The sequence below is a fragment of the Leucoraja erinacea genome, chromosome 3 (genome assembly GCF_028641065.1).
Source record: "Leucoraja erinacea ecotype New England chromosome 3, Leri_hhj_1, whole genome shotgun sequence".
In the NCBI taxonomy this organism is placed as follows: domain Eukaryota; kingdom Metazoa; phylum Chordata; class Chondrichthyes; order Rajiformes; family Rajidae; genus Leucoraja; species Leucoraja erinaceus.
In genome coordinates, this window is record NC_073379.1 from 2,010,409 (window position 1) to 2,298,766 (window position 288,358).

The 288,358-nt window shown below is 44.9% G+C and overlaps 2 protein-coding genes across 3 annotated transcripts in view; both read left to right on the forward strand.

Moving 5' to 3' along the window:
- The first annotated feature begins 12,920 nt into the window (after window positions 1–12,920).
- On the forward strand, window positions 12,921–228,702 carry sv2ca (synaptic vesicle glycoprotein 2Ca). 2 transcript variants are annotated; one of them, XM_055631380.1, is made up of 13 exons: window positions 12,921–13,037; window positions 58,248–59,022; window positions 123,346–123,526; window positions 131,125–131,276; window positions 193,578–193,711; window positions 196,505–196,594; window positions 200,697–200,807; window positions 203,086–203,174; window positions 206,856–207,020; window positions 208,240–208,373; window positions 210,469–210,672; window positions 214,050–214,209; window positions 216,738–228,702. In XM_055631380.1, exons 2-13 carry the CDS (start codon window positions 58,467–58,469, stop codon window positions 216,919–216,921), a joined length of 2,160 nt encoding a protein of 719 aa, XP_055487355.1. In that variant the 5' UTR covers window positions 12,921–13,037; window positions 58,248–58,466; the 3' UTR covers window positions 216,922–228,702. The 2 variants fall into 2 exon arrangements, with proteins under 2 accessions (XP_055487355.1, XP_055487359.1); XM_055631384.1 differs by lacking the exon at window positions 12,921–13,037 and adding an exon at window positions 14,528–14,939.
- Window positions 228,703–267,392: 38,690 nt separating this feature from the next.
- The window catches only part of iqgap2 (IQ motif containing GTPase activating protein 2), a 320,956-nt gene continuing 299,990 nt past the window's right edge, over window positions 267,393–288,358 (forward strand). The window contains exon 1 of the mRNA XM_055631389.1: window positions 267,393–267,572. Coding sequence (XP_055487364.1) covers window positions 267,530–267,572 — 43 coding nt within the window. The 5' untranslated portion in view covers window positions 267,393–267,529. The remainder of the gene's footprint in view (window positions 267,573–288,358) is intronic.

Here is a 288,358-nt window from a genome sequence, read left to right on the forward strand (position 1 = left end):
ACTGCCTGCTGCACCTACATGCCTGCTTTTAATGACTGGTGTACCATGACACCCAGGTCTCGTTGCATCTCCCTCTTTCCTAATCGGCCACCATTCGGCCTACTTTCCTGTTTTTGCTACCAAAGTGGATAACCTCACATTTATCCACATTATACTGCATCTGCCATGCATTTTCCCACTCACCCAGCCTATCCAAGTCACCTTGCAGCCTCCTAGCATCCTCCTCACAGCTAACACTGCCCCCCAGCTTCATGTCATCCGCAAACTTGGAGATGTTGCATTCAATTCCCTCATCCAAATCATTAATATATATCGTAAATAGCTGGGGTCCCAGCACTGAGCCTTGCGGTCACTGCCTGCCATGGTGAAAAGGACCCGTTTACTCCTACTCTTTGCTTCCTGTCTGTCTTGACTTGACTTGATTTAATTTAAATGTAGAAGAGCTTACAATACCATGCCTGCCTTACGACAAGAACAAAACCAAAAATGTACAGCAGTGTAAAAATTGATACCCTTATTATTGTTTAAGAAGGAACTGCTGATGCTGGAAAATCGAAGGTAGACAATGATGCTGGAGAAACTCTTATGGAGCTGGAGCATTTTTGTCTACCTTTATTATTGTGCTAAGTCTATATCTATAAAAGAAGACTTTCTAATAACTTGCTGATGTACCATAAAATGTCTTATATAATATAATACATTGTCAGGATCATAAGAATAGAATTATATATGTTACAGTCATTATACATTGGGAAGGAAATTAAGGCTTTAATATGTGCTCCTCGTGGCATGTCATTGTTCCCTATAACTCTATTCATCGTGTATTTTAAACACCACTGATCGTGTACGTTGTGTATATTTAACATCATTTTTATCCTGTATTTTTAACACTATTTCAAACCTGCTTAAACACAAGCCGATTCGGGATCTCCGCTGCTTGGAGGTCCTGAATGGGCCGCCTCCTACTGGAGACCGGGGCTTCATGATGTTATAGGCCGCGGGCCGGCAATCAGAGCTTTTCTCCGGCAAGGAATCCCAGACTCCGTGAGGGACAGTGCACGCTGCACCCTCGACTAGAAGCTCCACACACCACGGCTTCAGAGTGTTATAGTCCGCGGGGCCAGCGATCAGAGCTATTCTTCTGGTGACAACCGGCTCCGCGATCTGAGCTATAGGAAGACATCGGCCTCAAGACAGAAAGTTATAATTTTTTTCTTACCTTTCGTCTTTAGTAGGGAACCTGAAGAAAGACTGCCATAAAGTGCTTGAATCGCTTACATTGGTGATTCAAGCACTATAGCAGAATGGCTCGCTACGCGTGTATATGTGGGCGCCATGACAGATGTCCATTAAAAAAAAAACCTAATATATATGATTTCCAAAATGGCGTGCCACAAATTACCCATGAGCCCATGACCGTACTACAGCTTTTTCGTCGAGTGGTTTATCACAGGAGGTGATAGCTTGTGGGAAGTTTGCAAAATTGGAAGCAATAAACACAAGATCATGGTGGAGGGACTTTTTCTGCATGATTTCACTGACGATCCTGACTGCAGCAGATTCTTCTTCTCCAAAACAGTTGACGATTTCTTTTATCTTTTCAAAATTTGCAGGATAGTAGAGTACAGCAGAGAGCCATGTACCTCACCTAGTCAAAACGGGCTGAGGAGGTAGCGGAATCTCGGGTGCCATTACGGCACTCGTGACGATACTCTGAGGATTTTCTTAACATTGGAAACTAGGCGATTAACATTTGGAAACAAGCTACGTATGTGCTTGGCAATTCTATGAAGTCCTTGAGCTAAACTAATGCAACATTTTGGGGAATAAAACTTTGTCACCAACAGAAGAATATTCTTGTGTTTTATACCTTCTGACCAAAGTACAGCGTTATGATGTAAACAACTGAGCAATATTTGAGCTGCTTGACATCCAATACTTCTGATGTCAACAAATACTCCTTTGATGTTGACCTGCCTCCAGTGTACCGATGACCACATTGGCAACTTATCTCCACACAGCATCAGTTGTCTCGCCTATTGAGTTGCACCTGACATTTATCCAATTAGTGATCTCCTGCTGTTTATCAATATCTTCCAAAATGCTAATAGTTTTTGTGTCACCATTAAACTTTGAAACTATACCTAGGGCCACTGACTCCGGCTCATATCTCCGAGTTGCATCCATTCCAGACGACAGGGAAACCACTACCCTCGGCCATGTGTTGGAAGGAACTGCAGATACTGGTTTACGCTGAAGATAGACACAAATTGCTGGAGTAACTCAGACTGCATCTCTGGAAGAAAGGAATAGGTAATGACACCACTCTGTGTCGTAAACAAAAAACTTGCCCCACACATTGCCTTTTCACATAGCTTTACCCTTTGACATTTCCATCCTGGGAGAAGGGTTCTGTGTCTACGCCGCTCATACTTTTATATAGATCTATCAGTTATGGTCGGATGCTTTATTGTCACATGAACCGAGGTGCAGTGGGATTCAGTACGAGTATCACGATACATAAGCACATAGATACGTCTTAGGTAAGCATCTCAGATACAGTACAAGTGCGTAGCAGAGGTACACAGTGGCAGTATACAGAGTCGTCAGTTTGGCGCCATTTTCAAGTCCCAGTTGTAAGTGCAGATCTTCCCTCAACCTCCAGATTCAGATCCAGATTCAAACTTTATTGTCATTGTGCAGTGTACAGTACAGAGACAACGAAATGCAGTTAGCATCTCCCTAGAAGAGCGACATAGAATATGAGCAATAAATAAATGTATTTACTTGCATACAGTCATAGTAGTGCAATTATTATTATTATTATTTTTTTTTTTCCTGGTGGAAGGAGTGTCCGGGGGGGGGGAGGGGGGTGATTGGCAATCACCGAGGTACAGTGTTGAGTAGTGTAACAGCCGCAGGGAAGAAGCTGTTCCTGGACCTGCTGGTCCGGCAACGGAGAGACCTGTAGCCCAACCTCCAATGCTCCAGATAAAACTATCCAGGTTTGTCTAACCTCTAGGATCTGCTTGTTCTTACATCAGTAGCGGTGAAGTGTATGCCAGTGCGACATCAAGGTTGCAAACGTATCTATCTAGCAGTTTACATGCAGTAGAGGAGTGACATCTAGCAAAATACGCTGCATTTTAAATTGGAATTATCTCTGGTTTGTTTAAAAATTAACATCACTTCTCAAGCTCTTTTACACCTTGGAATTCAGCTGAAAGTAAAACTGGGTATTCAGACAAATGTATTTTAATTATTTCAACTTTGCTACCAAGCAATTTTCTATCCTCTTCAAAGTGGCAATGCTAGGAAAACCATTTGATCCTTAAGGCACATTGCAGGAATCGCTCCCTGGTCAGCCATAAAAATGATGACTGATATTTAGATGGCACTTCATCACATTTGTCAGAAGTGTTTCACAAAGAGTAAATGTCTCTGAAATGCAGCAACTTGTGTACAAAATCATGAGAGGTATAAATCGGGTAGATCCGCAGAGTCTCTTGCCCAGAGTAGGGGAATTGAGGACCAGAGGACATAGGTTCAAGATGAAGGGGAAAAGATTTAATAGGAATCTGAGGGGTAACTTTTCCACACAAAGGGTGGTGGGTGTATGGAACAAGCGGCCAGAGGAGGTAGTTAAGGCTGGGACTATCCCAATGTTTAAGAAACAGTTAGACGGGTACACGGATAGGACAGGTTCGGAGGGATATGGACCAAGTGCATGCAGGTGGACTAGTGTAGCTAGGACATGTTGGTCAACGTGGGCAAGTGATTTGGTCTGCAGCTTCCATCCGATGTCATAACATAAATAACTAATAAAATTTAGATTTAGATACCCCGAGAACATGGATTGTAAAAAGAACAGTAAAATAGTCAAAATAGTTCAACAGACTAAAGTGCAGATGTGTCTGTGCGACGTGACCATCCGAGGGAGACAGTCCAGGGGGGATGGGGGGCACTTAGCAGGGCCGGTTCAGAGCCGCTAGGTACTTACCAGGGTAAACGCAGGGGGCAAATTTGCATGCTGCAAGATGAACAGCTGAGAATTTATCACCAATGCTCAAGAAAGTCCATTCAGTGGCAGCTATAATTTACCATCAACTTTATTTGTACTGATCATAACCTTGCCATTTATCCATGCAAGAACCAGTTGTTAGATACTTTATATGCAGCCAGAACTGGAGAGAACAAGATTTATATACATGAAGGGTCTTGACCCAAAACATCAACTATTCCTTTTTTTTGCAGAGATGCATGCTGCCTCTCCCGCTGAGTTACTCCAGCATTTTGTGTCTATCTTCAGGTTTATATAGAGCTTGTAGAAACACCATTAACATTGAAGAAAGACACAAAATTCTGGAGTAATTCAGCGGGTCAGGCAGCATCTCTGGAGAAAAGGAATAGATGACATTTTGGGTCGAGACTCATCTTCAGACTGACCCGAATTGTCCCCTATTCCTTTTCTCCAGCGATGCTGAGTTACTTCATATTTTTATAGACTTCTATCAGGTCTCCCCTCAACCCCTGACATTTTCTATCATCATTATGACAGAAAACTGTCACTGATGGTAAAAGTGAAGGGCAGCCTTAATTGTAAGTAGGGACGCAATGATGAATAGTCATTTTGACAGCTTCATATGAGTTGCCAATGCCCTAAGCAAGACCATGGAAGCATACAACACCGTCCTGTATCTGTTTAAAGTAGTGACACACATGGTGAACTCGTCTGACCATAGATTGTAGAACAGAGGACAGCACAAAAACAGGCCCTTCAGCCCACAAGGTGATGCCACATTAAACTAATCTTCTTGGCCTGCACGTTATTCATATCCTTCCATTCCCTGTATTTCCGTGTGCCAATCTAAAAGCCTTTTAAATGCCACTGTCGTATCAGCTTCCACCACTGTCCCTGGCAACTTCTTCCAGTCATCCACCACTCTGTGTCGTAAACAAAAAGCTTGCCCCACACATTGCCTTTTCACATAGCTTTGCCCTTTGACATTTCCATCCTGGGAGAAGGGTTCTGTGTCTGCACCGCTCATACTTTTATATAGATCTATCAGTTATGGTAGGATGCTTTATTGTCACATGAACCGAGGTGCAGTGGGATTCAGTACAAGTGTCACGATACATAAGCACATAAATACGTCTTAGGTAAGCATCTCAGATACAGTACAAGTGCGCAGCAGAGGTACACAGAGGCAGTATACAGAGTCGCCAGTTTGGCGCCATTTTCAAGTCCCAGTTGTAAGTGCAGATCTTCCCTCAACCTGCAGATTCAGATTCAGATTCAATCTTTATTGTCATTGTGCAGTGTACAATACAGAGACAACAAAATGCAGTTAGCATCTCCCTAGAAGAGCAACATAGAATATGAGCAATAAATAAATGTATTTACTTGCATACAGTCATAGTAGTGCAATTATTATTTTTTTTTTTTTTTCCTGGTGGAAGGAGTGTCCGGGGGGGGGGGAGGGGGGTGATAGGCAATCACCGAGGTACAGTGTTGAGTAGTGTAACAGCCGCAGGGAAGAAGCTGTTCCTGGACCTGCTGGTCCGGCAAAGGAGAGACCTGTAGCCCAACCTCCAATGCTCCAGAGAAAACTATCCAAGTTTGTCTAACCTCTAGGATCTGCTTGTTCTTACAGTAGCGGTAAAGTGTATGACAGTGCGACATCAAGGTTGCAAACGTATCTATCTAGCAGTTTACATGCAGTAGAGGAGTGACATCTAGCAAAATATGCTGCATTTTAATTTGGAATTATCTCTGGTTTGTTTAAAAATTAACATCACTTCTCAAGCTCTTTTACACCTTGGAATTCAGCTGAAAGTAAAACTGGGTTTTCAGACAAATGTATTTTAATTATTTCAACTTTGCTGCCAAGCAATTTTCTATCCTCTTCAAAGTGGCAATGCTAGGAAAACCATTTGATCCTTAAGGCAAATTGCAGGAATCGCTCCCTGGTCAGCCATAAAAATGATGACTGATATTTAGATGGCACTTCATCACATTCGTCAGAAGTGTTTCACAAAGAGTAAATGTCTCTGAAATGCAGCAACTTGTGTACAAAATCATGAGAGGTATAGATCGGGTAGATCCACAGAGTCTCTTGCCCAGAGTAGGGGAATTGAGGACCAGAGGACATAGGTTCAAGATGAAGGGGAATAGATTTAATAGGAATCTGAGGGGTAACATTTCCACACAAAGGGTGGTAGGTGTATGTAACAACCTGCCAGAGGAGGTAGTTAAGGCTGGGACTATCCCAAAGTTTAAGAAACAGTTAGACAGGTACATGGATAGGACAGGTTTGGAGGGATATGGACCAAGTGCATGCAGGTGGACTAGTGTAGCTAGGACATGTTGGTCAACGTGGGCAAGTTGGGGTGAAGGGCCTGTTTCCACGCTGTATCTCTCTACGACTATGAATCTAATAATAATATCTTTTTTTTTAATTTATTGTCATTGCACATAAGCGCAACGAGATTTGGTCTGCAGCTTCCATCCGATGTCATAACATAAAATAACTAACTAATAAAATTTAGATTTAGATACCTCGAGAACATGGATTGTAAAAAGAACAGTAAAATAGTCAAAATAGTTCAACAGACTAAAGTGCAGATGTGTCTGTGCGACGTGACCATCCGAGGGAGACAGTCCAGGGGGGGATGGGGGGCACTCAGCAGGGCCGGTTCAGAGCCGCTAGGTACTTACCAGGGGGCAAATTTGCATGCTGCAAGATGAACAGCTGAGAATTTATCACCAATGCTCAAGAAAGTCCATTCAGTGGAAGCTATAATTTACCATCAACTTTATTTGTACTGATCAAAACCTTGCCCCTTATCCATGCAAGAACCAGTTGTTAGATACTTTATATGCAGCCAGAACTGGGGAGAACAAGATTTATATACATGAAGGGTCTTGACCCAAAACGTCACCTATTCCTTTTTTTCCAGAGATGCATGCTGCCTCTCCCGCTGAGTTATTCCAGCATTTTGTGTCTATCTTCAGGTTTATATAGAGCTTGTAGAAACAACATTAACATTGAAGAAAGACACAAAATGCTGGAGTAACTCAGCTTGACAGGCAGCATCTCTGGAGAAAAGGAATAGGTGATGTTTCGGGTCGAGACCTTTCTTCAAACCAAAAGTCAAGGGAGAGGAAAACTCGAGGTATCCAAATGTACAGAAAAGAGCAGATGGCACCGATGGCCAAAGAGCCCACAATGGTCTATTGTTTGGCTGAGGAGGAGGTGAAAACGCAGGATAGCAACAGTGAAACTAGCTGGACAACTAGGGTGGGTGGGGGATGGAGACAGAGGGAATGCAAAAGTTACTTGAAGTTAGAGATATCTATATTCATACCGTAGGGTTATAAGCTGCCCAATATAGAGCCAGAACTGGGAAGAACCAGGTTTATACATAGCTATTAGAAACAACATTAACATTGAATTCTCTAACTTTAACACAAGTAACTTCTCTAACACAAGTAACTTCTACTTGTGCTCCCACTCCCCTCCTCAAAGGTGGAGCTGGCGTGGGATGCTTTGTAACTTTGTCGGTGCCCTTTATGTGGCAACTCTTTGCATACCATGGGTGTGCAAATGTATAACGCATCATTCATTCAGGGAGTGAGTGGATGGGTGACAATTCGGGTCAATGTATAAATTTAGTAGACGGTCAGAACCTTTTACCCCAGGGTGGAAATGCCGATGATTACAGGGCTTTGAGGTGAGTGGGGCAATGTCTAAAGGAAGAACCTGAAGAAGGGCACCAACCCAGAAGGTCACCTGTCCATTCCCTCCTCAGACACCACCTGACATGCTGAAAAAGGTTCCTGATCTGAAACGTAATTTGTCCATTCCTTCCACAGATGTTGCCTGACCCAATAGACAATAGACAATAGGTGCAGGATTAGGCCATTCAGCCCTTCGAGCCAGCACCGCCATTCAATGTGACCATGGCTGATCATCCATAATCAGTAGCCCGTTCTTGCCTTCTCCCCATATCCCTTTACAAGGGAATTAACCTTGTAAACCTACGCTGCACCCCCTCAATAGCAAGAATGTCCTTCCTCAAGTTTGGAGACCAAAACTACAAACAATACTCCAGGTGTGGTCTCACTGGGGCCCTGAACAACTGCAGAAGGACTTCTTTGCTCCTATACGCAACTCGTTGAGTTCCTCCAGCAACTTGTATTTAGTTTAGTTTATTGTCATGTGTACTGAGGTACAGCAGAAATATTTTATTGTGTGTTATCCAGTCAGCGAAAAGACTATACATGATTACAATCAAGCTATTTATAGTGTATTGATACATGATAAAATTAATATTGTTTAGTGCAAGATAGTCAGTTTAAGGATAGTCAGATGGTCTTCAATGAGGTAGATAATAGCTCAGGACCACTCTAAAGTTGGTGGTAGGACGCGTTAGTTGCCTGATAACAGCTGGGAAGAAACTGTCTCTAAATATGGAGGTGCGTGTTTTCACACTTCCGTACTGTTTGCCTGATGGGAGAGGGAAGAAGAGAGAGTGAAACTCATCCAGGATTATGTTGCTGGCCTTGCCGAGGCAGCGTGAAGTGTAGATGGAGTCAATGGAAGGGAGGTCGGTTTGTGTGATGGTCTGGGCTGCGCCCACAATTCTCAGCAATTTCGTGTGGTCTTGGACGGAGTTGTGTCCAAACCATGCTGCCACATCCCTATAAAATTTTGCTACATTTCTGTCACCCTTGGTAGAGTTGCCTGCATTTGGGGAGATATCTCCTTCTAAACCTGCATCCTATGTTGTGTGTCCAATGCCCAAATCTTTTTTTACATTTTGCGATAGTACCTGCCTCATTTGATCCCATTCCCTCTAAACCTATCCTATACACACCACCCTCAGTCCAAAAAGTTTTTAAACATTGCTATAGTACCTTCATCAATTATCCCCCCCCCCCCCCCCCCCATATACCCCCCCCCCCCCCCCCCCCCCCCCCCCCCCCCCCCCCCCCCCCCCCCCCCCCCCACCCCCCCCCCCCCCCCCCCCCCCCCCCCCCCCCCCCCCCCCCCACCTTAAACCTCTATGTTCATGATTTCCCTACTCTGGGTAAACGACTTTGTGTATTCACCCTATCTAATCCCCACTGATGTTCAACCAGAGTTGAATGGAAAGATAATCTACAGGAGTTTCCAAGGATACCAGGCAGTGGGGGGTGGAATTACAGACAAATCTCCCTTCGCTTGGTTTGGGAACAGCTCCAGCCAAGACCACTGAATTTTTTTTTTTGCATATTTCAAAATAGACTTTATTCAGGTAATAAATATATACAATACATGAACCTTGCAAAAGATTCATCCAACATTTTCGGAGACTATACAAATTATTCAAACATTGCTCAAATTTCACAAATTTATCCCCCACCCTTGCCACTCATGTGGCCCACTGGTGTGGGATCCCTTCCCTTATTTTGAGGGGAATCTCTACCACACCCTGCCCCACATGCCCAGCAGCGGAAGGACCCTAGACTGTGAGCCTTGGCGTTGGCTGCACCGAGCTTCAGTGCGTCCCTCAGCACGTACTCCCGCAGTCTGCAGCGGGCCAGTTGGCAACATTCCCTGACGCACAGCTCGCTCCTCTGGGTGGTGGGCAACACTCGGGCAGACTGAAGGGCGTCTTTCACTGAGTTGATGATCCTCCGGCAGCACTCGATGTCAGTCTCTGAATGCGTACCTGGGAACAGTCCTCTGTGACAGAGCTGTTCGGAATAAACCATGACAGGGACCCTTGCAGACCTCTCCAGACTCTCTTTGCGAATCCACACTCTGCAAAGAGGTGGGCAACCGTCTCCTTTCCATAGTAGCCGTCCCGAGGGCAGCGTGCGCTGGTAGGCCCAGAACATTACACTCATCAACCTCCCTTTCTATTGACTTCATTTATTACCTCACGCTGCCTCGGCAAGGCCAGCAGCATAATCAAGGACCAGTCGCACCCCGGCCACTCTCTCTTCTCCCCTCTCCTCTCAGGCCAAAGGTATAGAAGTGTAAAAACGCACACCATCAGGGACAGTTTCTTCCCAGCTGTTATCAGGCAACTACAACCAGAGAGCAGTGCTGAACTACTATCTACCTCATTGGTGACCCTGGGACTATCCTTGATCGGACTTTGCCGGTTTTACCTTGCACTGAACATCATTCCCTTATTGTGTATCTATCTATTCACTGTAAATGCCTCAAATTGTAATCATGTATTGCCTTTGCACTGACTGGATAGCACCAACAAAAACTTTTCAATAAACCTCGGTACACTGACAATACACTGAAGTTTAAAAAAAAAGCAATGTAACATTAAAATACCGTGTTTACGAAAGAACTGCAGATGCTGGAAAATCGAAGGTACACAAAAATGCTGGAGAAACTCAGCGGGTGCAGCAGCATCTATGGAGCGAAGGAAATAGGCAACGTTTCGGGCCAAACCCTTCTTCAGACTGTTGGGGGGGGGGGGGGACTGGACGGTGAGAAGAAAGGAAAAGAAGAAAGGAATAAGGAGGAGGAGGAGCCCGAAGGCTGAGGAAGGGGAGGAGACAGCAAGGGCTAACAAAATTGGGAGAATTCAATGTTCATGCCCCCAGGATGCAGACTCCACAAGCGGAATATGAGGTGCTGTTCCTCCAATATCCGGTGTTGCTTGCTCTGGCGATGGAGGAGACCCAGGACAGAGAGGTCGGATACGGAGTGGGAGGAGGAGTTGAAGTGCTGAGCCACCGGGAGGTCAGGTAGGTTTTTTGCGGACCGAGTGGAGGTGTTCGGCGAAACGATCGCCCAACCTCCGCTTAGTCTCACCGATGTAGACCTGCTGACATCTAGAGCAGCGGATGCAGTAGATGAGGTTGGAGGAGATGCAGGTAAACCTCTGTCACACCTGGAACAACTGCTTGGGCCCTTGAATGGAGTCGAGGGGCATGTAAAGCGACATGTGTAGCATCTCGTGCGGCTGCAATGGAAAGTGCCCGGGGAGGGGGTCGTACGGGAGGGAAGGGAAGAATTGACCAGGGAGTTATGGAGGGAGCGGCCTTTGCAGAAGGCAGACATAGGGGGAGATGGGAAGATGTGGCGAGTGGTGGGGTCACGTTGGAGGTGACGAAACTGACGGAGGATTAAATACCGTGCTGGACCAAGCACTTACATTTCGTATTTTACCAATAACTCAACATGCGATTGCAAATAAAAACGGATTACCCTGCATGACATTGAAGGTAGGCACAAAATGCTGGAGTAACTCAGCGGATTCAAAGGTGACACAGCAGTGGAGTTGTTGCCTTACAGCGCCAGAGACCTGGGTTCAATCCTGACAGCAGGTGCTGTCTGTACGGAGTTTGTACGTCCTCCCCGTGACCTGCCTGGGTTTTCTACGGGTGTACTGGTTTCCTCCCACCCTCCAAAGACGTACAGGGGTGTTGACTTCAGTAAAATTGTAAATTGTTCCCAGTGTGTAGGATAGTGCTAGTGTACATGGTGTCCGCTGGTCGGCGCGGACTCGGTGGGCCGAAGGGTCTGTTTCCGTGCTACACCCCTAAAGGGTCAGGCAGAATAGAAACATAGAAACATAGAAATTAGGTGCAGGAGTAGGCCATTCGGCCCTTCGAGCCTGCACCGCCATTCAATATGATCATGGCTGATCATCCAACTCAGTATCCCGTACCTGCCTTCTCTCCATACCCTCTGATCCCCTTAGCCACAAGGGCCACATCTAACTCCCTCTTAAATATAGCCAATGAACTGGCCTCAACTACCCTCTGTGGCAGAGAGTTCCAGAGATTCACCACTCTCTGTGTGAAAAAAGTTTTTCTCATCTCGGTTTTAAAGGATTTCCCCCTTTATCCTTAAGCCGTGATCCCTTGTCCTGGACTTCCCTAACATCCGGAACAATCTTCCTGCATCTAGCCTGTCCAACCACTTAAGAATTTTGTAAGTTTCTATAAGAATCTCGTGTGAAAAGGAATAGGTGACGTTTTGGGGTCGAGACCCCTTTTCACTGTGTCCATTACTGTACATTATGCTGTTGTCTGAAGATTAGAAAATATCAGTTTCATTGTCCTGCGGACAATGTGTAGGAAGGAACTGCTGGTTTACACCGAAGATGGACACAAAATGCGGCGGCAGGCAGCATCTCTGGAGAGAAGGTCTCGAGGTCTGAAGAAGGGTCTCGACCCGAAAAGCCACCCATATTCCTTCTCTCTAGAGATGCTGCCTTGTCCCGCTGAGTTACTCCAGCATGTTGTGTCTATCTTCAACATATTGTGAGGTTGGGTGTTACGAAGCTTATCAAAGGTCCCTCTTTTAAAACTAAAGTCGATGAACCAGCCCCTTCTATTGCCCCGTGCCTTGGACTATAAGTACATTGTGAACCCTCTCTATCTCTCTCTCCCCCCCCTCTCCCCTGACTCTCAGTCTGAGGAAGAGTCTCGACCCGAAACGTCACCCATTCCTTCTCTCCAGAGATGCTGCCTTGTCCCGCTCGAGTTACTCCAGCATTTCGTGTTTATCTTCGGTGTAAACCAGAACCTGCAGTTCCTTCCTACAACATGTCGTGTGAACATGTCGTGTTTTATCCGTGTCTTGAGACGTTTTGCGGTGCGGGGATTAAATGCGGATTTAGTGATTTTGCATGTTCTATGTTTTCCACCCCCTCGGTCGCTGGAGGCTGGATTGTTCCATTAGCTGGGATTCACCCACACGACTCCCAGGGCTGTGATTATTGATCGTGCTCTCCCTCTCTCCCTCCCTCCCCCGCTTCTCTTATCCAGCACTGCAGTGGCCGCGGAGCTGCAGCATCAAAACACACACACACACACACACCCCACCACCGGCAGAAGCAATCTCAATTGCAGCCATTTTAGTGTGTGTGTGTGTGTGTGGGGGGGGAAGGGGGAGGGGGGGACACCCAGGATAAAATAAACAAGGCAACGGCAGAAGCAGCGAGCAGTCAGAGAGACTGAATTACGCCCGCTGGCTGCTGTGTCTCAAGAGGTCCCTGAAGAAGCCAGCTTTAAAGTAAGTGAACCAGTGCCATCTTCACACGGTCAGTTCACCCGGCCGGGTTACCTGGCTGCGCTGCTCTAGCTGGGCGGGTCAAGGTTCCGTTGCATTAGATGCCGAGTCGAAATTTAAACTTTATCTAGCGATCTCTCTCTCACACACACACCGTCTCTCTACTGCGCGGTGACTACTAGTTCATTCATGTCGGCGCTCAAACGCTCCGGTTAACATGGAACACATGCAGGTAGTTTATCTAAGTTTGTTTGGGCGCATCGCTTGGTGAGTAAATGTTGACGAGGGTCAACTTTGAACACGAGTGCCTGGAACTTAGGTGGTCGGTTGTAATGGATCGGCGCTGATCAATGTTCCCGGGAACTGCAGCGATCACTAAACCCTGTGTGTAGTGAAAACTGTTCCTCTGTTTTTAGCTGCGGGCTCGAAATAATTCCAAGATGATTGCTCCCCTTTTCTGATCTGTTCAGCTCGGCCAATTCTCACAAGTGTGGGCCATTGGAAAATAAAAAAAAAGCACCCGGGGTTTGCACATGGTTTTGTGGTTACAATGGTCACCCTTATCAAGTAATAGACACAAAATGCTGGATGTAACTCAGCGGGACAGGCAGTATGTTTACGAAGGAACTGCAGATGCTGGAAAATCGAAGGTACACAAAAATGCTGGAGAAACTCAGCGGGTGCAGCAGCATCTATGGAGCGAAGGAAATAGGCAACGTTTCGGGCCGAAATCCTTCTTCAGACTGATAGGGGGCATCTCTGGAGAGAAGGAATGGGCGACGTTTCGGGTCGAGACCTTTCTTCAGACTGAGAGTCAGGGGACACAGAGATAAGAAAGGGTAAGATGTGAAAACGAGAGAACAGAGAGGACGAGGATCATGGAAAATGTAGAGAGGAACCAGGGGAAGGTGACAACGAGACATACAGCGATAATATGTAATCAGGGAGGGGGGGGGGGGGGGGGGGCAGTGAAACTGGTGGGGGAACTGGGATGGGGGGGAGGGGTTGAGAGAGAGGGAAAGCAAGGATTACTTGATCAATGTGAACTTTCCAGTTACAGCTAATTCACTTCGGACATCCGATGTATCTATCGGAGATAGATAGGTTCTTGATCAGTACGGGTGTCAGAGGTTGTGGGGAGAAGGCAGGAGAATGGGGTTAGGAGGGAGAGATAGATCAGCCATGATTGAATGGCGTAGTAGACTTGATGGGCCGAATGGCCTAATTCTATTCCTATTCCTTATGACGTTGTGACAAGCTTAAGAAGGGCAAAATATGTATTTTTCAAAGCGAACCAAGCAGCGAGTTGATTTGCAAATGTCCTTGTGTGAGGAGAGAGAATTGGGCATTCAAGTCTACTCCGTCATGGCTGATCTATCTCTCCCTCCTAACCCCATTCTCGTGCCTTCTCCCCATAACACCCGAATAACACAGAATGTGCGGTGGTTTTTGTTGAGGAACGTCACCCGAACCTACATCAGGCTGATTGCGATTGATCAGCAGTTGTCATAGACCATCTCGCCGGGGAAATGTATTTGAGCCGGTGGAAAGGGCGCTTGTGCAGTGTGGAACTAGCAGTGGCCAGCGCGCTTTGTGTTTTAGGTATCCAAGACACGTCCGATTGAGCCGAGGTCCGGGTTAGTCTTGTGTTAACTTACTGCCGCAGAGAGACTGAGTCATCTCGGAGCTGTCATTTCAGCACCGTGCAGATAGACGCAGAATATCAGGAGCGCAACGGCAAACACCAACAAATCTCAAGTCAGCCTGCGTTTTGAACGACTTTGCGATCCGATAGTGTAACTTCACGGGGTCTTAGAAAAGTTGACTTTTGTCTTTTGGCCACAACGGTGCAAAGGGAGGTGACATTAACTTTAAAAATCGCTCTTGTTTGACCGCGTTGCAGAAGTAAGTAGACCGCTATGCGTTTTCACTGAATGCTACAATTGCCTGAGGGAGGCTAGTTCGCATACATGCGGATTAAAGTATTGCCTCTTTCGGGGGCGCGGGTGCTGCGAGGAGGCTTCAAATGTTATTTGCAGGGGGGGGGGGGGGGGGGGGTGTGTGATTCGGTTCTTAAAGCTGGCGATGTTAAAGAACGTCGTGGACTCTTACTTGGAAGTTCATTTTTATAAAACGAGTTCAATTTCCCTCCCTCCCCCCCTCACACTCAAAGACAAATTGCATTAGAAATGAATGGAGTTGCTTTAAAATGTTCCTCTCAAAACAATGCAACTCGGATTCTTTCTACCGGCAATGGTCTTTGAGACATCTAGCTTGTTCAATTTAAACGTAAAATGTCTTAAAATGAAATGTTTAGGCGTCCCATTATTGTGCCGAGCCTTCCATTTGGTATCGCCTTCCTCCCCTCACCAATCTTCAATTTTTAACTCAATAAACTGAAGATATATTTGGGAGGGATCTTTATTTTCCGAAGAACCTCAGTAAAATGTTTAAATACCACAGGCCACCCCAAAGCGGAAATATCTAACGTTGCGTGTCAACTAATCTTATGCTAGCCATTGATCGCCTGAATCCACCACGCCACGTCTGTTCTGTCACAAATTCGGCGGACAGAACTGATCATTACATTTATTCCGTACGGTTTTATTAAGACTGTGCACCATCAAGGTGCTCTTTGTCAATGTTCTCAGAGGGAAAGCCACTGTTTTTTTGAAAAGGAACCCCCGATGTGCTTTGTGTTCTTATCAGACTAAACTTCTAATTGTGAAAGTTTCCTTGGAGTATATGTCTTATTTATCACAGATCATGTGCCGTTCGTCTAAGGTAGAGTTTTTTTTCATTACATTGTCTTTGCCCGTCTTCTTCCCCAGCCTTTAGCAGTGGCGCCTGCCAAATTGTTAGTAAAATGCATTTAAGTAACACATATAATGATTATGCCTATGTATTTGGATGAATTAATTTAGAATGCTTGTGATCTGTCAAATCTCTGATTAATGAAAACAATAACTTGTCTTTTTCAATATTTGATCAGAATTTATTTTTTCAAGGGCCATGTTTGCTTATAATGGTCTGTAGAACCAGTTTAGAGTATTTGCTTCATGTTTAAATCAAATCATTTAATTTCATTGACCAGAAATCTCCACAGCTGTAAATTATATTGGAGGGAGAAAAAGTCACCAGATTGTGCTGCAGACTTTCATTCCATTCTGCCTCCACTTTAAACGGTTAATATTCAATAATTTCTGTATTGAACACCACATCAGTGAATTATGTTTTGAATCTTATGACACAATTCCAATTGCTGGTGCCAACCATACAACCACTGGGTAGTTGCAAGGTTATTTTCTCTTGCAAGGAGGTGTGTGTTGAATGCAGACTAACTTATTACGTACAAGGGACTAACTGCAGAATCCCTAACACTGAAATTATAGTGACCTCTAATTTAGCTGTAAGACTGCACCATTCGTAACAGCCTTAGACTTGTACCGCTGCAAAGAGGCACAGATATATATATGTTTTAATGCAGGACTAGCATCAAGGGCTAGTATTGTCTTTAGTGAGTACTGATAATGGGATTATCCCTTTCCCAGCCATGTAGGAGTTAGCAGGGTGATGACACAGAGGGAACATGGCGCTCACAATAATAGGGCACATTCTATTCTTTTGCCCTTCAAACGTTTTTTAAAAAGGCCATCTTGAAGATATGTACAGGTATCATTGTTCTGTATATTTTGGCAATTCTTGAATATCTAACTGGAGGCCAGGGGCATCCCAGCAACACAGATAGCTTCCACCCTGAGGATTTCTTCTCTCTTGCATCTTGCAGAGGTTAACATTTCTTCCAAAATGTCGGAGAGAATTAAAAAATAATTCCACTTATCGTACCATCAGTTAGAACATAGAACAGTCTGTACAACATTTGGGGTTCAAATGTTAGCCAAAACCTTCCTGGATTAGTTAGCCAGGCTACCGAATGTTCCTGCCTGTACTTGGACCCCATTGGCATTTAGAAAGGAAGGAATAAGCAGTCAAAACATGAAGTTGTGAATATTTCTGGCATCTGCATCAATTTGAATATCAGATCAGGAAACAAAGAAATAGATGTATTTGTGACTCCTATTATAGTGAAATAGCCCGTGATTGGGTTTTGGAACACAGACATTTGTAGAACTATATTGCATCATGAGTTAGAATCTTCAAGTGGATGGAACATTCTGCGCGAGGAGAAATCACGACTGCGATGGAGCGTAGAAGACAAAACCTTCCGGGGAAAATGACTACATTTTCAGAATCGTTCGATTCCTGCCCTATTCATGACGGGGATGCCAGACTGAAGAATGTAAGCGGTTTGAAAAATAATAGAATCGCTATTTTTAAAAGATGGGGCGAAAAGATGGGTTTGTCCTTGTTTGTTGCCTTCATTCATCTCTGGCAGAGGATCATACCTGAATGGGCAGCGATGAGCAGACAATGCTCCATATTTAACCATTACTGTGCTGGTTAGTGGGCACCTTGAAAATCAACAGTCATGGGAGCCTCCGCACTTATAAGAATATTTTGTTTTATTGTTCGATATTCCTTAAATTTGAACAGTGTGATTTTAATAAGGGGGGGGGGGAGTTATTTTCCACACGGTGCTATCATCTGTACGATGCCGTTGTAGTTACATTTCAGGCTCTGTTCCGTGGTGTAAAATGGAGTCAGGTCTTAGGAGTCTGCTGCAGAGTGTGAGTCAGAGCTGAACGCAGTCAGACTCTGCAGAATAGACTCTCTTCAGCACCTTCTGTGTAGAACGTGGACCTGCGCATTCTTGTCGAGCTTAACATAGACTCACATAATGTGGAAGCAGGCCCTTTGGCCCAACTGGCCAACGTGCAACTTATTTCACTTTCTCCATGCATGGCTTGCTCTCTGGACGTTATTTTGCACTAAACGTTATTCCCTTTATCATGTATCAGTACACTGAGGATGGCTTGATTGTAGTCTTTCGGCTGACTGGATAACACATAACAAAAAAGCTTTTCACTGTGACTCGGTACACGTGACAGTAAACTAATGTAAACTGAGAGGGTTTGTTTAGGTTTAGTTTAGAGATACAGCGTGGAAACAGACATTTTGGCCCACCGAGTCTGCGCCGACCAGCGATCCCCCGTACACTAGCACAGGGTAACTGCGCCTAATTTACAATCTTTACTGAAGCCAATTAACCTACAAACCTGTACGTCTTTGAAGTGTGGGAAGAAATCCGGAGGACCTGGGGAAAACCCACACAGGTCACAGGGAGAACGTACAAACACCATACAGACAGCACCTGTAGTCAGGATCGAACCTGTGCCTCTGGTGATGTAAGGCGGCAACTCTACTGCTGCTCCACTGTGCTGCTCTAGGATGACCTAGGTTCACCATGCCCAGTCTTCAGCCAGTCCTGTACCTGATCTGCAGGGCAGTGTGCTGTATCCAGAATGATTCAGCATTCAACGTCTCTCTTGTTCTCTACATTACCACCCAGCCTTAAAATGATATTTCACTCAGCTGACCTCATCAAAGTTGTTGGCTTATTGCATAAGCCCACTGAAAATGTAATTTCATGTCCCATCAAAATCAAATATCACAAAAGTATTGGAGAGTTCATTGTGTTAGTTCCCCATGACTAAGTCGGCGAGCTTATTTTCTAAATGGGGAGGGATTCAGAAATGGGAGGTGCAAAGGGACATGCCAGTGCTGGTATAGGATTCCCAAAAAGTTAAATTGCAAGCTGAAGCGGTAGTAAGGAAGGCCAATGCAACGCTAGCATTTATTTCGAGAGGACTAGAATATAACAACAGGGATGTAATGCTGAGGCTCTATAAGGCAATAGTCAGACTGCATTTGGAGTAATGTGAGCAGTTTTGGGCCCTATGTCTGAGGAAGGATGTGCTGGCGTTGAAAAGTGTCCAGAGGAGGTTTACGAGAATGATAAACCAGGAATGAGTGGGTTAACATATGATGAGCGTTTGACGGCACTGGGACTGTACTGGGGGACCTCATTGAAACTTCGCGAATTGTGAAAGGCCTGGATAGAGAGGATGTGGAGAGGATGTTTCCACTAGTGGGAGAGTCTAGGGCCAGAGGTCATGACCTCAGAATAAAAGGACATTCCTGTAGGGAGGAGATGAGGTCGGTGGAATTTATTGCCACAGAGGGCTGTGGAGGCCAAGTCAATGGATATTTTGAAGGAGGAGATTGACAGATTCTTGATTGGTAGGGGTGTCAATGGTTATGGGGGAGAAGTCAGGAGAATGGGGTAGGAGGGAGCGATCATCATCATCATCGGCGGTCACTCGAAACGAGTATGACTGTCCTCTCCTCTCTATAGAGTTGTCTATTTGTGGGTCTGCAGATGTATTTATGGGTCTGCAGATGTCTGTAAAGGCCGATCCGCGATCCCCACACCGTGGTGGCTGTGTTTCTGACCACGTGTGTTGATACCTCTGGACACTGTAATCCAGTCAGCAAGTTTGAGGCAGGCTATTTTTCGGAAACCATTTCTAGCCCTTACCCCAAGTGGGGTGAGCAGAGTGGATCCTAAAGGGGCTGCTCAGTGGTGGGTGCAGCTGCCTAAGGACTCTTCTGCCTCGTTCCAAGAGTCCAGTGACTGGATCTAGCATCCACCGCCTGATGTGCCAGCTCATCACTAGGGGCTTCCTGATCTCACAATCCTACCCTGTCGCCATTTGCTGCTCACCATAGGACTTAATCTAGGGTGTTTGGGTTGATTCCTATATGGAGGACGCCAGTGCGTGACTTTGTTTAACGTGGGGAGACTGGTGCACAGACAGACACCACACGGTCCTTGACAGATCTGGGTCAGGATCCAGTGGCGTGGAGTCCAAGACAACCGGAGACTCTTTTCTGCTGCAGCCTTCATCCGCCTTCCCAGCCGTTGTGACGCTCCACTAAGGTCAGCCACCGTCCTCCGCCTGTTCCACCGTTGAGGTCTTGGTTGGATTGCTCTTTCTCAGAGACCACCCCCTCGACCGTACCACCATGGGTGGCCCTACCAGGAGCATAGCTCCAGACGGCATCGATCTCAGGATCTCAGGACCACACAAGCTTCTCCACCACGACAAGGTGACACTCCATGGGGAAGAGGAGGGAGAGATAGATCAGCTATGATTGGATGGCGGAGTAGACATGATGGGCCGAATGTCCCAATTCTGCTCGTATAAATTATGAACATTACGAGCTGTGCCATAAGGTTGGTTAGCTTCGGAAATAATTAAAGGGGCGACATTTTCTGAAGTTGCAGAGGAGGCAGAGATTATTTCCAGCTCAACATATTCTTAGAACCTCCGAGGAAGGAAGTTAGGCCAAAATCTTCACCTCATTCCTGCTTCAAGTCAGTTCAGATTTTGCAACTGGGAGTTTATATGGGTTGTAAGAGAACACAAATTTTGATTTAAGAAATAAAGCAGTTGTGAAAAATTCAAATTTGAAGTAGCTTTAATAAAAATGATTGTTGCCTTTAAAATCTTCATTCTTGAGATCTTCTATCACTGACATGTTTGGGTCATTTCAAGTTGCAAAACATCAGCTGCCAGAAATCTAAAATTAAAAAAAAGAAAATGCTGCAAATATTCAGCAGGTCAGGCAGCATCCATGGAGCCGTTAACAGATTTCATATTTTAGGTTGAGAGTCTTTCATCTGTGGCTTTGGAAAGTTATCGAAAATGGACACAAAATGCTGGAGTAACTAGATGGGACAGGCAGCATCTCTGTAGAGATGGGTGACGTTATGAAAGTTATTCACCTGTAATGTTACTGAGGATAGCTGGGGGTTCCAGCACAGTCTGCTCCATGCACATGGGACATAGTGCAGATCTGAAGATACATAGAGACCCGTCTAGATGCAAGGAATGGAGGGACATAGATCATGTACAAGTAGATGAGACCAGTTTATATTGGCATGATGTTCGGCACAAACATTGTGGACCAAAGGGCCTGTTCCTGTGCTGTACTTCTCAACCTTTTATGCGCTAGTGATACCAATGTGATAGTGGAACTTAAGAGGCTTAGAGACAGGCACATGGATGTGCTGGGTAGATAGGATATGGATCACATGCAAACTGATAAGTGTCATCATCTATGACACAGACGTTGTTGGCTAAAGGGCCTGTTTGGGTGCTGTACTATGTCTATGTAGGTAGGTGTTGCACACATCATTCACTGGACATCATTGTTTCTTCTGCAGTAATTCAGTGAAGAAAGTTAATGGAATGTTGGCCTTCATAACAAGAGGATTTCAGTAAAGGAGTAAAGAGGTTCTTCTGCAGTTGTATAGGGCTCTGGTGAGACCACATCTGGAGTATTGTGTACAGTTTTGGTCTCCTAATTTGAGGAAGGACATCCTTGTGATTGAGGCAGTGCAGCATAGGTTCACGAGATTGATCCCTGGGATGGCGGGACTGTCATATGAGGAAAGATTGAAAAGACTAGGCTTGTATTCACTGGAGTTTAGAAGGATGAAGGGAGATCTTATAGAAACATATAAAATTATAAAAGGACTGGACAAGCTAGATGCAGGAAAAATGTTCCCAATGTTGGGTGAGTCCAGAACCAGGGGCCACAGTCTTAGAATAAAGGGGGGACTGAGGTGAGAAAAAACATTTTCACCCAGAGAGTTGTGAATTTATGGAATTCCCTGGCACAGAGGGCAGTGGAGGCCAAATCACTGGATGGATTTAAGAGAGAGTTAGATAGAGCTCTAGGGCCTAGTGGAGTCAAGGGATATGGGGAGGAGGCAGACACGGGTTATTGATATGGGACGATCAGCCATGATCACAATGAATGGCGGTGCTGGCGCAAAGGGCCGAATGGCCTCCTCCTGCACCTATTTTCTATGTTTCTATGTCTATGTTTCTATCAGCCCTGTTATTCCCATCGTAAAGTCCTCTGATACAATGTTTTAGTTTCCCAACCACTCATCTGGAATTTGAACTCAAAATCTGAGTTGCTGGGTGATACATGAAATATCACTTCATCTTTCAAATTGGTTCAATTCCACTTTTCCACTTTCAGTCCAGAATTCAACACTTTCAGATAATCATCCATTCCAGCTTTGAATCCTCAAATCCAGTATTTGTTCTCTCTTCTCTACTGTAAATTCAGAATGTATTTGTTTCCATCCTTAAGCACTTACCGCTGGAAGGAGCAGCGCGCCTGCCAGTCAGTCGGTGCGCAATGCGTTAGACGTAATGACGTGCATGTGGGCTGACGGCCTTCTTCACATAGTCACTCATGTGACTCCGAAGTAAAATTCACTGTCACGTTTACCGAGGTACAGTGCTGAAGAAGGGTCTCGACCCGAAACGTCACCCATTCCTTCTCTCCAGAGATGCTGCCTGTCCCGCTGAGTTACTCCAGTATTTTGTGTCTACCTTTGAGGTACAGTGAAAAGCTTTTGTTGCGTGCTAACCAGTCAGCAGAGAGACAATACGTGATTACAATCGATCCATTTACAGTGTATAGATACATGATAAAGGAATGACGTTTAGTGCAAGGTGAAGCCAGCAAAGTCCGATGAAGGGTAGTCTAAGGGTCACCAAAGAGGTAGATAGTAGTTCAGCACTGCTCTCTGGTTGTGGTAGGATGGTTCAGTTGCCTGATAACAGCTGGGAAGAAACTGCCCCTGAATCTGGTGGTGTGCGTTTTCACACTCCCACTCACAAATATGTACTACAACATTTATGGGCTGGTGTAAAAAGAAGAAACTGCATATGCTGGTTTTGACATAAAGACACAACGTGCCGGAGTAACTCAGTAGGTCAGGCAACATCTCGGGATAACATGGATAGGAGGTTTCAGTTAGGAACTCTTCTTCAGACCCTAGCACTGTGTGTCCTTATGGGTTTTTCCACCTATAGCTATTTTTGAAGAATGGTTAGTGTATTGGTGGACCAGGTTCTGCACACCAAAACATAAACATTTTTTAAAGTGCTTGATTTCATGCATGGGAGGAAACTGGGAAAACCCACACGGTCACAGGGGAAACGTAAAACTGTACGGATAGCACCCATGTGCCAGGAGATAGCAGGGCAGCACAGTGGCACAGCTGGTGGAGCTGTTGCCTCACAGCACCAGAGATATCCTCCCACATCCCAAAGACCTGCAGGCTTTAAGGTTACCAGACCCATCAGACCACCAAGACCACGGCAACCTGTGATCACCTGTTCACTCTACTTCTATGCTATCCAACTTTCTCATCCACTCCCTACACACTAGGGGCAATTTACCTCATATAACCATATAACCATATAACAATTACAGCACGGAAACAGGCCATCTCGGCCCTACAACTCCGTGCCGAACAAATTTTTTTTTTCCGCCTTGGTCCCACCTGCCTGCACTCATACCATAACCCTCCATTCCCTTCTCATCCATATGCCTATCCAATTTATTTTTAAATGATACCAATGAACCTGCCTCCACCACTGGGAGCTCATTCCACACCGCCACCACTCTCTGCGTAAAGAAGTTCCCCCTCATATTACCCCTAAACTTCTGTCCCTTAATTCTGAAGTCATGAACTCATCCCAAAGACTTGCGGGTGTATAGCTTAATAGGTCTCTGTAAATTCCCACAAGTGTGTGTAGGGAATGGGTTAGAATGTTGGATACTATAGGACTAGTGTTGCTATAGAGGGAGCGCAGCATAGGTTCACCAGGTTAATTCCCGGGATGGCGGGACTGACGTATGATGAAAGAATGGGTTGACTGGGCTTGTATTCACTGGAATTTAGAAGGATGAGAGAATGTAGAAACATATAAAATTCTTAAAGGATTGAACAGGCTAGATGCAGGAAAATTGTCCCCGATGTTGGGGGAGTCCAGACCAGGGGTCATAGAAACATAGAAACATAGAAACTAGGTGCAGGAGGAGGCCATTCGGCCCTTCGAGCCAGCACCGCCATTCATTGTGATCATGGCTGATCGTCCCCTATCAATAACCCAGGCCTACCTTCTCCCCATATCCCTTGACTCCACTGGCCCCTAGAGCTCTATCCAACTCTCGGGTCACAGTTTAAGAATATGGTTTGGCCATTTAGGATTGAGATGAGGATTTTATTTTTCACCCAGTGAGTTGTGAATCTGTGGAATTCTCTGCCACAGAAACATAGAAACATAAAAAATAGGTGCAGGAGTAGGCCATTCAGCCCTTCAAGCCTGCACCGCCATTCAATATGATCATGGCTGATCATCCAACTCAGTATCCTGTACCTGCCTTCTCTCCATACCCCCTGATCCACAATGGCCACATCTAACTCCCTTTTAAATATAGCAAATGAACTGGCCTCAACTATCTTCTGTGGTAGAGAAATCCAGAGATTCACCACTCTCTGTGTGAAAAATGTTTTTTTCTCATCTCGGTCCTAAAAGGTTTCCCCCTTACCCTTAAAAGGCAATGAAGGTCAATTCACTGGTTGTTTTCAAGAGAGAGATTTAGCTCCCAGGGCTAAAGGAATGAAGGGATATGGGGAGAAAGCAGGAATGGGGTACTGATTCTGGATGATCAGCCATTGAATGGTGGTGCTGGCTCGAAGAGCTGAATGGCCTACTCCTGCACCTATTTTCTGTTTCTATGTTAGTGGGAATAGGTAATCAATGATCGGTATGGTCTCGGTGGGCCGATGGGCCTGTTTCCAAGCTATATCTTTCAATTAATTGTTGAGGAAGGGAGAATATTTTAGGGGAATGTCTGGTCATGACTGAATGACGAGAATAAAAACAGGGTTAATAATTAATCTGGAAAAGAAAGTTACATATAGAGAGAGGGTAATTCATTATAGTTTCAGTATAGTTTCCAATGCCTGGTAAGAAACATCTATTTAGCAACATATGATATGGGAAAACAGGAACAGTGATGGGTCATTTGGCCCATGCAGCCTGTTCAATCATTCAGCACAAACATGGCTTTTATCAACTACTTTAGCCCCTTGTTCCTGCATTCTCTCAATATACTTTTGCCATTAATAAATGTATTTACCTGCCTCTTAATGGCTTGGCTTCCACTGTCTTGTCGAATGGAAACTGGTTACTCCGGGTGATCCGGTTTCCTCCCTCATCCCAAAGACGTATCGAGCAACGGAATCATCCTACCAACAACTAGAGAGCAGTCCGAAACTACCATCTACCTCATTGGAGACCCTTGGACTATCTTTGATCGGACTTTACTGGCTTTATCTTGCACTAAACATTATTCAAATTATTTTATCACGTATCTGAACACGGCGGATGGCTCCATTGTAATCATGTATTGTCTGTCTAAAGCTTTCACTGTGCCTCAGTACACGCGACATTAACCTAAACTCATAAACCAAACTCGACTTGCGTGTTTGTAGGTTAATTGGCCTTCAAAAATTGCCCCTAGCGTGTAGGGAGTGGATGTGAAAGTGGATAGCACACCACAGAAGCTTTTCACTGTACCTCGGTACACGTGACAACTAAACTAAACTGAACAGCATAGAACTATTGTGAATGGCTGTTTGATGGTCAGCATGGTCTCGGTGGGTCGAAGGGTTCACTCCTGCTGGGTGAAGATATTTCTCCAGTTATATGTAGCAAACTTTGTTCAGTAAGGCCTTGAGCCCTGGACTCAACAGCTGCTGAGGACAACTTATCTAATCCTATTAGAAAGATCTCTCTGCTTTCTCTGTGCTGCCTTCTCAGTCTTTCAAACTTAGACTTAATTGACCCAATCTCTCCTCAAAAACGAGAACTGCCATTCCAGGAATCAGTCTAGTAAACCTTCATTGCATTCTCATCTTGACAGTGGTGGTCTGGTTTCCTCCCTTATCCCAAAAGCATGCTGGTTTGTAGGCTAATTGGCCTCTGTAAATTGCGCAGAATTGGTCGGTAGTCGATGCGACAGTGGGTTAACATAGAACGAATGTGAATGAGTGATCAATGGATAGCGTGGACTTGGTGGGCCGAAGGGCCTGTTTCCATGCCGTATCTTTAAAGTGAAAAAATAATATCCTTCCTCGGATAAGGAGACCAAAGCTGCACTCATCACATGAGATTGGGTCTTCCCAAGGGCCTGCACAGCTGCAGTAAGACATCCTTGCTTTTACTCTCATCACTGGCCCACTACTGATGTGTAAAATGGTTGTGTAGCATGCTTTGTTCAATGGTTCAATGATACTTTACGATACTTTATACCTAGGTACAGTGAAATGCTTTGATTAATAAAATAATGCACAGACCTCACCAAGGCGGTACACAGGTGTTGCCACATTTTGGCATCGGCAAAGTTAAAAAAGTTAACCGAACAGTCCTATCTATTGCCTGTGGCCGCATCTGGCAGAAGCCCCCCCCCCCCCCCCCCCCCCCCCCCCCCCCCCCCCCCCCCCCCCCCCCCCCCCCCCCCACACCTGCCTGGGTCCTCTTTCATTTCTGTTTTGTTATGAGTAATATTGCAAATTAAATTTACATTCCCTTATCACATTATTCTCTTGTTTCATACATTACACATGAAACAAATCAACCCCTCTACGGCACTAGCTGATTACAATGTTCCTAACCCAACAACAAATATATAACTGACCATTTAACCTAATCAGCCAATGGTAACATGTATCTTGCAAGGAAGGAAGAGTCTAAATTGCTGCCCTGTTTACATGCACTTCTGAAGAAGGGTCCCGATCCGAAAAGTCACCTGCCCATAGCCTCCACAGATGCTGCCTGACCTGCTGAGTTCCTCTAGCACTTTGTGCTTTGCTCAATATTCCAACATTTAGCTGCCTTTCTTTACTATCACTTAGCTTATTGCTCATGAATGTTGATAAGGGAGCCATTTAAACTCAGTTTGAAATCGCCATATTTAGAATGGAGTTGCAAGATATACAATAGTTGTAGCTTAGTTTAGTTTAGAGATACAGCGTAGAAACAGGCCCTTTGGCCCACCAAATCCGCATCGACCAGTGATCCCTACATATGAATACTACCTTTCACGCGCCAGGGACAATTTTACATTGATACCAAGCCAATGGCTTGACTGGGCTTGTATTCACTGGAATTTAGAAAGATGAGAGAATATAGAAACATATAAAATTCCCTCCCACTTTGGAGTGTGGGAGGGAACTGAAGATCTCAGAGAAAACCCACGCAGATCATGGGGAGAATTTACAAACTCCGTACAGACAGCACCTATAGTCAGGATTGAACCCGGGTCTCTGCTGCTGTGAAGCAGCAACTCTACCGCTGCGCCACCGAGCTGCCCTTAATAAAGAATAAAATGGAACAAACTGTGAAATGATTGAGACAGGTACTATAACAACACCAAAAAAAACACATTTGAACCGGTAAATGGGTAGGAAAGGTTTACAAATTGATATCTTTAACAGCATGGACTAGTTGGGACTGTTCCCATGACTCTAAAAGTAGGCCGGGGTAGAGGACAAATACAATCCCATCACCTTCCACTGGGGTTGGTTGGATCAAGAATTTCTACATGGTTTCTGGTTAACAGCTCCATCCAAGACCGCGAGAAATGACAGAGAATTGTGGGTGCAGCCCAGACCATCAGGCAAACGAACCTCCCTCCCATTGACTCCATCTACATTACACGCTGCCTCGGCAAGGCCAGCAGCATAATCAAGGACCAGTCTCTCCTCCCCCATCAGGCAGCAAGAAATACAGAATGTGTAAAACACATGCCTCCCGGTTGAGGGAAGATTTCTTTCCAGCTGTTATCAGGCAACTGAACCATTCTACCAACAACTCGAGAGCTGCCCTGAACAACTATCTACCTCACTGGAGACCTTCGAACTATCTTTAACCAGACTTTACTGCATTATCCTGTGTCTGTCCACTCTGGACGGCTTGATTGATCAGCCATGATTGAATGGCGGAGTGGGACTTGATGGGCCGAGTGGCCTAATTCTACTCCTATCACTTGTGTACTCGTGATTGTAATCACGCATTGTCTTTCTGCTGACTGGTTAGCACGCAACAAAAAAAAGGCTTTTCACTGAGGGGTAACTTTTTCACACAAAGGGTGGTGGGTGTATGGAACCAGCTGCCATAGGAGGTAGTTGAGGCTGGGACTATCCCAACATTCAAGAAACAGTTAGACAGGACAGGTTTGGAGGGATATGGACCAAACGCGGGCAGGTGGACCTAGTGTAGCTGGGACATGTTGGCCGGTGTGGGCAAGTTGGGCCGAAGGTCCTGTTTGCACCCTGTATCACGCAATGACTCTCTATGACTCTCTGACTATGACTGTACCTCGGTACATGTGACTATGAACTCTACTATCACCCAGCAAGTGAATTCTCATGGATTTCAGTTCTGAAGAAACTCCCATATGGTCCCCATCCAAACCATGTATGAATATAATGAATCAAACATCTCTGCAACAAACACCCCAGTCTGTGAGGTTAGACAAGCACACCTCTTCAACCCTCACCCTGAACACCGGCGTTCCACAGGGCTGTGTGCTGAGCCCCCTTCTCTACTCCCTCTTCACCTATGACTGCACACCTGTACATGGTACTAACACCATCATCAAGTATGCAGATGATACAACGGTGATTGGCCTCGTCAGCAACAACGATGAGTTGGCCTACAGGGAGGAGGTCCAGCACTTAGCAGCATGGTGCGCTGACAACAACCTGGCCCTTAACTCCAAGAAGACCAAGGAGCTCATTGTAGACTTCAGGAAGTCCAGAGTCGGCACACACACCCCCATCCACATTAACGGGATGGAGGTGGAACGTGTTTCTAGCTTCAGGTTCCTGGGAGTCAACATCTCCGATGACCTCTCTTGGACCCACAATACCTCAACTCTGGTCAAGAAGGCTCACCAGCGTCTCTTCTTCCTGAGGAGACTGAAGAAGGTCCATCTGCCTCCTCAGATCCTGGTGAACTTCTACCGCTGCACCATCGAGAGCATCCTTCCCAACTGTATCACAGTATGGTATGGCAACTGCTCTGTCTCCGACCGGAAGGCATTGCAGAGGGTGGTGAAAATTGCCCAACGCATCACCGGTTCCTCGCTCCCCTCCATTGAGTCTGTCCAAAGCAAGCGTTGTCTGCGGAGGGCGCTCAGCATCGCCAAGGACTGCTCTCACCCCAACCATGGACTGTTTACCCTCCTACCATCCGGGAGGCGCTACAGGTCTCTCCGTTGCCGAACCAGCAGGTCGAGGAACAGCTTCTTCCCGGCGGCTGTCACTCTACTCAACAACGTACCTCGGTGACTGCCAATCACCACCCCCCCCCCCACCCCCGGACACATATTATTATTTATTCAAATCGTTTGCTATGTCGCTCTTCCAGGGAGATGCTAAATGCATTTTGTTGTCTCTGTACTGTACACTGACAATGACAATATAAATTGAATCTGAATCTGAATCTGCTTCAGTTTTAAACAGCTGGAAGCTGAAAGATTCCATTTATACATCGTTCTTTTTTATTTTCAAAAGTAAATTTGTCAAGATGGCTTTTTTAAAAAAAAACATCGTCTCTCGTGGATATCCAGTCCCATCAGCAGAGACGTTCTTTGCTGGTTCCAGGCGGGGAGGAATCTTTCCATTGAACCTGTGTTCCCAACATGTCATTTCGATCAGGATGTTAAACCATCGACCCCGTTTAAATCTCACTGCACAGATAGGTCCACTGCGCAGTGCGTCTGACGAGAGGATAGCTCACAGCAACACACCACATGGTATGCGTGCACGGATTTTTCCCAACAACACAAATTGCCTTCTGCCGACTGTGAAATAAAACCATCATTTGCCTGTTTTCTAAATGCTCAGCTCCTCCAGATACCGCAGTCCACAGTCCCACCTGCAACCCATGGTCCGTGATGTGAGACTAATACCGCTCTGCACACAAAGTTTAATGCATTCACTGTATTTTCCATTACTCTATATTCCTTGCTCATCAGTGCCGACTCTGATAGTTCTGTTCCTTTTCATACCCCCACAGTTTGGTTTGCCCTTTCTCCCGACTCTCAGTCTGAAGAAGGGTCTCGACTCTCGACCCGAAATGTGTTGACTAGTTTCCCCACAGAGATGCTGCCTGGCCTGCTGTGCTACTACAGCATTTTTGAGTTTATTACTGTATTTTTCTCATTCCTTTTTGGTGCATTTTGAGTGTTCGTGTACAATTTAATGTGGCACAGCAAAAAAACCCCACAAACATCAGGGATAAAAAAAAACCCCGAGTTAGAATGAAGTGGCAAAGATAACTGCATGAAATCTTCCAGCGTTGGGGTAAAAACGTGAGAGTGATTTCAACGTTGGGTTCTCCGGGGGGGGGGGGGGGGGGGGGGGGGTCTGGAGAGAGTTTGAACCATTGACCGAGCCCAGTTATTGCACAAGCACTCACTGTGCAAAGCCAGCTAAACGGACAAATACTAATTAATTCCAGTTTTTGTGGGAAAAGTCCGCATGTGGGAAGAAACCAAAGCCAAATAACTGGCCCCCAGCACATCTGCTCTGTGGAATGCATTTTCATAATTCCATAAGTTCCAAGAGCAGAAATATGCCCCTGTCCCACTTAGGAAACCCGAAACGAAACCTCTGGAGACTTTGCGCCCCATCCAAGGTTTCCGTGTGGTTCCCGGAGGTTCCTGGAGGTTGCAGGTCTTACCTTCCACTACCTGCAACCTCCGCCAACCACCTGCAACCTCCGCCAACCACCTTCAACAAGCATCGCAGCTGGCTTCGACTAAAAAATTACCGATTTGAATTTTTTGAAATAATCGCCGGAACATAGAAGAAGCGGAAGCCACTTTCGACCATTAGGGAGACTGACAAAAACCTCCGGGAACCGCACGGAAACCTAGGGTGGGGCGCAAAGTCTCCAGAGGTTTCTGTTCAGGTTTCCTAAGTGGGGCAGGGGCATTAGGCTCTTTGGCCCATCAAGTCTACTCCTGACCCGATCGGTAGCCTGTCCTTGCTCTCCCCAGATGCTGTCTGACCCTTTGAGTTCCCCGAACACTTTGTGTTTGGCTCATATAATAGATACATTCAAGAGGTGGTCTTGTAGAAATGTATAAAATCACGAGGGGAATCGATTGTGTGAATGCCCAGAGTCTTAATTTGAGAGGGGAGAGATTTAATAGGAACGTGAGGCGCAACTTTTTTCAAACAGACGGCGCGATGCATAGAATGAGCTGCTGGAGGAGGTAGTTGAGGCAAGCACTATAATGGCAGTTAAGAGACATTTGGACAGGTACATGGATAGGAGAGATTTAGGGAGATATGTGCCAGGTCAGGCAGGTGGGACTAGCGTCGTTGCGGCAAGTTGTGTTGCATGACTCTATGATACCCAATGTCATTACCTCAGTCCCTTCAGGAATGGGTGACACTTGTGCCCTGAAAGTTAGGGCTTTCTAGTTTCATGCGCCTTTACACCTTTTGGCCAATCTTTAAAGGGGGTCAGAAAAATAAAAAATGTCATAAGTGATAAATTAGTCATTCGACCCATAAGTCTATAGGAGGCTAGAACCCCGTAGGATCATGTCGGCCCATTAAGACTGGACTCGACTTGTACCGCTATTAGATGATTGAGGGGGGATCTTATACAAACTTACAAAATTCTTAAGGGGGTTGGACAGGCTAGATGCATGGCTGATCCAGAACTATCTCTTTTCACCTCTGCCACAGAAGGTAGTTGAGGCCAGTTCAACCCCCTTGTGGCTATTCTCCTGCCCATGATTATCGAATGGCCCCGATAACCTCTGACACCTGTTTCTAATCAATCAAGAATCTATCTATCTCTGCACTGTATCCACTGACTTGGCCTCCACAGCCTTCTGTGACAATGAATTCCACAGATTCACCACCCTCGGAATAAAGAAACGTATTCTAATTTCCTTCCTAAAAGAACGTCCTTTAATTCTGAGGTTATGGCCTGTAGTCCTAGACTCTCCCACTGGTGGAAACATCCTCTCCACATCCACTCTATCCAAGCCTTTCACTATTCTGTATGCTTCAATGAGGTCCTTCCTCATTCTTCTAAACTCCAGAGAGTACAGGCCCTGTGGTATGTTAGTGTATGTATGATTGTATGATTTGCTCCAGGTTTTTCACTCCCAGTGCCATTTCATTTTTTGTCCATCTCGCCCTGAGATCATCCCACTGGTTCAGTATCTCTATCTCAGCCGCCTCCTCTTTCCATTTCCACCCCCTCAATCTCCCACCGCCTGACCCGACCAGACCAGGCAACTCACCAGTAATAGGGTCTCTCTGTCTGGGGATGGGAGAGCATGTCTCACGGTTGCCCGCAGTCTTCCCGGGTCTATGGGCTAAATGGTTTGGGGGAGGTGGGTGATGTACGGTGTTTGTTGTGGACATGTCAGTGCAAGAGCTCCCGTTTTCCTGTTGGTCCATGTTAATACAGCAACAACCCAACATGAAATATCAGCGGGATTGTTAATGGCGAGGACTGAAATAAACCAAGCACCACAGTTTATTGGTGAAAATAAAATGACATTATAAGTCAACTGTAAATAATTAGTGCCATTTCTTTGGCTCGGTATTGACCGGTGATGTAAAGTGCAACATGAAATGCACTGAAGAGACATCAAGGAACTGTAGATGCTGGTTTACAAAAAAAGACTCAATGTGCTGGAGTAACTTAGGGTGTCATAGGTGACATTTCGGGTCGAGACACTTCTTCAGACTGAGAGTCAAGGGAGAGGGAAACGTGGAGATATGAAAAGATACAAAGAACAAACAAATGAAGAATGGACCTTTGTGGCCTCCACCTTCCTAGATCATCCTCGCTGGCCTTTGGCATACATTTCATTCATTTGTTCCTTGTACAGTACTTTTTCAAGAGAAAGTTTCCCTTTCCCCTGACTCTCAGTCTAAAGAAGGGTCTCCACCTGAGATGTCCCCTATTCCTTCTCTCCAGAGATGCTGCCTGCCCCGCTGAGTTACTCCAGCATTGTGTGTCTATCTTCGTAGTAAACCAGCATCTGCAGTTCCTTCCTACACATGGTAGGTGAATGTGTGGTGTTAGGGGTTATGGGGGGATGGCAGGAGAATGGGGTTGAGAGGGAGAGATAGATCAGCCGTGATTGAATGGCGGAGTAGACTTGATGGGCTGAATGGCCTAATTTGCTCCTATCACTTATGAACCTATGTAGCTGCAAAATAACCTGCCACGTATTTTTTGAAATTAGCACCAGCATTCTAAATGCATGTCACTTAATTAATAGAGTTACTGCCGATCTGATAAATGCTCACCATGATAAATGAAGTAGGTAATTACTTAGAGCATGAGAATGCTTGGTGCACTCGAATCAGATTCATTTCACCCTCATTGTAAGAGTGGACTGAGTTTCTTTCTGTGTAGGAAGGAACAGTAGATGCTGGTTTTTACCGAAGACAGACACAAAATGCTGGAGCGGATTGTGATAGTCCGTGCCTCAACCACCTACTCTGGCAGCTTGTTCCATACACACACCACCCTTTGTATAAAAAATACGCCTCGGTTTCTCCCATCACCTTAAACCTATGTCCTCTGGCTCTCGATTCCCCTACTCTGGCCATTTACCTGATCTGTTTCTCTCAAAGTTTACGGTTCTTTCCCCATAACTATTTACAATACTAGACTAAGTGAAACCCGTTGGGTCCCAGCATCACACGGGAGGGCTGGTCACCAACGCAATATTCCACCTCTCCACCAATTCCAATACTGCTCGCCAGTGGGGTGGGCCTGTCTGTTGCGCTAGTATGGGTGTTGCGGGCCGAAGGTACTGGTTTCCAGAGGGCTAGTATAGACATTGTGGGCCGTATGGATGCTTGGGCAGGCATCCAACTGTTGCAATGATTTTTAAAGCGAAGCCAAGGCAAACAATTGGGCTGCAGCCACCCGACAACTAAAATTCATTTTGTGAACACGAACTTATTAAAAAAAGGCGAGACAAACAATTGGGCTGCAGCCACCCAACAACCAAAATTCATTTTGTGAACACAAACTTTTTAAAAAGGGCTGCAGCCACTTTACAGACGCATCAAGGGGAGTAAACGTGCCTTCAGTGTTATTCGCAGCTCAGAGAGCCGTGAGCCATGACCCTCTCGCTTCCTGGGTCTGACAGAGACTGAGTGAGGCACGACACTTCCTGTTTTTATAGTCCCTCCCCCTGCCGCCAGCGGGGGCAGCAGAGAGAATGGGGAATTTTGTAAAAACATTAATATCTCTCTCATTTTTAATTGACGGAAAAAATCCTCCGGTGGGGGGCTCTGAGCGAGGTGGCCAAAAATGACGGCCGTAGGTGGCGGCATTCTCTAGGAAATCGCAGCACAGTCGGCCAAAAGTGGTCAAGATCAGAGATTTAGTAATATAGATATAGTAATGATTTAGATGATAGAATTAAAAGTAACACTAGCCAATGTGCAGATGACACAAAGCTGGCAGTGTGAACTATGAAGAGGATGCAAGGAGGTTGCAGGGTGACTTGGACACATTGCGTGTGTGGGCAGATGCAGTATAATGTAGGTAAATGTGAGGTTATCCACTTTGGCGGCAAGAACAAGGAGGCAGATTATTATCTCAATGGTGTCAGATTAGGAAAAAGGGAAGTGCAACAAGACCTAATGTCCTTGTACACCAGTCATTGAAAATAAACCTGCAGGTACAGCAGGCAGTGAAGAAAGCTAATGGCATGTTGTCCTTCATAATGAGAGGATTTTGGGTATAAAGGTCCTACTGCAGTTGTACAGGGCCCTGGTGAGACCACATATGGAGTATTGTGTGCCGTTTTGGTCTCCTAATTTGAGGAAGGACACAGTCTTAGAATAAAGGGGTAGGCCATTTAAAATTGAGATGAGCAAACACTTTTTCACCCAGAGAGTTGTGAATTTGTGGGATTCTCTGCCGCAGAAGGCAGTAGAGTCCAATTCACTGGATGAATTTAAAAGAGAGTTGGATAGAGCTCCAGGAACGAGCAGAATCAAGGGATATGGGTAGAAGGCAGACACGGGTTATTGATTGTAGATGATCAGCCATAATCACAATGAATGGTGGTGCTGGCTTGAAGGGCCAAATGGCCTCCTACTGTGCCTATTTTCTATGTTAACTATGTTAACTATGCTACACTGTTGTAAACAACAATTTTTTTTGCTTCCACCACATTTTCTTCGGCAGTGAATTCCAGACCATGACCAAGCAGAAGGTGTTTTTCCTCGTGTCACTTTAAATTTATGCTCTCTTGTTCTTACTCCTTCTGCCACTGGAAACAGTTTCTCTCTACTCCTCTTCTTTGGACACTTCACAATTTTCAATATCTCCATTAAATGACCTCCCAACCTTCTCTGCAATAAGAAGCAAAATCTCATTTTCCCTGGCTACTAAATTACACGAGTCCCTGTCCTTCGCTAACCATTTAGATGTAAAGTTAAACAGAGTATGGGGTCTAAGCCCATAACTCCCTGAAAGTGGCAACTTAAGTACAGTGCCCTCCATAATGTTTGGGACAAAGACCTATAAATTATTTATTTACCTCTGTACTCCAAAATTTGAGATTTGCAATAGAAAAAATTATATGTGATTAAAGCGCACATTGTCACATTATATTAAAGGCCATTTTTATACATTTTGGTTTCACCATGTAAATAATTACAGCAGTGTTTATACATAGCCCCTCCCCATTTCAAGGCACCATAATGTTTGGAACACATGGCTTCACAGGTGTTTGTAATTGCTCAGGTGTGTTTAATTGCCTCCTTAATGCAGGTATAAGAGAGCTCTCAGCACCTAGTCTTTCCTCCAGTCTTTCCATTACCTGTGGAAACTTTTATTGCTGTTTATCAACATGAGGACCAAAGTTGTGCCAATGAAAGTCAAGAAGCCATTATGAGACTGAGAAACAAAAATAAAACTGTTAGAGACATCAGCCAAACCTTAGGCGTACCAAAATCAACTGTTTGGAACATCATTAAGAAGAAAGAGAGTACTGGTGAGCTTACTAATCACAAAGGGACTGGCAGACCAAGGAAAACCTCCACAGCTGATGACAGAAGAATTCTTTCTATAATAAAGAAAAATCTCCAAATACCTGTCTGACAGATCAGAAACTTTCTTCAGGGGTCGGGTGTGGATTTGTCAATGACCACTTCCCGTAGAAGATTTAATGAACAGAAATACAGAGGCTACACTGCAAGATGCAAACCACTGGTTAGTTGCAAAAATAGGATGGCCAGGTTACAGTTTGACAAGAAGTTTTTAAAAGAGCAACCGCAGTCCTGGAAAAAGGTCTTGTGGACAGATGAGATGAAGATTAACTTGTATCAGAGTGATGGCAAGAGCAAAGTATGGAGGAGCGAAGGAACTGCCCAAGATCCAAAGCTTACCACCTCATCTGTGAAACGCGGTGGTGGGGGTGATATGGCCTGCACATGTATGGCTGCTGAAGGTTCTGGCTCGCTTAAAGTCATTGATGATACAACTGCTGATGGTAGTAGCATACTGAATTCTGATCTGCATAGACACTTCCTATCTGTTCAAGTTCAAACAAATGCCTCAAAACTCATTGGCCGGCGGTTCATTCTACAACAAGACAATGATCCCAAATAGGCGGCATGGTGGCACAGCGGTAGAGTTGCTGCCTTTCAGCGCCTGCAACTCGGGAGACCCGGGTTCAATCCCAGCCACATGTGCTGTCTGTACGGAATTTACACGTTCTCCCCGTGACCTGCGTGGGTTTTCTCAGAGATCTCTGGCTTCCTCCCACACTCCAAAGACGTCCAGGTTTGTAGGTTAGTTGGCTTAGTGTAAATATAAATCGTCCCTAGTGGGTGTGCAGGGTAATGTTACTGTGCGGGGATCATTGGACGGCGCAGGCTCGGTGAGCAGAAGAGCCTATTTCCGCGCTATATCTCTAAACTAAAACTAAACTAAATACTGCTAAAGCAACAAAGGAGTTTTTCAAAGCTAAAAAATTGTCAATTCTTACGTGGCAAAGTCAATCACCTGGTCTGAACCTAATTGAGCATACCGTTTATGTGCTGAAGAGAAAACTGAAGGGGTCTAGCCCCCAAAACAAGCATACACTAAAGATGGCTGCAATACAGAGAAGACACTGGTGATGTCCATGGACCCCAGACTTCAAGCAGTCATTGCATGCAAAGGATTTTCAACCAAAGGAATAGGTGACATTTTGGATCGAGACCCTTCTTCAGATTAAGAGTCAGGGGGCAGGGAAATGAGATATAGACAGTGATATAGAGAGATCTGGATCTGGATGTAGTACGCTGAAAAGCTCTAGATAGAGCATCACTCATCAATATGATGGTGGTGGACATGCTAGTCGAGATGGAGATGCTTTTGGAGTTGCATCTGTATGTGTTGACGTTTTGGAGATCTCTGATGCTGGCTGGTAGGGTATTCCAATCCCTTGCTGTCTTGAAGAACAACGAGTTACAAAGTACTAATGAAGTGCTGTGCGGAATGAAATGGTCTCCAGGATGGTAGCTTCTGGTTGACGTGCCTATGGGTGCTTGGATTAACTGGATGTGGTCCTCCATATTTATATCAATCGTGGTACTCTTGATCTTGTGGAATGTTGTCAGTCTGATGAACTTGTGATGAGTAGTAGGTGGATGAAGTTTAAGGTCCTTCATCATGCTGGAGACTGAGCTCCACTGCTTGTACAAGGCTTTTATATGCTTGGATCTTAACTTCTTTGGGTGCGTATTGCCGAATGCGACGTAGACACTGCTGGTTTTGGCTGTTGCCCCTTCCACATGCTTGTTCCATTCCATTTCAGACAATGTAACTCCTAAGTATTGATGCCTAGAAACTGCCTCTAGCTGATGTCTAGAGAGTGTATAGGAATGATGGATTGGTTTAGGTTTCCTAGTAAAATGCATGACATTATGTTTTTCGGGTTTGAATATCATTTGGATATAAAACATAATTTAGATATAATTTATTAATTTAGATATAAAACAAATGAATGAAAGATATGTAAAAAAGTAACAATGATAAAGGAAACAGGCCATTGTTAGCTGTGGGCTTGGTGAAAACGAGTTACTGACCATGAGACTCAACAAGACGACTTTGAAACTAGTACATCAACTTGGGTGGGGGAGAGATGGAGAGAGAGGGGATACAAGCGTTACTTGCACTTAGAGAAATTAATATTCATACTGCTGGGTTGTAAGCTGCCCAACTTTAGTTAGGTAGCATTTAGAGTGTTACACGCAGTTCTGATCACCCCATTACACAAAGGATGAGGAAACTTTGGAATGGGTGCAGAGAAGGTTTACCACAATAATGCCTGGTTTAGGGGGTATTAGTCACAGGGAAAGGTTGGACAGACTTGGATTGTTTTCTGGAACATCAGAGGTTGAGGAGTGATTTGATCGAAGTATATACAATTCGTTTTACCACTGTAACATTATGAGGGGACAGATAGGGTAGACAGTCAGAACCTTTTTCTCAGGATGGAAATATCAAATACTAGAGCACAGCTTTAAGGTTAGAGGGGTAAATGTTAATGGAGGTGTGCTGGGCATATTTATTTTACACAGAGGGTGGTGATTGCTTGGAATGAGCTGCAAAGGTGGTGGTGGAGGCAGATATGATACTGGCATTTACGAGACTTTTGGATTGGCACATTTGGTTATGCAGGGAATGGAGGGATATGGATCATGACAAAATTTGTAGGAAAGGACTTGTGTAGAAAGAACGAGTCTTACTGTCTCCGACTACATTTTATCTCTGTACCGCCCACTCCCCTGACATCAGTCTGAAGAAGGGTCTCAACCTGAAACGTTACCCATTCCTTCTCTCCAGAGATACTGCCTGTCCCGCTGAGTTCAGAGATGCTGCCTGTCCCGCTGAGTTACTCCAGCATTTTGTGTCTACCTTCATGTGCAGCAGAGTTGGTCTTAGCATCGGGTTAGCACAGGCATTGTGGGCCAAAGGGTCTGTTCCTATGCTGCACTGTTCAATGTTTGTTCAATGTTTTAAATGCAAACAGAAGAATGGACTAGACCCGAAACGTCACGTATTCCTTTTCTCCAGAGATGCAGGCTGGCCCCCTTAGTTACTCCAGCTTTTTGTGTCTATCTTTAGATATATTGGGATGTTTATGGCCATTCATTGATTCAATTTTGAAGATACTTTTCTTTTTCCAATAACCCTTTGTCTTTTCAGCTTTAATTTGATTTCACAGTTGAAAAACTAAAACGTCCAAGAAGACCTGGATAATGTTAAATCAGTTAAAGCTTCTACATCAATTGAATGGAGGATGGATTCAGACTAAAACTAGGGAAGAAATTGACAGCAGCACAGGAAACAATTGTTTGCTGTATAGCAACAGCAGTGATAGAAGTATTTAATTAACTACCTGAAGATTCACTGTTGGTGCCCCACTGTTTCTGATTTCCATTGATGACTGTAATGAGAAACTGAATGGAAATTAATCCAAATGGTGCAGAATGCTAATCTGTAAAAAACATGCAGGTCTGATAAGGCTGTTAACGACAGACAAAGTTTGCTTGTTAAAATCTTTAATGTAGAGCACAGAATTGAGCAGACAGGAACAGGCCAAGGGGCCTAACGTTAGCCTGAACATGTCCTCCTTTCCATTTAAAAAGAAGCTTTTAATGCAGAACATTATCCAGGTCTTTTTTGGCGCTTTAGTTTCACAACACGGGTGGCACGGTGGCGTTGTGGTAGAGTCACTGCCTTGCAGCGCCAGAGACCCGGGTTGGACCCTGACTACGGGTGCTGTCTGTACAGAGTTTGTATGTTCTCCCCGTGACCTGCGAGGGTTTTCTCCGAGATCTTCGGTTTCCTCCCACACTTCAAATACGTAAGTTTGTTGGTTAATTGGCTTGGTATAAACTGTCCCTCGTGTGTAGGATAGTGTTAGTGTTAGCCATAGGGCCTGTTGCCGTGCCGTAGTTCTAAACAAAACAGTTTCAATCATGATAGTCATTTATAATGGTGACCATTATCATTCGTGGTTCAAAGGTTTTTTTGAACTGTTGAAATCAAATTAAAAATGAATAGATGAAGGAATGCATAGATTATTAGAAAAAGGAAAGTAAAATTCTTCTAAACTTCCAAATTCAATCAATGGATGGCCATAAAACCATAAACATCTCAATATATTAGCGGCACTGTGGCAGAGCTGATAGAGCTGACCTCTGTGGAGTTTGCATATTCTCCCTAAGACTGTGGACTTCCTCTAGGTACACCAGATTTCTCCCACAACCCAAAGACGTGTTGGATTGTAAATTAATTGGCCTCTGTGTAAAAAAAATTAAAAAAAAAAAAAAAAATTGCCTTCAGTCAGTGTGTCGATGGTAGATGGTAAAGTGAGATAATACAGAACTCATTTGAACAGGTAATGGATGGTCGCAGTGGGCTCGGTGGACTAAAGGGGCTGTTTCCATGCTGGATCTCTAAACGTATCTCCTTGTAATTTTAGGTTTAATTTTACTTCTCTAGGCTTAGCAAAGGGTAGAGATTCAAGTGTCTGACTTTGGAGCTGGGTCAAGAAGTTGATGTGATTCGGTTGCAGAAAAACTGGGATTTTGTTTCTTATTCCAGAGAGTTACCCTTTGTCTTTCATGGATAAGGCAGTTCTGAATCCAATCTACCAAGTCACCATGGGTATTATGCATCTTAATCTGCTCAATCAACCTACCATGGGTTAGGTTCAGGTTTATGATTGTCACAAGTATTGAGGTACAGTTAAAGGTTTTGTTTTGCATTCTAACCAAACAGATCAGATATACCATATATAGATACAATCAGTTCAAACTCAAGTACAATAGATAGGGCTAAGGGGAAAATACAGTGTACAGAATATAGCTCTCAGCATTACAGCGCATCAATCCATATACAAAGACCAATGTCGTCAGTGGGGTAGAAGTGAATCAAACTACCCCAGCTTATGGAAGGACTGTTCAGAAGCCTGATAACAGAAGGGAAGAAGCTGTTCCTGAGTCTGGTGGTATGCATTTTCAAACTTCTTTATCTTTTGGTAGGCTTGGACAGATTGGATCTGGAGAGGATGTTTCCACTAGTGGGAGAGTCTGGGACCAGAGGCTCACTATAAAAAGATGTACCTATAGAAAGGAGACGAGGAGGAATTTCTTGTCTCCTATTGTCTATTGAATTTCTTTAGTCAGAGAGTCATAAACTTGTGGAATTCATTGCTACAGACGGCTGTGGAGGCTGTCAATTGGATATTTTTATGGTGGAGATTGATGGATTCTTGATTAGTAAGGGTGGCTCCGGAAAGAGGGAGAGGGCAGGAGGATGGGGTTGAGAGGGAAAGATAGATCTGCCACGATTGAATAATGGAGTTGATCTGATGGGCCGATCAGCCTAATTCTACTCCTATAGCTTCTGAACATTAATTTTTTGCCGGACGGGAGCAGGGAGAAGAAGGAATGACTGGGGTGCGACAAGTCTTTGAGTGCAACAAGACTGGGGTGCAACAAGTCTTTGGGTGCAACAAGTCTCTGAATGCATTTCGTTGTCTCTGTACTGTACACTGACAATGACAATTAAAATTGAATCTGAATCTGAATGTTGGCTGCTTTTCCAAGGCAGCGCAAAGTCATTGCCGGCAAATCTGGTCTGTGTAATGGACATCTACAGCTCTTTGGAAATTCTTGTAATCTTGGACAGAGCTGTTCCCAAACTAAGCTGTGAAGAGTATGCCTTTTATTGTGCAACTGCAGGAGTTTGTAAGAGTCGCTGGAGACATGCCACATGTATTCAGTCTCCACAGGAAGTAGAGGTTCTGTTGTGCCGTCTTGGCTGTTACATCAATGTGGTTGGTCCACAACAGGTTATTAGTTATATTAATGCCAAATGTCTTGAAGCTCACAACCATCTCCACTTCTGCACATTTGATGTTGATTGGGGAATGTACTCCACCATGCTTCCTGGTAAATAACTAGTTCCTTTATCTGCCTTACTAAAAACCTGTAGACAACATCCACCTCAATCTGAGAGAATGGAGCGGCTGGGCTTGTACACTCTGGAGTTTAAAAGGATGAGAGGATATTTCCATGAAACGTATAAGATTGTTAAGGGTTTGGACACGCTAGAGGCAGGAAACATGTTCCCAATGTTGGGGGAGTCCAGAATCAGGGGCCACAGTTTAAGAATAAGGTGTAAGCCATTTAGAACGGAGACGAGGAAACACTTTTTCTCACAGAGAATTGTGAGTCTGTGGAATTCTCTGTGAGGTAGAGAGGGCAGTGGAGGCATGTACTCTGGATGCTTTCAAGAGAGAGCTAGATAGGGCTCTTACAGATAGCGGAGTCAGGGGATATGGGGAGAAGGCAGCAATGGGGTACTGATTGGGGATGATCAGCCATGAGCACATTAAATGCGGTGCTGGCTTGAAGGGCTGAATGGCCTACTCCTGCACCTATTGTCTATTGTCTCAATCATTCACTATTACTTCCTCAAAAGTTTCAATCAAGACATGACCTGCTATTGGCAAAGCCATGCTGACTGTCCCTAACTATCCCATTCTCTTCCAAATGAGAGTATAAAATTGTTGATGGGGGGAAAAAGGTGCTGGTCAGACCGCATTTGGAATATTGTGAGCAATTCTGGGTCCCATATCTGAGGAAGGATGTGCTGGCACAGAAGAGGGTCCAGAGGAGGTTTTCGAGAATAGTCCCAGCAATGAGAGGGTTAACATATGATGAGCGTTTGATGGTGCTGGGCCTGTACTCGCTGAAGTTTAGAAGGATGAAGGGAACTGCATGTGAATAATGAAAGGCCTGAATAGAATGGTTATGGAGAGGATGTTTCCACTAGTGGGAGAGTCTAGGACCAGAGGTCATAGCTTCAGAATAAACGGACAGTCTTTTAGGAAGGAGATGAGGAGGCATTTCTTTAGTTGGAGGGCGGTGAATCTGTGGAATTCATTGCCACAGAATGCTGCAGAGACCAAGTCAATGGATATTTTAATGGCCAAGACAGATAGATGCTTGATTATTACGGGTGTCAGGGGTTATGGGGAGAAAGCAGCAGAATGGGTTTGAGGGGGAGAGCTAGATCAGCCGCGATTGAATGGCAGAGTAGACTTGATGGGCCGAATGGTCTAATTCTGCTCCTATCACTGATGAACTTGTGAACAATTTCAGATACCACATGTACAGGGCGTTGTGATGTACATTTGAATAAAAAGTTGCTGACTTCTGGAGGTGCAAATTCATCTTTGGCAGCTGGTTGTCATTATGTGTTGTAATGTTGGCTACCCACTTTAAATCCTCCTTGATGACTGGTTGTATTGAAGCCAAAATGATGCCATGATGTGGCAAGCATTCCAAATTGCAGTTGCAACATCTGGTAGGTTGCAAAAGGCAGAAATAAAAGAGTCCTGACCATATACTGCAATAGACCATAAGAGCCATAAAAATCCTTTCTGAGCTCCCTTTGCCTGCTTGGACTATAAAAAAGTACAGGCAGCACTGGGCTTCCTGTATTTTGGAAAACCTGTTCTACACAAGATCTAAGTAGGTCCCCACCCACTGGGTAAGTTTGATATATAAGAAAATAGTGAACGGATGGAGTCGGGGGAGAAGGCCATAGGGACCTGGTGGTCAGTGCAATGTAAACAATTTCTAAGTTGCTTTCTTCAGCTTTGAGCAGCAGACTCATGGAGGTGTAAGCAACATTAAACAACGGCAACATCAGTTAGCTTATTGCCATTACCATGTACCGAGGCACAGTGAAAAGCTTTTGTTGCGTGACTACCAGTCAGCGGAAAGACAATACATGATTACAATCGATCCATTTACAATGTAGAGATACATGATCAGGGCATAACGTTTAGTACAAGATAAAGCCAGTAAAGTCCGATCAAAGATAACCCGAGGGTCACCAGAGAGGTAGATAGTAAACACTAGACAAGGTGGGACCCGTTCTCCCCTTTTAACTCCCCTTCCCATTCCCATACTGGGCCTCCTCCACTGTCAGAGTGAAGTCACATGCAAATTGGAGGAACAGCTGCTCGTATTTCACTTGGGCAGTTTACAACCCAGCGGTATGAATAATTTCAAGTAACCCCCGCATTCCCTCTCTCTCCACCCCTCCCCCACCCTAGTCGTCTTGCTAGCTCCACTGTTTGCAACCATATATCCCTTAATTATCCCTCTTCCAGAGCCAACAATGGACTATTGTGGGCTCCACCTTTCCTTGGTCACCGGTGCTGTTTTTGACTTGTTCTGAACCTTTTCATACATCAAGTTTCCCTCCCCACTGACTCTCAGCCTGAAAAAGAGATTCGACTTGAAACGTCACCCGTTCCTTCTCTCCAGAGATGCTGCCTGACCCGCTGAGCTACTCTAGCATTTTGTCCATCATATCATCGGTGTAAACCGGCATCTGCAGTTCCTTCCTCCACCTGTCACTTGCCAGACCTTATCTTCCCCCCCCCATCTTTTCCAGCTTTCTCCCTCCTACACCAGTCTGAAGAAGGGTCCTGTCCCGAAGCTTTGCCTGTCCATTCCCTCCACAGACGACGCCTGGCCCGCTGAGTTCCTCCAGCACCTTTGTGTTTTGCAGTGGGAATGGCAAGATTGCCCTTGCTACAAAGTGGCTGATGTGAGCCTTGTAGCCTCATTCAACGCTCCAACAGTCTATGACCACAGTCATAAAATCGAGCAAAAGAGACAGCAACAGGGACACCACTTTTGGCCAAAATAAAACAATAAATAGGAAGATAAAGAAAGCCTATTTTCCACGATGTGTATATGATTAATGAAAGGCTTGCTGAGCACATGACGATGTGCCTTATCTCTAACATGCAGGAAGAGTTAACGGATAGACCGAGCGTTTCCCTGGTGTGCAAATAAACAATATTGATTTAAAAGCGTCTTTAGTTTGATGTGAAAGAACTGATTACAATCCTGAATAGCAGCTAAAATAATGGGAATTCTAGCAGGTATGGTTTAATTTGGGGGGTGGGTTCAGTTTACTTTGGGAGAGGGCGGTTGTAGTTTAATTTGTGGGGGGGGGGGGGGGGGGAGTCATTTTAGGAAAATAGGCTGCAGTGGCAAAATAATAATGAAGTGAGAACAGTCAGGAGCATTTGTTTTATTTGGGTTTTGGATGTAGGTGTATAGTGGTGTATCCCTACAGATTAGCACTTGGACCACTGTTTATCTTAGTATATATTCATGATTTGGCCTTTGGGGCATCAGATTTTTCAAGTTTGCAGGCGTCACAAAATATAGAGGTGTAGTGAACTGTGAAGAGAATATTAACAGTCTTCAAGGAGAGATAGTCAGGCTAATGGAATAGGCAGGTTATTGGCTGGTGAAATCTAACGCAGGAAAATGCAGAATTCTGATAATACTTTGGTAGGAAGAATGAGGAGAGGCCATATGAACTAGAGGTGGAATCCTAAACGGGGAGGACAAAATACATCTAGTTTGTTGGCACAGTTTATTTTCCTTTTCTTTTTTTCTTTTTTCCTCTCTCGGGAAATGGAGGACATGAGTTAGCTGACATGCCAGGCACAATGTGTCAGAATTACACCTCTGGTGTAGCCCTCTGTATTACGTAATGCATTATTAACCAGAAACCAAAAACAAGTACAATGCGAGTAATATTTGAATCACAGTTTCATGGCTGAGTTTCAGATTAAAAAATACATGGCTGTAGAATATAGAATATAGAACATGAAACAGTTCAGCACAATGTCAAGTCCTTTGGCCTACAGTGTCTATGCTAAACTTGGAGTTATACAGTGAGACAATGTGGAAACAGACCCTTCGGCCCAACCTACCGACACTGGCCAACGTGTCCCATCTACACTGGTCCCATCTTCCCCCATATGGCCCATATCATTCCAAACCTGCCCTATCCATGTAGCTATCTAAATGTTTCTTAAAACGTTGGGTTAGCCCCAGCTTCAGCTACCTCCTCCAGCAACTCGTTCCATACACCAACCACCCTTTGTGTGAACAAATTACCCCTCAGATTCCTATTAAATCTAATCCCCCTCACCTTAAACCTTTGTCTTCTGGATCTTGATTCCCCAACTCTGGGCAAGAGACTGTGCGTTTACCTGATTACCTGAGATGTCGGTGAGGCCACGTTTAGAGTATTGTGTTTAGTTCTGGGCACCATGTTGGAGGACAGATGTTGTCAAGTTGGAAAAGGTACAGAAAAAAATTGTCTGGGCTCTAGAAAGAAGTTGAGCAGGCTGGGACTCTATTCCTTGGAGCACAGGAGGATGAGGGGTGATCTTAAAGAAATGCGTAAAATCAGGAGAGGAATAGATTAGGTAGACTCACAGAGTCTCTTGCCCAGAATAGGAGAAGTGAGAACCAGAGGGCACAGGGTTAAAGTGAAGGGGAAAAGATTTTATAGGAAGCTGAGGGGTAACTTTTTCACACAAATGGTGGTGGGTGTATGGAACAAGCTGCCGGAGGAGGTAGTTGAGGCAGGTAGGGACTATTGCAACGTTTACGAAACAATTAGACAGGTACATGGATAGGCCAAGTTTACAGGACTATGGGCCAAACGCAGGCAGGTGGGACTGGTGTAAATGGGACATGTTGGTCGGTGTGGGCAGGTTGGGACAAAGGGCCCGTTTCCACGCTGTATGACTATGACTCTGACATGCAACAGAGAATTGGCCACCATTCCAGCTATTCACATCGGCGCAATTGAGAAATGTTTATTTTCATTAGGAAGCTACAATAAAAATAGAATTCAGGCCTCATTACACCCTGTAATGTAATGCAAATGTGGTTAAATTGGTCCGTGAAGAATCCAGTGCTTTTTGGCCTCTTGTCCCCAGCAGGGTTGATCTTTTATAGAAAGAATCACTTCCTGATTTACTGAATGCCTAGAGCTGTGTGCTGATTTGCAATTTGGTTTAATTGCTTTGCTTTTTATCCCACCGTTCCTGCTTTATTGATTTTATTTTGCCTTTGTTGTTTGCTGCTGCATCTTAAGTGGAACCATGCTGTGCAATGGCACTGCACTCAGCTTGTCAACATTTCAGCGAACTTGGAGAGGGTTCAGGTTGATAGAAGTTACAGCAAGTGCACCATAATAGGAAAGATGTCGTCCAACTGGAAAGGATGCAGAGAAGATTTACGAGGATGTTGCCAAGACTTAAGGGTCTGAGCTGCAGGGAGCAATTGTGTGGACCAAGTCTCTTTTCCTTGGAGCGCAGAAGGGCGAGATGGCCTTTTTCCGTGCTGAAATTGTTATATGGTTATATGATATTATCATTTAAAAATAAATTGGACAGGTATATTGATGGGAAAGGAATGGAGGGCTATGGGCTGAGTGCAGGTAGATGGGACTAGGTGAGAGTAAGTGTTCGGCACGGACTAAAAGGGCGAAGATGGCCTGTTTCCGTGCTGTAATTGTTATATGATTATATGGTGATCTTGTAGAGGTGTACAATATCATAAGTAGAATAGATTGGGTAGATGCAGAGTCTCTTGCCCAGAGTAGGGGAATCGAGAACCAGAGGACATAGGTTTAAGGTGAGGGGGGGAAAAAGATTTAATAGGGACCAGAGGGGTACTATTGCAACATTTGAGAAACTTTTGGACAGGTACTTGGATTGGACAGGTTTAGAGGGATATATGGGCCAAATGCTGGCAGGTGGGAATATTGTAGACTGGACGTGTTGGCCAGGTACACAAAAAAGCTGGAGAAACTCAGCGGGTGCAGCAGCATCTATGGAGCGAAGGAAATAGGCAATGTTTCGGGCCGAAACCCTTGTTGGCCAGTGTGGACAAGTTGGGCCGAGGGAGCTATTTTCACATTGTTAGACTCCATGACTCTATGAGTCTACCTCCAGGTGTTACAAACCTGCGCTGGAACTAAGTTTGCCAGATCCAAGTTTGACGTCAAGCTGGAACGAGTGCAGAGAAGGTAGACACAAAATGCTGGAGTAACTCAGTGGGACAGGCAGCATCGGACTGCGTAGAAGGTTTACAAGGATGATGCCAAGACCCGCGTGCCTGAGCTAATTAGGGGAAATTGGGCGGACAAGGATTTTATTCCTGGGAGCGCATGAGGCCAAGGGATGATCTAACAGAGGTGTACAACATCATGAGGGGAATAGATAGGGCAGGGCAATCGGAAATCAGATGGTGTAGGTTTAATGTGAGAAGGGGAACATTTAATCGGAACCCGATTAGCAACATTTTTGCACAGACATTGTGTATATGGAATACATATCAGAGGAGTAGTTGAGGCAGATACAATAACATCATTTTAAAGACGGGTACATGATTGGAAAGGTTTGGAGCGATATCGGCCAATTGGCATGAATGAGTTGGGCCGAAGTTTCCTTGCTTTATGACTATGAATCTAGATATATTAACCTTGTAATGCCTGGGCAGATCCAATGTAGCTATTGCCATTCAATAGAGATGCTGTCACCCTTCCATGTCATCTGCTGGAGCCCAATTTCCAATCTTGCCACCATAGCACAAAGTTGATAGAAACATAGAAAATAGGTTCAGGAGTAGGCCATTTGGCCGTTCTTGCCAGCACCACCATTCAATGTGATCATGGCTGATCATCCGTTCCTGCTTTCTCCCCATATCCTTTGATTCCGTTAGCCCTAAGGGCTAAATCTAACATGACACAGTAGCAAAGAGTTTGTCTACACGATAAATAAATGTTGTTGAACCATCAGAATGTAATTTTATAGGTAAATATATAAATCCCAAGGAGTAACTTGACTAACTTTATTTTCTAACAGTGCCACTACCGCAACCATGATTAAGCCTTGGAATTGTAAACATTGAAGAAACAATCAGAAAATTGTCCAGGACTCTCTTTTTCCGATATACCAGTATCTGCCATTTTTTTACTTTTCAACTTCTGATGCTAAAGCACTGTAGGTAGCAATAGTTTGGGTAGCAGGATTTTGACGATATTTTCATGCTACTCTGCTAAGGTTGTACACTGTTAGTATTTCCCAGGCTGTCCTGGCCTTTGTTGTAACCATCTGCCTATCCAAACCCCCCTTGCCTGTGTCCACCCATTACCTGCCAAGCTTTGTCCTTCCTCTCCCCTCTCCCAGCTTTCTTCTCCCTTCCCCCACAATCAGTCCGAAGAACGTCTCGACCCAAAACGTCACCTATCCATGTTCTCCAGCGATGTTGCCTGTCCTGCTGAGTTACTCCAGCACTTTGTGCCCATTAGTGTATTAATTAGCATCTGTAGTTCCTTGTTTCTGGTATTTCACAGGATTTGTACATGCATACTGCAGCCACTTAGTTACTTTTAAATGGAAAATTATGGTTAATCTTAGTTGTCAGTGGAAGGTCAGGGAACCACTTGCTAGCAGGTTCTATGAATATGGAAACTGCCTTTATTCCATTGATTATTCCCTGATTGACTCTGAGGAGAAAGTGTGTTTACCAGCTGTAACTTAAAGTGTTCTCTGGGATTCCCACTTTCAAGGGGATGGTTTTCCTCCTTGTCACCAGTTGATAAATTCTAGGAACAGAATTGGGCCATTAGGTCCATCATGTCTACTACCCCATTCAATCATGACTGACCCCGTTCAATCATGACTGACCGGAAGTGGCAGCGCGGCTCTGGCTGCAGCGGCTCATCGGCAGTCCTGTTTGTTTTGTGTTTTTTATGTTGTTTATTTTGTTTGGTTAGTCTAGTTTTTGTTTTTTTAGTGGTGTTTTTGTGGGGGGGGGGGGGGAGGTATCGCCTCAGCGCAGAGGGAGAAGAGGAGGGAAGAGACTGCTGACCTAAGACTTTTGCCTCCATCACAGTGAGCAGATGTTGGGTGGTCTCACTGTGGTGGATGTTAATATGTGTTTATTGTTGTTTTTTTATTGTATCTATGACTGCTTAAATTTTGTTCAGACTTCGGTCTGAATGACAAATAATAGGCTATTCTATTCTATTCCTTTAGTTTAGCTTAGAGATACAGCGTGGAAACAGGCCCATCGGCCCACCTGGTCCGCGCCGACCAGCGATCCCCGCATATTAACACTATCCTACACCCACTAGGGACAATTTTTACATTTACCAAGCCATTTAAGCTATAAACCTGTACGTTTTTGGAGCATGGGAGGAAACCAAAGATCTTGGGGAAAACCCACACAGGTCATGGGGAGAACTTACAAACTCCGTACTGACAGCACCCGCAGTCGGGATTGAACCCGGGTCTCCGGCGCTGCATTCGCTTTAAGGCAGCAACTCTACTGCTGCACCACCGTGATCTATCCTTCCCTCTCAACCCAATTCTCCTGCCTTCTCCCCATAACCCCTGACACCTGTACTAATTAAGAATCTGTCAATCTCTGCCATAAAAATATCCACTGACATGACCTCCACAGCCTTCTGAGGCAATGAATTCCACAAATTCACCACCCTCTGACTAAAGAAATTCCTTCTTATCTCCTTTCAAAAGGTGCGTCCTGAAGCTAAGGCCTCTAGTCCTAGACTCTCCCACTAGTGTAAACATCCTCTCCACGTAAAACTCTGTCCAAGCCTTTCACTATTCTGGACTTTTCGACGAGGTCCCACATCATCCTTCTAAACTCCAGCGAGTACAGGCCCAGTGCCGACAAATACTATTGAAGGGAAAACAACATGTTTGTGTAGACGTTGTGCAGAAAGAAGGAACTGCAGATGCTGGTTCACAAAAGGACACAATGGGTGACACAGTGGCACAACGATAGAGTTGTTGCCAGAGACCTGGGATCGATCCTAACTACGGGTGCTTTCTGTTTGAACGTTCTCCCTGTGACTGCATGGGTTTACTCCAGGTGCTCCGGCGTCCTCCCACTTTCCAAAGGCGTGCATTTATGTCGGCTAATTAGCTTTGGTAAATTGTACCTAATGTGTAGGATAGAACCAGTGTATGGATGATCGATGGTGGCCACGGACTTAGAAACATAGAAAATAGATGCAGGAGTAGGCCATTCGGCCCTTCGAGCCTGCACCGCCATTCAATATGATCATGGCTGATCATCCAACTCAGTATCCTGTACCTGCCTTGTCTCCATACCCCCGATCCCTTTAGCCACAAGGGCTACATCCAACTCCCTCTTAAATATAGTCAATGAACTGGCCTCAACTACCTTCTGTGGTAGAGAGTTCCAGAGATTCACCACTCTCTGTGTAAAAAATGTTTTCTCATCTCGGTCCTAAAAGATTTCCCCTTTATCCTTAAACTGTGACCCCTTGTTCTGGACTTCCCCAACATCGGGAACAATCTTCCTGCATCTAGTCTGTCCAACCACTTAAGAATTTTGTAAGTTTCTATCAGATCCCCCCTCAATCTTCTAAATTCTAGCGAGTACAAGCCGAGTCTATCCAGTCTTTCTTCACATGAAAGTCCTGATATCCTAGGAATCAGTCTGGTGAACCTTCTCTGTACTCCCTCTATGGCAAGAATGTCCTTCCTCAGATTAGGAGACCAAAACTGTACCCAATACCTGGTGACCATTGGAGACTTGGTGGACCGAAGGGCCTATTTCCACATTGTATTTCTAAACGAATAAAACAAAGACACAGTGTTGGAGTAATTCAACGAGTGAGGCAGCATTTCTGGAGAAGATGGGTAGATGAGATTTTGGGTCAGGTATCCATGCTCTCCAGAGATGCAGCTCTGCTCTTTGTACTCGAATCTCCGATGGTCATAGTATTCCCTGTAACAGTGCACTTGCAATCTTTGTTTGCATTAGGTTGTGTGGGATTTTACTTTGAGTACTCGTATTACCGCGAAAACAGTCAAATGTGTATGTTGTAAGCTGTCTTGGGTTTCCTCTATCAGCTTGACGTGCGAGTTGTATTTTGACAGTGCAAAGCCACCTAGGGTGATCGAGGAACTATTGCAATTGTAACCAGATCCTGGAGCTAATCAGTCTGCTGCAATAGAGGAGCTACACAATCAGATCAGCATCTGTGTAGAAAAGGAAAAGGTTGACTTTTCAGGTCGGAAGCCTTCTTCGGCCGGTTTGAGTCAGAAGTTACTGGACTCTGTAAGTCTGCTGAGTTACTCCAGCATTTTGTGCCTATCACCAGAGCCAGAGTGTTAGCTGAAGCTCTTTGCACCAACCTCCCTACAGTGGGACTGGCCAGAGGACTCAGCGACTTGAATCCTAACAACTGAGCTCTAACTAAATGACATGAGAGTTGAAGATTGGCACTGTTGTAGCTGCTGCTTCACAGAGCCAGGGACCCAGGTTCGATCCTGACATCGCGTCTCGTCTGTGTGGAATTTGCACGTTCTCCCTGTGACCGCGTGGGTTTCCTCCAGATGCTCCAGTTTCTCTCCCCCCGCACCCTAAAAAGTTGTGCAGGGTTTTAGGTTAATTGGCCTCTGTAAAACTGTCCTTAGTGTGTAGGGAGTGGATGAGAAATTGCGATAACATGGAACTAGTCTGAACTAGTGATCAATGTTTGGCGTGGACTTGGTGGGCCAAAGGGCCTGTTTCCATGCTGTATTTCTTAGCTGAACTAATTTAAACAAACAAACAAACAAGATTCAAGATTCAATTTATTTGTCATTTGGACCCCTTGAGGTCCAAACGAAATGACGTTTCTGCAGCCATACATTACAAACAAATAGACCCAAGACACAACATAATTTACATAAACATCCATCACATTGCTGTGATGGAAGGCCAAAAAACTTATCTCTCCACTGCACTATCTCCCCCCCCACCCCCCCACGCCAATGTCAAAGTCAAAGCCGCCGGCTGACGATTGTCCTGCGGCCATTAAAGCCACGCCGGGTGGTGCAAGGTCGCACACCGGGTTCTTGATGTTGGAGCCCCCGGCGTGCGCTCGCAGAGTCCCGCGGCCATTCCAAGCCGCGCGGGGCGGTGCTGTAAGGCCCCGCTCCAGGAGCTCTTCGACCCCGCAACTCGGGCGGGAGAAGTCGCCGTTGCGGGAGCCCTGAAAAGCGGTCTCCCTCCAGGGACCCGCGGGCTCCCAGTGCCGCCGTCCGCCAGACCCGCAGTTGCAGCCTCCGAATCTCCGGAGGTCGGGCCGCAGCAGCGCTCCACCATCGCTCCACCCGCTCTGGACTCGGCCAGCTCCGCAATGGTGAGGTGAGTCGTCGGCACCAGAGCACCCAGTTCTTCTCCTGTTGGAGGCCGCTCCTCGTTGCAGCCCCAACAACAACGGAGACCCGACAAAGAAAAGGTCGGGTCTCCCGTGCAGGGAGAGATTTAAAAGTTACCCCCTCCCTCCCACACCCCCCCCCCACACACACCCCAACAAAAAATAACAAAAACTACATAAAAACATAGACAAAAAATAATAAAAAACGCAGACGGGTTGCAGAGGCCGCTGCCGCCAAACAATATGTGAAGTGCTTTTTATCCTGTCTACCTTATGTTTTGCTTTGCACATATGATCCAGTGATAATTATATTCGCAATGGTACACCATAGATGATGGTAATTAAAAGAAATACAACGTAGATATAAGACATTTTACGAATAAAGTATGGATCAGATTTTAAGGTGGGGGGGGGAAAGATTTAATAAGAATCTGAAGGACAACATTTTTTACACCAATATAGTAGGTATATGGAAAGACCTGTCGGAGGAGGTAGTTGAGGCAGGTAATATCACACCATTTAAAAAACATTTGGACAGGTACATTGTTACGACAGATTTTGAGGGATATGGGCCAAATGCTGGCAGATGGGACTATTGTAGGTGGGGCATCTTGGTTGGTGTGGGCAAGTTGGGCCAAAGGAAAACAGGACTCTACAAGAAATAAAAGGAGTTGTCACTCAGTTTTTTTTAATTGGACTACTTGAATTATCACAGCCTATTGTAATGTTTTTTTTTGGGACACTTTCTTACAGTTGTCTTTGGGACACTTGGAGACGCTCTTCTCAAAATGCTGCTTTAACATTGTTAGTTTCTTGGGAAATTCCAAGCCATTCTCATGGTGCACATTGGGTATTTCTGGTATATAAACATTTTCCTGTGACGCCAGCCATGTCATTTACACGTTTGGTTATAGCTCAGTTGTTGGGATTCAAGTCTCTGAGTCCTCTGGCCAGTCCCACTGTAGGGAGGTTGGTGCAAAGAGCTTCAGCTTACACTCTAGTTCAGCGATAGGCACAAAAATGTTGGAGTAACTCGGCAGACTTACGGAGTCCAGTAACTTCTGACTCAACACATCTGAAGAAGGGTTTCCAAGCTGGAAAGTCACCTATTCCTATTCTCCAGGCGTGCTGCCTACACATGGGGAGGTGTTGTATGGGCTAGGGACCCTTCTTCAGACACACTTCTTCCTGTACACTCTAGTTCAGCACTTTGCAGCACTGCCAGTGGTGCCATCTCATGAGATACAAAACCAAGGGCCCACCTTCTCCCTCGGTAGTTTGCGCCATCTTGAAGTGGGCAGGGAATTTATCGCTGGTGTCTGATTAATTTCTACCCCTGAACGAACATCATCACAACATTATCAGGTCTTTATTCCCTGCATTGGCACCAGGACCACGGGGCTTTATGGCCAACTGCAGCTGGGACTTAGAAAATGGTGTCAAACTTGGTGTACCTTGTGTATGGTCTCAGTGGGCTATTTCTATGCACCTTGTGCTTAATCTGGAATTGTGCCTATGTATGGTTATAATTTACTGAACTTGTGTGAAAAAAAATGTCACTATACATCAGTAGATATGATAATAAAGTCTAGGGTGAGTGGGACTAGAGGTCATAGCCTCAGAATTAAAGAAGATTCTTGTAGGAAGGAGATCAGTAGGAATTTCTTTAGTCAGAGGGTGGTGAATCTGTGGAAAACTGTGGAGGCGAAGTCAGTGGATGTATTTAAAGCAGAGATAGGTACTGTAGAATCTTGATTAGTACGGGTGTCAGTGGTTATGGAGAGAAGGCGCGAGAATGTGGTTAGGAGGGAAAGATAGATCAGCCATGATTGAATGGTGAAGTAGACTAGATGGGTCAAATGACCTAATTCTGTTCCTATCTCTTATGATCTTATGATAGAACAAATGAACCATTGATTGAACCTTGCATTGAAGTATTTTAGCAAATCAGTTTATCATTTTATTTGGATAAAAATTCTGATTTTTGACCGTTGAAGTCAAGAATCACCAGTGTTTTTTTTGTCATGTGTCCCAGATAGACCAATGAAATTATTACTTACTGCAGCACAACAGAATATGTAAACATATTACACCATAAACAATATAATAAACAAGAGAGAATACAAATACACATATATAGATCATATTTAGACAAAAATGCTGGAGGAACTCAGCGGGTGAGGCAGCATCTATGTAGCGAAGGAAATAGGCAATGTTTCAGGTCGAAACCCTTCTTCAGACGCGAAACATTGCCTATTTCCTTCGCTCCATAGATGCCGCCTCACCCGCTGAGTTTCTTCAGCATTTTTGTCTACCTTCAATTTTCCAGCATTTGCATTCTACCTTGAATTTTCCAGATCATCTTTTTTATATTATATTATATATATATAGATATATATATATATATATATATATATATATATATATATATACATATACACATATACACACATATATACACATATACACAGATATATAGATAAATATCTATACATACACACACACACACATATCTATATATATATATACACACACACACACTCAGACACACACACACACACACACACACACACACACAAACAAACAAACAATAATAGTGCAATAATAGTCTTGTCCTCGTAGTCAAGTCTTTGTCCTAATTTGAAGTTTCTAGGTTGGAACATGTGCATTGATGGACTAAAGTGTTTTGGTTTTCATAATTCACTCACAAATTCAATAAGGGGACCCCTGAACACTAGTGGCAAACACTGCCCAGTCCATCTCAGATATTGACCTCCCCACCATTAAACGGATCGATGGGTGTCACTGCCTCAAAAAGGCAGCCAGTGTCATCAGAGACAAAAAACCATCCTGGCCACACACTCATTTCACCCCTGCCAGGGGTGGAGGAGGGGGAAACCTTTTTTCAATCTCTCACCTTGCCGGCGTTGCGATTGTTTGCCGGATCATATCTCCGGTAGCTCTGTGGGCTAACATTGTGGAGCTGGAGGCCTTGCTCGGGACTGTCTTTGAGCCCCACCGCGTGGAATTACCATCCGAGACGATCCCTTGCCTGACATCGACGCTCCGCCTGTGGACTTTAGCATCAAGGAGCTCGCAGTCTCGGGTAAGAGACCAACATCAGGAAGCTCCAAAAGCCACACCACGTTCGACTAACCCCGACCCGGGGTAGATCGCCCCCGATGCGGGAGCTTGATCGCCCCGACGAAGAGGCCGTCTGCCGGTTACGGGAGTAAGATCGTCCCGTCAACGGAAGGTTAGAGGCCCCCACTGCTGGAGGACAAAGAACGGAGAGATTGAACTTTTTTTCGCCACCCATCACAGTGAGGAATGTGGAGGAGTCACTGTGGTGGATGTTCATGTTAAAATGTATTTCGTGTGTTCTGTATCTTTTTATTGGTATGACTGTATGGCAAATCAACTTCCTCGTATATCGCAAAACATACTTGGCTAATAAAGTATGATAATGATTTCTTTATAATTGCATCAGTGTGCTTGTTCGTACTCAGTGGCAAGGTGCACTCCATGAAGATGTCTTTCCCTTTTCTGTTTTGCCCTTTCCCCTTGTTCTTTAATCCTACCTTATATATTTTATTCATGGTATTCATTTCAGAATTGGGAAAGTGAGGGATAGGATTGGCATTAGACTCAGTGGGCTGAATGGCCTCCTACTATGTCGTAAAGGAATACAGAAACACCTTGCGACATAGTGGGAATAGTCTCGCTATTCATTTCTATCCAGTTGTTGGGAGTTCATCCAAATTCTGTATTACTGGAAATCAAAGGAGAAACATGATGATTAAAGCTCTTCAAAGTGTTCGTTTAGTTCAGAGATTGCACATTCTCCCTATGACCATGTGTGTTTCCTCTGGGTTAATTGACCTGTGTAAGTAGCAACGTTACAAAATTTTGAAATTTAACAAATCAAGTAATTGATCCCATCAGATAAAGCATAAAAAGATGTTTAATTTGACACCTAATTCACTTTCATATCTTCAGTATTAAAAAAGGCATGGCCATTTTCATACTCGGAATTTAGCGTCTTGTTCCCTATTGCTTTTTCATTGACTTAACACAAAAGCTGTGATCGAGAACAGTCAAAAGCCCATAGTTTTCTTAAAAATTAAGAGAACTGAAAGAAATTTTCAGTTATTGTAGATTGAAGCATTCTGAAACAAATATGAAACAATCTTACTTAGATAACTTGAAATTAAAGCATATAATTAGTTAGTTATCTAATTGTAGCTAATTACAAAATTCAGTTACTAGATCTAAACATCTATCCATTTCTTAAGAATAGATTAACATTTTTAAATAGTCTAAGTGTCCAAATAACATTCACACAAGAATTCACAATATAACATAATTTTTAAATCTCATTGTCATGGGTTTATAGGTCAAATGGAAGGAATTTAATGTTTAATACCTGTAAATTAATGGCCATTTAAATCAGCTTGCGAGTGGGTTTTTCTGGAACGCGATCAATTGGAATGTTGCGGTTGTGGTGGATTTAAACCCGTATCGGCAGCAAAAACACAGCCGGTTCGTTCGGGGAAAAAAATCACTGTTTCGCTACTTAAAATGTGAATTAAATGCATCTTAAGAAACACTTTTATACATAAAAATAAACTACTTACTTTTACCTGTCCTCTACGTAAAATCCGACCCCGTTGTCGGCGTTGATGGCTTCAGAAGCTGATTTCAAAATCAGCCGGACCAATTCTTCAGCAAAAACCTGCACTCCAACAAAATATAACCCAGGACCAGGTCGGAGAAAACCTTGTTTTAATCCCCCCCCCCCCCCCCAAACGTGCCAAAATCCAAAATTGTGCACACGGCCAGTGGCAGAATTGCAGCGCCGCTGAAGGTAAGTATTGTAACATACCTACTGTAAGATTGCCCCTAGTGTAATAGGATGTGGATGCGAAAGTGGGATGACATGAAACGAGTGTGAATTGTTGATCCATGGTTATGTTGGGTGTTTCCATGTTGTATATTTTAATCAATCAATCAATCAATTGATCAACCAATAAGTCAATCAATCGATCGATCAATCATGATTTTTAATTACTATTGAGCAAACAAGTGTAATAATTACTATCTTCCACTTTCCGTTCAGAGTCAGTTTATTTAACTATCGTGGTTTTATGCCTGATTGTGGTTTCTCCATTCTTTTGTGTTCTAGGTGCTGACGATGGGAATATAAACAATATAAAGTCCCCAATTACCAACCGAGAACACTGAAAACCCGCTGCTAAACACACTAGATTTTTGTGTGTGTTCAAGAAGAACTGAATGTCAGATCTCCAAACTCAAGGCTCCAAATTTGGACAGCGGTTCTTAATCTTTGTTTCATCGCACTCGGTGTGTTCGCTGGCGGAAGGCGTTTAAGATTGGAGGAAGGATGGATGATGCGTACAGGGACAGGACTACCCTGGCGAGGGGCGCCAAAGACATGGCCAAAGAAGTTAAGAAGCAAACGGTGAAGAAGGCCAATGCCGGCGGCGAATACACCAAGACAACTTACGCCAACTTTCAAGACGACGAGGGCTACAACTATGGCAAAGCGACTCACGGAGAGGGTCCGCCAGAGGACGAGGGCTCCAGTGATGCCACAGAAGGGCACGACGAGGAGGATGAGATCTACGAGGGGGAGTACCAGGGGATCCCAGACACCTGCCAGAGGAAGGAGAACCAGGTCGCCATTGGGCAACTTGTCTCAGACGACTACAAGGACCGCGAAGAGCTGGACGCCGAGAGGAGAGCTGACGAAGAGGAGCTGGCCCAACAGTACGAGCTGATCATTCAGGAGTGCGGTCATGGCCGCTTCCAGTGGGCACTCTTCCTTGTCCTGGGATTGTCCCTCATGGCTGATGGAGTGGAAGTGTTTGTGGTGGGTTTTGTCCTGCCGAGTGCCGAGACAGATATGTGCGTAGAAAAATCCACTACTGGTTGGCTGGGTGAGTAACCCTTTGTTGTATTTTTCCTGTCAGGTTCAGCTATATATTTTTGCAGCCCCCTCATTCAGTTTTATGATTCGAATGGGCCCTTGTCTAACATTACACTGGCTTTCCATTCAAAGAAGGTTTTTCCAAAAAATAAGAAAATGTAACTTGTTCGTGGTTGTTCAGGAACAAAGTCGGAGGTAAAATTAGTAGATTTTAGACTTTTGACTTTAGAGAGTAGAAGTGATCTAATCCTGCAGTTGGTTTTCTGTATTATTGGCGGGCAAATGAAATGGATTTTAAAAGGTAACAATTATTTGTAATCTTGACTACGTTTGAGATCATAAAATATGGTCAAATTAATGCTGATGAGTACCACAATTATAGAACATTGATGTCATCATGCAGACGTATTATGATTCTTTCAAATATCAATTAAGTTACTTGAAGTTAAATTAAGTTTTCAGTGCGCAGATGGTTTAAAATGAATTATCTCCTGTTGTTAAGATGTGCCTCGTTGATCTAGCTAATTGTGAGTCGGGGTGGAGTGACAGAAGTTAGGATACTATCCTGATTTCTAAAAACCTCGATCGATCTCCTTTGCATTAAAATGAGGGATGCTTAGTGCCTTTTCCTTGGAAAATCAAGGGCGGAGTCTCTGGTGCAGAAACGAGGAACTGCGATGCTGGTTTGCAAAAAAAAAGGTGGAGTAAAGGGCCTGTCCCACAAGCATGCGACTGCATGCGGCTAGTGCGACCTAACGTGGTCGCTTGAGCCGTATGGCCTCGCGGGGCCGGTCCCACTTCGATCACTGGAGTCATATGGCGTTATGCGGTGTTGTTCCCGACATCGCGCAGGGCTCCGAAAAACTGACACTGTCCAAATATTCCGCGCAGCAACTGCCTGTCGGCCCGCAGCCGCATTGAGGCTGTACGCAGCGCCTCGCCGCCGTACGCAGCGTCTTGACGACGTACGCCTAGCGCGTGGTGTTGCGCGATGACATCACCGCCCGGCGTGCCATTGTGTGATGACGTAAACCCCCCGATGCTGTGCGACGTCCAAATTCAGTCGGCCCGCCTCCTGCCCAGCTGATTGGTGAGTATGATGTCGGGAACCAGCCCCGCACAACTCCAGACGGCTCCGCGGTTGGAAGTGGGACCGGCCCCGCGAGGCCGTACGCCTCAAGCCACCACGTTTGGTCGCGCTAGACACATGCAATCGCATGTTGGTGGGACAGGCCCTTTACTCAGACGATCAAACGGCATCTCGGAGAACATGGATAGATGGACGTTTTGGGTCAGAAACCTTCTTTTTACTGAAGAAACCCCTGCAGCCCTGCAAGAAGATGACACCCCCATTACAATCAGTCTGAAGAAGGGTCTCGACCCGAAACGTCACCAATTCCTTCTCTCCATAGATGCTGCCTCACCCGCTGAGTTGCTTCAGCATTTTGTGTTACCCTCGATTTTACCAGCATCTGCAGTTCTTTCTGAAATATGTTGCCTGACCCACAGAGTCACCCCTGCACTCAGGGTCTTCATAAGTTCATACGGTACAGGAGCAGTATTAGACCAGTTGGCCCATCAAGTCTACTACACCATTCAATCATGGCTAATCTATCCAACCCTTTCAACCCCATTCGCCGGCCTTCTCCCCCTAACCCTTGACACCCATAATGATCAAGAATCTGTCAATCACCACCTTCAAAATATCCTCCGCCACCATCTGTGGCAATGAATTCACAGATTCACAACCCTCTGACTAAAGAAATTCCTCCATCCATCTAACTTTCTTAAAGTTACGTCCTTTTATTCAGAGGCTATGGCCTGTGGTCCTTGACTCTCCCACAAGTGGTGCATTGTGTTCCAGAGCGAGACTGTAATTAGACATTTGATTGGTCTTTGGTTTGTTAGGTTGTGTATGTGGGTGGGTGGAGGGGAGAAACATGTTTTTGGTCTCTTCCTTTGGGGGGGGATGCGACGTTTCTTGTCGTATCCCCCATGTCCGTCTCCGCCGAGGCCTAATGGTGGAGCTGGTGGCCGCGGAGCTGGGGCAGCGGCGACCTGGCATCGGAGCTGGGGCAGCAGCGGAGATCTGGCCTCGGAGCAGCGGCCTGGCCTCGGAGATGGGGCAGTGTTCCAGCAACAGCAGCCACCCGACCCGACCACGGGCCCAGTGTCGGGAGCTCGCAGGTCACAGGTTGCGGACCTGTTCTCCAGAGCACCCGCAACAACAGCTGCGTCCGCTGGACTGGAGGGCAGCAGCTTCGGCAGCTTAGACCACCCCGGCCCGTTCGCGGAGCTCGGATTCAGCCGCGGGACTGACATTACTTACCATCACCCGGCGGGGCCACAACATCTGATGCCTGGATCGCCTCAGCGCAGATGGTGAACAAGAAGGGATGAGACAAAGACTTAAGGCTTTTGCCTTCCATCACAGTGAGGAGGTGCCTGGTGAACTCACTGTGGTGGATGTTAATTTGTGTTTATTGTGTGTTTTTGTCATTTTGGTACTATATGTAGGACTGCAAGGCAACAAAATTTCGTTCAGACCGCAAGGTCTGAATGGCAATAAAGGCTACTTTGACTTTGATTAGCCTACAAACCTGTACGTCCTTGGAGTGTGGGATGAAATCGGTGATCTCGGAGAAAACCCACGCAGGTCACTGGGTGATCGTACAAATTCCGTACAGACGGCACCCGTAGTCAGGATCAAACCCGGGTCTCCGGACCTGTCCCACTTTCACGACCTAATTCTCGACCTTTTTTTTACTCGTGGACATTTTTCATCAGGCTTGAAAAACGCCACGACCTACTTGAGTACCCGAAACGCCACGAATACCTACGACTAGCATCACGACCTACCTACGACCTCGTGACGACCATGCTGCGAGTATGAATCAAGAGCAAACTCGGCAGAGGTCGTGAATTAGGTGGTGAAAGTGGGACAGGCCTTTAAGGCAGCAACTCTCTGTGCCATGCCACCCTTGATTACTTTTGATCTTGTAAAAAGTTCTGGTTCAAGGCTTCTTTTGTATCCCCTTTACGTTCGATCATGTGGAGCCACGGTTTCTCCCTTTCCTCTTCTCCGGCCCTGATATTGAATCGGTGATCATCACAGACTAGGCAACTGCACAATCACATCAGTTGTGGCAACACCGCGCCCATGGTACCTGTACTAGCCATTGCAATCTAGGAAATTATGAGTTTGTGTCCAATTACGGTAATTTGCCAATTTAAATTAATTGAATCTGCCGATGTGCCGACATCCTGTTGGATGAAAGCTTCGAAGCCGACAGGATCCGTCTGGCTCTCCAATGTCCTTCATTAAGAGAAAGCTGCCACCTCTCTTCAGTCTGGCGTACGTGTGGCACCTGCTCTGCACTCCCTGCGATTGATTCTCGGTGCCTTCAGGGAAACTGGAGAAGGCCAATGAACTCGTATGTTCACAGAACATTGCGTAGCTAATGTGAAACCTAATTAGCTGATGGGTGTTTCTGCAAGTACCTTGCACCATTCATGAAGATAAGTGCAAAGACTGCACAAATATTGCTGAGGGTTATGGAAAGGATGCAGAATTGCTATTGTCGCAGGGAAATGTACATCGATGTATCAATGAAAATAAACCATGGTGCGATAATTAGATTAACTGGAATGGTCTAGGGTGTTCAATACTAATGAAGTAAGCATCCTTTAAACAAAGATGCTACGAATGAGCTCAAAGTGCGATTATAGTTATAGTCTTGACCTCTGCTTCAACTATGATGCTTAATATTCATACCTGGTAATATTCTTCGTTTGGTTTGTGGTAAAAACAAAAATATATTGTTTTTGTGACACGTTGTTCCCCAAATAAATAATACAAAGTACTTGTTTCCTTTATTTAGTGACTAAATGCAGCACGGTAGTTCTTTTATTCATTATGCATCATGCCCTTTTTTTACCCCAACATTAAAACGCGTCTGAATATCGATTTAATCTGATATGTGGGACTGTATAAATTCACAGTCGTAAAAATATGTTTTCATCATTAAAAACTCTTTAACATCAGTAAGAATTAAAAATATTGCTCCAAATTTCTCTAATGTTCAATGTTTTGAACAGTGGCGCAGCGGTAGAGTTACTGCCTTACAGCGCCAGACACACTGGTTTGATCCTGGCTATGGGTGCTGTCTGTACGGAGTTTGCACGTTCTCCCCGTGAGCTGCGTGGGTTGGTTTGTAGGTTAATGGGCTTGGTATTAATGTAAAATTGTCCCGAGTGTGTGCAAGGTAGTGTTAATGTGCGGGGATTGCTGGTCGGTGCGGACTCAGTGGGTTGAAGGGCCTGTTTCCGTGCTATATCTCTAAACTAAACTAAACCACAAATGCAAATGAAGTCATGGAGCAGGGTGATTCTGTCTGCAGTGAATAATCGAACATGACAGGCCAAGGGAGTTTGATTAACAACACTGAAAGCTGTTTTAATCCTTAAAGTGCTCCGGGTATGTGGCTAAGCGCGTGGATGTTAATTCATGTCCCTGGCAGCCAATCTCGGCAAATCCTTTCTGCAAATGCACTCTGGGATGATATCAGCTCCCACTAATCATCTCAGTCAGGAAATAAACAGAAAGGAAGTTGAGCAGAATGCTGCTTCCCAGCAGAAGGTGCACAATACATCACAGCTTGGTTTGGGAACAGCTCCATCCAAGACCGCAAGAGAATTGTTTACGCGACCCTGACCATCACACAAACCTTCCTCCCTTCCATTGACTCCATGTGCACTTGGTTTAGATTTTTAAGTAAGTAAGTTTATTGGCCAAGTAGTCACATACAAGGAATTTGCCTTAATGCTCCACCCACAAGTAACAACATGACATACAGTGACAGTCACAAATGACTCAGAAAACACTAAACATTAATCATAATAAAACATTCATGATAAAACACCATTAATCAAGCATGTGAACCAACAAAATACCAGATCACAGGGAGGCTTCAGATTTTTGGCAACGACTCGTGGATAAAAACTGTTTTTATGTCTGGCTGTGGCAGCTTTGACAATCCGGAGTCGCCTTCCAGAGTGATTCAAAGAATTTGTGGCCAGGGTGAGAGTGGTCAGAGATGATCTTGCCCGCTCACTTCCTGGCGAGTTTGGAGATACAGCAGGGAAACAGATCCATTGGCCCACCGAGTCCACGATGACCAGCGATCCCCACAGTAACACTGTCCCACACACACTAGGGACGATTTGCAAATATACCAAGCCAATTAACCTACAAATCTGTATGTCATTGGAGTGCGGGAGGAAACCAGAGCTCCCAGAGAAAACCCACGCAGGTCACAGGGAGAACATACAAACTGCACAGGGACAGCACCCGTAGTCAGGATCGAACCCGGATCTCTGGCGCTGTAAGGCAGCAACTATAACCGCTGGGCCACCACATGCCACTTCATGCTGCCTCACCTCGGCCACTCCCACTTCTCCGCTCTCCTATCAGGCAAGCAAACAATAATATTACAAAAAGACAAAATCAATGCCCCTCAAGTCTATGTAGTTCAGAGCCTATTTGGAGGTTGCAGTATTTAATAGCCTACTGGCTGTAGGGAAGTAGCTATTCCTAATCCTGAATGTTACAGATTTGGGCTCTTCCTATATATTCTTCCCGATGGTGGAAGTGAAATGAGAGCGTGGCCAGGCCAGGGGTGGCGTGGCCAGGGGTGGTGTGGCCATGGGTGGTGTGGCCATGGGTGGCGTGAGTCTCTGATGATGCCCAGCTGCATATTTGAGGCAGAAAAACCCTGTAAATCCCTTCCATGATGGGGAGGTTTGAACATTTTTTTATGGTGAGATGAGAAATGAGAACTTGATGAGAAATGTGACTCTGAAGAAGGAGCTCATCCTTCTTGATGAGGTCTTCTTGATGAGAAATGTGTCCAGTTCTGGGTCAACATCGGCGGTCACTCGAAACGAGCATGACTGTCCTCTCCTCTCCATGGGGCCGTCTACTTGTGGGTCTGCAGATGTCTGTCGAGGCCAATCCGCGATCCACGCACCTTGGTGCAACGTGGGCAGTGGAGACTGGCAGTGGTTGGTAGTCGTCGAGCCCCCTTCTCTCTCTCCTTACGGTGTTGTCACTTTGTCTCTGCAACATGGCGGGTCCATTTTGTGAAGTGCAGCTCCTTCCTGCACGGATTTCCTCCAGGAGCGCCCTGCGCAGTGCAATGTGCTCCCAGTTGATGTGGAATTTCTTCAGACTGTTCTTGATGTTGTCCTTGAAGCATTGATGCAACGAGACCTGGGTGTCATGGTACACCAGTCATTGAAAGTAGGCATGCAGGTGCAGCAGGCAGTGAAGAAAGCGAATGGTATGTTAGCATTCATAGCAAAAGGATTTGAGTATAGGAGTATAGGAGCAGGGAGGTTCTACTGCAGTTGTACAGGGCCTTGATGAGACCACACCTGGAGTATTGCGTACAGTTTTGGACTCCTAATCTGAGGAAATACATTCTTGCCATAGAGGGAGTACAGAGAAGGTTCACCAGACTTATTCCTGGGATGGCAGGACTTTCATATGCAGAAAGACTGGATAGACTTGGCTTGTACTCGTTAGAATTTATAAGATTGAGGGGAGATCTTACAGAAACTTACAAAATTCTTAAGGGGTTGGACAGTCTAGATGCAGGAAGATTGTTCCCGATGTTGGGGAAGTCCAGAACAAGGGGTCACAGTTTAAGGATAAGGGGGAAGTGAGATGAGAAAAACATTTTTCACACAGAGAGTGGTGAATCTGTGGAATTCTCTGCCACAGAAGGTAGTTGAGGCCAGTTCATTGGCTATATTTAAGAGGGAGTTAGATGTGGCCCTTGTGGCTAAAGGGATCAGGGGGTATGGATAGAAGGCAGGTACATGATACTGAGTTGAATGATCAGCCATGATCATATTAAATGGCAGTGCAGGCTCGAAGGGCCGAATGGCCTACTCCTGCACCTATTTTTTATGTTTCTATGTTTCTATGTTTCTTTGGCCCGCCGGTGGCTCACCGACCTTCCTTCAAGTTCTGGAGCAGACGTCTTCACCAGTCCCATTGCATGACCAGTTCCCATTGCATTTGCTGTATCCACTACTCTTGGACGTTTCTTGATATCACATGGAGTGAAATGAATTGGTTGAACTTAGTGGGAGTGCCCAGTGGTCATTTCAGGAGGACTCCGAGATGGATTATCTGAAGATGGGTTGATAAAATCACGAGGGGAATAGTTTGGATTGGAGTCTTTTGCCCAGAATAGGGGGATCAAGAACCAGAGCACATAGGTTTAAGGTGAGTGGGCAAAGGATTATTTTGTCACGTGTACCAAGGCACAGTGAAAAGTAACCAGTCAGCAGAAAGACAATACATGATTACAAGCAAGCTACAGTGTATAGATACATGATAAAAGGGAATATCGTTTAGTGCAAGATAAAGTCCGATCAAAGATAGTCCGAGGGTCACCAATAAGGTAGATAGTAGTTCAGCACTGCTCTATAGCTGTGGTAGGATGATTCAGTTGCCTAATAACAGCTGGGAAGAAACTAGGAACAATAGGGACAATTTGTAGTTGTTACCAAAACCAATTTAATCTAAAGACTTGTACGCCTCTGAAGTGCGGGAGGAAACCAGAGCAAACCCACATGGTCACAGGGGGAGCGTACAAATTCCGTACAGACAGCACCTGTAGTCAGGATCGAACCTGCGTCTCTGGCGCTGTAAGGCAGCAAATCTCTGGCTGCAACACCGTGCCTCCCACACCATGCCTGTTGATGGTCACAGCACTATACTGGCAAAGATGGAATCAATATTGGATTCACAAACATCATAGTAAAGTTACTAACCTGGAAGGGAGCCATTTGGCTCATATTGTACGTGTTGAGCAAGATACAGCTATCTATACCACTGTTCCCTGGCACAACATCCATAGCGCTACAGATAGTGGCTCTTCAACTACATAACTTGACGTCTTATTCAAATACATTGCGGGATCCTGCCCCACCCACCTCCATCATGCTTAGTTCAGTTTAGTTGAGTTTTGAAATACAGCGCGGAAACAGGCGCTGTGTCAGACCGAGCAGCAATCCTCATGCACTATCACTATCCAACACACCAGGGACAATTTACAATTTATACAGAAGCCAATTAACCTACAAAACCAAAAAGAAATAGGAGCTCCCGGGGAAACCCAGAGGGTCACAGGGAGAATGTACAAACTCCGTGCAGCCATACCAGTCTGCAAGATCGAACCCGGGTCTCTGGTGCTGTAAGGCAGCAACTCTACCGCAGTGCCACCGCGCCTTGCTCTCAGAGAAAATGTTTTTCCTCATCACCCTCTAATTCTTCTGCCTATTACCTTAAATTTAAGCCACCTTAATTTTGGTCCCGAAGCAATGTTTGCTTATTTCATTGCAACCGCAACACGTCCAGATGGTCTCTAGATCTAGATAGGGCTCTTAAAGATAGCAGAGTCAGGAGATATGGGGACAAGGCAGGAACAGAGTACTGATTGGGGATGATCAGCCATGATCACATTAAATGGCGGTACTGGCTCGAAGGGCTGAATGGCCTACTCCTGCATCTATTGTCTATTGTCTATTGTCTCTTTCACCAAACGTCCTGCATCTCTGAGTCAAGTGCATATGAGTAACATTACTTTAATATCATTCATCACTAATGATCATCAGCCCACCCTTTGTGGGGGTTTTGGGGACGGTAGGAACTAAGATTCCCCACTAACTAATTTGTGAAGATAGATCCAAAATCCTGGAGTAACTCAGTGGGACAAGCAGCATCTTTGCAGAAAAGGAATAGGTGACAATTGGGATTGAGATCCTTCTTCAGCCCACAGAAACAACATTCTGGAGTATATACCAGCAGGGGGCACCACACCATGGCTGCCTCGCCAACAGTCGGTCTGTCCTTTTGTCTTTTTTTTTTTTTTTTAAAATGTGTTTTAAAAGTTTGTGTTAATGTTCTCTGGTTTGTTTTATATGGGGGGGAGGGGGGGGGGGGGGGGGGGGGGGGGGGGGTTTTTTTCAATCTCTTCCCTTGCCGGAGATGCGATTGTTTTCCGGATGGTATTTCCAGTCACTCGCGGCCAAACATCATGGAACTGGAGGCCTTGCTTGTGACTGACTTTGAGCCCCACCGAGGGGACGTGGACATACCATCGGAGCCTGCAATCCCTAGCCTGAGATCAACGCTCCAACTGCAGCCTGCGATTTCACCATCAAGGAGCTCGCAGTCTCGGGTAGAGACCATTGTCGGGAAGCTCCAATGATGCAGAATGTTCAACCTGCCCCGACCCGGAGACAGATCGCCCGGCGCGGGGAAGCTGAGATCCCCCCCCCCCCCCCCCCCCCCGCGGGGAGGGAGCTTGATCGTCCCGAACGCGGAGGGATCGACCGCCAGCTATGGGAGCCAAGATCATCCCGTCAACGGAAGGCTCAAGGCCCCCGACCATGGGAGAATAAAGAAGGGAAGAGATTGAACATTTTTTTGCCTTCCATCACAGTGAGGAATGTGAAGGAGTCGCTGTAGTGGATGTTCATGTTAAAATGTATTTGGTGTGTTTTGTTATGTTTTAATGATATGATGACTGTATGGCAAATCAAATTCCTCGTATGTTGCAAAACATACTTGGCTATTAAAGTATGATTATGATTAAGATTATGATTATTATGATTAACTCAGCGAGTCAGGCAGTATCTGTGGAGAAAAGGAACAGGTGACGTTTCGGGTCGAGACCCTTCTTCAGAGCTAATTTGTAAATTGTCCACTCATCTTCTGCACATTCTCATTTACTCACATCTTTTTGTTGAAATCTCCTAAGCTAGCAAGGTCCCCATAATATAGTGAAGCCTCCCACTACAATATGCTTTGGTACGTAAAACCTTTACAGAGTTTTAGCTGAGCAAAGTGCACACAAAGTAAGTCATTTGGAATGGAGTAAGCCATTTAGAACGGAGACGAGGAAACACTTCTTCTCACAGAGAGTTTTGAGTCTGTGGAATTCTCTGCCTCAGAGGGCGGTGGAGGCAGGTTCTCTGGATGCTTTCAAGAGAGAGCTAGATAGGGCTCTTAAAGATAGCGGAGTCAGGGGATATGGGGAGAAGACAGGTACGGGGTACAGGTTGGGGATGATCAGCCATGAGACATTGATGTTTTCAAGGGAGAGTTAGATTTAGCTCTTAGGGCTAAGGGCATCAAAGGACATGGGGGAAAAACCGGAACGGGGTACTGATTTTGGATGATCAGCCATGATCATATTGAATGGCCGAATGGCCTACTCCTGCACTTATATTCTATGTTTCTATCATTCTTTCACATCTTCGCATTCCTAGCTGAACATATCTGTTATCCCAAACCACTGTGTGTGCAATAGCCAAAGATCAGATCATTTATCAGTTCAACTGCATAAATACATATCTCTTAATGTAGTCGCATTGTTGTGTCACATTTGATTTAATGTAATGGCACATCTGAATGAATGCAGAATGAATAATCCTATTAAGCTCTGTCGAACATAAATCACCGAATAGTTGGCGCCATAGCAGAGGGTAGGAGATTGCATTACTTTTCATTGATAGTATTGATAGCAAAAGTCAGTCAGTGGCAGCCTTCAAAACAAGGCCCAGATGCCAGATTGATGTGAACACCAAACAGCTTTGCTGATATCCTTAAATCTGCTTCCACTCAATTGCCCATCTATACTTGTGTTACTCTGGTCCCACATTGACTTGAAGATAGACACCAAACGCTGGAGTAACTCAACGGGACAGGCAGCATCGCTGGAGAGATGGAATGTGTGACGTTTCGAGTGAGACTCTCAGTCTGAAGAAGGGTCTCGACCCGAAATGTCACCCATTCTTTCTATCCAGAGGTGCTGCTTGGCCCGCTGAGTTACCCCAGCATTTAGTGTCTATCTTTGGAGTAAACCAGCATCTTCAGTTCATTTGTTTCTTGATTTGCCTGTGAAAGTGGCCCAAAATACAACACAGCTGTAGATGGGCAATAAAGACTGTTGATTATATTAATAAAGCCCATTTAGTGAAATGATGTTTTAAAACTTTATTTCATTGTATTTTGATTCAGCAGCAGGTAAATTAAACAATAGACTAGTTGCAAGTAACATTAGCACCACACAAGTGGCAGACAATTGTGACATCCAACAAGGGAGAATCCAGTGTTTAAGAAGGAACTGCAGATGCTGGAAAATCGAAGGTACACAAAAATGCTGGAGAAACTCAGCGGGTACAGCAGCATCTATGGAGCGAAGGAAATAGGCAACGTTTCGGGCCGAAACCGGCCCGAAACGTTGCCTATGTCCTTCGCTCCATAGATGCTGCTGCACCCGCTGAGTTTCTCCAGCATTTTTGTGTACCAGGGAGAATCCAGCTATCACCATCTGAAATTCAGGGGCATGACCATCACTGAATCCACCCACTATCAAGATCTGGGGGTAAAAGAGGGGGTTACTATTGATCAGAAACTGAAATGGAGTACCTTTATGCATTGAAGATGGACACAAAGCGCTGGGTCAGGCAGCATCTCTGGAGAAAGAGGATGGTTGGTGTTTTGGGTCAGAAGCCTTATGCACTGTGCAGTTGTAGAGCAGGTAAGAAGCTACAACTACTGAGGTGAGTAACTAGGGTTGCCAACTGACCCATATTAGCCGGGACATCCTGTATATTGGTTTGTCCCATACGGGACTGCCCTTGTACCGTATTTGACTGCTACTACTCGGGTCGTGGGGACTGTTGGGTTGGAGCGCGCGTGCGGCCCTGCCTCACCCATCCCACTGTAGTGCAGCAGCAGCAGCGCCTCACCCGTGGCTCCGTCAGTCGGCAGCCCGGCCAACTGTCGGACCTTCAGACCTTCGCTTACCGCCGACCCCTCCTTCTCATGGCCGATCATCGGTTCATGAGTTGGATGGGGCGCCGGACTTTGCGTGCGACGTTGAGCGGCCCGGGCTGAAACTCCTCAGCTGGCCCGCCGGCTTGGCTTTGTGTGCAGTCCGGCACCCGGGCGAACTCATCATTCACCCAGCCACGGCCGAGTCGGTCAACGTATTGCCATCGGGAATTTGTCCCTTATTTTGACCTTTTGTCCCTAATTTGGGAGTGAGAAAGTTGGCAACCCAACGAGTAACACATTCCCTAAATCCTTTCTAAAGAATGGTTCCAACCCAAAGCATCAGCTGTCCATTCCCTCCCCAGTTGCTGCCTGACCTGCTGAGTCCCTCCAACACTTTGTGTTTTGCTCAAGACTCCAGCATCTGTGCTTCCTAGTGTCTCCTCCATCTCCAAGGCTCAGGTCAGGAGTGTGATGGAATACTCTCTATTTGCCTTAATGAGTGAAGCTTCAACAACACTCAAGAAGCTCGACACCATGCAGGGCATAGTATCGTCGATGACTGACCAAAGACCATGGGTGAAATGACATAAAAACTGTGAGGTAAGGATAGAAGAATTGCGAATTATGAAGCCAGCGGAAGAAATATAGGTAGAAGAGGAGAGAAATGGGTGCAAGTCTAGGTGGGGCACAGAGAAGGGAGAAGGAAGAAAAACAAAATTATATATATCTATATTATTAAAAGTCTCATCTTGACCACTTCCTGTCTGCGCTCTATATTGATTTTAGAAAAAACGCTACCATATATCACTATGATTTTTGGCCATCTTACTCGCAGTCCTCCTCCGCTGAGCAGGGCCCGAGGATTTTTCCCATCTATGAAAAATAAAAGTTATGAGTGTTTAAAAAACCTTGAGATCCTCTCGCCTATGAATCACTGTGATTAAGGTAACGCCCCTTCCGGGGGAGTGGAGGGGGGGGGGGGGGCTATAAAACCCTGGATGCCTGGATGTGACTCAGTCACTCTGCAAGATCGCAAGGAAGAGGCCACGACTCTCATTCTAAGCTGTGAATCAACTTAACTGTGAGTCTGCAATGTACTTGCAATAAATGATTTGTTAGCCCTTAATGACAATGCCATGATTTGTTTGGCCTGCTGCCCTGCCTGTGCTTGAAACTGAAATGCTTTATTAGGTCCGACTGTGTTTGGAAGGAATAAATGCTTTATTAGGTCTGACTGTGTTTGGTTCAATAGTCCTGATCATTTCGTGATTTCCGCTTAGTGGACAGGTCACGCTGATTGCGTAATTTCTGCTGAGTGCAGAGGTTGTGCTGATTGCATCATTTCCTGTAAGTGCAGAGGTCACGCTGATTGCAAAAGTACTGCTGACTGCGGAAGTCCCAAAGTGTAGAGGCCGCGCTCACCAGTGTGAGTATTCAAGAAAGTTTGTGTGTGTGTGTGTGTGTGTGTGTGTGCTCAGTGACTGAGCTGCCAGCCCAAGAATCCATTCGGCCCACAATGTCCATACTAACCCTCTGCAAACCAGTTCCTTCAGCCCACAACACCATGCTAGTGCTCCAGAAAGCTTCCACCCCCCCACTGGCCATCAATATTTGAATTGATGGAGAGGTGGAATATTGCGTTGGGGGACCAGCCCTCCAGTGTGAAGCTGGGACCGACCGGGTCCCACTTAATATAGTATAATATATAATTATATATATTTCCTTTCCCCCTGTAATTATAGCTCCTTCCCCCTGTGCCCCACCAAGACTCTCACCCATTTCTCTCTTTCACAATATCATCCTTCCTCTGGCTTCACGATTTGCATCTCTTCTATCCTTATCTCCCAGTTTTTATCATTTTCACCTCTTGCCTTTGTCCGACACAGCCCCTACCTCCTCTCCACCTTTATCCACCTATCACTCTCCGGGCTTCATCCGGCCACACCTCTCCTCCAATTTTCTTTCTCACCTCCAACAATCAGTCTGAAGATGGGTCCCGATCTGAGATCAAGGTGCCCTGTGCCCATTTGGGCAGGAGAGCCCAGGCCATCCCTCACATGGTCCAGCTTTGCTGATTCTAAGGCATCGATAGATCTATCCCTGATCCAATTATTGAAACGGCTTGTTCGATTATCACTAGTGGTCTGCTTGCGGCCCACACTGACAGTTTTTATGAGGCCATAAATATTATTTATGCAATGATGTGATGATGTTGTCAAGCTGGAAAGGGTGCAGGGAAGATTTACGAGGATGTTGCCAGGGCTCGAAATCCTGAGCTATAGGGAGAGGTTGAGTATGCTGGGACCCTATTCCTTGGAGCGCAGGAGGATGAGGGATGATTTTATAGAGGTGTACACATTCATGAGAGGAATAGATCAGGGAGACGCACAGATTCTCTTGCTCAAAGTAGGGAATTAAGAACCAGAGGACATAGGTTTAAGGTGAGAGGGGAAAGATCTAATGGGAACCTGAGGGGTAACTTTTTCACATGGAACAAGCTACGGAGGTAGTTGAGGCAGGTATTATCGCACCGTTTAATAAACAATTAGACAGATGCATGGAAAGGATTGGTTTGGAGGGATATGGGCCTAACGTAGGCAGGTGGGACTAGTGTAGCTGGGACATGTTGGTCGGTGTGGACAAGTTGGGCTGAAAGGCCTGTTTCCATGCTGTATCATCCTATGACTATGAGAGGGATTCTCAAACCTGAAGGCAGTTGGAAATTCCTACTGCCAGGCTGTGCCCGTGGAGGTCCTACAAGGCCTCCTAAGTGTACCCCCCTGCCCTTCCACCCACCCCTCCATAGAAACATAGAAACATAGAAATTAGGTGCAGGAGTAGGCCATTCGGCCCTTCGAGCCTGCACCGCCATTTAATATGATCATGGCTGATCATCCAACTCAGTATCCCGTACCTGCCTTTTCTCCATACCCTCTGATCCCCTTGGCCACAAGGGCCACATCTAACTCCCTCTTAAATATAGCCAATGAACTGGCCTCAACTACCCTCTGTGGCAGAGAGTTCCAGAGATTCACCACTCTCTGTGTGAAAAAAGTTCTCCTCCTCTCCGTTTTAAAGGATTTCCCCCTTATCCTTAAGCTGTGACCCCTTGTCCTGGACTTCCCCAACATCGGAAACAATCTTCCTGCATCTAGCCTGTCCAACCCCTTAAGAATTTTGTAAGTTTCTATAAGATCCCCTCTCAATCTCCCAAACTCTAGAGAGTATAAACCAAGTCTATCCACTCTTTCTTCATAAGACAGTCCTGACATCCCAGGAATCAGTCTGGTGAACCTTCTCTGCACTCCCTCTATGGCAATAATGTCCTTCCTCAGATTTGGAGACCAAAACTGCACGCATTACTCCAGGTGTGGTCTCACCAAGACCCTATACAACTGCAGTAGAACCTCCCTGCTCCTATACTCAAATCCTCTTGCTATGAAAGCCAACATACCATTCGCTTTCTTTACTGCCTGCTGCACCTGCATGCCTACCTTCAATGACTGGTGTACCATGACACCGAGGTCTCGCACTGAGCCATTCCTTTCCTCCCTGGCATTTATCAGAGAAACATAGAAAACAGGTGCAGGAGTAGGCCATTCGGCCCTTCAAGCCAGTTTAAAACATAAATATTTATTCATATTAAAATTTATTTTGAATGACATGGGAAGACACTTTAATCAACATATTATTTACGCTAGAGGCAAGAACACTACCCACAAAAAAACCCACTTGCCCCCCTCAAACGAAGATCCAAGTGCAGGGTAGATTATTTCTGGATGTTGTAGTCAGATAGGGTACAGCCGTCTTCCAACTGGTGGGATTCCTTCTCTATCTTGGATCTTGGTCTTGACATTCTCAATGGTGTCACTGGGCTCCATTTCCTGGGCTGATAGATCATGTCTAAGCTGTGAAGGCAATGGACTAAAGCTCCAAAGATGTGGTAAGTCAAGGAGTGGAGAGACAGGGCTCGAGAGGAAGGCATTAGTATGCGCAATGATAAACCGGCTGAGACAGGAAAGAATAGAGAGTACAAATCTCAGATTAAGAGTAGCTGAGGCAGGAGGTTAAAAAAATAATGAAAGGACAAAACTGACGACTCTGCTTCTGAATGTATGCAGTGCTCAAAACAAAACAGGTGAAGTGAGGGTGTAAATGGAAATAAATAAGCATGATCTGACAGTCGAGACAGAGACTAGGCTACTAGTTGACCTCGGAAGGGACATGAATATTTAACGGATAGACACTAAATGCTGGAGTAACTCAGCGGCACAGGCAGCATCTCTAGAGAGAAGCAATGGGTGACATTTCAGGTCCAGCCCCTTCTTCAGACAAAATTAAAGGGACATCCATTTACTAAGGACAGGAAGCTAGGATTAAGCTCGAGGGGTGGCTTTGATAATGAATGATATTTTAGAAAGTAGGGAGAGGTTTAGGAAACCACGATGCAGAAAGGATGAGGATGAGCTAAGAAATAATAATTACAAGAATTCCCACGTGGGAGTGGTATAGCGGCCCTTAACATTAATCATGCCGGAAACCAGGAATATAAAGTAAGAAGTAATGGGAGCTTGTCAGAGAGGTTTGGTGATAACAATAATCATTTCATCTTCATATTTCATGTGAGATGTTAATCTGCATCTGCACTGGAAAAATCAGATGGGCAAAAATAAATTTTGCCCGAAGGAGGGTCTCGACCCGAAACGTCACCCATTCTTTCCCTCCAGAGATGCTGCGTGTCCCGCTGATTTACTTCAGCATTTTGTGTCTATCTTCAATGAGGAATGGCTGGGATGTTTTTGGGAATGGCATTCTGTAGAATGTCTGGAATGTCTGTTTTCACACTCAAGCTAATTTAGTTTTGTTCAGAGATACAGCGCGGAAACAGGCCCTTCGACCCACCAGGTCCGCGCTGACCAGCGATCCCCGCATATTAACACTGTCCTACACACACTAGGGACTATTTTTTACCATTTATCAAGCCAATTAACCCACTAACCGAGAAAAATGAAGATCTCAGAGAAAACCCACGCAGGTCACGGGGAGAACGTACAAACTCCGTACAGACAGCACCCGTAGTCAGGATCGAACCCGGGTCTCCGGTGCTGCATTCACTGTAAGGCAGCAACTCTACCGCAGCGCCACCGTGCCGCTGGAATTGACCAGATCTGAAGAGGCCGCACTGACCCAGGATACTGGGAGTGCTAGACCTCTCTTCAGGTAATGCAGTGAGACAGTGTTCTATCAGTGTGGATGAGTACTGGGAAGTCGATCAGGGTTTGATTCCTGCTGCAACAAGCCTTTTATATATAAAGTCATCAGGTTATAAGTGATAGGAGTAGAATTAGGCCATTCGGCCCATCAAGTCTACTTTGCCCTTCAATCATGGCTGATCTATCTCTCCCTCTTAACCCCATTCTCCTGCCATCTCCCCATAACCCCTGACACCTGTACTAATCAATCTCTGCCTTAAATATATCCACTGCCTTGACGTCTACAGCCTTCTGTGGCAAATAATTCCACAGATTCACCACCCTCTGACTAAAGACAATTCTCCTCATCTCCTTCCTAAAGGAATGCCCTTTAATTCTGAGGCTATGACCTCTAGTCCTAGACTCTCCCACTAGTGGAAACATCCTCTCCACATCCACTTTATCCAAGCCTTTCACTATTCTGTATGTTTCAATGAGATCCCCCCTCATTCTTCTAAACTCCAGCGAGTACAGGCCCAGTGCTGACAAACGCCCATCATAGGCTAACCTACTCATTCCTGGGATCATTCTTGTAAACCTCCTCTGGACCCTCTCGAGAGCCAGCACATCCTTCCTCAGATATGATGCCCAAAATTGCTCACAATATTCCACAATATTCTTTAGCTTTTCTATGTGGTGGAAGGGGTTAGGCTAAGGGAGAAACCGTTTCCAAGTCAATTCCCAGCGAGGACGCGACTATTCTCCGAGTTGCTTCCTCGTCCCCCTCCAGCGGCCTTTCCTGCCGGGGATCAGAACATCAGCAGCGGCGGCACAGCGCTGGATACATCGTGGAGCGAGTGATGCCTACCTGGATCGCCGTTTGGAGCTCCGGAGTGCTGGGCCGCTGCTCCAACATCACGGGGCTGCGGTTTTGAAGAGCTTCCAGAGCGGGCGGCGCTGTCTTCAACATCGTGAAGACCTGGGACCCTTTGCAGAGGGCCGCCAGCGTTGAATCTCCAACCAGCGTGGCCCGTGGACTTCGGGAGCCGCAGACTCCGGTAGGAGGTGGCCGATTCGGATTTCCAAGCCGCTGAGGACGTCCTCCAGTCTCATCACTGCGGCGAGCGGGCCTGAACATCGGGCCGCCCATAGCGGCGACTGCGGGGGTTTCGGGACCCCCCGACCACGGGAGGACAACACAGGAGGATGACTGAAGTTCAGAGCCTTCCCTCACTGTAGGAAACTTTGATCCCGCTGTGTGGGGATGTTTGTGTTAGGACTTTGTGTTATGTGCCCTTATTACTCATATGGCTGTATGATGACCACACATTTCACTGTACCAATTGGTACATGTGACAACTAAATGTATCTTGTATCTTGTAAATGCAGCTTTACCAGCGCCTTATAGAACCCCAGCATTACATCCCTGTTTTTGTATGCAAGCCCTCTCGAAATAAATGCAAGCATTGAGTTTGCTTTCATAGTCATAGAGTGATACAGCGTGGAAACAGGCCTTTCGGCCCAACTTCCCCCACACCGGCCAACAATGTCCCAGCTACACTAGTCTCACCTTCCCGCATTTGGCCCACATCCCTCCAGGAAGACCTGTAGGAAGGAACTGAAGATAGACTCAAAATGCTGGAGTAACTCAGCGGATCAGTCAGGCAGCGTCTCTGGAGAAAAGGAAGAAGTGTTGTTTTAGGTCGAGACCCTCCTTCAGACTGTCTGAAGAAGGGTCTCAACCCGAAACGTCATCTGAGCCTCATAGAATAAATTCCTGGAATTTAAATAAATTTAAATAACAAGACCAGATTTACTCTATTGTCCTGCAAATAGAAACTCCAGCTAAGTTGATTGATCAGAAGCTTGGTCTGGAGCATCAGCATTGATAATGGAGAGTGTACACTGTCAGTTCATCTAAGGAGTTTATTCTAAAGGGCCGTCCCACTGTACGAGGTAATTCAAGAGTTATCCCGAGTTTCCCCTGATTCGAACTCTGAGAATTACGGTAATAGCCACTCGTAGGTACTCGGGGCTCTCGTGGACATTTTTCAACATGTTCAAAAACATCACGAGCTTACCGCGTTTCCCGAGTACCTGCCGTTAGCGTTACGAGCCGCTAAGAGACGTCCGGAGCTCCGACATACCCGCTACGTACATTCTACGTAATTACCACGAGTTTGATTTTTTTTTAACTCTGGAGAGCTCTTGGGTAAACTCGTATAGTGGGACAGGCCCTTGACTCTCGGGAAAGTCAAAGCTCCCTTGTTCCTAAATATGCCACCTCTGCTTTAACACTTTAAATACTGCCTGCACCACACCTCCTCAGCACCCAGCTAAGTGGGAAAGTAATGTCAGGTTCTAGTTTGTAGCTTGATGCTGCAACTTGTGCATTGTGTTCACAAAGCCGAAAAAAGTGGCGCACATTTAAATCTGATTTCATATTCCATTAAAGATGTGTGGGGTCATGTAGGCCCTGTACAAGAGGGGCCAGAGCCACCTGTACGTTTTGAAAAGGTTCCGCTCCTTCAACATCTGCAGTAAGATGCTGCAGATGTTCTACCAATCGGTGGTAGCCAGTGCCATCTTCTTCGCTGCCGTGTGCTGGGGCAGCAGGGCGAAGGCTGCGGACGGCAATAGGATCAACAAACTCATCAGGAAGGCTGGCTCCATCCTGGGGGCGGAGTTGGATTCACGGGAGGTGGTTTTGGAGGGGAGGATGCTCCTCAAACTGTGGAGCATCCTGGACAATACTGCTCACCCCCCTCCATGACACACTGGTCAACCTGAGGAACACCTTCAGCAACAGACTGGTTCCACTGAGATGCAGGACAGAACGCCACAGGAGATCCTTCTTCCTTGCGGCTATCAAACTGTGCAACTCCTCCCCCTTCTTTCGTGGGGTAGACTGACTCTCTCCTCCCTCCCCAATCTTTGCACATCCCCAATTCTTTCCACTCAGCACTTTAATTTCATGTTTCATGCTGTTTTGTGTTTTATGGCTGTTGACAGATCAATTTCCCTCCTGGGATAAATAAAGTTCTATCGTGTCATATCGTATCGTAGGTCTGCTTTGGATCATAACGGGAATGCTTTGTGAGATTCAGAATTTATTTTGCGCTCAGGGGATTTTAATTCAATCTGGTGGTGATTCTGGAGTATTAGAGTTCTATGTTGATAATGACAGTCTTGCCCACCTCTGACAGTAAAATGAGGCAAATTCAGTGGGCCAGGCAGCATCTGGAGAGGGAATGGACAGGTGATGTTTCAGGTCACAACCTTTCTTCTGAATGATCCGTAGGTGGGAAATAAGAGATGCAAAAGCATTGTCCACAGAAGATAACGTTTGCTGAGTGATTATTGTTCTGCAACGTTTAAGGTGGTTATTGGGAAGAAGCTGTCCTTGAACCTAAGATGGACACATAGTGCTGGAGTAACTCAGCGGGTCAGGCAGCATCTCTGGAGAAAAGGAAAATATGACGTTTCGGGTCGAGACCCTTCTGCAGAGTCAGGGGAAAGGGAAACGGGAGATGTACAGTAGATGGTCCATAGAGTGAATAGGTTCTTGAACCTGGTGGTGGCGGTTTTCAGGCTCCTATACTTTCTTCCAGATGGTAGTAGCAAAATAAGAGTGTGGTACAACTCATTGCATGGTTAAGATTAAGCTAACCTTTCAAAGTCCAGGCAAGTAATTAGAAGAAAATCTTATCAAGCTCATCCACTCCAGCGCAATTTCCAATTTCTTTTGTGAGCAAGCTTGATATGCTCGCCTTCATCGGCCACAGATCAAGTACAAGAATTTAGGTTTTAGCTATACAAGACGTTAGTGAGTTGTCTCGGTTTAGGAAGGCAGTTACTAAGCTGAAAATGTTGCAGAAAAGATTCACAAGGATGTTTCCAGCATGAGACGGAATTATATGGATATGCTGGTGATGTTTTCCCTGGGATACAAGTGATTAAAGGGTGACCTTGTCGAAGTATACGAAGAGCATCGATAAAGTGCAAATTCACAGTATTAGTAAAGCATTTGATAAAGTCCCCCATGGTAGGCTGATCAAAAAGATTGAGATGCAGAGGATTAATAGTGACTTGGTCATGTGGATTCGGAACTGGCTTACTGATAGAAGACACAGAATTGTAAGGGAAGGACAACATTCAGGCTGGAAGTCTGTGACTAGTGGAGTTCCACAGGAACCTGTGCAGGGACCTCTGCTGTTTGTGATATATGTAAACGACATGGATGTAAATGCAGATGGGTTTGTTATTAAATTTGTAGACAACGCCAAGATTGCAGTGGTCGTAGATCGTGAGGAAGGTGTCAAAGTATACAGCGGAATATAGATCAGCTACAGAAATGGGCGGAGAAATGGCAGATCCGTGTTCTCCAGAGATGCTGTCTGACCCATTGAGTTACTCCAGCACTTTGTGATTTCTCCAGTGTGTGATGTTCCCTTTCACTGCAGTTTGAAAACAAAACTTAACAGGCTATTTAGACATTTCATTGTTAATTTTTCGGAAAAAACTTATTGACATGCATTGCAATTGTGTTTCCAGCTGAATCAGGCTAGCGGAATCAAGGGATATGGGAAGGAGACAGGCACGGGTTATTGATTGGGGACCATCAGCCATGATCACAAAGAATGGCGGTGCTGGTTCGAAGGGCCGAATGGCCTCCTCCTGCACCTATTTTCTGTGTTTCTATGGAGTTTGAGCAAGTGTGAGGTGCTCCGCTTTAGACCATAAGACATAGGAGGAGAATAAGGCCATTCAGCCCGTTCAAATCTACTCCACCATTCAATCGTGGCGGATCTATTTTTCCCTCAACCTCATTCTTCTGCCTTCTTCCTATAACACCCTTCCTAATCAAGAACCTGTCTTAAAAATACACAATGTTTTGGCCTCCGCAGCTGTCTGTGGCAATTAATTTCACAGATTCACCACCCTCTGGCGAAACAAATTCCAAGTTTAACATTTAGGTTTATTATTGTCACATGTACTGAGGTACAGCATTGTTTTGCATGTTATCCAAACAGATCAGATATACCATACGTATAAATGTTAGAAGGACATGCAGAAGCTGTGCCATACATTTAAATGTAGGAAGGAACTGCAGATGCTGGTTTAAACTGAAGATAGACACAAAAAGCTGGAGTAAGATAGCATCTTTGGAGAGAAGGAATGGGTGAAGTTTCGGGTCGAGACTCTTCTTCAGACTAGTCAGGGAAAAGGGAAACAAGAGATATAGACGATGATGTACAGAGATAAAGAACAATGAATGAAAGATATGCAAAAAAAAAAAAAACGATGATAAAGGAAATGGGCCGTTGTTAGCTGTTTGTTGGGTGAAAACGAGAAGCTGGTGCGACTACATACTTAGATATAATCAGCTCAAACTCATGTACAATAGATAAAGCAAAGGGGAAGATACAGAGTGCAGAATATAGTCTTAGCATTGTATCACATCAGTTCCTTAGACCGATGTGCTATAATGGAGTAGAATTGAATTGAACATGTACCCTAACTTGTTGAATGCAAGGACCGTTCGGAATCCTAATAACAGGTTGGCCCCTTGATCAGCATGGACGTTGGGCCAAAGGGCCTGCATCGGTGATGTATAACTCCTTGAATAAGTGACACCACTTCAAATGAAGGTTTAGGCGTGTGTGCGTGCGTGCGTGTGTGCGTGCGTGTGTGCGTGTGCGTGTGTGCATGTGTGCGTGTGTGTGCTTGTGCGTGCGTGTGTGTGTGCGTGTGTGTGTGCGTGTGTGCGTGTGTGTGCGTATGCGTGTGTGCGTGTGTGCGTGTGCGTGTGCGTGTGTGTGTGTGTGCGTGCGTGCGTGTGTGTGCGTGTGTGCGTGCGTGTGTGCGTGTGCGTGCGTGTGTGTGTGTGTGTGTGTGTGTGTGCGTGTGTGTGTGTGTGTGTCTTTACATATCACGATGAATGATTTCAGAATATAATACTTGTTTTTCGTGGTTCAAATCTAATTAAACGCCATTGTTCTTCACTTGAAATGAAGAAACACTGGTCCAATATGCTCAGAGCTCTGTGATGGAGAAAACCTTGCATGTTTTTCTCCAGGTTCTGGAGGTCATGGTCGCCCTCATTTAAAAGGTGGCTGAGCATTTTCGAAGATAAAGAGAGCTAATAAATCAGAAACCAGTCTCTCACAGACTAATATAATTTAGCTTTCTCCGAAAGCATTAGTGCATGAAATTACAAAAAGAAACTGCACGCTGCAGCTAAACAGTCACATCTTTCCCAGGGATCTTTTCGCAACCTCTCAATGGCAGGTAGAAGTTAACACGTACACACAAAAATACCCTTTTCCCATCGAAGCTCTCTAAATCTTTTGTGCCTTTAATAAAAAATCAATCACTGAAAACCAAAAATAATTTAAAATGCGCAGTATTTAGATTGAATTTTTTTTAATTTAAATATTGCAAGGACCCCTGAGCATTTTCTTGTTAAATGGGTTTCTTGTATTATCTGGGTTAGCTCAGGTTAAACACAGGATACAGTGTATTGCTCAGCAGAAGAGCACACCTTCCTATATCAATGTAGAATGCAGCATTGCACTGCAAAGTGTCAAATTAGCATTTTACAGTGTATTAGTGGTAACCATATGCCCCCCTCGGGCCTGGCTGACCATGGGTGTCTCCAGGGTTGGAGGAAGCCTGCGCGTGACTTTGTTTAACGTGGGGAGACTGGTGCACAGACAGCCACCCCACGGTCCTTGACAGATCTGGGCCGGGATCCAGTGGCGTGGAGTCCTAGATGACCGGAGACCCTTTTCTGTTGCAGCCTTCATCCGCCTTCCCAGCCGTTGTGACGCTCCACTAATGTCAGCCATCATCTTCCGCCTGTTCCACCGTTGAGGTCCTGGTCAGAGACCTCCCCCTCGACCTTACCGCCATGGGTGGCCCTACCAGGAGCATAGCTCCAGACGGCATCGCTCTCAGGATCTCAGGTCCACACGAGCTTCTCCACCACGACAAGGTGACAATCCACAGAAAAGTAGTGGTAACCTCCTCCCTCATTATCCTTTACTGGGTGCATAATTTATATTTTAACTGCACTATAACTGGTGAGATTAGTATAAAATGCTGATTATTTGAAAGATCTGTCAATACTTCTTATTCAATCAGGTTTGACAACAGACAATAGACAATAGGTGCAGGAGTAGGCCATTCGGCCATTCGAGCCAGCACCGCCATTCAATGTGATCATGGCTGATCATCCCCAATCAGAACCACGTTCCTGCCTTCTCCCCATATCCCCTGACTCCGCTATTTTTAAGAGCCCTATCTAGCTCTCTCTTGAAAGCATCCAGAGACGGCCTCCACCGCCCTCTGAGGCAGAGAATTCCGCAGACTCACCACTCTCTGTGAGAAAAAGTGTTTCCTCGTCTCTGTTCTAAATGGCTTACCCCTTATTCTTAGACTGTGGCCCCTGGTTCTGGACTCCCCCAACATCGGGAACATGTTTCCTACCTCTAGCCTGTCCAAGCCCTTAACAATCCTATATGTTTCAATGAGATCCTTCTAAATTCCAGAGTGTACAAGCCCAGCTGCTCCATTCTCTCAGCATATCACAGTCCCGCCATCCCGGGAATTAACCTTGTAAACCTACGCTGCACTCCCTCAATAGCAATAATGTCCTTCCTCAAATTAGGGGACCAAAACTGCACACAAAACTCCAGGTGTGGTCTCACTAGGGCTCTGTACAACTGTAGAAGGACCTCTTTGCTATATTCGATTCCTCTTGTTATAAAGGCAAGTTTGGTTCTGAATAGACTGAGCTGAATTGATAGTTAGTTCAATAAAGTGGAAAATGATGGAATGGACGTATGCAATGTTGGTCACATCATTGAAGAGTTTAGTTTGATTTAGAGATACAGCGTGGAAACAGGTCTTTCGGCCCACCGAGTCTGCACCGACCAGTGATCCAAGCACACTTACACTCTCCTACACAAACTAGGGACATTTTACACATGCACCAAGCCAATTAACCTACATTCCTGCACATCTTTGGAGTGTGGGAGGAAACCGAAGATCTCCGAGAAAACACACGCAGGTCCCAAGTAGAGCATAAAACTCCGTACAGACAGCACCCGTAGTCGGGATCGAACCTGTATTTCTGGCACTTTAAGGCAGTAGCTCTACCTGTGCGCCATCGTGCTGCCCTAAGAATTGCGAATTGTGAATGTAGGGGGAGGGGGAGGGGTAGGGAAGGAGAAAAATAGGAGTGAGTCCATGTGAGGCACATGGGAGGGAGGGGAAAGAGAGGGGGGTGTGGGTGAGAAAGGGGCAGGAGAAGTGTGGCACGGTGGCGTATCGGTAGAGTTCCTGCCTTATGGGCCTGTCCCACTGAGGCGATTTTTCAGCAGACTGCCGGAGACTGTCAAGTTGCCAGCAGTCACCTGAAAAACCGGCAACTGAAACGGTGACTGTCAGAGAGGAACACACACACACACACACCGCTTCCTTCACCAGCCCGTTATGCAGTCGGTGCACGACAAGCGGGGAGAGCGCTGTCTAAAGAATTCACACGGTGCAAAGCTAAGGTGAAACAGACACACACCACGATGAACAGGAAGCTGTAAAAAGACGGCTAAAGCACAGTGTACGGTAAAGGGCCTGTCCCACTTACGCGACCTTGGCTCGCAAATTACGCAACCTCGTGGTCGCTTGAGGCGTACAGGCATCGTATGGCCGTGCGGGGCCGGTCCCACTTAGCAGCGCGGAGGGGTATGGAGTTGTGCGGGGCTGGTGACGACATCGTGCGGGGCTCCGAAATTCCTGCAGTGACCGAAATCTTAGGGCGCCAACAGCCTGTCGGCCCGCATACGCACGCAGGCGCATTGTGGTCGTACGCAGTGTCTTGACGTCGTATGCAGCGTGTTGACGGCGTACGCAGCATCTTGACGGCGTACGCCTAACGCGTGGCGTTGCCTGATGACGTCACCGCCCGACGCCGTGCGACGCCCAAATTCAGTCCGTCCGCCTCCTGCCCAGATTTGATTTATATGCGTAAATGACGTCACGCACGAACTTAGCGTGAACTTAGCGCCAACCTAGCGTGAACTTCGCCAAACGAACGCAATTACATGCAAGTAGGACAGGCCCTTAGTTCCTTTGAAAGAGGTGGGAGAGGGGGGAGGAGGAGTGGAGACAACTTTTAAGAAGCCAGAGATACACAGCTGTGAAGCTCGGCGAACATTTAACATTACCGGTAGGTTATCCTTGGTTCTGAAAACTACTGCTTACCTTTTTTTCCCAACAAGCCAATGAAATTCACCGGTCAGCTACAACCTTCGAGAACCGTCGACCTCCTGGCAACTCAATAGGACCTCCTGGCGACCTACCTACCGTTCAAGAATTCTCGCTACTCTCCATGGCGGCTTCATTCAGTCGCCACTAATTTTTCAACATGTTGAAAATTTCATGGCGACCATAATGAGGCCGCGACTAGTTCCCAGAATGTGGGGACTCCTCACGACCATGAAGGCAACTCCCCTGCAGCCACCCGCGAACATGTGGCGACCATGTGGTGACTGCAGAGTCTCCTGCAGTCGCCTAAAAAGCAATTTAAGTGGGACAGCCCCATTACAGTGCTTGCAACGCCGGAGACCTGGGTTCAATGCCGACTACGGGTGCAGTCTGTACGGAGTTTGTACGGTCTCCCCGTGACTGCGTGGGTTTTCTCCGAGATCATTAGTTTCCTCCCACACTCCAAAGGCGAGCAGGTTTGTAGGTTAATTGGCTTGGTATAAATGTAAATTGTCCCTAGTGTGTGTAGGATAGTGTTACTGTGCGGGGATCGCTGGTCGGCGCAGACTCGGTGGACCGAAGGGCCTGTTTCCGCGCTGTAAACGGAAGGGTGGGGGGAGGGGAGGGAGGGAGAGGAACTGTTAACCTCCTGTATTTGGGGTTACATTTATCCTGGATTTAGTCGCTGGTGCATTGCTATCAACGCAATGTCTAATTTTATTTTGACATTGGATCCCCTAAATTGATTTGCACAAGGCTGGCATCAGGGACAGGACAAGGCAAAATGCTGACAAATGACAGAAATCTGAAATAAAAACAGAAAATCCTCGGATGTTCAGTCAGTGAGTCAACAAGTCTGGAGAAAGGAAGATTTCATGCTTCAGATCAGTCCAAACTGGTTGTGTGGAAGGAACTGCAGATGCTGCTTTACACTGAAGATAGACACAAAAATGCTGGAGTAACTCAGCTGGGCAGGCAGCATCTCTGGATAGAAGGAACAGGTGACGTTTCGGTTCGAGGCCCTTCTTCATCTAAAGAGTCAGGGGAGAGGGAAACGTGAGATAAGGAAGTGTGAGGTGTGAAAACGAGACATCAAAGGGGATGGAGTTCAAGGAAAATGTAGAATAGGTAATTGTTAGCGAGGGGAAGGTGACAACGAGGCATTGAATGTAAAAGTTAAACAGGAGGACACTCCAACTGGCCGGAGATGGGGGAGGGATGGAGACAGAGGGAAAGCAGGGGTTACTTGAAGTTAGAGAAGTCAATGTTCATATCGCTGGGGTGTAAGCTTCCCATGCAAAATATGAGGAGCTGTTCCTCCAATTTGCACTGGGCCTCACTCTGACAATGGAGGAGGCCCCGGACAGAAATTATTTTGATTACATGGCGGACAAGTGCTTATTTTGCAAGAAGTGAACTAGGGTTATAGGATTTCTTTATCTCCAACCTCATCTGCTGTATCTGATGTTCCTGGTGTGGGCTCCTATATATCGGCAAGACCAAGCATGGCAATCTTTTCACTCAACACCTTTGCTCAGTCCGCCTTGGCCTATGCAGTCTCCTGGTTGCTAAACACTCTAACTCCCCCTCCCATTCCCACACTGACCTTTCCATCCTGGGCCTCCTCCTTTGTCAGAGTGAGGCCCAGCGCAAATTGGAGGACAAGGGCCTCATGTTTTGCCGGGAGAGCTTACACCCCAGCGGTATGAATATTGACTTCTCTAACTTCAAGTAGCTCCTGCATTCCACTCCTACCCCCCCACCCCCCCCAACCACCCCCCCCCCCCCCCCCCCCCCTAGGCATCCAACCAGTTCCACTGTGTATGTCCTTGTGTCCCTCTTTTTTGCACACCCTGGCCATCAACAATGGACCATTATGTACTCCACCCTTCCTGAGGTCATCTGTTGCTGGCCCTGATTTGTCCTGGGCTTTTCTGGCCTCCCGTTTAATCCTCTCCTCCCCCCCACTCCATCTCTGCTGAGTCTGAAGAAGGGTTCCGACCCAAAACGCCACATAGATTTTTGTCAATAGACAATAGACGATAGATGCAGGAGTAGGCCATTCGGTCCTTCGAGCCAGCACCGCCATTCAATGTGATCATGGCTGATCATCCCCAATCAGTACCCCGGAGTTGTCCGGAGATGCTGCCTGACCCTCTGAGTTACTCCAGCATTTTGTGTCAATCTTCGATGTAAACCAGCATCTGCAGTTCCTTCCTACACAAGGGATAAAGGAAATTTAGGTGATCATGCTGTCACTGCCATGGGAGAGTTATTATACTTACCTATTTCACAGAATAAAGGCAGGGAAAACTTACCCCATCTTTCACCTTCCCCCTTCATGTTTACCGTGCTCTCTGGAGGAACGACAGAGGGTTTTAACAAAGGAAGATAAAAATAATGGCACACGTGAAGTTGATTTGGCAGAGGGTGTTTTTGCACATCAGTAGGAGGCAGTGGCAAGAGGCGATTTTAAGGAACGGCCAAGAGAGAACAATGCACTTAAAAATATACCATGGGCTGAGTTCTCTGAGCATTGCATCAGTCCATGTGTCATTTAATGCTGTGAAAATTACTGCGTTTTAATCCCGATTGTCGGCATCAAACACTGTGTAAAGCCAGCCTCAGTGAGATGCTGCAAGCCTGTGGTTCAAATGATATTCACGGAATAAAGCCATTAAGCCTCAGCCGTACAATGTCAGTATCAATGGTTCCGCAGTCAGTAGACTGCAGTGCTGCTGCGCTAACACTGTTAATAGAACTGACACAAATAATGTCCTGCGATGATCCCCTGCCAAATATGGTGGCTTGTCATTGAAAACCATTCTGGGTTATTCAGTGTGAAGACCATGCTACTTGTGAAAAAAAAACAAGATTGATTTTGAGAAAAAAATCTATCAGGAAGTCTATTACTAATCATTTGAGTACTGAAATTTTTCATGATCGATGATTTTGTATTCCAAGAAATTTCTATGATCGACGATTTTGTATTCTACAAGATTTCTGTGATCAATGATTTTGTATTCTGTGAAGATTTCTGTCATCAATGATTTTGTGTTCTGTGAGATTTCCGTGGTCAATGATTTTGTATTCCATGAGATTGCGGTGATCAATGATTTTATAATCCACGAGAATGCAATAAAATAGATATTTTCACAGTGGAGGTTTCTCAGAAGATATTTCTAATACAGAGAAAATAAAATGAAGAAAATAATGTAACCACATAAATATTTGTTGCGGCATTTATAATGCATAAGATACACAAGCACTTAGACACACTCACCCCCACATACACGCCAAATTACAAACTTCAAACACTTGTGCCCGCATACGGTACATACAACATGCTTCTAAACACAAGAATATAATATTTAGTCCTAAAAGTATACGTCATACGTGGCATGCCACACGCACACGCACACGCACACACACACCTCCAGATTCTGAGACCGTTTTTTCCCCAACTGTTATCTGGCAACTGAATCATCCAACCACGACTGAGCTGCCATCTAATCATTCGGAACCATTGGTCTATCTTTGATCGGACTTTAATGGACTTTCCTTGCACTAAATGCTATTCATGTTATTCCCTTTATCGTGTATTTGTACATTGTGGACGGCTCGATTGTAATCATGTATTGTCTTTCCACTGACAGGTTAGCACGCAACAAAAGCTTTTCACTGTACCTCGGCACACGTGACAATAAACTAAACTGAACACAAAGTCAAACTCAAACACACACATATGCACACGCGCACACCCACATACAAAACATGTCCTTTACATTAGCACATACAAGTGTGCAAACATTTGTAGCATACTCCCAACATACCTAAAGTGTGAAAGGCACACATGGAATAGCATTTGTTCTTGGAGAGGTTTTGGGACTAGTATGTTGATAATCCAACCAGAGATGGGGCTGTGTTGACCCTTACCTTGTGGAATGTAGCCAGTTAGTTCGTTGGAGTGTCAGTGGAATAATATTTTGGCGCATATAGTGATCATAACTGTAAATTTCAAAGTAATTATGTATAGAAGATATTTAAGAAATTATGCTCCCAAATTGGTGTGGGCCATTTCAAATATTATAAGACTGGAGTGGAAACAGTTAATGGCAGATAGGTCTACACATGATAAATGGGGAGCATTTGAATGTGAAATAGAGGGAGTTCCGGGTCATTCTGTTCCCGTAAGAGGGAGTGTAAATGATGGTATTTCCAGCGCAACCTGGACAACAGGAAAAATATTGTGGACTCAATTAAAAATACAAGCATCCTGGACAATACAGCTCATCCTCTCCATGACACACTGGTCAACCTGAGGAGCACCTTCAACAGCAGGCTGGTTCCACTGAGATGCTGGAGAGAACGCCACAGGAGATCCTTCTTCCCTGTGGCGATCAAACAGTACAACTCCTCCCCCTTTTGCCGTGTGGTAGACTGATGCCCCTGTCCCACTTAGGAAATCTGAACGGAAACCTCTGGAGACTTTGCGCCCCACCCAAGGTTGCAGGTAGTGGAAGGTAACACCCGCAACCTCCGGCAACCACCTTCAACTAGCACCACAACCGGCTTCGAGTAAAAAATTACCGATTTTTAAAACGGCAACCTATTTTTAGTCGCAGCCGGTTTTGAATATTTTGAAATAGTCGCCGGGACATAGTAGAAGCGGAACCCACTTTTGACCATTAGGGAGACTGACAAAAACCTCCGGGGACCGCACGGAAACCTTGGGTGGGGCACAATGTCTCCAGAGGTTTCCTAGGTTTCCTAAGTGGGACAGGGGCATGAGACTGACTAACCCCCACCTCTGTCCCCACCCCCCCCCCAAATCTTTGCACATCTTTTCCGCTCGTCATTTTAATTTCATGTTTTATGTATTTTGTGTTTTTTGTGTTTTATGACTGTTGGCAGATCAATTTCCCTCCTGGGATAAATAAAGTTCAATCATATGGTAGAGAACTGAAACACAAGGGAGGATCTGTAGGTCTATAGAAAGTGTAGGATCATGCTTAAAAACAGAGGGTTGCACAGTGGCACCATTGGTAGAACTGTTGCCTCACAGTGCAAAAAAACAGGGTTCAATCCTGACCTTGGGAACTGTCTGTGTGGAGTTTGCATGTTTTCCCTTTGACCTCGGCTCCGGTTTCCTTCCACATCCCGAAAACTTGAGGATAATGTAAGTTAATTGCTCCAAGTGTGCATAGAACATAGAAACATAGAATAATAGGTGCAGCATTAGGCTATTCGGTCCTTCGAGCCAGCACCGCCATTTAATATGATCAGGGCTGATCATCTAAAATCTGTCTCCAGTTTCTGCTTTTTCCCCATATCCCTTGATTGCATTAGCCCTAAATCCAGCACATTCATGAAACCATCCAGTGAATTGGTCTCCACTGCCTGTGGCAGAGAATTCCACAGATTCACAACTCTCTGGGTGTTCCCACAACTAGTGTGAATGTGTGATCAGTGGTCAGCTCAGTTGGACAAAGGACCTGTTTCCTTGCTGTATTTCTAAACTAAAAACAAATTAAACTAAGAGGATAGACAAACTTAAGTAGTTTTCTCTGGTGCATTATTAGAGGCTGAAGGATGATCTGACAGAAGAAAATAACTTAATAAGACCTGGTAGACAGTAATAGTCCTGTCTCACGGTACGAGTTCATTCCAAGAGTTCTCCCGAGTTTGCCCTGATTCGAACTTGGAGATTTACGGTAATGGCCACTCGTCGGTACTCGGGGCTCTCGTGGACATTTGTCAACGTGTTGAAAAATCTTCACAGTCTTCCCGTGCTTACCTGCCGTTAGCGAATCTTCCCGAGTACCTGCCGTTAGCGTAACAATCCGCTAAGAGACGTCCCCGAGCTTCAACGTACCTGCTACGTTCATTCTCCATGCTTACCACAAGTTTGATTTTTTTTAAACTCGGGAGAGCTCTTGAATGAACACGCACCGTTGGACAGGGCTATAAGTGTGTAAGAAAGAACTGCAGATGCTGGTTAAAATCGAAAGTAGACACAAAATTCTGGAGTAACTCGGCGGGTGATGCAGCATCTCAGGAGGGAAGGAATGGGTGACGTTTCGGGTCGAGACCCTTCTTCAGACTGATGTCAGGGGAGGGGGCGGGACAGATAGAATGTAGGCGGAGACATTAATACTAGTGGGAGAACTGGGAAGGGGGAGGGGATGGAGAGAGAGGGAAAGCAAGGGCTATCTGAAGTTAAAGAAGTCAATGTTCATACTGCTGGGGTGTAAATTACCCAAGCAAAATATGAGGTGCTGTTCCTCCAATTTGCACTGGGCCTCATTCTAACAAATGAGGAGGCCCAGGACAGAAAAGACAGATTGGGAATGGAAGGGGGAGTTGAAGTGCTGAGCCACCAGTAGACAGTAAGGGTCTTTTTCCGAGGGTACAAATAACAAATACTAGAGGGCATAGTCTTAAGGCATGAGAGTGTATGTTTAAAGGAGATTTGCGATGCAAATGTTTTACACAGAGAGTGATAGATGTCTGGAATTCACTCTCGGGGGAAGTGGTGGGAGCAGACAGGATATTAATGCTTAAGAGGTATTTAGACATGAGCAAGCAGAGAGTTAAGTGAAATAGATTGTGAGCAGGCAGATTAGCATTTTGCATTGGCATCATGATTGGCACAGACAATATGGGTTGAATGTGTCTTGAGCTGCCTGTTAGATATTTAATCACGACATTTAGGAATTAATTATAAACAAATTTATGTATGCACATTTCTGCCTGTTAGAGTCATAGAGCCTTACAGTGTGAAATAGGTTATTTGGCCCAACTTTCCCACACCGACCAACATGTCCCATCAACACTAGTCCCAGCTACCTGCATTTGGCCCATATCCCTCCAAACCTATCTTATCCATGTACCTGTTTAAATTTTCTTAAAGGGGGAGTGGATGGAGAGAGAAAGCAAGGGCTATCTGAAGTTAGAGAAGTCGATGTTCATACCGCTGGGGTGCAAACTACCCAAGTGAAATATGAGGTGCTGTACCTCCAATTTGCACTGGGCCTCATTCTGACAAATTTTTAAACGTTGCGATAATGCCTCCTGTGGCAGCTTGTTCCATACACCTACCATCCTTTGCGTGATACAGTTACCCCTCAGATTCCTATTAAATCTTTCCCCCCTCAACTTCAGGTGCGACAAAGGTTCACCTGTATCTCCTCCAACCTCATCTACTGCATCCGCTGATCTAGATGTCAGTTGATTTACATTGGGGAGACTAAGCGCAGATTGGGCGATTGTTTCGCCGAACACCTCCGCTCAGTCCGCAATAACCTACCTGAACTCCCGGTGGCTCAGCACTTCAACTCCCCCTCCCATTCCCAATCCGACCTCTCTGTCCTGGGTCTCCTCCATTGCCAGAGTGAACAACACTGGAAATTGTAGGAACAGCACCTCATATTCCGCCTGAGTTGCTTGCGTCCGGATGGCATGAACATTGAATTCTCCCAATTTTGCTAGCCCTTGCTGTCTCCTCCCCTTCCTTAACCCTCGAGCTGTCTCCTCCCATCCCCCCGCCCTCGGGCTCCTCCTCCTCCCTTTTTCCTTCCTTCTCCCCCTCACCCCCCATCAGTCTGAAGAAAGGTTTCGGCCCGAAACGTCGCCTATTTCCTTCGTTCCATAGATGCTGTTGCACCCGCTGAGTTTCTCCAGCATTTTTGTGTACCTTCGATCTTCCAGCATCTGCAGTTCCTTCTTGAACACTTCAACCTATGTCCTCTGCTTTTCGATTTCCTCTACTCTGGACAAGAGGCTCTGTGCGTCAACCCGTTCTATTCCTCTCATGATTCAGATTCAGATTCAGATTCAATTTTAATTGTCATTGTCAGTGTACAGTACAGAGACAACGAAATGCATTGATTTTGTACACCTCTGCAAGATTATGTTGTAGCTTTTACCTATACATTTGCAACGGATGATAGGAGATATAACCACAATCAATTATATGTTTTCTATATACATATATATATATGAAAATAGTATAGAATGGCCAGCAACTGATTAGCTCAATTGAAAAGCACATTACAAATTAAGACACAGAACTTGTGAGCCAAGGTTACTTACTGTGGACATCAGTGGGAGGTTAATTGGACCAAACTTGTAGAACATGTGGATCGAGTGGTATGAAGTGCCTGAGGTGTGATTTGGATTGTGCTTTGCTCAGCGTCGAGGAAACTGAAAGATCGCAGAGAATGGTAAAATAAGAAGGAAAAATTGACATAGTTGCTGTGGAATATGCAAAAAGCCACGAGGATTAATAACAGCTGTCACATTCTATATTAACTTGGGAAAAGAGGTACTGCTAGGTTTACAAGAATCGGCCTGTAATATCTAGCTCTGAGGGCAAATAGTAGAACAAGGAAAAAATGTAACATGAGGAATTTCAGTACATATTTCATGCTTGAGGTTAGAGCAGGTTCTCGTAAACTAGATTCATAGAGAGAGTCATAGAGTGGAAACAGGCCCTTCAGCCCAACTTGCCCACACCGACCAACATGACCCAGATACACTAGTGTATTTGGTCCATATACCTCCAAACCTGTCCTATCCATGTACCTGTCTAACTGCTTCTTAAATGTTGGGATAGTCCCAGCGTCAACTACCTTCTCTGACAGCTTGTTCCATGCACCCACCACCCTTTGTGTGAATACTTTACCCCTCAGATTCCTATTAAATCTTTTCCCCTTCACCTTAAACCCATGTCCTCTGGTCCTCGATTCACCTACTCTGGGCAACAGACCAGACCCTTGCATCTACCCAATCTATTCCTCTCATGATTTTATACACCTCTATAAGATCACCCCTCATCCTCCTGCACTCCAAGGTTCCAGCCTACTCAAACTCTGCCTATAGCTCAGACCCCCTAGTCCTGGCAACATCGGTGGGAGGTGCATGTTAGTGTTAGTTCTTTCTACTGTTTTTGTTTTTTTAGTATGTCCTAATGTGGGTTTTTAGTGTTCCTCTGTGTGTTTTGTGTCGGGGTTGGTGTGGGGGGGAGGGAGGGTAAGGGGGAAACCGCTTCGGTCGCCTCCTCCACGGAGAGGCAACTTTTTTCATGTCGCCTCCCCCGTGGCCTAACAGCAAGGATCGGTGCGGCCTTTCCTGGAGACGCGCCCGGGGCTTCAGCGGCGGGCGCAGCGCGGACTCTCGGCACGGCGCGGCGTCCGCAGCCTGGGATCCCTCGTGGGGGACCCGGGAGAAGAAGAGCTCCAATTGCCGGCCCGCGGCCAACTTCTACCACGGGCGTGGCGGGGCTTTACCATCAGGAGCGGGGTCCCTTGCCGGGGATCCCTGGAGGGGAGCTTAGACTGCCGGCCCTGCGGTTTGCGGTGCTTCTGGCTGCGGCGCAAACTTTAAATCTCCGGCCGCCGGCCTGCGGCCTACACCAGCCTGAAGCCGCGTCCTCCGGTGGGGAGGCACCGATTCAGGACTTACCTGGACTTTTTACCTTGTTTGCACATCTGGACGAGGGCTGAGGTCCCAACCACGGGGGAAAATGGAGGAGGACTGGCCAATTTTCACCACAGTGGATATTTGTGTTACAGTTTTATTGTGTATTGTGTGTTCTTTATCATTGTACCGCTGCTGACAAATTCATTTCACTTGCACTTTATGTGCAATGTGACAAATAAAACTGATTGATTGATTGATCCTCATAAACCTTCTATGTACTCTTTCCAGCTAAAGTGATCAATTGGTGAGTACTTTAGATAATGTTTATGGCTGTTCAATTTTCTGTATGTGACTAATGCCCATTCAATTTTTAGAGTAGACACAGTACATTGGTCCATGGCACATAGAAAGATAGAAAATACGTGCAAGAGTAGGCCATTCGGCCCTTTGAGCCAGCAACGCCATTCACTATCATTATGGCTGATCATCCAAAATCAGTACCATGTTCCTGTTTTTTCCCCATATTCCTTGATTCCATCAGCCCTAAGAGCTAAATCTAACTCTCTCTTGAAAGCCGTGTGCGGACGTGGCGCTGACGGACGAGAAGCCGAAGCAAAGAAGTGGAAGCCAAATAACTGAATGGAAACAAAGCCGAAATGACCCCCACCCTTCACTGGTGGGAGGGTGGGGGTCATTTTCCCACGCAAGCCATAGGTGACTGGGCAATCTGAACCCAAGCACCAAGTTGTGAGCGGCCGAAGGTGCGCATCCCTCGGGACAGCCCCCACTCCCACGACATCCCTCCACAGGCTGCGGGTCAGGTGGAGCGGAGATGTGGGACAATGCTCATCCCTCCACAATGATGTAATGGACGTTGAGGTCTGGACCAATCGCTGATAAGTCCCGCCCCCCAGGCAACGTCATGTCCGTTATTTGACTTTTCGGCTGAGCAGTCATTCAGTTCGTTGGCTTGTAGGCGACGCAGCCTTTTGGTTAGTTGGCTTTTAGGCGTTCCGCCCTTTTGGTTCGTTTGCATTTAGGTGTCCCACCCTTTCGGTTAATTGCCGTTTTGGCTTTGTTTCCATTCGGTTATTTGGCTTCCACTTCTTTGCTTCGGCTTCTCGTCCGTTGGCGCCACGTCCGGGTACCCTTGAAAACATCCAGTGAATTGGCCTCCACTGCCTTCTGTGGCAGAGAATTCCACACATTTATAACTCTCTGGTTGAAAAAGTTTTTCCTCATCTCAATCCTAAATGGCCCACCCCTTATTTGTAAATTGTGACCCCTGGTTCTGAACTCCCCCAATATCGGGACCATTTTTCCTTTATCTAGCCTGTCCAATCCTTGTCCATCATATGTCAGTCCTGCCATCCTGGGAATTAACTTGGTGAAACTACGCTGCACTCCCCCAAAAGCAAGAATATCCTTCCTCAAATTAGGAGACCAAAACTGCACACAATACTCCAGGTGTGGTCTCACCAGGGCCCTGTACAACTGTAGTAGGACCTCCTTGCTTCTATACTCAAATCCTCTCGCTATGAAGGGCAACATGCCACATGCTATTATATATATTATACTATTATAACTTGGTGGGCCAAAGGGCTTGTTTCCACGCTGTATCTCTAAACTAAAAGCTAAAGTGTCAATTTAAAGAGCTACATTGTTTTGAGTGAGATAAGATTGAATACAATGCTTTAAACCTAAATAAGGGCAATTGAGTGAAACTTGGAAATTATGTTAAGAAATCAAAATGTGTAACAAAATAGATACATTCCAATAAGAAGTAGTAGGTGTCCTCAAGTGGTAGGAAAGGGGGGGGGGAGGGGGGGGGGGGGGGGGGGGGGGGGGGGGGGGGGGGGGGGATTTTGAGCGATCCTGTCGCTGCTTTCCAAATTTGCTGCTATTACATCTTTAACAATCGACTCGAGCATCTTCCCCACTATCGATGTAAGGCTAACTGGCCTATAATTCCCGGTTTTCTCTTTCCCTCCTTTCTTAAAAAGTGGGGTTACATTAGTTACCCTCCAGTCCACAGGAATTGATCCAGAGTCTATAGAACATTGGAAAATGATCACCTATGCATCCACGGTTCCTTAGGGCCACCTCCTTGAGTACTCTGGGATGCAGACCATCAGGCCCTGGGGATTTATATGCTGTCAGTCCCAACAGTTTACCTAACACCATATCCTGACTAATATGGATTTCCTTCAGTTCCTCCCTCCCACTAGATCATCGGTCCCCTAGTATTTCTGGGAACGCACAGCAGCCATGGTATAACAATGGTGATGAATAGTTTGCCAGTCTTGGTGGTTGTTCTGACCTGGATGGTAACGTGGTGCTTATGGGCCTGTCCCACTTAGGTGACTTTTTAGGCCATTGCAGGAGACTATGCAGTCGCCACTTGGTCGCCACATGTTCGCGGGTGGTTGCCGTGGAGTCGCCTTCATGGTCGTGAGGAGTTCCTGCAATCTGGGGACTAGTCGTGGCCTCATTATGGTCGCTGTGAATTTTTCAATATGTTGAAAAATTAGTGGCGACCAGAATGAAGCCGCGATGGAGAGTAGCGAGAATTCCCGTGCTGTAAGTGGGTCGCCATGAGGTCCTAATGAGTTGCCAGGAGGTCCTAGTGAGTTGCCAGGATGTTGATTGGCTCCTTGGGAAAAAAAAACTGTAAGCAGCAGTTTTCAAGATACAAGATACAAGATAAATTTAATTGTCACGTGTGCCAGATGGCACAGTGAAATGAATTCCCATACAGCCATACAATAAAAATAAACAGGACTCAACACACTATAGAATTTAACACAAAAACATCCCCACACAGCAGAACCAAAGTTTCCCACTGTGTGGGAAGGCACCAAAGTCAGTCTCTTTCCTCCACTGTTCCTCATGGTCAGGGTCTCCCCAAGCCCTCCGCAGTTGCAGCTTCAGAACCTGGTAATGTTAATGTCCGCTGAGCTTCACAGCTATGTATCTCTGGCTTTTTTTTAAAGATGTCTCCACTCCTTCTCCCTCCTTCTCCCCCCCTCTTTTAAAGGACTTTTTAAAGCACTGTGCTTTAGCGATCTTAATTACAGCGCCAACCTTCCTGTTCATCGTGGTGTGTATCTATCACCTTGGCTTTGCACCGTGTGAATTTCACTCAGATAGCGCTCTCCCCGCTTGCCCTGTCCCCTGCCTGCATAACAGGCTGGTCTAGGAAGCGATGTGTGTGTGTGTGTGTGTTCCACTCTGACAGTAGCCATTCCAACTTGACAATCACTGGCAGTCGCCTGGAAAATTGCCTCAGTGGGACAGGCCCATTAGATGTTCATGAGTCAAGAGTGTTTTAATGTCATATGTCCCAGATAGAACAATGACGTTCCTACTTGCAGCAGCACAACAGAATATTTAAGCAAACAATATAATAAACAAGAAAAAAGTTAATTGTGTGTATTATAACAACATTATATATATATATACAGATGTAAACATACTCGCACATACATATATGTTGCTGGATATGCACTTGTTCAGGCCAGTGGAGTGCTCATTCTTAGCCCATGTTTTTGTCTTGTATATTTTTTTTAGTTTAGAGATACAGCGCAGTAACAGGCCCTTTGGACTGTTGAGTCCATGCCGCCCAGCGATCCCCATACACTAGCTCTATCCTACACACACTAGGGGCAATTTACAATGTTTACTGAAGTCAATTAACCTACAAACATGTACTGTACTTCTTTGAAGTGTGGGAGTGTGTCGGGGGCTATGTGGAGAAGGCAGGAGGTTGACAGATCTGCCATAATTTAAAATGGCGGAGTAGACTTGATGGGCTGAATGGCCTAATTTTGCACCTATCAATTGTGAACTTATGAAACCGGAGCACCCGGGGCTGCTCCACCGTGCCGCCCTGTCGATGGTGGGAACGCTTTACAGGGTCAGGAGGAGAGATAATTTCCAGATTAACCAGCCTCTGACCTGCTCTTGCATTCGTCAAGTTGCGTCAAGTTTAGTTTATTGGCAAATGCAGATTTACGATGAAAATCTTGCTTGCAGTGGCTGCACAGACTCGGACAACACCCAAAAATAATAAAAAGTAATATAAATTATGCATAAGTTGTTGGTAGAGCAACTGCCTCCCAGTGTTAGAGACCCAGGTTCGATCCTGACCTCGGGTGCTGGCGGTGTGGAGTTTGCATGTTCTCCATGCGACTGTGTGGGTTTCCTCCCATATCTCTATGCTTGTGCAGGTTTGTTGGCTTCTGTAAATTGTCCACAGTGTGTAGGGAAAGGGTGCGAGAAATGGGAAAACCTAGAACTAATGTAAACTGGTGATCGATGGTCGTGATGGACTCGATGGGTCGAATGGCCTGTTTCCATGCTGTATCTCTAAAACTAAAATATTAGTGCAAAAATATACAATTAGAGGACAAGTCCATGGTAGTGCAAGAGGTGGTCTGCAATGTTCCATTGCCAAGGTAGGATTAGCGATGCACAAGGACCTGAATGCTGTTTGAAAGTAATTGTTGCTTAACCTGGTGGTGCGGGACTTTATGCTTCTGTATGTTCCACCACAGTATTAATGATCAAGTGGTGACCCCATCGTGTTGATGCTGCGGCATTGAATAATGGTAATGCCATTGAAGGTCCAGGCCAAGTGGTTGGACATCTTTGTTGGAGGTTCAATATAAAGCATGCAGGTTATGTCTAGAGGTTAACTGGCAAACCTGCCTCTTGGAATCATGTTGGTTGCTAAATGACTCTTCCAAACTTCATTAAAACTGAGGGTTTGTGAATACATTGCTGCCATTTTGGGATCAAATAAAAGACTGTTAAAATGTCAACATGCCCACGCACTATCCCCATTGGTGGTGAAACTAGTATCCCTTCATTGTGTTGTATTAAATGCATGATTAGTGGAGTCATGGTGGTGCAGCGGTAGAGTTGCTGCCTTACAGCTCCAGAGACCCAGGTTCGATCCTGATCACAGGTGCTGTCTGTACGGAGTTTGTACGTTCTCCCGGTGTGGGTTCCCTCCGGGAAGCTCCGGTTTCCTCCCACACTCCATAGAGGTGCAGGTTTGTAGGTTAACTGGTTTCTGTCAATTGCAAATTGTCCCCAGTATGTGTAGGATAGCGGTAATATGTGGGCATCGCTGGTCTACGTGGACTCGGTGGGCCGAGGGCCTGTTTCCGCGCTGTGTCTCTAAAGCCTAAAGATTAACATTTAAAACTGGCGAATGCCCTTGAGTGCCCTTGAATGCCTACTTGGTGTGTTTCTGATTGTGGTGGAGTGCAGGAGGGAAACCACAACACGCAGCGGCTTGTCTGAATGTACATGAAGGCGTTGGTGGAAACTGCAGCAGACAGTCCCTGCAAAGAGTCACGTTCACAAAACGTAATGTAAAGGCAATATTTGATTTAGGAGTGGCAGGACACACTTGGCTACACACGTTAAAATCTCCAGATCCACTCATTAGCTTCATCCTATTTACCTGCATAATATCTCTGCAAATCCTTCTAATCCGGCTGTTATGCAAGTTGTCTGCATCTGTGAGTGGTGTGACCCTCTCCTGAAGAAGACAGCTGTGGGAATGGCAATCATCCTGAATAACAATGCTGTCCTTTCTAAAACCATCTGTGGATGTTTTAGAATTAATTTAAACCATTGTTGTTATGTCAATATGAAATAGTAACTGGTTGAATGCCTAACCTTTTGTTCTTTACCAATTGATGAATGCGTGGCCACACGTGCAGCCAAACTGGCCGTCTGTTCCTCATTGAGCCTATAAACTATCTCAGCCGGTATAGTTGTAACACACTCAAGCTGCCCTTAGAATGACCCTATATTCATAAGGCCATAAGGTCATAAGTGATAGGAGCAAAATTAGGCCATTCGGCCTATCAGGTTTTTTCCGCCATTCAATCATGGCTGGTCTATCTCATCCTCCTAACCCCATTTTCCTGCCTTCTCCCCATAACCCCTGACATCCATACTAATCAAGAATCTATCTCTCTCTCTGCCTTAAAAATATCCATTGACTTGGCCTTCACTGCCTTTTGTGGTAATGAATTCCACAGATTTGACTAAAGGAATTCCTCCTCAACTCCTTCCTAAAGGACATCCTTTATATCTGGTCCTAGACTATCCCACAAGTGAAAACATCCTCTCCACATCCACTCCATTCAGGCCTTTCATTATTTGCTAAGTTTTAATGTGGTACCTCCTCATCCTTCTAATCTCCAGCGAGTACAGGTTCAGTGCTGTCAAACGCTCGTCATTTGCTAATCCACTTATCTCTGGGATCATTCTTGTAAACCACCTCTGGACCCTCTCCAGCACCAGCACATCCTTCCTCAGATATGGGGTCCATTTGTTGCATTTGATTAGTTGGCAATAGATGCAATGCCGCCTGCAGCCGTGAATGTCCGTTGATGGTTTAGACAAGTTGCCATTTAAAATGTTGTTCTGAATGAAATGTGAATTGTTTGCAATCCACCCAACACAAATGCAATTAGAGACTTCAAACATAATTGAGAGGCTTGCAATGAAATGGCTTCTGCTGTTTGAATTGCTTTGACTGGTCACAGCAGAGTGTCATGTGAATTAGCACCATATCACATGACAGTAAGACAGCACTAGAGTCGTAGAGACCTGGGTTGGACACTGTCACGGGAGCTGTCAGTATGAAGTTTGCACATTCCCCATGTGACCACGTGGGTTTCCTCCGGGTGCTCCGGTTTCCTCACGCATCCAAAAGACATGCGGGTTTATCGATTAATCAGCCTCTGTAAAATTGCCTCTAGTGTGCAGGGAAGCATCACTCCCCGACGAGCTCAATGCGTTCTACGCACACTTTGATAGGGAGAACACTGATGTGCCTTCTCGAGCCCCCATTTGCCATGATGGTATTTCGGTCACAGTCACAGAGGTCGACGTCAGAAAATCCTTCAGAGGGGTGATCCCTCTGAAAGTGCCTGGAACTCATGGTATACCCGGTCGTGTTCTGAAAACCTGTGCGGACCAACTGGCTGGAGTTTTTACAGACATTTTCAACCTCTCACTTCTGAGGTCTGAGGTTCCCACCTGCTTTAAAAATACATCAATTATACCAGTGCCCAAGAAGAGCAAGGTGACGTGCCTCAATGACTATCGACCAGTGGCACTAACGCCGGTGGTGATGAAGTGCTTTGAGATGCTGATCATGGCGCAAATCAACTCATACCTCGATAAAAACCTGGACCCACTGCAGTTCGCTTACCGCCACAACAGATCAACTGTGTATGTGATCTCGCTGGCCCTCCACTCCGCTCTGGACCACTTGGACAACAAAAACTCATATGTCAGGCTGTTATTCATTGACTACAGCTCGGCATTTAATTCAATCATCCCCTCCAAACTGGTTACCAAACTCGCAGAACTGGGTCTCTGCGCATCCCTCTGCAATTGGATCCTAGACTTCCTCATTCACAGACCACAGTCAGTTGGTATTGGTGGAAATGTGTCATCCTCGATAACAATCAGCACGGGGGCACCTCAAGGCTGCGTGCTCAGCCCTCTGCTGTACTCACTCTATAATCATGACTGCGTAGCCGGTCATTGTGCAAACTCCATCATCAAGTTCACCGACGACACCACTGTTGTGGAACGTATCACTTTGGAGACGAGTCAGAGTATAGAAGTGAGATCGACCGATTGGCCAAATGGTACCAGCACAATAACCCGGCTCTCAACACCAGCAAAACCAAGGAACTGATTGTTGACTTTGGAAGGAGTAGGAGGGGGACCCACAGCCCCATTTATATCAACGGGTCGATGGTGGAAGGGTCAAGAACTGCAAATTCCTGGGCGTGCACATTTCCGAAAAGATCTCTCCTGGTCCCAGAACACTGGTGCAATTATAAAGAAAGCACATCAGCGCCTCTACTTCCTGAGAAGATTACGGAGAGTCGGTATGTCGAGGAGGACTCTCTCAAACTTCTACAGGTGCACAGTAGAGAGCATGCTGAACGGTTGCATCGTGGCTTGGTTCGGCAACTTGAACGTCCAGGAGCTGAAAAGACTACAAAAAGTTGTAAACACTGCCCAGTCCATCATCGGCTCTGACCTCCCTACCATCGAAGGGATCTACCACAGTCGCTGCCTCAAAAAGGCTGCCAGCATCATCAAGGACCCACACCATCCTGGCCACACACTCATCTCTCTGCTGCCTTCAGGTAGAAGGTACAGGAGCCTGAAATCTGCAACATCCAGGTTCAGGAATAGCTACTTCCCCATAGCTATCAGACTATTAAACTAAACTCAAATAAAAATCTGAACTTTAATAGCCTATTGCACTTTATATGCTTATTTATGTGTGTATATATATATTCAATGGTATATGGACACACTGATCTGTTCTGTATTCATGCCTACAATATTCTGTTGTGCTGAAGCAAAGCAAGAATTTCATTGTCCTATCTGGGACACATGACAATAATCTCTCTTGAACTTGAACTTGGGAGTGAACGAGAGAGTGCGATAACATAGAATTTTGTGTAAACGGGTGAAGAAGGGTCTCAACCTGAAACATCACCTATCCCTTTTTTCCAGATATGCTGCCAGACCCACTGAGTTATTCTAGCATTTTGTGTCTATGAATTGGGTAATTGATGGTTGATGAGTGCTCAGTGGGCTGAGCGGCCTGTTTCCATGCTGTATCTTTCAACTAAATTGAATTGGGAGAGATGATCCAGTCAGGTTGGGCAGGTTTCACGATCAGTGAGTTGTTGGAGCCTGAACCACACAAGATGCTCAGTCAAGTTCCCTTTAAGTTTCACCGAACGAGGCTTCACATTCCAGGTGAAGCCTGCATCTGTTTTAGTGACCTGTGGTAATAGCATCCATTGGTGTATCCTGCCAATGGTGTGACATTATGTTAGAGTGGGCATCTCACGTGCTTTGGTCAGCACTTCACTCAGAGGTTCCTTTACTTTGCAATACCATTTGTTGATTTTTTATTCTAATTTAATTATTTCAGGATAGAATTTAAACGTAAAGAGGCACAAAGTGCTGGAATGACTCAGCGGGTCAGGCAGCATAGAAACATAGAAAATAGGTGCAGGAGGAGGCCAATCGGCCCTTCGAGCCAGCACCGCCATTCATTGTAATCATGGCTGATTGTCCCCTATCAATAACCCGTGCCTGCCTTCTCCCCATATCCCTTGACTCCACTAGCCCCTAGAGCTCTATCTAACTCTCTCTCATAAATCCATCCAGTGACTTGGCCTCCACTGCCCTCTGTGGCAGGGAATTCCACAAATTCACAACTCTCTGGGTGAAAATAGTTTTTCTCACCTCAGTCTTAAGTGACCTCCCCTTTATTCTAAGACTGTGGCCCCTGGTTCTGGACTCGCCCAACATTTTTCCTACATCTAGCTTGTCCAGTCCTTTTATAATTTTATATATTTCTATATAAGATCCCCCCACGTCCTTCTAAAATCCAGTGAATACAAGCCCAGTCTTTTCAATCTTTCCTCATATGACAGTCTCGCCATCCCAAGGATCAATCTCGTGAACCTACGCTGCACTGCCTCAATCACAAGGATGGCCTACCTCAAATTAGGAGACCAAAACTGTACACAATACTCCAGATGTGGTCTCACCAGAGCCCTATTCAACTGCAGAAGAACGGCATCTCTGTAGAATGTGGTTAGATGATGTTTCAGATCGGGAGCCTTTTTCAGACTGAAGTCTGAAGAAGGGCACCGACCCAGTATGTCATATAGCGATGTTCTCCAGAGATGTTGCCTGGCCCGCTGAGTTACTCCAACACTTTGTGCCCTTTGTTGTAAAACCAACATCTGCAGATCCTTGTATCTCCTAGAATTTAAGCAGACTGGATCCCGCTCCTTTGCTTCCATTCTCAACAAACTCGACACATGCCCCATACAATCTTGTATCATTACTCGTAAATATATTTTGCTATTGATCTGCAGGAGATTGTGCAGATATGGAACCAGAATTGAGAGTCTAATATTAGAAATATGGATGTTTCCTTGAACAACAAAGATCAGCTTGGGGTTAGAGACGGAGGAAGTGACTGGGAGAATTTTGACAGTCCTTTTGAGAAGTCGGCATTCTAAAAACAAACCTTATTAATGCTACTGTCCCTCCGTGCTGGTTAACACTGACATTTTCTAATCCTACTGTACGTCACAATGTTGTATCACTGACATGCATAGAGATTTGAGTTCCATGTTCAATTTTAACATTGACTGTCTCTGAAGTTCTTGAAGGGGAGTTCACTGCATGGTCTTGTATTGATTTTCTGAAATATTGATCCAACATGGAGGCACCTGGTGTTCACACAGAGGGCAGCTCTCGGAAATATCAGTTGCTGTGTGTGGTGTGGTAAAAATCAAAAGGGTAGCCTGTGGATGTCGTTGACCTTAATGTTCATCCTATAAAATGCTATTAGTCATGCTCACAAGTGGTGAACTTCCTGCTGATGTATCGTGGCAGCTGGCAGACTTATTAGTTTAGTTTAGAGATACAGCATGGAAACAGGCCCTTCAGCCCGCCGAGTCCGTGCCGACCGGCGATCCCTGAACATAGTACAATCCTTGGTATGAATGTAAATTGTCCCTATTGTGTGGAGGGTAGTGTTGGTATCAACTAGGGACAATTTGCAATTGTCAATTCACAATTTACAATTATACCAAGCCAATTAAAGGGCCTGTCCCACGAGCATGCGACTGCATGCGGCAAGCGCGATCTAACGTGGTCGCTTGAGCCGTACGGCCTCGCGGGGCTGGTCCCACTTTGATCGCCGGAGCCGTGTGGAGTTGTGCGGAGCTGGTCCCGACAGCGGGAGCTCCGGAAAAATGACACCGCATTGAGGCCGTACGCACCGTCTCGACACCGTACGCACCGTCTCGACACCGTACGCACCGTCTCGACGCCGTACACAGCGTCTCGAAGGCGTACGCATAGCGCGAACTTCCCGCAGACTTCGCTCGAACTTCACGTCAATTCGTACGGGATCACTCGACCTCCGCGCGGCCCCCGCTTCCGGTTTGGTCGCGCTTGCCGCATGCAGTCGCATGCTCGTGGGACCGGCCCTTAACCTACAAACCTGTACGTCTTTGGAATGTGGGAGGAAACCGGAGCACCTGGAGAAAACCCACGCAGGTCACGGGGATAATGTACAAACTGCGTACAGACGGCACCTGTAGTCAGGAACGAACCCGGGTGTCTGGCGCTGTAAAGCAGCAACTCTACCGCTGCGCCACCATGATCAGTTAGGTTAAGACGGACTGAGTGGAGCTGTTCAGCGAAACGATGGTCGTAAATTGTGTTGCCATATGCAAGTAGAATGGATAATAAACTGTACAATTTGTTTAGTGTAAAAACTGGACCCTTAGGGATGGCATGTTGGTGCAGTGGTAGAGCTACTGCCTTACAGAGCTAGAGACTCGGGTTCGATCCTGACTACGGGTGCTGTCTGTACGGAGTTTGAACGTTCTCCCTGTGGCCTGCGTGGATTTTCTCCGAGATCTTCGGTTTCCTCCCACACTCCAAACGCGTACAGGTTTGTAGGTTAATTGGTTTGGTATAAATGTAAATTGTCCCTAGTATGTGTTGGATCGTGTCAGTGTGTAGGGATCGCTGGTTGGCGCAGACTCGGTGGGCCGAAGGGCCTGTGTCCGTGCTGTATCTCTAAACTAAACTAAGTTAAACTCACTTTGGCCGAACTTCATTGGCAGTTAAGTCTTCAAATGGACTGCAATATATATATATATATATATATATTCATGAGGATTACTATTTATAACAAAACTGTCCTGCAAAAATAACCCACCCCTACCATAGATGAGGCTCTCACCAGGGTTTCTTCAATACCCCGCAACATTGCTTTCTCTCCCCATCCCTCTACTCACAACAAGGGCATAGTCCCCCTAGACCTCACCGTCCACCCCACTTGCCGTCACATACAACAAATAGTCCTCCATCATTTTCGCCACCTCCAACCTCATCTATTGCATCCGCTGCTCTAGATGTCAGCTGATCTACTTCGGTGAGACCAAGCGTAGGCTTGGCGATCGTTTCGCCGAACACCTCCGCTCAGTCCGCATTAACCAACCTGATCTCCCTGTGGCTCAGCAGTTCAACTCCCCCTCCCATTCCGTATCTGACCTCTCTATCCTGGGCCTCCTCCATTGCCTGAGTGAGCAACACCGGAAATTGGACGAGCAGCACCTCATATTCCACTTGGGCAGTCTGCACCCCAGCGGCATGAATATTGACTTCTCCAATTTCCGGTAGCCCTTGCTGTCTCCTCCCCTTCTCCACTCTCCCTCAGCCCTCGGGCTCCTCCTCTTCAGTTCTTCTTCCCCCCCACCCTGCATCAGTCTGAAGAAGGGTTTCGGCCCGAAACGTTGCCTATTTCCTTCGCTCCATAGATGCTGCCGCACCCGCTGAGTTTCTCGAGCATTTTTGTCTACATTCAAAAATAATGTGTGTGCTCACGGTAAGTTGTTGTTGTGCTATTTCAGTCCAATCTCCATTTCCCGGTTGTGACATTTCTTGGTTGTGGCAATAAAGGAAGCAGACATTGTTTACATTTTGAAGAAGGGTCCTGACCCAAAATGCCATCTATCCATGTTCCCCAGAGATGCTGCCTGACCCGCTGAGTTACTCCAGCAATTTATGTCGTATTTTGTTACCCAGCATCTGCAGTTCATGCTTCTCTAATATTTACATTATGCTCAGTAGTGCGGCTGTAAAATTAAACACACGTGCACATTTTAAAATATTGCATGTTATACCGTTCACTTTGAATGACTGAACATTTTAGCATGGAATCAGAAGAGTTTCCTGGATAGAGTGAATGTAGAGAGGACCTGGATAGAGTGGATGTGGAGAGAATGTTTCTACTAGAGAGTGAGTCCAGGACCAGAGGCCAGAGTCTCAGAATAAAAGGCCGTTCCTTTAGAAAGGAGATGAGGGGAGTTTAGTTAGTCATGAATTTTTGGAATTCATGGCCATAGACGGCTGTGGAGGCCAAGTCAATGAATATTTTTAAGGCGGAGATTGACAGATTCTTGATTAGTTCGGGTGTCAGGGGTTATGGGGGGGAAGGCAGGAGAATGGGGATGAGAGGGAAAGATAGACCAGCCATGATTGAATGGCAGAATAAACTTGATGGGCCGAACGGCCTAATTCGGCTCCCACAATTTATGAACATAAAGTTTCTAAAAAATAGAAATTCCTATTGTGTTTTTATCATTATTTCATCCTTATGCCTCCAAATATCTTGAACGAATTCCAAGAAGCACTTTAATGACAGCCTGTGCATATAATCAATCATACCTCTCTCAAGGTATTGCGTTATACACCAGCGCTTGGTGTTTTTATGTAGAAACGAGGAACTACAGATGCTGGTTTACAAAAAAAGACACAAAATGACTGGCTAACTCAGCGGGTCAGGCAGAATCTTTAGATAACATCAATAGGTAACGTTGCAGGTCGGGACCTTTCAGAATGATTGTAGGGTGCATGGGGGGGGGAGATGAAAGCTGGGAGAGAGAAAATGTTGGACAAAGTGTGGCAGGGAATAGGTGGACACAGGCAAGGGTGGAGGGGGGGGGGGGAGGGGGGGGGGTTGACAGGCAGATGTTGAAACAAAGGCCAGAGTTTAAAACCGAAGGTGTGAGACGAAATGAATGAAGTGTTGCAGATTGTGAAGCCAGAGGAAGGAAGGGAATGGAATACTTTATTGACACATGTGGCAAGGTACAGTGAGATTCTTTGCTTGTATACCCAATGCATACAAAAAGCAGCCACCCACAGCGCTGACAAAGTTAGAAAGCACGCCGGCTCCTCCTTTTGTTCTTCCCCCCTCCCCTCCCAGCAGTCCCCCCCCCTCCCCACTCCGGGTCCCCATTGTCCTTCCCCTCCCCCCTCAAGGTGGTCCTCCAAGCTCTCGTTGACCATCGACCACCGGTCGACCCGCGAGGCATTGCCGCCGTGAGGCTTCACCGCCGCCGAGGCCTCATCACCGCTGTCAGCGCTCCACTTCACGCCTCCGTGGTGCCAACCCTGGGCCCCAGCCACGGACTCCGTCGGCCTGGACCACGACACGGACCACGACACGGACCACGACACGGACCACGACACGGACCATGACCCGGCTCCTCCGTCCGACCCGCGAGGCCCGGGGCCGGGCCCCGACTCTGGCTTCTAGGCGGCGATCCCGGAAGCATCGAGACCACAGCGCCTCCATAAAGGCCTCCGACCGGGTTCCCAGTCCACAGCCACGGCCCTTTGGGAAGCCTTCTGGCTTTGTGGCCCGTCGGGAATGTGGATGGAGGGGGATAGCAGAGGATGGAAATAGGTGCAAGTCCAGGTGGGGCCCAGGGGGGGTGGGGGGAGGGGAGATCAGTTTACTTTCTTTGTAGCCGGTTTACCCGAGGCAAAAGGTAGGAGACAATATGAACTTGAACACGATAATGTTCGCAATCAGAAACACGAAGAACTGCAAATGCTGGTTAAAAAAAACCTCAAAGTCTGGAGTAATCAGTGGGTCAATTAGTCTGAAGAGTCAATTTGATGAAGGGTCCCGACCTCGCATCCATGATGCTGCCTGACCCGTTGAGTTACTCAAGCCCTGTGTGTTTTTTTTAATGTCAGCAATGAATTCATTTCAACGGTGTATTGTCAGATATATTTCTACTCCTAATTAAATATTGACTTAAGTTCGCAGCTGTCTGTTCAGTCCATTGTTCGAAGAGCAAACACTTTTGATATCCTATATCATGTTCATGACTCAGCGAATGAATGCCTTCCCAAAGATCGACTTACTGAACTTTAATTAAATCAACAGAAAATGCTGGAAAAACTCTGTAAAAAAAAAAATAGAATTATGGGCCTTTCCCACTTAGGCAAATTTTTGGGCGACTACAGGCGACTGCCGCAAAATGTTCAACATGTTGAAAATTTTTCGACGACAGTGGTGACAATTTTTGCTGTCGTAGGTTGGTGTAGGTGATGTCGCAGGTTGTCGCCAGGTGTCGTAGGTGAATTCCATTAAAACTAGTCCCTGGCAGTCGCCTAAAGAGTCGCCTTAGTGGGACTCCTTAGAGTTAATCTTTGCTGAGTATCGTGATGTGATTAAGCAAGAGAGGGTGCAGAAAGGATTCATTTAAGCAAGTTAGCCAGAATAGCGAGCTTGAGTTATAAGGAAGGATTGGATAGGCTGTATGTGTAGAAAGGAACTGCAGATGCTGGTACACACCGAAGATAAGGCACAAAGTGCTGGAGTAACTCAGCAGGACAGGCAGCATCTCCTGCTGTTCACCTTGGTGTTGAGCCCCCTGGGTCTAATGACGCTGATGTGAAAATCATATAATCCTCACTGTGACATTGGCTTCAACATGGATGGACAACAGGCTTGTAGAAACGAGGACCTGCAGATACTGGTTCATACATCAAAAGACACAAAGTGCTGGAGTAACTCAGCAGGCCGGGCAGCAACTTTGGAGAACATGCACAGGTGACATTTTGTGTCCAAACCTTACTCAGAAGAAGGGTCTTGACCTGAAACGTCACCTTCTTCAGATGAAGGGTCTCAGCCCGAAACGTCAACTATCATGTTCTCCAGAGATGCTGTCTGATCCGCTGAGTTACTCCTGCACCTTTTTATTCAGAAGAAGAGTCTCAACCCAAAGTGTCAACGATCATGTTCTCCAGAGATGGTGCCTGTTCTGCTGAGTTACTCCAGCACTTTCAGCCTTTTGATGGACAACAGGTTTGTTACCCTCGCACTAAAACAGCGGGAGGATTATTCATGAGATCCCTATTGAAATGTCACACCTAAATAACATGTACCAACTGACATTATTTTACATCATGGACTATGGGTTGATTTTTGAATAACCGTAAAAGAAGACTGAAAACCAGATAAAGTAAGTGACCTATTTTTATTTCTAGTTGAATCCACTTAAATTGAACCAGCAATAAGTTAAACCCCTTTAGGGAAATGGCTACTTGTGGTGAATGATCAAAGCTCTCATAAACTTCCTTGCTTCATTTTGAATTAGCTAATGGATATCCTTTCATCATGTTATGCCAGTTATTATTTTCTATCCTATTGTGCACTGCCAACATATATTCATTGAATTCCATGTTATTTTTATAACAGAGTTAATAATCTAGAGTGCTGCAGCAGATTTTGCTGCAAGGGGCGTGATTGTGTACAATAGTACAATGGAGACATGATCGCCATTCGATGTGTTCAGCATTGGAGCGTATGTAATAGGTCCAAGAGTAAAGGCTCCATGAATGTGGACTACCATTCAATAAGGTCAGGGTATCAGCCCCACTGCCCCCTGTAATCACGGACTTCCCCGTAATCCAAAATTCCACCAGTGTTAGCCTTAAGGGCCTGTCCCACTTGTGCGATTTTTTTCGCCGCAGGTTGCCGAATATTTTCAACATGTTGAAAATCCAGCCGCGACCTGAAAAAGGCACGATTCTTTGGGCGACTACTCATCTGGACCGACCGGGGTGACGCCTGTTTGGTGGTGCGAAGTCACCCAAAGAGTCGTACCTTTTTCTGGTCGCCACAGGATTTTCAACATGTTGAACATTTTCGTCAACCTGTGGCGACTATGACGAGCGCCGGCAAGTCGCTGAAAAAAATCGGGTAAGTGGGACAGGCCCTTTAATATTTTTAATGACTTCTCCACATCTCCCAGTGGAAGACCCAAGTAGGAGAGTCTAGGCCATCACCTCAGAATAAAAGGATATAAGTTTAGAAAGGAGAAGAGAAGGAATTTCTTCAGTCAGAGGGTGGTAAATCTGTGGAATTTATCGCCTAAAACGGCAGTGAAAGCCAAGTCAGTGGATATTTTTTAAGCGAGAGAATGACAGATTCTCGATTAGTACGTTTGTTGTGGGTTATGGGGGCGGGATGGGACAAGGCAGGAGAATGGGGTTGAGAAGGAGAGATAGATCAGCCATGAGTGAGTGTCAGGGTAGATGATGGGCCGAATGGCCTAATTCTGCTCCTAGAACACATGAACATGGAGCCAATTCCGAAGGTTCAAGAATCTCTGAGAAGAAAAACTCTTCCTCATTTCTATCTTAAATGCATGACCATTATTCTGAAACTTCCCCGGATTTTAGATTCTCCCAGAAGGGGAAACATCTTCTCCGCATTAACCCTCTCAGGTTGCCACCAAACCGACCCAACCTTTCCCTATATCATCTCCTCAACTCCATTTTGAGAGGCAGGTGAGATTAGTTTAGCTTAGCATCATGTTCGGCACAGGTATTGTTAGCCGAACGGCCTGTTATTCAGCTGTAGATACAGATGCAGATATAGCTATACGGCGCGGAAACAGGCCCTTCGGCCCACCGAGTCCGCAGGACCAGCGATCCCCATTAGGTTAACACACACTACACTCTAGGGACAATTTTTACCAACGCCAATGAACCTACAAACCTGTACGTCTTTGGAGTACGGGATGAAACCGGAGCACCCAGTGAAAACCCACGCGGTCATTGAGAGAATGTACAAACTCTGTACAGATAGCACCCGTGGTCAGCATCGAACCTGGGTCTCTAGGCAGTACTTTTCTATGTTCTACGGTCAATGTCCACCTCAGGAAACTACGTTTTCTGTTCTGGGAATCCACATTCTCTGCAGCCTCTCTCCATTGCTGCATTCATTAGTCTTTCACCATTTGAACGTTGTGCTAGCTCTCCCCGCCTTCCTCCCAGCTATTCCCGCCCTGCATCCCAAGTCTTTTTCTCAGTCATTGTGTTCAATTCTCCGCTGACAAATGATCAACCGTGTAAGAAAAGCTCAGTGGAGCAAGCAATGGAAAAAATTGAGTTGCATTTTGAAATCATGGGGCTGCATGCTTGAACAGGTGGGAATGATGGATGGTGTAGTGGTGAAGGGTTTTGTTTTATTGTGCACAAGGACAGCAGGCTTGCCACAGGGACAAGGCAGTGACTCACAGTCTTCCACTGCTCTGTGTTGCTTTGACAGCAACCTGCTGCCACTGGTTTTATGCACATGCAGGTAGCTGGCCTTTTGGAAATCGAATGGATATTAAAGAAACTCCATTGGCGTTTACATCTGTTATGGTTTACAAACGATATAATCTTGATTAATCGGGCTTTTTTTTAAATTATAGTCAAATAAAACATGCTAACACTTCCATGCCATACGGTCAAATGGGTTACTCCTTAAGAATAAGGAGTAAGCCATTTAGAATGGAGACGAGGAAACAGAGAGTGGTGAGTCTATGGAATTCTCACAGAGAGTGGTGAGTCTGTGGAATTCTCTGCCTCAGAGGGCGGTGGAGACCGGTTCTCTGGATGCTTTCAAGAGAGAGCTAGATAGGGCTCCTAAAAATAGCAGAGTCAGGGGATATGGGGAGAAGGCAGGAACAGGGTACTGATTGGGGATGATCAGCCATGATCACATTGAATGGCGGTGCTGGCTCGAAGGGCCGAATGGCCTACTCCTGCACCTATTGTCTATTGTCATAAATGATAGCAGTAGAATGAGGCCATTCGGCCCATCAAGTCTACTCCGCCATTCAATCATGGCTGATCTATCTCTCCCTCCTAACTCCATTCTCCTGCTTCATGGGTTGTTTGATTAGCAGAGGTTCTACATGAAATCTAATTAGAACTAGAGGCAACACTGGAGATTATGGCTGAAGGAATCGGTTACACGTATTAAACATGTTACGTTAATCAAAAACATTAGGTCTTCCAATGAATAATAATAGTTGGCTCTGTTTAGTTTAGTTTGGAGATACAGTGCAGAAAGAGGCCCTTCGGCCCACCAAACCCGCGCTGACCAGCGATCCCCGCACACTAGCACTATCCGCGCCGGCCAGCGGTCACCCAGTACACTAGTACTATCCTACACACTAGGGACAATTTACAATTTTACCAAGTCAATTAGCCAACAAACCTGTCTGTCTTTGGAGCGTTGGAGAAAACTGGAATTCCCGGAGAAAAACCCACGCAGGTCATGGGGAGAACGTACAAACTCCGTACAGACAGCACCCATAGTCAGGATCGAACCCGGGTGTCTGGCACTGTAAGGCAGTGATTCTACCACTGCGCCTCCTGTTATTACGAATAACGAGGTGTATTATGGTCCATCACTACAGTGCATTCAAATAGTTTTATGATTAGAAGGAGGTTGAGCGATTCATCAGGTGCATTCGACAGAGGGACAGGGTTGCTGTAGTGGGTGACCTTATCTTCCCCTCTATTGACGGGGACTTCCTGTGTGCACGAGGCTTATAAATGGCAGAATTTATTTTGCTGCATCCAAGAGGATTTCTTGAAACAGTAGCACAGGTAGACAGGGTGGTCAAAAGGCTTTTGACACATTAGCCTTCATCAATCAGAGTATTGAGTATAGGATTTGGGAGGTCATGTTGCAGTTGTATAAGACATCTCTTTCCTAGTGTAGGGGAATCGGGAACCAGAGGACATAGGTTAAAACAGAGGGGGGTATACAGTATACAGCGTTGGTGGTTTGGTGTCATTTTCAAGTCCCAGTTGCTGTAAGTGCAGGATTCTTGACCTGACCATGAAGGATCGTGGTCCTGGTGGCGTTGCAAGGTCGGCCTGACCTGGCCAGGGCGTAGCTGTGGTGTCCTCCGCCGCTGCTCCACCACTGTGGGCAGCTTGCGGTCCACGTTCTGGGTCTCTTGGAGGCAGCATGTTGTGTCTATCTTTGGTGTAAACCAGCATCTGCAGTTCCTTATTTCATTACATCTTGTCTGACATGTTGGAGTTATTTAAAGACAGGCTGATCAGAGCTCAGGACCAGCGTGTTCCAGTCAGGAGAGGGGACAAGGATGGCAAGTTAAGGGATCCTCACATGGTGAACAAGGTTGTAAATTGGGTCAAAAAGGGAAAGGAAAAATAGATAAGATCTAGGAAGATGGAATCAATCCTGGCCTTTGAGGAATATAAAGAAAGCAGGAATGATCTCAACCAGAAAGCTGGGACCATGAAATATCCTTGGGAAATAGGATTAAAGAGAATCTCAAGGCAGTTTATATAAACTTTAAAAGCAAGAGGGTCGCAGATCAACTTAAGGATCAAGGAGGGAATTTATGCTTGGAATCAAAGGATGTTGGTGAGATACTGCACATATCCATTGATACACACCTCTGAGAAGGTTATGGGGGGATAGTGCGTTCAATGTGGGATATAATAGTATGCAAGGGCATTTTGAGATCAAAAAGGAAGTGGTGATGGATCTTTAGACTTTGTGCTTTAGAGATACAGCGAGGAAACAGGCTCTTCTCCCCACTGAGTCCACTTCGACCAGGGATCACCTCGTACACTGACACTATCCTACACACTAGGGACAATTTACAATTTACAGAAGCCAATTAACCTACAAACCTCTACGCCTTTGGAGTGTGGGAGGAAACCGGAGCACCCGGAGAAAACCCACGGGGTCACGGGGAGAACGTACAAACTCCGTACAGACAGCACCCGCAGTCGGGATCGAAACCTGGTCTCTGGCAGCAACTCTACAGCTGCACCACTGTGCCGTAAGGGATGAAGCTTATCATTTTCCTTTTATTAGAGCAATGAATACCCTTGTTTCCTTTCTAGTTCATGATGCCATTTCACAAATACTTATATCACGGCGTAGATGGGGATTCCTATTTGCATTTATTAGGTTTCATAGAAGAGGCTCATGTGTGTTGATTTGTGATCTCTGGTCTGCAGGTTTGCTCACTAGCCTGGTTTTCAGGACGCAGCTGTTTTCTCAATCATTGATACGGCGGCGCAGCGGTAGAGTTGCTGCCTTACAGCGCCAGAGGCCCAGGTTCAATCCTGACTACGAGTGCTGTCTGTACTGAATATGTACACTCTCCCCGTGACCACGTGGGTTTTATCTGGCCATTCCGGTTTCCTCCCACACTCCAAAGGTCGTACAGGTTTGTAGGTTAATTGGCTTCGCTAAAAGAGAAAATTGTCCCTGGTGTGCCGCAGTGTACGGTGCTATCACTGGCCCCGCTGCAGACTCTTCGACCCAGAACTCGTCAAGTCAAGTCAAGTTGCAAGTTGTCAAAATTTATTTATATAGCCAGGGAAAAACAACTCTCGTTGACCAAAGTGCTTTACATTTGTTATAAGAATAGTATAAACAAGCAAACTTCATACATATATACATATAACCCTCGCTCAGAGGACATCAGGCAAAGGCTTGGGAGTACAGATAAGTTTTTAGTCTAGACTTAAAGGAGTCGATGGAGGGGGCCGTTCTGATGGGAAGGGGGATGCTGTTCCACAGTCTAGGAGCTGCAACCGCAAAGGCGCGGACGCCCTGAGCTTATGCCTAGACCGCGGGATATTCCGCAAACCCAAGTCGGCCGATCTGAGGGACCCCCCCACACACACACACCCCAGAAGACTTTTAAAACTAGGTGGGTGCAACGCCCAAAAAAATAATGTAGACGGACGGAGCAGGGTCTTGAAATGTACACGGAACCGCACCGGGAGCCAGTGGAGAGAGGCCAGGATGGGGTGATGTGGGATTCCTATTTTTTATTAGGTGCATATCAGAATCTCATGCGTGTTTTTGTGACCAGGCAGGTGGGACAGAGAAGATTGGCTGATGCCGGTGTAAAGGGAGTTGCAGTAATCTAGGCGGGAGGAGATAAATGTGTGGATGATCTTTTCGAGGTCATCAAACTGGAGGAATTGTTTTATTTTAGCTATCATCCAAAGCTGTAAAAAGCTAGCTTTTACCACGGCATTGACTTGTTTGTCAAATTTCAGTGCGGAATCAAATATCACGCCAAGGTTTTTGACGTGAGGTTTGAGTAGGGTCTGTTTCCACGGTGTATTATATTAAAAGCTGTCCAAGCTATGCTTAAAAAAAGACACACTGCGATGTTTCACACTCATTGCCAACATCTATCCAGGCCGTGCTTCATGGCAAGCCAAAAGATGCACTACTGAGCACTACATTGGCCTTCGTCCAAGAATCATCCCTTCCATGCTGTTACATGCTCTGACGTTGGAGAAACAGCCTTTCCTGGACCGTTTCCAGGCAACACCAGTGACTTGTACTGCGACCTCAACAAAACATCCAAATAGACATCACAGGACTGTTAGCAAACATCATTAGACTATGAAGCACACGTGATATAGAGGAAACAACAGCTTTGAACTTTATCAGCAGCAGATCTCAATTAATGGACATGATTGTAACACAATGTACCCAGCAAGTGTTCAAAGTCACATCATGATACCCACACCTTGAGCCAACTAGCTGCCACTTTAACTTCATGCTTGGATTTTAAAAAAAATAGCATGCTGCTGCAAATTGCCAACACACAAGATATTAAACCTGCCTGTTCAGTATTGTTAGCATCATTGAGATCCATGATAACGATTGCATAGATGTGGGCCATTTGGCCCATTGTATCCATGCCAGCCAGAAGTGGAAATGGGATTAATGTTAGAAGGTTGCTTCTCAGACTGGAGGCCTGTGACTAGTGGTGTGCCGCAGGGTTCGGTGCTGGGCCCGTTACTGTTTGTCATCTACAACAATCATTTGGATGAGAACATACAGGGCAAGATTGGCAAGTTTGCTGATGATACAAAAGTGGGTGGCTTTGCAGATAGTGAAGATGGTCGTGAACGATTGCAGCAGGATCTGGATCGATTGGCCAGGTGGGCGGAGGAATGGTTAATGAAATTTAATACCGAGAAGTGTGAGGTGGTGCATTTTGGGACGTCGAACAAGGGCAGGACCTACACAGTAAATGGTAGACCTCTGGGTAGTGTTATAGAGCAGAGGGATCTAGGAGTACAGGTGCATGGTTCCTTGAAGGTGGAGTCACAGGTAGATAAGGTGGTCAAAAAGACTTTTGGCTCTTTGGCCTTCATCAGAGTATTGAGTATAGAAGTTGGGAGGTCATGTTGCGGTTGTATATGACGTTGATGAGACCGCATTTAGAATATTGTGTTCAGTTCTGGGCACCATGTTATAGGAAAGATATTTTCAAGCTTGAAAAGGTTTAGAAAAGATTTACGAGGATGTTGCCAGGACTAGAGAGTGTGAGCTATAGGGAGAGGTTGAGAAGGCTGGGTCTCTGTTTCATGGAGCACAGGAGGATAAGGGGTGATCTTATAGAGGTGTATACGATCATGAGAGCAATAGATCGGGTAGATGCACAGAGTCTCTTTCCCAGAGTTAGGGAATCGAGGAACAGAGGACATAGGTTCAAGGTGAAGGGGAAAAGATTTAATAGGAATCCGAGGGGTAACTTTTTCACACAAAGAGTGGTGGGTGTGTGGAGCAAGCTGCCAAAGGAGGTAGTTAAGGCTGGGACAATCCCATCATTTAAGAAACAGTTAGGCAGGTACATGGATAGGACAGGTTTGAAGGGACATGGACCATGCGCAGGCAAGTGGGACTAGTGTAGCTGGGACATGTTGGCCGGTGTGGGTGAGTTGGGCTGAAGGGCCTGTTTCCACACTGTATCACTCTATGATTCTATGACTCTATAACAAAGAGGGACTAACATGACTCTAATGAGTAATCTGAAGAAGGGTCTCGACCCGAAGCGTCACCTATTCCTTTACTCCAGAGATGCTGCCAGGCCCGCTGAGTTACTCCAGCTTTTAGCGTTTATCTATTGTAACCAGAATTGTGGCGAATTGTGTACTCTTTGTGTACTTTGTGTATTGTATGCAAAAACAAATAATCTCACTGTACCTGGGTACGTGTGACAGTAAAGTATAATTGAATCATTGAGTCATTGAATAGGTCACGGACTTCATCAGCGCTAGACTCGTCATTGAAAAAGCAGCTTGGTTTTCCAGAAGGGAGGAAGAGCACACCAGTCCTCACGTTAATGAAAATTGAAGCCCAAACAACGAACAAAATTTCACGCAGAGACTGTTCAATAATATTAAGCAGTTGTCACATCAAGGACTGCAGAACTTCTAAAGTGGGATTTAGGGAGCAGCACTATGTTCTTCATGGTGTGAGCTGGAAGATGTCCATAATGGACGTTAACAGGATGGGAGCTCCCAATGAGCTCATGCCAACAATATCTAGGAAAAGGCACAAAGTGCTGGAGTAACTCAGCGGGTCAGGCAGCATCTCTGGAGAACATGGAGAGGTGACGTTTAGGATCAGGACCTTTCCTCAGGACGTCCCGATACGTCATCTATCCATGTTCTCCAGAGATGCTGCCTGACTCACTGAGTTACTCCAGCACTTTGTGTCTTTTTTGTTGTTGTAAACCAGCATCTGCAGTTCCTTGTGACCACATTTATCTATATTTATCATGGGCTTCCAGGATTAAGAGGAGATATCATTGAAATGCAAATTGTGATAGGGCTTCATAGGTTGGATGTAAGGAGGACATCTACTACCTTTATTCTGATTGGCAATGCAATACAACATTTACTGTTTGTTAGTGGTTAGTGTGGCAGCACGATGGTGCAGCAGTAGAGTTGCTGCCTCACAGTGCCAGAGGCCCGGGTTCGATCCTGACTCTGGGCGCTGTCTGTACGGAGTTTATACGTTCTCCCCGTGGCATACGTGTGTTTTCTTCGAGATCTTCGGTTTCCTCCCACACGCCAAAGACGTACATGTTAATTGGCTTGGTAAATGTAAAAATTGTCCCTAGTGGGTGTAGGACAGTGTTAGTGTGCGGGGATCACTGGTCGGCACGGACTTGCTGGGCCGAAGGCCCTGTTTCCGCACTGTATCTCTAAAGAAAGTTGTTGTGAGGCAAATGAAACTTTCACTACTCGTAATTTACTTCACTTTATTTAAGCTTTAAGCATCTTATTTCTTTAATACATAAAATCAGAAACGTCTGGCAAACATGGCTGATTCCGCAGGCCTTTCCCGCCCGAAATACTTAGCACATGCGCACACTCTGGAAAAGCCCTGCACATGCGCACACTCTGGAAGAGCCCCACACATGCGCGCATGCGCCCACTTCACAGTTGCTATGACAAAACACCTTTACTAGATGTTTTTACAATGCTTCTGGCTGAGGATGGAGAGTGACACGATTATTTCACGGACCAGGGACCTGAACGTAAAGAAAGGAGACTTTGAAGGTATGGGATGGCAAATTATACTTAAAGGATTGACGGTGGAGATGGAATGGCAAAGATTTAAAGATCGCGTGGATAAACTCCAAAAATTGTTCATCCCTGTCTGGCGAAAAAATAAAACGGGGAAGGCGGCTCAACCGTGGCTAACGTGGAAAATCAAGGATCGTGTTAAATCCGAGGAAAAGGCATATAAATTGGCCAGAGGAAGCAGCAAACCAGAGGACTGGGAGAAATTTTAGAACTCAACAGAAGAGGATAAAGGGGTTAATTAAGGGGGGAAAGAGCTTGCGGGGAATACAAAAATTTGTACATCAGTCACTGAAAGTAAGCATGCAGGTACACCAGGCAGTGAAGAAAGCTAATGTCATATTGGTCTTCATTGCGAGAGGATTTGAGTTAAGGAGCAAGGAGGTCCTACTGCAGTTGTACAGGGCCCTGTGCCATTTTGGTCCCCTAATTTGAGGAAGGACATTCTTGCTATTGAGGGAGTGCAGCGTAAGTTTACAAGGTTAATTCCCGGGATGACGGGACTGTCATATGATGAAATAATGGGCCGACTCGGTTGGTATTCACTGGAATTTAGAAGTACGAGAGGGGATCTTATAGAACCATATAACATTCTTAAAGGATTAGACAGGCTAGATGCAGGAAAAATGTTTCTAATATTGGGGTAGTCCAGAACCAGGGGTCACAATTTAAGAATACTGGGAGGAATAGTTAGGACTGAGATGAGGATACACTTCTTCACCCAGAGAGTTGTGCAACTGTGCCACAGAAGGCAGTATAGGCCAATTCACTGGATGTTTTCAAGACAAGCTCTTAGGGCTAAAGCAATCAAGGGATATGAGGAAGAAGCAGGAACGGGGTATTGATTTTAGATGATCAGCCATGATCAGCTGCTGGCTCGAAGGGCTGAATAGCCTACTCCTACAGTTATTTTTCTATGTTTCTATTAACGTATTTGAGATTGAGAAGCAAAAATGTCAGCATGGTGTCATCTTGACAAGGGCACCGCTGGAGAGGCTTATTAGAGGATTAACGTTTATTGCCCATGGCCATTGTTTTCCATTGGAAATTCTGATCGGAAATATAACACACATAAATCATAGCACCAGAAATGGGAGCAATGCTGAAAGTTGAATTCACCCGATGTCGAACCAAGACTTGAATAAAGAGGAAGGTTGCAAATTTACGATTTCGTTTAATCACTGGGTTTTAAAAAAATGTGTTAGCGGGGTGCCTCGAAGTTAAAAGCTTTTCATTCCTGCTCGCTGTGATAGTTTGTCTTCCCACTGGTTTTTGGAGATATCCCCCAATCTGTTCCCTTATCGCTGCATACAGCTGTGCCGAGCCAGTTCTTTGTGTTTCGCTGCAATCCGTTATTCGTGACAGCAGCTGCCGTCTCATTGCTGCTTGTCCTGGAATCACCGCTGCCTGAAGGAGCCCCCCAAATGAAAAAGTTGGTTGAGAAATATACACCAGGGACATGCTGTGAACTCCAATAAAGACTCCGAGAAAAGGCTTCTGTTGTTGACAGATGAGTTTATGCCCTACAGCATAGCCTTCAAAGCCAACCAAATACTGTCACTTCAGTCCCCCTCTCGTCATGCTGAACGTTATTTTTGGTTTACTCTCGAAGGAAAAGATTGTGTACTCTCTCTCTGCCCCCTGCATCGATGCTCTTGACTTGCTTAAGGGCCTGTCCCACGAGCATGCGACTCCATGCGGCTAGCGCAACCTAACGTGGTCGCTTGAGCAGTACGGCCTCGCGGGGCCGGTCCCACTTCGATCGCCGGAGCCTTATGGAGTTGTGCGGAGCTGGTCCCGACATCGCGCGGGGCTCCGAAAAACTGACACTGTCCAAAAATTCCGCATGGCAATGGCCTGCCGGCCCGCTTCCGCATTGAGGCCGTACGCACCGCCTCGACGGGCGTGCGCAGCGTCTCAACACAGTACGCAGCGTCTTTAAGCCGTATGCCTTCACTCGAACTTCACGTCAACTCGTGCAGGATCACTCAATCTCCGCGCGGCCCCCGCTTCCGGTTTGGTCGCGCTCGTCGCATGCAGTCGCATGCTCGTGGGACAGGCCCTGTACGGGGATCACTCGACCTCCGCGCAGCCCCCGTGCGGCCCCCACTTCCGGTTTGGTCGCGCTTGTCGCATGCAGTCACATGCTCGTGGGACAGGCCCTTTATTCTTCATTTCTCTTATTTGTCAATTTGGATCAATTTGAATTAAAATGCAACTACGGTAATTTTATAATTTCCAGCTTCATGTCATGCACTTGGAGTGAAAGTGGTGATCGTACAGTGGGGTATAAAATCAAGGGGGGATGGAAAGGGTGAATGCACATTTACCTAGGGAAGCGGAATCAAGACCCAGCGCACATGGGTTCAAGGTGAGAGGGGAAGGATTTAATAGGAACCTGAGGGGGCGACATTTACACTCAAGATGTCACTACCGGACTCTGGTACATGTGTGGGGTCATTCGTGGAAACTGGCCCTTCAGCCCACTGTGCCCATGCTGAACAACATGCTGGATTCACCTGCGCACATTTGGCCTCTAATGGAAAGAGCTACCAGTTGGGGCAGATTCTGTGCCAGCATTTCAAAGCAACTTGGATGAACAGGAAAGAGTCAGAGAGATATGGGCCAAACGTGGTCAAATGGGAATATCTTAAGGTTAATTAGTTTCTGTAAACTGGCTTCCAGGGACTCAGTGGGCCGTAGGGCCTTTTTCCGTGCTGTATCTCTAAAGTATAAAGACTCTAGTTATATTAATCACAGATCTCATTTTGAACATTCAAGAATGAATTTTCAGGGGCTGGTATAATTCACCAGTGTCAAATTTCCACAGAGGATGGAACATTTGCAATACCAAGCAGTATGTTGCTATGGAGTCTACTGTACCAGTTACCTTATTCCATATTGAAGATAGATTGATTATTCATACAATCACTGCTGGTTGGTTTAGATTGAAAAATAAATGATCCCGACAATTGCCAATAAGAACCAATGGACACAGTGGCGTTGGTGACAAGTTATTACAAGTAACCCAGGGATCGGGACTTGTTCTATCCTACACGCTAGGGGCAATTAACAATTTTGCCAAAGCCAATTAACCTACCAACCTGTACATCTTTGGAATGTGGAAGGAACCCGGAGAAAACCCAAGCAAGACACAGGGAGAACGTACAAACGCCGTGCAGACAGCACCCGATGTCAGGATCGAACCTGGGTCTCAAGGTAGCAACTCTACCGCTGCGCCACCGTGCCGCCCAGTGTCCTTAATGAAATCTGTGATTAATATAATTAGAGTCATATTGCTCAAAGGTTTGTGTTGGGCACACTTGGAAAGATGGTTGAAGTTGTTTCTTTCGGAGATTTCTGAGGCTGTATAAAATATTGTATATTGTAAAGAATCTCCACTGTGGCCTTGCTTGTTTAAACAAAGCCTCTCTGTGTTTTATTGCAGGCAGTATCGTGTACCTCGGGATGATGCTGGGAGCTATTTTCTGGGGCGGTTTAGCAGACAAGATGGGCCGACGACAAGCCCTCATTATTTGTATGTCCGTCAATGGATTCTTCGCCTTTCTATCATCATTTGTCCAGGGTTACGGCCTCTTCCTCTTCTGTCGATTCTTTGCTGGATTCGGGTAAGATCAGTCACCATGGCTGGTGCCGTTACACTATAACTGTATTTCAAAACCTCCATCTTGCTATCAACCATTGCAACAAATCTTGTGCATTATGAGATGCCTTTGAATCATAGAGTGATACAGTGTGGAAACAGGCCCTTTGGCCCAACTTGCCCACACCGATCAACATGTCCCATCTACACTAGTCCCACATGCCTCCATTTGGCTCATATCCCTCTCAAACCTGTCCAAGCCTTGTACCTGTCTAACTGTTACTTAGACGTTGGGATAGTTCCAGCCTCAACTACCTCCTCGGGCAGCTTGTTCCATACACCCACCACCCTTTGTGTGAAAAAGTTATTCCTCAGATTCCTATTAAATCTTTTCCCCTTCACCTTAAATGTCCTCTGGTCCTTGATACCTCTACTCTGGGCAAGAGATTCTGTCCATCTACCCGATCTATTCCCCTCATGATTGTATCCACCTCTATAAGATCACCCCTCATCCTCCTGCACTCCAAGTAATAGACCCAGCCTACTCAACTCTCCCTATATCCCTCAGATCCTCTAGTCCTGCTTTACTTGAGTTGCTTTGATGAACTTACTGTATGTTCACCATTTATACCTTAGAAGAAATGACATCTATGGGGATTTGAGATAAGCACGTGAAGGGCTAAGGATAGAAAGTGAACGTGCAACTCTCTGCCACAGAAGGCAGCGGTGGTTAAATCGCTGAATATCCTTACACAGGAGATGGATGGAAGTCAACACAAGAGGCACCAGAAAGGGAATATATGGCCGTGACATGGAGGATCAGCCATGATGGTATTGAATGGTGGAGCAAACTCGAAGGGCCTACTCTGCAACCATTTTCCTGCATCCGTTCTGGACATGAAATAAGGTGGACAGGGTCTCTTCAGACTTATGCTCTCACTTGAACTCCATCTCTCTCTCTCTCCTCTCTCTCCTCCCTCTCTCTCTCTCTCCCCTCCCTCCCCAACTCTCCCTCCCTCCCTCCCTCTCTCCCTCCCTCCCTCCCTCCCTCTCTCTCTCCCTCTCTCCCTCCCTCTCTCTCTCTCTCTCTCTCTCTCTCCCTCCCTCTCTCCCCCTCTCTCCCTCTCCCTCCCTCTCCCCCTCTCTCTCTCCTCTCTCTCTCTCTCTCTCTCTCTCTCTCTCTCTCTCTCTCTCTCTCTCTCTCTCTCTCGCTCTCTTTCTTTCTTTCTCTTTCTCTTTTTCTCTTTTCTCTCTTTCTCTTACCTTCCTCTTTCTCTCTCTCTCTTTCTCTTTCTTTTACTCCATCTCTTTCTTGCTCGTTCTCTCTCTATTTTTCTCTCTTTCTTGTTCGTTTTCTCTTTTTCACTCCCACTTTCTCCTTTCATCATATTACAATTTGAGGACCATAGACATTCGGCCCTTCGAGCCAGCACCGCCATTCAATGGCCCAGGGAGCCGTTGGTGCGAGGGGAGGAGTATCTGACACCAAAATCAGCAACGTTCCAGAGAAGGAGTCTGGTGGAAGCCTGATTGGTGGAAGAGGACCGGGTTTACATTTTCACATTTCTGCCTTCAGGTTAAGGATTCTGGGAGTTAAGGATTCTGGGAGTTGAGTGTACAGTATTTATTAGTATTTATTAGTAAAGTTTAAAGGATAAAGTTTTGTGTTTTTTAATATTTAATATAGAGTTAATTTGGGAGTAGGATATGTCGGTGGAGAATGACCCCGTGGTTTGCTCAGCCTGCAACATGTGGGAGATCAGGGATATGGTCGGTGTCCCTGGTGACTACGTTTGCAGGAAGTGTGTCCAGCTGCAGCTCCTGGCAGACCGCATTGAACGATTGGAACTGCGGTTGGATTCATACTGGAGCATCCACGATGCTGAGAAAGTCGTGGATAGCACGTACAGCGAGTTGGTCACACCGCAGGTAAAAGGTAAGAGGATAGAAAGGGAACGGGTGGCCAATAGTCAGCAAAGCAGTAGGCAGGTAGTGCAGGAGTCCCCTGCGGTCATCTCCCTCCTAAACAGGTACACCATTTTGGAAACTGTTGAGGGAGATTGCTCATCAGGGGAAGGCAGCAGCAGCCAAGTTCATGGCACCATGGGTGGCTCTGCGGCACATGAGGGGCGGAAAAAGAGTGGAAGGGCAATAGTAATAGGGGATTCAATTGTCAGGGGAATAGATAGGCGTTTCTGCAGCCGCAAACGAGACTCCAGGATGGTATGTTGCCTCCCTGGTACAAGGGTCAGGGATGTCACTGAACGGCTGCAGAACATTCTGGAGGGGGAGGGTGAACAGCCAGTTGTTGTGGTGCATATTGGCACCAACGATATAGGTAAAAAAAGGGATGAGGTTCTACAAGGTGAATTTAGGGAACTAGGAGATAAACTTAAAAGTAGGACCTCAAAGGTAATAATCTCTGGATTACTACCAGTACCACATGCCAGTCAGAGTAGAAATAGGAGGATATTGCAGATGAATACGTGGCTTGCAAAATGGTGCAAGGGGGAGGGATTCAAATTTTTAGGGCATTGGAACCAGTTCTGGGGGAGGTGGGACCAGTACAAACAGGATGGTCTGCACCTGGGCTGGAATGGAACCAATGTCCTTGGGGCAGTGTTTGCTGGTGCTGTCGGGGAGGATTTAAACTAATGTGGCAGGGGGATGGGTACAAGAGCAGAGGGGCAGGGGGGTGTAAAATGAAGGTAGAAGCAATAGGTAGCAAGGTGAAAAGTAAAAGTGGCAGGCAGACAAAACCAGGGCAAAAATCAAAAAGGGCCACTTTTCAACATAATTGTATAAGGAGTAAGAGCATTGTAAAAACAAGCCTGAAGGCTTTGTGTCTCAATGCAAGGAGCAATCGTAATAAGGTGGATGAGTTGAACGTGCAGATAGCCATTAATGATTATGATATAGTTGGGATCACGGAGACATGGCTCCAGGGTGACCAAGGCTGGGAGCTGAACATCAAGGGATATTCAATATTCAGGAGGGATAGAGAGAAAGGAAAAGGAGGCGGGGTAGTGCTGCTGGTTAGAGAGGAGATTAACACAATGGAAAGGAAGGGCATTAGTTTGGAGGATGTGGAATCGGTATGGGTAGAGCTGTGAAACACTAAGGGGCAGAAAACGCTGTGGGTGTTGTGTACAGGCCAAATAACAGTAGTAGTGGAGTTGGAGATGGTATCAAACAGGAAATTAGAAATGCGTGCGACAAAGGCAAAACAGTTATAATGGGTGACTTCAATCTACATATAGATTGGGTGAATCAAATTGGCAGGGGTGCTGAGGAAGAGGATTTCTTGGAATGTATGCGGGATAGTTATCTAAATCAACATATAGAGGAACCAACGAGAGAGCAGGCTATTTTAGACTGGGTATTGAGTAATGAGGAAGGGTTAGTTAGCAGTCTTGTTGTACGTGTCCCCTTGGGCAAGAGTGACCATAATATGGTTGTTCTTCATTAGGATGGAGAGTGACATTGTTAATTCAGAAACAATGGTTCTGAACTTAAAAAAAGGTAACTTTGAGGGTATGAGGTGAATTGGCCAAGATTGACTGGCAATTAATTCTAAAAGGGTTGACGGTGGATATGCAATGGAAGACATTTAAAGACTGCATGGATGAACTACAAAAATTGTTCATCCCAGTTTGGCAAAAGAATAAATCAGGGAAGGTAGTGCATCCGTGGATAACAAGGGAAATCATGGATAGTGTCAAAGCGAAGGATGATGCGTACAAATTAGCCAGAAAAAGCAGCATACCAGAGGACTGGGAGAAATTCAGAGACCAGCAGAGGAGGACAAAGGGCTTAATTAGGAAAGGAAAAATAGATTATGAAAGAAAACTGGCAGGGAACATAAAAACTGACTGCTAAAGTGAAATATGATGATATGTGAAAAGAAAGAGATTAGTTAAAACAAATGTAGGTCCCTTGCAGTCAGAAACAGGTGAGTTGATCATGGGGAACAAGGATATGGCGGACCAATTGAATAACTACTTTGGTTCCGTCTTCACTAAGGAAGACATAAATAATCTGCCGGAAATAGCAGGGGACCGCGGGTCAAAGGAGTTGGAGGAATTGAGTGAAATCCAGGTTAGTCGGGAAGTGGTGTTGGGTAAATTGAATGGATTAAAGGCCGATAAATCCCCAGGGCCAGATAGGCTGCATCCCAGAGTACTTAAGGAAGTAGCTCTAGAAATAGTGGATGCATTGGTAATAATCTTTCAAAACTCTTTAGATTCTGGAGTAGTTCCTGAGGATTGGCGGGTAGCAAACATAACCCCACTTTTTAAGGAGGGAGGGAGAGAGAAAACGGGGAATTACAGACCAGTTAGTCTAACATCGGTAGTGGGGAAACTGCTAGAGCCAGTTATTACAGATGGGATAGCAGCACATTTGGAAAGTGGTGAAATCATTGGACAAAGTCAGCATGGATTTACTAAAGGTAAATCATGTCTGACGAATCTTATAGAATTTTTCGAGGATGTAACTAGTAGCATGGATAGGGGAGAACCAGTGGATGTGGTGTATCTAGACTTCCAGAAGGCTTTCGACAAGGTCCCACATAAGAGATTAGTATACAAACTTAAAGCACACGGCATTGGGGGTTCAGTATTGATGTGGATAGAGAACTGGCTGGCAAACAGGAAGCAAAGAGTAGTAGTAAACGGGTCCTTTTCACAATGGTGGGCAGTGACTAGTGGGGTACCGCAAGGCTCAGTGCTGGGACCCCAGCTATTTACAATATATATTAATGATCTGGATGAGGGAATTGAAGGCAATATCTCCAAGTTTGCGGATGACACTAAGCTGGGGGGCAGTGTTAGCTGTGAGGAGGATGCTAGGAGACAGCAAGGTGACTTGGATAGGCTGGGTGAGTGGGCAAATGTTTGGCAGATGCAGTATAATGTGGATAAATGTGAGGTTATCCATTTTAGTGGCAAAAACAGGAAAGCAGACTATTATCTAAATGGTGGCCGATTAGGAAAAGGGGAGATGCAGCGAGACCTGGGAGTCATGGTACACCAGTCATTGAAAGTAGGCATGCAGGTGCAGCAGGCAGTGAAGAAAGCGAATGGTATGTTAGCTTTCATAGCAAAAGGATTTGAGTATAGGAGCAGGGAGGTTCTACTGCAGTTGTACAGGGTCATGGTGAGACCACACCTGGAGTATTGCGTACAGTTTTGGTCTCCAAATCTGAGGAAGAACATTATTGCCATAGAGGGAGTGCAGAGAAGGTTCACCAGACTGATTCCTGGGGTGTCAGGACTGTCTTATGAAGAAAGACTGGATGGACTTGGTTTATACTCTCTAGAATTTAGGAGATTGAGAGGGGAACTTATAGAAACTTACTAAATTCTTAAGGGGCTGGACAGGCTAGATGCAGGAAGATTGTTCCCGATGTTGGGGAAGTCCAGGACAAGGGGGTCACAGCTTAAAGATAAGGGGGAAATCCTTTAAAACTGAGATTAGAAACACTTTTTTCACACAGAGAATGGTGAATCTCTGGAACTCTCTGCCACAGAGGGCAGTTGAGGCCAGTTCATTGGCTATATTTAAGAGGGAGTTAGATGTGGCCCTTGTGGCTAAGGGGATCAGAGGGTATGGAGAGAAGGCAGTTACGGGATACTGAGTTGGATGATCAGCCATGATCATATTGAATGGCGGTGCAGGCTCAAAGGGCCGAATGGCCTACTCCTGCACCTAATTTCTATGTTTCTATGTTTCTATGTTTCAATGCGATCAAGGCTGATCATCCACAATCAGTACCCCGTTCCTGCCTTCTCCCCATACCCCCTGACTCCACTATTTTTAAGAGCCCTATCTAGCTCCCTCTTGAAAGAATTCCACAGACCCACAACACCCCGACAGTGATCAGGTTGCATCAGGAAGAATCTGCTAATGTAGTGTATTTAGTTTTATTAAAATGCCTCACAGTTTAGAGCATAAGGGAAGATTTCCAGAGTTTAGGATAATGTACAGCCTTTGATTGAGATGGGTTTACCGAGAGCAACACTGCTGTGCAGCAGATGGTGTAACTGCCTCCAGCCCCAGTTACCAGGGTTTGATTCTAACTTGAGACTTTAGAGATACAGCGTGGAAACAGGCCCAATGGCTCACCAAGTCCGCGCCGACCAGCGATCGCCCCATAATCCGGCCCGGCGCGGCGCTAGAGTTGCTGCCGTACAGCGCTTGTAGCGCCAGAGACCCGGGTTCGATCCCAACTATGGGTGCTGTCTGTACGGAGTTTGTACGTTCTCCCCGTGACCGAGATCATTGGTTTCCTCCCACACTCCAAAGACGCACAGGTTTATGTTCATTGGCTTGGTGTATGTATAAATTGCCCCTGATGTGTGTAGGATAGTGTCAATATGCGGGGATCGTTGGTCGGCGCGGCCTCGATGGGCTGAAGGGCCTGTTTCCATGCCGTATCTCTGAACTAAGCTAAACTATCCTACACACTAGGGACAATTTACAATCTACAGAAGCCAACACGTTTAAGAAACAGACAGGTACATGAATAGGACAAGTTTGGAGAGATATGGGCCAAACGCGGGCAGGTGGGACTAGTGTAGCTGGGACATTGTTGGCCGGTGTGGGCAAGTTGGGCCAAAGGGCCTGTTTCCACGATGTATCACTCTATGACTTTCTTTCTGCACAGTATTTTGAATTTGCTCTGTACATAACCACATGAGATGTGTTCATGCATCAGCCACACATTGCTGGAACAACATGTTCCCTGTTACTGGATAAGGATGGCATATTTTCTCCCTTTAAAGTATGTTAATGAAACAGCTGGGTTTTTAAAGGTTTTTTTTTTACATGACAACCGTTATTGATTATCGCGTAAATGTTTTTTAACTTCAGGCAATTAACAATTAAAATTCCTCAGCTATTATGATTGGGTTTGTTGAAGGCCCTCAGATTAGTTTAGTTTTAGTACCGAGATGCAGTGTATAAACTTTCCCCTTTGCCCACTGAACCAGCGCCAACTATCGATCACCCGCCGTACACTATTTCTATCCTATATACAAGTTACGATTTACACAAGCCAATTATCCTACAAATCTGCACGTCTTTGAAATGTGGGAGTACGAGAATAGGGAAGGGCGGCAGAGAGGTGCAGCGGTAGAGTTGCTGCCTCACAGCACCGGACATTCGGGTTCTGACTACGGGCGCTGTCTGTAGGTTCTCCCCGTGACCACGTGGGTTTTCTCCGGGTGCTCCGGTAATGCCCCTGTCCCACTTAGGAAGCCTGAACAGAAACCTCTGGAGACCTTGCGCCCCACCCAAGGTTTCCGTGCGGTTGCCGGAGGTTGCAGGTGGTTGCTGGAGGTTGCAGGCAGTGGAAGCAGGTAGGGAGACTAACAAAAACCTCCGGGAACATATTCATATTCAATGGTGGTGCTGTCTCGAAGGGCCGAATGGCCTAATCCTGCACCTATTTTCAATATTTCTCCATATTGTACTTGATTATGGATTGATTGTACACATGTATAGTTTGATCTGATTGGACTGGATAGCATACAAATTAAAGCTTTTCACTGTAGCTCGGTCCACGTGACAATAATGAACCCTAAACCTAACAGTGGCCTGTATTTTCCTTTATGGACGAAGGATTGGAGGAGCGGTTCCTATCGTGTTTGCCTACTTTGCTGAGGTCCTGGCACGGGAGAAGCGGGGTGAGCACCTCAGCTGGCTCTGCATGTTCTGGATGATCGGAGGGATCTACGCATCTGCCATGGCCTGGGCCATCATTCCTCACTACGGTAAGATACCAAAACAATCATTGCCAAAGCACAGCGCGGACTATTGCGGATGGCAGGCACTGAATGCAAAAGATCAAACCGGTACTGTTTGGAAATGGATGCAATTGAGAATGTTGGACTCTGGCATTGTTGTGACTGTTGTGGGTAAACATTTTTTTGTGCCTCTCACGGAAGTGTACAGCTCAGCTTGACTGTACACAGATTCATGCATAGTTTTAGTTAGACTTTACTTTACAGATTGGATCACAAATATGTCTGAAATGTTACATCTTGAAGAAATGAGACTCCTCCTTTCAGGCAAAGAAGACCAATTCTTAATGATTTGGTCTTCTTTTATCAACTCTTTTACCAAGCATATGGTGCAACACCACCTTAGAAATTAAATGTTTCAGAACCGGGTGACGGGGTGGATAAAGATATTACATCGGTATATCTCTTTCAATCTCTTTCTTTATCTCTTCTCCTTTTTTCCACTCTATCACCTTCTACCTTTTCTCCGGGCTTTCTTTACTACCTGACGATCTAACACTATCACCACGGCTTATGATACACTTTTCTTCTCTATCTTGGCTTGTCTCATTTGCTGTTCTATTCTGTTAAATTTGAAACAAGAAGTTGGCCATGAACTGTAAAATCTCATTATGCATTAGGTAGTTATGTACTATATTACTGTACCTACTTCTAATAAAAAATACTTTACTTTAGAGATGCAGTGTGGAAACATGCCCTTCAGCCCACCGAGACCGTTGCACCCCACACACTAACCTGCGCCAACTAGGGACAATGATAACAACTTAATGAAGCCATCCCAGGTCTCTGGGACAACTCTACCAACCGCATCACGGTGCTGCCCCTTAATTGCGCCACTCGCATTAATCTGAGGTCTGTAACAAAGTGTTCACATGGGGCGGCTCTGTTGTGCCGCGGCAGAGTTGCTGCCTTACAGCACCAGGGACCTGGGTTCAACCTGGGTTGCCTGGGTTTCAACAACTAAGTTACAGAGATAGGTTGAATAAGTTAGGTCTTTATTCTCTGGAGCGCAGAAGGTTAAGGGGGGACTTGATAGAGGTCTTTAAAATGATGAGAGGGATAGACAGAGTTGATGTGGACAAGCTTTTCCCTTTGAGAATAGGGAAGATTCAAACAAGAGGACTTGACTTCAGAATTAAGGGACAGAAGTTTAGGGGTAATACGAGGGGGAATTTCTTTACGCAGAGAGTGGTGGCGGTGTGGAATGAGCTCCCAGTGGAAGTGGTGGAGGCAGGTTCATTGGTATCATTTAAAAATAAATTGGATAGGCATATGGATGAGCAGGGAATGGAGGGTTATGGTACGAGTGCAGGCAGGTGGGACTAAGGGGAAAAAATTTGTTCGGCATGGACTTGTAGGGCCGAGATGGCCTGTTTCCGTGCTGTAATTGTTATATGTTATATGTTATATGGTTAATCCTGACTACGGGTGCTGTGTCAACGGATTTTTGTACGTTCTCCATGTGGGTTTTCTCTGGGTGCTGCGGTTTCCTCCCACATTCCAAAGACATACAGGTTTGTAAGTTAATTGGCTTCGGTAAGAATTGTAAATTATCCCTATGTGTAGGACAGTGCTAGTGCATGGTTGGCATGGACTCGATGGGTCGAAGGGCCTTCCAAGCGCTGTATCTCTAAACTGATCTAATTTGCTGCTGAGCTGTTTAAGAAAGAACTGCAGATGCTGGAAAAATCGAAGGTAGATAAAAATGCTGGAGCAATTCAGCGGGCAAGGCAGCATCTATGGAGCGATGGAATAGGCGACGTTTCGGGTCGAGACCCTACTTCAGACTGCTGAGGTTCTTCTTCAGAGGAAGACATGAATAGTTCAAGTACCAGTCATATAACCATATAACCATATAACAATTACAGCACGGAAACAGGCCATCTCGGCCCTACAAGTCCGTGCTGAACAACTTTTTTTTCCCTTAGTCCCACCTGTCTGCACTCATACCATAACCCTCCATTCCCTTCTCATCCATATGCCTATCCAATTTATTTTTAAATGATACCAATGAACCTGCCTCCACCACTTCCACTGGAAGCTCATTCCACACCGCTACCACTCTCTGAGTAAAGAAGTTCCCCCTCATATTACCCCTAAACTTCTGTCCCTTAATTCTGAAGTCATGTCCTCTTGTTTGAATCTTCCCTATTCTCAAAGGGAAAAGCATGTCCACATCAACTCTGTCTATCCCTCTCATCATTTTAAAGACCTCTATCAGGTCCCCCCTTAACCTTCTGCGCTCCAGAGAATAAAGACCTAACTTATTCAACCTATCTCTGTAACTTAGTTGCTGAAACCCAGGCAACATTCTAGTAAATCTCCTCTGTACTCTCTCTATTTTGTTGACATCCTTCCTATAATTGGGCGACCAAAATTGTACACCATACTCCAGATTTGGTCTCACCAATGCCTTACACAATTTTAACATTACATCCCAGCTTCTATACTCAGTATACCTCATGGTTACAGAATCAGAACTCAGTCCACCTCATGGTTACAGAATCTTATTGGTATTCAATGGGCAACATTTCACACGTTGCCCTTTCAATCAGGCAGCTGTTTCGCTTGCGGTGAATGTCTGAGTGACTTTCGTTTTAAATGGCGGCTGGCATCCAAGAGAATGGTGCATTGCTCAGTCAAGTTTGGGTTGTTTTTCCTGGAATGTCAAAGGCTAAAGGGGAGACATGATTAAACTGAGGAATATTATAAGAGGCATAGATAGGGTGCAACCATGGACAGGCTGAACCTTTTTCCCCAGAGTGGAAATGTGAAAGAAACATAGAAACATAGAAAATAGGTGCAGGAGTAGGCCATTCGGCCCTTCAAGCCTGCACCGCCATTCAATATGATCTTGGCTGATCATCCAACTCAGTATCCTGTACCTGCCTTCTCTCCATACCCCCTGATCCCTTTAGCCATAAGGGCCACATCTAACTCCCTCTTAAATATAGCCAATGAACTGGCCTCAACTGCCTTCTGTGGCAGAGAGTTCCACAGATTCACCACTCTCTCTGTGAAAAATGTTTTTGTCATCTCAGTCCTAAAAGATTTCCCCCTTATCCTTAAACTGTGACCCCTTGTTCTGGACTTCCCCAACATCGGGAACAATCTTCCTGCATCTAGCCTGTCCAACTCCTTACGAATTTTGTAAGTTTCTATAAGATCCCCCTCAATCTTATAAATTCTAGCGAGTACAAGCCGAGTCTATCCAGTCTTTCTTCATATGAAAGTCCTGACATCCCAGGAATCAGTCTGGTAGGCTAGCGGCCATAGCTTTAAGGTGAGAGGGGCTAAGTTTAAGGGAGGTGTACGGAACAAGATTTTGACACTGGGGCTAAACGGTGCCTGGAACACGCTGCCACGGATGGCGGTGGATGGAGATATGATGGTGGCATTTCAGAGTGTTTTGGGTAAGAACATGGAATATAGGGATATGGATCATATGCGGGCAGAGCAAATTGGCCTAACTTGGCATTAAGTTTAGCGTGAACATTATGTGAGTGAAGGGCCTGTTCTTGTGCTGTACAGTTCTACGTTCTAATGCTTCTTGTCCCCAACCTAAACATTATTCCTCTATTGCTGATGAAAACAATTGGAGTCTACAACGACACTACAACAAACGCGTGTCACTCACAATAAACATGTCTTAAAAAAGAAATGAAAGTAGTCACAAAATTAACTACAGAGCTCACATGAACATGTCTGGAGAAAGAGAATGGGGACCTGTAAAAGATGGATGACTGCGAGACTAACGTACAAAAAAACAAAAGAATAGAATCATTGATTACCTATATTGTACCTGTATCTGTTTTCGCAGTAAATGCGAAATAAAACTAACGATGCAAGAAAGCCTAAAATAAGTGGAACTGAATGGACTTTTGAAAAGTAAGATTTCAAGAAAAACCTTGCAGCATCCGTGGTTCTTTAGATTTCAATCCTAACCAGCACCTGTGGAGTGAGAAGAGCAGTTAATGTTATAGGCTAAGAACGTTTCACCACGCTAGGTCGGTCCTGACACAAACAATTTATTTTAAATTGTTGAATTCACAACTGTGGTGGATAATGTGCCCAGTCAAAAAAATTAAATGCTCTTCCTTAAGTTTACGCTTGTCCATGTTGAAACACAAGTGTGTCTGCGTTGGGTATAATTTAACTGCATAGTGTACACAACAATGTTTTTCACCTGTACCCTGCTCCTGTAATAAGGGGGAGGGATGTGGGTGGTGATGGAAGAATGAATTGTTTGTTTTCTTTTTATTCATTTATTTATTTGGAGCCCAAGTAATGTGAATTATATAGGCACAAGGAACTGTACATACTGGAAACTTGCACGGAACACAAAGTGTTGGAGTAACTCAGAGGGTCAGGCAGCTGCTGTGGAGGACATGGACAGGTTGTGACATATAGAGTCATAGAGTGTGGAAACAAGCACTTCGGCCCAACTTGCCCACACCGACCAACATGTCCCATGTACACTAGTCCCACCTGCCTGCGTTTGGTCCATATCCCCCCCCCCCCCAAACATGTCCTATCCACGTACCTGTCCAAATGCTTTTTAAACATTGCAATATTACCTGCCTCATCTACCTCCTCTGGCAGCTTGTTCCATAAACCCACCACCCTTTGTGTGAAAAAAGCTATGCCCCTGTCCCACTTAGGAAACCTGAACGGAAACCTCTGGAGACCTTGCACCCCACCCAAGGTTTCTGTGAGGTTCCCGGAGGGTTTGGTTCCTCTCCCTAATGGTGGAAAGTGGTTTCCACGTAGTCAAGGCTTTTTCTATGTTCCTGTGATTATTTCAAAAAAAACAAAACCGGCCTTGACTAAAAATAGGTTGCCATTTGGTCGAAGCCAGTGGAGTGGGGTCGCTATTTACTTACAGGCAGTCGAAGGCCATCTCCTTCACTGACTGGCCATTTTGATTGGCTCATTGGAGTTTTCAGCAAAGATCCTGTAGGATCTTTGGATTTCAGGACCTAGAAGATCCACCGGAAGGTAAAAAGCCAGCTAACTTTATTAAACTTCTTAAAACTGTCTCCACTCCTTCTTCCCCTCCCCTTCTCTCCCCCTTCTCTCCCCCTTCTCTCCCCCTTCTCTCCTTCTCTCTCCTCTCCCCTTCTTTCCCCTTCTCTCCCTCCCTCCCTCCCGCGCTCTCGAAAGGACTTACAGTGCTCTGTGGCAGCCGTTTACCTTCCTCTTCATCGCGCAGACAGTGCACCTCCGCTGTCCCTGGCCCCCACCTTCGGTGTGTGTGTGTGTGTGTGTGTGTGTGTGTGTGTGTGTGTGTGTGTGTGTGTGTGTGTGTGTGTGTGTGTGTGTGTGTGTGTGTGTGTGTGTGTGTGTGTGTGTGTGTGTGTGCGTGTGTGTGTGTGTGTGTGTGTGTGTGTGTGTGTGTGTGTGTGTGTGTGTATGTGTGTGTGTGTGTGTGCGTGTGTGTGTGTGTGTGTGTGTGTGTGTGTGTGTGTGTGTGTGCGTGTTTGTGTGTGTGTGTGTGTGTATGTGTGGGTGTGTGTATGTGTGCGTGTGTGTGTGTGTGTGCATGTGTGCGTCTGTGTGTGTGTGTGTGTGTGCGGTCAGTAGCAAGGATCCTGTAGGATCATTGGTCAGTAGATGCAGCTCGCGTTTCAGTTGAGGCTTTCCAGGCGAGTGACCAAAATCTCTGGCGATTCACGGAAACCTTGGGTGGGGCACAAGGTCACCAGAGGTTTCCGTTCAGGTTTCCTAAGATGGACATGGGCATTACCCCTCAGATTCCTATTAAATCTTTTCTCCTTAACCTTAAACCTATGTCCTCTGGTTCTTGATCAAGGGACTCTGTGCATCTGCCCTTCTTCAATCTGTTTTCTAATAAGAATTTGCTGCAAGTTCAATGAAAGTTTGTGGGGGAAGAATGAGAGGGTTCCAGGGTCTGAAGGTGGAACATCGGCAGGCTGGGGGGCAGCCATATTAAATGTATCATTAGGATGATACACTGTATTGCATTCATGTATTCATTCCAAAAGCTCTGTATCTAGACCGATTGTAGATCATAAGTGATAGGAGCAAATTAGGCCATTCGGCCCCATTAAGTCTACTCTGCCATTCAATCACGCTGATCTATATCTCCCCCTCAGCCTCATTCTCCTGCCTTCTCCCCATAACCTCTGACACCCGTACTAATCAAGAATCTATGAATCTATCTTTTTAAAAATAGCCATTGACCTTGCCTCTACAGCCTTCTGCAGCAAAGGATGCCACAGATTCAAGATTCAAGAGAGTTTATTGTCATGTGTCCCAGATAGGACAATAAAATTCTTGCTTTGCTTCAGCACAACAGAATATAGTAGGCATGAATACAGATTCACCACCCTCTGACTAAAGAAATTCAACCTCATCTCCTTTCTAAAGGAACATCCATTAATTCTGAGCCTATGATCTCTGGTCCGAGACTCTCCCACAAGTGGAAACATCCTCTCCACTTCCTCTCTATCCAGGCCGTGCTATCGTGATTTGGCTTGCTTTTTGTATTCACAAGCCGGTTATTAGACAGCAGTAGTCAGGGACATGTTATAAAGCCTGGCTGCAACCATGCCACTTGACAGGACAATGCAATCTGCTAAAGGTGGGTGGGGGCATTTCTTTCGCCGATGTTATGAAACTTGCTTTTAAGGCCTGTCCCACTTATGCTATTTTTAGGTGACTTCCGGCGACTGTCATAGTCGGAGCAGGTCGCCGGAAAAAACGGCAACTGGACCCCCCCTTTGACATAAAATTTGAAATAGAATCATTACTTTAACAATTTAAAAAAACAGTCAGCACCGGCGACAAACTACGTTAACCTGGCGACAACTACGACAGCACCTACGTCAGGAGAAGTCGAGCTGTGGTCATGAGCGTCAAACCCACTGTCGGCGACTGTCTCTGAAAAATTTTCACCACGTTGAAAATCCAGCGGCGACCTGTGACTCTTTGGGCAGCTGAGGAGACGACTCACGACCATACATGCGACACCCCGTCGACAATGTGGCAACAGCCTAGTCACCTGTAGTCGCCTAAAAAATCACCTAAGTGGGACAGGCCCTTAACTCTTTGACAGGATTCTTTAAAAAACAAACAAAAGATACTAGAACCTTTCATTGCTTCTATCCACAGTGGGTTTGATGCTGTGACTGGACGTGAAGGGATAGTGCTTCAGACTACGTGTAATCCAATTTCTTTGAAAGCAGTTTTCCATTTAGCCAGAGATGTGTCACAGTAGATTATCCATGCACTGTTGCACTTGTGCAATTTTATATCTGAATTGCAGTCCCTTTTGCTGGACTATAACCAGAATTACCTCCTATCCTTTATTCAACTTATTTTTGTACAGCTAACCAGCCTGTTATTTTCTTTCGTAAACAAACCACACACATAAGTCTCAGAAGGGCAAGGGTGCAAGGGTCCCGCATCTTGCTGCTGAACAGACGGCGGCTGTAATTTGTAAGAGCTGATTATCTCGACAGAAGAGACATTTACTTGGCTCTCATCCAGACCAGTGTCTGAGAGGTATTGAACCTCATCAAGTATCACCCCTGCCTTGCTGAAATGTTTCGAGATACAACATGAAAACAAGCCCTTTGGCACACACTGACCATCAATCACTCCTTTCACACTAGTTTTGTTCTGAAGAAGGGTCTCGACCCAAAACATCATCCATTCCTTCTCTCTCGAGATGCTGTCTGACCCGTTGAGTTACTCCAGCATTTTGTGTCTATCTTCAGTGTAAACCAGCATCTGTACAGAAGTGAATCAGCAGTTTTGGCCCCATTTACAAGTCCCAGTTTGTAAGTGCAAGTTTCTTGACCTGACCATGAAGGTATACAACTACATGCAATTATCACGGTGGTAGCACGGCAGGGTGGCACGGTGGCGCAGAGGCGGAGTTGCTGCCGTACAGCGCCAGAGACCCGGGTTTGATTCTAACTACGGGTGCTGTCTGTATGGAGTTTGTACGTTCACCTGAAGAAGGACACAAAATGCTGGAGTAATGCGGTTCCGTGCGGTTCCCAGAGGTTGCAGGTGGTTGCCGGAGGTTGCAGGTGGTTGCCGGAGGTTGCAGGTTGTGGAAGCAGGTAGGGAGACTGACAAAAACCTTGGGGAACTTCCGGGATCCACACGGAAACCTTGGGTGGGGCGCAAAGTCTCCAGAGGTTTCCGTTCAGGTTTCCTAAGTGGGACAGGGGCATACAGCGGGACAGGCAGCATCTCTGGAGAGAAGGAATGGGTGACGTTTCGGGTCGAGACCCATCTTCAGACTGATGTCCTTCTCTCCAGAGATGGTGCCTGTACCGCTGAGTTATTCCAGTATTTTGTGTCTATCTTCGATTTAAACCAGCATCTGCAGTTCTTTCCTACACATTTTGCATGTTCTCCACGTGACCTGCGTGGGTTTTCTCCGGGTGCTCCAGCTTCCTCCCACACCCCAAAGACGTACTGGTTTTCTAGGTTAATTTGGCTTTGGTAAAAGAATAATAAGTTGTCCCTAGTGTGTAGGATTGTGTTAGTGTACGGGGATGGCTGGTCGGTGTGGACTCGGTGGGCCGAAAAGCCTCTTTCCACATTGTATCTTTAAACTAAAATAAACTTAGCTAAATAAACTACCAATGAGAAGGAAAGATTCAAATAAAAAAGAGGGATGATAATATCAATGGTCAATTAAAATGATTATGCTAAGGTAGAACCGCAAACATAGTGTGGTCATTGCAGGTTTTAACTCTTCACAACTCTTGTCATATCCAGCACCTCTCTCACCTGTAGATAGAGTCACACAGTTTTGCGAATATTCTGTCACTGCCACAGAATTACAGACACGTGTGAATATAAGATGTGCACAGATAAAAATAAAGAGGTCTGTAGATCCTATACTGGTGGGATCCAATTATTGAACGACAGTGTGGAAATGTTCCTTAGAGTTTCCATGACAACTATCTGAAGCTGAACAAGAGTCCTCACAACTTTGTTATATTTGACCCCAAGATAACAAAATCTGGAACAGTAACAGATAAAGATTGTTTGTTCTCTGAGATCGTTGAATTGCTGCTACACCTGTCAGAAGGTAACACACTATTTCTCAAACTTATGTAAGCAAGGACACATTCAACATTGGCTGAGGAGGTAAAGTTCACAAAATCAGTGCAATATGAAGTAAAAGTCTTCAAAAAAATGAAAAGTGATCCAGATTTTACACTAAACCAAATGCCTAAAAAGATCAAGGCACCCAAAATAATTAGCATGAGTGGAGGTTGTGGGGAGAAGGCAGGAGAATGGGGTTAGGAGGGAGAGTTAGATCAGCCATGATTGAATGGCGGAGTAGACTTGATGGGCCGAATGGGCTAAAGGGCCTGTCCCACTGTGGGGATCTAATTCGCGAGTTTAGAAGAGTTTGCCCTCGACTCATACTCGCAGCATAGTCGACACAAGGTCCTAGGAGTGGCTTTAATGGCCGCGGGACAATCGCCATCGCCAGCCGGGGGCTTTGACTTTTACTCTGACATCGGGGGGGGGAGAGTGCAGTGGAGAGATAAGTTTATTTGGCCTTCCATCACAGCAATGTGATGGATGTTTATGTAAATTGTGTTGTGTCTTGGGTCTATTTGTTTGTAATGTATGGCTGCAGAAACGGCATTTCTTTTGGACCTCAAGGGGTCCAAATGACAATTAAATGTATCTTGTATCTAGGAGGTCTTTGCAACTCTCCTTCATGCTCAAGAGTAGTTCCCGCGTACTCGAGGCCTCCGTTAGGTCGAGGCGTTTTTTTTTGGCATGCTGAAAAATGTCCGCGAGTAAAAAAAGGTCGCCATGGAAAAAATAGATATGTTTTTTTACTCGTAGGTGTAGTCAAAGTAGGTCGTAGTAGGTCGGCATGTTATTCGTAGGTAATCAAAGGCAATCGAAGGCAATCAAAGGTAATCAAAGGAATGCAAAGGTAGTCGAAGGTAGTCGTAGATAGTCTTCAACATAGACGAAGGGAGGTCGAAGGAGATCGAAGGAGGTTGTCTTCACTTTCCACTACCGCGGCCTACCATCGGACTGGAGCGGCATCTCCCGTCGGGACCGGCCGGGACTACAGCTTCGGCGGCGGCACAGCGCTGGGACACCATCATGGAGCGGGCGATGCCTTAGCAGGTCGCCATGTGGTAAGCTCCGGAGTGCTGTGGCCGCCGACTCCAACATATGAGGAGCTGTGGCTGTGGGCCGCGCTGGATTTGGAACACCGCGGAGCCGGGGATCGAGATCGCCGGGGTCGGAGCTCCAACCGGCGCGGCCTGAGGACTTCAGGTGCTGCGGTCTCCGGGGAGGAAGCGGCCGCTCCAGACTTTCTAAGCTGCTGAGGAGTGTTCACCCGACGCCGGAGTTCCAGCTTCGCGGCAAGAGGGCCTGAAAACATCGGACTGGCTGCAAGGCCACAAATAGGCCCCGGCCTCGGGTGTTTCACAGAGGAAGAGGACTTAACTTTCTGCTGCCTTTCCCCACAGTGGAAAATTTTGATTCTGTTGTGGGGGGACGTTGAATTCTTTAATGTGTTGTGTCAATTTTTCTTTTTTTCTAATCTTTTTTCTATGGATGTACGGAAACTCATTATTTATTTTCTGTAAAGCACTTTGGTTTCAACGCGAGTTGATTTAAAACGTGCTGTATAAATATAACTTACTTACTTACTTACTAACACTATTCGGTGTCCAATTTTCCCGAAGCTAGTCTAAGCTAGTCGAAGCTAGTCTTCTACATAGTCGAAGGACGTCTTCAACATATTCGTAGGAGGTTCTCTACATAGTCGAGGAAGGTCGAGGGAGGTGTTTACTTCGGCGATACAACACGACCATGGCACTTTTTCATACTCTCCTAAACTCTTCTACACTCGCAAATTATGTCCCCGCGGTGGACCAGGCCCTTCATTCTATTCCTAACACTTATGATCTTATGATATATAGTATAACGGTGTGGTGGCAAATTCCCATACAAAGCCATGCTGACTATCCCTGACCAGCTCCCATCTTTCCATAAATGTACATAAAACCTGTAACTTGGCTCACTGGCATATAGTTACCTAACTTATCCATGCTCAAGTTCAAGTTCAAGTTAGATTTATTCGTCACATGCTCATACAGTGCAGTGAAATGAATTTGCCAGCAGCGGTACAATGGAATAAAAAGAACACACAATACCCAATAATAATTTAACACAAACATCCACCACAGCATTCATCTCTGTGGAGGAAGGCACAAAGTTTAGTCAGTCCTCCTCCATTTGCCCCCGTGGTTGGGACCACAACCCTCCACAGTTGCCGCTGCGGGCGGCCAGATGTGCAACCAAGGTAAGTCCTGAATCGGTGCTTCCCTACCGGAGACCGCGGCTTCAAGATGGTGTAGGCCGCAGACCGGCGGTCGAAGATCTAAAGTCCCCACCGTGCCGCAGCCAGAAGCACCGCAGACCGCAGGGCCGGCAGTCGGAGCTCTTCTCCAGGGATCCCCGGCGAGGGATCCCGCTCCAGATGGTAAGTCCCTGCCACGCCCGCGGTTAGAAGTAGGCCTCGGGCCGGCGGTTGGACCTCTTCTCCTCCGGAGTCCCTAACGAGGGATCCCAGGCTCCGGATGCCGCACCAGCTGGAAGCACCGCAGTCCGCGGCTTATGGATGATGTAGGCCGCGGGCTGGCGGTCGGAGCTCTTCTCCTCCAGGGTCCCCAACGAGGGATCCCAGGCTCCAGACGCCGTGCTAGCTGGAGCTCCGCAGTCTGCCGCGGGCCAGTGAACGGAGCACTCCCCTCTGGCGAACCTTGGCGAGAGCTCCCCCCCTTTGTAATGAAAAAGTCCACGCTGCGCCCTCTGCTGAAGCCCCGGGCCCATCTCCGGGAAAGGCCGCACCGATCCTCTGAATTAGGCCGCGAGGGAGGCAACATGAAAAAAGTCGCCTCTCCGTGGAGGAGGTGACCAAAGCGGTTTCCCCCTTACACCACCCCCGACATGACACACAGAGAAACATTTAAAACACACATTGCACTTTTAAGTAATGAAACAACATTAGTTATCCTCCAATCTTCTGCCACTTTACATACGGTGAACAAGGCTGCAAAAATCTCTGTAGAAACAAGGAACTGCAGATGTTGGTTAATACACAAAAAGATACAAAGTGCTGGAGTGACTCAGCAGGTCAGGCATCATCTCTGGGGAACATGGATAGGTGATGAAGGGTCTTGACCCGAAACATCACATGTCCATGTTCACCAGAAATACTTCCTGACCTGCTGAGTTGTTCCAGCACTTTTTGTCCTTGTGTGCAAAAATCTCTGTCAGGATCCCATCTATCTTCTCGCTTGCTTCCCACAGCAACCTTGGATAAATCTCATCCAAAATGCTCTATAAACCAAATGACTAGACTGACCCATCAGAGCTATGGGGAGATGCTCCTTGGAAAAGATTGCCAGGGAGGTCCCTGTAAGAATATGTGTGTTGTCTGTGTCAAAGAAAGATTTTCTTTGGGAAATCTAGCAATGTGGCAAAATGTCCATGCCTGGGAGAGTGCTTGACGGCTTCTTGCATCAGACCTGGAGTTGGACAAGATGCTTAATGCTGCAGTGAGTATCGAACAATGAGACGTGGCAGCGATAAGCAGCATCTTGTAGTGATCCTGAGGTAAGGAAGAGACATTGGCCTCGGTAATCAAGGCACTCACCATGTTGTGCTTAAGGTCATGGGAAGCCATAAACTTCAGCGAAGAGGACGAATGTGGTTTGAGTGTTGGCCCTTTCTTTTTTTTTTTTTTTTTTTTTTTTTTTTTTTTATTTTATTAGAAGTTAATACAGTACAAAACAGTACAGTGGAACCTAATTTTAGGTGCCAACTATGTCATACCGTAATCCATTCTATGTACAACCTCTAGTTTTATGTTATGAGAAGGAAGTTAGTAAGACAAGTAAAATTAAACAATAGAAAGTGGAAGAAGTGGCAAAACGTGAAGAGTGTATATAAAAAAAAAAATGACACAAAGTGGAAAGTAGAAATAGAAGAGAAGGCCCCTTAAAAGAGAATTTTTCAAATCTGTATTCGGAGATGTAGATCTATCCACGTCATGAACTGAAATCAGCAATCTTTACGGTACTGCTGCATCACATGATTCCAAAAAGTCGATGAAAGGAGACCAACTCCTTAAGAATTGGTCATATTTATCTATTAGTCGGAGTCTCATTTCTTCAAGGCGAGCTATGTCCATCATATTCTTAATCCACATTTTAACAGTTGATGTGGTTGTATTTTTCCAAAATTTAAGTATCAATTTCTTTCCAATTATTAACCCATAATTAAAAAACACATTTTGGTCTTTATTTAAATTGGTATCTTCTCCTATTATTCCAAATATTATCCATTCCGGTTTGGGTTCTATTCTTGACTTGAAAAGCTTTGTAAATATATCAAACATATCACTCCAAAATTTATTCAACTTTGTACATCCTACAAATGAATGTGCTATATTAGCGTTTTGAAACAAACATTTATCGCATTTGGGAGAGACATTGGATAAAATTTATTCAACCTCGTTTTTGAATAATATAGTCTATGTAATAATTTGAATTGAATTAAATTATGTCTTGCATTAATAGAACAGTTATGTGTATTCATCAAATACTTTTCCCATCTATCCTTCGAGATCTTTATCATTAGCTCATGTTCCCAATCTTCCCTTAGTGCTTCTGTTGAGGGTGATTCTCTATTTAATATATTATTATAAAAGTATGATATTAATTTTTGTGAATCAGCCTTAATGTTCATTGCTTCTTCTAAAGGATCTAAAAATATAGTTTGAAATCTATGTGTATATTTCTTCATAAAGTCACATACCTGTATATATTTAAAATATTGATTATCCTTCAATTTAAATTTTAATTTTAATTGTTGCAATGATAGCAGTTTGCCCAATTCATACATATCCCCAACTTTCCTAATCCCCAGTCTATCCCATTGTTGATATGTGTTGTCGATGAGAGAAGGTTTGAATGCAGGGTTGTTCAATAGTGGGGTTAGTACTGATAAATTATTTAATTTCAAGGGTACTTTTATTTGTTTCCAAATTCTTATTATATTGTGAATAATTGGGTTCTTCTTATATATTATACTATTCAATTTTATCGGTGAGAGCAGGATCGTTCCTATATCGTGCGGATAGCACTCCTCTTTCTCCATTCTTATCCACTCCAACTGCTGAGTGGAACTATCCAGCCAGTACATTATGTTCTTAATATGCACTGCCCAGTAGTAATACATAAAGTTAGGTAATGATAAACCCCCAACTTCTTTAGATTTGTACAAATGCTTTAGTTGAATTCCATGTGTTCTGTAGTCCCATATAAAATTAGTGATAGTGGAATCTAGTTTTTTGAAAAAATATTTTGGAATATATATTGGGATCGCTTGAAACAAATATATTAATTGTGGTAAGAAAGTCATTTTTATAGCGTTAATTCTACCTATCAATGAGAGCGGGAGCGTTTTCCAAAATTTAATCGTATCATTCAGTTTATTTAATAGTGGTATAAAATTGGCACTAAATAATGATTTGTGTCTTCTCGTAATTTGAATACCCAGATACTTGAATTTTTCTGTTGCAATTTTGATGGGGAATGTTAGTGTCTCGAATTCTGTGGTTTTAAAGACATAATTTCGCTTTTATTCCAATTTATTCTATATCCTGAAAAAGAGCCGAATTCCTCAATTAGTGTTAATAATGTGGGTAAACTCGTTTGTGTATTTGTAATATATAAAAGGATATCATCAGCATATAATGAAATTTTATTCTTTGAGTCCTTAGTGTTATATCCGTGAATATTCGGGTGATTTCTAATCCTTTCGGCCAGCGGTTCTATCATAAGGGCAAATAGCAATGGTGATAAGGCACACCCCGTGATAAGTAAAATTTTGGAGATAGCGTTTTGTTAGTTAATATTCTTGCCGTAGGTCTATCGTAAAGTAGTTTAACCCATCTAATAAAATTCGCTTCCGTATTAAATTTTTGGAGTACCTTGTATAAATACTGCCATTCTACTTGATCAAATGCCTTCTCTGCATCCAGCGTGACAACTGAAATAACTTCATTGTCCTCATTATGAGAGTACATTATATTGAAAAGCCTTCTCAAATTATTAAATGATTGTCTTTTAGGTATAAATCCCGTTTGATCCGTATTTATTAAATTGTTAATATAATTATTTAGCCTTCTAGCTAGAATCTTTGCTAAAATTTTCTGATCCGTATTTAGAAGAGAAATAGCTCTATAAGAACCCGGTTCATCTAAATCTTTATCTTTTTTTGGTATAAGCGTTATTGTTGCTTCTGCTAGGGTTTCTGGTAGTTTATTTTCAGTATAAGCCTGCGTGTATAAATTGAATAATCTTGGTACAATTGACTCCTGAAATCTTTTATAAAATTCATTACTAAAACCGTCTGGTCCTGGGGTCTTCCCATTTTTCAGTGAGTTTATTATTTGTTTTATTTCTTCACTAGTAATCCGTGCTCCCAATTGCTCTTGTTCTAAACTATCCAATTTTACTTACATCTGTATTTATTTTTGATGTATATAAATTATGATAAAATTAGGCAAATCTCTTATTAATATCCTTAGGCAATGTTAGAAACTCACCCTTATCCGATTTAATTTTAGTAATAGTTTTTTCCTTTTCTCGTTGCTTCAGTTGCCTCGCAAGTAGTTTATGTGGCTTATCCCCAAATTCGATGTGTGCTTGTTTTGTAATTTGGAATAATCTTATTACTCTAGCCGATAGTATTCTATTGACTTTATATTTCAATAAAGTTATCTTATTATGTTTATTTATGGTTGGGTCAGTTGCATTGTCCAGTTCTAGTAATTTTATTTCCTGTTCTATCCGCTGAAGTTCTCTTTGATTTTCCTTATTTTGAAAACTTTGGTAAGAGATTATGACACCGCGAATGGTTGCGAGGCAACTGAAGCAACGAGAAAAGGCCTTGAAGGTTTCCCATAATAGCGGTGCAGAAATACCCGGCGTGTCATTTATTTCGAAAAAAAGTTTTGTTTGTTCTTTTATATACTCATAACCCTGCGGGTTATTTAATATGTGTGCATTGAACCTCCAAAAAGGTTTTATACTCGGCATTCCCTCAATTTTAAGTATAAAAGTCAATAGTGAGTGATCAGAAATAATACTATTGTGATATGATGGTTTATTCGTATACGGGATCAATTTTGTGTCCAATAAGAAATAGTCAATTCGCGAATAAGTTTTGTGAACTGATGAATAAAATGAGTATTCCCTACCACTTGGATTTGCTATTCTCCAAACATCAGCTATGTTATTATTTTTTTATATAAGTATTTAAAAATTCACAGGCCTTAGTTTTAACAAGACGCTTCCCTAGCTTTATTGATTTATCTAAGTATGGGTCTATAACACAGTTAAAATCTCCCCCCATTATTATATTTTGATAATTATGCTCTGCGATTAAATCTATTATTTTCCTAAAAAATTGTGGGTTATCAAAATTAGTGGCGTAAATATTTATCATAGTTAATGGTGTATTGTAAATTTCTCCCGTGACTATAACATGTCTTCCCTCTTTATCAGATACGGATTTCTTTAATTTAAAAGGTGTACCCTTCCGAATTATAATGGCTGTCCCTCTTGCTTTAGAGGTGAATGAGGAGTAATAGGTTTGACCTATCCAATTTGCCCTTAATCTGGTCTGAGTTTGTTGTTTCAAATGTGTCTCTTGTAGGGAAGCAATATCCATATTTAATGATTTTAATTGTGCCAGAATTTTACCCCTCTTAATTGGCTCATTCGCACCTCTGATGTTCCAACTACAGAAGGTGAGACCTCCGATATTTATTCAACTATTATCTTGCATTGGCTATTATTACCAGACTGTATGATTCATGTGATGCAGCCAAGTACCTCCGAATCCCGAATCCAGAGTTGTCCTTCATAATTTCTACAGTGGTTTTACATCTCCTGACACTATTAAACATAATTAAGGGAAAGAGAAAAACATAAAATAAAGTGTACATAAAAATTATTAAGTCATACAACACATAATTGTGAATAAACAAAAAAAGTGAATGTAATTTATCAAAAAAGCGATAAATTACAAAAAAGCCACCTAAGGTAGCTAGATTTGTTTTTAAATTGACCTCCGTCAATGAGATTATGCACTGGGCCTTATCCCCCTGTTAGAATTTGACCCAACGTTAGTCGTTTCCCTCTAATTGTTACCAAAATTATCATATCAGGTCAATTAATCGCTGAACAGTTTAAAATAGAATAAAATAAAAGGGAAGGTAGAAGATTTGGATTAAAATAAAAGTAATTATGGGTTAAAGTACCTCGTCAATAATTACACTTTTCATTTACCTGTCTGTATGTTAGTTAATTCATAATTAGTATTTAGTATTTAAAATATATGTCTAACCTCCCCTATCCTTCCTGCTATATAGTTAGTCGTGTTAGTATAGTACATTACGCCTTTAACATTGGTTGAGTTTATTACGCGTAAGTGGTTAATTAGTTAGTTAGTTATATGTGTAAATAATAGGTCATATAGTGTCGAACAGATGCCTCATATCATGGCCATTTCAAAAGGAGACGGTCTCATAGTTCTCCGTGCTGAAAGGTTTTGTGACGAGCTTGCGACCTTGAGCTTCCAACTGTGCTTTCAGTTCAGAAGTTTAATTCGGCCTGTGTTATTGAACAACACATTCTTGCCAGATAAGCCTGTCTGGTAACCCTCTGAAGCATTCTAGTGTCTTAATTGAAACAGAAAAAACAAAGTTCCACAGATAAAATGGCTATTATTCTGTTCCTCCTTGAATTTTGTTTAAAATATCCTGGGCGTATTTGCAAGCAGAGTCCGGGTCCGTGAATGAGCGTTGCTTGCCATTAAACGTAATTAGCATTTTCGCTGGATAGATCACGCCATAACGAACTTCAGAATGTCCGTATAAAATACTGCTTGCCCTTTTAAACTCGCGTCTTTTTGCCAGAATTTCCCGAGGATAATCCCTGTAGAATCTTACGATATTATCAGCGAATGTAAGAGTTTCTCCATAGGTTATCTTCTTTAATAGAGTTTCCAAAGTTGAAATATCTAGGAACTTTACAATAATTTGCCTTGGTGTAGCATTATCATGTTTTTGGAAGCGACCCACTCGATGAGCCAGATCTATCTTTGGTTTTTCTGGAAGTTTGAAAACATCTTTAAGTAGATTAGTAATAAAATCACGCATTTGAAGACCGTGTTCAACACCCTCTTTAACTCCTACTATTCTCAGATTTTGCCTCCTTGACCTGGCCTCTAAATCTTGACATTTCTCATTCAGTTTATTCGTTAGCTCCCAATTCGTATCATGTTGTTTTTTCAGACCTGTTATTTCTTGGCTCATCTGTTCCATTTCACCCTCCATCTCTTCCATCAATTTTTCCGTGTCTGTTAATTGCTTCAGCAGGGTGTCATGTTTATTGTTATAATCTCTCTGCATACTTTCCAATTCCTTCGCAGTCCTGGACTCCAAATCTTTAAACTGCTGGTTCAGGGCTACATAAAGCTCTTTTACTTCGCCGCAGCTATTATCAATTTTCTTAGAAAGATTGCCCTCCATAGTGGAGAAGTTGCTCTGAATTGTAGAATTCATTTTGGCAAATTGCTTCTGAACATCTTTAGTAATGTCTTTAATAATATTAGCTCTTACCGTTTCTTCCCAGCTTTTCATTTCTTTCTCCTTTGTATCACTTCTCGCAGCCATATCGCTTGTAGGTTGTTGAGGTTCCAGCTCCTCTTCCAAATTTTCAAAAGTGGGTTCAGGGGTAGTTTCAAGCTCATCCAGAGCTTTTTGGAGCTGGAAACTGATTGTAGTCTTCTTGGGTCCTCTCTGACCTCTTCTCTTTCTCATCCAGTTTTTACGATAAGATCGTTTTAAATCCCAAATCCACCGGTACCGTTTGATGGAGTCAGTACCCTTGACGTTCAGCAAACCTGATAAGTGTTTTTAACTCGATCCTGGCATGGGAGTCGACTTTAAACACGATTTGTCTGGAGGAGAGCTCAGTGCAGCTGCCTTCACTGCTTCATAGCAGCCACCGGAAGTTCGAGTGTTGGCCCTTTCAATAGAACAAGTGAGTCGAGAGTGTTTTACTGTCTTCAAGATGATCAGCCATGGCCATATTGAATGGCGGTGCTGGCTCGAAGGATCAAATGGCCTACTCCTGCACCTATTGTCTATTGTCCATCTGTCCTGAAGTGGAATAGTGAAATTCTTCTGTAGGAAAGAACTGCAGATGCTGGTTTACACCGAAGATAGATTAAGAATAAGGGCTAAGCCATTTAGAACGGAGACGACGAAACACTTTTTCTCACAGAGAGTTGTGAGTCTGTGGAATTCTCTGCCTCAGAGGGCAGTGGAGGCTGGTTCTCTGGATGCTTTCAAGAGAGAGCTAGATAGGGCTCTTAAAGATAGTGGAGTCAGGGGATATGGGGAAAAGGCAGGAACGGGGTACTGATTGGGGATGATCAGCCATGATCACATTGAATGGTGGTGCTGGCTCGAAGGGCCGAATGGCCTACTCCTGCACGTATTGTCTATAAAATGCTGGAGTAAATTAGTGGGACAGGCAGCATCTCCTGGATAGAAGGAATGACCCCGAGGAAGGGTCTCGTCCTGAAATGTCACCCATTCCTTCTCTCCAGAGATGCTGCCTGTCCCACTGAGTTACTCCAGGATTTTGTGTCTATCTCCAGTGAAATGATCACTTGCAGCAGCAGCTCAACAGGTTGTAAACACAGTACGCAATAAATAATACCATAAACAAACAAAAAGGAAAGAAGTTCAAAGAATTAAAAAAAACAATGCAATGCAAAAAACCACAGCAAAGACCAAAGTCCCAAGTGTAACCCAGGCATTTTGGAGTCCGTAATGTACAAAACTCTGATGGAACTTGGGTTTGAGTTTGAGTTCAGTTTATTTGTCACGTGTACCGAGGTACAGTGAAAAGCTTTTGTTGCGTGCTAACCAGTCAGCGGAAAGACAATACATGATTACCATTGAGCCATCCACAGTGTACAGATACATGATAAAGGGAATAAAGTGAATAATGTTTAGTGCAAGATACAGTCTTCTTCGTGCGTATGGCGTGCACAGCCTAAAGTTGTAGGACAACTTGTTCTATTTGATCTTGTTTGATTGTGCACGCCGGGTTGATTGCATTTGTCGAAACAGTGCGGACCACGTGAAGGTTGCAATCCCGCACCCCAAGATAAAGTCCAGTGAAGTCTAATCAAGGGTCTCCAATGACGTAAATAGTAGCTCAGGACTGCTCTCTAGTTGTTGGTAGGTTGGTTCAGTTGCCTGATAACAGCAGGGAATAAACTGTCCCTGAATCTGGAGGTGTGTGTTTTCATACTGGGATAAGCTGTTGGGAATAAGCTGTTCCTGAACCTGTATGTTACAGTTAGTGATAGTAAAAGCAAGTTCTTTTGTGTGTAACTGAATGTCAAGCAAAGTTGAAAATCTTGTTGAAAATAAGCAGGGTCTGTGACACTATCGGGAGTATCTTAATAGAAGGTAGACACAAAATGCTGGAGTAACTCAGTGGGACAGGCAGCATCTCAGGAGAGAAGGAATGGGTGACGTTTCGGGTCGAGACCCTTCTTCAGACTGATGTCAGGGGAGGGGGCGGGATGAAGATAGAATGTAGTGGGAGACATTAAGACTAGTGGGAGAACTGGGAAGGGGGAGGGGATGGAGAGAGAGGGAAAGCAAGGGCTATCTGAAGTTAGAGAAGTCAATGTTCATACCACTGGGGTGTAAACTACCCAAGCAAAATATGAGGTGCTGTTCCTCCAATTTGTGCTGGGCCTCACTCTGACAATGGAGGAGGCCCAGGACAGAAAGGTCAGGTTGGGGATGGGAGGGGGCGTTGAAGTGCTGAGCAACTGGGAGATCAGGTAGGTTTAGGCGGACTGAGTTCAGTGAAACGATCGCCAAGCCTCGCCCCCTCCCCTGACATCAATCTGAAGATGGGTCTCGGCCCGAAACGTCACGCATTCCTTCTCTCCAGAGATGCTGCCTGTCCCGCTGAGTTACTCCAGCATTTAGTGTTGACCTTCAACTTAAACCAGCATCTGCAGTTCTTTCCTACACAAACCAGCATCTGACCTTCCTGTAGGAAAGGTCAGATTGGGAATGGGTGGGGGAGTTGAAGTCCTGAGCTACAGGGGGATCAGGTAGTTAAGATGGATTGAGCGGAGGTGTGCTGAGAAGCGATCGCCGAGCCTGCGTTTGGTCTCGCCGATGTAGAGCTGCTGACACCTGGAACAGCGGATACAGTAGATGAGGTTGGAGGAGGTGCAAGTGAACCTCTGCCTCACCTGGAAAGGAGTATCTTAATGTCTGGAACAAAAAAGATTTCTGTGAGAACACAGAAAAATGTTAAATAAGAAGACACAAATCCCTAGAGACAGAGTGTTCAAGTCTGCTCTACCCTGGCTTAACCTGATTCTCACAGCACCACCATTGTTTGGAGTCGTGTAAGAGAATTTCATGCCCCATATCTTGGAATTGGAGATTGTAAATTCAATTCGACCTACACAGGGCAAGTTATAAATCTGTACACGTGTCTGAACGTGACCTCGGGTGCTGTCTGTGTGGAGTTTGCACGTACTACCTGTGACCGCATGAGTTTCCTCGGGGTGCTCCAATTTCCTCGCAACCCAAAGACGTGCAGGTTTGTAGATTAACTAGTCTCTGTAGAATTGCCCCGTGTGTGTCGGCAGTTGATGAGAAAGTGGGATAACATAGAACTGTTGTGAATGGGTGATTGGGGGTCAGTGTGGATTCAATGGGCCGAAGGGCCTGTTTCCATGCTGTATCTCCAAACTAAATACCAAAGAAATAAGAAGAGGTTGGCCATATGGTTTCATGAGCCTGCTCCACTAATCAGTGAGGTCATGGCAAACTCTGTATGTTAATTCTCACCTTCCTTGATATTTTAAATCCAAAAATCTGGTAATTTTTACCCAAAACATGTTTTGTTGACATTTGCAACCCTTTGAGCAGATGTCCTCATAATTCTATGTTCTTCAAATTGAGAAAAAATTATTATTCTTTATACGTCCCTCCCAGAATTTCATAACCCTAGGCAGAATATACAAATGTATCACCTTCTTCATCCCAGGGCCCCAACCACCCATTTTCAGATGACAAAGATCAATAAAGGTATTTACTTATGAGGATGTCGCCAGGACTCAAAGACTTGAGCTCTAGGGAGAGGTTGACCAGGCTAGGATGCTATTCCTTGGAGCGCATGAGGATGAGGGGTGATGTTGTCGAGGTGTATAAGGTAATTGAGAGGAATAGATCGGGTAATTGCAGTCTTTTGTCCAGAGTAGGGCAATTGGGAACCAGGGGACATAGGATTAAGGTGAGGGGGTGGAAAGTTAGGTAGCAATCTGAGGGACAACTTTTTCACACAGTTGGTGGTGGGTTTATTGAACAAGCTACCAGAGGAATTAGTTGAGGTAGGTACGATCACAACTTTTAAGGAACAGTTAGACAGGTACAGGGATAGGAAAGGCTTAGCGCCAAACACAGGCAGGTAGGACTAGTGTGGGATGGGGCATGATGGTCGGTGTGGGCAAGTTGGGTCGAAGGGCCTGTTTCCACGCTGTATCACTCTATGTGACAGTGCCCATACTGCAAGAGCAATTTTTTTTCAAAGTGCCACGATATCTGTGGTACCCCTGTGGAAGCAACCTTTCAACCTTGAAATGTAAGCTTGTTCTGTATCTGCTGGTATTAAAACGGTCACATCATTAAATCTGAATTCACATCAAAGTGTGAAAATATGTGGCTGATAACTCGCTGTGGTCTCAGCTGTGTTCTTTAGAATGCGATCGACAGATGAAGGTAATTAAATAATCTGCTGAATTTTACTTCTTTAACGTGGGTTTTTGTTTCATATCTTTGAGCTTTTGGCAACAACGTTTGATAAATCATGTAATTTTGCAATCCATCGGAGGAAAACTTTTTGATAGGTTTTGGATGATTTCTGTTGCTATTAAGAACATCCTGGGAAATCTTTTGATTTTATTACACATAATAACTTGCTGAGGTAGAAAGCATGTTATTATGTTTTGGCTTCGGTCCAATGGCCTTTCCCCACCTGGAACGGCGTGGAAGCCCCTGAGGGAAGCTCCCCCGCATTCTACAATTTATATAATGAATCTGACAATCAAAATTGAAAGCTTTAACATTTAATTTCAAAACCATAGAGCTACGTGGGGACACAACAGACTACAGATGATGGAATTCTGAGTGAAAATCAAACAGCTGGAGTAACTCAACAGGCCTGAGCTACACAGAGCCATCTTAGTTTAGTTTAGAGATACTGTGCAAAAACATCGGCCCACCGAGTCTGCACCGACCAGCAATTCACCTACACTAACACTTTCCTACACCCACAAGGGACAATTTTTACCAAAGCCAATTAACCTACAAACCTGTACGTCTTTGGAGTGTGGGAGGAAATCAAAGATCTCGGAGAAAACCCACGCAGGTCACGGGGAGAACGTACAGACTACGTACAGTCAGCACCCATAGTCGGGAGTGAACCCGGGTCTCTGGCGCTATAAGGCAGCAACTCTACTGCTGCGCTACCGTGCTAAACATTTTTTAGAATTCACTGAAAAGATAATCCATGTAGATACTCTTGGGCCAACAACTAACTCATGTAAAAGGAATCATGGGGTTCCTCTATGCTCTAGGAAAGTGAATACCGATGGGCTGAAGTAATCCCATTAATACCACAGCAGCATAGTGGGCGGCACAGTGGCGCAGTTTCTGTCTTACAGCGCCAGAATCCCAGGTTCGATCCTGACTACGGTTGCTGTCTGTACGTTCTCCCCTTGACCTCGTGGGTTTCCTCTGGGTGCTCGGGTTTTCACCCACCTTCCAAAGATGTTCATGTTTGTAGGTTAAATGGCTTCTATAAGTTGTCAATAGGTGCAGGAGTAGGCCATTCCACCCCTCGAGCCAGCACCGCCATTCAATGTGAACACGGCTGATCATCCACAATCAGTACCCCGTTCCTGCCTTCTCCCCATATCCCCTGATTCTGCTATCTTTAAGAGCCCTATCGAGCTCTCTCTTGACAGTATCCAATGAGCCGGCCTCCAACGCCGTCTGAGGCAGAGAATTCCACAGACTCACAACTCTCTGTGTGAAAAAGTGTTTCCTCATCTCTGTTCTAAATGGCTTACCCCTTATTCTTAAACTGTGGCCCCTAGTTCTGGACTCCCCCAACATCGGGAACATGTTTCCTGCCTCTAGCGTGTCCAAACCCTTAATAAGTGTGTGGGATAGAATGAGCGAGCAGGTGATCACTGGTCGTCGTGGACTTGGTGGTACCAAGGGTCTGTTTCCACGCCATCTCTCAAACTAAAACCAAAGTCATAGACTCGTTCCATAATTTCTCATGCATCTCCTTTGATTCTTGTGCCATTAACCTACACAAAGAGGACATTTTTTGGCAGCTGATTAACCCACCATCTCTGAGTTCTGAGGGAAACCTCACAGAATCATAAGGAGATGATGAAACTCCACACATACAGCTCCCATGGCCAGGATTAAATCTGGATCACGAGAGCTGTGAGGTCACTTTTACTTTAGCTTTGAGATACAGCATGGAAACAGGCCCTTCAGCTCACCGAGTATGCATGGACCATGATCACTCATACACCAGTTCTATCCTACACATGGGGGGAGGGGGGGGGGGGAATTTACTGAAGCCAACTTAACCTACAATCCTGCAATTCTTTGGAATGTAGGAGGGAACCAGAGCACCTGGAGAAAACCCACGCAGTCACAGGGAGAACGTAAAAACATCAGACAGACAGCACCCACAGGCAGTATCGAACGAGCTCTCAGGCACTGTCAGGCAGCAAATCTACTGCTGTGCCACTGTACCACCCTCCTGTGCTGTGCTTTACAGGTTTGAACCATACACTGTTTGAAAGGTGCAGAATAAGTAAACAATGGCCAGTTTTACAACACATACTGAGAAGATATTAGATACCAGGGTGACAAGTTGTCTATTAGCAAGCGTTCTTCACTGCAGGAAGCAGTCCCATTCCGCTTCATGCTGGGCCTACAGATGTTAGTTGTGCTGAAGGAACATCAATGTATGCCACAGTTCGCCACAGGCGAAACATCTTAACGTTTAAATCCCACGTAGCAACAAACTCCAACAAAATCTGTTCTTCCAAAATCACTTAATTTGCTAATACAAAGCACAGCAGATGCTGGTTTGTACAAAAGATGGACACACGAAATGCTGGAGTGACTCAGCGGGTCAGGCAACATCTCTGGAGAAATAGGATGGGTGACATTTCAGGTCGGGGCCTTTCTTCAGGCCCGGACCGAAATGTAACCCAATCCTGTTTCTCCAGAGAAGCGGCCTGGCCCACTGAGTTACTCCAACTCTTTGTGTCTGTCACTTACATGGTGTCCCATTGTGGGAATGAGAACATAAGAAACATTAGTAGCAAGAGTAGACCTGTCGTCCCCTTGAGCCTACCCCACCTTTCCATGTGACCATGGTTGATCTGCTCTTCACCTCCTCTGTGCCAGTCCCCATGGCCCTCAATATCCCCGATCTTTCCTCTTTAGATACACCCAATGACCTAGGTTAATATTAAATTGTATACTTTTAATAAACATTATTAGTGTTATCGTGGGCAGTTTGGGGACCACATGTAAAGAGGGATGTGCTGGTGTTGGAGAGGGTCCAGAGGAGCTTTACAAGAATAATCCTGGGGATGATTGGGTTAACAAGGGTTACGGGGACAAGGCAGGAGAATTGGGTTAGGAGGGAGAGATAGATCAGCCATGATTGAATGGCGGAGACTTGATGCGCCAAATGGCCTAATTCTGTTCCTATCACTTCTAACCTTATGGACATCTGTTGGGCGTTTGACAACACTGGTCCTGAACTCGCTGGAATTTAGAAGGTCGAAGGGGGACCCTCATTTAAACTTATCGAATAGTGAAAGGCCTGGATAGAGTGGATGTGGTGGGGAGGATGTTTCCACTAGTGGGAGAGTCCCGGACTAGAGGCCACAGCTTCAGAATTTCAGGACGTATTTTTAGAAAGAAGATGAGGAGGAGTTTCTTTAGTCAGGGGTGGTGAATCCGTGGAATCCGTGGAATCCATTGCCACATACGACTGTGGAGAACAAATCATTAGGCTTGACAGGTTCTTCATTAGTATGGGAGTCAAAGGTTATGGGGAGAAGGCAGGAAAATGGGGTTGAGAGGGAGAGATAGATCAGCCATGATTGAATGGTAGAGTAGACTCGATAGTCTGAATGACCAAATTCTGCTCCTATGATTTAGGAACTAATGAAATAGCTGCTTAAATATCTGCTACGGCACAAGTACTGACCTTTCCTCTCGTCTGTTTTCAATCCAGCCCACGTCCTTCAAACCATTGTCTTCATTTATGCTGAGGACACTGATTTTGGACCCAAGGAGCTCGTCGTCAAATGGTATCTGTAATTCTTCCATATAATGTTCACTTCTCCCAAGTAAATCCTGAATAGCAAAAATATCTTATTAATCCAGCATCATTAAACATGACCAAATTTAAAACTTCCCATTCCAGGCTAGGTTCAAAGCATATTGTGTTAAGAAACAATCCTTGATGAACTTCATAAATTCTCCTTCTCCAGAACCTTACCAGTTTGGTTCTATATCAATTAATATGCCATATCTATAAAATGATGAGAGGTATAGACATGGTAAACAATCAGAACCTTTCTCCCAAGGTGGAATGGTCAAAGATTAGAGGGCAAAGCCTTAAGGTGAGAGGGGAAAGTTTAAAGGAAATGTGTGAAGCAGGTTTTTTACACAGAAACATAGAAAATAGGTGCAGGAGTGGGTCATTCGGCCTTTCGAGCCTGTACTGCCATTCAATATGATCATGGGTGATCATCCAAAATCAGTACCACATTCCTGCTTTCTCTCTATATCCGTTGATTCCGATAGCCCTAAGGGCTATATCTAACTCTCTCTTGAATACATACAGAAGTTGGTGGGTGCCAGGACATTCTGTCGGGGATGGTGATGGAGGCAGATACGATAGTGGCATTCAAGAAGCATTTTGATCGGTGTGTGGATATGCGGGGAATGGAGGGATATTGATCACATGGAGGCCGAGGAGATTTGTTTAACCTGGTATCACGCTCAGCACCGATATTGTGGGCTGAAGGGCCTCCCCCTGCGCTGTACTGTTCTACACGTGGGAAGGAACTGCAGATGCTGGTTTACACAGAGGATAGACACAAAATGCTGGAGTTACTCAGTGGGCCAGGCAGCCTCTCTGGACAAAAAGGAATAGGTGAGGTTTCAGGTCCTGACTCTTCTTCAGACTGGAGAAGGGTCTCAACTTGAAACCTCACACAATCCTTCTCTCCAGATTTGCTGCTTGACCCACTGAGTTACTCCAGCTTTTTGTGTCTGTATTGTTCTACATTCTCTGTTTTTATCGATGACACCCGTGATATTTGCACGTCCATTCTTACTGCCTTTGGTGTTTCCCTTTTTTGCTTTGTCCTACTTGGCTTCTTATTGAGACTCCTCCTGCTACTTTCGTTATATCTCCCTTCCTTTCTGAATAAGAATTCTAAAAAAAAAAAAAAGAAGATTTAAAAAAAATCCTAGAGATATATGTGTGTGCAGAATTGTAATTTACCGTATTCTAATAAAAATAAAATGAAAAAAAAAAAAAAAAAAAAAAAAGTAAATCCTGAGGTCCCTGATCTTCTAATCCAGACATTAAACATGTTCCAAATTTAAAAACCCAATCATTCCAATTGGCAGATTAGAGACCACTCGCACTCTTGAATTCTTTTCCCTGCTACTCCGTTGTTCCACCCAAACAGTTCCCGCATCACAACCCACTGCACCTGCATCATGCCTCACTACGGCACTCATTCTTCATCACACCTCCTCACCTCCATTCACTTTCTGCCTTTTTCATTTAGAACATCAAACAACCTGAAATATTGTATTCCCAAATGTTGTCATCCTGCATCCCATAAGATGTGTCAAATCAAACTCCTTTCTTCTTATTTGTGCTGTCAGCTACCTCATCCATCTTGTTACTAATCACGTGTGCATTCGGGTAAAGACCTTTCAGTTTGACCTTTTACGCTCACTATGTTCTCTGGTTCCAATTTCTGCTGCAGCTTTGGTTATATTTTCTATCCCCTCCTGTTGTACTTCAATTTTCTTCATTTCTCCGCCACTTTGTGCCTCTGTTCCCTTATTTCCTATTGATGTATTAAACGTTCCATTACGAACTGTCTCCCACTCGAACCATATCCATAACCCAATTTGTCAGAACACTCGAGAGCGGAACGGTGGCGCAGCGGTAGAGTTGCTGCCTTACAACGCCAGAGTCCTGGGTTCGATTCTGATTTTGGGTGCTGTCTGTACGGAGTTTGTACGTTCTTCCCGTGACCTGCGTGCGTTTTGGCCGAGATCTTCCGTTTCCTCCCACGCCCCAAAAGACGTGCAGGTTTGTAGGTTAGCTTGGCTTCAGTAAAAATTGTAAATTGTTCCTAGTGTGTGTCGGATCCTGCTAGTGTGTGGGGATCGTTAGAAGGCATGGACTCGGTGGGCTGAAGAGTAATGTTTCATTTTTCAGAATGGGAGGCAGTGACTAGTGGGGTGCTGCAAGGTTCGGTGCTGGGAAACCAGTTATATATAATGTATATTAACGATTTAGAAGAGGGAATTAAATGTAACATCTCCAAGTTTGCAGATGACACAAAGCTGGGTGGCAGTATGAACTGTGAGGTGGATGCTATGAGGCTGCAGGGTGACTTGGATAGGTTGGGTGAGTGGGCAGATGCATGACAGATGCAGTATAATGTGGATAAATGTGAGGTTATCCAGTTTGGTGGCAAGAACAGGAAGGCAGATTATTATCTGAATGGTGTCAGATTAAAAAAAGGGGTATTGCAACGAATCCTGGCTGTGTTTGTACATCACTCACTGAAAGTAAACATGCAGGTACAGAAGGCAGCGAAGAAAGCCTTCATTGCGAGAGGATTTGAGCTTAGGAAATAAAACAGAAATCATGCTAATTGGCTCAAAGTCCACACTCTGCAAAACCCACCCGTTCACCATTTCAGTTGATGGCTCACCCATGCCCACCTCCTCCCATGTCAAAAGTCTCGGCATCATTCTGGACAGTACACTTTCCTTTGGCCCCCACATCAGCAATATCACACGCTCTGCATACTTTCATCTCCGCAACATCTCCAGACTCCTCCCCATCCTCTCCAAAGACAATACAAAAGTCCTCATCCACGCTCTGGTCACATCCCGCATCGATTACTGCAACGCCCTCCTCACTTGCACCTCCAATAAACTTCTTCATCGCCTCCAATGCATTCAGAACTCTGCAGCCCGGATCATCACCCGCACCAGATCATCGGACCACATCACACCCATCCTCACTCAGCTCCACTGGCTCCCTGTGCACCACCGGATTAACTACAAGATTTTACTGCTGACCTTCAAAGCCCTACACCACCTTGCTCCCCAATACCTCTCTGACCTGCTGCTACCATACACTCCTTCCCGGTCACTTTGTTCCTCCTCAGCTGCAATTTTAACTGTCCCCACATTTAGACTCAGCACCATGGGTGCCAGAGCCTTCAGCTGCTCTGCCCCACATCTCTGGAACACTCTCCCACCTCCCATCCGTCACCTGGACACTATCGATCAATTCAAATCACAGCTCAAAACACACCTGTTTAGATTAGCATACCCGACATAACTTCCACCATGTTCACCCTGATTTTAATGACTTAAAATGTTTTGTGTATTTTTTGTTTTTTTTGTTTTTTTGTTTTTAATCAACTTGATTTTAATATTGATAAATGTATTGTGATTTTATGTCCTGTAAGGTCCAGAAAGGCGCCAGCAAATAAAATGCATTATTATTATTATTATTATTATTATTATTATTATTATTATTTATTAGGAGCAAGGAGGTTCTACTGCAGTTGTACAGGGCCCTGGTGAGACCGCACCTGAAGTATTATGTGCAACGTTGGACTCCTAATTTGAGGAAAGACATTATTGCTATTGAGGGAGTGCAGCGTAGGTTCACCAGGTTAATTCCCGGGTAGGCGGGACTGACATATGATGAAAGAATGGGTTGACTGGGCTTGTTTTCACATTAATTTATAAGGATGAGAGGGAAACTTATAGAAACATATACTGTTCTTAAATGATTGGACAGGCTAGAAGCAGGAAAAATGTTCCCAATGTTGGGGGAGTCCAGAATCAGGGGACACAGTTTAAGAATAAGGGGTAGTCCATTTAGGACTGAGAGGAGGAAAAACTTTTTTACCCAGAGATTTATGAACATGTGGAATCAAGGGAAATGGGGAGAAAGTAGGAACGGAGTACTGATTTTAGATGATCAGCCATGATCATATTGAATGGCGGCGCTGGCTCAAAGGACCGAATGGCGTACTCCTGCACCTATTTTTCTATGTTTCTATGGATCGGTAGACTCTACCACAGGTGGGATAGGTGGTGCCTGATGGGATGGGCAGGTGGCAGCTTTGTGGGCTGCTGCCATCCTTCTGCCGTTCATGATGGGATTCCATAGACTCCATCTACAACTCACGCTGCCTCGCCAAGTCCAGCAGCATAATCAATGACAAGTCTCACCCTGGCCACTCCCTCTTCTCCCCTCTCCCGTCAGGCAAAAGGTATAGAGGCGTGAAAACGCACACCTCCGGGTTCAGGGACAGTTTCTTCCCAGCTGTTATCAGGCAACTGAATCATCCTACAACAACCGGAGAGCAGTGCTGAACTACTATCTACCTCGGACTGTCCTTGATCGGACTTTACTGGCTTTACCTTGTACTAAACATTATTCCCTTATCATGCATCTGTACACTGAAAATGGCTCGATTGTAATCGTGTATTGTCTTTCCGCTGACTGGTTAGCACGCAACAAAAAGCTTTTGACTGTACCTCGGTACATGTGACAAACTAAACTGATAACATGTGATGTCAGGTCGGGGGGAGTTCCGCCTCCCCGCCATGGGTACCATGTGATCCCATGCTACCTGCTCCATGGTCGGATAGTCGGCGACTAAACCGTCTCCCCCACCTGGTTTGCCAGGTGAGGAGGGGACTGTGGACCCCCAGCAGGACCAAAAACAAGATCTGTCAAAGGGTGGATGAGCTCCTAGCCACCCAACGGCCATCCACACATCAGTAGAAGTTGCGATCACTGTCGTAGATAGAATTATGAGGAATGATGATAAAGCACACACACCAAAATCTTATACTTCCAGCGGTGGAAGTCCGCAGGAACTGGAGGACAGAGACGTGTGGTGCGTCCGTCACCGTTCCCATTAGAAGCCAGCACAACTGTGTCGCTAATGTTTTCAACGATGATGATATGAATGAATGAATGAATGAATGAATGCATGATGATTGAATGCATGATGATTGAATGCATGAATGAATGAATGCATGATTGAATGAATGAATGATTGAATGAATGAATGAATGAATGAATGAATGAATGCATGATGATTGAATGCATGATGATTGAATGCATGAATGAATGAATGCATGATTGAATGAATGAATGAATGAATGAATGAATGAATGAATGAATGAATGGATGATGAATGAATGAATGAATGAATGAATAACATGTGCCTCCAACATGTGGATATAGGAGGTGGAGGTGACCCAAATACTCCTCCAGTTTGAGTGGTCACTAGCTGGGAGAGGACATTCATGGTGGATTTGGACGGTTGTGTGGAGGCCCATGGCCTGAGATACCTGCAGCGGGCATTTCAAATCACAAAAGTTAAAAGGAAAACTGGGATCATTGTTGCTGGTGAACAATTAATTTCTTTGTTTAGTTTAGAGGTACAGCATGGAAACAGGCCTTTCGGCCCACCGGGTCTGCGCCGACCAGCGATCCCCGCACATAAACACTAGGGCCGGTTTACCATTATACCGAAAATTTAACACAAACCTGTACGGCTTAGGAGTGTGAGAGGAACCTGGAGCACCCGGAGAAAACCCACGCGGGTCACAGGGAGAACGTACAAACTCTGTACAGACAGCACCCAGAGTCAGGATCGAACCCCGGGTCTCTGGCGCTGTAAGGCAACAACTCTACCACTGCGCCACTGTGCCTTTTGGTAGTTTGGCAGGTTCGAGGTTTGGTGCTCACACATTTTCAGTCAGACAAAATGAATGCTGGCTCATCAAAAGTGACGGTGAATCTCATCATTAATATCTGTCCTTGTGAAGGACAACAGTGATGGCAATTGTCATCACCAAAACACACAAAGTGATCCACATTAGATCAGCTTAGTTTAGTTTAGAGATGCAGCATGGATACAGGCCCTCTGGCCCACCAAGTCCACGTTGACTATCGATCACCCCGGAGAAGTGTATATAAAGGAGTATTGCACCGGTGGGCCTGTTTCTGCGCTGTAACTCTAAAGTCTAAAGCAGGGGTTGGCAACCTGCGGCCCCCGGGCCGAATGCGGCCCATTACCCGAATTCATCCGGCCTGCCGAGTGACACAGAGCGCCGAGCTGGGTGAAGCAGGATTGTATGAGGCTGCCTCGCCCGCTGAGTTTCTCCAGCATTTTTGTCTACCTTCTGTGAACACGGGATTTGATGCCTACCATCCGGGGCGGGATGGGGCTGGGATCCATGTGTACATGTGATAGATATGGCCCGCCATCTGCTCACAGACATGCGTCATGGCCCCTATGCAGAACAAGGTTGCCCACCCATGGTCTAAAGCGTAAGGATAATTAACAGCCTAATTAATATTGTAAGAATTAGGTTTATTTTGAACATTCTTCCTTCCAGAAGATGGCGCTGTTGCATATTTTAACCGATTTTTTATGTCCAAGTCCCTCATTCCCTTTTAACAAGAGAAGCCAATTAGAAAAATTAAATGGGGAGGGAAGGGAGGGGAGTATAAATAAACAAGTGCGATGAACAAGATATAATGCTGATTTAAGTTTAATGAATAAGAATCATAGAAATATAGAAAGTTGCAGGAGTAGGCCAACAGCCCTTCGAGCCAGCACTGCCATTCAATATGATCATGGCTGATCATTCCTGCTTTTCCCCCATATCCCTTGATTCCTTTAGCCCTAAGAGCTAATTGTAACTCTCTCTTGAAAACATCCAGTGAATTGGCCTCCACTGCCTTCTGTGGCAGAGAATTCCACAGATTCATAACTCTGTGGGTGAAGTAGTGTTTCGTCATCTTAGTCCTAAATAGCCCACCCCTTATTCTTCCATGGATGTTGGACCTAAAACAGCATTAGATCAAAGACTCTGCTGTACATGGGTAACATACTGAAGTGACCAGCTATCGGTTGGAGCTGCATACTAAATCTCGTTGCACTGACGTGCAATGACAATAAAATATATTATTATTATTATTAGCTGGAGACCAGTAAAGTGCAGAATAACAACGGTAATCTCTCACAAAGCCATTGAGTTAGGGTGTAGGCAGCTTTGGCCTACCAATGCAGCAAGCTCAAAAGCTCACAAAGATTGTTGAAGGAAGTGCTCTGAGAAGGTGGTGTAGATCAGAAAATCATCATCTTGTTTTCTCTCTGCACCACATACTTACTATCCCTGTGGCAGCTTTGACTTAAGTCGTGCAAGAATTGAAAATCTAAACAATGATGTGAAATAATTAAATCATCTCAATGGGCAATAGTTCTTTGTTATCACATGTACAGAGGTGCAGTGAACTTTTTTTAATACAATTCAGTAAACCTTTATTATACTTAGAAAATAGGTGCAGGAGTAGGCCATTCGGCCCTTCGAGCCAGCACCACCATTCAATGTGACCATCCACATACCCTGTTCCTGCCCTCTCCCCATATCCCCTGACTCCACTATCTTTAAGAGCCCTATCAAGCTCTCTCTTGAAAGTATCCGGAGAACCGGCCTCCACCGCCCTCTGAGGCAGAGAATTCCACAGACTCACAACTCTCTGTGAGAAAATTCTATTAAGCCCAAAAGCTATATCTAATATATTTTAACAGATTTTTATGATTCCAGGTCCCTCGTTCCCTTTGAACAGGGGAAGCCAATTACAAAAATCAAATGGGGAATAACATGAGGGAAGGGAGGGAATAACATGTCTAACTATATACATACTGTAAACACAATCCCAGGATAAGTACCATGTACAAGGCTCACCAGGTTTTGACGCCATTTTGAAAGTTCAGGCTGAGCTGGCCGTACAGGCCCGTTGTCCTGGCTGCAGGGTCTCCAGCCGTCTCCTTGACCGAGATCGGTCAGCAATCCCTCATCCCAGTCGTCGCTCTTAATTTTAAAGTTTAAATTCAAAACTCCTTTCAAGTGCAGCTAATTTACAGAGCCTTCGAGTCATACAGCACGGAAACAGGCTGTTTGGCCCAACTTGCCCATGCTGGCCAAGATGGCCCATCAACGCTAGTTCATCCTGCCCAGGTAAGGCCCATATCTCTCTACATCTTTCCTATCCATGTACCTGTCCACGTAACTATGGAAGCAGGGTGGTAATATTTGGCGCTGATTTTCCACAATTAGGACTAATTTGCCTGCAATTAACACTCCATTTTGACATATGCGAACGTTGTTCCCCAATGTATCTCATCCGGAAACTTAATCATACTATTTGAGACTGTAACTGAACAAGGCCTTAAGCTGTGTCAGGGCCTTAGTCTCGGTAATCAGACCATGCAGGCAGGTCAACATGAGCACCAGCTAAAGAAATCTAAATTGTCCCTAATGTGTGTAGGTTAGTGTAGGGGGCAGTCACTGGTCGGCACTGGCTCAGTAGACCGAAGGGCTTGTTTCCGCGCTGTATCTCTAAAAGTAAAGAATTCATTAAAATTGAGTTTTTAGCAACTGCATGGAAAAACAGTGAGAAGTATTTGTTGCTCGTTTTCCAATTGTATGTTTTGAGTAATGTTTCTATGGTTTGAGATTTTTTAGTCGAATTTTTATGTTTATCAATAAAATCCCAGTTTCACCATTTGAAGAAGCCATCAAAGGTTTTATATAATCCTGACAATATCACTATCCTTCCAACACATTCAAAATCAAAAAGATGCTGATTTCAAATATGATTTGATAAACATTAAACATTGACTAAAAAATCTCAAAACATTTAATGTCCCACCTGCCTACGTTTGGCCCATATCCCTCTAAAACCTGTCCTATCCATGTACCTGTCTAATTGTTTCTTAAACATTGCAATAGTCCCTGCCTCAACTACCTCCTCTGGCAGCTCGTTCCATACACCCACCACCCTTTGTGTGAGAAAGTTACCCCTCAGATTACTGTTAAATCTTCCCTCCTTCACCTTAAACCTATCTTCCCCCCTTCTCAATTCCACTACTCTGGGCCAGAGACTCTGTGCGTCTACCTGATCTATTCCTCACATGATTTTATACACTACAGCATTCGTACACCAATCCTAAACTGGGTGCATTTGTTCTGAGAAATTCCACGTGCAACCGGAAATAAAACCACCAACATTTGGCCCTTTGTTTCTTCCACATAAAAATAAAATGTAACCCCTATTCAGCCAATATCTCTTCTAAGAACCTACATACTTAAAACCTGCTAACTGTTGGCAAAATCCTGTTTATTGACATATTTAGGGTTGGTATAAATCAATACAGCGCATATCTTACTTATCCTTAATATTTGTTCATGTTTATTTTGAGACCTCCAGAGACCTGGGTGTGGTAGGATGCTTCAGTTGCCTGATAACAGCTGGGAAGACACTGTCCCTGAATCGGATTTCCTCCCCCAGCCCATGTCCAGTTCACCAACATTTTTTTAATATGGTCACTGGACTATAAGAACTTTACCTGAAGATGTCTGCATAGTTCATGCAATTGCTATAGTGTTGAAGTGGCTGCTCAAATTAAGGTTTTAATAGCGGGAGCGTTAGTCATTGTGCTGCCATTGAAGGTCGAAAGAAATTGGATGGATTTTCTTTCTATAAAATGGAACCCTGCAGTGTGGCATTTTGTCTAATAATGCATCAATTGGATCATTGTAACGTTGGTGCCAAAAAATATATATTAACAAGGTCAAAGAATTCCACCTGAGAAAGACCTAGTGGATGGATGTGGCTGATAAAATATTCCAACATAAAATATTAAATTATTTCTCCCATGCACCTAGCCCATTATTTAATGACGACCCAAATGGTTATACAGAAGATATGGCTGCAAAGATAATAAATCTGTGAATTATCGCTCTGTGGAGATAAACAAGCAAATGCAGACGCCATTAATCAAACCACTCAATATGTTTTTGGTTTAGTTTAGTTTATTGTCACGTGTACAGAGGTGCAATGAAAAGCTTTTTTTTGCTTACCACCCAGTCAGCGGGAAGACTGTGTATAATTCCAATCAAGCTGTCCACAGTGCACAAATACAGGATTGGTTTAGTGCAAGATAAAGTCCAGTAAGGTCCAATTAAAGATAGTTTGGGATAAGGTAGATGGTAGGTGAGGAGAGGTCTCTAGTTGGTGATAGAATGACAATTCAACAAATCTACACGTCTCTGGAATGTAGCCCACATGGTCTTATTGCATTTTAAAGATGACTAGACCAAGGGGGACCTGTTGGGTCCTGTCCTCTCAATGCGCGTTGGGGGGGGGGGGGGGGGGGGGACGACGGGGGGGGCCTGCACGTCACACACAGTAACCACCTCCCACACACGGGGGGGGGCGGGGGTGGGGGGGGGGGGAGAGGGGAGAGGGGGGGGGGGGGGGGTGGGGGGGGGAGGGGGGGGGGGGGGGGTGGGGGGGGAGGGGGGGGAGGGGGGAAAGGGGGGAGGGGGGGGGGGGGGGGGGGAGGGGGGGGGGGGGGGAGGGGGAGGGGGGGGGGGGGGGGGAGGGGGGAGGGGGGGGGGGGGGGGGGGGGAGAGGGGGAGGGGGGGGGGAGGGGGGGGGGGGGGAGGGGGGGGGGGGGGGGAGGGGGGGGGGGGGGGGGGGGGGGGGGGGGGGGGGGGGGGGGGGGAGGGGGGGGGGGAGAGAGGGGGAGGGGGAGAGGGGGGGAGGGGGAGAGAGGGGGAGAGGGGGAGAGAGAGGAGGGGAGAGAGAGGAGGATGGCAGAGGAGGGGGGTAGAGGGGGTAGGGGGGGGGGGGAGGGGGAGGTGAGGGGGGGAGGGGGGGAGGAGGGGGAGAGGGGAGAGAGAGGGGAGAGGAGAGGAGAGGGGGAGAGGGGAGGGAGAGGGGGGGGGGAGAGGGGGGGGGGGGGGGGGGGGGGGGGGGGGGGAAGGAGGAGTGGGTGCGGAAGAGGAAGAGGGGGGAGAGAAGGAGGGGAGCAAGGCGGGCTGCTGGGCCCACAGCAAGCGGGCTGCGGGCCCCACGGTGAGCGGGCGGCGGAGACTCGAGGGAGGCCGCGGGCACGATCTGGGGACGGTCAAAAGCAGCCGAGGTCTGGCCGATCGTGGCTTCTGCGAGGGGAAACCCTCCCACCCACATGACAGACAATCGGGCAGGGGAGACGGAGAGGAGGCCATCCCCCGTGATGGCCAGAGATCGGCAGGTGGGATCAGGGTCACCAGCGGGGAAAAGGCGTCACGATTCCCCGAATCTCTGCGATCGGCGGAGCAATTGCAGGTATCCATTGACCGCCTCTCCCAGGGCCACCTTCGCACCGCGCTGCCCCGCTCCCTCATGCCGCCGCCATGTTCTAGGACTTCAAGGAGCCCAGCGGAACATGCAGCACGACCTGAGCAGCAGTTACAAACGCTAAGTGACAAATTTAAAGAAGTGAAAGTTAAGAAGCCACGAAGTACAGAAGATGTCATGAAGGGGTGACGTCACTCGCAGCGCGAGCAGAGGCAGGCAGTCAGATCCATTGTGACATCATCAGCAAGACCATCTCGTTTATTTTCTAAGTTATTTGAGATTTATGATCATTTTCATAAATAACTCGAGAAATATCGCATGAAATTTTCAGATCAGGCGATTTTTGACATGGCGTAAATCTCTATTGGAATATGTAAAAAATTCACCGTTAGCGCATCGTGTTTTCGAGGAGATGTGAAACGCACACGAACATCACATGCACAAATAAATACACATCCAAGATCAGAGTTTTATGGGTATAGAGATACGATAATCCCATTGGCAACAACACTGGCAGAACATTGGTGCAGCGGTAGAGTTGCTGCCTCACAGCGGCAGAGACCCGGTTTCGATCCTGACTATGGGTGCTGTCCAAACTGAGTTTGTCCGTTCTCCATGTGACCACATGGATTTTTTCATCCCAAAGACGTGCAGGTTTGAATATTAGTTGGCTTCTGTACATTGTCCCTCGTGTGTCGGATGGAACTAGTATGCGGGTGATCGTTTGTTGGCGTGGACACGGTGGGTCAAGTGGGCCTGTTTCTCCAAACTAAATTAAACTAGACTAAACCACAGCTACGCAGTAGCAAAACACAAAGTATGAGAGGAACTCAGCAGTTCATGAGGCAGCTTCCGGGAAGTGAATGGATAGATGACTTTTTGGCTCCAAACTGATGAAGGGTGCCCACTCGAATCATCACTTGCTCATTCCCTCCCCAGATGCTGCTTGACCCATCAAGATCTTCCAGCACTTTGTTATTCCACCATCTGCACCACAGTTGCAAAGTGTCTTTGACTTATTATCCTTGTAGTCATCAATTCCTCTCCTGACAGGTTATTTATCCAGGGTTAATTGACAAAGAAATACTAGTCTGTCGCATAGCACTTTTGAAAGAAAACCTACCAATTTTCCAATTTTCAATTTCCAATACCAGTTTCCAATTTTCTGTGAATAACATGTTTTCATCAAATTTATCCTTGCTGCTCCATCATTTTAACACCTGAATTATGTCGTGTCTCATTTGTTTCTTTTTCAATAAGAATGAATTCAGTTACATCGCCTTTTATCATAAAGCTTCAGAACTCTTCCCAAAGTTCCATAAGTTCATAAGTGACAAGAGCGGAATTAGGCCTTTGAGCCCATCAAGTCTACTCTGCCATTCAATCACCTCCCTCTCAACCCCATGCTCCGGCCTTCTCCCCATAACATCTGACACCCGTACCAATCAAAAATCTATCAGATTCAGATTCAGATTCAATTTTAATTGTCATTGTCAGTGTACAGTACAGAGACAACGAAATGCATTTAGCATCTCCCTTAAAGAGCGACATAGCAAACGATTTGAAAATGAATAAATAAATAAAATAATAATAATAATTTATAAGTGTGACTGGGGGGGGGGGGGGGGGGGATCTACAAGGATTTAAAATGGCAGGACCGAGGTACGTTGTTTTAGTAGAGTGACAGGCCGCCGGAAAGAAGCTGTTATCGATCGACCTGGCTGGTTCGGCAACGGATTCAATTCATTCTCTGCGCCTCCAAATGTAGGAGGGTAAACAGTCCATGGTTGGGGTCAGAGAGTGCAGTATTTGGCGATTGAGCCCCTCCGCAGACAGCGCTTGCTTTGGACAGACTCAATGGAGGGGAGTGTGGAACCGGTGATGCGTTGGGCAATTTTCACCACCCTCTGCAATGCCTTCCGGTCGGAGACAGAGCAGTTGCCATACCATACTGTGATGCAGTTGGTAAGGATGCTCTAGATGGTGCAGCGGTAGAAGTTCACCAGGATCTGAGGAGACAGAGGATCTGATGGAGACTTGGCCTCCACAGCCTTCTGTGGCGATGAATTTGTCGGCACAATGAAGTTTAACTGAAGACATATGACTCTATGACTCTTTTACCGCTGTGACTGGGGCAGAGCCACTGAAGATCTACAAGGATTTAAAATGGTCGAACCAAATCATCGGACAGAGAGACACATTTTGAAAAATAACATCCACAGCTCTTTGTATTTATCGATCGGCAGGCATGGGCTCAGTATTTATTCAATTCATTCTCTGTGAGACGACAAATGTTGGAAGCATTCAGTTGGAGGCTGTGTCAAGATGCAGTATTCAGTTTACCCATTCCCAGCTGAATTAAATGAAGTATGGCCGCAGGCATTGTTTGTGTTTAATCAGCGTCTCCACTTATTCTATCACAGACGTTTAAGATATACTGGAGATAACAAGAAAACAGATCCATCTTTTTTTTCCTGGTGAATCGAGGACCAGAGGACGTACGTTCAAGGTGAAGGGGAAAATATTTAATAGAAATCTGGGGGGTAAGATATGAGACTCGTCTTAGCAGGAAAATCAGAGTTAAAAATTTTTTAAACATATGGTCTCCATTTATTGATTTATTACAAGTAATGTATGGTGCAACACAACTCTGGAAATAAACCGATTCACGAACTGGGTGATGAGTGTGGTAAGATATGAAGCAGGTATATCCCTACACAACGGGTCCTTTTTTTCTCTCTTTTCTTTTTCTTCTCACTTTTTTTAAATTTTCTTTCTTTTTTTTTTACAGTTTTATGGGTTTTTGTCTTTATTTTTCTACAGGCTATCACTTATTCACCCCTGGACTGCCCATCTGGTACTCTAGGGGTTTACACATCACTACATCCTTCACTCTTTTCTTCTCTCACTCTCTCTCTTTCTTGATCTACCTTTTTCTTGTTAAATTTAAAATTGAAGTTGTACACGAAATGTTTGTCATATGCGGCGGTTTATGCTACTGTACACTGCTTCTAATAAAAATACAAATTAAAAAATAAAAATAAAAAAAAATCTGAGGGGTAACTTTTTCACAGTTTTTCACACTTTTTGGGTGTATGGAACAAGCTGCCAGAGGAGGTTGTTGAGGCTAGGACTATCCCAACATTTAAGAAACTGTTAGGCAGGTACATGGATAGGACAGATTTGGAGGGATATGGACTAAACACAGGCAGGTGGAACTAACGTAACTGGGACATGTTGGCCAGTGTGGGCAAGTTGGGCCGAAGGGCCTGTTTCTATGCTGTATGACTATGACACAAAAAACACAGACACACACCAATAAGATTCCACCTCAAATTGAGAGAAAGGTGTGTGCCAATTATTTTGTCAAACTGTTCTGCAAATTGTTATCATTAAAAATGGCCTGTTGGTACCTACGGTAGACTAAATAAATATTGGCATAGCTTGAACATATTGGCTTTACAGTACAAAGATGTAATCAGGGAAAAAGTGAAGCTGCTCTCTCAATATCCATTAATTCAGAAAATCCACTTGAGCAGATTGAGTTTTATTGATCAATAACCTTTTGAACTCGGCAAAGGATAAATCTTGAAGACTTTGCCCTAAGTGCTTAGGAGCTTCATCAGTATGATTGGTGCTGCTTTAGTATGGTGTGTCCTCAGCATCGCTAAAGCAAATTCAGTCAAAACGTACGGAGATAATTCAAATTGCTTCGCCGCAGCTTACTGAATGGGAATGTTGAGCCAGGGAGTTCTGCCTGCAATCAAGGACTCTCATAGTTGTGCGTTGGCGTAAATCTCGTGGGCTGCTGACTCAAGCAGTCTTGCACTGAAGTCAATTATAGACCATAATCCACCTAATGAGATTTGGAAGGGATCACCCGGAACGGTAACCCTCAATGACCTTTCATTCTCCTGTCCACAGACTAGCATTTGTGCAGAGTTTGGTAAAATAAACTGTTTAGTTTCGTTTTTTAGATTGGAGATACAGAGCGGAAACAGGCCCTTCAGCCCACCGAGTCCATTGCCAACCAGTGATACCCGCACACTGACACTATCCAACACACACACACACTAGGGACAATTTACAATTTTATTGACGGCAATTAACCTACAAACCTGTACGTCTTTGGAGTGTGGCAGGAAACCGAAGCACCCAGAGAAAACCCACGCAGGTCACGGGGAGAACGTACAAACACCACATAGACAGCACCCGTAGTCAGGATCGAAAATGGGTCACTGGCGATGTAATGCCCCTGTCCCACTTAGGAAACCTGAGCGGAAACTTCTGGACACTTTGCGCCCCACCCAGGGTTTCCGTGCGGTTTCGGGAGGTTCTTGTCAGTCTCCCTACCTGCTTCCACTACCTGCAACCTCCGGCAACCACCTGCAACCTCCGGGAAACGCACGGAAACCTTGGGTGGGGCGCAAAGTCACCAGAGGTTTCCGTTCAGGTTTCCTAAGTGAGACAGGGGCATTAGGCAGCAACTCTACCGCTGCGACACCGTGCTGTTTTGCTCGTTGAAATTCCTATCTTTGTTTTCCGACTGACAAATTGCAAGCTTGTTAAAATAGTTTTTCAATAAATTCATTAAGTCCTGGGTATAACGGGATATTTGAGTGGAGGAAACCACGTCGTGAATGTACAGTAATCTGTACAGCGGATTTCGGTTATAACGGACTGAGGCCCCCGTTCCACCAACACCACGCCCCCCCCCCCTCCCCACCCCCAAATAGTTAGCGCTGCTTGATGCGTTTCCGGTTGCTGGAGCAGAGAGCGCGGGCAGTATGAAGGTGGCGTGAGTATTGAGCCCGTCCCTGGCATGTGGTGCCGGGGCCTCTGCGGCTCCCTGGCCTGTGAACCCCCACTGGTATAAATCCCCCCCCCCCCCCCCCCCCCCCCCATCCCCCCCCCCCCCCCCCCCATCCTACAGACTTGGGTTAAACTCTACCCCGCTCACTCGTTTATAGATAGTCGGCAATAACGGTCACCGCCCTCATCCCTGAAGGTTCATAAGTCCAGGAGCAGAAATAGACCATTTGGCCCATCAAGTCTACTCTGCCATTGGGCGCTGTAGTAGAGTTGCCGCTTTACAGCACCAGAGACCCAGTTCGATCCCGACTACGGGTGCTTTCTGTACGGAGTTTGTACGTTCTCCCCGTGTCCTGCGTGGGTTTTCTCCGATTTCCTCCCACACTCCAAGGACGTACAAGGCTTGTAGGCTAATTGACTTGGTATAATACAAGACTCCTTTTGAGTGGTCAAAGATTCTTGATTCTAGTGGGCCTGGTGGTTCTTTGCTTCTCGGCTGAGTTAACTGACCTCAGTCAGGGATATGCTGAACACGCAATGAGTCCTGAAGTCCCTGCACATTGAGGAGAAGAGATGGGGCTGGAAAACCCAGTCATGATTGCTAATGTTTGCGACCAGCTCCATCCAAGACCGCAAGAAATTGCAGCGAATTGTGGACGCAGCCCAGACCAACCTCCCTTCCATTGACTCCATTTATACCTCACGCTGCCTCGGCAAGTCCAGCAGCACAATCAAGGACAAGTCTCACCCTCTTCTCCCCTCTCCCGTAAGGCAAAAGGTATAGAGGCGTGAAAGCGCACACCTCCGGCTTCAGGGACGGTTTCTTCCCAGCTGTTATCAGGCAACTAAATCATGCTAGCACAACCCGAGAGCAGTGCTAAACTACCAGCTACCTCATTGGTGACCCTCGGACTATCCTTGATCAAACTTTGGTGGCTTTCCCTGGCACTGAAAGTTATTCCCTTATCATGTATCTATACACTGTAATGGCTCAATTGTAATCATGTATTGTCTTTCCGCTGACTGGTTAGCAGGCAACAAAAGCTTTTCACTCTTCCTGGGTACACGTGGCAAGGAACTGAACTGAACTGAGCTGAACTAAATGATGAGGGTATGGTCAAGCTTGCTCCTGATGTTGCACAGCTGGAAAGTAAGTCTACACTCGAGGATCTAAGGGTAGGCTACACTCATGAACAATAAGTGGAGTGTCAACGATATAAACACGTCTCGTGGGAAAGAACCGCGCCTTCGGAACAGGAGGGACCTTCATGTACATTGCAATGCACGGGGCTGTTTTTAATGAAGTATTCAGTCGGAGCTGCGCACATTGCACTGCAGGCATCTCTGTCACGGTGATTCATTTGGTCATTTGGGGTAATCAGTAGAGTGAAAAGGTGATATTGAGCGAGAGGAATGTTCAGGCTTTGTCTGGGCTTTGCTCGAGTTCTGTTCGGCGCAATGGTCCGTGGAAATTGCTCCCTGGATACAGACTAACCAATGACTTTTAACAATCTGTGACACTGCAGGAATCCAAGGCTCGACTGAAGATTAATGACTAGCCATGTATATATACACTGCGGCACTTACAAAACAGCAGGGGTGATATTTAACCCTGTGTTGTAGACTTGGTTTCGTCGAGGGATGCGGTTGCCTCGACGAGACCTGTAAATCCTTTGGGTTTATTGTCATTTTGGGGCTGGCAGATGTGCTCCTATCAAACTCACATCAACAACATGGCCAATGGCCATCACTGTAATGAGAGCCATGGATGAACAGACCCGCTCTGCACTTCTTGTGGCAAAGTGCCGGAGTAACTCAGCGGGACAGACAGCATTTGTAGAGGGGAGGAATGGGTGACGTTTCGAGTCGAGACCCTATTTCAGACTATTATTATCATTGCATTATATTTGTTTACTTATTGAGTATGTGTGAATGTATATATATACCCACAGAACTTTTATTTTCTCCCGTTATGTATTATGTTTACATATTCTGTTGTGCTGCAGCAAGCAAGAATTTCATTGTCCTATCTGGGACACATGACAATAAAACACTTGACTCTTGAGAGGGAGACACAGAGATATGGAAGGGTAAGGTGTGAAAACGACAGATCAAAGCAGACGATGATCATAGAACGGTTCATTGTTGGGTGAGGGGAATGTGACAACGAGGCATACAATCAGTAAAATTCCTCAGCGGGACAGTGAAACTAGTCGAAGTAAGGTGGAGGAAGAAACAGGGAGAGAAGGAAAGCAAAGGTGACGAAGTTAGAGAAATTAATGTTCATACTGCTGGCGTGTAAGCTACCCAAGCAAAATATGAGGTGCTGTTCCTCCAATTTGTATTGGGTCTCATTCTGACAATGGAGGAGGCCCAGGACAGAAACGTCAGTGCGGGAATGGGAGGGGGAGTTAAAGTGTTTAGCAACTGGGAGATCAGGTAGGTTAAGGCGGACTGAGCGGAGGTGTTCAGCGAACCGATCGCCAAGCCTGTGCTTGGTCTCGCCGATATACAGGGGTCCGCACCTGGAACAGCAGTTACAGTAGATGAAGTTGGAGGAGGTACAAGTGAACATCTGCCTCACCTGAATGGACTGCCGGGGTCCTTGGCCAGTGTCGAGGGAGGAGGTATCAGGGACAGGCGTTGCATCTCCTGCAGTTGCTGGGGAAGGTACCGGGGGAGGGGATCAGATTCAGATTCAGATTCAGATTCAATCTTTATTGTCATTGTGCAGTGTACAGTACAGAGACAACGAAATGCAGTTAGTATCTCCCCCAGAAGAGCGAACATAGAATAATGAACAGCAGAATATATATATGTACATACAGTAGTGCAATATTTCTGGGGGAGGGAGTGTCCGGGGGGGGGTGACTGGCAATCACCAAGATGTAGAGTTAAGTAGTGTAACAGCCGCAGGGAAGAAGCCGTTGATGATTTGGGTGGGAAGGGATGAGTTAACCAGGGAGTTGCAGAGAGAAGTGTTCTCTGTAATGAGAACCGTGAGTGAACAAACCCGCTCTGCGCTACTTGTGGCAATCTTATCCTACCTTTTATTGATTTTTGTGCAAAAGCAATTGTAGATGCTGTTTGTCACGTATTCATACACTGCCCAGCCTTTGGGGAAAAGGGTTTCAAAGACTAATTTATTGAACGCCATCAGAGAGGTTAATCAAAACCCCTTTCTGACTCTCCAAATGTACTTCATAAAGCAAGAAGTGGGATGACATCATTGGGATTCAATTAGTGTGCAGCATTGCTGCATGCTGAATGTTAATGAATTAGTAACGACGCCTGCTTGCTTTCTTTTCCAGTGATTTAGTCAATAGTGAATACTGAAAGGCCTGGATATCGTGGACGTGGAGAGGATGTTTCCACCAGTGGGAGAGTCTAGGATTAGGACGTGCCTTTAGAAAGGAGATGAGGAGGAACTTCTTTAGTCAGAGGGTGGTGAATCAGTGGAATTCATCGCCACAGGCTGTGGAGGCCAGGTCTTGGGTACTGATATTGACAGGGCCTTGATTAGTAAATGCATCAAAAGTTCCAGGGAGAAGGCGGGAGACTGGGGAAGAGATGGAAAGATAGATTAGCCATGATTGAATGTCAGAGTATACTTGATGGGCCAAATGGCCTAATTCTGCTTCTATAGCTTATGAACTTATGATTTCAGTTGAGAAAGTGTACTACAGACTTCCCAAACAGTTCCATCTGAGGTTTTGAAGGACTGAGTACCGTTGTCGGTTGATGAGATCAAGGGCCGATGAGTAAACAGGACTATGTTTAAGTGGCCTTACGTTCAGATAGTCACATGGATATGCCTGGAGGGGTATAAATCATGTTGCCATACAGCGTGGAAACAGACCCTTTGGCGCAACTTCCCCACACCAACCAACATGCCCCACTTACATGTCCCATCTGCCTGTGTTTGCCCCATATCCCTCCAAACCTATCAAATCCATGTACCTGTCTAAATGTTTCTTAAACGTTGTGATAGTCCCAGCCTCAACTACTTCCTCTAGCAGCTTGTTTAACACCCACCACACTTTGTGTGAAAAGGTTATCCCTCAGGTTCCTATTGAATCTTTCCCCCTTCACCTTAAACCAATGTGATTTGGTTGTTGATTCTCCTACTCTGGGTAAAAGACGGCATTTACCTTATCTATGCTGTCTGACTCTTTGACCCTATGATTCTATGACTCTATGACCCAATGAACCTTTTACTATGATCCTATGACTCGATGGCCCTATGACCCTATGACCCTATGACTATGACCCTATGACTCTATGACCCTATAACCCTATGACTATGACCCTATGACCCTATGACTATGACTCTCTGGAGGGCCTGATTCCATGCTGTCCAACTCTCTGCCTCTCTCTCTATGACAAGGAGATCTGCATTAGAGCGCTGGAGGCTGAAGGGTGATTTTATGGAGGTGTATAAAATCATGAGGCAAATAAATGAGGTGAATGCTCAAAGCCTTTGCCCAGAGTTGGAGAATAATTTGAAAAAAAAACATAGGTTAAATAACAACCCGAGCGGCAACATTTTCACTCAGATGGGTGATGGATGGGTGACGGGACAAACTGCCTGAGGAGGTATATGTAGTTGAGGCAGCATTAAAAAGACTCTTGGACAGATTCATGAAAGCTTCAGCAAAGGTTGAGGGGGATATGGGCTGAATGTGGGCAAATGGGGCTCGCCTAATTGGGGCATCCTGGTCGGCATGGGCAAGTTGGGCTGAAGGGCCTGTTTCCGTGCTGTATGACTCTATAACTCTATGCAATGCAGTCTTCATTCCGACCATGACATTCTGTCAGATCAGTGGCGTTGCATAATTGCAGCACTTTCGTAACAGGTTTGCGGCTGTGAATTGAAGTAAATCTGCTTTGCAGTCAGTCTCAGTGAAGGGAACTGACTTCACTGGTAATCTGCTGGTTCGGGATGCGTGTCAACCTTTCTTTGCGCAGTTTCCACCTGGCATGGAACTGGCTGACAGGCAGTCGAATGAGAAAGTCACTTGGAGTGCCCTTGAAGTTAATGACTCACTTTACTCTGCCGATCAATATGCAGAACTTTATTTCTAGAATACATTTTTCTTACATTTTGACGTGTGCAGAATCTATTTTAAAAATATTTATCCCCTGACGCCTCCATTGTGAAATGGAGGGAGCAACTGGCCTGCAACTCTTAAGGACCTGTCCCACGAGCATGCGACTGCAGGCAGCAAGCGCGACCTAACGTGGTCGCTTGAGCCGTACGGCCGGTCCCACTTCAATCGCCGGAGCCGTATGGAGTTGTGCGGAGCTGGTCCCGAAAAACTGACACTGTCCAAAAATTCCGCGCGGCAACGGCCTGCCGGCCCGCAGCCACATTGAGGCCGTACGCACCGCCTCGACCGGCGTGTGCAGCGTCTCAACGCCGTATGTAGCATCTTGACGGCGTACGCAGCATCTAGATGGCGTACACCTAGCGTGAACTTCCCGCGGACTTCGCTCGAACTTCACGTCAACACGTACGGGATCACTCGACCTCCGCGCGGCCCCCGCTTCCGGTTTGGTTGCGTCCGCCGCATGCAGTCGCATGCTCGTGGGACAGGCCCTTTAATTTCAACTCACCACAGCCCAGGCTGGGAGGAAGAGGCTGGAGAGGCAGTTGTACATTTCCGCCATTCCCATCACCGCTACAATTTACAATGGATTTACAAGTTTAATTTTAATTTGTCCAGGATGTTGGTGGGCAAGGTCAGCTATTATAGTTCATCCCTAAGTGCGGCATGGTGGCGCAGCGGTAGAGTTGCTGCCTTACAGTACCAAAGACCCGGGTTTGATCCCGACTACGAGTACTGTCTGTACGGAGTTTGTACGTTCCCCCTGCGTGAGTTTTCTCCGGGTGCTCCGGTTTCCTCCCACACTCAAAAGACATACAGGTTTGTAGGTTAATTGACTTGGTATAATTGTAAATTGTCCCTAGTGTGTGTAGGATGGTGTTAATGTGCGGGGATCGCTTGTCGGCGTGGACTCGGTGAACCGAAGGATATGTTTTTGCACTGTATCTCTAAACTAAACTAAACTTAAGCGCCCTTGAACTGAATAGATTTTTTTGCCATTTCAGAGACCAGCTAAATGTCAATTACTTTACTGCAGGTCTTGATTAGAACGGGTGTCAGAGGTTATGTGGAGAAGGCAGGAGAATGGGGTTAGGAGGGAGAGATAGATCAGCTGTGATTGAATGGCAGAATAGGCTTGATGGGCCGATTGGCCACATTCTAATCCCTGTCACTTAGAATCTTATGATCTAGAAACTATACAAAGACTACTTAGTGTAAAGATAGACAATCTTCTTCTCTGAACAACATTAGTGAATCCGATGCCTTATTTTTATCAATCCATGCGTTTAACGGTCACCATCATGTGGCGGAGTGGAGCATCTAGCCGAGTCCTTACCACTTAGCACCAGAGATTCAGGTTCAATCCCAGCCTTGGGTGCTCTCTGTGTGGGATTTGCACATGGTTTCCCTGTGAGTGCTACAGTTTCCTCCCACTTGCCAAAAAAATGTGCGGGCGTGTAGGTTAATTGGCCACTGTAAATAGCCGTGGATGTGTAGGTGGGCGGCAGAAACGGAGGGGAGTTGATAAAAATGCGGGGGAAAATAAAAACTGGTATTAAGGTTGCATTGATGTAAATGGGTAAACTGGGTGGGCTGAAGTCAATAGTCAATAGTCAATAGTCTATTTAATTGTCATTTGGACCCCTGGAGGTCCAAATGAAATGCCGTTTCTGCAGCCATACATTACACACAAATAGACCCCAGACACAACATAATTACATTTTACATAAACATCCATCACATAGCTGTGATGGAAGGCCAAATAAACTTATCTCTCCACTGCACTCTCTCCCCCCCGATGTCAGAGTCAAAGTCAAAGCCCCCGGCTGGCGATGGCGATTGTCCCGCAGCCATCAAAGCCACGCCGGGTGGTGCGAGGTCGCACACCGGGTCTTGGTGTTAAAGACCCCGGTGTGCGCTCGCAGAGTCCCGCGGCCGTTCCAAGCCGCGCGGGGCGGTGATGTTAGGCCCCGCTCCAGGAGCTCCTCGACCCCGCAACTCGGGCGGGAGAAGTCGCCGTTGCAGGAGCCCTGAGTAGTTATTCAGCATCTGCCTCCTTGGAATAAGACATATATCACTTGCTGGATATGTCAGAGAATTAAGAGGACCCGAGGCCATAGCCTCAGAATAAAAGGATGTATCTTTAGAAGGATGAGGAGGAATTTCTTCAGTCAGAGGGTGGTGAATCTGTGGAATTAATTGCCGCAGACGGCAGTGGAGGCCAAGTCAATGGATATTTTTAAGGCGGAGATTGACACATTCTTGATTAGTACGGGTGTCAGAGGTTATGGGGAGAAGGCAGGAGAATCGGGTTGAGGGGGAAAGATAGATCGGCCGTGATTGAACGGCAGCGGGTAGACTTGATGGGCTGAATGGCCTATTTGTGCTCCTATAACCTATGAACTTATGAAAAGTCTGGAGAGAATGAGGGACTGAAGGACTTATATATTAGATCAGATTCAGATTCAGATTCAACTTTAATTGTCATTGTCAGTGTACAGTACAGAGACAACGAAATGCATTTAGCATCTCCCTGGAAGAGCGACATAGCATATGATTTGAATAAATATTTACATTAGCATATATACAGACATAGTGTTTTTCCTGTGGGAGGAGTGTCCGGGGGGGGGGGGTGATTGGCAGTCACCGAGGTACGTTGTTGAGTAGAGTGACAGCCGCCGGGAAGAAGCTGTTCCTGGACCTGCTGGTCCGGCAACGGAGAGACCTGTAGCGCCTCCCGGATGGTAGGTGGGTAAACAGTCCATGGTTGGGGTGAGAGCAGTCCTTGGCGATGCTGAGCGCCCTCCGCAGACAACGCTTGCTTTGGACAGACTCAATGGAGGAGAGCGTGGAACCGGTGATGCGTTGGGCAATTTTCACCACCCTCTGCAAGGCCTTCCGGTCAGAGACAGAGCAGTTGCCATACCATACTGTGATACAGTTGGTAAGGATGCTCTCGATGGTGCAGCGGTAGAAGTTCACCAGGATCTGAGGAGACAGATGGACCTTCTTCAGTCTCCTCAGGAAGAAGAGACGCTGGTGAGCCTTCTTGATCAGAGTTGAGGTATTGTGGGTCCAAGAGAGGTCATCGGAGATGTTAACACCCAGGAACCTGAAGCTAGAAACACGTTCCACCTCCGTCCCGTTAATGTGGATGGGGGTGTGCGTGACTTTATTAGACAAAAAAAAAGAGAGAAGTGAATGAACTTAAATGCAGATGAATCCCAGGGATCTACATCCTGAAATGGATGTCCATCCTAAAAAGGGTGGACAAGTTGGGAATGTTTGGTCTGGAATGCTGGAGATTGAGGGAAAACCTGATGAACGTATAAAAAATGATGAGAGGTATAGATAGAGTTTAGTTGAGAAAGGAACTGCAGATGCTGGTATGCAGCGAAGATAGACACAAAGTGCTGGAGTAACTCAGCGGGTCAGGCAGCATCTCTAGAGAAAAAAGGATCGGTGATGTTTCAGGTCAAGACCCTTCTGGTCTGATGAGTCTGGTCGGGACCCTTCTTTTTCTCCAGAGATGCTGCCTGACCCGCAGAGTTACTCCAGCACTTTGTGCTCTACCTAAAGTTTAGTTTAGTTGAGTTTTGTTTACTCCAACTTTGCAGATGACACCACAGTGGTGATTCAGATCTCAAATAATAATGCTGCATAGTACAAGAAGGAGAGGAGAGGTTTGAAACAGGATATCAAGACAATCACCTTTCCTCAATGATCAGCATGAGGTCATCATCAACTTCAGGGTGATGTACCTCTCCCAGGCAGCATCAATGAGGCTGAGAGTGGAGATAGTCACGAGCTTCAGGTTCATGGGCGTTAAAAGCACCGCAATTTGGCCTGGTCCATTCACATTAAGCCACCATGCCTCTACTGCCCTAATCTGAGGAAATACATTCTTGCCCTAATCTGAGGAAAAACATTCTTGCCCTAATCTGAGGAAAGACATTCTTGCCATAGACGGAGTACAGAGAAAGTTCACCACACTGATTCGTGGGATGTCAGGACTTTCATATGAAGAAAGTCTGGATAGACTCGGCTTGTACTCGCTGGAATTTAGAAGATTGAGGGGGGATCTTATAGAAACGTACAAAATTCTTATGGGGTTGGACAGGCTATATGCAGGAAGATTGTTCCCGATGTTGGGGAAGTCCAGAACAAGGGATCACAGTTTAAGGATAAGGGCAAAGTCTTTTAGAACCGAGATGAGAAAAAAAAAATCACACAGAGAGTGGTGAATCTGTGGAATTCTCTGCCACAGAAGGTAGTTGTGGCCAGATCATTGGCTATATTTAAGAAGGAGTTAGATGTGGCCCTTGTGGCTAAAGGGATCAGGGGGTATGGAGAGAAGGCAGGTACGGGATACTGAGTTGGATGATCAGCCATGATCATATTGAATGGCGGTGCAGGCTCGAAGGACCGAATGGCCTACTCCTGCACCTATTTTCTATGTTTCTATGTATTGGTTATTTTTTTCTTTATGTTGCCTGTTGTACTTGTGTCAATAGACAATGGACAACAGACAATAGGTACAGGAGTAGGCCATTCGGCGCTTCGAGCCAGCACCGCCATCCACTGTGATCATGGCTGATCATCCACCGTCAGTACCCTGTTCCTGCCTTCTTCCCATATCCTTTGACTCCGCTATCTTTAAGAGCTGTCCCTCAGCACCCAGCCTTCACTGCCTGGCTGAGTGAAGTGAGAATGTAGACATAGTGGGCAATGCCCCACTCTGGCAGTATATCCCAGCACCTTCCCTGCTCTGGCTGAGGAAGCTCCCTCTGCATGTTTACCCCCAAACCCAAACCCCATGTCATAGAGTCATAGAGGGACACTGTGAGGAAACAGGCCCTTCGGCCCAACTTTCCTACTCCAGCCAACATGTCCCACCTCCCCGCGTTTGTTCCAAATTCCTCCAAACCTGTCCTGTCTATGTACTGTCTAACTGTTTCTTAAACATTGGAATAGTCCCAGCCTCAACTACTTCCACTGGCAGCTTGTTCCATACACCCACCATCCTTTGGTGAAAAAATTACCCCTCAGATTCCTATTAAATCTTTTTCCCCTTCACGTTAAACCCATGTGCTCTGGTTCTCGATTCACCTGCTATGGGCAAGAGACTCTGTGTGTCTACCCAATCTATTCCTCTCATGATGTTATACACCTTAGTATGATCACCCCTCATCCTCCTGCGCTCCAAGGAATAGAGTCCCAGCCTACTCAAACTCTTCCTACAGCTCCAGCTAAATCTAATTCTCTCTTGAAAACATGCAGTGAATTGGCCTCCACTGCCTTCTGTGGGAGAGGATTCCATAGATTCAAAACTCTGAAAAAAGAGTTTCCTCATCTTGACAACATCTTTCCTACAACATGGTGTCCAGGACTGAACACAGTGCTCGAAGTGCGGCCTCACCAATGACTTCAGACCGATGAAGGAGTCTCTGCGAAAAGGTTAGGACAATTGACAATAGACAATGGGTGCAGGAGAAGGCAGTTCGGCCCTTTGAGCCAGCACCGCCATTCAATGTGATCATGGTTGATCATCCGAAATCAGTACCCCGTTCCTGCCTTCTCCCCATATCCCCTGACTCCGCTATCTTTAAGAGCCCTATTTAGCTCTCTCTTTGAAGTATCCGGAGAATTGGCCTCCACCGCCCTCTGAGGCAGAGAATTACACAGACTCACAAGTCTCTGTGAAAAAGTGTTTCCTCATCTCCGTTCTAAATGGTCTATCCCTTATTCTTAAACCGTGGCCCCAGTATGAATAGGGTATGAATGAATGAATGTATGAATGATTGAATGAATGAATGATTGAATGAATGAATGAATAGGGTATGAATGCAATCAACATGCTTATGTACCGGACACAAGATTTGGGGGTGTTTGGATGTGGGAGTGTGACATTAACTTTAATAGCGGTTTGCTAAAATTGAAATGATATTAGTTTGATATTACACAGAGGCGCAGCTGGTAGAGCTACTGCCTCACAGCGCCAGAGACGGGTTCGATCCTGACCTCTGGCGCTGTGTGTGTGCATTTAGTACATTAGCCCCTGTGAGCGCGTGGGTTTCTTCAGGGTGCTCCGGTTTCCTCCGCCGTCTTAAATATGTGTGAGTTTGTAGGTAGATTGCTCCTGGTGTGTCGGGAGTGGATGAGAAAGTGGGATAAACATAGAACTAGTGTGAACGGGTGATCAATGCCCTGCGCGGACTCGGTGGGTCGAAGGGCCCGTTTCCCTGCTGTATCTCTAAACTAAACTAAACTCAATTTAAACTCCCTTTATTTGCACAAAAGTGCTCCTAGAATATATAATGTTAATGTACTGTAGACAAAAATGCTGGGGAAACTCAGCAGGTGAGGCAGCATCTATGGAGCAAAGGAATAGGTGACGTTTCGGGTCGAATGTTAATGTACAATTCTTCAGGCAGAATGTTAATGTACAATTTGTCATGAAAGCAATCTTTGTGCATCCATCAAAATGTATTCCTATTTCATTGCCTTGAGCAGTTGGCTTTTTCAATTCAGATTTCATGTAGCTATTTTAATCCCGGCATTGAAAATTTTCACCATTTTAGCTGCAAAGCTCACATAACTGCATTTTCCATATGTTCCTACATTTGTTAAGATGCCAGGTTTTAGGGACTTGAATCACTGTTTCTGAATTTCTTAATCAGGTTTTGGTGATTTGGCACTTGGCCATGTACAGGAAGCACTCCATAAAGTTGATCTTCGTAAATAGAGACACAAGGAACTGCAGATAGACACAGAGTGCTGGAGTCACTCAGCGGGCAAGGCTGTATCTCTGCAGAAAAAGAATGGGTTGGAATCTTCCTTCAGTCTTTAGAAGGGTTCCGACCTGAAACGTCACCCATCCATGGTCTCCAGATATGCTGCCTGACCCACTGAGTTACTCCAGGTCTTTGTGTCTTTTTTTTTGTAAATCAGTAGCTGCAGTTCCTTTGTAGGAAGGAACTGCAGATGCTGAGGTACACTGAGATAGACCCAAAGTGCTGGAGTAACTCAGTGGGTCAGGCAGCACCTCTGGAGAATGTTCAGGTTGGGACCATTCAGATTCAGATTCAATTTTAATTGTCATTGTCAGTGTACAGTACAGAGACAACGAAATGCATTTAGCATCTCCCTTGAAGAGCGACATAGCAAACGATTTGAATTAAAAAAAAATATATATATATTAGTAGAGTGACAGCGGCCGGAAAGAAGCTGTTCCTCGACCTGCTGGTTCGGCAACGGAGAGACCTGTAGCGCCTCCCGGATGGTAGGAGGGTAAACAGTCCATGGTTGGGGTGAGAGCAGTCCTTGGCGATGCTGAGCGCCCTCCGCAGACAGCGCTTGCTTTGGACAGACTCAATGGAGTGGAGCGAGGAACCGGTGATGCGTTGGGCAATTTTCACCACCCTCTGCAATGCCTTCCGGTCGGAGACAGAGCAGTTGCCATACCATACTGTGATGCAGTTGGTAAGGATGCTCTCGATGGTGCAGCGGTAGAAGTTCACCAGGATCTGAGGAGACAGATGGACCTTCTTCAGTCTCCTCAGGAAGAAGAGACGCTGATGAGCCTTCTTGATCAGAGTAGAGGTATTGTGGGTCCAAGAGAGGTCATCGGAGATGTTGACTCCCAGGAACCTGAAGCTAGAAACACGTTCCACCTCCGTCCCGTTAATGTGGATGGGGGTGTGCGTGCCACCTCTGGACTTCCTGAAGTCTACAATGAGCTCCCCCCTCCACTCCACAACCTCAATCTGTCTGAAGAATGGTCCTGACCTGTCCATCGTCTCCAGAGATGATGTCTGACACACTGAGTTACTCCAGCACTTTGTATCGATCTTTTAATATAAAAAGGACAATATATTGCAGTCACCTTTGGCAGTAGCTTCACCATGCGGCATTTGATGCTGAACATTCCATTCAACGCCCACTGTAGTAACCATTTAGCTTAACTCAGTATGTTATAACTATAACCAGTTATTATTAAATTTTATCTGCCCATAATTATGTGGGTGGGATTTATTACGTAGTCGGAGGCGTGTTTGCGCATGGGACTCTCGACCCGATGCCCTATTAGTTTTTAGTTTAGTTTGAAGAAGCATGGGGGAGAGGTGATAGCTCTCCACCATGCACGAGTTCCACCATGCACGAGTAAGATCAAAATGTTCTCAAACAAGGAGAAGTTTGGATGAATATCTTACTGTTTTTACTACCACAATAAAGAAACTATTAATTAAGAGATGGTGTTTTGGAAGATTTATCTTTCGATGACATTGAATGTCTCGTGGAGAGCTTGTAAATGCGTTTTGATTATCTTCTACCCCTGTCTTCAAACATACTGGCTAGAGCAAGGGTGGGGAACATGCGGCCTTCTAAGCCATTAAGTGCGGCCTTTTGAATGAATCCAAATTTTGTAGAACAAATCATTTTATTATTATTATTAATATGTTTTTTTTTGTTTTTTTTAAAATATTTTATTTTATTAGAAGTAAGCACAGTCATATGGCACCAAAGTGCCTAATATATATTTTCATAATACATTTTATGTACAACTTCTTTTTTTTTTGTTACATTGAAAAAAGATGAGAATAAGAAAAAGAAGTTAGATAGTAAAGGATAGAAAAATGTGAAATATATAGTGTGTGAAGAAAGAAAACGAGTAAATGAAGAAAGTTGAGAGAGAAAATAGTGAAAAGAAAAGGAGATCATTATTTATAGTCTTGACCAACCCTCGTCCAGTCCTGAAACAGTTATTTTTTACAATTGTGTTGCACCATATGATTCCAAAAAAACGACGAATGGAGACCAACTCGTTATGAATTGGTCTGATTTATCCATTAGGAGGAATCGCATTTCCTCAAGATGAGCGGTGTCCAACATACTTGCAATCCACATTTTAAGCGTTGGTATTGATGTACCCTTCCAAAATTTAAGTATTAATTTTTTTGCTATTATTAAACCATAATTAAGGAATAGATTTTGAGACGCGTTCAATTTATTCCCATCTTCCATTACACCAAATATAATCATTTCAGTATTAGGTTCCATTCTTGTCTTGAATAATTTTGTAAGTATTTCAAAAATATCATTCCAAAATCTATAAAGTTTTCTGCAGGAAACTAAGGAGTGTGTTATAGTTGCCTTTTGGGCTAGACATTTATCACAAGTGGCGGATATATTTGGATAAAAGTTGTTCAATCTTGTTTTTGAATAATATAATCTATGTACAATTTTAAATTGTATTAGATTATGTCTTACATTAATTGAACATTTGTGAATATATATCAGGTATTTTTCCCATTTAACCTTCGTAATTTTTATCATTAATTCCCGTTCCCACTCTTCTCTAAGTACCTCTGTCGATGGTAGGTCTATATTTAGAATACTATTATATAAATAGGATATTAATTTTTGTGAGTCAGCTTCAATATTCATTGCTTCTTCCAATAAGTCAGGAGTTACTTTTTGATATCCTTGTATATATTTTTTCACAAAGTCGCAAATCTGAAGATATTTAAAATATTGGTTGTTTTTCAATTTAAATTTTAATTGTAGTTGTTGGAATGATAGTAGGTTTCCTATTTCGTACATATCCCTGATCCTTCTAATTCCGAGACTTTCCCATTGGTTATATGTCTTATCAATAAGAGATGGTTTAAATAAAGGGTTATTCGCAATTGGCATTAACAGTGATAGATTTCTTAATTTTAAAGATAATTTTATTTGTTTCCAAATTCTTATTGTACCATATACAATTGGGTTCTTCTTATATATTGTGTTATTCAGTTTTTTGGGGGAAAAGAGGATCGTTCCTATATTACAAGGATGACAATCCTCCTTCTCCATTTTTATCCATTCTGTCTGTTGTGTAGAACTATCCAACCAATAAATCATATTCTTAATATGCACTGCCCAGTAATAATACATAAAATTCGGAAGTGAAAGTCCCCCGACCTCTTTTGGTTTACATAAGTGTTTTTTTGTGATTCTATGTGATTTATAGTCCCAAATATAATTTGTAATGTTAGAGTCTAATTTTTAAAAAAAATATTTTGGTATATATACCGGTATAGACTGAAATAGGTATAGTAATTGTGGTAAGAAGATCATTTTTATTGCATTTATTCTACCTAATAATGATAAGGGAAGTGTTTTCCAAAATTTAATCTGTGTATTAAGTTTATTTAATAAAGGTATGAAATTAGCATTGAATAATGCTTTATATTTTCTAGTAATCTGAATACCCAAATATTTAAATTTTTCTGTTGCGATTTTAAAGGGGAACTTCAGTAAGTGTGTAGGTTCTTGAGGTTTTAATGTCATGATTTCGCTTTTGTTCCAGTTTATTCTATATCCAGAAAAGGACCCAAATTCCTCTATTAAGTTTAATAAATTTGGTATGCTCGTTTGTGACTTTGTAATATATAAAAGTATATCGTCTGCATATAATGAGATTTTATTCTTTGAGTCCCTGGTATTATAGCCCTGAATATTCGGATGAATTCTTATACTTTCAGCCAGGGGTTCTATCATAAGGGCAAATAGCAGGGGTGATAGTGCACATCCCTGCCTATTACCCCTTGATAGTTGAAATTTTTGAGATAACATGTTATTAGTTAAAATTCTTGCCATCGGTTTATCATATAATAATTTTACCCATGTTATAAAATTCTCTCCCATGTTGAATTTTTGTAGTACTTTATATAAGTATTGCCACTCTACCTGATCAAATGCTTTCTCTGCATCCAAAGAAATAATTGATATATCTTCTTCCTCTACTTTATGCGAGTACATTATATTAAACAGGCGTCTCAGATTATTAAATGAGTATCTTTTAGGTATAAACCCCGTTTGATCAGGGTTTATCAGTTTACTAATATATTTGCTTAATCTACTTGCTAAAATCTTTGCTAAAATTTTCTGATCTGTATTTAAAAGTGATATAGCTCTGTACGAGCCCGGATCTTCTAAATCTTTATCTTTTTTTGGAATAAGCGTAATAGTTGATGCTGTTAGTGTTTCAGGTAGTTTGTTTTCTTTAAAAGCATGGGAGTATAAATTAAATAAATAAGGGGCCGTTATCTCCTGAAATTTTTTATAAAATTCATTATTAAAACCATCTGGTCCCGGTGTCTTACCATTTTTCAACGATTTTATTGTTTCACCTATTTCTTTGATTGTAATTTGAGCTCCTAGTTCCTCTTGTTCCAAAGGGTCCAGTATTGGAAGATTACAGTTATCTAGAAATGTTTTTATTTTACTATCTTCTATTTTAATTTTAGATGTATATAAGTTTTGGTAAAATTGGGCAAATCTATTATTAATATCTTTAGGTAGTATTAGTAATTCGCCTTTCTCTGATTTAATTTTGGTTATAGTATTTTCCCTTTCTTTTTTTTGCAATTGGCGAGCTAAAAGTTTATGTGGCTTGTCACCAAACTCAAAATGTTCCTGTTTTGTAATTTGGGATAGTCTTATTACTCTTGCCGATAAAATTCGATTAAGTTTAAATTTCAGTAATACTATCTTATTGTGTTTATCTGTCGTGGAATCTTTGGCATTATCCAACTCTAACTGTCTGATTTCTTGTTCTAACAACAATTGTTCTGTCTTATTCTTTTTATTTTGAAAACTGGTATGAAATTATAATTCCTCTCATAAATGCCTTAAAGGTTTCCCATAATAAAGAAGGCGAAGTACCTGGTATATCATTTGTATCAAAAAAAAGTTTCATTTGTTGTTTTAAATATTGATAGCCTTGCACGTCATTTAAAATATGTGTATTAAACCTCCAAAAAAAATTTTTACCCGCCATTCCCTCAAATTTTACTGAGAATGTCAACGGAGAGTGATCTGAGATACTACTAATGTGGTATGTTGGGTTGTTTGTATAAGGCATTAATTTCATGTCCACTAAAAAATAATCAATTCTTGAATAAGTTTTATGCACCGGAGAGTAAAACGAGTATTCCCTTCCAACTGGATTAGCAGATCTCCATACATCTATTATATTAGTATTTTTTATATATGTATTTAGAAGTTCGCTAGTTTTAGATTTTAAATTACTCTTCTTTTGTTTTGATGACTTATCTAGATATGAATCTAAAACACAGTTAAAGTCCCCCCCTATTATCACATTTTGGTAATTAAACTCTGATATTATATCAATAATTTTATCAAAAAATTGGGGGTTGTCAAAATTCGGAGCATAAATATTTATCAAAGTTAGTGGGGTTGCATAAATTTCACCCGAGACTATAGTATACCTTCCCTCTTTATCTGATATAATATTCTTTAATTTAAAAGGAATACCTTTCCTAATAAGAATAGCTGTACCCCTAGATTTAGAAGTAAATGAGGAGTAGTATGTTTGGCCTATCCAATTCGCCTTGATTATCTTCTACCCCTGTCTTCAAACATACTGGCTAGAGCAAGGGTGGGGAACATGCGGCCTTCTAAGCCATTAAGTGCGGCCTTTTGAATGAATCCAAATTTTGTAGAACAAATCATTTTATTATTATTATTAATATGTTTTTGTTCATCTTTTGTTATATTTATTTTAATCTTAAAATTAACGTATTTAAAATACCAAAGAGTAAAAGAAGATTCAACTAAATAATCCTCCCCAAATGACGGCCACAATGAAAACATTAGTTAGTCATGAGGGCTATTTTAACAAAATAATGTACATTTTGAAGTACATCTAATTGAAGTTTCTTGGATGAGGCCTTATTCGATTACAGCTAACTTAATGCAGCTTTCCACCATGAAAAGGTTCGCCACCCCTGGGCTAGAGGAAAGATTCCTTGAACGATATAATAATCTGCCATTACACCCATTAGCTACAGTTGGATTAGAGTTCTGAACAATGCTTCTTTGAGTTATCGAGTCATACAGCAAGGAAACAGGACCTAGGGTCCAACTCGTCCATGCTGACCTGTTTTTATAGCTGAGTTTGTCTCGACTGTCTGCATTTGGCTTATATCCCTTTAAACCTTTCCTATCTACGTAGCCATCTAAAATATCTTCTAAGTGTCGTCGTGTGGAGATTTTGCCCCTCAATCTTTCCCCTCTCACCTTAACTCTAGGCCCTTTAGTTTTGAACTTCTCCACCTTGAGAAAAAGATTGTGATGATTCGCCTTATTTAAACCTCTTACACTCTAGTGGAGAAAAGTCCCAGCCTGGCTACGTTTAAGAAACATTTGGACAGGTACATGGATAGGACAGGTTTAGAGGGGTATGGGCCAAACGCAGGCAGGTGGGACTGGTGTAGCTGGGGCACGTTGGTCGATGTGGGCAAGTTCGGCCGAAGGGGCATGTCGTGTCCACACTGTATCACTCTATGACTCTCCATGTAACTCAAGCCTCAAGAACTAGTATCATCCTGATGAATCTTTGCTGCACTCTTTCCAACCTCATGACATCCTTGCCTTTGATAACACCAAGGATTTGTTAAACGGTTCTGTCTGAGTTGCAACTCCAAACTATTTATAGGCACACTGATGAAATGAGAAGTGAAATGGCACAGATGCATTGAATTGAACGTGAATTGAAGGGTCGGTCGGAGAGTGAACCGGGGCCTTCAAGGTCAGCTGCAGGTGGGGGCCCCGGGACACAAGGATGGCCGGGCGAGGAGAGGAGAGGGACGTCAGTTTGCAGGCCGATCCAATCAAAGGTGATGGAGGAATGCCCAGCAGGAGCCTGGGACTTACCTGGATCAGGAACCGCTCCATTAGACCGGGATTTGGAAATTGCCCGCAATTGTACATACGTAAAAAGAATGTCACTGTGCAGTTGCACATGTGACAAATAAAGTGACATTGGACTATGGATTGAATGAATGAATGAATGAATGAATGGATGAATGTATGATTGAATGAATTAATAAGTTTTTTGGCCAAGTATATTCACATACAAGGAATTTGCCTTGGTGCTCTGCCCACAAGTGACAACATGACATACAGTGACAGTTAGGAATGACACATAAACCATTAAACATTAATAATAAAACATTATCGATTAAACATGTGAATGAAATAAAATACTAGAGCAAAAGGAGACTACAGACATTTGGCTGTTGAGTAGAGCTACTACTGGTGGGGAAAAAAGTTGTTATTATGTCTGGGTGTGGCAGCTTTGACAGTCCGGAGTCACCTTCCAGAGGGAAGTGATTCAAAGAGTTTGTAGCCAGGGTGAGAGGAATCAGAGATGATCATGCCCACTCGCTTCCTGGCCCTTGCAGTGTACAGTTCATCAATGGGGGGAAGGTTGCAGCCAATAACCTTGTCAGCAGGTGCCGTGCTTGGTGGCTGAGCCAAACCAGACCATGATGGAGAAGGTGAGGACAGACTCTACGATGGCCGTGTAGAATTGGACCATCATTGCCTGTGGCAGTTTGTGCTTCCTCATCTGCCGCAGGAAGTACATCCTCTGTTGTGCCTTTTTGACTGTGGAGTCGATGGTGGCCCCCCAATTAAGGTCCTTGGAGATGATGGTGAGTGGGGTGAGGGGAAGGGGAGCTCTCCTACTGTCTAACTTACTCTGAATGTGCTTGTTTCCCGGGCAGGTTGGAGTTTCAGCATGGGTTCTGCGTACCAGTTCCACAGCTGGCGAGTGTTTGTCGTTGTCTGTGCTCTGCCCTGTGTCTCCTCGGTCGTGGCCCTCACCTTCATGCCTGAAAGTCCTCGATACCTGCTGGAGGTAAGGTACCTAGGCAAGGGGCTTCCCCTTCCTGCACGGACTCAGAATACAATAACAATCCCTAATGGTACAACAAAACGTTGCAAATCCTCGGCACGTCAGCCGTCATTAGGGGAGGGGGAAACAGAGTTAATATTTCAGATAGACACACAATGCTGGAGTAACCCAGCGGGTCAAGCAGAATCGCTGAAGTAAATGGATAAGTGACGTTTCGAGTCGGGACCCTTCTTCAAACTGATTGCAGGAGGTAGCAGGAAAAATTAATTTCATTTCAAACGTGAAATTAACATTTCACAGCAGCATGTTGGCACAGTGGTAGAGTTGCTGCCTCACAGCTCCAGAGACCCAGACACGATCCTGACTACAGGTGCGGTCTGTACGGAGTATGTACGTTCTCCCAGTGAATGCGTGGGTTTTCTCCGGGTGCTCCGGTTTCTTCCCACATTCTGAAGATGAATGGAATTATAGGTTAATTAGATTCAGTGTATTGTCCCTAGTGCATAGGATAGTACTGGTGTACAGGGTGATAGCTGGTCAGCACAGACTCGGTGGGCCAAAGAGATTGTTTCCTTGCAGGATCTCTAAAGTCTCATTTCAGATTTTTGGACTTTAACGGTTCAGAAATTTGCTGAGTATATCCAGCATTTTCTGTTTCATTTCTGGGATCCAGTAGCATTGGTTTGCAGTAACAATCTATGTTGTCTTTGTTTGAGGAACATATTTGTGGACATGTCCGTCACCATTTTGCACCGGATATTTTCCTAGTTTTCTTCTCTCTACCAGACCCTGTTCCCCTCCCCCAATTCTTCCTCAAGACTTGAAGATCACACAGCCATTCCATGATTGATTTTGAGTGTTAGAAAATAAATGTACTCTGGGGCACAATAGAGTTCATGCCAAAACCTTCCTGCGTTAAGCTTAGCTTAGAGATACAGCGAGGAAACAGGCCCTTCGGCCCACCGGGTCCGTGCCGACCATCGATCTCCACGCACTAGCGCTATCCGACACACACTCGGGGCAATTCTTAATTTTACCAAACCAATTAACCTAAATGTGTACGTCTTTGGAGCGTGGGAGGAATCCGGAGCAATCGGAGAAATCCCATGCAGGTCACGGGGAGAACATACAAACTCCATACAGACGGCACCAATCCTCGGTGACTGCCAATCACCACCCCCCCCCCGGACACTTATTATTATTTATTCAAATCGTTTGCTATGTCGCTCTTCCAGGGAGATGCTAAATGCATTTCGTTGCCTCTGTACTGTACACTGACAATGACAATTAAATTGAAATTGAATGTGAATCTGACCCAGAGTCAGGATTGAACCTGGGACCCTGGTAGTGTATGGCAGCAACTCTACCGCTGCGCCACTGTGACGTGACACTTTTCAACAGTGCATCACACTATCACAACCAGATGTAGGAACCTGTCCCCCAAGATGAAGGCACCAAGCTAAGATGAGTTAAGTTAGCAAATTGAGAAGAATGAGAGCCTTTTAGTCTATCATGGATTATGCAGCACGTGTGGGTAAACCCTAGCACTTCAACAGTATTTCACTAATCAGAAAACAATTTTATGAAGCATTTCTCCATTTGATCAGAATGAGGAATGTACTGTATAATTTCCTTCCTAATTAAGCAGAGCAGAACTGATTGATTCTTCCTCCATAAACCTTGTCTGATTTTGGCAGCAATATTCTTTTTCTGAGTTCTGTACCAAAAAGGATTTTGTACGTCAGTTAAACTGTTTTCCCCAGGGTGGAAATGACAAAAACTAGAAGGCACAGCTTCAGGGTGAGAGGGGCAAAGTTTAAAGGAGATGTGCAGGGCAAGTTATTTTACACAGAGAGTGGTGGGTGCATGGAACACAGTGCCAGAGGTGGTGGTGGTGGAGGAGGTGGATACAATACAACAGATACAATTGATGAGGCTTCAGATAGGCACATGAATATGCAGGGGATGGATAGAAGTGGATCACGTGTAGGCAGAGCAGATTAGCTTAAACTTGCCGTTATGTTCAGCAAAGGCATTGTGGGCCGAAGGGCCTGTTCATGTGCTGTACTATAACCATTTAACCATAAAACAATTACAGCACGGAAACAGGCCATCTCGGCCCTACAAGTCCGTGCCGAACAACTTTTTTCCCTTAGTCCCACCTACCTGCACTCATACCATAACCCTCCATTCCCTTCTCATCCATATGCCTATCCAATTTATTTTTAAATTATACCAACGAAGTGCCTCCACCACTTCCACTGGAAGCTCATTCCACACCGCTACCACTCTCTGAGTAAAGAAGTTCCCCCTCATGTTACTCCTAAACTTCTGTCCCTTAATTCTGAAGTCATGTCCTCTTGTTTGAATCTTCCTATTCTCAAAGGGAAAAGCTTGTCCACATCAACTCTGTCTATCCCTCTCATCATTTTAAAGACCTCTACCAAGTCCCCCCTTAACCTTCTGCGCTCCAGAGAATAAAGACCTAACTTATTGTACTGTACTGTGCAACTCCTCCCCCTGCTGTTGTGAGACACACTGAGATTGAGACTGACTCCGCCCCCCCCTCTGCCCCCTCCAATCTTTGCCCATCCCCAATCTTTTCCACTCAACACTTTAATTTCTTGTTTGATGTATTTTGTGTTTTATGACTGTTGGCAGATCAATATCCCTATTGCGATAAATAAAGTTTGTATCGTATCGTATTGTATCGTACTGTTCTATGTTCTATGATTAAAATACTTCTGTTTCCGAAAGGGATGAAATGTCACGGCTTTGGTTTGTCTGCGTTTGCAGGTGGGGAAGCACGACGAGGCCTGGATGATCCTGAAACAGATCCACGACACGAACATGAGGGCACGGGGACAACCAGAGAAAGTGTTCACAGTAAGTGTGAAAGGATGAAGTGTTCCCAGAGAAAGGATGGGCTACGAATAATACTTCAGATTCCTGAGAGATGAAATTAGTTCAGTTTCATTCAGGGCGGTCACGGTGGCGCAGCGGTAGAGTTGGTGCCTTTACAGCGAATGCAGCACCGGAGACCCGGGATCGATCCTGACTACGGGTGCTGTCAGTACAGAGTTTGTACGTTCTCCCCGTGACCTGTGTGGGTTTTCTCCGAGATCTTCGGTTTCCTCCCACACTCCAAAGACGTACAAGTATGGAGGTAAATTGGCTTGGTATAAGTGTAAATTGTCCCTAGTGTGTGCAGGATTGTATTAATGTGCGGGGATCACTAGTCGGCGTGGACCCAAGGGCCAGAAGGCCTGTTTCTGTGCTGTATCTCTAAACTTAAAAAGATACAGCATGAAAGAAGAATGAGAGGCCCTGAGAAAGAGTCTCGACCCGAAACATCACGCATTTCTTCCCTCCTGCCTGTCCCGCTGGGTTACTCCAGCATTCTGTATCTATTTACATCATGGAAACGGGCCCTACAGCCCACTGAGTCCGTGCCGACCAACGATCACCTGTACACTAGTTCTATGGTATCCCACTTTCACATCCAACACTCTGTGGCCAATTTACAGAATCCAATTAACCTACAAGCCTGTACATCTTTGGGATGTGGGTGGAGTCCGGGGATCCCGGAGAAAACCCACGCAGGTCACGGGCAGAACGTACAAACTGCGTACAGACAGCACTCGTAGCCAGGATTGAACCTGGGTCTCTGGCGCTGTTATAATAATAATAATACATTTTATTTTCGGGTGCCTTTCAAATCACCTTACAAAGATTAAACAGAAGAGAAAAAAAAAACATATAGTCGGAGAAAAATAAATAATAAGGACATCATCAATATACAAATTAAAGATAGAAATCGCTCCAAAGACACAAAATCAAAAAATCATAAAAAACACAATGTGAAGAGAGAGCAGCGGCAGCTAAAGCGCGCCAACGTCCACCCTCTCTTCCGACAGCCATCTTGGACACAGACTAACAAAGTACCTTACACACAGAAAAATCATCCCCCAACAGTGGTTACCACTGTGGGGGAAGGCACAAAAGTCCAGTCCCCAACCCCAGTTCTCCCAAAAGTCAGGCCTATTAAGGCCACCGCTGTTGCCTCAACGGAGGCCCGATGTTCCTGGCCGTTCTAGCCGGGTGGTCTTGCCCCGGCGTCGGGAGAGTCCTCACAGCGGCTGGGCCACCTGGAACGGCCGCTTCCTAGCAGGGGATTGTCGGCTTCTGACAAGTGCCGACAAGGACGCACCGAGTTGGAGCTCCCAGGCTCCCGATGTTAATGTCGGCGCCTCCCGCTCCGCTCCGCAGACCCGCAGCCCGGAGGTGTTGCATTCGGCAGTCCAGCTCACCGGAGCTCCAGCGCGTCGATCCAGCGCGGTGACCCAGGCAAGGCATCGCCCGCACCGCTCCACGAAGTCAGGTTACCTCCTTCCCCCCACAATAAGAAGTCCATTTCTCCGAAAAAACGACAAACCAAACTAACTAAAAACTGAAAAAAAAAGAATTAAAACGGACAGCTGCTGGTTAGCAGCCGTTCCCCAACTTGGCTCCTCCTCCTTTTTGGAACTCCACCGCTGCACCACCACGACACCCCAAATGTCAGCTAATTGAAGAGAATCTTGTCTCCTTTTTAAAAAGCCCCCTCTTTCCAGCTTTTCCTGCTCTCCACTTCCAACTGAAGCCAAGTTACTCCCTGGTTCTTTGTAGCTAATGTTCCGCCCCAGGTGGTAAATGAGAGATAAATAACAGTGGCAATAAAAAGTTAAGTATCCATCAAAAGTCCTTTATGTGGGGAAGCACTTGGTTCATCTGGAGGCGTGAGCTACTTTCCCACAAACAAAATCAGGAAATTTAAATTAAATTAATAGGTTAGCAATGGAGGGGAAAACATAGTTGTCTTTTGCATGGAGGTACAGCGAAAAGTTTAGTTTTGCATGTTATTTCATCAGTTCTAACAATATTATACATAAATACAATGACACAATTAATACAATCGAGCAAAACTGAAGTACAATAGGTAGAGCAAAGGGGAAGATACAGAGTACAGAATATAGTTCTCAGCATGTAGAAAGAGAAACATAGAAAATAAGGCAGGTGTAGGCCATTCGGCCCTTCGAGCCATTCAATATGGTCACGACTGATCATCCAAAATTAGTACCCCATTCCTGCTTTTTCCCCATATCCCTTGATTCCTTTAGCCCTAAGAGCTAAATCTAACTCTCTTGAAAACATCCAGTGAATTGGCCTCCAGTGCCTTCTATAGCAGAGAATTTCACAGATTCACAACTCTCTGGGTGAAAAAGATTTTCCTCATCTCAGTCCTAAAATTCTTTGATGTTGTATCTTATCTTTATTTGTGTGCTGCAATGGCAAGTCAAATTTCACTACAACAATTGGTGTATGTGATAATAAATGTGCTTTGTATCCTTGTATCCTTAAATGGCCTACCGTTTATCCTTAAACCGTGACTCCTGGTTCTGGACTCCCCCGACATGGGGAACATTTTTCCTGCATCTAGCCTGTCCAATCCCTTAAGAATTTTATATGTTTCTTTCAGATCCCCTCTCATCCTTCTAAATTCCAGTGAATACAAGCCCAGTTGACCCATTCTTTCATCGTACTGTATGGCAGTCCCACCATCCCGAGAACTAACCTGGTGAACCTATGCTGCACTCCCTCAATAGCAAGAATGTCCTTGCTCAAATTGGGAAACCAAAACGGCACAGAATACTCCAGGCGCGGTCTCACCAGGGCCCTCCTTGCACAACTGCAGTAGGACATCCTTGCTCCTGAACTCAAATCCTCTCGCTATGAGGTATATAGTGCATCAGTCCAATGTCCACAATGGGGTGGAGGTGAATTGGACAGTACTCTAGCTTATGAAAGGACCGTTCAGCAGCCTGGGAAGAATTGTTCCTGAATCTGGTGATGTGCACTTTCAGACCTCTGTACCTCTTGTCTGAGGGGAGCAGGGGAAAGAGAAAAATGACTGATGTGGGACAATTTTGATTATGTTGGCTATGCAAAATGTTATGTGTATGCTAATCCTTATCTTTATGCCGTACCTTCTCCCAATGTTCACTTGTACTGTATTGATTTTTGAACTGATCAGGATGGATATAAATGAAATTGACTATTGGCAGCAAATCTACATTCTTAGTTTAGTTTAGTTTAGAGATACTGTGCGGAAACAGGCCCTTTGGCCCACCGCGACCGCACCAACCAGCGATCCCTGACCACTAGCACCTACCCCACACACACTAGGGACAATTTATAATTTTACCAAGCCAATTAACCTACAAACCTGTACGTCTTTGGAGTGTGGGAGGAGACCTAAGATCTCAGAGAAAACCCAAGCAGGTCACGGGCAGAACGTACAAACTCCGTATAGACAGCACCCGTAGTCGGGATCAAACAAGGGGTCTGTGGCACTGCAAGGCGGCAACTCTACCACCGTGCCGCCCATTGAAGGGACATGAAATTAAAAACAGAAAATCCTGGAAATACTCGGCAGGTCAGTCAGCTCTGTGGTGAAACAGATAATGTTTCAGATCCCTGACACCTTCATCAGCCCCTTCATAGACTCATAACGTGATACAGTGTGGAAACAAGCCCTTCAGCCCAACTTGCCCACACCGGCCAACATGCTCCATCTACACTGCCAATAGAGTCATAGCGTGATACAGTGTGGAAACAGGCCCCTCGGCCCAACTTTCCCTAAGAGCTAAATCTAACTCTTGAAAACATCCAGTGAATTAGCCTCCACTGCCTTCTATAGCAGAGAATGTCACAGATTCACAACTCTCTGGATGAAAAAGATTTTCCTCATCTCAGTCCTAAATGGCCTACTGTTTATTCTTAAACCGTGACTCCTGGTTCTGGACTCCCCCGACATGGAGGAAAATTTTTATTTTCAGGTTTTCAGCATCTGCTGTTTTTGATTTTAATTTAGGGTTGTAATTCAATCTGTCTCAGGGAAAAATAGTGCAGTGCAGTGCGTTTTATTTACCAGCATTTGTTTCTGCAGGTCAATAGAATCAAGACCCCGAAACTGATCGATGAATTGATAGAGATACAGACGGACACGGGCACCTGGTATATGAGATGGTTTGTTCGAGTCAAAACAGAGTTCCATGGAGTAAGTAAAACTGGCCTGTGATTTCCTTTATGGCGATATCTTTCCTCTTGTTTAGTTATGGTTTATTTTAGAGATACAGCGCGAAACAGGCCCTTCGGCCCACCGAGTCGGTGCCGAGCAGAGATCCCCGCACACCAACACTGTCCTGCACACACTGGGGATAATTTTACATTCCTAGCAAACCAATTAACCTGGAAACGTGTACGTCTTTAGATTGTGGGAGGAAAGCAAAGAATTTGGAGAAAGCACACGCATGTAAGGGGGAGAACATACAAACTCCCTACAGACAAGCATCCATAGTCAGGTTCGTAGTCAAGGCTCTTAAAAATAGCGGAGTCAGGGGATATGGGGAGGGCAGGAATGGGGTACTAATTGGGGATGATCAGCCATGATCACATTGACTGGCGGTGCTGGCTCGAAGGGCCGAATGGCCTACTCCTGCACCTATTGTCTATTGTCATAACCCGGGTCTCTAGCCCTGGAAGGCAGGAGCTCTATCGCCATGATCCAAGAGACTGTGCACAAGAGAAATATTTCACCAGCCATTTGTGGAATCTACACTGATCGTAGACAAATATCATTCTGATATGGCAGAGGCCTAGAGAGTCGTTATTAACAGATAAAAATCAGAGCCCCAGGAAAATCAGAGCGTATTGGAAAGATATCTGCCTGGATAAAAATTTGGGGTCTCCTGAAAGTGCAACTGGACCAAAGATCCCCTTTCCTCGTACAAAATCATGATAGGAATAGATCGGTTAAATGCGCAGTCTCTTGCTCAGAGTAGGGGAATCGAGAACCAGACGACACAGGTTTCAGGTGAGAGAGGATGGATGGAACAGGAACCTGAGGCGTAACTTTTGGCACACAAAGGGTGGTGGGTGTATGGCACGAGCTGCCGGAGGAGGTAGTTGAGGCAGGGACTATTGTAACGTTCACTAAACATTTGGACAGGTACATGGATAGGACAGGTTTAGAGGGATATGGACTAAACGCAGGCTAGTGAATGAATGATTGATGCTATATTATCATGTGACATGTCACCATACACAAAGTGTGCTGAGCTTCACCATGTGTGTAGATGGTGTGGGCAAGTTGGACCGAAGGGCCTGTTTCCATGCTGCATCACTCTATGACACTTCATGTCCTTTGAAGGTAGTAGTAGGCCCCCCTCGGTCATGACTGACCATGGGTGATGTATCCTGGTCGGATGCAAGCCTGGGCGATATCATATGGAAGACAGGCTGTTGCCCATGCAGCACGCCCCCCCCTCTCCACGTCACTGATCGATCCAAAGGAACAGCAGGGCCGTTACAGTTTGGCACCAGTGCTGTCGCAGGAGCTGCCAGAGCGAGGTTGTAGACAACGACGAACTGCCTTAGGGGCTCCGACTCCGGATTTTCTTGAGGTTAACTCCAGGAGCCTTTTCCATGACTGGATATGGCCACAAGGCAGTGGAGGTTTTAAATCAGAGTTTTCCCTCTCCTAGATGGACTGCCTTCCCAGGCTGACGAGCCCCATCTGTCAGTATTATTTGCAGGTTTCTGGGAAATCCTGACACCAAAAAGGCAGATCTTATAAAAAGAAAATGAAGAATATGGTTTGTTGTGAGAATGAGAAAGGTTCTGTACGGTATCCTGTCCAATGGCGTTATGATGAACTTACTCTGAAATGTCATCGAGGCAGGCAGTCTGATACCTGTACTCATTCAAGTGGGTGATTCCCCCCTGGAGGTTGAGCAGACTTGAGCGGTTGCCTTAATGAAACCTAATTAGTTTAGTTTCGAGATACAGCGCAGAAACAGTCCCATTGGCCCACCGAGTCCGCGCCAACCAGCGATCCCCGCACATTAACACTATCCTACACACACTAAGGACAATTTTACACATACACCAAGCCAATTAACCTACAAACATGTACGTCTTTGGAGTGTGGGAGGAAACCGAAGATCTCGGAGTAAACGCACGCAAACACGGGGCGAACATGCAAATTCCGTACAGACAGCACCCTTGGTCGGGATCGAACCCAGGTCTCTGGTGCTGCAAGCGCTGTAAGGCAGCAACTCTACCGCTGCGCCACCGTGCCGCCTGAAAATGAGTCCATTTTCAAACATGTTTCATCTTCACACCTCAGGAGCACTTTGCAGCCACGAGTCCCACTTTTTATTTGAAAACAATATGCTCACAACCCGCATGGGAGGTTGTACTCCCTGCATTAGCAGCTGCAAGTTTAATTAAATACCTCGTGAGTTTGACGATGTTGTTTTGTTTTGCTTTCACAGATTTGGTTGACATTCATGAGATGTTTTGACTACCCTGTCAAGCGAAACACCATTCTGCTGATTATAGTTTGGACAACCTTGTCATTTGGGTGAGGCTTCCTGTAATCAAAGCCCATTAAACATAACTTATCTGTGATATAAACTGTTCTCATGCATTACCCAACCTACTTGCCCCATTGGTAACCCTCAGACTCTCTTAGATTGGACTTTGCTGGCTTTATCTTGAAAGTAGCATTGAAAGTAGGCATGCAGGTGCAGCAGGCAGTGAAGAAGGCGAATGGTATGTTAGCATTCATAGCAAAAGGATTTGAGTATAGGAGCAGGGAGGTTCTACTGCAGTTGTACAGGGTCTTGGTGAGATCACACCTGGAGTATTGTGTACAGTTTTGGTCTCCTAATCTGAGGAAAGACATTCTTGCCATAGAGGGAGTACAGAGAAGGTTCACCAGACTGATTCCTGGGATGTCAGGATTTTCATATGAAGAAAGACTGGATAGACTCGGCTTGTACTGGTTAGAATTTGGAAGATTGAGGGGGGATCTTATTGAAACTTACAAAATTCTTAAGGCATTACAGGCTCGATGCGGGAAGATTTTTCCCGATGTTGGGGAAGTCCAGAACAAGTAGTCACAGTTTAAGGATAAGGGGAAAGTCTTTTAGGACCGAATTGAGAAAAACATTTTTCACACAGAGAGTGGTGAATCTGTGGAATTATCTGCCACAGAAGGTAGTTGAGGCCAGTTCATTGGCTATATTTAAGAGGGAGTTAGATGTGGCCTTTGTGGCGAAAGGGATCAGGGGGTATGGAGAGAAGGCAGGTACAGGATACTGAGTTGGATGATCAGCCATGATCATATTGAATGGCGGTGCAGGCTCGAAGGGCCGAATGGCCTACTCCTGCACTTATTTTCTATGTTTCTATGTTCTAAACTGGTTATTTTTTTTTCTTTATGTTGCCTTATCAATGCATCTGTACATTGTGATTCAGTGCTTCGGCTCGATTGTGATCATGTTGATCATTGTACTTTCCCCTGACTGGTTCTTTAGCAGCTGTCCCTCAGCACCCAAAATTGAATTTGCAGGCTCACCGAATGTACCTTGGTCTATGTTCTACGTTCTAAACGTTATTCAGTAATGCATCTGTACGTGAATGGCTCGATTGTGATCGGAACGGAACTGAACAAAAGTTTCACTGTACCTGTACACGTGACAATAAAAACGGAACTGTGATGCCCTGTCAGTGTGACCCTGTATGTACCCATGTGGGCAAATCACCGGCTGAATGATACATGTCATGGTGAAATCCATTGTTTTGCACAACGTACACAAAGTATGCAAAGAGTTGCTATGTATAGGGCGTCAACAAAGTTACAAAGTGTTCAATGTCGTCCCAATGGTCCCTCTTCAGAGTGGATGGACTAAGAACTATTTTCAGGTGGCACAGTGGCACAGATGGTACAGCTATTACCTCACAGTGCCAGGGACCAGGCACCAATTCTGACTTTGGGTGCTGTCGGTATGGAATTTGAACCTTCTCCCTGTGACCGCGAGGGCTTCCCCCCGGGTGCGCCGGTTGCCCCCCACATCCCAAAGATGTGCAGGTTTGTAGGTTAAGTGGTCTATGCAAATTGCACCTAGTGTGTAGGCAGTGGTTGCAGAAGTGGGATAACATGGAGCTTGTGTGAACGGGCGATTGGTGGTCGGTGTTGACTTGGTGGGCGGCCCAAATGGCCTGTTTTCATGTTGTATCACTAAAGTAAACTAAACTAAGTAGGCAAGTAGAGAAGAACAGGAACCTCGGGTCATTTAGCGTGACAGGCCCTGACTAAATATGTCAGGTTAAAATCAGGTCAGTATATTAAAAAAATGTCTTCAAAGTGAAGGTAGACAAAAATGCTGGAGGAACTCAGCGGGTGAGGCAGCATCTATGGAGAGATGAAATAGGCGACGTTTCGGGTCGAGACCCTTCTTCAGACTGATGTCGGGGGGGGGGGGGGGGGGCGGAGAAAAAAGAAAGGAAGATGCGGAGACAGTAGGCTGTGGGAGAGTTGGGAAGGGGGATGGGAAGGAAGGAGAAAGCAAGGACTATCTGAAATTAGAGCAGTCAATGTGTGTATCCCACTGGAGTGTAAACTACCCAAGTGATATATGAGGTGCTGTTCCACCAATTTGCGCTGGGCCTCACTCTGGCAATGGAGATCAAAGTGAAGTGTGTTTAGTTTGTTCTGAAGTTCGGTTTGATTGGAATTTTACCACCAAACAAATCTCTTGGGAGAATCTCATTCAATATTTTGTAGCCCAATCAATTAGTATCGAAAATTTTATGACATTTAAAAAATCTCCAAGCACAACTTTGTAATTAAAGACAGTAGAATGTGCCAAAAAATGTTGTTGCCTGGATCTACCCCCTGTTGAGTGACTATTTAATGATTCAATGATTCAATGATACATTATTGTCACATGTACCTCGGTACAGTGAAGTGCTTTGTCTTGCAAACAACCCGGTAAAAACATGTGGCAGACCTCGCCTTGACAGTGCACAAGTGGCGCCACGTTTTGGCATCAACAAAATACTACAAACGTTCACCGAATATTCCCATCTAATGCTTGCTGCTGCACATGGCAGCAACCACTACCCCAACCCCTCACCGCAGGGTTTCCCCCCCTTTGTTCTCGGCGCCGTCTCCCCCTCCCCACCCCTGCCCGGGTCCCCCTTTGTTCTCTGTACCTGGTCATATTGCTCTTGGGATAATCAGTCAGGGTTCCCGCTGCTACCATGCAACTGAACCTATCACCCTATCAACAACCGGAGAGCAGTCCTGAGCTACTATCTACCTCATTGGCGGCCCTCAGCCAAAATAACTTGCTTTTGCTATCGCTTTGAACTGTAACGTTACAGGTTCAGGAGCAGCTCATTCCCGCTAGCTTATCCCAGTATGAAACACCACACCTTCAAATTTAGGGACAGTTTCTTCCCAGCTGTTATCATGCAACTGAACCATCCTACCAACAACTAGAGAGTGGTCCTGAGCTGCTATCTACCTCACTGGAAACCCTCGCACTATCTTTGATTGGACTTTTTGCACTAAACATTATCCGCGTTATTCCCTTTAATCAAGTTTCTGTACACTGTGGACGGCTCGATTGTAATCATGTATTTTCTTTCTGCCGACTGGATAGCACGCAACAAAAGCTTTTCACTGTACCTCGGCACACGTGACAATAAACTAAGCTAAACTATATGCTATCTAATGACCCGTGCAGGACGCTCGAGTGAGTGCATCCAAGGTGAGGTGAGATACACTGCTGTGCTGGCCCAAACTCGAGACATCTTTATTTCGCAGCAATTATGCACTTGCGCCTCCCTGTGCAAATTGAATGAGACACACTGCGGGACTGCCTGAGGGTGCAGCAAAGGAGGGGACATATTTTCATGAATAAAAAACGCGTTTGCACTTTTCCTTGAAAATCGCTGGAACGGTGGAAAGAAACCAGTGCTGGCATGTTTGAAGCCCAGTTATTTCCTACCCACGGATCGCAGTGGTCGGTTAATTAATCAATTATGAAACCATCCATTATGTGTGTTATCACATCATGCGTTCCATTATTTTCTCTCAAGCATCACTAAACAGATTTAATTGCATAAACAGCAAAGAGTCGGAGCAAATTGCTTCCTGTGCATCAGATGAATAGAAATCAACATCCTTCTGTTCTAATGTCTGCATCTTCTGGCAGACGCAAGTCTCTTAGCCCACTCTTTTATGTTTCAGTTACTATGGTCTCTCTGTCTGGTTTCCTGACGTCATCAAGCACCTTCAAGCCGATGAGTATGCATCCCGGGTGAAAAAGTTTTATGGAGAAAGAGTCGAAGATTTTGTGTTCAACTTTACGCTGGAGAACCAAATCCACACAAATGGAGAGTACATCAAGGACAGGTGAGGAACGGCTTGGTCATTTATCTCATAGCTTGCCAAAGGTCAAACACATTCATCAGTTCCAGGAGCAGGATTAGCCCATTCGACCCATCAAGTCTACTCTAGCCATTCAACCATGGCTGATCTATCTATAACCCCACTCTCCTGACTTCTCCCCATAACCTCTAACACCTGTACTAATCAAGAATATATCTATGGTGCACAAAAATGCTGGAGAAACTCAGCGGGTGCAGCAACATCTATGGAGCGAAGGAAATAGGCAACGTTTCGGGCCGAAACCCTTCTTCAGACTGATGGGGGGTGGCGGGGAGAAGAAAGGAAAAAGGAGGAGGAGGAGCCTGAGGGCTGAGTGATGGGAGGAGACAGTCCAAGGGCTGAGGAAGGGGAGGAGACAGCAAGGGCTAACATAATTGGGAGAATTCAATGTTCATGCCGGTAGGATGCAGACTCCCCAAGCAAAATATGAGGTGCTGTTCCTCCAATTTCCGGTGTTGCTTACTCTGGCCTTGGAGGAGGCCCAGGACAGAGAGGTCGGATGGGGAATGGGAGGGGGAGTTGAAGTGATGGGGAATGGGAGGGGAATGGGAAGAATATATCTATCTCTACCTTAAATATATCCACTGATGTCCTCCACTGACATCTGTGGCAAAGAATTCCACAGATTCACCATTCTCAGTCTGAAGAATTTCCTCATCATCTCCTTCCTTAAAAAATGTCCTTCAATTCTGGGGCTGTGACTTCTAGTCCTAGACTCTCCCACTAAACAGACCATTCGGCCCAACTTGCCCAGACCGGCCAACATGTCCCAACTACATTAGTTCCACTTGCCTGCATTTGAACCATATCCCTCTCAACCTGTCCAATCCATGTACCTGTGCAAATGTTTCTTAAACGTTGGGATAGTCCCTGCCTCAACTACCTCCTCCGGCAACTCGGTCCATCCCACCACTCTTTTTGTGAAAAAGCTACCTCTCAGGTTGTCATTAAATCTCCCCCCTCCCTCTCCCCTCCCCCTCCCTTCTCCTTAAACCCATGTCCTCTAGTTCTCAATTCCCTTATCACCTGTACTTATCAAGAATCTATCTATCTCTGCATTAAATATAAAGGTTCTAGTCTGGGCAAGAGACTCTTCTTCAGACTTCTACAGTTTGGTAAAATCAACATCTACAGTTCCTTGTTTCCTAATAAGCATTAAAATATGTATTTCCTTTATTAATAGGTTCAGCATCATGAAGTTTAAATCGGTAATCTTTGAAGATTCCCTCTTTAAGAACTGTTATTTTGAAGATGTGACATCTATATCGACCTATTTTAAGAACTGCACATTTACAGAAACCCTATTCTATAATACAGGTCAGTGTGTATACCAAGAGTCAAGAGTGTTTGATTGTCATTTGTCCCAGATAAAACAATGAAATTCTTAATTGCAGCCGCACAACAGAATATGTAAGCATTGTACACGGTAAACAATATATACACAAAAAATAAAGTTCCGTGTGTGTATATGCACAATACATACATAATATACACACACATATGTATATATATATGTGTATGTATGCATGTATGTGTGTTATATATGTACGCACACACACCCGCAAACAGACACACACACATAAGCACAAACGTCACATAAAAACAACCAATAATAGTGCAAAAAGACAAAACCAATGCCCCCAAGTCTATGTAGTTCAGAGCTTATTTGTAAGTTTTAGTGCTTAATAGCCTGAGAAGCTGGACTCTGCCATCTTATCATTTGCACTCTGATCACCTACCGACCCAACACTAATGCTGTCATGCGTGACAATTCATCAGCTACATAGATGCAAGGAACCTCAGATGCTAAATTACAAAAAGAAACACATGAAGTGCTGGAGTAACTCAGCAAGTCAGGTAGCATCCGGGAAAGACATGGATAGGTGATGACTTGGGTCTGGACCTTTCTTCAGATGGGGGGGTGGAGAAAGCTGGAAGAGAGGTGGGCCATAGGACAAAGCCTGACAATTGATAGATGGACACAAAATACTGGATTAACTCAGCGGGTTAGGCGGAAGAGGAATAATCACGTAACCTATTCCTTTGCTCCAGAGATGCTGCCTGTCCCGCTGAGTTACTCCAGCATTTTGTGTCTATCTTCAGTATAAACCAGCATCTCCAGTTCCTTCCTGCACAAGTGAGAGGAGGGTACAGGTGACGGGGGGGGGGGTGGGCGGGGGTGGGGGGGGGGGGGGTAGGTAATTGACAGATAGGTGGACAAAAAAGATAAAAAAGCTGTTTGATTTAGGAGAGAGGCGGAGTGAAATGTGAAGCCAGAGGAAAGGATGTAGGTGGAAGGGGTTGGTGGGGAATGGGAAAGAGGGGGTGGGAGAGTGGGAACTTCAACATGAGGCGAGAAGAACATTGGCACATCTGGATTTCAAATTTATCTCTTAATGTGATATCAGTGAAGAAATCACGCTGTGTGCGATCTTATCAAAGACAAAACCACTTATTCATACATCTTCCTTCAATAACCAACAGAAGAATTCTATAAGCTAGACGCAAAATGCAGTAGTAACTCTGCGGGGCAGACACCATCTCTGGAGAAAAGGAATTGGTGACATTTCGGGTCGAAATCCTTCTTCAGACTGAGAGTCAGAGGGGAGGGAAACTAGGAGTATGAAGAGGTGCAGAACAAAATCAGGGGTGGCACCGATGACCAAGTAAAGGCAGAGCCCACAATGGTCCATTGTTGGTTGTGAAAGAGGTGATGATGAAGGGATATATGGTTGCAAACAGTAGAACTGGCAGGACGACTAGGTTGGGGGAGGGGCAGAGAGAGAGGGAATGCAAGGGTTACTTGAAATTAGAGAAATCAATATTCGTACCTCCGGATTGTAAGCCACCCAAGTGAAATATGAGGTGCTGTTCCTCCAATTTGCACGTGGCCTCACGCTGACAGTGGAGGAGGCCCAGGAGAGAAATGTCAAAGTGGGAATGGGAAGGGGAGTTAAAATCGAGAGCAAACAGGATAGGACTTTTTGGACCAAGCACATGTTCAGTGAAATGTCCACCAAGTTTACGCTTGGTCTCAACTGGGAGATTCCCATAGGTTTGGGACTATATATATATATATATATATATATATATACAGTAGTTATTTCACACTACGTATCTCACCCAGGGGAATATAGCACAGCCAACCACCTACAATAAATACTACGCCTTGTGAAATATTAACTTGAATGTTGCCTACAGAGTTTGAGAGGAAATATTTTCATAATTAACTGCATAGTTTTCCAGTATTGCTTCCTGTGCTTACCCACTTTGATTTTTCTTGGCAGCCGCTTACACGGATAATGAGGGATAATAAGGCGGAAATACCGACCGTCAAGTTATTTGATTAATAATTTAATCTTTGAATCATTGCCAAGCGTAAAATTTATGTGCATTTCTTGATTTTCTTCAGATCTTGAAGAATCTAAATTCATTGACTGTCTGTTTATCAACACTACATTCCTGCACAATAAGAAAGGATGTCAGATTAACTATGATGAAGACTACAGTGCCTACTGGATATATTTTGTCAACTTCCTTGGAACGCTGGCTGTGTTGCCGGGAAATATTGTCTCCGCGTTGCTCATGGATAGAATTGGACGTTTGACAATGTTAGGTAAAGTCTCCTTTGATTTTGCAAACATTTTAGATGATTGAGACCTCCTTGGTAATGAGCACTTGATAGTTTCACAACCCACTTCATTTAATGTAGTGTTAATGGCATGTCCCACCAGCATGCGACTGCATGTGGCGAGCGCGACCTAACGTGGTCGCTTGAGCCGTACGGCCTCGCGGGGCCGGTCCCACTTCGATCGCCAGAGGCGTATGGTCCTGACCTCGCGTTAGGGCTCTGAAAAACTGACACTGTTCAAAAATTCCGCGTGACAACGGCCTGTCAGCCCGCAGCCGCATTGAGGCCGTACGCACCGCCTCGACGAGCGTACGCAGCGTCTCGACGTCGTACGCAGCGTCTTGACGCCGTATGCAGCGTCTCGACGGTGTAAGCCTTGCGTGTGGCGTTGCGCGATGACATCACCGCCCGACGCCGTGCGACGTCCAAATTCAGTCGGCCCGCCTCCTGCCCAGCTGATTGGTGAGTATGATGTCGGGACCCGCCCCGCACAACTCCAGACGCCTCCGCGGTTGGAAGTGGGACCGGCATCGCGAGGCCGTACGCCTCAAGCCACCACGTTTGGTCGCGCTAGCCGCATGCAGGTGGGACAGGCCCTTTAAGAATAGAATTGATTCCAGTTTGATTCTAACCATCTTGTGAAGATTCCTTTGCTTATTATTTGGAAAGAGAACTTTGCTCTCAACTTGACCCTGGAATGAATTAAATAGCAGGTTTGCTTTCTAAATTGTTCTGAATTAGCCAATATTACCCAGCGCAGTATTCAAACTAATACCAATGAGTTTATTGGCTCTGGCATGGGAAAGAGCAAAACAGGTAAAAATTCTTGTTAGTATCTCAGTCTGAAGGTCATGTGGGTATCTGGATAGGACAGCACAAAGCTTGTTCATGATTCCTCTCTACACTTGCTCTCTCTTGCCACCCAGTGGGATACAATTAGGTGGTCAGGACAGAAAATTCTTGGAATTCCACTTGGCTGAAATTCTGCCTGTTTGTTGGATTTATAGTCATGTGGCACGGAAACAGGCCCTTAGGCCAACTCATCCACGCTGAACAAGTAGCCCCATCTAAGCTAGTTCCATTTGCCTGCATTTGGTCCATATCCCTCAAAACCTTTCCTATCATGTACCTGTCCAAGTGTCTTTTAAATTATATCATACCTGCCTCAACTATCTTCTCAGGCATCGTATTCTATATACACACCACCCTCAGAGTGAAATGGTTGTCCATCAGGTTCCCATTAAATCTTGTTTAAGAAGGAACTGCAGATGCTGGAAAATCGAAGGTACACAAAAAAGCTGGAGGAACTCAGCGGGTGCAGCAGCATCATACCTCCCATTAAATCTTGCCCCTTTCAGTTTAAACCTATATGTGTTCCTTGATTCCCCTATCCTGGGTAAAGGACTGTGTACATCCACATTATCAATTCCCCTCTTGATTTAATACACCTCTCTATAAGATCAAACCCTAGCCTCCTGCACTACAAGCAATACAGTCCTAGCCTTCCCAACCTCTCCCTATAGGCCAGGCACTCGGGTTCTGGTAACATCCTTGTAAATCTTTTTTCCAGCTTTCTTAGTTCCAATACATAAAACGCTAGGAATATCAAAGGCATTCATCTGGGGGTATCATCTAATTATTAGTTTAGGGAGCAGGGATTGATTTTCATAGAACACACTTTTCTTTATAATACTTGGGCCTTTGTTGCTCTGGTAATTCGAGTCACGCTGTGTGGAAACGGGCCCTTCAGCCCAACTGTTTTGAGAGCAAAGGAAAGATGAGGCAGCAATTTTATCAGCTGGTTCTGGACCTTTGTTGATGATTTTCACGCAAAAGGGGGAATCCTACCATTACCGGAGGGAAAACACAGGGTTAGTGGGCTGGGACAAGTGTTGCCTTAGATCAACATGGACAATTCCCATCCAAAATTAAACGTCCAAGAATCCAATATGTACCCCTGGGTTCAATTGTAAATGTACTTTCCACAATTTACAACGTTTTTGCACGTTCATTTTCACTCTCAATTTATTCACAAAACGTCTTCGAAATTCAACGTCCTGTAAAAATCAGAATGCAATCTGCTAACAACCCCGGTATGTTAACATCGTTCGGGATGTTACCGCAATCTCATTTCTCAATAGCAATCTGTTAAGACGCACAGGATATTTTTAAGAAGCTCTAGATTTTAAAGTAAAGATGTTTGCCACAAAATGGAATTCGGAAGCCAAAATTAATTAGCCAATATTTTGATGAACTACAACAGGAGGCATGATGAGAAAAGTTGGCATTCAATTAATCGGACAATTATATTATTTTACTTTATTTTACAAGAATGTTTCTTGCTCTGGTAACTGGGACCCTTTTGTGCATAGATTAGCTTCCCACCTAACTATAAAACTATAAAGCAATCTGTGCTTCAATAGACAATAGACAATAGACAATAGGAGCCATTCAATGTAATCATGGCTGATCATCCCCAATCAGTACCCCGTTCCTGCCTTCTCCCCATATACCCTGACTCCGCTATCTTTAAGAGCCCTATCTTGCTCTCTCTTGAAAGCATCCAGAGAACCGACCTCCAACACCCTCTGAGACAGAGAATTCAACAGACTCACAACTCTCTGTGAGAAAAAGTGTTTTGTTGTCTCCGTTCTAAATGGCTTACCCCTTATTCTTAAACTGTGGCCCCTGGTTCTGGACTCCTGCAACATCGGAAACATGTTTCCTGCCTCTAGCGTGTCCAAACCCTTAACAATCTTATATGTTTCAATAAGATCCCCTCTCATCCTAAACTCCAGGGTGTACAAGCCCATCCGCTCCAATCTCTTAACATATGCTTCATTAGCTGTAAGGATTTTTAGGAGGTGGCATGGTGGCACAGCAGTAGAGTTGTTACCTTACAGCGCCAGAGACCCAGGTTCGATCCTAACTACGGGTGCTGTCCGTACTGAATTTGTACGTTCTCCCTGTGACCACGTGGGTTCTCCCCTGGTGCTCTGGTTTCCTCCCACACTCCAAAGATATACAGGTTTGTAGGTTAATTGGCTTCGGTAAAAATTGTAAATTGTCCCTGGTGTGTAGGGTAGTGTTAGTGTGTGTGGATCGCTGGTCGACGCAGACTCAGAAGGGTCAATTTCCGCGCTGTATCTAAAAACTAAACGTAACTCAATCTTTTGAAGTCCTGAAAATGCAAGTAATTTCTTGGTTGGGCAGGTGATTTTGTGATTGTTATTATTCCCATCGTCATTACTATCTTTGATTGTTATTTTTTCCTTCACATACACAAGTTGGCGATGCCATATATTGCAGCATTTTCTGTGCCTGTTTCATATTGAAACCTATTGCCTTTGCAACCTCCGTAGGTGGCTCCATGGTTCTCTCTGGGATCAGCTGCTTTTTCCTGTGGTTTGGGAACAGTGAAGCCATAATGATTGGGATGCTGTGCCTGTACAATGGTCTAACCATTTCCGCATGGAACTCCCTTGACGTCATCACCGTAGAACTTCTGCCAACTGACAGGAGGTCGGTCTACAACCTAGCTTTCTTTTGCAAATGTTCATAAGTTCATAACTGCTGAGTTCCTCCAGCGCTTTGTCTTTAGTGTGGAGGTACAACGCCGAAACAGGTCCTTCGGCCCACCGGGTTCGCACCGACAAGCGATCACCTGCACATTAACACTATCCTACACACACTAGGGACAATTTACACTTTTGCCAAGTCAATTAACCTACAAACCTGCACGTCTTTGGAGTGCAGGAGGAAGCCAACGAAATCGGTGTAAACCCACCTGCTCACGGGGAGAACGCACAAATTCCATACAGACAGCACCCGTAGTCGGGATCGAACCCGGGTCTCTAGCGTTGCAAGTGCTGTAAGGCTGAGCTGAGCCCCTGTCCCTGATATAAATCGTGTTACAACCAATTCACCTCGCACAATATAAATTCCATGATTCGCCCGTCGTGTTATATCCGATTCGTGTTATATCCAAATATAGAAATAGCAGAACTACCTATTTCTAAATTCTAGTGTTAAAACGCTAAAGCAAACTTTGCCAAGAATCAGATCATAGTTTAGATAAGTCGATTCAGTAATTATACATCAATTTAAACAAATCCATCATTGAATTAGTCGAACCAGAATCTAGCACATGGATTAACCAGGAGTTAATGAAGAAAAATGATAGAATATTGATGTACTAGCTGTGGCAGAATGATTGAGAAACGCACAAGTATATAAATGCATTTCTATTCATCGTGTTCGATGCAAGATTCCCGCATCTGGAATGTCTTGTTTCGTGTTTTCGGAATATAAACTTTCTGAAGTGTCTGCTTCATTTCTTGGGAATGTATTTCAGTGAAAATATTACTAATTTACAAGCAGTCTGTAGAAGAGTGTCCCGACCCGAAACCTCACCTATCTGTGTTCTCCAGACATGCTGCCCGACCTGTTGAGTTACTCCAGCACTTTGTGTCTTTTGTGGGCAAAATTAGAGCACATGGTATTGGGGATAGGGTACTGACATGGATAGAAAATTGGTTGGCAAACAGAAAAAAAAGAGTAGGGATTAACGGGTTCCTTTCAAAATGGCAGGCAGTGACTTGTGGTGGCCAGTTACACTATACATCAATGATTTAGATGAAGGGATTAAAAGTAACATTAGCAAATTTGCAGATGACACAAAGCTGGGTGGCAGTGTGAACTGTGAGGAGGATGCAATGAGGATGCAGGGTGACTTGGGTGAGTGGGCAGATGCATGGCAGATGCAGTTTAATGTGGATAAATGTGAGGTTATCATGTGCAGTATAATGCGGATAAATGTGAGGTTTGCTCTTTGGTGGCAAAAACAGGAAGGCAGATTATTATTTGAATGGTGTTAAATTGAGAAAAGGGGAAGTACAACGGGATCTGGGGGTCCTTGGTCATCAGTCACTGTGAGTAAGCATGCAGGTACAGCAAGCAGTGAATGCATTTCGTTGTCTCTGTACTGTACACTGACAATGACAATTAAAATTGAATCTGAATCTGAACCTGAATCTGAAAGCAAAGTTGGCCTTCATAACAAGAGGAGTTGAGTACAGGAGCAAAGAGCAGTTGTACAGTGCCCCAGGGAGACCACACCTGGCGTATTCTGTGCAGTTTTGGTCCCCTAATTTGAGGAAGAACATTCTTGCTATTGAGGGAGTGCAGGGTAGGTTTACAAGGTTAATTCCCAGGATGGCAGGACTGTCATACGGTGAGAGAATGGAGAGGCTTTGCTTGTATACTCTGGAATTAAGAAGGATGAGGGGATATATTATTGAAACATATAAGATTATGAAGGGTTTGGACACGCTTGAGGCGAGAAACATGTTCCCGATGTTGGGGGAGTCCAGAACCAGGATCTACAGATTAAGAATAAGGGGTAGGCCATTTAGAACGAAGATGAGGGATTCTCTGCCTCAGAAGGCAGTGGATGCCAATTCTCTGGATGCTTTCAAGAGAGAGTTAGATGGAGCTCTTAAAGATAGCAGAGTCAGGGGATATGGGGAGAAGGCAGCAACGGGGTTCTGATTTTGGATGATCAGCCACGATCTCATTGAATGGCGGTGCTGGGTCGAAGGGCCGAATGGCCTACTCCTGCACCTATTATAATAATAATAATAATAATCTTATTTATATAGCACATTTTTAGTCAACTTGCATTGACCCCAAAGTGCTTCACATAATTACATTACATTTTACACACAGGCAAAGGTGGGTGAAGTGTCTTGCCCCAAGGACACAACGACAGTATGCACTCCAAGCGGGATTCGAACCGGCTACCTTCCGGTTGCCAGCCGACCACTTAGCCCATTGCGCCATGTGTCGTCCAACAATTGTTGACTATTGTTGTCTATTGACCACACCCAACATTTTCAGAGGGACTTCGGACGGTGATTACAAGTGCGCGCTCATAGTTTTGCCCGGATTAAAGGAGATGCCAGACCACCAGTGGCTGGAAAATCGGTGGTGGGCAAATACTAACATCATTCCCTTAAACTAAAATAATGTTCTTTGATTTCTTTCAACAGAGCCACAGGATTCGGATTCCTGAATGCCCTGTGCAAAGCTGCTACGGTACTTGGAAATCTGATCTTCGGCTCCTTGGTGGGTATAACCAAATCGATCCCGATTCTGTTGGCGTCCACTGTCCTCGTCTGCGGTGGCTTGGTGGGACTCCGACTTCCTGACACAAGGAACCAGGTGCTCATGTGATTCGGAACAGCCGTCCATTGGATTTTTTGGTGCCCAATGGCAGTGGTCAAGTGAAATGTTTGAATAACAAGATCCGTTGCGTAGACAAACAACTAATTGTTACACACAAGTACTTCCTCTTTGCTTTCCCTTTAGGTTCCGTGCGGTTTACATTTTCCTTTCTCGACTGTACACACTCTCACCTAATTCAAAGCCATGTATTTAATAAGGCTTCAGCCCACGATTGTCCGTATTACTGATAGACCAAGAAGCGACAGTGAACCTAGTCTGACAGTGGGCTTTTTATCCAACATGTCTCCACTTATTAGATTTACCCTCTCATCTATATATCTAAGTCAATTTGAATTCTTCAGTCGCAGTGAATCATATAATCTGTCACATTAGTAAAGTTTTGAGGCAACGCTGATGGAAAATAATGGCACATAATTCATCCTAACAAGATATTTATAGAATCCGTGATGTGAAATAATTCCATTTCTTAATATTCACTAAATCAGTAAGTTGCATTTTTCATTATATTTTCAATGGGCAATGTCGGTATAGATCGGAGTAGAGGATCTTATGAGAAGTTAATCATCGTCTCTAATCCTTGTTGCTAATTTTATGTCATTGTAGACTGCATACTTGCCCGTGGCTCTAGATTCCACCCTTGTGGTAATGATGAATGAACCATTTGCCAATTGTAAGCGGTGTCCCAAAGAAATGAAAACTGTGGACTTGTGCATTTCCACTAATGCTGTCCAAACACATTTATTAACAATAGATCTGAAACATCAAACCACTTTGATAAAATTAATTCTTGAGGTTTTTTTTCTCCAGAAATTACAATAGGGTGTTAGAGGCAGCTGAGAGGAATTTCTGGCCATAGTTTTGCATTTGCTAACTTTTTTTTTCAGAAAATACTGTAGGATGGTGGTAGTACAATTACCAGTGCCCTTATAATGCAAAATATGAACTTTTTAAACACATTTTCTCATTTGATGTAATATTGCTGTCAATTTTTTTCCTTTTTATTTTTTCCTGAAAAGTAATACATTTCTGATTTTCTAGCAAAAATGCACTCAAATAATTTTAAACAAAGAATATATACACATTATTCAATTAATTATATTATTTTACATATATTATAGTATGTAAAGGAATTTCATTGTGCATTCCTTTCCTATAAGAAAAGAATTACGTTGGAATTTATTTTTAGCCATCGTACTCAACCTCTGATAAATTGGTTCCACTGAAGTGAAAAAATAAATAATTCCAGACGCAGAGGATAACAATCAGTTATTATTATTTTAGAGATCTTCAATAATACTCCAAAATCAAAACATTAATTAGATTTCATGAAAGGCATTGACTGCGTGACCAAAACCCTATAGAGTGTTCATTTGAAACCTGAATGGCCTTCGACCTCATGTTTGTCTGTAAAATATGCATTGTGCCTCTTGTAGTTTGAATTATATATAAAATATTTCAAGTGAATTCGTAAAAGCGGAGCTGAATAGGAATGCCCAAAACATTAATACAATTTCATGATGATTCCAACATTTATTTCGCTCAGAGCGTAGTTCCTTCGTAGCGTAGTTTTGTGGTGAATAGTCAAGCATTAGCCAGGGATTTCCTTGGAGCAACTCTTGCATTTTTCTCCTGGCTTTCAAGTGTGATTTTAGTGTAGGTTAGAGATACAGCATGGAAACAGGCCACTCGGCCCACCGAGTCCGTGCCGGCCAGCGATCCCCGCATATTAACACTACCCTACACACACTAGGGACAATTTACATTTTATACCAAGCCAATTAACCTACAAACCCGCAAGTCTTTGGATGTCTGTGGAATTCTCTGTCTCAGAGGGCGGTGGAGGCCGATTCTCTGGATACTTTCAAGAGAGAGCTAGATAGGGCTCTTATAGATAGTGGAGACGGGGAATATGGGGATAAGGCAGGAACGAGGTACTGATTGGGGATGATCAGCCATGATCACATTGAATGGTGGTGCTGGCTCGAAGGGCCAAATGGCCTCCTCCTGCACGTATTGTCTATTGTCTATTGTCTATTGGAGGTAGACAAAAATGCTGGAGAAACTCCGCGGGCACACCAGCATCTATGGAGCAAAGGAAGTAGGCAACGTTTCGGGCCGAAACCCTTCTTCAATCTATTGTCTATTGTCTATTATCTCAGAGAAAACCCTCGCAGGTCACAGGGAGAACGTACAAACTCCGTACAGATAAGCACCCATGGTCGGAATTGAACCTGGGTCTCTGGCGCTATGTGCTGTAAGCAGCAACGTTACCGCTGCGCCACCGTGTCGACCATGATGGAAGGTCTAGACCACAGGCAGCTGGGAGGAATGTCTTACCATAGTTTTGCATTTGCCAACTTCTTTCTTCCATTAGACATAGTGAACTGCACAGCTGGTTTTCAGCTTTGGACTTTCTCCTTTAATGTACTATTGCTGTGCAGTCTTCCTTGCTCATGCTCTTCTGAAAAATAAACAGGAAATGTAAGCAGTTTGATTTTGTATCTACATAGCCCAATGTAGATCACTCCAGCCCACTAACAGTACAGTGTTCATATCATTTTTGATAATCTGGGACAGGAATAACACAACAGATGGCTGGTTATTTTTTTCCACACAGAACAGCAAGCACCTGAAACAGTCTAAAAAAGGCCCAAAGTTATTCTCAAAAACATCATTCTTTTTTGTTTAAATTGTAAGACTAATGGATACATCTTAAAGTTCAATGTTGAGAGTGGAAATTCAGCTATTCTGTGATTTATCACCTGTCTGTTGAGCCTTTTACCTTCTAGCGAATAAATAATTTAAAAAAACACGCAGGTGTTAAAAATCTGAAATAAAAAGAGAAATGTCAGAGCAGGTCAGGCAGCCCTGGAAGGAGAAATAAGAGACCACCTCTCAGATCAAAGACCCTTCATCACCCTTTAAAGTGAGGGGGGAAAGATTTAATAGGAATCTGTGTAACTTTCTCACACAAAGGGTGGTGGGTGTACGGAACAAGCTGCCAGAGGAGGTAGCTGAGGCAGGGACTATCCCAACATTTGAGAAACAGTTAGACTGGTACATGGACAGGACAGGTTTGGAGGGATATGGGCCAAACGCAGGCAGGTGGGACTAGTTTAGCTGAGACATGTTGGTCGGTGTGGGCAAGTTGGGCCGAAGGGCTCTGTTACACTGTATCACTCTATCAGAACATTTAACAGAGAAAATAAAACCCAATGTGCTTCTCAAAAACATTTCCAAAGAAAGATTAATTGACAAGACCAATGAATGTACTTCACAACTCTTGGTAAGACAATCTAATGTTGGTTGGAAATGTAAACGTTCTTGGGTTCATATTTATTATTGTCACGGGCACTGAGCTACAGTGAAAAGCTTCTTTTTTTTTAATGCTATCGGATCAAATCAGATAATACTACACATAAATACAATCAAGCCAAACTCAAGTACACGAGGTAAGGATACAGAGTACAGAATATAGTTCTCAGCGTGTAGTGCATCAGTTGCATAGACAAAGTCCCTTGTCCACAATGGGGTAGAGAGGAATCAGACAGTATCATTGGTATCATTTAAAAATAAATTGGATAGGCATATGGATGAGAAGGGAATGGAGGGTTATGGTACGAGTGCAGGCAGGTGGGACTAAGGGGAAAAAAAATTGTTCGGCATGGACTTGTAGGGCCGAGATGGCCTGTTTCCGTGCTGTAATTGTTATATGGTTATATGGTTATATGGTAGTATCCTAGCTTATGGAAAGACCATTCCGAAGCCTGATAACCATGGGGAAGAAGTTATTCCTGTTAACAAGTCTTTGATCTGAGACGTTGATGCTCTTTCCATGGATTTTGCCTGACCTGCTAAAGTGTTCACAACGTATTTTGTTCTTCTTCCTTTCTTGTGAAGCCAGGGGAATGAGGAGAGGAATAAATGTCGGGTTTATACAGGCTACCGATCTGATATCATCCCTCTTCCATCCAGCGGGATTGCAAATCCTGCCTATTACTCCCATCCTTTATTCAGAATGCAAGGTAGTCGTTAGAAAATAGTTGCTGCAAGCTATCAGCAGAAGTGTGATGATTGCGGCTCTCAGCAGAGGAATACAACTAAACATTCCCCAGAACTGGAAACATGAGGCAACATGTTAGCAAAATATTCCCAGCATTGCAAAGATGGGCGTGATTCTGGGATATTCTGTTTCCTTTACTTGGATCCACATAGGCTTTTGCAAAGATTCTTCCAATGACAAGTATACTTCTTCTACTTCAACTCTTCTGCCCTGTAAAATCTTAACCTGGTCTGAGGAATTTAATCTGTGGGGTAACTTTTTCACACAAAGGGTGGTGGATGTACGGAATGTGCTGCCAGAGGAGGTAGTTAGGGCAGGGACTATCCCAGCGTTTAAGAAACAGTTGGACAGATACAGGTTTGGATGGGGTATGGGCCAAATGCAAGCAGGTGGGATGAGTGTAGCTGGGATAGGTTGGATGGTGTGGGCAAGTTGGGCCGAAGGGCCTGTTTCCACACTGTATCACTATGACTCTATCTATGACTCTATCAGAAATGGATTTTGGGCTTGCTTACTTTTATTTTGCTTTCACTGGCAAATGGAGAGCAATGGAATGATGGCCTCTATTCACTCTAAAGTGTTTTACTATTCCTGCGATTACCTCAGTGGAGTTTATTTCTGAGGGAGCGTGCAACACGCTGATGTGACTTCACGGTGTGTTTAGCACCATTGTCTGGGAATCAGTTTTGAGGCTAATGTTTGCAGGATTCTGACCTCCAGTGGACAAAACAAACATGGCAATACAGCTTTGTCCCACCTCTCCCCACCGCTCTTTTCCAGCTTTCTCCCCTCACTCCTAGCAGTCTGAAGAAGGGTCCTGACCCAAAACATTGTCTGTCCATTCCCTCCACAGATGCTGCTTGACCCGTCGAGTTTCTCCAGCACTTTGTGTTTTCTTTTCGATGTTATAACAAATTGGCTCAATATTTGAATCAAATAGTGACCTGACTGAAGAAGGGTCTCGACCTGAAATGTTGCCTATTCCTTTTCACTAGAGATGCTTCCTGACCTACTGAGTTACTCCAGCACTTTTCTAACACCGGGTCAATACAATATTGATTCAGCTCAAGAATGTATTTACAATATTTGACACTATTTAACCGTTTTCAGCAAATTAATTGTCAAGATAAATACCTTCAGTTTTTTTTAATCTTGCATAATTTTTTTACCATATGTTAATTTGAAGTGAAATTTAAACATATGTGGAGGGTCATTAATTTTGTTCCGAATTCTTCCTCTCATGATGGTACCTGTCTTCATTTTGACATTTTGCCCAAGATTCATTTTCTGAGCAACCATATCTCTGCAGAATTTGTATTTATTTTTTTAATGTGGTTTGTGTATGGGCAGCACAGTGGTGCAGTTGGTAGAGCTCCTACCTCTCAGTGCCAGAGACCCGGGTTCGATCCTGAACTGGGGCTCTGTCTGTGTGGAGTTTGCATGGTCTCGCTGAGACCATGTGGGTTTCTGCCGGATGCTCCGGTTTCCTCCCTTACACGAAAGAGGTACCAATTCATAGGTTAAAAAGCCTCTGTAAATTGCTGCTGGTGTGGAGAAAGTGGATGTAAAAGTGGGAACTAGTGCAAACTAGAGTGATCGATGACCGGCATGTTTCCATGCTGTATCTTTCAATCAATTCACGTAATCAAAAACAATATAACAATTCTAGCCTAATCCTCTAAACAGCCAGAATCCATTGAGACCATAAGGACCATAAGAAATAGGAGCAGAATTAGGCACTTTGCCCCATCGAGCTCACTGCCATTTGACCATGGCTGATCCATCTTTCCCTCTCAATCCCATTCTCCCACTTTCTCCCTGTAATCTTTGTCATCTTTACTAATGAAACCTCTAAAAAAAGACAAAACATCCAAGAAGATCTTGAAGAATCTTTCAATACAAACTTGGAGTTCTCTTTTTATTACTTACAGTAGACACCAGGTTTCCATTCTGAGCTCCATATCCAGAATTTTCTATCTAAATATTCCAATCAAGGCAGCGATTTTTCCTTCTTATTGCCAGGTTTAAACCTTATGGGGTATCAGAGCTGTCTCCTGAGAAATGCACGATAACTGCAAAATCCCCGTTATTCTGCGTAGAACGATATTTTCTTGCCTCTGTGTGAAAACTGAAATATTTTGTCTTTAACTTCCTTGTGTCTTAGTGTTTTAAATATGTGTAGGTGTCTGTAGATCTAGTATATAAACGTGAGAACTCACTGCAGTTGTTCCTCTACATTTGTGAACTTTAACCTATCTCTGCCAGGGTCATCGCCAGAATTTAGTTGGCCAGAGGGACAAAGCGCTTTAGAAAGTCTATAGTATAATATTTCAACAATTAAATTTGTGTAGTATACAAATTTATAAGATTGTACAGTCAGCTCCTGTAGATTCTCACACACACGATGCATATGCAATTTGTAGATTCATCAATAGTAAAGAAATAAAGACCTACAACTGCTAAATAACCATTCGACAAACTATTCATAAATTATATGTAACCTATTTAGAGTCTTATAACTTAAATCCAATGCTATCCAATAGGATAAGTGAAAAATCCTATGGTTGTTCTTGGTATTGCCTATGAATCTTGTGTATATAGATAAGAGTAACGCAATACTACCATTAGTATTATTAGGACATTTTCTACAAATATAACGGGATGGGGAAAACACGAGTGCAACAGAATTTGTTAATCAGAATGCCTCTGTAAAACAGATCTCACATTAGATGTAAGTACTTCAGCACAGTCACTTTACTAGCTTCTGAATATAGTTCGGCATGCGATTTCCAGTGTGACGTTTGTGGGGGGAGAGGGTGGGGGGGGGTACACTTTGTATGCGTTTGCTGAAAAGATGGACGGCAACTTTTGTACATTAATGGAAAGTAATTTTGTGTCTACTCACCCTTTAGTGGAAAAGGCACATGATGTGGTGCAAGTGTTAACACAAGCAAAACCAAACAGTCTAGCTGTATATACAATACAATACGGTTTTATTTGTTACATTGCACATAAAGTGCAAGTGAAATGAAATATACTGTGCAGATCATGTGATGCGGTTAACAACAATTTGTTATAAGTTGTAATGCAACTGGTAACTGAAGACGCAAACGGTGGAGTTTTAGCAAATTAATGTATATTCCGTTTTCCTGTGCTTTGAGATATATTTTCGGTTTTGAGCAGTGTCATTAATTGAAGAGGTAATAACTGTTTATTTATACTTATAGTCGACAGCCTGCAAATGTATTCAACGGCCCTCATTGAAACTATAAAACATTAATGATGAAAGCAAAGATCATTATCCAGAAGTGAAACGCACCCCCTGTGATCTTGTAATATAACCACGTTCTAAAGTCAAACTAGGACATTCTAAACACAGGTTACCTCATGATTACCTGAAAAATGAATACATTTAAAAATGTTGCGCTATAACTCAGCTTCTAAATAAATACATACATGTATATACCACTCTTTTAATTCCTGTTTGTCCCATCAAGTGTTGTTTTCTTGCCATCTTTAATATAAAAACTGTATGGCACTGGGATCAATATCTCACTGATCATGAATGAACATTTGACTTCAAGAAATGGCGGAACTTCTTCAGTTGGAATGAAACGCTAACATTTAGGTTGATCCAATGTTCAGGTTAAAGTATTATAGTTTTACATTTTCTTACACGACAATGCTGCGACTCCCTTTAACATTGCAACGATACAAGATACCTCCCAATCTCCCCATTGTCCTGTGAATCAAACCATCCCTCCCTGACTCTCGCACAACCATCACATCTTTAGTGATGAGGGATTCCAGCAACAGGCGGGAAGATTCCCCTTGGAGCCAAGAACTTTGAGAGGACCTTTGTTGGAAGTGCATAGAATCATGATGGATTTAGACAAGGTAAAATGAGGGAAGTTACTCCAAGAAGTACAAGTTGCAAGAAGCTATGGGCACAGATTTAAAAGTTGCCTATGGAAAGCCAGAGATACGCCCAGAATTTTTTAATGCAGAGGCTGCATCTGAATTGAAACTCACTACCTTTACGGATGGAGAAAGCTGAATCATTCAGAGTTTTTAAAGAGGACTGGGAAGAAAAGAAGAGAATATATAGGCAAAATATGTGGGAAGTAAGGAATGTTTTTAATACCAAGACTTGTTCTGATCTGGAACTCGCTATCTTTACCGGTGGTGAAACCAGAATCAATCAGAGGCTTTATCAAGAAAGGGCAATATCACGCAGAGTTTTCAGAGAGAATAGGGAAGAGAATAATTTGCAAAATATATGGAAAGACTGAGGAAATGGTATTGATGGGAATGGTGGTTTAGACTTGATGGGCTGAATAAACCCATTCTGTGCCATAACACTTCTATGATTCTGAAATATTTTCCCTGCAGCCTCAGTATTTTTTTTTAAATAAGCAGTGTCTTTGAGCGATTGATTATATATTTAAGCAAGTCAACAAACCTTGATTAACAATGGATAATGATCAGTCGCTAGGCTTGCACACAACTGTTTTTACGCCAATGGTGCCATCAAAATTAACACACGATGAAACCAATTTGCCCCTTCTCCATCTGCTCCCCACTTTCAGTAACTTTCAGCTCATGCCATCATAGAAACATAGAAACATAGAAAATAGAAAATAGGTGCAGGAGGAGGCCATTCTGCCCTTCGAGCCTGCACCGCCATTCATTGTGATCATGGCTGATCGTCCCCTATCAATAACCCGTGCCTGCCTTCTCCCCATATAACCCTTGACTCCACTAGCCCCTAGCGCTCTATCTAACTTTCTATTAAATCCATCCAGTGACTTGGCCTCCACTGCCCTCTGTGGCAGGGAATTCCATAAATTTACAACTCTCTGGGAGAAAAAGTTTTTTCTCACCTCAGTCTTGAATGACCTCCCCTTTATTCTGAGACTGTGGCCCCTGGTTCTGGACTCACCCAACATAGGGAACATTTTTCCTGCATCTAGCTTGTCCAGTCCATTTATAATTTTTATATGTTTCTATAAGATATCCCCTCGTCCTTCTAAACTCCAGTGAATAAACTCCATTGATGACACGTTTTAAATGAAAAGCTGAAAGTAAACTGTGGAAATGGATGATCGGCCTCATCAGTCCGTGACACTGTGTGTTAGACCATTCACGGGGGGAGCCTCCAAAGAAGACACTGTTGAAGCAATTAAACAAGTTATGTTTCTCATTTGCATGGGTGATCAAATAAATCAAGTTTGAATGCTCCCAGGCATAGAGTTGTCCAATTTTCAATCATAATGTTCTGATTTCTTTCATATTATTGTACAGTTTGTCTTCATGCTATTTTATGGATATGATGTCACTGTGATATGGATTAATAAAACAACATTATTTTATGATAACTCGACCAGATTACATTTGATAGAATTTATAATGATTGTAAAGTATTATGTATGGTTATTTGCAAACTTTGAGATCAAGTTGGGTATTGCTTCCAGCAATAGCCTTGCACTGCTACGATTTTGTTTAACTTTGACTGAAATTGACTAATGTTGTTCCATTTTACGATCAATGGTGGATGAGGCTCCAATATGTATTGTCCTTGTATTCTTTCTAATGGTATAATATTAAAGAATACCACACACGTAACTATAACCTATTGGACCAGTATGTAACCAGTATTACAGACACAAAACAGATGATTTAAGGGGCTTAAGAATATCTATTACCTTAATTTAAAAAGTACTATATTTGACTCTCCTGTTCTTAATGTTGGCGATGTCCCTGACTGCAATGCATCTGTTCATAGTCAGGTTTGGGCAAAATAAACCCCACCGCTCATCTACTCTATACGCTTGCTCTTGTGTGTCAGCTGCTTGTGTATAATTTTTCCTTTATCTTTCTGTTAATGTTATCCAAAAACTGGGATGAATATTGCTTGTATGCTGCAACTAATCAATTGGATTTCAGTACACTAGATCTACAGTGTGTTGATCGTTGATCGTTGATCTCCTAAGTTGTGTCTATACTTGTGAAAGGGCATGTCAAATGTAGAATGACTGTATGTACAGTGTAAATTAAAAAAAAAAAATGTGGGACTGTGTATAAAAAGAATTGCCAAAATAAATATCATCGGTGTAATGAATAAAAAGGTTCAACGTGAGCCATTTGGAACCAAGAGCGTTTTTGCTCTGTGGTATTAAAATAAATAAAATCAACAATGTTCTAAGTAGAAATTATTTGAAATTGTGTTTTTGTTGAGCACTCAAGTTAATTAGCTGATGGAAGGAATCGCAGAGGAGGGAATACATTGGCAGCAGAGTAAAAATAGATTATTTTTCAATACTTCCAGGATTTTGCCACAAAAGTCCGAAAGCATTGCATCAGGCCCTTCAGCTTACAGCATGGAAACAGGTCTTTTGGGAATCGAGAACCAAAGGACATAGGTTTAAGGTGAGAGGGGAAAGATTTAATAGGTACTCGAGGGGCAACTTTTTCTCACAAAGGGTGGTGGGTGCATGGAACGAGCTGCCGAAAATGGTAGTTGAGGCAGGTACTATTGCAACGTTTAAGAGACATCCAGACAGGTATATGGATAGGATAAGTTTAGAGGGATATGAGCCAAATGCAGGTAGGTGAGACTAGTGTAGATGGGATATGTTGGTTGGCGTGGACAAGATGGGCCGAAAGGCCTGTTTCCTTGTGATAGGACTCTGACTATGACTTTCTCCATGCCAACTAGGAGACCAGCCCCATCTAGGCTGGTCCCATTTGCCTATAACCATATAATATAACCATATAACAATTACAGCACGGAAACAGGCCATCTCGACCCTTCTAGTCCGTGCCGAACACTTATTCTCCCCTAGTCCCATGTACCTGCGCTCAGACCATAACCCTCCATTCCCTTCCCATCCATATAACTATCCATTTTATTTTTAAATGATAAAAACGAACCTGCCTCCACCACCTTCACTGGAAGCTCATTCCACACAGCTACCACTCTCTGAGTAAAGAAGTTCCCCCTCATGTTACCCCTAAACTTCAGTCCCTTAATTCTCAAGTCATGTCCCCTTGTTTGAATCTTCCCTACTCTCAGTGGGAAAAGCTTTTCCACGTCAACTCTGTCTATCCCTCTGAAGCATTCCTATCCACCGTGCCTGTCCAAGGGTCTTTTTAAAACAATGTTCATTGGTCCTTTTTATAACATGATCTTAAGAACAAATTTCTGACCTCATTCTGTAACAGATATCTATTTGAAATGCCAGGTCCCGTTTCGTTCTCAGTGGCATTCAAATGTACGCAATAACATTTTCCTCTTCATTTACTTCTTTTCGATCTGGCCTTGGTGTCAAGGCCAGCATCTGTATTGACCAGAAAAGAATAGGTTAAATATATTAAAATATTTTAAATTTCAGTCTGGAGAAGGGTCTCGACTTGAAACGCCACCCATTCCTTCTCTCCAGAGATGCTCCCGATCCCGCTGAGTTACTCATAGAAACATAGAAACATAGAAAATAGGTGCAGGAGGAGGCCATTCGGCCCTTCGAGCCAGCACCACCATTCATTGTGATCATGGCTGATCGTCCCCTATCAATAACCCGTGCCTGCCTTCTCCCCATATCCCTTGACTCCACTAGCCCCTGGAGCTCTATCTAACTCTCTCTTAAATCCATCCAGTGATTTGGCCTCCACTGCCCTCTGTGGCAGGGAATTCCATAAATTCACAACTCCCTGGGTGAAAAAGTTTTTTCTCACCTCAGTCTTAAATGACCTCCCCTTTATTCTAAGACTGTGGCCCCTGGTTCTGGACTCAACCAACATTGCGAACATTTTTCCTGCATCTAGCTTGTCCAGTCCTTTTATAATTTTATATGTTTCTATAAGATCCCCCCTCATCCTTCTAAACTCCAGTGAATACATAGAAACATAGAAAATAGGAGCAGGAGTAGGCCATTCGGCCCTTCGAGCCTGCACCGCCATTCAATATGATCATGGCTGATCATCCAACTCAGTATCCTGTACCTGCCTTCTCTCCATACCCCCTGATCTCTTTCGCCACAAGGGCCACATCTAACCCTCTTAAATATAGCAAATATAGACTCATTTTGTGTCTGTCTGTATTGGCCATCTGTGAATGCCTCAGAGAAGGCAGTGATGTGTTATTGTTTTGAACCACTGGAGTTTTTAACGTGATTATAACCCCGGCTGTCCTGGGGGGAGTTCCAGGATTTAAACCCAGCATTCATGATTCTTGAGTGTCGAGAGCGAGGGGGGACCGCCGAGGGAGAAGGGGGATAGTCAAGAATGAGGTGGACCGTCGAGGGCGAGGTAAATCGCCGGGGGTGCCGAGAGAGAGGTGGACTGTCGGGGGTGTAGGTGGACCCGGCTGGGGGCAGCTGAGAACGAAGGAGGGGCCTGGCTGTGGGTCTCGGAGAATGAAGCAGGGGCCCGGTGGGGAGCTTCCGAGATCGACAGGGAAGCTGGCGTGGATCCGCCCGGAACAAAGAAACAAAGCGTTTCACTGTATCTCGCTACATGTGACAATAACGTATCGGGGAATCATTCATCGAATCTTGTGAATAGGATCTGAGACTCCACCGGTTTCATTGGGGATCCCAAGAGAAAACTAAACTATCTATAAATCAGTTTATTCTTTTTTAACATTGTTAATATTTACGTGTTTCTTTAATAATTGTTTTCTTCAAAACAATTAATGGTTTTACCGTCATCTGCAGATTTTTGCTTTTTAATTTTAGTCTTTAAGTAGAGATTAGTCTCCCATCACTCTGCAGCAAACTGAATGCAGGCATTACATAGAATTACATGATTCATGTGTTGAAGAGTCAAATGCCTTGGTTACACGTAACCTGGTTCAGAGATCATCACAATATTGCGATGAAGTTATGTCTATAAAATATATATCACATTAATAATTAACTGACATTTCGGATGTGAAAATTAGGAAGGCAATATTTTAAAAGCCTTCTTGATCAGCCATATTATGTGGTATTAAGAAGACTCAGGGTGCTGTCCCACTGTACGAGCTAATTCAAGAGTTCTCCCGAGATTCCCCTGATTCGAACTCGGAGAATTACGGTAATAGCCGCTCGTAGGTACTCGGGGCTCTCGTGGACATTTTTAAACATGTTGAAAAAATCTTCACGAGTCTTCCAGAGCTTACCTCGTTTCCCGAGTACCTGCCGTTAGCATTATGAGCCGCTAAGAGACATCCCGAAATCCGACATACATTCTACCTACTTACCATGAGTTTGATTTTTTTTTTAACTCAGGAGAGCTCTTGAATTAGCTCTAACAGTGGGACAGCCCCTTTAGAGTCAAAGAACCATTCAGCATAGGAACACGCCCTTTGGCCCAACTTGCCCAAGCGACCAAGATGCCACATCTACACTGGTCCAACATGCCCACGTTTGGCCCATATTCCCTACAAATGTCTTTTAAATAGACACAAAATGCTGGAGTAACTCATTCTCTGGAGAAAAGGAACAGGTGACATTTCGAGTCAAAAACCTTCCCCAGACGCAGTCTTTAACATGTTGTTAGAGTACCTGCCCTGACTACTCCCTCTGGCAGTTCGTTCCATAGACGTGTGAATGAAAATGAAAGTACAAAGAAGTAATCCATCCAGAATACGTTATAATTTTTTCCATTCTGTTAAGGTAAACACCCTTTCTTTGAGTGACCTCCTGCTTTTCAGTTTCAGACAGTTTCAAAATATTCTTGGTTAGTACAGGTGTCAGAGGTTTTGGGGCAGGAGAATGGGGTTAGGAGGGAGAGATAGATCAGCCATGATAGAATGGCGGAGTAGACTTAATGGGCCGAATGGCCTACTTCTACTCCTATTCCTTATGACCTTACTTCATTTTTGATTGTATTTATGAAATGCTCGCATGGAGATGTACAACAATTACCCAACCACTCCAAACGTTTTTTTAAAGAATAGAATAATATATTTTCGCGAGAAGACATATAAAGATACGCAAGATACATATAAATGACTTGCCATAGATAGACGTGTGTCTTGCTTGGCTTATTGCCATTGTAACTGCAGGCTGCCAATGTTATTCCATGTCACCTCATGAAGCACAGATCTCAGGAAGAATGACTCACAGATTAGAACACACTATCTAATTTGTGCATTGATGAAAATAACTTTCATAAGACTACCCACTGATGCATGTTAAATCCAAGATATATGTGCCCATTAACAAACAACTGAGCTTTCAGGATGTGAAAAGAACAAAGCGATGGAGGTACTTAACGGGATATGTAGCAATCGTGGAAGGAAATGAACAGATGATGTTTCAGGTCGGGACCCTTCTTTGAACTAATGGCCCATCCGTCTAAAGAAGTGCACAAAAAGACAATAGACAATAGGTGCAGGAGTAGGCCATTCAGCCCTACAAGCCAGCACCGCCATTCAATGTGATCATGGCTGATCATCTACAATCAGTACCCCGTTCCTGCCTTCTCCCCATATCCCCTGACTCCACTATCTTCAAGAGCCCTATCTAACTCTCTCTTGAAGCTACCAGAGAACTGGCCTCCACCACCCTCTGAGGCAGAGAATTCCACAGGCTCACAACTCTCTGTGTGAAAAAGTGTTTCCTCTAAATGGTTTACCCTAATAATTGCTCATTCCTAAGCTTCTCTCCAGCCTAGTTTCAGTAAAAACACTGAATCAAGCACTTGAATCAACTACATTTTATTTTACCAAAAGCGCATCACAAATCACACACTGTACTTATCCCACCGCGGGTTTGATCCTTGCATCTGCCTGTTCAAGCCCTCTAGGTCTCGCTCAGACAGAGGCACTCCAGAAGGGTACGCGGTCCTGAGCGCTCTTCCAGAAGATCGACGCTGATCACGGACATTTATATGTCCCGGGACCTTGAGGGGCTGAACCACATAGGCGGTGGTCTTTTAATCACCCAATTACAGATATCGATTGTTACTGACTGCAACATTAGTTACAACTATTTATAAGGTGTATGTCTGGTTTGCAGCCATCCAATCCATTCTATGCATTTTGCACTAGATTGACAGGGTTTGCAGGGCTACCCATTCTTTGCTTGCAAATTGTATCTAAGCTCCAGACACTCTGGAACCTCTTCGCAGCCTGTCCCAGCTCTGCAGAGAGTAATTCCAATTTGACCAAATCTCCCAGCAACCCTGAAACTTAATCCCATTTTGAAGTCCTAGCTGGTTCAATTTAGCCAGGATTAACAACCCCTTATTCTCAAACTGGAGTAACTCAGTGAGAGTTCTAAAAGCTCCTTTGCCAAGGACAGAAAAATAAGGAAATTGGGCAGCACAGTGGTGCAGAGGTTAAAATGTTGTCTTATGGCGCCATAGACCGATCCTGACTATTGGAGCAATCTGTACGGAGATGGTACGTTCTCTCTGTGACTGCATACGTTTTTCCAGGTGCTCCTGTTTCTCCCCACACTCCAAAGACACACTGGTTTGTATATTAATTGGCTTCGGGAAAAATTGTAATTTATCCCTAGTGTGTAGGATAGTGTGGGGGTCTGAAGAAGGGTCTCAACCCGAAACGTCACCATTTCTTCTCTCCAGAGATGCTGCCTGTCCTGGACCATCTGCCCCGATGCTGAGTTACTCCAGCTTTTGGTGTCTATCTGTAGGATAGTGCTAGTCGACATGATCGCTGTTCGGTATGGACCTGGTGGACCGAATGGTCCATTTCCACGATGTGTATCTCCAAAATCTAATCTAAAGTAAATGAGAGCTTCCACTTCTCATCGTCCTTCTTGGCAGTGAGATTTGACGAGTGCCTCCTCACAGCTCTCAGTTGAAGTTCTGAACCAAATGACAAACAGTATCAAAAAAGGTCTGGATGAGAGTATTAGAGTGCAGCACTGAAACAGGCCCTTCGGTCCAACTCGCCCATGCCAAACACGATGCACCATCTACTCTAGTCCCAATATTATTTTAATGCACTCATTAAAGCTCCTGGTAACTCCAGCACTTTGTGGTTTTTTTCTGATGCTGAGTAACGCCAGAACTTTATGTCCTTTTGTGTAAACCAGCATCTGTAGTACATTATTTCCATACTTTAAGGCTCCTTGTGGGATTATAAAGTGGAACTAATTTGGGGGAAAGAAGAGTTCTTATTCATTTCTAAATTGAAATTGGGTAATTGAGATGTTTGAGGGCGAGTAAGAGAGGGAGGGGGGGTGAAATATGATAATGGGTTTCTCCGAATGCTCATAAAATGGCCTGTAACTCAAAGGTGGTATCAAATAAAATTAAGGGCGGCACAGTGGTGCAACGGCAGAAATGCTGCCTTACAACACGAGGGACGCCGGGTTCGATCCTGACTCTGGGTGCTGTCTGGGTGGAGTTTGCACGTGGGTTCTCTCCGGTTGCTATGGTTTTTCTCACATTCCAAAGACGCGCAGGTTTGTAAGCTAATTGGCTTCTGTAAATTGCCCCCCCCCCCCTCGTGTGTAGGATGGGATAACTAGTGTACAGCAGGGTGATTGTTGGTCGGCGCAGACTCGGTGGGCCCAAGGGCCTGTTTCCGCGCAGTATCCCTAATTTAAAAAAAAAACTAAGAAATGTAATTAAATTTAAAAGCACCCATCAGCAAGTCTGTTTAAGAAAGAACTGCAGACACTGGAAAAGTCAAAGGTTGACAAAAATGCTGGAGCCAATCAGCGGGTGAGGCAGCATCTATGGAGCGAAGGAATAGGTGACGTTTCGACCCGAAACGTCACCTATTCCTTCGCTCCATAGATGCTGCCTCACCCGGACGAGTTTCTCCAGCATTTTTGTCTACCATCAGCAATAATTATCTCTTTTACTTTAATTATTTATCTGAAGCGCCTATTGTTTGCGAATATAAAAGGAGTGCTCGCTTCTTTAAATTCACCGAATTGTGCACCAACTGCACACCTCGGGATACGGAGATTTTCATGCAAAGCACAATGGAGATTGCAAACTCTAAATGCATCTATTGTTCATTCACAAAGGATCCGCTGCTCAATGTAAGTAGATTATTATTGTGCCTGCATTCTAGTGCCGTGGAGATTTGATAACTTCAATTCCATTTTAACAAAGAGAGGAGGATTATTTTAAATAATTGTTACTTAATACCTGGAAACAAGGTTTGGAATGTGATCTGCCTTTGTTCTACACTTCACCCACACATGTTACTGCCTCTCTTGTGTGTGACTGCGCAGTTAAACAGGCAGGAAAAGGAATGGAATAAGAGACATTATCAAATGAAAAGGCCCTTATTTTATTTTTTATCACTAAAATGAAAAACATTTTTATTACATTTTAATAATTTTTAATTTTTTTTAGATATAACCATATAACCATATAACCATATAACAATTACAGCACGGAAACAGGCCATCTCGACCCTTCTAGTCCGTGCCGAACACATAATCTCCCCTAGTCCCATATACCTGCGCTCAGACCATAACCCTCCATTCCCTTCCCATCCATATAACTATCCAATTTATTTTTAAATGATAAAAACGAACCTGCCTCCACCACCTTCACTGGAAGCTCATTCCACACAGCTACCACTCTCTGAGTAAAGAAGTTCCCCCTCATGTTACCCCTAAACTTCAGTCCCTTAATTCTCATGTCATGCCCCCTTGTTTGAATCTTCCCTACTCTCAGTGGGAAAAGCTTTTCCACGTCAACTCTGTCTATCCCTCTCATCATTTTAAAAACCTCTATCAAGTCCCCCCTTAACCTTCTGCGCTCCAAAGAATAAAGCCCTAACTTGTTCAACCTTTCTCTGTAACTTAGTTGCTGAAACCCAGGCAACATTCTAGTAAATCTCCTCTGTAGATGATGGTATTATCTTTCTGCTGAGTGGTTAGCACACAACAAAAGCTTTTTCACTGTACCTGTAAAGTAAACTGAACACATATGTTGCAAGTAACAGTGGAAAGTCCGATTATGGTAGGTATAAAAAGAACGAAGGGAAATGATGAAAATATTGAGGTGCAAAAGACAACATGAAGGAAACTTCAAGGATATTGAAGCCAACGGCACTGAGTTTAATGGACAGATTAAGAGATAGAACAGTTTGCGTTGATTTTTGACAGTGCAACACAATTAAAATGAGTTTCTGATTATCTGCCAATTCCAGCAGCAAAGATACCCATGGATATTTAATTGGATTTTTTTTAAAGCATAGATAGATAGACTCTTGATTAGTCCGGGTGTCAGGGGTTATGGGGAGAAGGCAGGAGAATGGGTTATATGAGAGATATGATCAGCCATGATTGAATGCCGGAGTAAACTTGATGGGCCGAATGGCCAATTCTGCTCCTATCACTTATGACATCATGACCCATGGGATTTGGAGATGCAAGTTTCATTAAAATCTGACAAGTGGGCTGGACTGAGGTCTCAGCAGTAAAGGATAGCTGGCTTAAGGTGCACAGGGGTTTGTATACCAGGTGAGTTGAGTGAAACTATGTAGGCAAACTCCTAGTTAATACGTGGAAGTTGTACATCATCCCAGATTATGTTTGGACCACAATTGCAATTCATCACTTGCCTTTGACCTATGCTTGGTTTCAATCATTCATACTTCTAGTTGACATTTATATTACATACATCCCAACCTGGTCTGACATAAACCATCTCCGAGTCCTTTCATTCCTAGTGCTCAGCTTTTGTATTTGAAGTGCTGGAAGCAAGCAAAACATCGAATGACGGGCCCCGTTCAAAATCCCCCAGCACTTCTGCCAGCATGTTCTAAGGTCATAAGGTCATTAGGAATGACCTTATGACCTTATTAGAATTCAGCCATTCGGCCCATCAAGTCTACTCCACCATTCAATCATAGCTGATCTATCACAATGATGCAAACTTGCAGAAAAGGAACATATGACATTTCGGGTTGGAACCCCTCTTCAGGTGCATAAGGTCATAAGGACATATGATAGGAGTAGAATTAGGCCATTTGGCCCATCAAGTCTACGCCATTCGATCATGGCTGATCTATCTCTCCCTCATAACCTCATTCTTCTGCATTCTCCCCATAACCCCTGACACCAGTACTAATCAAGTATCTATCTATCTCTGCCTTAAAAATATCCCCTGACGTGGCCTCCACAGCCTTATGTTCCTCCAGCACTTAATGTTTTGCTCAAGGAATTGGTAAAATACTGCCTTAATGCAAGCAAATGGAATTAGCGTCTGGTAGAAATTATAAAGAAACATTGGCAAACACAATGAATGGGTAAACGAATGGAGGAGGAATGTGAACACGAAAATATGCAAGTTGTTTGCTTAATGGTATCCGGAGATTACGTAAGAGTATGGGCATTTAAGGCTACATGTGGAAGAATCACGAGGTGCCAGACCACATCTCGAAAAACTAAGCAACCAAGGGTAATACTCCAGCTTGTTGTGTCTTCCTTCAGTTTAAACCAGCACCTGCACTTCCTCCCTACATAAGGCTAATTCAATATTCTTGGAATTACAATAATTACCATCCAATTGGGAGAGAATTGTCCACAGTAATGTGTTTCTTGTTGGCGACATTCAGCCCATTACAACGCAGCAATAATGTTTTTTGGAATGAGGTTTGAATAGCTACAGTATTTCAATGGTGCTAACTTACGGAAGCAGAATACAACACATTGTTTTGTATCAGTGCCACGGTAGGGTTGCTGCCTTACAGCGCCAGAGACCCCGGTTCGATCCTGACCGCGGGTTCTGTTTGTAGGGAGTTTGTACCTTCTCCCCATGACCTGCATGGGTTTTCTCCGGGATCTCCGGTTTCCTCCCACACTCCAACAAACAGGTTTGTAGGCTAATAGGCTTGGTAAAATTGTAAATTATCCCCAGTGTGTGTCAGATAGTGTCTATGTGCGGGGATCGCAGGTCAGTGCGGACTCAGTGTGCTGAAGGGCCTGTTCCCATGTTGTATCTCTAAACTAAACTAAAAACGAAACTACTGCATGGCATGTTTAGCACAGCTAACTGAGGATGGATTTCCCAGTTCAGTTGTACCTAGTCTTATGCAGGGAATGGTCACATCCCATCTGTAAGGGTGTCAAGGGTTTTGGGAGAAGGCAAGAGAATGGGGATTAGAGGTAAAGATCGATCAACCACGATTGAATGGCAGAGTAAACTGGATGGGCCAAATGGCCTAACTCTGCACTTAGGTCATGTAGCATCTCTGCAAGGCATGGCTAGGTGACATTTTGGGTCAACATCCTTCTGTCACCTATCAATGTTCTCCAAAGTTGCTATCTGACCCGGTGAGTTACTCCAGAACTTTTTTGAAACTGGATAAATGCAGTTGATACATACTTATGAGACAAACTCTAATTGAAGATAGGCTCAAAGTGCTGAAGCAATTCAGCAAGTCAGAATAAGATTTGAACAGCTACAGTATTTCAATGATGCAAACTTGCAGAAAAGGAACATATGGCATTTCGGGTTGGAACCCCCTCTTCAGATGCATACGGTCATAAGGACATGTGATAGGAGCAGAATTAAGGGCCTGTCCCACTTTCACGACCTAATTCACAACCTTTTTTACTCGTGGACATTTTTCATCAGGCTAGAAAAACGCCCCGCCCTACTTGATGCCACGAGTACCTACGACCTACCTACGACCTACCTACGACCTCCTACAACCTCGTGACGACCATGCTGCGAGTATGAGTCAAGTGCAAACTCGGCAGATGTTGTGAATTAGGTCGTGAAAATGGGGCACGCCCTTAAGGCCATTTGGCCCATCAAGTCTACGCCATTCAATCATGGCTGATCTATCTCTCCCTCCTATCCCCATTCACCTGCCTTCTCCCCATAACCTCTGACACCCGTACTAATCGACAATCTATCTATCTCTGCCTTAAAAATATCCACTGACTTAGTCTCTTCAGCCTTCATGGTAAAGAATTTCACAGATTCACCACCCTCTGACTACAGAAATTTCTCCTCATCTCCTTCCTAAAAGAACGTCCTTTAATTCTGAGGCTCTGACCAAATATAAACCAATCTTCCATATAAACCAGCATCTGCAGTTCCTTCCTGGGTTGGGAGATTGCAACCTTCACGGGGTCCAACCTGTTTCGACTAATGCAATCAACCTGACGTGCAGAAACAAATAGACCAAATTGACCTACAAATTTAGGCTGTGCACGCCATACGCAAGAAGAAGAAGTTCCTTCCTACACAGTCTAATTGAATGTAGAATCACAACACAAATGATTACCCCTCAAGTACTTAATTGAGTATAATGTGCTTTGGGACACTCAAAAGTCAAGAAACATTCAAGGTAAATGTTAGATTCTCTCCTTAGTCTCAAGGGCAAAATGACTTCCTCCTGTTCTTGTGCTTCTGTGATATTCTGTTTTACAAGCGTCTAAGTAGTGTTGGAATGCTGAAAGTTGCATGGAGCAATTGCACAATGACAGACAACCTCCGCAACAATCTGAGCATCAGGTTACATGCCACGCAATTAGATTGTTTTGCATGGACCATGAGGTCAAGGTGCCTTTGGAAGGTGCAGCAGGCACGGTAACTTGTTCAATTGTATTTTGCATCTTAAAGGAGTGCCTTACAAGTGTGCATAAGATACATTGAGAAAGATATCCATTTCTGTGAATATGATACATGTTGCAGGCCACCATGGAACACAATCATGGGCCATTTGCCCAAACTGCGATATTGGTCTCTCTGACTAATCCTCCCTGTCTTTTCTTGCCAAATGTATTAAAGTATGTTACTTTTGAATACATTTTCTCCCAGGTTTTATGGGGCAGTGTGTACATCATATTGTGTTGCAGCTTCTTGGATGTCCCAATTGATAGAGACTAAATGCTGGAGTAACTTAGCAGGACAGGCAGCTTCTCTGGAGAGAAGGAATGGGTGACGTTTCGGGTCGAGACCCTTCTTCAGACTGAGAGGGAAACTAGAGATATGGAAGGGTAAGGTGTGAAAAGGACAGATCAAAGCAGACGGTGAACAAAGGAAATGTGCAATGGTTGGCTGAGGGGAGGTGACTATGAGGCATACAATCAGTAACATTAATCAGGAGGACAGCGAAACTAGTCGGAGAACTAGGGTGTGGAAGGGATGGAGAGAGAGGGAAAGCAAGGGTTACTCAAAAGTTAGAGAAATCAATATTGAAAGCGTTGTGTTGTAAGCTGTCCAAGCGAAATATGAGGTGCTGTTCCTCCAATTTGCGTGTGGCCTCACTCAGACAGCGGAGGAGGCCCAGGACAGAAAGGTCAGTGTGGGAATGGGAGGGGGAGTAAAATTGTTTAGCAACTGGGAGATTGAAATTGATTCCTGCCCTGTGTGTTCAACTGTGTGCTCAACTATAAAATCCACACTGTGCCCCTATTGGGGTGGGGTGCAAACTCGGTGGGCTGAAGGGCCTGTTTCCATGCAGTATCTCTAAATGAAACTAAACTAAACTAAACTAAACTAAACTAAACTGAACTAAACCAAGCTTTATTATTGTTACCAGAATGACTTCTACTAGTTCACTACCCCTACATTAACAGTGGGCATCTGTGCAATGCAAGGAAGTCATGATAACCCTCCAGATAACACAGCTGATCAATTCTGTACATCACATGATTCCTGTGCTTGCACGGTTGGCATGAACATATTATTACCCAGTGATGTATCGTTGCATTGTGCCATGCAAAATTGCTAATGTCATTCAACAATGGTTAAATATTTATTTGACCTATGGTACTGCGAGCAGTTTGCAGTAAAATAACAAACAAGCTAGAAGTCTTCGACAAAGGTAGTCTGAATAAAACTCCAGGCACATGGGCAGGATGGGAATTGAAGGATATGGTTTATGTGAGGGCAGATAAGTCAGTCTTGGCATCATGTTCAGCACAGACATTGTTGAGTTTAGTTTATTGTCACGTGTATCAAGGTACAGTGAAAAGCTTTAGTTGCGTGCTAACCAGTCAGTCGAGCCATCCACAGTGTACAGATACACGATAAAGGGAATAATGTGAATAACGTTTAGTGCAAGATAAAGTCCAGTAAAGTCCAATCAAAGATAGTCTAAGGTTCTCCAATGAGGTAGATAGTAGCTCAGGACTGCTCTCTAGTTGTTATTAGGGTGGTTCAGTTCCCATCTTCTTCTTCTTCTTGTGTATGGCGTGCACAGCCTAAAGTTGTAGGACAACTTGTTCTATTTGATCTTATTTGATTGTGCTCGCTGGGTTGATTGCATTAGTCACATGAAGGCTGCAATCTTCCACCCCATTTAGTTGCCTGATAACAGCAGGGCCAAAGGGCCTGGGCCTGGGCCTGTGCCTGTGTTATGTTCTGTGTTTTATGTAATTTAATTATTTAAAGTTAATTTTGAAATGTGTTATTAGAATTGTTGTATTACAGTATTGATATTAGCCTTGTGTTTTGTAAAATCACACAGGTACTAAAATATAACCAAAAATAAATGGCATGACAATGCATTCATTTCACAGGGGCAAACAGACAGATATATAACATTTTCATTGTGTTTTTTTATGATAATAACCAGTCAAGTCCAATCGGACTTTGTCTTGCACCACTTATAGAGTTATAGAGCCATAGACAATATTTCATTTGGACCTCAACCAGGTTCAATGACAAATAAAATTGTGTTGTATTGTATTGTAGAGTGATGCAGTGTGGAAACATGTCCTCCGGCCCAACTTGCCCACACTAGTCACACCTGCCTGCGTTTGGTCCATATCCCTCCAAACCTGTCCTATCCATGTTACTGTCTAACTGTTTCTTAAATGTTGGGATAGTTCCAGCCTCAACTACCTCCTCTGGCAGCTTGTTCCATACACCCACCACCCTTTGTCTTAAAGTTACCCCTCAGATTCCTATTATATTTTTTCCCCTTCACTTTAAACCTATGTCCTCTCGCCCTCGATTCACCTACTCTGGGCAAGAGACTCTCTGCATCTACCCGATCTATTCCTCTCATGAATCTTCTCTGAACCCTGTCCAGCTTGTCAACATCTTCCTATAACATGGTGCCCAGAACTGAACACGATATTCTAAATGCGGCCTCATCAACGTTTTATACAATTGCAACATGACCTCCCAACTTCTATACTCAATACTCTGACTGATGAAGGCCAATGTGCCAAACACCTTTTTAACCACCTTATCTACCTGTGACTCCACCTTCAAGGAACCATGCATCTGTACTCCTAGATCCCTCTGCTTTACAACACTCCCCAGAGGCCTACCATTCACTGTGTAGGTCCTGCCCATGTTAGACTTCTCAATATGCAACACCTCACATTTCTCTGTATTAAATTCCATCAACCATTCCTCAGCCCACCCGGCCAATCGATCCAGACCCTGCTGCAATCTTTCTGAGAGAATAGTGGGTACATGGAATGCCGTACAAGGGCTGACGGAGGAGGAAGATGCAATTGTAGCACAAGAGGCTTTGGGGTAGACACACGGTCATGCAGGGAATGGAAGGATGTGGATCATGTGCAGGCAGAGAATAGACAATAAACAATAGACAATAGGTGTAGGAGTAGGCCATCCGGCCCTTCGAGCCAGCACTGCCATTCAATGTGATCACGGCTGATCATCCACAATCAGTACCCAGTTCCTGCCTTCGCCCCATATCTCCCGACTACACTATCTTTAAGAGCCCTATCTAGTTCTCTCTTGAATCTGAAGAAGGACATTCTTGCCATAGAGGGGGCACAGAGAAGGTTCACCAGACTGATTCCTGGGATGTCAGGACTTTCATATGAAGAAAGACTGAATAGACTAGGCTTGTAATCGTTAGAATTTAGAAGATTGAGGGGGGATCTTATAGAACGTTACAAAATTCTGTACTCCGGTTGGACAGGCTAGATGCAGGAAGATTGTTCCCGATGTTGGGGAAGTCCAGAACAAGGGGTCACAGTTTACATGGATAAAGGGGAAATCTTTTAGGACTGTTATTTTTGGAGAAAATTAACATTTTTTACACAGAGAGTGGTGTACAGCACTTGTTGCAGCTATGTTTGCCACAGACTGTAGTTGATTTATTATTGGCTTATATTAAATTCCAGAGGGTACAAGACCATGTCGCCCTTGTGGCTAAATGGAGAGAAGGCAGGTACGGGATACTGAGTTGGATGATCAGCCATGATCATATTGAATGGCGGTGCAGGCTCGAAGGGCCGAATGGCCTACTCCTGCACCTATTTTCTATGTTTCTATGTTTCTACTCTTAAACTGTGGCCCCTGGTTCTGGACTCCCCAAATACTGGGAACATGTTTCCTGCCTCTAGCGTGTCCAAACCTTAATAATCTTATATGTTTCAATAAGAATCCCTCACATCCTTCTAAATTCCAGAGTGTACAAGACCAGCCGCTCCATTCTCTCAGCATAATAGTTCAATGTTGCATCATATTTAGCATGCACCTTGTGGGCCGAAGAGCCTGTTGCTGTGCTGCACTGGTCTATGGTCTATGTTTTTATAGCTGTACTCACAGAATCATACCTTGTAGATGATGTCACTTACTCCTCCATCATATTCCACTGGCAGGACAGATTCGCCAGATGTCGCGGCTCAGGAATGTACACGGTGGCGCAGCGGTAGAGTTGCTGCCTTACAGCGCTTATAGCGCCGGAGATCCGAGTTCGATCCTGACTACCACAGGGTGCTGTCTGTACGGAGTTTGCATGTTCACCCCGTGACTGCGTGGGATTTCTCCGAGATCTTCGGTTTCCTCCCACACTCCAAAGACGTACAGGTTTGTAGGTTAATTGGTTTGGTATAAGTGCAAATTGGCCATAGTGTGTTAATATGCGGGGATCGCTGGATGGTGCAGACTCGGTGGGCCGAAGGGCCTGTTTCTCCGCTGTATCTCTAAACTAAACCTAAACTACAGTTGGTAACCCTTAGAATCCTTGTCATTGATTCCAGATTCTCTGACGGCTCAAGGCATCAAACCAAACATGGACAAGGAAACTTGTAATTAAAATTATAAAATGATATTCTGGTGACTGGTTATATGATAAATTCACCTATGAATTTGTAGGTTAATTGGCCTCTATAATGTATAGAAAGTGGATGAGAAAGTGGGATAACAGAGAACTAGTGTGATGGATGATTGATGGTCAGCATAGACCCGGTGGGCTGAAGGGCCTGTTTCCAAGCAGAATCTTTCAATCAATCATCATTCAATCAATCAATCTTCAGCAGCGCATAGACCCTTTCAGTATATGTCTGAATGGTTATGAATATTTTGAAAACAGCAAGTTGTGAAGCATTACTATTTTTTAAACAATTGCAGCATCTAAATTATTGACCGATTTGTGGATAGTCAGAAAACATTTCCTTGCTTGATGGATGCAAACTGGTGGTGGATTTGACAAGTGGGAAATGGAAATTGACAGACAGATAGCGAACTGGCTGCAAGACAACTGGTGTGTATAACAGAAGTGAAGCTAACTTGAACTGATCCTTTATTTGTCTGTGTCAACGGGCAAAATCAATAAAGTGGATGCAGCTCCACTGATGCACTGGCGGGGTTCTCCAGAGTGAAAATGATGATGCGTTTCCATCCTTTGTTTGTGTGAATCTATCCGATCTCACTGAGTTCTGGCAAGCACACATTGCCGCTCCAACTTGCAAAGTATACTGGTTACAGCAACTCTAGTTAATTGTGGATACAAGGAACTGCGGGAGGTAGACAAAAAATGCTGGAGAAACTCAGCGGGTGAGGCAGCATCTATGGAGAAAAGGAGTAGGCGACGTTTCGGGTCGAGACCCTTCTTCAGACTGCGGATGCTGATTTTCCAAAAAAGGATGGAGTAACTCAGTGGGTCAGGCAGCATCTGCGGAGAACACGGATAGGTGATGTTTTGGATCTGAGGAAGGGTCCCGACCCGAAATGCCATCTATCCATGTTCTCCAGAGACGCTGCCTGACCCACTGAGTTACTCCAGCAATTTGTGTCCTTTTTAACACAGTGTCATTTTCAAAGCAGCAGGCTTATATTAGCCCACTTTCACATCCGCTCCCTACACACAAGGTCCAATTAACCTACAATCCCGCCCATCTAAGGGATGTGGGAGGAAACCGGAGCACTTGGAGGAAACCCACGTGGTCACAGGGAGAACATGCAAACTCCACAACGACAGCACCCGATGTCGGGATCGAACCGGGATCTCTAGCGCTGTGAGGCAGCACCTCCACCAGCTTAACTACTGTGCTGCCCCTAAGATAGGGCAGTAAATCATACTGGCCAATTTTCCATGGATAAAGAATGAAATGACTGCTTTATCAGCGGACGTGAGGTTGGGTCAAAGAGCACCAAGGATGAAAGTCGACAGTGCAAGGAATTTTTTGGGTATTTCATCCACAGCTCATCTCCAACAAGGCACTGGTGCTTTGAATGGTTTAGTTTTCCCTCTGGACAGTTGCTGGTCCATCGGATGTATTTGGTGACCAGGGAATAGTGTTTGTGATGGGAAAACCCTGAAAGATTTGTCCTCTTCATTCCATAACCATGTGGTCCTTCCCCATGGATTGACATATTGTCGTGGTGGAGATGCTTGTGTGGTCCTGAGATCCTGAGAGCGATGCCGTTTGGAGCTGTGCTCCTGGTAGGACCACCCATGGCGGTAAGGTCGAGGGGGAGGTCTCTGACAAAGAGTAATCCAACCAAGACCTCAACGGTGGAACAGGCGGAGGACGATGGCTGACCTTAGTGGAGAGTCACAACGGCTGGGAAGGCGGATGAAGGCTGCAGCAGAAAAGGGTCCCCGGTCGTCTTGGACTCTACGCCACTGGATCCTGACCCAGATCTGTCAAGGATAGTGTGGTGTCTGTCTGTGCACCAGCCTCCCCACTTTAAACAAAGTCATGCACAGGCGTCCTCCATGAGAGGACAGTCGTACTTGTTTCGAGTGGCCGTCATTGATGCGATCCTACAATATGCGATCCTACAAATCTATTTCACAGCATCATTCTGCTCTTGGGGTTTTAACCCTTCTTGGAATGTTTTACTAACATTACCCTGTCATTAATACTGACAACAATGGAGAAAATGGACAATAGCTGACACATCCCCCCTAGAAGCTGACAGCTAAAATAACAACCCATAACTCAAAACAGGTATATATTGAGTGTTTAAGAAGGAACTGCAGATGCTGGAGAATCAAAGGTACACAAAAAAGCTGGAGAAACTCAGCGGGTGCAGCAGCATCTATGGAGCGAAGGAAATAGGCAACGTTGCCTATTTCCTTCGCTCCATAGATGCTGCTGCACCCGCTGAGGTATATATTGATGTCTCTAACCAATGCAATAGGTTGATTGGAGAAGTTACCTCCATCTTATACATGTGATTCCAGCATGCTCATGTTTTGGAATTCATATTCAGTTGATAACTAAAACCTATTGGTTGTATTTATGAGGTGATGACAAATGGACATGATGAAATGGATACCAACTATAAGGATTTTGACAGCCAATGGTGGCACGGTGGCGCAGCAGTAGAGTTGCTGCCTTACATCGCCAGAGACCCCGGTTCGATCCTGACTACGGGTGCTGTTTGTATGGAGTTGTACGTGACCTGTGTGGGTTTTCACCAGGTGCTCCGGTTTCCTCCCACATTCCAAAGACGTGCAGGTTTGTAGGTTAATTGGCTCGGTATAATTGTAAATTGTGCCTAGTGTGTGTACGACATTGTAAGTGTGCGGGGATCGCTGGGCGGCATGGACTGTTTGCGCACTATACCTCTAAACTAAACTAAACTAAACTAAACAATGTTCCTGCAGTCATAGATTTTACTAGGTAAGATGAAGGGGGCAGGTTGGGGCGAGCAGGTTGCGGGCTCTGTGGTAAGAGTTTGAACTGAGTCTGGCACAGGTATAAATGAGCGGGTGAGACTGTAGAAATAATACTGGGAGAAAAACTCAAGTAATGCAGCAACTCAAAGTGATGAAGAAGGGTCTCGACCCGAAACGTCACCCATTCCTTCTCTCCAGAATTGCTGCCTGAGTTTTCCAGCTTTTTAAGTCTATCTTCGGTTTAAACCAGCATCAGCAGTTCCTTCCTACACAACTCAAAGTCATAGTCCATTTCTGTACCAGCCATGAAAAAGTTGTCACTCCGTTATTTAGTTGCATTTTCTTGCTAAGCATTTCTTGAATCAATGTCACACTATATAATTCTTGATCGGCTGCTATTTATTACGGAAGTGTTGAAGTTTTGAAATGGTATGTGCTTCCTTTCAGTTCTGGTTTTAAGTTGCCAGAACCCATAACTATGAGTTGCTGTGTAGGAAGGAACTGCAGATTTTGGTTTAATCCGAAGATAGACTCAAAAAGCTGCAGTAACTCAGCAGGTCAGGGAGCACCCCTGGAAATGCTGCCTGACCTTCTGAGTTGCACCAGGATTTTGTGTCTACTATGACTTACTGGCTATGTGTCAGAAAGAACTGCAGATGCTGGTTTAAATCGAAGGTAGACACAAAATGCTGGAGTAACTCAGCGGGTGAGGCAGCATCTCTGGAGAGAAGGAATAGGCGATGTTTCGGGTCAAGACCCTTCTTCAGTCTGAAGGTGGTTTCAAGACCTGAAACGTCACCCATTCCTTCTTCACACTGAAGAAGGGTCTCGACCTGAAACGTCACCCACTCCTTCTCTCCAGAGATGCTGCCTCACCCGCTGAGTTACTTTAGCATTTTGTGTCTACGTATGACTTTCTGGCTGGTGGACTTACTCCCGCTTTACTGACGCCAATCAGACAACCAGGTTACACAATCGATCAATGTGTCAGGATTCAAAGATGGCGCAATGAACTCATAGAGACCAACAACTACTGTATACCAGCGGAGCAAGCTGAAACATGAAGCCTCCCGGTTCACGCCAACTATTCTCCACAGAGGCAAATTTGTCCATACATCAAAAAGATTATTGCTATATAACTTGAAGAAAGAGACCTAGAAATTAAACAAAAACCTTTGAGATGACCAATGGATTCTTAAGGATCCCCTGAGTTCCTCCAGTATATTGTGTTTTGCTCATGTTTTCAGCATCTGCAGTTCCTTGCGTATCGATATTACTCATCCACTTAAATACATTGGGTCAACTTGAAAGTTGTATGTTGGCATACCAATTGCCCTTTTCACACAAAGCAAAACACAGCCCTGATTTTCTCTCGTAGCACCATTCTGCTGCTTTGCTCTCAATGTTGTATTTATTCTTGTGTTTATCATCACCATGTATACTTTTTCCTCTGTGCGAACTTCAAGCAAACAAGGAATTTCATTGCATATTGGTGCATATGATAAACTAACCTGAATCTGAATGCTGGAATGTTTTTTGGCAGTTGTAAATTGTATAGTTTAGTTTATTATCATTGTTATGTGTACCAAGGTAGAGTGGACAGTATTTGTTTGCATGCTATCCAGTCGGCGAAAAGTCTATACATGAATACAATCAAGCCGTCCACAGTGTACAGATAAAGGATAAAGGTACAACATTCTGGGTAAAGAATAACATTGAAGTCCGATAAAGTCTGATTCAAGATTGTTCAAGGGGCCTCCAATGAGGTAGATGGGAGGTCAAGATCGCACTCTAGCTGATGTGAGTGGCCCAGTGGCGCAGTGGTAGAGTTGCTGCCTTACAGCGCTAGAGACCCAGGTTAGATCTTGTCTGTACCGAGTGGGTTTTCTTCAGATGCTCCGGTTTTCACCCACACTCTGAAGACACACAGGTTTGTAGGTTAATTGGCTTTGGTAATATTGTAATTTACCCCTAGTGTGTGCAGGATAGTGTTAGTGTGCGGTGCGGATTCAGCGGGTAGAAGGGCCTGTTTCTGCGCTGTATCTTTAAAGTATAAAGTCTAAAGTGAGGACCATTCAGTTGCCTGACAGCTGACTTATATGACATCCGACAATAAATGGCTATTGCAAGTCATCTTTTAGTTAAGGTAAGTGGCCAAAGAATTAAAGGGAAGTTGATGGACGTGTATGGGAGAATGCTTTTTACAGTGTAACAAAGAAAATAAGCAGGTGAGAAAGAATAGGATTGAAGAATAGGAATAGAAAGGGTGGCGCGGTGGCGCAGCGGTAGAGTCACTGCCTTATGGCATTTACAGCGCCAGAGATCCGGATTCAATCCTGACTACGGGTGCTGTCTGTACGGACTTTGTACATTCTCCCCGTGACCACCTGGGGTTTCTCCGAGATCTTTGGTTTCCTCCCACACTCTAAAGCCATACAGGTTTGTAGGTTAATTAGCTGGGTATAAATAGTAAATTGTCCCTAGTGTGTGTAGGATAGCATTGATGTGCGGGGATGGCTGGTCGGCGCGGACTCGGTGGGCCGAAGGGCCTGTTCCCGCGCTCTATCTCTAAACTAAACCAAACTGATGGGATTGCTGTGTTGGAAGCTGGCATGGACATGATGGACAAGGGGTCACAGCTTAAGGATAAGGGGGAAATCCTTTAAAACCGAGATGAGAAGAACTTTTTTTCACACAGAGAGTGGTGAATCTCTGGAACTCTCTGCCACAGAGGGTAGTCGAGGCCAGTTCATTGGCTATATTTAAGAGGGAGTTAGATGTGGCTAAGGGGATCAGAGGGTATGGAGAGAAGGCAGGTGCGGGATACTGAGTTGGATGATCAGCCATGATCATATTGAATGGCAGTGCAGGCTCGAAGGGCCGAATGGCCTACTCCTGCACCTAATTTCTATGTTTCTATGATGGGCCGAGAGGCCTCCTTGCATTATATAAAAGGTCTGTAGGTAGTCAGTGACTGGAACCAAGATAAAATCTCCATTATAGCCATTAGATTACACAGTTGATGCTGGATGCACTAGTTTGAAAGACTTGGAGTTATTTGGTTTTACTGCAGATTTCATCCAACTGATCGGGCAAACGGAATTTACTCTTGAGTACAGATCACCCACCAACGTTTCTCATCGGGGTTGTGAAGCGTGAAGGGACTCAATGCCAGATTACTCTTTTGATCTGTTGCCATTAACTTCAACCGCAGTTTCTTACTCATAACAATGAGATTTTATTTTCTTTGCCTGTATCAAAAAATATTCTTGCCTTACATAAATTGGCGCTTTTACAATGTCAGGAACACGATGCGAGGAATCAAAGCTGAGTCACGATGGGAACAATTCGATTTGCTCAGGATGCACTGATCCTGAAAATAAATGTTTTGCATAAGGATGTTAAAAACCCCATTTCTTTATGTGGTTTACGGATAACACAGCATGGATCCTTCAACCAAAATCTCTTATTAACAAATTGTTTTTGGCAACTACCACTAGAGTTTAGAGAGAGAGGAATCAGGTCTTCCAATTACATTGTAAATGCAAACCACCAAGATTGTTTAGTTTTAGCTGAGAGATAGAACGTGGAAGCAGGCCCTTCGGCCCATTGAGTCCATGATGTCTGTCTATCCCCTGTTCACATGAATTTGATGTTATCTCATTTTCGCATCCACTCCCGACACACGGAGGCCAAATAAACTACAAACCCACAAGCCTTTAGGATGGAAAGCCAAGGGGGAAACCCACGCTGTCTTAGGGAGAACGTGCAAACTCCGCGCAGCCAGCAGCCGAGGTCAGGATTGAACCTGGGTCTCTGGCGTCGTGAGGCAGCAACCCTACCAGCTTCATATTCAGAATAACCAATAACTTTATTGCAGAGAAATCTCCTGTGCGTATTTACATAAACAATACGTATTTATGCACCTGGAATGACTGAACGCCTGGAGGGAAGTCAACATGGCCAGGGCGTTGGCAAGAGGATTATGAACGGAGGAGTGAAATTTGGATAAAGGCTTAAAGATGAAAGAGTGAGCATGCACAATTGTGAAAAAAAACTTAAATATAATATTTCTCTGAAATGCCTTCATATTGCAACATAAAACATTGTTGAAACTAGTCAAGTGGTGCTACAGCGAAGAGAGATAAGGTACGCTATTTATTAAAAATAATAGGATCATTCAAAGGATTTCACTACCAAATATCACAACTAAGGTTCCAATGCCTCTATCTGCTAAAAAAAAGACATCTATAATGCCAGTGCCCAGGAAGTATAAGATGCCTGGATGATTACTAGCCAGTGGCACTGACTTGTTTGGTGAGGAAGTGCTTTGAGAGGTTGGTTATGTCATATCTCAATTCCTGCCTTAGTAAGGACTTAAACGTGCTACAATTCACCAGCCGCCACTACAGATTTTGGGCGGCACAGTGGTACAGCGGTAGAGTCGCTGCCTTACAGCGAATGCAGCGCAGGAGACCTGGGTTCGATCCTGACTACGGGTGCTGTCTGTACGGAGTTTGAACAATCTCCCCGTGACCTGCGTGGGTTTTCTCCGAGAGTTTCAGCTTCCTCCCAAACTCCAAAGGCGTACAGATATGTAGATTAATTGGCTTGTTATAAATGTAAGAATTGTCCCTCGTGGGTAATAGGATGGTGCTCGTGTGCAGGGATCGCTGGTCGGCACGGACCCGGTGGGCCGAAAGGGCCTGTTTCAGCGCTGTATCTCTCCGTGGGATGCACTCACGGGCTCTCCACTCTGCACTGAACCACTTGGGCAATAAGAACACACACGTCCGGCTGTTGTTCATTGATTACCGCAAGGTGTTCAACACCATTGTCCCTTCTAAACAAATCATAAAACTCGGGGAACTGGGTCTCTCCTTGTCTCTATCTGGGGACAGACGCGATTGTGGCGTTTAAGAGGCTTTAGGGTAGGCACATGAAAGTGCAGTGAATAGTGGGGTAATGAAAACGTATTGGCTAGTGAGATCAATTTAACTTGCCACCATGTTTGTCACTAACATTGTGGACAGACCACCCCTTTCCTGTGGTGCACTGCTTTAAAACACATTCATAAAGCGATAGGCCGGCACAAGGGCGCAGCGGTAGAGTTGCTGCCTTTACAGCGCAGGAGACCCGGGTTCAATCCTAACTACCGGTGCTGTCTGTGTGGAGTTTGTACGTTCTCCCCGTGACCACGCGGGTTTTCTCTGGGTGCTCTGGTCTCCTCCCACACTCCAAAGATGTCCAGGTTTTGTAGGCTAATAGGCTTCTGTAAATTGTTAACGGCCCCGATTGTGTAGGATAATGCTAGTGTACGGGGTGATCACTGGTCGGCATGGACTTGGTGGGTCGAAGGGCCTATTTCCGCACTGTATCTCTAAAGTCTAAAGTAAAGTCTAAAGTCAAGCACTTAAATAGGTAAGATATAGATGCACAAAGACGTGGTGTGGACAAATGTTGTCGGGAGGAACTGCAAATGCTGGTTTACATCGAAGATAGACCCAAAGTGCTAAAGTGCTAGAGCCTTGTACACTGGTCACTGAAAGTTGGCGTGCAGGTACAGCAGGCAGTGAAGAAAGCTAATGGAATGTTGGCCTTCATGACAAGAGGATTTCAGTATTAGGATTTCAGTATTCAGGATTTCAGGAGTAAAGAGGTTCTTCTGCAGTTGTATAGGGCTCTGGTGAGACCACATCTGGAGTATTGTGTACAGTTTTGGTCTCCTAATTTGAGGAAGGACATCCTTGTGATTGAGGTAGTGCAGCGTAGGTTCACGAGATTGATCCCTGGGATGGCGGGACTGTCATATGAGGAAAGATTGAAAAGACTAGGCTTGTATTCACTGGAGTTTAGAAGGATGAGGGGAGATCTTATAGAAACATATAAAATTATAAAAGGACTGGACAAGCTAAATAGATGCAGGAAAAATGTTGCCAATGTTGGGCGAGTCCAGAACCAGGGGCCACAGTCTTAGAATAAAGGGGAGGCCATTTAAGACTGAGGTTAGAAAAAAACATTTTCACCCAGAGAGTTGTGAATTTATGGAATTCCCTGCCATAGAGGGCAGTGGAGGCCAAATCACTGGATGGATTTAAGAGAGAGTTATATAGAGCTCTAGGGGCTAGTGGAGTCAGGGGATATGGGAAGAAGGCAGGCACAGGTTATTGATACGGGACGATCAGCCATGATCACAATGAATTGCGGTGCTGGCTCGAAGGGCCTCCTCCGGCAACGATTTTCTATGTTTCTATGCTATTCATCAGGGTCATCTCTGGAGAAAAGGAATAGGTGATGTTTCGGGTTGGGATGCTTCTTCAGTCTGAATAAGGGTCTCGATCCGAAATGTCAAAGGTATTTTTATCAAAGGTATTTTATTGGTCACATTCACATACACCTAGGTGTAGTGAAGTGAAATGCTTCTTGCCATTTTGCAGCACATAAAGAAGGAATACAGACATAACATTAATGAGAGTTTTAAACATAAAGAACATCTCCCCACAATGGTTCCCATTATGAGGGAAGGCACAAAGTCCAGTCCCCAACCACAGTTCACCCATAGTCGGGCCCATTGAGGCCTCCACAGTTGCCTCTAAGGAGGCCCGATGTTCCAGGCCATTCTCGCCGGGTGATGTTGCTCCGGCGTCGGGAGAGTCCTCTCAGCGGCTTGGGAACCCTGGAACGGCCGCGGCTTCCAAAGCCAACAAGGCCGCGCCGGTTGGAGCTCCACAACTGGCGATCTCATCTAGAGATCCCAGGCTCCCGGTGTAAAGTTCAGCGCCGCCGCCCGCAGCTGGTCGCTCCACAGTCCCGCAGCTCCGCAATGTTTTCCTCAGCGATCTTCAGCTCACCGGAGCTCCAGCGCGGCGACCCGGGCAAGGCATCGCCCGCTCCGCGATAGCGCTCCAGCGCTGTGCCGCCGCCAAAGCCGAGGTTCTGGGCGGTCCCCGACAGGAAACGCCGCTCCAGGCCCGCTGGTAGGCCGCGAGGACGGGTCGAAGCTGCAGCCCGGAGAAAAGCTGCCTCTCCGACCAGGTAGGGACCCTGAAAGGTAGTTTCCCCCTCCCCCCCCCCCCCCCCAACATAAAAAAGTCTAGACCTCCAAACAAAACACTTAACTAACTAAAATTAAAAATAAAAAGATGAAAAGACAGACAGCTGCTGGCTGGGCAGCCGCGCACAGGACAGCGCCCCCTACAGCGTCACCTTCTCTTTTTACAATTGGGATGTGTGGATGGGGAAAAAATCGGCATGGATGTCACAAGGAACTGCAGGTGCAGAAATCTTGGGCAAAACACCAACTGCTGGTTAAAAGTTATGTTGCCTGTCCATTCCCTCCACAGATGCTGCCGAACGTACTGAGTCACTCGGCATGGATGTGTTGGGAAAAGAGTAAATTTTTAGCGCTGCTCAATCCTATGATTCTTTGGCTGGATACCTCTGATAGCGTGAGGCAGGGGTCAGCAATGATCACAATATTTACAAAGTTAAAACTTTTTAGTTTAGTTTATTTTAGTTTATAGATATAAAGCGGAAACATTGCCTTCAGCCCACCGAATCTACGCCGACCAGTGATCCCCACACACAAGCACTATCCTACACACGCTAGGGGCAATTTTCAATGATACCAAGCCAATTAACCTACAAAACCTGTACATGTTTGGAGTGTGGAAGGAAACTGGAGCACCCGGGGAGAACGTACAAACTCCGTACCGATGGCACCCGTGGTCAGGATCGAACCCGGGTCCCTGGCGATATAAGGTAGCAACTCTACCACTGCGCCACCGCGCCGCGCCTATTTGTTTTCGACGGGGGACCAGAATATTTCCGAGATGTGTGATGAATCTTCCTTTAATTATTTCAAAGAAAAGAAGTGAGTACATTTTCACACAATGTTGCACAATGTCACAGCCAGGAAATTCATCAAAGAAAATTGGGCTAAGGAGTTGCATTTCTTGGCACATGGCTTTCCATCGGAGCAACTATCAGATTCAATTTTACAAGTTTATTCAGTTTTCATGTATTTCATTCATTTGGCATTGTTCTACACGTTATTATTAATAATTCTCTGTAGAGGCTATGAGTGTTGCCAGCCGTAGGGATAAACTCTAGGAAGGATTAAATGTGCAGCTATTGTAAAATGTATTGTATCTCGGCAATCAGCTGCCTGATACCTCAATGCTATGTAAAAAAAAACCTTTCTTAAGAAAGCTTGGCACATGGCCCACATATTTCTTACAAAGGAGGACAAAAGGTGTAAAAGAGTCTTGGGGAAAAAAAGATACTTTAGTGATTGATATTGAATCATGGTTTTCATTCATTTCATTCTTTCATTGCTTGGTTTATAGCACATTTTACCTGATCCTGGTACAGTCAACATCCATGGTTGACGGCCAAGGTCATACGATTCCTGCAGCTGATACAAAGCTGGGTGGCAGTGTGTGCTGCGAGGAGGATGCTATGAGGCTGCAGGGTGACTTGGAGAGGTTGGGTGAGTGGGCAGATGCATGGCAGATGCAGTTTAATGTGGATAAGTGTGAGGTTATCCACTTTGGTAGCAAGAACATGAAGGTAGATTATTATCTGAATTGTGTCAGATTGGGAAAAGAGGTGCAATGAGACCTGGGTTTGCTTGTTCATCAGTCACTGAATGTAAACATGCAGGTACAGCAGGCAGTGAAGAAAGTAAATGGCATGTTGATCTTCATAGTGAGAGGATTTGAGTATAGGAGCCAGTAGCTTCTACTGCAGTTGTACATGGGGCCTGGTGAGACCGCACCTGTAGTATTGTGTGCAGTTTTGGTCTCCTAATTTGAGGAAGGACATCATTGCTATTGAGGGAGTGCAGCGTAGGTTCACCATGTTAATTCCCGGGATGGCGGGACTGACATATGATGAAAGAATGGACCAACTGGACTTGTATTCACTGGATTGTATTTAGAAGGATGAGAGGGATACTTATTGAAATATATAAAATTCTTAAAGGATTGGACAGGCAAGATGCAGGAATAATGTTCCAGACATTGGGGGAGTCCAGAACCAGGGCTGACATTTTAAGAATACAGGGTAGGCCATTTCGGACTGAGATGAGGAAAAACCTTTTCACCCAGAGACTTGTGAATCTGTGGAATTCTCTGCCATGGAAGGTAGTGGAGGCTAATTCACTGGATGTTTTCAAGAGAGAGTTAGCTTTAGCTCTAGGGGGTAAAGGAATCAAGGGATGGGGGTAGAAAGCAGAAAAGGCGCTACTGATTTTAGATGATCAGCCATGATCATATTGAATGGCGGTGCTGGCTTGAAGGGTGGAATGACCTACTCCTGCACCTATGTTTATATAATGAGACACATCACACGATACATATTTATACCTGAAGGCAGCCAGTAAATTCTCTTCCTGCTGTACACCTTTAATTGCAACACTTCAAACACCAGCGTTTTTATGTACTATTTTTATTACTGCTTCTATCTCCCCTGTTTAAATAATATCTCTCCTGGAGACACTAATTGCCAATAGGAGGTACCCCTTTTGTATCATGAAAATAGTGTTCTTTATGCATGAGCTCTTAATGAGAAGAAATGACGCAATGCTTGATCCCAAGGACATGATAGCTAAGTTTGATCCTGTCTCCTCCTGCTGTGACGCCTACACTCTTTTCAGCGCAAAACATTAAATAGTAATTAGTTTGGGAATCCAAGTTTATTTTTCCTTCTGCTAGCCCAGGGGCATGGAAGGGAACTTGGTTTCATCACTGGCATAAACTAGATCAGCGAATTCACCATAGACACAGAACTTAACGTTTACATCACTGGCATCTGTACCGAACATGAGTCATTAGCGAATTCCTCCATCCCTGGATAGACACAGTCTATTATCACTTAACGCAGAACGAGCTTTTGTTGCATACTATTTTTATCTAATGTCTATTGAAAAGCCTCTCAACACTGCCATTATTCGGGAACCCCCCTCCTCCACCATAAATGAGGCTCGCAAGGGTCTGTATACCCCGAACACATGCATGTCAAGGGCCGAGTCCCCCTAGTCTCCTCCGCCTGCACCCCACCAGCCGTTGATACAAAAAATAATCCTCCGTCATTTCGCCACCTCTGCCCCACTACTCGCCATTCCCATCTCCCCCCATATTTAAAGACCGCTCCCTCCATAACTAGTCAATTCTATTATCCCTCGGTCACACCCCTCCCCGGGCACTTTCCTAAGGATGCAACACGAGCTTTTCCGTTGGACCCAAGCAGTCGTAGGTACAGAGGTTTACCTATCTAATGTCTATATCGGAAAAGCCTCTCAACACTGCTATTGGGGTTGATATTTCCACTCTGGGTCCGCAAACAAATGTCCTGGCTGTCTCAACTGCCTCTCATAACTTCTGTCCTGGGTCTACTCCATCAACCTCCAATTTGCTCCCCCGGGCAGAACATCCAAGTTTGTTAGTCCAATCTCTCCTTCCTCAGCTCCCCTATATCTACAAGCCTATTCCTTTTCCCTTTCTTGTCCCGACTTTCTAAGAGGGTTTCGGCCCGAAACGTTGCAGCTCAGAACTGCACAACCTATTACTCCAAATGTCCTGGCCTCTCCATAAAATTACTCCTCATAAAGGTTTGTCCAATCATAACGTCCTAATACCTGGCACAGAACTGCACACATTACTCCAAATGAGGCCTAACCAAAATTTTATAAAGGTGCATCATGACGTCCTGACTTTATATTCAATATTCTGACTGATCATCGGAATATTCCTTTACCACTCTATCTCTAATGCCGCCAATCTCATGAAGCTATGGGCATGTACCCCACCTTCCCTCTCTGCACATCAAAGTCTTGCCATTAAGTGTCTTCATTCCCCTTGTATTTGACCTCCCAAAGAGGAAAACCTCACATTAGCTTGCATTAAACTCCATCTGCCATTTCCTCTGCCCATATCTGTGACTGATCTATATCCTGCTGTACCTTTTGACAACCTTCCATAACTCCACTATTTTTGTGTACTTTGTGAACTTACCAACCAATCCATCTATCTTTCTATCAAAGATTTTCATCATGTCATCCGTAAATATCACCTCAGATGTTTCCCATAGCCACTCAGCTCATCATGTCCATGATAGCTTTTAATAGCCCGAAATAAAAGTGCAACATCCCACTCATTTATTTACTTGTAAAACTTGTATTTCTGATTTTTACTTGCAGCACAGCACAACATGTAAACCTAGTACTCTGTAAAACATGTAATAAACAAAAAAAGGTTCCGTATAAATATACCTGCTGGGCAATGGTGATAGTCCTGCCAAAGGAACATTGAGAGGGTGCTGCAATGCATTTGTAGGTGGTATGTAACAGCCATGGTGCATTATTTAGATCAGTGGATGGGGTTAGTCAAGCATGCTATTTTATCCTGGATGCAATGGCAATGCATGAGTTCCATTGCAGTAGCAGTTATCCAGGCCATTGGAGAGTAGATCATTGGCCTGACTTGTGCCTTTCCGATTGTCGAAAGGTTTTGGAGAGTTGGGAGATGTATCACTTGCTGTAGAATATGTCTCAGTCACTGTCTCAGGAGGCTGGTCCCATTAAGTGCGTAGTTCCAGGACATTGGTAGGTAGGTATGGGGGTGTTGGTAATCTCTCTCTTATTGAAGTTTACATCTCGATGCATTACATCTAGAGCTTAGTCATCTTCCCTACTGTGTTTTAGCCCGAACTAAACCAAACTGTGATTTATTGCTTCCTTTAATATTTATTACAAATAAAGCCAAGAATGCATTTGCTTTATTAACAGCATCCTAATCTTGTGCTGCCACCTTCACAGATTTGTGGACATACCCCTCAGGTCTCTCGGTGAATGCACAATTTTAAATTAATATTATTTTGTTTATATTGTCTCTCCTCGTCCTACTGAAATCTATTAGTTCCATGCATCAAATGTAATTTGCAGTACATCAACCTAGCCGTGTTGTATATCCTCATGAGACCTGTCTAGTTCTTGTCATTGCACACTATCTTTTCCAGTTTCGTGTTAACTGCAAATTAAAAAATGAAACCTTATATACCCAAATGCAAGTCATTAATCTGCATCAGAGCACCAACCCTCATATCTTCCCAGAGAAAGATTTGCACACTTTTCTATGGTTTGCAAAATATCTGCTCTCCACTATTCTCCACTTTTTTTCTCTTACACAATTTACATAAATTTATATATATCCAGCCGACATACCTACATTGAATTGCATTTAGAATAATGAGAGATAACTGCACTAGAATGTGCAAATATGCTCATGAAGTTTCTTGGGATAGATGTGGTCGAGATAGGGTATTGAGAACCAGGGGCAGAACGGTGGCGCAGAGGTAAAGTCGCTGTCTTACAGCGCCAGAGATATAGGTTCGATTGTGACTACGTGTGCTGTCTGTATGGATGTCGTACCTTCCCCCCGTGACCTGCGTGAGTTCTCTCCTGCATCTCCGGTTTCCTCCCACCCTCCAAAGATAGTTCAAGTTCAAGTTCAAGTTCAAGTGAGTTTATTGTCATGTGCCCCTGATGGGACAATGAAATTCTTGCTTTGCTTCAGCACAACAGAACATAGTAGGCATGTGTGGGATCAGTGTGTCCATATACCATTATATAAATATGAACACACATGAATAAATAAACTGATAAAGTGCAAATAACAGATAATGGGTTATTAATGATCAGCGTTTTGGCCGAGCCAGGTTTAATAGCCTGATGGCTGTGGGGAAGTAGCTATTCCTGAACCCGGACGTTGCAGTCTTCAGGATCCTGTACCTTCTACCTGAAGGTAGCAGGGAGACGAGTGTGTGGTCAGGATGGTGTGGGTCTTTGATGATACTGCCAGCCTTTTTGAGGCTGATTGGCTTGGTATAAATGTAAATTGTCCCCAGTGTGTAGATCGCTGGTTGGTGCAGATTCGTTGGCCTGTTCCGGCTCTGTATCTCTAAACTAAACTAAACGACACCAGGATTGCAACCTCAAAATAACAGGTTGATCATTTAGCAAGAAGGTGAGAAGAATTGTTTACACCAGGAGTAGTGAATCCTTTGAATTCTCTATCGAAGTGCACTGTGGAAACACAGTCATTAAAGCCCCGCAGGCATTATATTTGAGACAACATTAAGAGAGAAGGTGTTAGTACAAGAAAGTGGTGCTGAGACAAATGATGAACCATAAATAGACTGACTAACAACAGGTTCAAGGGGCTAAATAGTCTGCTCTTGCTTTCCCATGTTTCTTGTTGATGTTGATTCTTTTAATGAATTGTCTCACATGGTAGGTTATCTCAGATAGATTTAAGAAGCACCAAATGTCAGTGTGCTTGAAGGATTTAGTAGTTAAAGGTGAATAGAAACACTTGAATATAAATACTTAAGTAAGTAACATTTCCACACAGGAAATCTACAACCTCGTTAGCCTCATTTTAATGAACTGCGAGTGAGTGAAGTGAATAAACAGTTACAAAATAATCATATAAATGACAGGAAATATGAATTGAGAAGGGGTTGCACTCTTACCATGAAACTCTTATCACCTTCTTGGAAAGTGGCACCTAGGGTTGCCAACTTTCTCACTCCCAAATAAGGGGCAACAGGTCAAAAGAAGGGACAAGTTCCCAACGGCAATTCGTTGACCGACTCGGCCGTGGCGGGGTGAATGATGCGTTGCTGCCCATGGGCTGCTGGACTGCACGGGTGAGGTAGGGCAAATACGGGCCAGCTGAGCGGTCCCATTGGCAAACCAGTCGCCTGACTTGCGCGCGCTAACGTTGCAGTTTGGTGGTGGTGTCACCATTTATAAACAAAGACGAAAATGCTGCAGGAAGCTTTGCGAGCGCACGCCGGGGGCATTAACACCAAGACCCGTGTGCGACGGGCGAGGCGCTGCTTTAATGGCTGCACAATCCATGGGCCGGGGGCTTTGACTACGTGACATGGGGGGGGGGGGAGAGTGCAGGGCAAATACGGGACCATGGCGATGTGATGGATGTTTATGTAAAATGTAAATGGGTTGTGTCTTGGGTCAATTTGTTTGTAATATATGCGCAGAAACGGCCTGGCTAATTGGAGGACAGTTAAATTGAACCCTAGCGACACCATTTACAAACAAAGACACAAAATGCTGCAGTAACTCAGTGGGGCAAATTGGAGAAGATTCCCAACTTGAAATGTCACCTGATATGCTGCCTGACCCGCAGAGTTCCTCCAGCAATTTGTGCCCTTTTTTTGTAAACCAGCGTCTGCAGTTCCTTGTGCCTTTGTTAAAAAGGTCATAGAGTCATACAGCATGGAAACAGGCCCTTGTCCCAACTTGTCCACACCGGCCAACATGTCCCAGCTACACTAGTTCCATCTGCCTGAGTTTGGGCCTTATCCCTCCAAACCTGTTGCAATATTCCCTGCCTCAACCACTTCCTCTGGCAGCTTGTTCCATACACCATCGGGTTTAATGACCATATTTGTCGGTTTGGGAGCCGTGTTATGACTAGGGAAGATCTCTTCTCACCAATGGAACCTCTGACCAATGTTTTGGATTGTGGATGTGTGTGTGCGTATGGTAAACACAGGGAGATTAGCACAGAATAGAAATAGATTTGGACGCCGCCTATGTTCTATCTTTTGAGGGCACATGATTATTTTATCTTGGCGGCACGATGCCACAGCTGTTGGAGCAGCTGCCTCGCAGCGCCAGAGACCCGGGTTCGATTCTGACCTCGGGTGCTGTCTGTGTGGAACTTGCACGTTCTTCCACTGACCATGTGATTACCCTTGGGTGCTCTGGTTCCCTCCCACGTCCCAAAGGCCGTGCGGGTTTGCAGGTTAATTGTTTTCTGTAAATTGCCCTGTGACTAGCTAGTGGACAAGAAAGTGTGATGACATAGAACTCGCGTGCACAGCTGATCGATGGTTGGCGTGGAATTGGTGGGTCGCAAGGCCTGTTTCCATGCTGCATCTTTCAATTCATCTTTCAATTAGTCGATCAATGGTTATACCATCTGTGGTTCCATATCAACGACAATCCCGGGCCATTCTTCTACCTTCCTTACAATGGGCTCACATTAACAACAATCAAAATAAACAGGAGCAAAATCCCCAGGACCCTTTGGCTTCAAGAGAAATGCAACTGATACGTTGAGGAAGTTGAGACCAGTGATTGTCCTGGCTGGAGCAGGGAGAAGAAATCCTGACGAGGTGCTGAAACAAACTGATTACTATTTTGCATTAGACTCCCCTGTGGACTCCAATGCCAAAAGACCTCTGATATTTACGAAATTATATAAATGGGCTCAGACAGGGATTTGACACTTGCTGATAGGCACAAAGTGTTGGAGGAAATCAATGGGTCAGGGGGTGGGAGATTGCAATCTTCACATGGTCCGTCCTGTTTCGACGAATGCAACCAACCTGGGGTGCACAATCAAATAAGGTCAAATAAAACAAGTTGTCCCTCAACTTTAGGCTGTGCACACCATACGCAAGAAGAAGAAGAAGAATGGGTCAGGCAGCATCTCTGGAGAAAAAGCATGGGTGATGTTTCAGGTTGGGTCCCTTCTTCAGACTGAAGAAGGACCTGACACTTGCTGGATGGAAGAATGGAAGAGTTCTTTATGAGATGAACTATGTTGGAATAGGAGAGATTGCAGCAGAACTGAGTTCTGAGTGCCATGCTGACAGATCTCTTTGAAACGGTTACTTATACAATGAATCGCAGTTAGAAACATAGAAACATAGCAAAATAGATGTATGAGTAGGCCATTCGGCCCTTCGAGTCAGCACTGCCATTCAATATGATCATGACTGATTATACTAAATCAGTACCTCGTTCCTGCTTTCTCTCCATATCCCTTGATTCTGTTAGCCCTAACAGCTATATTGTATAGTTGCTGTTGTTTTGTAAGTTGCAGGTTCACCTCACCGTTCCTTCCATGGATACTGCCTAACCCGCTGAATTACTCCAGCATTTTGTGTTTTGTTCAAGATTCTAGCATCTGCAGTTCCTTGTATCCCCACTCATTTTACCAGTCTGGATTATATGCACCCTCCTTGTTCCTTTGAAAGCAAGTTAACCATATAACCATATAACAATTACAGCACGGAAACAGGCCATCTCAGCCCTACAAGTCCGTGCCGAACAAAATTATTTTTCCCCTTAGTCCCACCTGCCTGCACTCATACCATAACCCTCCATTCCCTTCTCATCCATATGCCTATCCAATTTATTTTTAAATGATACCAATGAACCTGCCTCCACCACTTCCACTGGAAGCTCATTCCACACCGCTACCACTCTCTGAGTAAAGAAGTTCCCCCTCATATTACCCCTAAACTTCTGTCCCTTAATTCTGAAGTCATGTCCTCTTGTTTGAATCTTCCCTATTCTCAAAGGGAAAGGGTTAAGTTCTTTATATCCTTCCATATAATCCCAAATATTACATTGTGGAACCACTCTTATTTATATTTTATGAATCATCTTTTGCAAACCAAAGCTCTTTTGAACGCCTAAGTAACACCTCCACTATTAATCACATTTTTATTTTAACTGTCAAGCTTGATGTTGTAATCTTAATTTCCCATTGAAAGGAGTATAGACTATGTAAATATGAAGCAATGATATCACTGAGCAATTTTAGTGAGGTGCAATAAAAAAACTCTTTAGAATAGGTTTTTAAAGTTTGAATTAGGAGTAAAAACTGTACACCTTTTTGAATTTTTGTGTCAGTTTTGTTACTGACAAAGTAGCATATTCTGAATGAACAGCAATCTGAACATCTGAGTATGGACAATGAGTCTGATTCTTAATTATATACAACAAAGATAGACACAAAATGCTGGAGTAACTCAGTGGGACAGGCAGCATCTCTGGAGAGAAGGAATAGGTGACGTTTTGAGTCGAGACTCTTCGACCCAAAACGGCACCCAAAATAGTCACGACCCAAAACATCACACATTCCTTCTCTCCAGAGATGCTGCCTGGCCCACTGAGTTACTCCAGCATTTTGCGTCTATCTTTGGTGTAAACCAGCATCTGCAGTTTCTTCCTACACATATCAAGCTTGTGTAGAACATTCTGGGTGGTTCTAATTGATCATAGAAGTTAAGCAGGGCTGTAACATAAACAATATTATCACAGGTGATTGGATTTTTGTGATTCGAGATAGCTTTATGAAAATTTTTCTTTTGTATTCAGCAGAATTAGGTATTTTCACTCAAGGAATGTATCAAGCTTTGGTCAAATTACAAATTAGTTTGTGGTTTTATCTAAAACCTTCAGGCATAATTTTCGAGTTTGAAGAAGGATCTCGACTTCAAGCGTCACCGATATAGAATGAAGAAGGGTCTCAACCTGAAACATCCACCTATCCACAGATCAAGCCAAAAAGCTGGAGTAACTCAGTGGGTCAGGCAGCATCTCTGGAGAAAAGGAATAGGTGACATTTCCAGTTGAGACCTTTCTTTAGACCGAGAGTCAGGGGAAAGGGAAACAAGAGATATAAGAAGGTACATAGAACATATGAATGAAAGAAACACAAAAAGTGTTTTGTTTAAGAAGGAACTGCAGATGCTGGAAAATCGAAGGTAGACAAAAATGCTGGAGAAACTCAGCGGGTGAGGCAGCATCTGTGGAGTGAAGGAAATAGGCAAGGTTTCGGGTTAAAACCCTGCTTCAGTGTATTGTTGCTTGGCTCGCTGAGTTGCTCCAGCACTTTGTGTTCTTTTGATGCTTCATTTTCATCTTGGTGTCAATGAATCCTGTTGCTTTTCACCTCATTTCCACCTTTTCCCCCTTTCTCACCTCTGTCAGGTCATTGAATATCACATCCTGAAGACAAGGAGAACAATATGCACATTTTGAAAGCTACATGTGGCATTCCTAATGTAAAGCGAATGAATAATGCAATTTGTGCCTGTTTGAGATTTATTGGCACCATGGCTTTTAATTCATGACAAGAAAATGTGTTTGTCGGCTTGTTTCTTTTATTGTTTGTTTAAACCCCCCCCGCCAAAAGAAAATCAAGGATGAAAGGACAGGTTTGGAGGGATATGGACCAAACACAGGCTGGTGGGACATGTTGGTCGGTATGGGCAGGTTGGGCCGAAGGGTCTGTTTCCACAACGTATCACTCTATGGCTCTATGACTAAAGGGCCTGTCCCACGGGCATGCGATTGCATGCGGCAAGCGCGACCTAACATGGTCGCTTGAGCCGTACGGCCTCACGGGGCCGGTCCCATTTCAATCGCTGGAGCCGTATGGAGTTGTGCGGGGCTGGTCCCGACATCGCGCGAGGCTCCAAAAAACTGACACTGTCCAAAAATTCCGCGCGGCAACGGCCTGCCGGGCCACAGCCGCATTGAGGCCGTACGCACCGCCTCGCCGGGCGTGCGCAGCGTCTCAACACCGTACGCAGCGTCTTGATGGCGTACGCCTAGCGCGAACATCCCGCGGACTTCGCTCAAACTTCACGTCAACTCGTACGGGATCACTCGATCTCTGCGCGGCCCCCGCTTCTGGTTTGATCGCGCTTGCTGCATGCAGTCGCATGCTCGTGGGACAGGCCCTTAAGCCTGATGCGAACATTTACGTTACCTCAATCCTGAATGGCAAAAACGACCGATTGCAACTTTAAATGGATTAGCCATGGGAAAGGATGATAATCTTGCTTGGAGGTTTGAGTTCTTGCCCTTAAGAGTGGAATATGGTGGCTGAATGCTGGAGAGAAGAAGGGGTAGCTAAGTGGCTATTCACTGACACTGAGAGAAAGCTACTGACCATGCGATGAGGAAATATAAATTCACCCAAAACAAGTGGCGAATCTGTGGAATTCTGACCATGAGATGAGGAAAATAAAAAATTCACCCAAAGAGAGTTGTGAATCTGTGGAATTCTCTGCCACAGAAGGCAGTGGAGACCAATTCACAGGATGTTTTCAAGAGAGATTTAGCTCTTAGGGCTAAAGGAATCAAGGGATATGGAGAAAAGGCAGGAACGGGGGGTACTGATTTTAGATGATCAGCCATGATCATATTGAATGGCGTTGCTGGCTTGAAGGGCCGAATGGCCTACTCCTGCACCTATTTTTCAATGTTTCTCTGTTTCTATGTTTCCAGGAAAGGCAAGGATATTGTAAATATTTTATGGAATGGGAGGTGGCACTTGGAGGTGGAAGCTTAAGTGAATGGATAGGCCATTCAGGAGAGACACCCCAACTACTCTCCCTTATCTCTCCCACATTCCCACAATCCCTGCCCTTCTGCCGTTACTCCTTTATCTCTTTATCTCCAACCTCATCACAATCTTCCTTCTCTGACCCATTACTCCCTCTCCCCAGTCCCCACCGCTCACACCTCCACCACATCACCCCCTTCACACAGTCCATTACTTCTCTCCCTGCCCCCTACCCCTCTATCATTTACCTTCTCTCCCCTCCCACCACCCCTATCACCCCCTTCTATTCACAAGTGATCACTCCTTGTCCCTGCCTCTACCACTCTATCATTCACTTCTCTCCCCATCAACATTCATCCGTTCTCTAAAATAAAAAACCCATTACTCCACACTCTCTCTGCCTCACCACTCCAATCTCTTCCAGCCCCCTCCCCATCTCTCCCAGCCGCCCACCCACCCCCATTACTTCTCCATTTCCTCCCTCCGCTTCTTCTCGCCCCCATCACACCCTCCCTCCCATCACCACACTCATCTGCACCTCCCCTTCACCACCTACCTCCCCAACCCAAAACTCCTCCCTCCATCCCAATCTCCCACCTCCTTCCCCTGCCTTCCCCTCCCAATCCCCTACCAGCCTTCCCTATCATCTCTTCCCCTCCGTCTCCCCCTGTCACTCCTTCCCTCCTGTCCTTCTCGCCTTCCCACAGCTCCTCGCCCTCTTCTCCCTACTACCCCCCATCATTCTCTCCCCTCCCTCCAACCCTCCTTATCCTCCCAATCATCCTCCTCCTCCCCATTATCACCCATCCCACCTCCCCCTCTCCCCCCCCCCCCCCCCCCCCCCCCCCCAGCTCTCTTCTCCCCTACCTCCGCAATCCAATCTCCCCCTCCTTCCGGCCCTCCCCCTCCCCCTCCCAAACTCCCTCCTCCTTCCCTATCATTTCCCACCTCCATCTCACCCCATCGCCCATCCCCTCCCATCTGCCCATCCTTCTCCCACCTCCCCAACACGATCTCCCCCCCCCTCCCCCTGCCCCTCTCAATCTCCCCCTGCTCAATCTCCCCATCACCCCAGCATCACTGCCCCAACCTCCCCAACCCCTCCCCCTTTCATCTGCTCCTCATTTTCCCCCCAGCTCCCCTTCCATTCCCCCCCAACCCAATCTCCCCTCCCTATCTCCATCCCCACATCATCTCCTCCTCTTGCCTCCAAAGGCTTTTCACTGTACCTCGGTACACGTGCCAATAAACTGAACTGAACCGATCTCCCCCTATCTTTCCCCCACCCCCACAAAGAGGTCAACACGTCGGTGGGCATATCTTAAGGGCCTGTCCCACTTATGCGAGTTATTCACGAATTCTCCCGAGTTTTCCCCTTGATTCAAACTCGCAGCATGTTCGTAACGAGTCCGTAGGAGGCCGTAGATATATCGTAGCGGCTCGTTACGCCAGCCGCAGGTACTCGTGCATCAGGTAAGTCGGGGCGTTTTTTCCAGCCACGAGTAAAAAAATGTCCACGAGTAAAAAAATGTTCGGGATGAAAGAAATTGCAACTTTTTATTGGTTAGGAGGGCATCAAAATAGTCGTGGGAATTCGTAGACATACTCACAGGAGTTCATAGATTACTACCATCTTGGTTTTTTTAGGTCCTTTAAACTCAGCAGAGGTTTTGAATTAAGTCGTGAAAGTGGGACAGGCCCTTCAGGAGAATCTCAAACCTGCCACGGGGTTATGGAGGACACCAGTTGACAGCAAAGATCATAGTTGTGTTGTGCAGTGCTGTAGACCAGTGCTTCTTAAACTATATCAGTGTCATTCACCCTTGAGTCTTTATCACAAAATTTCAAGTCAAGTCAAGAGAGTTTATTGTCATGTGTCCCAGATAGGACAATGAAATTCTTGCTTTGCTTCAGCACAATAGAATATAGTAGGCATTGACTACAGAACATATCAGTGTGTCCATATACCATTGTATAAATGTATACACACACATCAATAAATCACCGACTAAATTTTCTTACGTTTTTTTGGTAATTTTCGTCTTATTCTCCCTTGTGTAAAATTTTATATATAATTTATTTTGTCACAAGAGCACATTTTTTTTTTTAATTCAACTTTTTAATCATAGGTAGAGAGGAAAAAAAAACTAATTTCCAGCTCCACTGCCATTAAAACCAATAAGAGCTTACTAACCACTTTGATGGCAATGCCTTTTATAAGTATGGAAATATATATATATAAATATCTGAACAAATTAAGTCATTCATCTTTCATTCAACCCCTCTAGTTTCATTCGCCCCAAAATAAATTAATTCAGCCTTGGGTGAACCAGTTTATAGAAGCACTGGTGTAGAGCGTGTGCGGGGCTATAGGTGGCGGGACCTAGACCTAGACCTGGGGATCTGGGTGTAGGGTGGCCGGAGAGAGGCGCTCGCCGCCGCCGTATAACGGGGAGGAGGCGAGGGGAGGAAGCAACAGCGCCGGCAGGGGAAGGCAGAGCTCGGCAGTGAACAGACGCAGGCATTGTAGCGGCACACACACACGCGGGTGTGCAACACGGAGCGACCAACATGTACGAGGAGAACGCGGCTCTGCACAGACCCCGCTATGGATGTGAGTAACACGGGTGGCGGGGCTCCGGGGAGATGCTACACCCTCGCTGCCATTCAGCTCTACACTTGCCTTATGCCCCACCACACGCGACTTCTCACAAGTTTAACCCAACATCTGCAGTCCCCCGTGCTACAAATGTTGCATTAAGTTTTGTTGCCGAAATTGAGTAGCAAGGATTCTCCCAACCCCCGTGTTGCGAAAACCCCATTCAGTTGACGGTGTGTTCCCAGCCCGCGTTATATTTATTCCCCTCTGGTGACTTTTAACAGTGAGCTGCTGCACAAGTCTACGTGTCTTCAGATTTCCGGTTTACCTCAGAAATTATTTTTCTCTTTCAACATTTTCTGCCCTCACCCCTACCCCCCCCCCCCCCCCCCCTCTCTCTCTGTCTAACTTTGAAAAGGTGCTCTTTCTTTTCTGCTTAATCCCACCATATTGGCATTTTAAGTTTTTTTTTTTCTGTGGCTTTTTCCAACTTGTAACAGCTGTGGGCGTTGAGAGTGCAGTCACCCATTTGGTGTGTGTCTGTAAGTGTATATGCGTGTAAGTGTATATCTGTGCGTCTGCATGTATGTGTGTGTCTGTAAGTGTATATCTGTGCGTCTGCATGTATGTGTGTCTGTCGCTCTTTATGTGTCGGTGTGTGCGTGTCTGTCTTTGTCGCTGTGTGTGTGTGTCAGTGTCACTGTGTGTGTGTGTGTGTATCTGTCGCTCTGTGTGTGTCTTTCGCTGTTTGTGTCGGTCTCTGTCTCGCTCTGTGTGTGTCTGTCGCTGTATTTGTGGCTGTATGGGTCTCAGTCGCTGTGTGTGTGTCGCTGTGTGTGTGTCGCTGTTTGTGTGTGTGTGTGTGTTCTGTCGCTGTGTGTGTGTCTCAGTCTGTGTGTGTGTGTGTGTGTGTGTGTTTCTGTCGCTGTGTGTGTGTGTGTGTGTGTGTGTGTGTCGCTGTGTGTGTGTGTGTGTGGGGGCTGTGGGTGTGAGGCGAGTACTAGTGAGTCTCTCCGGTGTGGGTGGACAAGCATCGCGGGCGGGTGCGGCTCTGAGGCCAACCTTGTCTTTTGACAAAATTGCACGCTGGCAGCGTGTTGCTAATTGTAGCTTAGTCCCCTCGACGCTGTATGTCTGCTGCTTCACATGTGCACAGACTTGGGCGACTTCAGGGCCACATAAAGTTGCTTTACTAATAAATTGCAGAGTTTTTTGGGGGGGCGGGGGAGAACCAAATTGAGAAAAGCTGTTATTAATGGTTTCCTTGTCACAAACCCGTCTGGTAATAAGCGATCGGGCTCTTCTTTCCCACGCTTGCAGTGATAATATCAGGCAGGCCATTGCATTCAGTGCTGGCTCGGCGCCTGGTGAGAGGTTCTCGCACAATAGGGTGCAGACGTGCCTGGATAGGGTTAAACGAGAAAAAGACAGACCTTTTCAGCTGCCCACTCATCTAAAGTGTTATTTGCTTAGGTCGTTAAAGCGAAGTCATTTCGATAACATTTGCTCTGCAAGCTTTAGACTTTACTCTGAAGGAGGCTGATTTCAGCACAAATGGGTCCACCTTTTTTGGGGGGGGTTAATTTGATTCCCGCCTGCAGTTTGGGAATTTGGGATGTGTTTTAGATCTTATCTCGTTCTGAACAAAAGTGTGCACGATTCACGTGACAGTAAGCAATCCGTTGAGATACTTGACGTTTTGTTCCTCTTCTACCCTGGCCACCAGCTTGTGTAATGATTTGTGGAGTTCAGTTAAGGAATTATGGAAAGGATGATGTGTTTTCGCTACTTTTTAATGGGTAAATGTTTGCACTGATCGGATGCACGAGTTTATTTGACCTTGGTTTAAAGTTTCAAAAGGTCACTGCTTCTACTACTGTGCTTAGCGTTGTAATGCCACACAGCCAGTAAACGGGCCTTTCGGTTCTACTTGCCCATGTTGACCAAGATGCCCCATCTATACAAGTCCCATCTACCCACATTTGGCCCATATCCATCAAAGCCTATCCTATCCATGTACCTGTCCAAGTGTCTTTTAAATGCTAAAGAAAGAGTGATATCTAAAGACAAAGTGCTGGAGTAACTCAGCGGGACATAAGGAATAGGAGTAGAAATAGGCCATTCGGCCCATCAAGTCTATTCCACCATTCAATCATGGGAGATCTGTTTCTCCTTCCTAACCACATTGTCCTGCCTTCTCCCCGTAGCCTCTGACACCCATGAAGAGTTCAGGCACCATCTTTGGAGAGAAAGGATGGGTGACCTTTCGGGTCGGGACCTGACCTGGGGGATAAGGGAAGAGAATGGAGTTCGGAGGGAAAGATGGCAGAGCAGACTCGATGGGCCAAATGGCCTAATTCTGCTCCTATGTGTTAGGAACCTATGACCCACTGAGTGACTCCAGCACTTTGTATCAGGTGCTGGGCATCGGGTACTGTGGAGTTGACTGAATGTACTTGGAGCCTTCAAGCTAGAATGTGGACCTGGGAAAGGACACTGGCAGAAGCTCACTTATCCTTATCAAAACTTCAAATTCCTCATAGTCAATATCACAAACAACTTCTGTGGGCCATCCTTATTGAAGCAATGACAAATTGGACACACCAACGCCTTTACTTCCTTAGAAGACTTAGGAAGTTTGGCATGTCCATCACAACTCTCACCAACTTCTGCAGATGCACCATAGGAAGCATTTGATCAGGACGCACCACAGCTTGGTTTGGGGATCAGCTCCGTCCAAGAAGGCAAGAAATTGCAGTGAATTGTGGACGCAGCCCAGACCATCACACAAACCAACCTCCCTTCTATTGATTCCATTTATACCTCGCGTTGCCTCGGCAAGGCCAGCAGCACAATCAAGGACGAGTCGCACCCTGGCCACTCCCTCTTCTCCCCTCTCCCATCAGGCAAAAGGTATAGAAGTGTGAAAATGCACACCTCCAGATTCAGGGACAGTTTCTTCCCAGCTGTTATCGGGGAACTGATTCATCCTAGCACAACCAGAGAGCATTGCTGAACTACTATCTAATCTTTGTTGACCCTCGGATTATCCTTGATTGGATTTTACTGGCTTTACCTGGCACTAAAGGTCATTCCCTTATCATGTATCTGTACACTGTTAATGGGTAGATTGTAATCATGTATTGTCTTTCTGCTGTCTGGATAGCATGCAACAAAAAGTGTTTCACTGTACCTCGGTACACGTGACAATAAACTAAACTAAACTAAACTGAACTTCCAGTGGATTTGGAGGATTTTGCAGAAGCAGCGTTGGTCGAGACTTTCAAGTGTATTCTGATTGGTTGGTCAGACATCAGAAACGTATCTGACATACGGTCATGAGGAATAGGAGTAGAATTAGGCCATTCGGCCCATCAAGCCTACTCCGCCAGTACTACTGACACCTGTACTAATCAAAAATCTATATCTATCTCAGCCTTAAAAATATCCATTGACTTGGCCTCCACAGCCTTCAGTGGCAAAGATTTCCAGATTCACCACCCTCCTCTCCTCCCTGAAAGAACGTCCTTTAATTCTGAGGCTATGACCGATAGTCCTGGACTCTCCCACTGGAGGAAACGCCCGGAAACCAATGTTGGGAGCATCTGGGAAAGGGTGAAGTTTTGTCTGGTAAGGTTGGACTTGTAAGGTTTGAGAGCAAATTTATTGACTTCCCCAGTGTGGAAAGGTCCTGACCCAAAATGTCATCTGGCCATTCTCTCCATAGAGGCTGTTTGATCTGCTGAGTTCCTCTGCAGTTTGTTTTCACTCTCACAACATTTCAAGTGATACACTCTCTCTTTCTTTCCCCCCCCCCCCCCCCCCCCCCCCCCCCCCCCCCCCCCCCCCCCCCCCCCCCCCCCCCCCCCCCCCCCCCCCCCCCCCCCCCCCCCCCCCCCCCCCCCCCCTCCCCCCCCCCCCTCCCCCCCCAGCACATGCATATTTCTTCCCACTCTCTCCCTCACCTCCCCCAATTTTCCTTTAATCCCCTCTTTTCCTTCCCTTGGGCATTACTTTTTTCTTCTCCTGTATCTGGCACTCCTTTTCCCCCTTAGCCTTTGTCACTCTCTTCCACCCATCTGTCAATCACCGATCCCACCCTCACCTGTATCCACCTATCACTTACCAGGCTTTGCCCAGCCCCACTTCTTTTTTTTTCCCCAGTTTCCCCATCAGTCTGAAGAAGGGACTCGACCTGAAACATGATCACTCCATTCCCTCCTTAAGTGCTGCCTGAGCCACTGATTTCTTCCAACACTTAGTTTTTTGCTCGAGATTCCAGCTTTGCTGTTCAGTTCAGTCTAGATTATTGTGTGCCGAGGTACAGCTAAATGTTTTTATTGCAGTCAGCAGAAAGACAATACATGATTGCAACCGAGCCATCTACAGTGTACTGTGGGAATAATGTGAATAACGTGTAGTGCAAGAGAAAGTCCGATCAAAGATAGTCCGAGCATCTCCAATTAGCTCAGGACTGCTCTCTAGTAGTTAGTAGGATGGTTCAGTTGCCTGACACATTCTTGTGTCTCCATGGTTACATGCGACTTGTGGATAAAATGTCAGATTTTTAATTGATAGAAATTTAGTGTGATTTAGCAGTTAATCGTGGAATTGGTTGAATACATGAGCAGATTATACAAATAACCTGTGGCCTTGATTTTGATGCAAAGTGATTACTGAATAACTTTATCAGCATGAAAATAAATGAGTAAAAGTGAACTCTTTCAGGAGTATATGTTTTCAAGCCGGCATGTATTTTGGATGGCACGGTGGCGCAGATGTAGAGTTGCTGCCTTACGACGCCCGAGACCTGGGTTCAATCCTGGCTACGGGTGCAGTCTATAAGGAGTTTGTTTGTTCTCCCTGTGAGCATGTGGGTTTTTCCCAGGATCTCCAGTTTCCTCCCAAACTCCAAAGACGTACAGGTTTCTAGGTTAATTGGCATCGGTAAATGTTGTGAATTGTCCCTACTGTCTGGAGGATGGCATTAGTGTGTGCAGTGATCTCTCGTCGGTGTGGAATCGGTGGGTGGAAAGGCCTATTTCGTGCTGTATTTCTAAACTATTTAATAACTTAAAAAAAAACTTCAGAATATTTATTTATGAAATTTAAATTTGTATTAATTTTTATATCTGTACATAGAAACATAGAAATTAGGTGCAGGAGTAGGCCATTCGGCCCTTCGAGCCTGCATCGCCATTTAATATGATCATGGCTGATCATCCAACTCAGTATCCTGTACCTGCCTTCTCTCCATACCCCCTGATCCCTTTAGCCACAAGGGCCACATCTAACTCCCTCTTAAATATAGCCAATGAACTGTCCTCAACTACCTTCTGTGGCAGAGAGTTCCAGAGACTCACCACTCTCTGTGTGAAAAATGTTTTTCTCATCTCGGTCCTAAAGGATTTCCCCTTTATCCTTAAACTGTGACCCCTTGTCCTGGACTTCCCCAACATCGGGAACAATCTTCCTGCATCTAGCCTGTCCAACCCCCTAAGAATTTTGTAAGTTTCTATAAGATCCCCTCTCAATCTTCTAAATTCTAGCGAGTACAAGACGAGTCTATCCAGTCTTTCTTCATATGAAAGTCCTGACATCCCAGGAATCAGTCTGGTGAACCTTCACTGTACTCCCTCTAAAGCAAGAATATCTTTCCTCAGATTTGGAGACCAAAACTGTACACAATACTCCAGGTGTGGTCTCACCAATACCCTGTGCAACTGCAGTAGAACCTCCCTGCTCCTATGCTCAAATCCTTTTGCATTTAGCATAACAGGTATTTATAAGGCAAATATCCAAGAACAATTCTCTCCGCCGCAGAGCAGTAATTATGAGAAGAAGGCATGAAATTGGTAGATAAGAGGATGTTGCTAGGACACGAGGGCCTCAGCTATAGGGAATGGGTTGCGCAGACTAGGACTTCATTAATTGGAGCAGTGGGGGCCGAGAGGTGATCTTATAGAGGTGTATAAAATCATGAGGGGAATTGAGTGAACATAGAATCTTTTGCCCAGGGAATGGGAATCAAAATCCAGAGGTGATGGGTTGATGGAGAAAGTGGCAAGATTTACTCGGAAGCTGAGAGGCAACTTTTTTCACAAAGTGGGTGTAGGGGACAAGTTGCCAGGGGCGGTAGTTGAGGCAGCCCGTTAAAGACACTGGTCAAGTACATGGATTAGAAGGGTCTAGAGGGATAAGGGCCAAATGCGGGCACATGGTACTATCTTAGACAATAGACAATAGGTGTAGGAGTAGGTCAAGAGTGTTTTATTGTCATGTGGCCCAGATAGGACAATGAAATTCTTACTTGCTGCAGCACAACAGAGTATGTAAACATAGTACATAATGGGGGAAGAGGAAAAAAAAAGTTCAATAAATAACAAGTATAGTTTAATATAATTTAGTCTTTTACAGCTCCGAGCTTATTCGTTGTTGTGTTTAACAGCCTGATGGCTGTGGGGGAGAAGCTGTTCCTGAACCTGGACGTTACAGTTTTCAGGCTCCTGTACCTTCTTTATGATGGCAATGGTGAAATGAGTGTGTGGCCGGGATGGTGTGGGTCCGTGATGATTTTGTCCGCCTTTTTGAGGTAGCGACTACGGTGGATCCCTTCGATGGTGCGGAGGTCAAAGCCGGTGATGGACTGGGCAGTTGTCGTAATTTTTTTGTAGTCTTTTTCGCATCTGGACGTTCAAGTTGCCGAACCAGGCCACGATGCAACCAGGAGTAGGCCATTTGGCCCTTCACGCCAGCACTACCATTCACTGTGATCATGGCTGATCATCCACAATCAGTATCCCGTTCCTGCCTTCTCCCCATATTCCCTTGACTCTGCTATCTTTAAGAGCCCTATCTAGCTCTCTCTTGAAAACATCCAGAGAATTGGCCTCCATTGCCTTCCAAAGACAGAGAATTCCACAGATTCACAACTCTCTGTGTGGAAAAAGTTTTTCTTCATCTCCATTCTAAATGGCTTACCCCTTATTCTTAAAGTGCGACCCCAACATTGAGGACCTGTTTCCTACCTCCAGTGTGTCCAATCCCTTAAAAATCTTATATGTTTCAATAAGATCTACCCTCATCCTTCTAAACTCCAGAGTGTACAAGCCCAGCTGCTCCATTCTCTCAGGATATGACAGTCCCGCCATCCCGGGAATTAACCTTGTAAACCTATGCTGCACTCCCTCAATAGCAAGAATGTCCTTCCTCAAATTTGGAGACCAAAACTGCACACAATGCTCCAGGTGTGGTCTCACTAGGGCCCTGTACAACTGCAGAAGAACCTCTTTGCTCCTTACTGAACTCCTCTTGATGTGAAGACCAGCATGCCATTAGCTTTCTTCACAGCCTGCTGTACCTGCATGCTTACTTTCAGTGCCTGATGAACAAGGACCCCCAGACCTTGTCGTACTTTCCCTTTTCCTAACTTGATATCATTCAGATAATAATCTGCCTTCCCGCTCTTGCCGCCAACCTCACATTTATCCACATTAAACTGCATCTGCTCACTCACCCAAGCTGCCCAAGTCACCCTGCATCCTCACAGTTCACACTGCCACCCAGCTTTGTGTCATCTGCAAATTCACTAATCCTTTGAATCCCTTCATCTAAATCATTGATGTATATTGTAAATAGCTGCGGTCCCAGCACCGAGCCTTGCGGTACCCCACTAGTCACTGCCTGCCATTCTGAAAGGGACCAGTTAATCGCTACTCTTTGTTTCCTGTCTGCCAATCAATTTTCTATCCATGTCGGTACACTACCCCCAATACCATGTGCTCTAAATTTGCACACTAATCCCTATGTTATCAAATGTTTTCTGAAAGTCCAGGTACACTTCATCCACTGGCTCTACCTTGTCCATTTTCCAAGTTACATCCTCAAAAAATTCCAGAAGATTAGTCAAGCATGATTTCCCCTTCGTAAATCCATGCTGACTCGGACCGATCTTGTTACTGCTATCCAAATGTGCGGCTATCTCATAATTTATGATAGACCCCTGCATCTTCCCCACCACCGATATCAGGCTAACTGGTCTATAATTCCCCGTTTTCTCTCCCGCCTTTCTTAAAAAGTGGGATAACATTAGCCAATCCACAGGAACTGATCCTGAGTCTATAGAACATTGGAAAATGATCACCAATGCATCCACGAGTTCAAGAGCCACTTCCTTAAGTACCCTGGGATGCAGACCATCAGGCCCTGGGGATTTATCAGCCTTCAGTCCCATCAGTCTATCCAACACCATTTCCTGCCCAATGTGAATTTCCTTCAGTTCCTCTGTCACCCCAGATCCTCTGGCCACTAGTAGATTGTTTGTGTCCTCCTTAGTGATGACGGATCCAAAGTACCTGTTCAACTCATCTGCCATTTCCTTGTTCCCCATAATAAATTCACCTTTTTCTGTCTTCAAGGGTCCAACTTTGGTCTTAACTTTTTTTTCCTCTTCACATACCTAAAGAAGCTTTTACTATCCTCCTTTATATTCGTGGCTAGCTTACCTTCGTACCTCATCTTTTCTCCCCGTATTGTCTTTTTAGTTATCTTCTGTTGCTCTTTAAAAGGTTTTTGCAATTCTCTTGCTTTCTGCTCATCTTTGCTACGTTACACTTCTTCTCTTTGAATTTGTATATTGTCCTTGATTTCCCTTGTCAGCCATGGTCGCCCCTTATTCTCCTCAGAATCTTTCTTCCTCTTTGGAATGAACTGATCCTGCACCTTCTGTATTATTCCCAGATATACCTGCCATTGTTGTTCCACTGGCATCCCTGTTAGGGTATCTTTCAAGTCAACTTTGGTCAGCTCCTGCCTCATGGCTCCATAGTCCCCTTTGCTCAACTGTAATACTGATACTTCAGATTTTCCCTTCTCCCCTCCCTCTCAAATTATAGATTAAAACATAGATCATATTTATGATCACTCCTAATGGCTCCTTTACCTCGAGTTCCCATATCAAATCCGTTTCTTTATACAACACTAAATCCAGAATTGACTTCTCTCTGGTAGGCTCCAGTACAAGCTGCTCTAAGAACCCATCACGGAGGGACTACACAAACTCCCTTTCTTCGAGTCCAGTACCAACCTGATTTTCCAAGTCTACCTGCATTTTGAAATCTCCCATAACAACCGTAGCATTGCCTGTACAACATGCCAATTTTAACTCTTGATTCAACTTTCACCCTATATCCAGGATACTGTTTGGGGGCCTGTAGATAACTCCCATTATGGTCTTTTTACTCTTACGGATCCTCAGTTCTATCCACACTGACTCTATATCTCCTGATTCTATGTCGCCCCTCGCAAAGCACTGAATTTCATTCCTTACCAACAGAACTACCCCACACCCCTCTGCCCACCTGTCTGTCTTTTCAATAGGACGATAGGATCGTCGATGGTAGTTGTTTTAGAATAAATAAGCTGATCTCAGCTGCTCTGGCATGTTGTGCTGGTGGGTTAAAGAGAGGAATATATCAGCTGCTGTCAGTGATAGTGTGGAGAGGATTTGCCTGGGCTCAGCTTTGTGAGATATCTCACCCGCATGGGAATAAATGCAAACGAGGGAGCTCTGTGATTATATCCCAGCAGGGGTGGGGATTCCTTGAGTAAGGTTTAGGTGGGTGAGAAATGTAGCAATCGGCTCATTAAACCAGTTTTAACTTGCAGGAACTGCAGATGCTAGTTTAAGCTAAAGACAGACGATAAAAGCTTAGGTAGACAAAAATGCTGGAGAAACTCAGCAGGTGAGGCAGCATCTATGAAGCGAAGGAAATGGGCCACGTTTCGGGTCGAACCCCTTCTCCAGTCTGAAGAAGGGTTTCGACCCGATATGTCACCTATTTCCTTCGCTCCATAGATGCTGCCTCACCCGCCGAGTTTCTACAGCATTTTTGCCTACCTTCGATTTTCCAGCATCTGCAATTCCTTCTTAAACACAAAAAGCTTAGTTCAGGTGTCAGGGGTTACAGGTAGAAGGCAGGAGAATGGGGTTACGAGGGAAAGATAGATCAGCCCTGATTGAATGGCGGAGTAGACAATGGGCCAAAAGGCCTAATTCCACTCCTCTCACTGATGAACTTGCTCTTTACACTTATCCCTTTATCGATTACCATTGCTCTTTGCATATTGTTAATTCATTTCACCTCTATCTCTCGTTTCCCTTTCCCCTGAATCTCGGTCTGAAGAAGGGCCGCCACCTGAAACTTCACCTATTCCTTTTCCCCAGAGAAGCTGCCTGAACCGCCGAGTTAACCCAGCATTTTGTGTCTGTTTACCTTAAATGCTGCCTGTCCTTGGTTGGAAGCATCTGCATTCAGCATGACATGGATCATTCACGGTGGTTGATATTCACAAACAATGCTGCCATTGTTTTCAGATCACCTGCAATTTCCAGGGCTGCATTGTCTTTGTCAAGATTAGCACAAAGTTCTGATGGGAACATGGTGTTTGCTTTATAAAAATGCCTCTGAATTCTCTTGATCCCCCCCCAGGCAATAAGTTCCAATTTCCAGTTAAGTGGAAAAAGTACTTTGGGTCAAATAGAGAATTGCTCACTGGTCAAGCCTGTACTCAGACATGGCCCAGAATAGAGCATTGTTGAATTGTCTTCACACTGGAGAAGGGTCTCGACCCAACCCGACATCACCTAATCCTTTTCTCTAGAGATGTTGTCTGCTCTACTGAGTTACTCCAGCTTTCTGTGTCTAACTTTGATTTAAGGCAGCATCTGCAGTTCCTTCCTACACATACACTGTTAATTCATTCATCATCATTGAAAACGTTAGCGACGCAGTGGTGCTGGTTTCCGAAGGGAACGATGACGGATGCACCACACATCTCTGTCCTCCAGTTCCTGCGGACTTCCGCCGCTGGAAGTATATATAGGATTTTGGTGTGTGTGCTTTATCATCGTTCCTTACATTCCTGTGATCGCAACTTCTACTGAAGTGTGGATGGCCGTTGGCTCGCTAGGAGCTCATCCACCCTTTGATAGGTCTTGTTTTTGGTCCTGCTGGGGGTTCACAGCCCCCTCCTCACCCGGCAAACCAGGTGGGGGAGACGTTTTAGTTGCCGACTATCCGACCATGGGGCAGGTAGCACGGGATCACATGGTACCCATGGCGGGGGGGGGCTCCCCCCCCTGACCTAGTCAGAGATAGATAAATTCTTGATTGGAAGGGGTTATGGGGTGAAGGCAGGGGAGTGTGTTAGGAGGGAGATATAGATCAGCCATGATTGAATGGCGGAGTAGACTTGATGGGCCGAATGGCCTAACTCTGCTCTTATCACCCATGACCTAATGAGCCATGGTTTAGTTTATTTTTGCGTGTACCGAGGTACAATTAAAAACTTTTGCTAACCAGTCAGCAGCAACAGTGTACAGATAAATGATAAAGGGAATAACGTGAATAAAGTTTAGCGCAAGGTAAAGCTTGTGTGTAAGACAGTATTAGTGTACGGGGTGATTGTTGGTCGGCACGGACTCGGTCATCCAAAGGGCCTGTTTCCCCTCAATTTTTAAAGTCTAAAGACTACATGGTTTAATTTCAGCTTAGTTTATTGTCACATGTACCGAGGTACAGTGAAAAGAGCTTTGCTGCACAATTCTCTGCAATTTCTTGCCGTCTTAGATGGAGCATGGTCCCAAACCAAGTTGTGATGCAGCCCAGTAAAATGCTTTCTACGATGCATCTGTAGAAGTTGTTGAGAGTTGTGGGCGACATGCTGAACTTCCTAAGCCTTCTTAGGAAGTAGAGGCATTGGTGGGCTTTCCTGGTTGTTGCTTCACTATGGGTGGTCCAGGGGAAGCCATTGGTGATATTTACTGTTTAAGAAGGAACTGCAGATGCTGGAAAATCGAAGGTTGACATAAGTGCTGGAGAAACTCGGCAGGTGTGGCAGCATCTATGGAGCGAAGGAAATAGGAGAAGTTTCGGGCCGAAACCCTTCTTCACACTGATGTGTGGGGGCGGGAAGAAGAAAGAAAGAGGAGGAGCCAGAGGGTCGGGAGAGCTGAGAAGGGGAGGAGACGGCAAGGGCTACCAGAAATTGAAGAAGTCAATGTTCAAGCCGCTGGGGTGCAGACTGCTCAAGCGGAATATGAGGTGCTGCTCCTCCAATTTCTGGTGGTGCTCACTCTGGCCATGGAGGAGGCCCAGGCCAGAAAGGATGGATACGGAATGGGAGGGGGAGTTGAAGTGCTGAGCCACCTGGAGGTCAGGTTGGTTAATGCAGACCGAGCGGAGGTGTTCGGTCGAAACGATCGCCAAGCCTACGCTTGGTCTCACCGATGTAGATCAGCTGACATCTAGAGCAGTGGATGCAGTAGATGAGGTTGGAGGAGGTGCAGGTGAACCTCTGTTGCACCTGGAACGACTGCTTGGGTCCTTGAATGGAGTCGAGGGGGGAGGTAAAGCGACAAGTGTAGCATCCCTTGCGGTTGCAAGGGAAAGTGCCCGGGGAAGGGGGTGGTGCGGGTGGGAAGGGAAGAATTGACCAGAATTGATGATATTTACTCATTATCATCACTATTGTGAGATTAAAAAGTACAGGAGTAACTCAGCCAGTCGGGCAGCATCTCTGAAGAACATCGATGGGTGACGTTTCGGGTTGTGACTGAAGAAGGGTCCCAACCCCAAATATCACCTATCCAATTTCTCCAGAGATCCTATTTGACCCGCTGAGTTACTCCATCACTTTGTGTTTTTTTTTTGTAAACCAGCATCTGGGATTTCTCCTGTCTTCGTCACTATGTTGAGTCTTTGAAAACCAGTGAAACCTGTATCTTGGTGGATTATTATGGTATGGCAATTTTATTTGTTACATGTACCAAAGTACAGTGAAATTCATTTTTGTATGCTGTGCAGTACAAGTATCGCTATACTTAAGCACTTGGATACAAGTTAGATAAGCATCTCGGATACCGTACAAGTGTGCAGCAGTAGTACACTGAGACAGTGTACAGGGTTCGTGATCCGACAATGAAGGTCTGTTTTCCTGGTGGTGTTGCAGGGTCGGCCTGGTCAAGCGTAGCCGTGTTGTCCTTCGTCGCTGTAGGCCGCATGTGGTCCATGTGCTCGGCCTCTTGCAGCGGCGCCCAGACCGTTCTTCATTGTAGTTGTTTTGGTTCCAGCTTTGCTGTCCAGTGATGTATCGAAACCTGACAGAGGTTGCACTAAGTGTTTGTTAGCACTAACCTATCTCTGAGATCAACGCTGGACTTCCTCAAATGCGTGTTGTTGGCCTGTTTGAGGGCGTTGTCTGTAGGTTGGAAGACACATTTTACTTGACAGTGGATAGAAACTTTTAAGAAGTAAAAAAAAAAAAAAAAATGCAGATGTTTCGATTCACTTGTCAATTTTCAAAATGGTTTGTGAAATCATTGGAACTCTTCAGGGCACGAATGCTGCAATAATAGACCTAATTTGAATTTAATCCTTTGTAAATATTTTTGAAGTTGACATGTAGCCATTTTATCTGGAGCTGGATACAACATTTAGCTCGAGTATTTGCCTTGGGTGACTGGACCCTAGAAATGTGAAGTGGTCCCTTGGGTGTGAGCTGTCAGTTTAAACAGGCTGTGTGGCCACAAGCAATTGTTGATGCTGGAATCAAGCAAAGAACACAAAGTAACTCTGCAGGTCAGGCAGCATCTCTGGAGGATATGGATAGGCGACATATTTTGGGACGGAACCCTTCATCAGACGCTGAGCCCAACGCATCACCGGTTCCTTGCTCCCCTCCATTGAGTCTGTCCAAAGCAAGCGCTGTCTGCGGAGGGCGCTCAGCATCGCCAAGGACTACTCTCACCCCAACCATGGACTGTTTACCCTCCTACCATCCGGGAGGCACTACAGGTCTCTCCGTTGCCGAACCAGCAGGTCGAGGAACAGCTTCTTTCCGGCGGCTGTCACTCTACTCAACAACGTACCTCGGTGACTGCCAATCACCACCCCACCCCCCCCCTCTGGACACTTATTATTATTTATTCAAATCGTTTGCTATGTCGCTCTTCCAGGGAGATGCTAAATGCATTTCATTGTCTCTGTACTGTACACTGACAATGACAATTAAAATTGAATCTGAAGTTACTCTAGTACTCTATTTTAAACTGGCTAATAGATAAATTCAGAGGGCACTTCAACTTAATGTAAACATAGACACTTGGGACTGTTTGTTCTGATGTGTCACAAAGTTAAACATTTAGACAATTTCATGCGTAGGACAAGTTTAGAGGGATACGGGCCAAACACAGGCAGGTGGGACTAGTGGAGATGGGGCATGTTGATTGGTGTGGGCAAGTTGGGCTGAGGAGACTGTTTCTACGCTGTATGACTGATTTTAAATGGAATAGAGGTCTGCTTGGGTATAACGTTAATACTGATCCAATTGCCAATTTAAACCCTTCTCCCAACCTGACCATTGCCATAAACATAACAATCTCAAACATGCTACAGATCTCTTTGAAAATGAAGCTCTAAATGTAGAACTGCAACACAGGACCCATGCAATAATATTTCCCAAATCACCTGATTCAACTTCTGGCCTGACCAATGCACAACGGTTTTATCAAAACTGGCCACCGAATTGGGTGCATTTGGGATTGATCGAGATAGTTGGACTTAAAGCTCAACAAAGTGATGTTTTAGTTTTGTTTAGAGATTCCATGTGGAAACATGCTCTTTGGCCCATTGAGTTTGCATCGACAAGCGACCGCTGTATGTTATTTTACACATTAGAAATAATTTGATGGCGGGACTGTCATGTGCTGAGAGAATGTAGCAGCTGGGCTTGTACGCTCTGGTGTTTGGAAGGATGAGAGGATATCTTATTGAAACGTATAAGATTGTTAAGAGTTTGGACACGCTAGAGGCAGGAAACATATTCCCAATGTTGGGGTAGTCCAGAACCAGGGGCCACAGTTTAAGAATAAGGGGCAAGCCATTTAGAACGGAGACAAGGAAACACTTTTTCTCAGAGTTGTGAGTCTGTGGAATTCTCTGCCTCTGGGATACTTGGGATACTTTCAAGAGAGAGCTAGATAGGGCTCTTAAAGATAGTGGAGTCATGGGATATTGGGAGAAGACAGGAACGGGGTACTGATTGGGGATGATCAGCCATGATCACATTGAATGGCGGTGCTGGCTCGAAGGGCCGAATGGCCTGCACCTATTGTCTATTGCAACCTTTACCGAAGTTAATGAATCTACACCACTGACTGGTGCATCGTGCTTCGTATCTAGTTGGAGGCTTCCACAGATACATCCCCGCATTGCTCCTGGCTAATCTTCAAAAAGGTGACTCGGTCACGCTGCGGCGCAAGGATTCAAGGCATGGTCTGGACTTTCCAATTGGCGCTCCTCTCTGTCTGCATCCTCAGTACTGGACAATACTTCGCTAAGTGACCATTACACATCGTAATATCTTAGAATCCCTCAAAAGGGTCCGTTAAGGTATTTGCAGGGACAGGAAAAATGTCCCTATTTTTGGGTGTAGTCCATAGAAACCTTGACAATAGTGCAGAGTAGGCCATTCGGCCCTTCGAGCTGCACCGCCATCCATATGATCAAAAAATAGATAGATATAGAGTCGATTTACTAGATGTTGCCTGGGGTTTTTCTAACAACTCATTTACAGATTATTAGGTGTGATAAGTTAGGTCTGTTCTTCTCTGGAGCGCAGAAGGTTTAAGGGGGGACTCCGTAGAGGTCTGTAAAATGATGCCCGAGGTTACGACAGATTTCTGTGGACACGCTTTTCCCTTTGAGAAATAGGGAAGATTAAAACTAGCTGGACATGACTTCTGATTAAGGGACGAGTTTTATGGGTACTATGAGGGCGAACTTCTGTACGCAGAGAGTGGTAAGCGGGTGGTAATGAGCTTCCAGTGGAGTGTACGGGATAGCCACGAAGTCAATGAGGTAGGGAGCTTAAAATAAATTTGGATAGGGCATTGGCGTGGAAGGAAACTGGAGCCGTTATTGATGGTGCGAACGAGCATTTGAGGACTAAGGGGAAAAAACGTTGTTCGGCATTACTTGAGCGGGCCGAGATGGCCTTTTCCGTGCTGGTTGAGCTTTGTATAATGTTATACTGTGTAACATGTTACTGAATTAAGATCATGGGGAGTCCACATTTTAGTCGCTAGAAGAAGGGGTCAGTCATTTATGACTGAGATGATGAAAATCTTTTTCACCCAGAGAGCTTGTGAATCTTCTAGGAATTTCTTACGTGCATGACAGAAGGAAGTGGAGCCATGTCACTTGAGCACTGTTTTCAGATGGAGGTATCATTGTAAGCTCTTATGGCTACACGTAATGTCAGGGGGTGGGCAGAAACGCAGAACGGGATACTGATTTTTCCGATGATCAGACCATGACATATTGACTACCTGGTGTCGTAGTATAATATAGGGCTGGAATGGGGCCTAATCGCTTGGTGCCTATTTCTAGGTTTTCTAGGTTTCTACTGCCGTTTGTACCACACGGATGGGAGGCCCTTCGGCCCGACTTATTGCGGCACAACTCCGCGACAAGCCAAACGCCTCAGCTCCTTCCGGCTGGGCATGGTCTACTTTTAATCTTAGGGCAATTTTTATGCAGAGGGTGGTCGGTTGTATGGCACGAGGGATGCCAGAGGAGGTAGTTTTGAGGCTGGGCACTGTACCACAGTTGGATAAGACAGGTAGCACCGTCACATGGATAGGAAAAGGTAGAACCTCCCTGTTCCTATACTCAAATCCTTTAACACCAGCTTTGACGGCATGTGGAGGGCACACATTGCCGTGTGGAGTGTGACTTGCTCCTCACATTTCCTTTAAACTTTCTTCCTCTGAGTTAAAGTCATGCCCTCCAGTATTTGATGTTTCCGCCCCGTGTTTGTCTTTCTTACCTAGGACTCATAATTTTATAAACATCTATCTGGCATTATTCAAATAATGTTAGATCCTTCCCTCCCCCTTGTTTCATTTCCCTACAACTTAGTTCTTTTCCTTCAGTCCAGCAATTAGCTCTGATTCTCCTTCCAACCACCCACATGAGAGATAATGTACAGGAAATCACTGGCCTATCAGTGTAACTTTGGAACGTGCGAGGGAATCTGGTGCACTCGGGGAAACCTGGGCAACTTTACAGGGAAAGTGTAAATTCCGTGCACTTCACACAAGTCAAGGTCAAATCCATGTTGCTGGAGCTGTGAGTCACCAGCATTATCGCTCTCCAGTAAATGGTCCCTGAAGTGCGAAACCAAACTTGGAGCAATTTGTGCAGTTTCCTTGCCCCTAAGTGTCAAAGAGGCACGCAGCCGGGAAACAGGGTCTTCAGCCCAACATGCCCACACCAACCAACATACCCTAACTACACTAGTCCAACCTGCCTACATATGGACCATATCCCTCTAAACCTGTCATCTCCATGTACATAAATGTTTCTTAAACGTTGCGATATTACCTGCCTCAACTATCTGCCTCGGGCAGCTCCTTCTATGCACCCACCACCCTTTGTGTTTTAAAAAATAAAAAAATAAAAAAATAAAATTACCCTTTGGGTACTATTAAATCTATTCCCCCCCACCCTCACCTTAAACTCTGGTTCTCGATTCCCGAGCTCTGGGCGAGTCATGTGATGGTTGATTAGTCTGATTCTTGGAACGTCTTGGATACTGCCATATGTGCACTGGTAAAATCTAGGAAGGGTCTTGATTCAAAAGGTCAGTATTGTTTGGCACCAGAAGGTCATGTAGGCCAAGGTGGTCTGTGCAAAGGTGAAAGGTTCTTTAGGGTTAACTTTCAAGATGTAGATGGCATGCCCTGGTTTCAGAGGGAAATGCAGTGATAAGAAGGAGTCTGGTGTCGGCTCTTTACTCCTTCCTATGTGTTAGATTTGGTGCAAGTATGCAAACCTTCCCTGGGGTGGATCTTGTTTACTTTGGCTCTGACTTGAGAGTCATAGTTCCACTTTAATGGATTGCATTTAGAGGATTAAACATTACATCTCAAATACTCCATGATTACTGGCTAAGATTTTTTTTTTTTTAAAAGGGTAATTTAATTCATAATGATTTTCCTCATCTGTAATCAAGTGCTTTAAACATTCTTCAAACTGCCTTCAAGAGCTGTGCAGAAACCAGCAGATGTAGAAAAGTGGGTTTGATTTATGGCAGCTTCCTGCAAGTTTCATTTGCAGTTTAACTCGCTAGATAAGTGCATCGTTCATGTTGGAACCTTGTTAGTGAATGTGGGGGAGGGGAGGGTTCGCTGCAGAGCCCGACTCAACCGCTCTTTAGTGTGTAGGAAGGAACTGCAGATACTGGTTTAAACCGAAGATAGACCCAAAAAGCTGGAGTAACTCAGCGGGTCAGATAGCATCTCTGGAGAAAAGGGATAGCTGTAGTTTTGGGTCGAGGCCCCAGACTGTACAGAGAAGGTTCACCAGACTGATTCCTGGGATGGCAGGGCTTTCATATGAAGAAAAACTGGATAGACTCGGCTTGTACTCGCTAGCATTTAGAAGATTGAGGGGGGGGGATCTTATTGAAACTTACAAAATTCTTAAGGGGTTGGACAGGCTAGATGCAGGAAGATTGTTCCCGATGTTGGGAAAGTCCAGAACAAGGGGTCACAGTTTAAGGATAAGGGGAAAGTCTTTTAGGACTGAGATGAGAAAAACATTTTTCACACAGAGAGTGGTGAATCAGTGGAATTCTCTGCCACAGAAGGTAGTTGAGGCCAGTTCATTGGCTATATTTGTTAGATGTGGCCCTTGGGGCAAATGGGATAAGGGGGTATGGAGTGAGGGCAGGTACAGGATACTGAGTTGGATGATCAGCCATGATCATATTGAATGGCGATGCAGGCTTGAAGGGCCGAATGGCCTACTCCTGCACCTATTTTCTATGATTTTTCAGACAGAGAGTCGGGGGAAAGGGAAACGAGAAATATACTGTAGGTGGTGACATAGGGAGACATAGAACAAAAGAATGAAAGATATGCAAAGAAGTAATGATGATAAAGGAAACTGGCCATTGTTAACGGTGGGCTAGGTGAAAACGAGTTACAGACAATGAGACTATTTTTGGTCCAGTGTATTCTTCAGTCCTGGTCTCCAACCTCTCCCATGCTCTTCCTGAAACTTGCTCCCATGGCTTTCTTGTTCTAACCATCCCTGTTTTGTTCACGACATGTAACCTGTACATACACGTCCCCCCCAACATTATGGACGTTCCCACACTCTTTCAACTTTTCTTTGAACGAAGGCCAATTATTTATTTTCCCGGGCTGGTTGAATCTGTTTTGGGATTAAGTATCTTACTGTACAACTACTGGAGTCAAACATGTATAAAATAAACAAAAGCCTTCATCAAAAATAATGAAACAAAACTTAATTACATCAGCAGACAAAATTGGTAACCATGATTCCATAAAGGGAACTAAACGGGTTTTAGAATTATTTTTACACAGCGTATTACAATTTGGAAAGTTTTGCGTAAAAAACGTATATACGCAAATTTAATAATAAGTTTAGAAAAGAACAGGAGAAATAGAATCACAGATAAGCTGTTTGGTCCCTTATGCGTTCTCGTTCATTTGTTAAAATCATGGCTGCCTTTTCACCTCTGTATCATTTATCCTGTGCAAACCCCTTGTGTGTCATTCCTAAATGTCACAATGTCATGTTGTCACTTGCGGGCGGAGCACCAAGGCAAATTCCTTGTATGTGAATATTTGGGCAATAAACATATTCAATTAAATTTCCTTAATACAGTGGTTCCCAACCTTTTTTAGTTCATGGCCCCCTTGGGTTCTTTAATTTTACTGTGCCCCCCCTGAAATTTGCCAAGGAGGGAATCACACCCTTAATATATTTAGAATCTTTTCAATATACTCGGCAACCTTACGTCTGCCGCAGCCTAGGACAGAACGTCACCACTCACTGGTGAAGGAATTTGCTCTGATATCTGTGCTGAGTGAATGAGCCCTTGAGTTTGAGATGTCAACCCCTTGTCCTGGACATCCAGCTAAAGGAATGGGCATCTCTGCAGCTATCCTGACAAAACTTGCAATGATTTTGTGTATTTCAATAAGATCACTTTGGAAACATAGAAACTAGGTACAGGAGTAGGCCATTCAGCCCTTCGGGTCAACATCGCCTTTCAATATAATTATGCCTAATCATTCAAAATCAGTAGCCCGTTCCTGCTTTCTCCACATATTATAAAACATAGAAAGTAGGTGCAGGAGTAGGCCATTCGGCCCTTCGAGCACTGCCGTTCAATATGATCATGGCTGATCATCCAAAATCAGTACCCTGTTCCGGCTCTTTCCCCATAGCCCTCGATTCCGTTATACCTAAGAGCTGTACTTCTTATCAGTTCTTGTATTTTCATGAGTAAGGGCCCAGTCTACCTAGCCCACCATTCTAGGAAGCAGTCTGATAAATGCTCGCCCTCCATTGTAAAGTATGTCCTTTTTTGCATGGAGGGACCAGACTTCACAATATTCTAGATGTGTTTTAACCAGGATCCTGCATTACCAAAGCAAGACATTTCTGTTCTTCTATTCAAACCCTCTTGCAGTGAACCATTTGTTTGTTGTATCTGTATCAGTAACCTTCCACTATTCATGTGAAATCCATTCCCTTCGTCCAGTAGCTTTCAATTTTCCGCTGTTTTTAAAAACTGTTGCATCTTCTCGCCTTTTTCTCTAAAAGTGGATGACCTCAGAATTGTCCACAAAATATTCCATCTGCTACGGTTTTCCTCATTCCTTTCAACAGCCTGTATCTCTCTTTGCATGGGGAGTTAGA

Coding starts and splice junctions, on each gene's coding strand:
- sv2ca (XM_055631380.1), top strand. CDS start 58,467: ATGGATGATGCGTACAGGGACAGGACTACCCTGGCGAGGGGCGCCAAA. Junction 193,712..196,504: donor GTCCTCGATACCTGCTGGAG/GTAAGGTACCTA, acceptor CTGCGTTTGCAG/GTGGGGAAGCACGACGAGGC. Junction 196,595..200,696: donor AACCAGAGAAAGTGTTCACA/GTAAGTGTGAAA, acceptor TTGTTTCTGCAG/GTCAATAGAATCAAGACCCC.